The sequence below is a fragment of the Apteryx rowi genome, unplaced genomic scaffold (genome assembly GCF_003343035.1).
Source record: "Apteryx rowi isolate R43461 unplaced genomic scaffold, aptRow1 scaffold_231, whole genome shotgun sequence".
Lineage (NCBI taxonomy): Eukaryota > Metazoa > Chordata > Aves > Apterygiformes > Apterygidae > Apteryx > Apteryx rowi.
Window position 1 is genome coordinate 234,429 of NW_020448653.1, and position 245,040 is coordinate 479,468.

General features: G+C 39.4%; 2 protein-coding genes across 4 annotated transcripts in view; one reads left to right on the forward strand and one right to left on the reverse strand.

The window, feature by feature from the left end:
- Nucleotides 1-115,579, forward strand: part of KIAA1217 (KIAA1217 ortholog) — a 187,240-nt gene extending 71,661 nt beyond the window's left edge. The window contains exons 3-18 of one of the 2 annotated variants that reach the window (XM_026065772.1): nucleotides 17,154-17,349; nucleotides 33,295-33,493; nucleotides 38,643-38,736; nucleotides 64,237-65,069; nucleotides 73,557-73,661; nucleotides 74,098-74,150; nucleotides 81,665-81,825; nucleotides 87,799-87,974; nucleotides 94,818-94,948; nucleotides 95,198-95,345; nucleotides 96,985-97,474; nucleotides 98,188-98,368; nucleotides 104,303-104,457; nucleotides 105,078-105,224; nucleotides 114,145-114,267; nucleotides 114,986-115,579. In XM_026065772.1, coding sequence (XP_025921557.1) covers nucleotides 17,154-17,349; nucleotides 33,295-33,493; nucleotides 38,643-38,736; nucleotides 64,237-65,069; nucleotides 73,557-73,661; nucleotides 74,098-74,150; nucleotides 81,665-81,825; nucleotides 87,799-87,974; nucleotides 94,818-94,948; nucleotides 95,198-95,345; nucleotides 96,985-97,474; nucleotides 98,188-98,368; nucleotides 104,303-104,457; nucleotides 105,078-105,224; nucleotides 114,145-114,267; nucleotides 114,986-115,483 — 3,690 coding nt within the window. In that variant the 3' untranslated portion in view covers nucleotides 115,484-115,579. Of the gene's footprint in view, nucleotides 1-17,153; nucleotides 17,350-33,294; nucleotides 33,494-38,642; nucleotides 38,737-64,236; nucleotides 65,070-73,556; nucleotides 73,662-74,097; nucleotides 74,151-81,664; nucleotides 81,826-87,798; nucleotides 87,975-94,817; nucleotides 94,949-95,197; nucleotides 95,346-96,984; nucleotides 97,475-98,187; nucleotides 98,369-104,302; nucleotides 104,458-105,077; nucleotides 105,225-108,345; nucleotides 108,466-114,144; nucleotides 114,268-114,985 lie in introns of both variants that reach the window. The other variant, XM_026065771.1, reaches the window with a different exon arrangement.
- Nucleotides 115,580-122,993: 7,414 nt separating this feature from the next.
- ARHGAP21 (Rho GTPase activating protein 21) lies at nucleotides 122,994-242,067 on the reverse strand. Of its 2 annotated transcripts, XM_026065774.1 has the most exons (26): nucleotides 241,821-242,067; nucleotides 240,908-240,956; nucleotides 197,457-197,639; nucleotides 192,808-192,832; nucleotides 178,446-178,538; nucleotides 174,277-174,355; nucleotides 168,443-168,497; nucleotides 153,534-155,484; nucleotides 140,347-140,505; nucleotides 140,077-140,179; nucleotides 139,952-139,988; nucleotides 139,250-139,375; nucleotides 138,130-138,414; nucleotides 136,993-137,057; nucleotides 136,764-136,912; nucleotides 135,072-135,214; nucleotides 134,814-134,969; nucleotides 134,628-134,706; nucleotides 133,756-133,829; nucleotides 133,581-133,670; nucleotides 131,268-131,393; nucleotides 131,025-131,066; nucleotides 130,595-130,700; nucleotides 128,770-128,801; nucleotides 123,951-125,564; nucleotides 122,994-123,165 (listed from the first exon to the last, which is right to left on the reverse strand). In XM_026065774.1, the coding sequence occupies exons 2-26, from the start codon at nucleotides 240,944-240,946 to the stop codon at nucleotides 123,148-123,150; spliced, it is 5,829 nt and encodes a 1,942-aa protein (XP_025921559.1). In that variant the 5' UTR covers nucleotides 240,947-240,956; nucleotides 241,821-242,067; the 3' UTR covers nucleotides 122,994-123,147. The 2 variants fall into 2 exon arrangements, with proteins under 2 accessions (XP_025921559.1, XP_025921558.1); XM_026065773.1 differs by having other exon boundaries at nucleotides 122,994-125,564.
- Nucleotides 242,068-245,040: the final 2,973 nt, after the last annotated feature.

Consider the following 245,040-nt stretch of genomic DNA (forward strand, 5'->3'; position numbering starts at 1 on the left):
CATTGTAATTGGGTAGATGATAGGTATGTACTTAAGAAAGGGTGGAAGATAATAAATTCAGTTAATAATAAGACAAGTAGGCTTTTTAAGTTTGATGTTGTAGTTCAAAATTTTAGATTTTCTAAGAGAAAATCTAGGACACTCATTAAAAAAAAACACTACGGTGCTGAGATTCTGTGATCCTTAGAAAAGGTTAAGAGCAAACTTAATGTAGTGTATAAATGTGATACTCTTCTATAGCAGTTTTCCCTTCAGTGTGCTGGAAGCTGTTCATGAGTTAATTATTACAGAACTCTTGTAAGGTAGCTACATATTATGAACTCTGTTTTACGTGATGGGCAGGGGCATGAAAAATGGCTTCATTGAGGACTGGAATGGGAACCAAGGCTTGGTAACTCTTGGGACATAGAAAGCTGTGATTGGACATCTTTGCAGACCTGATTAAGCATGAAAGGATTTGGATTTTTTTTTTTTTCTGAGCGAATTGGAACACCTTTGGAAGATTACTTTTATGCATAGTTCAAACTGAACATAACCAAATCTATTCACCCATTTTTCTGTGGTCAAGGGAGTTCTGATTAATGACAGCTGTCTAGGAGCATTTTAACGTATCAATAATAGGTAAGAGAACACCCATCAAGGAAAAGGGTTGTCACTACAGTTCTACATTGATTCTTCTTACCTAGATTAATCTTGATGAGTTCTCTAAATTGTTTCTGCTCCATGATGTATTTTCTTAAAAGAACTTAGGGCCCATTGAAACACATAAATGAAGTAGTTTATAGCTTTCCCTTAGAGCTGAACACAAACCCAGGCTACTGAGTGCAGTTCCCTAGCATCATGATGTAGGTAGGTACTATACTGCATGACCTTTTTCCTGAAGTTGTCTAGATCAGCAGTTAAAATGGTAGTTCTTGGCAGAGAGCTGCAGTTTCCATCCTTCAGTGTTTTGGGGATGAACTTTTTAGAAAATCTGTCTGTTACTGTTGTTAAGTCTTACAGAGGAAGCCAGCATAAAAGTGGAACAAAATATGTGTACAGTCACATTTTGTTTATGCTTTCTTCTGAATAATATTACTATATAATTATTATTTTTTTCTTTGGGGCGAGGAAGGAGGACTCCTGGAACCTTATCATTCTGAATATAAAGTAATCCACTGATCCCTTTGAATAGCTTTTATAAGGTTTAATTAGATGAGCTAATCACAGCCTAGAAAATAAGGTACATTTAATCAATAGTCAAGGTCAAAATGAAGTATAAGGAGAAATAACTTATAAAAGAATCGCTACAATTAAATCTGAGCAATGAAAGAAGACAAGTCCATGCATTTTTCAGCATTGCATTTCAGAGGATGTTCTCATTAGGCCATCAGCTGTCATTGCATACTCCATACTGTGCTTTTCCCTGATGGTTATTCTATGAATAACCAAGTCAGCCAATTTTTAAAGCTGAGAGAAAAATACCACAGAGAAATGAGAGAAAGTGACAACTATATTTTTTATACATGATATTTTCACTATTACTCTTCCTTACTTTTCAAAATATTGAAGAGGGCTCGTGAAAATCTCATCCTTCCTAGATCATTATTGTTTCTTTATTCTTTTATAAAGATTGATAATAGTTTTTTGTTGTTTATCTTCAGCAATATATTGTGATTTCAAGAAGAGAGGATAACGATAGGAGGTAGCAAATGAATAATAGGAGAAACAGACTATTATAGCAAAGATGCTGTGTTTGCCTAGTTGTCCCTGTTTCTAAGATAAAAGTGTGGGACATGCAGAAAAAATGGTACAGCATATTCCTGCCATTTAACTTAGTAAAGTTAAGCTTCTGAATCTGTGTAATTCAAAGTTGCAGTATTCCCTTCAAATCTTACCAGAATTAGTGGGAGCAACTGTCTTCTGCTCATTGAGGAACCTCCTCGTATGCCTCACTTAGGCAACTATCTTTGTGGTTTCCAGCCAATGTTTTTTCAGTTTTCTATGTCCATACAATGTAGGCTTTTCAAATACAGAATTTTACATCACCAAACAGTGGCTTAAATCAGGTTCATATTACCTTAGAGGAACTAGACCCAGGCACCAGTTTGTTCCAGCCTGCACCAAGCAGTCTAGTTTTTGCCTGTTGCATTGCATGGAGTGATGCTTGAATAACTGTAGAAAGGGGCAGACACATCACAGATACAAGAAGTGCTTCTTTCATTTATTTTCTTGGTTACTTTTATGGAAAAGGTGGAAGGGGAAGGGGTTGATGAACATTCAACACTAAAGGTGTTAGGGCCCAGAGTTACGAAGTAAGTATTCTGGTCCAAGACCAGTCAAATGATCAGTTCATGCCTAACTTTGTTCACGAGAATGGTCCTGTTGACTTCTCATATGATTATTTTTAATTATGTGCATAATTTTAAGGATAAGTCTGTGATAGAAGCAAGACTGAAGTATATAATACCCTGCAGGATCTTGCTCAAAAAAAAAAAAGGAAAACTATAAGGCATCTAAGGTGAACAAGGAGTAATTTTTTCTTTCATTTTAGCCATGTGATCCAGAGTATAGATACAATATTGTATTTCTGTTGAGACAGTGCAAAAATACACAGTTTCAACATAGCAGCTTCACTTGGCTGGAGAGACAACAAGTGAGGGAAGACTAAGTGACCCTGGAGAATTTCTGAACCCTTTCATTTCCACACTGTTTAGTTTTTCATTTTTAAGATTTAACTATTTAATATCTCTAAATTAACATATGATTTGAATATGACCTGGATTGCATCGAGATGTTTTAAAACTTATTTTTTTAATTTTAATGTTTATTAAATACGATAAGAAATTATATAAAATATTATTTTAGTTTTAATTTTCATTAAAATTAAACTGAGCACAAGGTTTTAGGATTTTTTTGGACAAAAACTGAGAGAAAAACAAAAATAACAATGGAGAGGAGACATTTTCTTCAATTTTTTTGTTTGGAAATTTTTAGAAAAATAGTTTGCCAAGTTAGCACATGTATCATTTTCAGCTGTAATGTTTAACGAGTGGGAGCCAAAGAACATATACACTTTGAGGGTTGCTATCCATCTACAGTTTGCTGGAAAACAAAAACCTGAAATATAAGAAGTACTAATCTTTTGTGCAGTCCTCTTGCTTTGTTCTTCTCTCTCTGACTGCATTCCTGGTTTACATYTGACTGGTCTTCTTGTTTCTGTGCTTCCTTTTGGACCATTTGTTATTGACCATTTCCATTTTTTCATCAGTTGCCTAAAAGCTGTCTTGCAGATTGCTTGCAGTTGATCCAGTACATTGACTCTGTCCTTTCATGTAATAAAAGACTTCACTCTTTTCCTTATTTGGCAGATTTTTGTGCTCTTAACATTTTGGTTAGAAGAGCGTCTTTGGCGCGAACCCAGCTGAGTTACCATCTTGACTTCTTCCCATCCCAGCATTGTTGAGATATATCACTTTCTTGTGTCCTCCCTTCAAAATCATTGTGTGCAGGAAACGGGCATTTGATCCTCATTTTCTTCCTTCTACTTCCAGGTGTTGAAGAGGACTTATGAGTCAGCATCTCCTTTAGTCACATATCGTCATCTACATACTCATCTCCAGCCCTTTGTGTTTTCATTATTGTTTCCCTCCAGCATTGGTTGATTGCATGTCTCTGCAGGATCTCACCCAGAGAGACTGTAAATCTAGCRAATGCTAATTGACACTGTAATGTCCTGGTTAACCTGCCTTTGCTTCATACCATATCAATGCCTTTCTCAACTGATTTTAGCCACTTCTGGTCTCAGCAGCTGTGTCATCTTCCTGGGTGACCCCTGGTAAATCTAACTTGTTTAACATGTTCTGCCTTTGTAAGGACTTCCCTTTTGAAATGCATCAAAAGCATGAATCAAAGGCCTATTACAGAAACTGAAAGAAATCAGAAAGTGTAATATTCTCCTCAATTTCACCACTTCCACAGCAGTACCAGTGCCTCAGTAAAAAAGCACCTGCATTGTATAGTCACTGCCAGCAAGAATATCAGTGTTACATCCCACCTCTAGGAGCCACGGTGTACTCCTAACACTGTTCTGTGACATTATTTCAGACTGAGGGGGGACAGATGTCTCCTACTAAATCATCAACAGAAGTGTCTCAAGCATCTTCTTTTTCCTTTGGAGATTTAGCATTCAGTGCTCTACAGGCCTGATCCTGCTTAAAATGGTGAATACTTTCCTTTGATCTGCTTAGCAAGCTGATCCCACAAGGCAGTCTTACAGTTCATTCACCCTCATTTTTAAGGCCCTGGGATAATGACTAATACAGTCAGCCCCAAGATATTAATCTTTGTCCTCCCTAAGTTACTGCATGCTAATCCTCTGGATACTACCTTACAAGCGGCATTCACCAGACGTCTCTCAGGACTCCGTCTGACGACGTTCAGCGCATTCCTGGCATCTTTGCTWTCCTCCTCTGGCTGTTAGCTTTCTACACCTTTTCCAAGGCCACTGCTCACTCCATTTTGGTTTAAAGTTCAAAAGCAACATGTCTGGCAGCTGTTTCCTTTGTTCCCAGTACCTTTCTCATTACAATAAGGATTGGATCCTGAAATCAATTTCTCTTCATGCAGCATTACTTTCTCCTCATACTTGCTGGTTAGGGAGGCTCTGCAACTGCTCCATTAGCTGTGCAGAGTGTCCCTGCCCCGTTTTCCATTCTCCTCCTTGGCTTCTAACATTTTTCCACCTTTTTCCAGAAGACATTGCCTATGCCCTTTTGTTAATTTTCTCCATTTGTCTTTATAGCTTTACCTGCCTGTCTTAATCTGTTTCTTTCTATGTTTACCCAACATTGACTGGACTTGGTACTGCTTTTATTCTGGCTGTTTGCTTTCACAGCTCGTGAAGACTTAATACTTGTTTCAACAGGAACCTTGCTGCTTTGAGGGTCTGTGGTGACAGACAGCGAAAATCCCCATCATTCTTCCAGCTCACGGGGCCAAGCTCACCTACATTAGGTCATTGTCGTGCTGCTGAAGCCAGTTGTGTAATGTTCGTTTAAACCAGCAAAGGATTCGGACTCTCATGTACAGGAATAAAGTCGCAGGCTCTGTAAAACTCAGTTTAGTGTGAAGCACAGGAGCTTCTCTGCTTGCCAGTAGAGGTTGCTGAGAGCACGTAAGTCTGGTGTTCTGCACTTTACGACTATTTCATAGGAAGTCCAGTCCAAGGCTTTTTAATCTTCTATGGTATTTACTCTAACTTCTTATTTCTCTGCTCATTCGAGTTACTTCCTATGATAGGCAACCTTTCTGGAACAATGAAGTAGCCAGCCTGTGAGGGAAGCAGGAGATAGGGAATTGTCACAGGAACTTATCCCTAGGGGAGGGGGAGATTGCAGTCCTCGCTGCATTTGGGAATTGCAGAGCTCTCCTTGAATTCATTTCCCATCATTGTGGACTATATATATCCGCATGCATGCCCACATATGGAAAAAAACAAAAATTCCCCTACAACATAGGAGGAAAGGAAGAAATAGATCGTTATTTCTTTAAATAACTAGGAGGTCATCAGAGTGCTGGTGAAGGCTTCAGTGGGCTGTTGAGTTTGGAAACAAATATGCAAAGTTAAGAAATATTTGTGAAAGTGCCAAATGAGGCCATATTTTCAGTTTGGATTCAGACCCAAATGTCTTCAAATCTCATTTGTAATAAGGTCTGTATGTGGGATTGCAGCAATGTTCTTGATTATATTTCTCCCATATTGGCATGTCTGTGTCTTCTTTAGGAGACACAAAAGTGTGCCATATTAATATCGTCGAGGCCTCGTTTGTCTCCTGGTGCTACCTGACCCCGGATTCTCTAGGTACTTCTCCTGTACTGCCAGCATTGTGATTTTGTGTTTGTGTGATTCATTTTTTCCTGTCAGACTGTGTTTGCTCAAAGATTGCTAACTCCAGTGCTGTATCACATGCAGCACCATGTGATTTTGGAACAACTGTGCTAAGAGGAGAGAGACTTCTGGATCTAGGTGGACTAGCTTTATGTATTTTAACTACAAATCCTTATCTATCTACTTGTGTTAGAATTAAAATAAATATGTTGCTATGAGGAAAGAGGGGGAGAGCTAAGGGTACAAACAACATTTTCCTTAGATTGCGGGTAGGGAGGGTTGCTGGTTTTGTCAAGCACCCTTATTTCATTACCCTACTTTATGGCATAAATGATCTTTTGCTTCCTTTGGGACTAGGAAAATCCAGAGAAAGTGGGAACAGTTATATTTCCCCTTCAGGGTGACAGAGTTTGAGGAAACTGAGTAACTCAAGTTGATCTTATGCAATGGATTTAGGGAGAGTGATTCTCGCATAGTTTTAATTTTGCTGTTTTACAGAGCAATGCCGCTTTCAAAGCATGGTCTTGAGATCTAATGCTGACTGAAAGTCAGGTAGCCATGCAGCATGATTTTTTCCCTTGGAAACCTTCTGTATTTGGCTTTGAGTTGGGATTTAGTCCTTAGAAAATCCATAACTTTTTTTTTTTTTAAAAAAGGACAATAGTTTAATTAAAGGGCAAATAGAATTTTCCAGTCTTTGCATGTGTGGGGTAGTGACATTATAAAAACGTGAAAAACTCTAATACAGTTTCAGTGTTACTGAGACATTGTCAAATGACTGTTTTGTCTTTGTGGTTTGGAATTGGAGTTTATCCAGGTTTTGCCGGAAGGTTGCGTTTAATTTGTACCGTGTTTGCATAAATAGCTTATTTCTAAAGATCACATTTTACTTGAACAATTCTGAATGATGCATTTATCATAAGGAGAAAAATGACCTATTGTTCTCTTTAAATAAAATGGTACTGCCCTTTCAAAGTATCCAACAGACTAAATCATGAAAAATCACAGCGCAGTTGCATGCTGCTTATCTTGTCCCTAGAATCAACTATCATATGTTCATGTCCCCTGGGTTTGTAAAATTCAAAAGATTCTTTGAATTACTCGCTTAATTATGATGTTGGCATCATAATTGCTAAGTAAGGTTCTTAATAACAATGTGCTTGTTATCAAAGCAGTCTGAATGTCTTTGCCTGATGTGAATAGCTGCAAGCCCTGAATAGAGCAGCAGCAGTTGTCGTGGGAGCCTGACACTGGCTGAAGGAGGAATAAAGTGCTCAGAGAAGGTTATTTAAAGCACTATATAATATCCTTCTACACCCCACCCCCACCCTCGCAGCAAATGAAGATTAAGGAACACATAGGACTTCCACCTATTAGGGCTCAAACATCACTAGGCAATTTCCCCTCCAATTCTCATGTCATTCATTTGTTAGGGGTAAAGATGCTTGGTTCTTTCTTGGCCTTAAACCCCTTTTCACATGTTTTCACATTCTGTGTGCTTTAAGATCAGATGGAGAATAGTAAAGAGAGACATGACTGGAGAATGCTTCTTAATCATACTATAGTTTATCTTTTTTTCTTTGCAAAATTGTGGTTAAACAAGAATAATATAATATTTCTAAGTACTGCTTAAAGAATTCCATGCCTCTGTAGTAAGTGTGAAAACAGCCCAGAAGTGTAATGACTGCTGCTAACACCAGCCAAGTATTGTATCATTTCTTAAGAAGAATGCATATTTGCCATTTCTTGAAAGATATGGTTGCTAGATATATGTTTGAAACTGGGTGGCTTAACTTTCTGCTTAACTCTTATATTAGAAAAACATTCTCCATTTCTTTGACACACCACTACATGTAGTGCATCTGAACTGAATCCAGCAAGGGTCCTCAGGATATTGCATATTAAATATTGACAGAACATGTTGCTCCCTGGCAGGTGTGCCTTTCCTACATTATTTTTCAGTGCTTTTCTTTTATCTTCTTTTCTTTTCTCTTTTCTTTTCTTTTTCCATTGTTTGTTTACTCAGTATACTTTCAGTATGTGCAGGTTATTTTCTTTTTAATTGTTTTTCTCCTTTTTCCTTTCATTTTAACAAGTTTCTTTTCCCCCCCTTTTCTTTTCTCTCTCTTTTATCCACAGGTTTTGCAGTGCATGTTGGTCTCCCTTCATTCAGAACTTGACATTCAAAGGTACTTGATGAAAATTGAATCCTCTCAGAGAGTTAGTACTGTACTTTCTTTTTCTGCACTCTGCTGTGGATTGAGTTGCTGCCTTTTAACCGTGTGTGGTTTGCATCACAACTGGTGTTGAATACATATGGATCTGCATGCCTTTCCCTCTGTATTTCACAGCAGTGAAGTGTCATCCATATTGATTAATTTTATATAGGAATGTGATGCATGTGCATCCTTTGATAGTTTTTTAATTCTGACTTTTCCTATAATGGCATGATGGGCATGAAGTCCAGACTCTTGTCTTAGATAAGTGCTTTGAAATCCACCAAAATTCAGTGAAAGTTCCTAGATAAATAAGTAGCCCCTACCAGCTGTCCTAATTCTAACTATGTTTTTATTGCATATTTGGAACTTGAGTAAGGGGTAAAAGTCTTGCTGGAAAGCTAAGAACAGATCTGTGGATGTGGAAGTAAATATATCTGTATGGATATGCAAAAAGCTTAGTTCTGCAGCTTGCAAATTGATCTTTTTCTGAGACTTTATACTGAAGGAACACAATAGATATGTAAATAAGATAATGACTGGAGAACTCAGAGTGTAGTAGGCCCAGCAAGAATATAAATTAACATTTAAAAGAGCCCCTATTTAACTTCTGCAAAGGATTTTAATGTTCACCTGTTTTACATGTCCCTGCTCATCTTGGGGTGCTACTTCCCCTGTCTAGTTTTCTCCTCTGTTGTCATACAGATTTAGAAGCATTTCTCTTTTGATATATCCTACATTTCAGTGTAACAGATTGGCTCAGCTAAGAAGGCCATGGCTCTTCAAAATCAGTATACCTGCACATATGATGTGCACCTGTAAAGTTACCTGTATATCGTCTTTCTTTCTATTGAATTCCTCTTCCACTTCTATATGAATTATAACGTGGATGTCTACTACAGAGTTGCATCTTTTTCACCAGTATAGGGAGTATGTGTACATGTTTTAGATGCGTATTTAAAAGGTGCCACTGCATGCTTTTTACTGCCGTCAAAAGCCCCATCACTAAAGCGCTGAGCTAGCATCTGCTGCTTAAGGAATAAGGCCTTAGAGCATGCAGTGCATACTGTAGCTGTATTTGCACCTGATTTGTCACTTCCTGACTCATTTTGTTTCCATTTAACAGAATTTAAATATGACAATAAAAATGCTCACCACAGAGAAGAGTGGGAGAGGCAGACGTGTGGAAAACAATAAGGATTCTCCCTAATTTACTAATGGGATGGCCTAGAGGGAGGGAAAAAGAAGAGCAAAGGCATGGTGACAAGTAGGAAAGGAGGAATACGAGAAGCTCCTCTGCTGTAAAGCATTAGAGCAGCCCTGTAACTTTTCCCAGGTGCCAGAACAACAAGTTCTGCTAAGTATTTCATCACACATTTACTTCCATGGATCGAGGCTAAAAATAAGTCGAGAGCGTAGGTGTGTTGTTGCTGGAGGCCTGGCACAGCGCTCCGTCTCCTGCCTGTGCTGCCCGAGTATTTATTATTGTTTGGGGCTGGTAGCACCCACTAGCTGTCAGGACTCCAGGCATCCGTAAAGGGCGGCTCGCACCCTGTCCTGAAGACCTCACTCCCACTTGCAAGGCTTACTGTTGATGTCTTTTTTTTTCTCCCCCAGTTATTTTTAAAATAGCATGTTAATTAAGAAATCCTTTCTGGCTTTTAGAAATGCAGAAAAACAGGTTTTACCAGGGCAGCCAGGAGCTGGAATTTGTATCATGTTCGTTTGCTTTGGGAAACAGACACCACAAAAACAGACCCTCCTTCTGTTTTCCTTAGGGATATGTGTGGGAGAAAAGGGATGGGTAGAAAATCATTTTCTTGAATCAGAACGCATTATCCCCTAGGTACATTTAGGCATCTGTTATATATTCTTTTTTTTTTTTGGCCTTTTTGCATGTGGTTTTAAGTATGTAAGGATCTTTCCCCTTTAATCAGTATAATGACAGTTTTTGTTTAAAAAAACCCTTTTAATCTTTAGAGTTCTCATGACATTTTTACAGATTGTGTAGGTAGGAGTTACCTCGCCCACTGCTGATGAAATGCAGCCCTCTCTCGGGTGGAACAAGGGGTCATTCTGTCTCATGAATACTTCACAGTAGGGTTTTTAGGAGGGAAAAGAGAAATAGTTTCCAACTGAAATGGACATAAGATTTTAATTAAGACAAATGTTGATATCCAGGCTGGAATTTATGGATAACTTATTTAAACAGAGCAATAATAAACTGAAGCTATAATGCAAGAATATGACAGAGACTGTGAAAGAACAAATTTTGCTCTGAGCAAAATTGATGGGGCCATAGAAGCCTGTGCGGCAAAAAATAGTGAGGTGATGGGTCACTTTTTAAATTCAGCTATCACTTATAAATAAATACATCATGTCATAAGGCATTAGAATAAAGTAGAGGGTTAGATGTTATTTTTAAATGAAAGATTTCACTCATTTAGTATGATTTTTGCTTATTACCAATGGATGACTCTTAGTTTTGTCTAACATTTTACTTTAATTTCCACCCTAAAATCTCAGACTGACATTTATGTGAAAAGAGACCTCGGATTTGGACAGAAAAATATTGACAAATATTTTTACGCTTTAACATGGATGACTTGGGTTTTTTTATTTTTCGTGTATTTGAAAGAGATGCCACGGCACGTTGCATATTTCAGTCTGGACTTGTCTTCGCCAATTAAGCTGCTCTTAGACGGGCTGCTGAGTTCCTTAGGGCAACATTTTCAAATGCAAGTCCCTCCAATTAAGCATCTGAATGAGAGGTCTGGCAGCCTAAGTGCTGAGCACCTACAGCTTTTATTGGTTCTAATGAATATTTTTACTGTAAGCGCTTAGCTTTCCTGAAAAACAGGCTTCAGTTTATGGAGGCGCTTACAGTCAGGAACCAAAATTTGAAAACGTGGCTCCCACGCCAGTCGCTTCCACGGGAGAGTTTTGTGAGCAGTTTCTGTGGTGGCTGCGAGGATCCCCGTGCTGAAGCCTGAGCGGTCCCGCTGCCTCGGAGCAGAAGAGCTGTTTCTGGATGCTTACCACAGCAGGGAGCAGGCAGCTGGCCACCCACAGGAGGTCGCAAGGCTACTGGGAAAACGTGCAGATTTTTAGGATGATTTGAATATCATTCCACCCTACAAAAATGGATGATACTTTCTGCCACGTGATTAAACGTGTTTTCCCCACTAGGTGTAAGGAACTGGGGTCAGCATCAACAAATACACAGAGTGGTGCTAATGATCCTGTCAGGAGCAGTGAGGAGCTTTGTCTCCAGATAAATTCATAGAAACAAGGAAAATAATCACTCAGTGTGACATCCTGACATGGTATTAGTAATGGGCTCTGATAACATGTTGCTGTGACTGAGCGTTATCAGGTTTTAATGCATCTTCCTGTGGCRCTTGGTGCCATGGGATGAGTTCGTCTTCCCTGCCTTCTTAGTCATACTGAGAGGGAAGAGGAAGGCTCTCTTTTACCTTACTTGGGAAAGTCTTAAGGGTCTGTTTCCTCCCTTCCTTGGAGCCTGAAAAGGTCTGCCCTGTGCCTGCACCTCAGGTTCATTTGCACTGAATTCCTCACTTTGCTTAATTCCCGTGCCGCAGGCGACGCGGGGAGCACTCTGTGATCTGCGCCCTGCAGGCTTCGCTCCTGCGGGAGTGTGGTGAGTTTGGGCTTCCTTGMGGCCGGGCAGCGGCAGCGGGAGGCCGCCAGCGCCGCAGCCAAGGAGAAGCGCAGGAGTACCCAAAGGGAGAGCATCCCCCCGGATCAGGGAGGCTTCGGACCAGGGTGGCACGCATCCCTGTTTCAGTGCTGGGGACAGCGAGCGCCCGGGGCTCGGACACGGTGTTTCTCCTTACCCAAGAAGAAAGTTTTGGGGCCGTTCATACCACAGCAAGTTCATACTGCCGTCAAACTGAGCAGGCGTTCGAGCAAGGAACGGCTGCGTAACTCACTGTCATTGATTCAACAGAAAACAGTGAAACGGCCATACTTTAAATACRTGAATAAAAGCCAGAGACGCTTGCCAGCGCACGAGCGGCCATTGGGGAATAGCATAACTAGGTCCTGAAGTGTCTGCGCGGTGTCGCTCGGGCGGCTGCCCTCCTGCTCTCGTTAGCCCGGGCAGCAGAGCGCCGGCACGTGGCAGCTCCTGCCACGCTGCCGTTTCCTCTGGTGGTGTCTGAAAGCAGCATGTCAGAGAGTTTTCCATCTCATAACAGTGAAATAGTACATAAGGGGAAGTTACCTTCTCATGAAAGACAGTCATGTTGCATTCAACTGCAGCATCACCCCCTCCACCCCATTCCCCCTGACCTAACATATTTCTGTTTTCACAAGTGAAAATCTTTTGTGGGAGACTTTGCCTGTTCCCTCGGTGTGTGTATGGGTGTGGGTGTGGGTGTGTACCCAAATGTATGTATTGCATAGATGTAATACAAACTTGAGTTTATACGGGCATGTATAGAAATTTAATTTGTCTGAGTTCTATGGAAAACATTGTTATAATAAATACTTAAAAATTTGTGACTAGTACTAATTTTCTCTTCTGTCAACAATATATCACTAATAGCATGTCCAGACAAGTAAAACTTTGTAGTTGTGATAATACAGGACCCCAAAGATTCTGCATCTTTGGAAAAAGTGGATCCTTCCTTCAGATAACTGTGATCTGACACAAGTGTGATGAAGAAAGATGTGTATGATAAGATTCTTCTCCTAAAGAGATAACAGTTTGTCTAGATAAAGTCTAAGGAAGTTCCTGGAAACAGGAGATAAAAAGTGCAAATTGATCAAGAGGTGAAGTTAAATCCTGCTTCAGGTTATGGGATTTTGGAAGGGTTTTTTTTCCTAGGTTTTTTTTTAGTCTGTGAAACTGTGTGGAGCAAATTCACAGGAGAGATTTTGGAAAGGAAAAGAATGTAAAAATTTTCAAATATATAGTTTGGTATGGAAAACAACCGGAAATGAGCATGGAAGGAAGTTCTAAAGAACAGAGCAATAAAACTGGGTAGAACAAAAGGGTGAAGGGACTAGTGGAGGTAAATGTGAGCAGAGAAACAGAAGAACCAGCTTGCGTGGGACATCCCTGGTGCCCAGTGACTGCTCGCTATATTGCTCTGATTGGCATCTCTGCAGCACGTCACTTTTCCTTATTCAGGTACCTTCTGTTTTCCCTGTTGATTATTTGAAATTTTATTAAATCCAAAGAGTCCTGTATTTTTTTGCACCTTTTTTGCGCTCAGTGAAAGAACTACTGCAGATACATTAAAACTGCGTACTTTGGACAAGCTTTGACAGACAAGCATGAGGCGTGATTAACCAAAGTTTTAATCCTTGATAAAATACCAAGAGTATTTAGAATCTCTTTAGAGATTTAGAATACAGACCTTCTGTAACTGCTATTCCCTATATTATACTTAAATACATACCTTAAAAAGATTACAGAGGTGTGTATCCTTGTATACTAAGAAAATGAAATAAAACAGTAGGAAACTGATAACTAGCATTGGCACAGGGAAAAACTGAGAGACCACTGCATTATTCTGAGCCCTCTTCTGTCTTCTGGCATTTATGCCAGGTATGGCTAGAAAGCTGCTGGCGTTTGCTTGCTTTTGTATTCACGTGTGGAGCATCTGTTACAGTGACTTCATTTTGCTCTATACTGCTCTTTTGTGAAATGCCTGAGTTTTCTTCTGTGTTGAGTGTTACGCTTTTTGCTTTTTGCTAGCAGGTAAAGTGACAGCCACCCAGACACAGTAAAGTCTGATTCATTGCTTTTACGGGATTTATGCAACATGCAGAGTTACTGTCTCGTCCCACCTCTAGGGGCAGCAGTCCACGCTGCTGCTCTAGTTGGGTTCTGGTRGCCCCTGAAACATGGAATATGGTGAATATTTACCTTTGTAATTGTTTATACTGCACATTAGCTCTAGAAAATTGGGTATTTAAAGGGACACTTCCTGAAATATTGAGTGTTTGAATAATTTTTAAATATGTTAGTGAACAGTTCTTAGGGAAAACAATTTATATGGTATGATTTAGTAAGTATTTCTTTGTTATCTGTCTTATTTATCTTATTTGATTTTGGAATCCACATACAGAATATTGACACAGTGCTGAAAGTTTCTGCCTTGCTTTCTTCATCTATCTTTACAAGTCCTTGCAGTTCATGGCTCCACAGACATTGCTTGCCCTCTCCCCACTTCATGGGCTGGTTTTCCTAAGAAGGGCTGCCTTGAAATGCGCTTGATTATTGTAGCTCATTGCCAATAATAAAACTGCTTCCCTATCAAATATGCCCTCATATCTCTCAGTTACTTGAATGGCCATTATTGTTGCTATGTTTTGGGACTTCTTTACAATCTGTTTAAAATTCAGAATTGTTCCTGAAATACAGCATTTGCACTAGCTGAGCATGGCATATATCTTGAGGCCTTTAACAAAGTATATGTTTATACATCGTGGATCTCATTAGGAGTTTGCATTGGTTTTACATTTGTGTTGCTCCACTTGCTGTAGTGGACGTGGTGTGTTCTTACCCCAGCATATGTCAGGAGGGGGCCTGGGCTTCGTGTCTGAGCGCAGTGTCCGTGTGACTCTGCCTTGCTTCGGTCGTCTTTGGCAAGCCTCTTCGTGCGGCAGGATTTGGGCTGTGGCGTGAGGGCTGCTCCAAGGGCTTTTGGTAGTCACAATACAGTCCCAAATGCCGTGTGCCTGGTCCTAAGGAGCTGCTCACGGAGCACCAGGGAGACACAGCGTTAGGGGCTGGCTCCATCCGCGCGCTGACTGGGCCAGCTGGGTGATTGCCCAGCTACAGCCGTGTCCAGCTGGTGCTAATGGGGGTTACAGTCACCCAGCACCCTCTTTCGCCTTGAATCTGCATCTCGTCATATGTGTAGGTAAACTTCTACATGCACTTGCATATCTTAAATGAGATCTGGGGGTTCAAGCAAAAGAGGAAGAAAATGAAGCAAAGTGTGATTCATCTTATCAGAATACTTTTTCTTAAAGAAACAAAAGCAATCCCCTCCCCCACAGACTTTGAAGTTTGAGACTTTTCACAGGTTGATTTTGTTGCATGTTCTCGCACTCTGTTTTRTATTTCAGTTATATATTAATCAGTAAAAGGAATTAAGAAATTATAATGACGTGACTTGGTAGTATTCCTGTAATATGCCTGTGTAAATAAAATAGCTTCAGGAGTGATGGTTCCCAAGCCGTTTCGGAAAGCTGAATGAAGAAGTACTGACTAATCAAATTCTTTCTTCATGTTTGCAGGCCACTTGTCACCACTGTAAGCTTTCAGGCGCAACTCCCTGTGTTTACAACCTGCAGACTGGCGCTGACCGTGTCAGAGGCACTTCAAAGCATACTTTAGTTGCTGAGAACAAATGCTGTTAGCTTTAAGTCCTGCAAAAATTCAAAGCTTTTGAACAGTTTCACTGCAGGACATTGGATAATATCTAATATTTTAGTATTAACATTTCAAAACTGGAAAGTTCTGGAGGGTTTAACTTTCTCTTGAGGTATTTCTAACTTATTATAATTTGTGAGGGAGTGAACAGCTTGGCAACAGAGGGGCTCTACAGCCATTAATGAAAAATCTAACAAAAGTTAAAGTTGTTTGTACATTCGAGGTCACATGGGGAATATTATATGACCCATGCTATTGCTGAAACAAGCTCACTCATCTCACTTGAAAAATTGCTGAAGGAACCAGACGTCAGCAAGATATGTCATCTTGGCTTTCCAGAAAGAAAGAAAAACTTTTCTGGATTTTGACAGAATGTTCAGACTTGAGGTTGGAGTTGATTTTAATACAGGGGACTTTTAATGTGATTTTTAATTTTTAATTTTTTAATATCTGACCTTAAATGATGGTTAAAAGAAAAATGGATATATTTTGTGACATCTTGTGCCTGGTGCTGATTAGAAGCATTTTAAAGTTCATATTTTCATACTAGTTTGGGGAAAAAGTAAGCTTGTTTTGCTTTGAATTTCTGCTGCACAGTGTCTGTCCTAGTCTGTCACAATATAAAGTTTGCTTGAGAAACTGGAAAATTATTCTTCCAGAATAATAGTAACAGATGGTTGAGGGGTGTTAGCAAACAGTACTCAGTATATTTATTAATGCAGCTCCTCTTTGTAAGTGACATTGTAAGTGCCTTTTGCAGTCAGCAAAAAATGTTCAGGACATTTTATCCCCCATTGCAGATGTTTTTATTAGGCAGATCTTACAATGATAAGGGTCAGTGTAAGTGCTTAGATGGATTCCTACCAAGAGAGAGAGTCTATCTTTTCAGATACTGTTTAGCAATTTACTAGTAAGTATGATTGCCCAGTAAAAATCATAGGTAATTTGGTCAGTTAATGAAGACCTTTCTGATTTATGCTGATGCAACTAAAAGCAGAAAAATTATTTGTGACTTCGGGTAGAAATGTTAGAAAGCTAACTGGCCTTGCTGCATGACCTGTACCTTTTATAGATTGCACAGCAGAATGTATTGAGATTGATAGCTAATTACTACATCGCAACATTTATTTTGGGGGGTATTTTTCTTAGTAGACTTGTCAAGATAAGAGCAGCATTTTAAGTTTTTCTCCATTATAAATATAGTTTCAGATGGCTTAAATAAAGTTGACACGCTGCTGTGCTGCAGGTGCCCTCTTCATGCTTCTAAATACTGAGGGTTTAAAAGCACCATGAATAAATTTCTGATCATATCTGTTCGGGTTGTGTGTGTGCATATACATGCCTGGGCACATGCTTACACACATGCTTATGCTGTAGTGGTTGTTTGAGCAGCAAGGAGCAGAAGTACCATACATCTCCTCAGCACCATCTCCCCTTATCCCGAGGGACCTGTTAGTAACAAAATTTACACTGTGAATGTACAGGAATAAAAATCTTAACAGAATAACCACGGACACTATTTTCTTAACATGCCTGGAGGTCACCTTCAGCATACCAGTATCTGAAGAAGTTTGGCCTTTGTCCTTCTCTTTGTTTTCTTCCCGTATGTTCCTGTTTCAATTACTGCTCAGTAATGAAATACTCTATTTTGCAGACAAAAAGCCCAAAGCCATCCCAGAGCCCACAGCCCACTTTGGGTGATCAGACAGAGCATCTCTCCGAAGCATCTGCTGACTCCTTAGAAGCCATGTCTGAGGGCGACTCTCCAACCCCGTTCTCTCGGGGCAGCCGCACGCGAGCAAGCCTTCCCGTAGTGAGGTCGGCCAACCAAACGAAGGAGAGATCGCTGGGTAAGACCCTGGTTCAGACCTTCTCCACTACCCTCTTTGCCTATGTTTTTGCTGTGTGTGCTCTGCATTTAAAATAATAGTTTTAAAATCGTTTGCAGTTAAAAAATACAAACTTTGGTAGCACGTTATTTTTAATGTCAGGTTATTCTTTGGAAATGAGCTCAGTATGGGGTACTGGCTAACTTGGCAGAATGGTGAAATTATTTCCATAAGATCTGAAAGTGTGCTAGAAACTTGATAGACAGGCAGAAAGTTGTGGATCCTAACATGAAATACTGATGAGCAGTTAAAACCCAATATTGCAAAGACTTTTTACCAAGACTGCATACTGTGTGGCAGTGAAAACACTACACTTAATACTTGCACCCTTCTTTTCAGGCGGGAGATGCAGTCTGTTTCACTTTGTCATCTCTTCAAGGCTAGTCCTAGTTGGAAGTAATCTAAAGATGATATTGCCTGATAGGTCCAGATCTTAGTGAAAAGATTTAGTATTTGCATCTTTGTACCTTTAAAGGCAGAGGATTTGAATGGACATGGTGACTGAAGTGCCCTTTACTTGGGGGCAGTGCCCTTACATCTGTGATGTGACACAGCTGATATAGTAATACAGGTGCAGCTGCTCTTCTTGCTGCCCTCAGACGCTGCCTACAGTTTTCCCGTATCTGAGGGTTGAATTAAGTGCAGTTTTAAACTAGAGCTCCTTTTGTGATGGTAGATTTTGTCTTGGAGATTCTGTTCACAGCTGATTGATAGTACAAGTAAAGACTGTTTTTTTGAGGAAAGACACCAGAGGGCAGTTAAACTGCTGTGAGTAGACAGCATAACTTGCATATGGATTGCTGAGGAAGGCATTTTTTTTTCTCAGAGGTAATAAACTGAAATGTTGCTTTCCTGTAGACTCTCATCTCCCAACATACAGAGTGACATAAACTGAAGGCTGGGCTGTAAATCATACCATGCTCATAAACTTAGCATAGTGGTTTACTTATTCTTCAGCAATCTAGGACAGTTTCTGTCAAGAGTATTTGGATATCTGACAAACACAAGAAATGAGAAAGAAAAAGGGGCTGGAATGGGTCCCCTGAAGCAGCAGGTGCCAGGAAGAAGGGAGCTGAGCTCTGCCCATAGCCGTTTGCCAAGGGGTGCTGGTGGGCTCCCACAGCTCCTGACTGCCCATTGGGTTTGAGTGGGGAGGTCACTGATACGTCAGGCTCTTCGGGGGGAAATTTTGAAAACTCCAACCTGGACAATACATTTTCCTTTAGAGCTGTTTTTTTTTATGAACAAATTTGCAGCACAGGTATAGTTATTATGCATGCAGAGAATTCCTCTCTGCCTGTATGTCAGTGCTGTCAGGGAGTCCTCTGCATGGCTTATTTCACCAAGGTTTTCTGGAAAACATATATTTGCTCCAACATTATGTAAAGTAGATGAGGACTTTGCAGGTCCCTGCATGACTCTCATGTGAGACTCRTGGCGTGGATGTCCGGTAGCAGTCAGCACTGCATATTCAGCGGTCAGACGTGACGTGTGCATGGGTGCCTGCCCCCAGACCACGCAGGGTAGCTCAGCTCTGAAATTCTGCTTCAGATGTGAGCTGAGAACTGATAAACAACATTTGGAGAGCTTTTCATCGACATCAAAGGGAGTGGCCTGCTGCGCACTGTTATTTTGTTCTGTGAAAGCTGAGTTAGAAGCAGCTTTCTTACGGTCAGTGTATACATCTGAAATAAATACAACAGTCCTGCTTCTAAAAAAAAGGACTGTAGGCTTAAGCGCTAATCACTAATAATAAACCTACTAATAAGAACATAAGAATGGTCATAATGGATTAGCTGGAGGGTCTGCTGGCCCTTGTCCTGTCTCCAGCAGGGATCATAAGCAGCAATTCTAGGAAGGAGTAAGAACAGGGTAGCACATACATGTGATACTTCCCCCGGGTACTCTCCCAGCCTCAAGCTATCTTTGGCTTAGGGATTTCCTGGTTACAGTTTCTGTCTATATAATAACTCTCAAGAGATGTCTCCTCCAGGTATTTGTTCAGTCTCCCTTTGAACCCATGTAAATTTTTTGCATGTGCAACACTGCAGCCGTGACTTTGGCAGCAAGTTTTGTTGGTTTACTGCCCAACCATCCTTTTTTTTTTTCCCCCTCTTTGTTTTGTATTTGCTTATCTACCCTAACTTCTTGTCATGCCCCTTGTGTTGGAAGTGACAGCAAACCTTAGATCACTACCCACTGCCCCAGGCCAGCTCTGATTTTGTAGGCCTCTTGCGTTTCCCCCAAGTCATCTCTTCTCCAGGCAGAAAAGTGCTGCTGTACATGCTTGCTCCTCTCCCGGAAACCATCCTGCACATCTGATTACCATTGCTGCCCTTCTTTGAACTTTTACCAGTTCTCCTATATCCTTTTGCTGAGAGGAGAGGACCAGAACTGTCAGCTCTCTCTGTTAAGGACCCCAATCTTAAATCCTTCTTCAGGACCTGTTCCATATATTGAAATGTGGTGTCCGGGTCCTAGCAGAGGCCTGTCAAGTGAAGATGTGCCATTTTATTTAACGACCATAATTTCAGCCCCTGCAAGGCAAATGCCCTTCCCAACTCAGCCTGTCTTTCATATACGAAAGAAAAGAGTATGGCTCATACCCAGCATAAATGGGCAAAATGCAGAAAAAGGATAAATAGGAAACAATGTGATATGAAGCATTTGAAAATTTTTAGATTTGAGACTAGAGCAAAAGAAGGCTTTTCCTCCTTGTATTGCAGGAGAGGTCGCAGTTGCGTGTATGCCTGAGGTTCCCTTTGTTACTAGGGATCATCGTGCTAACCAAACAGGCAGTAATATATTGCCATCACCCTACCAGATTTTGTTTCCAAGTTTTTTCAGAAACTATTAATGGCAAATATTTTGTTTTTAAAGATAATCTAAAACTGTTTTAATTTATTTTATCAATTTTAAATTATTGTTCTTCTATGTATTTCTTTTACAGTAATGTCTTTATCAGTCCTTTCTGTGCTAACATTGTTATTAGCAGTGTTTTGAAATTAAGGATAGTAACAAAATTAAAAGTGAACAGTAACTAGAAATAGCCCCCCAAAGTAACAAACCTAGAGCAGTGATCCTGGTACACAGCACACAGTATAACCCTGAAAAAATTCTGTGGAAGTTTCATTTTCTGGCCATAGATGCCAACTCTGCAAAGAAATTTCTGTATGCAAATAAATCTTTTTGCACAGTCAAGAATACAGTCAAGAATACAGTCCATTTTACTGCTGAGGCTCTTTGCAGAAGTGTGATGCTGTCAGGATTGTTTTTATTCCCAGAGGGGCAAGGGAGTGTTATTTTTAAAAAAACAGGAAAATGTTTATAACTTAAATTTTCAAAGCTCTGTGAAAATATTTCTATTCACATGGCTATATGCATGCTATTTATAATCACCTCCTTTTCCTTCTCTGTTGATTTTTTAATTTAATCTAATTTAAATACAAATTATGTTTTGTTTCTCAGCCAACATATTTTCACTGAGGAAAATTACCAATTTCTGTGAATTTTTATTAATTTTGCATTTATTATATCAATGTTGTAATTTTTAAAAACTGATATTTTCTTTTTGAGAGATTCTCATTCCTCCCTCAGTTCATATTTTACTAAGTCCACATGAGTCAGTCTGTTTTTGAATTGTGGTCTGAATTAACATGGAGCCTTAGAAGGAATAGTGGTAATGCATTTTGGCTACCCAAGGATCATGTTTTTGTCAGTTAGGACTAGTATAGTATGATGGGGCTTTCTGACATGCCGGGTTATTTCATGCCATGTAGAGTCGACCCAGAAAACAGTGATCCCGTCCTGGGTCCATTTAAAATTTCCACCTCGGCTTTTGAAATGAAACTCTTCCTTGGCTAAGAGGTCCATCAGAAGTCGGCACTTGTCTCATCAATCTGCAGCCTGCGGACAAAGGGAGGTATTAAAATAAATTAATTCACTGTGCAAGAGAAAATTAAATGTATTTTAAAATATCCATTTGAAAGCTGGGATTTTTTCCAGGTTGATAACTGTGGGAAAAAGATTATCTAGCAAAACTGTCGGAACGAGAATCAGCTGCAACCTGGACAGTGCTCAAAAGCTTTCACCGAGCTTCGCTTGCAATTTGCCTGGCGGCAGCGGAGCCCRAGGAGCTGGCAGCCACGTCGCGCAGCCCTCCAGACCCCGCGGCCAGCCGGCTGCGCTGCCGCTCGCGGGGCTGCCGCTCCGGGACCTCCACRGAGAAACCAAGGCTCGCAGATATTTGTGGCGAATTGTCACAAACTGGGGGCCTGCTCCACGATGAGGGCAGGTGCTGCGAGGTCGGGCTGCTTCCCGAGAGCTGTCCCAGCCCAACGGCGCGCTGGCATTGCCATCGCCTCCCTCGTCCCTGCGGCAGCAACAGCTGCGGGTGCTCCTGTAAGACCGGGCTGCGTATGCAGGGTTACATTAAGGAAAAATATGGTGTAAGGGGGGATTTCCACAAACATGCAACAACTTGGAGTTGCACATTCACTGAGGAGGACGGAGAGTGCTGGGAGATTTGTGGGCTGCAGATGCCTTCTCGCAGTGCTGGGGGTCTTAAACAAGCAGGGAATATTTTAAATATTAATGTTAGCCTCCCCCCCAACCCGTCCCTGCCAAGTTTCAGCAGGCACAAATTTTAGTGTTTAATTAGTTTGCTGCTACCTTCTATGGAAATGCTTTTAATGATTATAATAATAACAAATATTAGTAAAGGTTATAATCATAACATCTTTTGTAGCATTTCTTACAGGTGCTTCTCACAGCCCTTGAAAAAGAGATCCAGTGTCATAGTTATCATTTTACACACAGGGCAACTTTCGCACAGAGAGGGCAAGTGACTTAGGGGATAGCTGTGACTCAAAGATAGAAATAATTCTGTATATGTGTGCAATGTGCTATAAGACTTGTATAGAAAAATATGAACATTAAGGGTAGACTTATATTGGTGGTAATTAATTGTTATTTAGTATTTATGAGCTGAAAATTAAAATAGACATGTTAAATCAGGCAGAAAATGTATGAGTTATCATAGATTTTAGGAAAGCAGCCCCTGATTTGTTAGCGGTGCTGCTCCCCTCCTGGGATTCCTTCGGGCATGATTGCAAGCCTAATAAAGCCAGCAGGATCTTCAATTTAATTCATGGGAGACGAACTCCCCTGGGAACTGCATTTCAAGTTAAGGCTGAGTGCAGTTTTAATGTATTCAGTCATCTTAAAGAAATTTTCCCTCTCCTCTCTTTCTACAGTGTATGCAAAGCAGCCAACATGCAAAAAAGTTCATGTAAATATTTGCTGTCATGGTCAGATATATTGAAGTAAGAAAAACAGCCTGAAACAGCTAGTTCCAATTATTAAATTGAAACACAAATCCTAGGAAATTAAAATATCATAAGATAGCAGTCTATTCCTGTTCATCTTTTCTAGAATTTATCTTCTTTCACATTTCTTTAAATTATAGCTGAAGTTTTTGGACTTGAGAAAAAAAAAATTCTTACCTGAAATATTTTGCAGCAAAAAAGCAAAAGAAGGTAAACAATCATCTCGACATATCATGGTGCTGAGAAGTTTTTCTCTTTCATTTATTGTCCCTACATGTTTTTGTGAGAGACAGCTATAGGGAAGGGTGAAATGTGGGCCTTCCCAGGCGCTCGTATTTATTGTTTACCTACCACATTCTTCCTTCTGTAAGTCTGTCAGAGAATGTCTTGTGTGAACCTGAAAAAAAAATTTCCAAGAAGCACGGTCTTATTTAGTACATACTGTCTTCAACAGAAGCGCATTCTGTCTGCCACTAAAAAGGCTGATAAGCAGTATTTATTAGACTTTGTGTCACACTGGAGCTGAATTTGACTCCTGTACAACAGGCTATCAATGTGGGTCGATGGGTCATTGCAGTGATACTGGAGTAAAAGGTGTGAAATAAGCTAAATAAAAGCATTGGCTATGCAAGTCTGTACCTGTTAGTGTTTTATCTGTTAAACATTTTCTGAATGCAATCTTTATTATTTATATTATTTTATATTATATTAATTATATAAAAGGATTCCAACTAAAAGTGGGACCTTAATGTTTTGGATAAGAGGCATAGTAAAAAAATACCCCTATCACTGGACTCTGCAACAAAAATAAACCAGGATGAAAAGTGATAATGATAAAAGGGGAGGTAGACTAATTAGGGTCCGAACTCATAAACTGAATGAACTTATATCAATGTGGCAGTGGCTCCTCTCTTTATGTCGAATTATGCATGCACAGAAGGTGAAAGGTATTCTTCCTGCACTACCATCACTGCCTATTCAAACTGAGCACCCGCAGTTTGGACTTTCAGCATTTGATGTCTGCTGGAAGAGGGATTAGGCAGCTGGAATAGTTTATACAGGCCAAACTGCCATTCCCTGTATCTTCCAGCAGAAAGGCAGGAGCCCATTAGAGCTGTCTCATGGGTCATATCTGGTCCAGGAGCTATCACTTGGGCACATTTGATTTAAGTTTCATGTTAGGTAAAATTTGTAAGCTAATAGACCAAGTTGGGTGAAAAACTGACCCTTCTATTTCCACGAGGGCATAGTGTTCCCTAAGAAAAATAGTTTAGGTACCGGTGCATTGCAATTCGGTGCATTGCAAGAGATGCAAGATTTTGACCAAGCAGAAAAGTGTAGTGCCCATCCCTCCACTCAGTGTGTTTAGGATCCGTGTTCTGCAGCCTACTGCTCACAGCAGGTGCCTGAATGAGGACAGCTCTAGGTTTTACTCTTTGCTCCCAATACTGTTTATGAATGTAGGTAGTGATTTGAATACATAGTCATTTTATAGAGCTGGGCCTGAATTCTTTTTTTTTCTCAAAGTATTGTCTCTCTGCTATCATGTAAGGCTGCCTCTTGTTTTGTCCTCATTCTCTCTCTCTCTCTTGCATTTTTGGCTATAAAGTAGCCCAAATTAAACAGAATAAGAGGATAATCACTGCATCAGAGGCTTGTTGACAGCCTGCTGATTAGGGTGTACTCTCTTGGGATGTGGAGGCAATGTCTGAGCCATCTCATGACAGGACCCCTCCTGGATAAATGTTTTAGCTGCTCAGCAGTCTCATTAAAGATGGGCACTTGGTACCGTTTCATCTACCCAATTACCTTTTGTGATGAATAAACTGGCTCTGGGGGTGAGGGAAGAGCAGTGGATGTTGTTTACCTTGGCTTTGGCAAGACCTTTCACAGTCTCTCATAACATCCTTGTAGCCACAGTGGGGAGATACAGTATGGATGGGTAGCCTACAGGGTGGGTGAAAACTGAATGGACTGTCAGATTCAAAGGGTAGTGGTTAATGGTTCAAAGTCTAACTGCCACATGGTTTTGAATGGTCCTCCTCAGGGGTAGATTGTGGGGCCAGTGCTTTTCAACATCGAAAACCTGGCTGATGGGGTGGAACGTGCTGTCATCCAGTTCGCAGGTGACACCAGCTCTGGGGCAGCTTTTGATGTGCTGGAGGGTCGGCCTGCCATCCAGAGGGACCCCAGTGATTTCCTATAGTAAATATAGAGAATTTGGAAGATGCAGTAAAATCATGAAATCATATATGGACTATGACTAAAAAGTATTAAAATGGCCAAATTCCACCCTTGGTCACATCACTTCCACATAGTTTAGTACCAAATCCAAGGGTTTATAAAAAAGGGAGTCATCACTCAAATCATATATGCATGTGATGCAGCTAATTTATATTGGAAAGAAATAAAATTGGATAGGATCTCTCTTGTGTTTATTCAAGAGAAAGAACACATATTCCAGGAAACTTACTTGATATTTTCTTGTTTTTTATGATTGCCCCTTTAAAAGCCATGAACAAAAATGTCCCTRTATAAATATTTGCTTACAGTGTCCATAAACACTTAACGTGCCTACATAGTCTTTGGCAGACACATCCTCTGAAGTTGTACTACCCTACTTACTAGCTTTGGCTGGGAGCTAGTGGGCCATGGCTTACTGGCTTCTCCACAGGTTGGGGGGCTCAATTTCTGGTGGGCAAGAGCAGCAGGGCTGTGAGAGCCCATGTAGGAATGTCCTGCGCCTATTCAAGTGTAGCACTCTGATTTTACAATACTAACTTGTTTRGTGAGTGTGAACTGAAGCAAATGCTACATTGCAGAGCCTACAAAACCTCTGAAAAATAGCTCTGGGACTCATGAACTTTCTAGTTCATCTCACTGAGTTGTTCAGCTGTCATTTTTTTATGTTTTGTCATTAAGCATCATAGGCTTTTTCTGGTCTTCCAAGTTTACTGGCATAGTTTTGTCAGAGGAGTGAAAAAGTCATCTTGCTGGTCAGTCAAGCTATTCTGGCAAGAGCAAGGGTGTAGATGCAATTACTGTCCAAAGGTCATCCTGCCAGAACGTCGTACTCCACCTGGGGAACTGAGTTAAACTAAGCTGTTTCCCCCAAACTCTCTAGATGATAAAAGTAACTGTCAGCACTTGATGGACTTGTGGACATAGATATATGGACAAAAATAGTGTCTTTTGGCACTAGGCTCTTTGATAGGTTTTATCTGCAATCAGATATGACAAATACCAGTCTTTCTCTAGGCAAAAAAGTTGTTCATTGACTTTTTCTTTTTTGCTTTTTGCTCTAAGCCAGCTAAAGTGTATCCATTTGTAGAAAGGTACTAATATTTGAGTGACAAGGAGAATAAAAATATTTATTTCTCATAACACTTTGGTAAAAATTATATGGAACTACTGAATTTTTCATGTCTTTTTTTCATTAGGTAACAAATCTATTGTAGAATTACAGTAAGTCCCAGTAAATAGCAGACAAGGATGAAATAGCAGTATGGAGAAGTACTGGACTGAATTCATAACTTAATACCTTGAGCAAAACTCTTCAGGCTATTCTGGAAGAAAATTATATTAAATATGTAGTTGTTTTTATTTCATGACACACATCTGCTTGTTGATTTGCTTAGTCCTTGAAGAAAGCTAAGAATATTTATAGACACTTTCTGAATGTGGAGGACAGATTATCAGCAGGGAGTAGCTAATGGAAACTAGTATGAGAGCTTCAGGCTAGAAATACCACAAAGATCATGGCAGTGACCTCAGACTAGTTGAAAATGTGTGTGGTGAAACAGGAGAGACAAGTCTTGAGGGTGTGGAAAGTAAGAACTGCATACTGAGGAATTTCCTCCACACTGCAAGAGATGTTACTGTAATAAGGCAGACATATGCATAACTCCTGCAGGATTCGGTGGTAAGGACACCAACCATCTTATCTCTGTTTATCTGATAATGTGTGGGAAGAACAACATGGGCCTCTGCCCTTCTTAACAATCTTATATATTACAATTATGTCAAATAAAAATCAAAGAAAATTGGAAAGATTTTGACATATTAGTAAAAAAAAAAAAGTAATTGTAAACTGGATTTTGAGAAAGAGCTTGACAGTCTTTATTGTGATTCCCTCTGGATCATCCTGAAGTATTTCAGCAAAAATAGTTATCATCAAGACTTTAAAAATTATCATAAGACTTTAAGATTGATGCAAGTCTGAACTAATGATTCAACATAAATACGAGGAACAAACAAGGATTCATTTTCTCGTTTTTACTCTTTGGCATTAGAGCCAATGACTCAGTGGCAGTATACTAGAAGATCAAGCTAAACCAGCATGTAGAGACAAAGACTGTCCATTATCTCAAATAGATAGGGTTAACTGATGGTTAGGTAAAGAGTAAAACAAATCTAATGACAACCTTACCAACTCATAACATTATTTTATTATTTCATTTACTTTATAAAATCTAACTCAGCTTGATTTTTGGCAGTTCTTACTGTATTTCTTTATTTCCTCACCTTTAAGCTATATAACTTTCTTTGCTAATTTATCTAATTTTCCACTCCTTATATATCCTCTGCTAAGTCCTGATAACATATTTTTGAGGTTATTATTCACCCAACAGGGTGTGGAAGCCTCCTGTACATATTTTTCTCTTTATTTTTGGTTATACCTAGCTTTGCACCTTTGATTTAAAAAAATCCCAAAGCTGCCTATGCATCCAGTCTTTGATTGCTTTAGTGCAACTTGCTTTACTAATTATCTGAAATTTTCCACTTGGACACGCAATTTACAGAGGAGAGTGGCTGGGTCAGAAGAGAAGAGCTGTGCCTTCTTCATGCCGGTGATTTCTGGTTCTGTGGGAAGATTTCAATGCTATAACATGTACTTAAGACTAATACAGATATTGTTACTCATCAATTAATACTTCTGTCCAGAGGGAAGACAATGGAATAAGGCATTACTAAATGCCTYACTAAATTACTAAATATCAGGAAGATTTTCAGTGCAGAAACACGCAAGATGTCCAGTCTGCACAGTGGTTTAGTGAATTTCTTGTGGCTTCACAGGAAGGAAACTCATAAACTCCAGTTTAAGCTTTTACTCTGCTTTCTTTCATAACACAGAGAAGTTACTTAACTCCTCTGCCTCAGTTTTCTCTTTCTCACTATAAGAGTACTAGTGTTTTCCCATTTAAAATTCATAATGTAAAAGAGAATTAACTAATATTTGTAAAGGTAATGGAAGATGATGTAATCATAACTCATTTGTGATTTATCAGATATTTAACTTCTTTTCATCACTGTTGTGTGATTCATGTTTTTCTCTCTTAAATAACCAGTTTGTAAGGATACTTTATGTTCTGTAAATAAGACTAGGTTGTAATTAAAGCTTTTCTAAGCATCTCTGAACTGTCTTTCAGCTACCTGGCACTGGGTTTAAGTGTTAACAATATAACCGCCATAACATGGTGTTTAGTCAGAGTTAGGTCAGTACTGTATATTAGATTGAGGTGCTGAGAGACCTCAGCTGATACACGTACAAGGGGCGGTGTCACGCTGCCTGCGTGACTTTGGCTTTTGTCATAAGAAGTAGACCTTCAGCAGTTGCAACTAATGAGTTATGATCTTACTGGAATGGGTGCTGCGTGGGGCTGTTTTGGTTGCATAGCTCCCTGCTCTAAAGCCAGCATGGACCCCGTGAGTTCGGGCATCTCTGTACGGTTCGCCATGTAGACATTTCCTCAGCTGCCAGGTGGGTTTTACAGCCCTTGCTGCAACACTAGCAGCTGTATCTGAGCTGAGCACCTTCGCTCAGGAATGTCTATGTGAGCTCTAGTCACCGCACAGGCAGTCCTCGAAGCTGTCCTAGCAGAACTGAAGGTGCAGGGTTAAGCTGGTGTGTGGCTACTCTGAGCACCTTCTAAACTTGGCTCTGATGGGTTCAGCTTGTGTTTGAGGCACTGGCTATGTAAATTGTTTTAATATTGTGTCTTTCATTACACTGTGCTGCTTTGCATATAGACCAGCCCTGAGAGAAAAGATGGACTGTTTTGCAAGTCCTTCTTAACTGAACCTTTGTAAAGGAAAGAGCAGAAAGTCATTTGAAAGAGCTCTGTATGCAGGGAAGGAAAGGGCGATCATGTGGTGTGTTCACATGATCATCAGAAGATCTGGATTTTATGCATGTAAAACTTTCTTTGAACGTGTCCTTTCACCTCTTGAGTGTTTAATTTCCCCTACTATTAAATATACTTTTCAGTTGACAGGAATTATGTGAAGCAATTTGTAAAGAGGTTTAAGTTTCTAAGGTATGGCTTACACATCAATGTTTTCTCCTATAGYTTGTGTTTAGTGCTGTGGTCTGTTGCCCATACGGTGAAGATAGATCAGAAATTTCAGAGGTATTTCTGAAGCTAAGTTATACTAGTATAAAGAATGAGAAAGCTTAACTTTACATTTTGTCAAGTAATTGTAGAAAAGCCTTGGGCTGGCAGTATCTGGGAGCACCTAGAAATGGTAGCTGCGGTATCGTCTGACTCGGACTTTCAGATGGGTTGCACGGTGTCGTTTCATCACTCATGCTGATGTTAACTGTCTTCTTGTATGTTACAGGCCAGTTTGTTTTGGGTTTTATAGAACTCAGCACAATCTTCGTGTTTCAAGTAGATCCACAGTGACAGAAGAGTAAATGCAAGAGGAACTTTAGGATACATGGAAACATTAACATCCGTTTTGTTAGATTGCTTTCCAACAGCTGTGCTGGCAAATATGCTTTTGCCCTACCAAATGCTGTACCAGGGTTAGATTCTATTTCTTCTTGCTTTAATTCTCCAGGAGGATGATTTCTTAGCTTGCAGTAAGAGATACCCCTGAGCTACCACTACTTCCATGACATTGAGCATTTGGGTATTGCCACTGTTCTGAGTTTCAGCCTAACAATATGTGTGAAAAGCAGTAATGTCACTGACTTAAAATAATGGATTTTAAAGCCTCTCTATACTGTCATGCTGAAACAGGATTTCTCAGAATGAGCAGTTAGTTCTGTCAAATAGGAAATGCCCTAAAGCATTGCTATATCATAATACAGATCAGACAACTCTATAGGAAAGGCARTAGTTTTTTAAAAAGGCATGTGATTTAAGGGGAGAAAAAAGAATTTATTATTCCTTTGAAAATGTCTTTTACCCCTACAGTAAGTTTGTGGCCAAAACATTTCTCTGATTTGTATGTAAAGTCTCTCTATTTTAAGATATGATCATTCCGGATAACATGCACATTTAGTTTGAAAATCAAAGACCAAAGACAACTCTAATTTAGTTTTGGATCAATAGTTTATGGAAGTATTTGGGGACAGGCAAAGTCTAGACTATTCTGGAATAATTCAGACTTGTGAATGGGGAAGCTTTTTCAACTCTGCCATTTTTGTGATAATGGTTCCACCAGCTCAATACTCAGAATGTTTTCAGTGGCCTGAAACTCAAAACCAGCATTTTATACATTCTGTGATTACTTTTAAACTAAGCAGAAAAAATAATCACACACACCTGCAAAGCTCACATGAAGTCTGTATTTTTAGCCAAAAAATAGTTTTTTGCCATTTACTCCAAGAAAGTTTCCGGAAGGTTCATTGAAGGTTCATACAGAAGGTTCCTTATGTTGTTCCTAAGTTGAAAGCTATCATCAAAAGTGAATAAACTTATTCACCTCTTATAACAGTGAATTAAGAACAATCATTAAAAACACGTGTACTTAAATATTTTCTGAAATATAGCTAGTTTCTGAAATCCAAAGAATGTTTAACTGCATAGAATATTTGAATGGGCACTAACGAGCCATTTGTATCTAGAAAAGCATAAAGAAATAAATGGTATCTCAAATTAAAATGAAAGAATAGTCTAATAGCTCATGAAATATTGGCATCAAAAAAAAAATTTTCAGAAAAATTCTCCTGAACCTTTGAAATAAAGCTAGTGACTTTTCAGTCTGAAAAAGAATTTTCAGCCAAAGGAAAATGCAGGTTTGCAGTAGGATTCATAAAGAATCTGACTGCAATTGTAAGGAGAGAAAAAGTATCAGCTCTTGATAATACTAGGAAAATGATGTTAACAGCTCCACTTTATAAAAGCAACCTAATATTGAATAATGGGTAGGTAATGTTGAGTAGTCTGCTTAGTATTCATAAAAATTAACATCATCTTCCTTCCCTAGGTCCAAGCACAATTATCTACCCACTGATTGTAGGAACATCTGCCTAAGTATGTGTTCATTTCTCTGTAGCAATTATTGACAACATAGTGACAAAAATACTAAAGACTAAGGGGAAAGAGAGCTCATCCTAGATTAAAATGTCTTCTGTTCTTTTTGCTTATTTTCTTTGTATTCTAGTACCTTAGCTTTTCCCATTGCCTTTGCTCAGCGTTTGTATCTCAGGTCTATAACCTCCCCATCCCATTGCTGATGACTTTGGAGTGATAATCACTGAGTCACCATCCAAGTTTTGTAACTTGCTGCTTGCTTACAGCTGATGGTCACAGCACTGAAGAACTTGTGTTCCCAGCCTTCCTGGTTATACTGGCCATGAGAGAACAGCATATGGTGCACCCACACTGCAATTATTGTGGTGAATTCAGTTTGTGTGAAGTACTCTGCCTAGTTTTAGCCTAGCCATGTGGGTTATTGGTGGACACAAAGGCCTGGCAACAYAGAACTCTGCTTGGGCTCCAAAGCCTGTATGAAGATTTAGTGAAGACTTTAGCAGTTAGTTTATTCTGAATGCTGTGCTTCTGCCATTACATCTGTAGCAGCATCCAAACTGGCTGATGTAAAACCGTCCTGCTTGTATCTACGTAAGCTGCAGTGAATTCAGTATAGAAGTTTCCATAATCACCAGTTCTTGAATAGCTCTGATATTCTGTTCCTCCTCCAAATACCTTCCAATGGCTAGATAGCTTTCGAGCCATTTACAAAATATTTAGCTGTAAATCTCAGTTAGCTGGTTACAGCCTTCAGTGTATATATATTTTTTTTTCTGCATTTTTTCCTTCCATTTCATTCTGGGCTGTTAAGCTTCTGCAATGTGTAAGAGCTGCAATTTTAGTGTCTTTTGACACTAAAGACCTGGCTTGTGTGTTGAAAGGAGCTAAATCATGTGGCTGTCCTTCTCGCTCAGGCTGAGGCTCCAACCACAGCAGAAGCTCTACCTGCTCTATCTTTTGCAGAAAGCAAGGGAGTAGAGGTGTTCCCTCCTAGCACAGTGCAGTGCTGTATAAAGATACCTGAGATAATTCAGAAAGAGAACAGTGTGCTCTAAACTATCAGTGCTTAGTCAGGACATGTGCCATGGATATGGACTAGATACCTAGGCTCAGCTGGACTTATTAGTGCTTATTTACTAACAGGAAAATTAGCACCTGCTTGTGCAGGTCCTACTGAGCCTTCTCACCAGCACGTGAGTGATCCTCATGAGGAGACCTTTAGGTGGTCTGTAGAAGCCAGAGTTATTCAACCCTGTCAGATCCAATATGACTTCTGCTGCCCACTGAGGTGGGTCTGGATCACACTCCTCAGTGCTTCAAGTCCTGGGAGGGCTTCGTAGCTTGCTATGGTGCAGGACTGGGCTGTAGCAAAGCTAACGAGTTGCCCTGAAGCGTACAGGAAGGTCCATTGTAGTACAGATACCTGCTGGTGACGCAGGAGTCAGCGTAGCCCTGACAGGGCCAACACAGGCATGGTGGAAGCGGAGGCCTCGCTGAATCCACAGTCTGCATTTTCCATGTTTTTCCATTATCCAGGATCTCACAGCCTCTCATCCCCTGAAAATAGAATTAGCTATATCAGAATGATCTTCTTTTTGTCTTTAATGTAGAAGAATGTCCACATTTTTCAATTCAGCATCTAAGATTACTGATGTTTCTCCCTGAGTGCTAGGGATGACTATTAACACTGCTCTGAAACTGGAAGGATCTGAAATTGCTCTCCCTTGTGTGTGAGATCTCAGTTTTACTCCTGTTAGGAGTTTCACTTAGGGCTTTATACATTACACTGCCAGCAAATTGAATTGTGAATACAAAATTGTGCGTGCTAAAATTGAAAGCTGTTCTTTTGTGTTTTGTTAGGTAAGCAAGGGACTAAAATACAAAATTTATATTTAAGGGAAACTAGCTGATATAAGAGGATGAATTTTTTCCTCAATAGCTTTAGAAAAACACCTTATGATTTACCAGCACCTTCCACTATAGACCAGACTTTGTCTGAGGTTTTCCATTAGCCTTCTTAAGATAAACTTTTGATTTATCTAACTGAAGAACAGTAAAAATAGGGTTCTCAACAAAGTGCAGTACTGGAACAAGCATATTTATTAAAGTACAACTATATCAATGTTCTGCGCTCCTTTTTTATATTCTAATATTGTTTTGAAAAAGGAAAATTTTGTATGGCTTATAAGTAAGGAGTGTGAGCTCCCTTTTATTTACTTAGTGTGGTCTCAATCTGTGTTCCATATGGATTTTGGAGCTCAGATCAGTTCTGTGCACTTAAAAATATGTAATTTGCTATTATATTTTGCTTGTAGGTGTTTTATATCTTCAGTATGGAGATGAAACAAAGCAGTTGAGGATGCCAAATGAAATCACAAGCACAGACACAATTCGTGCCCTTTTTGTAAGTGCCTTCCCCCAGCAGCTGACAATGAAAATGCTGGAATCACCTAGTGTGGCCATTTACATCAAGGACGAGAGCAGAAACATATACTATGAATTGTGTGATGTGAGGTAAGTAAAAATGGAATTACAGCTGTTGGGTTTGGGGTTTCTTTTTTGTAGTGTATTAATGGAATAAAAAGGAGTGGGGTCGATAAGTATCTAATAGATAGTGGCTTGATACATAAAGGCATGTTCAGTGGTATTTGAATAATATAGGAGGTTTGGCTTGTCATTGCCTCAAGCTATAGGTGCTACATCTGTTGCACAAATCATAGATGAATGGTGTACCTTGTTGAAATATTCATATAATACATGCAGGTACACATATTTAATATTTTATTGAATTTTAACTGAGATGTAAATATTTAAAATACTAAACACAAAATAAACATTTACAGAAAAAATGGTCTTTTTCCCTGCTGGCAGAGCAAAGCCTGATCTGTGTGAGCCTGAAGTTACAGATATGAGTGTTACTGGTGTCCTTGTAACAGTGCCAATTATCCACCATCTAACACTGCCAACAATCTCATACAGATCTGGGACTGGTGACCGCTGCTGCACCACTTCCACCACCTTCCTAATTTATGTCAGGATGCAGCAACTGATTGCAGACACTTTCCTTCATTCAGAGCTTGGTCAACAAATGATCTGGCTAACATCTGGGTGCATCTCTCTGTCCTTTGTTTTGTGGGATTGCACTGCTTAATTAACCATGTTGCTTCAATCCTGATGTCTCTGTTCTTAAAGTAGAAGGATCAGGTTCTCAGGGCTCCAGAAAGTCCCAAATCATGCAGCACCTCAGGCACACCTCAGGCATGTTATCCTCTATAAAACTGTGCAGGCAAATATGGGAGGCTCTTGTGCTCTCCTTTTTGTAAGGAGTTACATGATAGAATGGCAGAGTAGTGTAAGAGGATGAAGGAGAAAAAAGAAAAGGTGTTTCCTCTCAGCCAGTTGACCACTTTTGTGTGGAAGTGATGTGAACAGAAGTGTACTTTCCACTGCTGCCCTGTTTCTTGTAGAGGTCCCTTTGCTCAGTGCTTCTCCTTATCACACTGTAGTTGAAGGGAAGAACAAGTTGAAGCTTTTCCGGTCTTGCAACTTCAAGCTCCCTCATCCTTCTGTCTGGTCTTTTGGTCAACACTGTGCCCCCCTTTCTCTCTTTGGTTCTGCTTTCCTCACACTGTATCCAGTGTCTTGTCATCAGCCATGCCTACATTAAGGCCTGTCTGATTTTTTGCATCATCATTCATCATGTGCCTACATTCAACTTTTTTATACATCAAACATACAATTCACTAGATCAAATCAAGTGATTAAGTGAAGGTAGGGGTTACAACTTTGTTGCTGCTTCCCTTATTGCTAACCATCATCTAGCCCATGAGCTCGCTCTCTCCCTTTATCCCTCAATCTTTCCCTGATTTTCACATGGCCAGTTTATGCCTTCATCTCCTCCCTGCAACCAAGAATGTAGGTGCTGATTATCTTTATACCACACCACCAACTATCTTTTTTTCCCCCTTGTTCGCATTACAGACATCACTGCCAACCTCAGGCCTGGCTTGCTCCCAGCATCTGCTTCCTCTGCTCCTATAGCTGTATTGTGATTTTTTCTAGAAATGGTCTACAAGATTGAGCTGACTTCTTCTGTAACATAATTCCTTCCTCCAGTTCTGCCACCCTCCTAGCTAAAGGAACCTCAGCAATTGCAGCTTAATGGAGTCCAAAGCCTGCAGTACCAGCTGTGTTTTCATCACCTTTGACTGATTTTCACAGCCCGTTCTCCATTTCTCTGTTTCTTATTCTTCACAAGATCTTGCCAGTGTCTCCACTTAGAAAACAGATGAAAAGAAGTACAATTTTTCAATCCCTTGCTTGCCAACTCTTCCCTGGTGTTTCCATCCATAGATGTTTTGGTCAGATCTTTTAAGCTCACCACCTCCTCTTGAGGCTGCCTCATGCTCCTTTTTGCCTCCCATCCCCTACTTTTTCTTTTCGTTAACTTATTGCTCTATTATTGCTCCTGTCCTTACATTGCAAACATGTTTCTGTGCCTCCCAACAAAACTCCCTGCACACAGCTTATATTCCCAGCTTCCACCCCATCACTTTCCTCTCTTGCACTGTACAATCACTTTGACAGTCATCTGGAGTTTTACTCTTCTAACCCTGTTCTAGACCCATTTCCAACCTCTTCTCAAGGGTCCTCTTCTCAAACAATCATTTTCTGTTGCATTTTTTTTCAGGGTTCTGTCCTCATTCTCCTTCTCTGTCTGTATCTGTGTCTTCCTCATCTTACCCCTAAACATTAGTTGAATTATAGTATCTACCTGAGTGACTTTCCCATTTATTTTTCTATCCCTCCTATCTGACCCCTGAAATCTGAGCAATCTAAAATTTCAGCAATTTTAAATACAGATTTCTGCATTCACCTTTTGAGCTGGTTGTGATTCATCCTATAAAATTGTCTGATAAGTCGTACATATGAGAGAACCTATCTCAGTTCTTGATGTCTACCCTGTTAATGTCTGTAGCTGGAGGACATGGATCCTACCTCTTCTGTCCAAGCTAAAATCTTGATCTTCTCTTCTAACATAGTCTCATGGACCATTAGTTTCAACTCAGCTTGTGTTCTCCTTCATTAGGCCATCACACTCCCTCCACACCCCACCTTTTTTTAAATTACTGGGAAAAAGGCACTATCTTGCTAATTAAGTCCATAATCTGGTTATTATCCTAAACCTCTTTCAGGGCTCTGCATCTGGAGTAGATTTCAGATTTTTTCTGCATAACATCCCTCCAATGCAACTTTTTCCTTTCCCACCACATAGCTAAAACACTCAGCTAATTCATCAGCATTTTAATAGCAACTGCTGCAACATTTTTTTCTCTGAACTTGACACAGGTGATCTTGTTTACTCTTACCCATTCAAATGAAGCAACAAAGATCATTCTCTTTGTTTGACAAGCAGAGATGTATTTTTTTTCATTTGTCCTCTGGCTGTATTGTCTCTAGCTCATTAAATATAAACTACTTGTCTTCACTATGAGGAGCCCCTCCAAGCCCACTTCAGCCCTACTTTTCTTTTCTTGTTCAGTACCAAGTGCCATCTGCTTCCACTTAGCTCATAATGCTAACCTTCATTGTACATGTCTTTAATTTGTAAACAAGTGCCTCCACGCTCTCTCCCAGGAAGCCCTCTAACACACTTGGAAGGAGTCCTCCACAAACATCTGCAAAGCCACTGCATCGCTCTCCTTCCAGTCCCGCGCTCCCGCTGTTGTGCTGCTGACTGCAAACATGGCAGTGGCGCCAGCATCTGCTTATTGCTCATCAGGCTAGAGGGAGTATGGTCTTTTTGTTTCTTTTTGTTCTCTTATCTTTCTGATGTTGTGTCTTGTGTCTTGCATTCGTCTTGTAAGCTGGCGAAGAGATTGTGTTCTGGGGGTGTTTATCCAGCACATGGATCAGTGAGGCCTTTGAACATGCCAAGGGCATCTGAGAGCTACATTAATGCAAATAATAATAATAATGAAAGTACAGTAATATATACCTGCTATCAGTAATGTTTATCTTAGAATAGCAACATGAGGTGAAACAGAATTCATTTTGGAGATCAAATGCCTAGTATTTTGCTGCTTTGCCTTACAACAATGCTTCACCTTAAAGTGTCATGTTTCTACAAGAAATATTTATGGAGAACGCTTTTAAAACAAACTTCAGCTAGTTGAGGTACCATCTCGGAGTCATCAATGAAAAGAGAGAAAGGTAGCAGATAAAATTTAAATGAACAATAAGCCATTCTTGAGCTAAAAATGAGAGAGTTTGCTTTGTATCAAAAAGAATACATTTCCAAGTCTGAGGCATAAAACTGTAACTGAGACTCTCGGTGCAGGTCTCAAGGCAGAAGTGTCACGTTTGTAAGATGGAAAATGGTTTATGTTACCATAAATAATGTAAGAACTTGAACTTGCCACAAGGTAGCTATTTTCCTATGCGTTCTACAAGTAAACACTCATAAAAACCAAACTTCTCATCAGCCCTGCAGTTCTTAAACAGTCGGCACTGATCTGTCGCTTAAGCTATGGGGTTTCTTTAATAACTACTTGACATCTACAACAGCAGCACAAGTCCTGACTAGCTACCCATTCAAAGCAATCACTGATTGTAATATACACATTATAAGAAAGAAATTAGACCTGCCCAAGAATCCTTTTCTTCATTTTTAATTGATAATCCCAGTGATTAAGATCAGTTCACTGAGCTTGTAGCTGCACCTGGAAGAAAGGAATTTAGTCACATGTGTAAATTCTCTAGAGATCATCAGTGTGAAATGAAAGGAAACGCAGTTTTGAAAGGATGCAAGTGAGTTTAAATTGAAGGCTTTGTTACTGATTACATTTGAACAAGGAATCGGCAGGACTTGGTGCAAATTTCTAAGCCATAAAATTTTTGCAAGGTAGGTTTAGAAACAAAATAGAAAACTTCTGTCATCTAATGCTTTCATAAATCTAATAGTTTAGAAATGGACTAATAAATGACAAAGTTTTTTGTCCCAATTTAACAGAAAAAGAAAAAGATCTCCTAGCGCTTTTCATCCAAACCATTTCTGTGGTAGCTTTCATCAAAACTATTATCTGTTTTTTGTTGTTATAATTCCCTTTTTTTTTAAAAAAAAMCCACCTTTGTGTAGATAAAGTTTAGAGGATGGGTTTGCTTGCTGCTGAATTTTTAGCTTTTACAGATTTTTTTTTTTCAGGTTTGTGAACAAACTGTTAATTAGAATTGCCTCAAGAATACTTGCAGTTAGAAAGACTGTTTTTCTTTTGATATTCTTGCTGCTTAGAATAGCAAAAATTCATGTGGGTTGGGTACACAGTAAAACATGTAAATATTAACTAAATCCTTTTGAGTACCTTGTAAATATTGAAGCTGTATTGTCTTCAAAGTGTTTTCACTCTATGGCAGGATCTTGAAAGAAACTTAGCACTATCTAATTTTTGTGGGTGTGGAGTTGCAGTGAAGCAATGATACTTCCCATGGGAAAGAGAATCAAAGTATGGTTTTGTTTGTTTGTGTGTGTCTAAGTTATGGCATTTAGGTTTTTCTTATAGGTCAGCTGCAGCCCTATTATGTTCATCTGTTACCTGAAACTTTAGGGCAACAAAGTAAATAAAATACCTTCATCTGTTATCATTGCTGATTCTTTTGATTCCAGGAGTATTCAAGACCGATCTTTCCTTAAAGTTTACAACAAAGATCCTGCACATGCATTTAATCATGCTTCCAGAGCTGTAAATGGAGACATAAGGGTAAGTACTAGAGTTGCGTTTTTACTCCTCTTTCCTCCAGTTCTGAAGTTAAATGTTTAAGTTCATATCTGTAATGCAAACACACCAGTTCATAAAGTCTGGGGTGTATATGTGACATGTATACAGTAGAGGAATTGATAGTGCTCACTGTAATCTGTTTATTAACTGTTTTTTTTTTCCAAATACTTGCCCTGAGCATTAATTCTTTTTTGTTCTTGTTTACTAACATTAAAGCATGTGAATCAAATCATAGTCCTTAATTACTTATTTAAGGACACAGGTTGTGTTAAGAGTTTATACAGCTGCTTATTTCATGTCTCCAAACCCTTTATGGGGGGTAAAGTACAGCATGATGTTGTTTCACTCTAGCAACGGTGCAGAATGGACTGCAGTTTGCAGTAGCTGAGCAGTTGTAGCTAGCTTGAAGTCCATTGAAACACTTTGTAAATGGCTGTTTCAGGCAAGAAATACTGATAAACACCTGTCACAGTGTAAATGGTTTTGTCTTTTCCTAAAATTTTCTACCTCTATCAAAAATACAAATACATTAGTACAAATACATTGTTCAAGTGAATGTTTTGTACTGAGAAATTAGAGCAAAGGCTTTTGAAAGGTATTCCTTTTGTCATTGTCACTATTCCTATCTTTCACTGGACTATAATCTCAGGGAAGCATGGCTGGGTGCTGCTTGTTTTTGGGCGGGCAGGAGAAGTGGCTGTGCAGCACCTCTCCTGCCATGGTGCACAGTGCTCCTGGTGCGGTGGGCCATGGTGGCGGTGAGGTTACACGGCCTCCTCTGCTGCCCACCCATCCCAGGACACTCCCCAGGAATGGTACAGTCAGCCTAACCCAGCGGGGCCGGAGGGGAATGCTGCTCCRTGATTTTTGTGCATGCTCCAAGGCTGATTCAACCATGCTAAGAGTCCTRTGAAGTGATTTGCTTAACTGTGCATTTGCTTCTTGGTCTCACTATCAATTCCTTGCATGTCACACTGCTTTATTACTAATATTTCATGTAAGTACTTTTGCCATTTCAACAGTTTAGGGCATCATTATTTTAGTACGATTGCAGTAGTTTATTTACAGGCACTATTCTCAACCGTCTCCCATTTAGGTACTTCAGTTATAAAGTGGTCCTTTTGATAGGTCAGAAATCAAGTTACTTGATTATGCACACTACTGCACACTCAACAAGAGAGGGCAAATAGATGTGCTTCAAAGGGCTGATGCGATTGTTTTTAGTGTCTTTCTTTAAGGTCCTGAAATTCTTCAATTCTAGTTACATTCCTGTAGCAGTAACTAAGTGTATCTCCTTTCGTTCATATTCAAAGGCATGACATGCTATCACTGCACATAATGATGTTAACTCCTACAGTAATGTTACTGTGGCTTTATAAAGTTAGACCTGCGCTGTTCTTGTTCCATGTGCGGTGGATGCTGACTCTACCTACTGTGGCTTTAACTGTGTGCTCTGGACCTGCTTTTAGATATGGTTAGCTAATGTGTTCCTATATTCAGAGGTAAAGATTACTTCATTGGCCCCATTCCAGGTATTTGCCTAACAAAGTTGTTTTGAACGCAGGTTTTGCTTCTGTGTGAAAACTGTAATGATTTGTATTACTTGTGTTAAAATGCTCTGTTGTACGAGGGATCAGAGATCAATGCTGCAATTGCTCACTTACACTCCCTGATTATGACTGAACTGTCTCTGTTTGACCAGAACCCAACTATTAGGGTGACAAGGTGATGTCCCCCGCAGAAGTGGCGGTGTCCCGGGAAAATGTTGTACTTTGCTCCACTGAAGTAACAGAGAGACCATTTCCAAATTCTGCACATCCAACAAAACAGTTATTTTCTSACTTGGTCCAGCCTGCATTGGTAAATTTTGGTCTTTCTGGTCTGGGAGGTGATGTCAGAGCCAGGGTATTTATACAGGCGCTATGGAGAAACATGCAGAAAGTCTTCCCTTTAATCTTTATAAACTTCTGCACCTCCAAGTTATGAGCATGGAAACAAGTGATTTCTTGAGTACCAGAAGTAATTCAACCCGTTTTTCTAAGGATCTGTGTCTTCTGGTTGGGTTGTATACTAATGCTCAGATCATAACTGAAGTTGAGTTTAAAAAAAATCCCGAAATAGAGGACTGTAGTAACATTCTCTCCAGTGCTGACCCTCTGGAGTCCAAAAAGCCTGAACACACACTACCACTTTTCCTGAATTCAACAAAATTACTATAGGGTATTCTAGCAAATTTCCAATGTTGACAAAATTTATAGGAAGGTAATATATCAGTGATTTTTGATTAAATCTAGTTGAAATTGGCCTGCAGATTCACAACTTATTAGCTTGGGGAAGAGACCCATCTGTGGGTAGTGTGATTACCTATGCCTCTTTCCTCAGGAAAACAGATGAAAAAGGGTATAAAAGTATAAAATGAGAAAAGTATATCTTATGCACTAGTATTGCATGGTACCCAAAAAATTGGACTGTGTGAAACACTTTGCTTCCTGTTCTTCCTTTCCTATGTGTGCATCTTTGCATTGGGTAAATTGGTTTTCTTCCAGTTCACGTGATGCGAATATTGAGTGCTAAATTCACTATTATGGGAAGCAGAGTAACTAATGTGACTGCTGTGCACAGCCGCAGGATGAACTGTTTCAAAAAACCTACAGATAAGCAGCTTATTGTCAGATCAGTTTAAAGAATGGTATTTAGAATATCAAGAATTAGCAGTTGTAAGTACATTTTTCCATAGTGATATTGAATGTTGTATCAGCTGCCATGTGTGAGTTAGAACTTTTTTTTTTGAGGTTTGAAGAAGTTTGGCCTTTACAGATTTTTCTACTGTTTGCTTTCTTGTGATTTATAATCATTTCCATGTAACAGACCCAAAGTAATCTCAGAAAATAATGTTAGCTGCCAGCTTGGACACCCATTTTAACTGCTAAACAGATGTGAGACCTGTATAAGATTTGGCAGTAACACTTGAAGTATTAACCATATGGACAAGAAGACTCAGAATGTGTGATAGGAATGTGGGATCTGTACATTCAGATGTCCTATCTAACTGCTCACTTTTCATGTCCCTTAATTCTGATTTTCTTTGCCTTCTTTCAGTTTCATGCATTCTCTGAATGGATTGCGAGTAAGAAAAGAGCTTTTTCTTGGGATATAAATAAGTTCTAAAGAAAAGTTTCTCTTGAAGTCCTTCTCAGTGCCTTATTTGCTTACTGATACTGTCCCTTGGCCATTTACATCTTTAAGAGCRTGGTTTGCTTGACAGGTGTGCCATTTTGAAGGCTGTTCAAGCAAGAGGTAGACACATAATGCTGTCTCACTGAATATTTATGTTTGTATTTTTCCTTTTTTATTATTCTGGTCCCAAAATGGACACTGAAAATCTGTAGCAGCTGTTTTCTTTGGAAAAATATATCTTCATATTGCTGTATTTTATTTTCTTACTCCTTTGCTGGAGTCTAATGCCTATTAGCTCTTTCTGACTCTCTGTGCCACAAAACTTTCTTTTGACATAATGTTGTCTCATGCCCAAAAGTTGAAGTTTGGATGATCTTTTTATTCTATCAGGCATGTTTTAAAATCTAGTGCAAATTGATGTATACCGCTATCCTGGTCATCTTACCAGCTGAATTAACATTTTGTGATTTGCATAAATTCAAAGAGGAAAAGACTTAGATTTACTAAGTGCAGGGTTCAAGTTGCTTCTTTTCTCACATCTAGTGGTGTTGTATGGATACAATGTATAGGTGACATGAAAGAACAGAGCAGGTTTTTGTGTGTTGTTGAATTGAAATTCTTTGGATGTGGCACGTCCCTCTTCCATCTCTTTTGCTGCAAACCCATGGTGCTTTACTGATGACTTGAAGCTTTGGGAAGCAGCAATGTTTCCCCTGCTCTATGTGCGTAACACATCTTCTGTCCTAATTCCCCCCATCTTCCTTCTTTTGTTTTTTTTTTTTTTTGAGTGTCTAGGAGGGGAAGAATAGCTAAATTACAGTCTTGCCCTTCTGTCACTGCAACTTTTCTACATTTCTGGTGGCGCAGTTGGATACTGATAATGTTGGTTTATGCAGTAGTTTGTTTTGGGCTTCATCTGTCTGCCAATTCAAGAATTGGGAGGGAATTTTTACTTCATAACAAACTAGTGGCTGTTTTGCTTGGCAATCTTTCTCATCCCAACCACCTGTCAGAAAGTCTGAGAGTTACAGTTTGTTGTAAAATGTTATAGGCCCACCATGTTTTTGCTTAATTCCCTAACTTGAGTAAGATCTTATCAGGTCAGTGCTTTATCCCAAACCTCAGCTGGGTGGGTGAGGCCAGAATATTCAAAGAATGCTCATTGTGGCTGTTGTTGTATTGAGTGCACTTTGAGGTATTTCTTTTTTTGAGACTCTTTCTCCAAGAAAGAGCAATTAGGGCAAGTTCAGTCGAGCTGAGTCGGGCGGGTGGGAGCACCTGGAAATTCTGCTTTTTTGGGAGTTATAATGGCAGAAAGATGATGATGTTCCTGGTAGTGATGGGCAGTTTGGGCTGCCAAGAAGAGAAGAGATCTATTGGTTAAGATTAGTTGTTCAGCAAAAGGATAGACTTTTGGTAAGCTGGGTAAATTGTTGCCTTGACTACTCTTTATTACTGAAATTGTGTAACAGTGACTTTTCATTTTCCTCCTGTGAGTGTCTGGGTACAAAGTTGTGAACATTTTAGCTCTGTGATACATTACATACTGATGCAATTTGTGAACTTAAAACAAACAAACAAAAAAACCCCACAACCCTATGACTATCAAAATTCCTCAAACAACCTCCTGAGAACTTAGAGCATAGAAGGAGCCTGAAATTCAGTGCTGGTTTACAGGACTGATGTAGAGATAACAAATGTAGGCTCATCACTCTGTTTTCTTATGATACATGTAAACATACATACAACTTCTTTGAGATGCTTAACTGTATTTCATTGGATTGTTTGTGATCTTAATGTCAATAAACATGAAAGGAAAACTGCAAGTGCTGTCAAAATTACACCTGCTCCTTGCATACTATGACTGAAAAAGAAACCACACACACAACGCCTGGAACTACATGGAGGTATTTAGAGCAAAAGTATTCACTAGAAAAGAATTCAAGCAATARAGTGGGTGAATGCATTTTAGTACTAGGATGCTAGTATAAAAGTTGCCATGCGTGTGCCTTACTGAGCTTATTACTATAAAACTTTTTTTTTTCCTTTGGAGAAGAAAAAAAAAAAAAAGAAAAAAGAAAACACTAATATGTGTATTATCTGACAGAGACCTTCCAAAGGATACAAATCTCMTCTTTCCTGCTGTTTTGCTGTCTGCTTTTTTTAATGCTCTTCTTGTCACTGAGAGGTTATGACAACATCAGCCATATTGTATTTATAAACATCACGTGTTTCCTTGATATGACTTGCAGTCTCTGCCAAACAGAACACATGGAAGAAACATTTCTCATTAGCTCAGCATTGGTTTTGATTATACTGATTTCCAGGACAGGAAAAATGCCTTCCTTACTCAGATTTAACTTTTATACAGTAGAAAGAAAGCCTCTGAGTGTCCATGAAACAGCTTGAACAGAGATGCTGCAGCTCTTTTAGCCCACATATTTTGTCTGAGGAAAAGAGGAAAAAGTGGTTTATTTGAAAGAGAAGATGTAATGGCATGTATTGCTGAAACTAATTCTGTACTAAAATACCTGCCAAAGTCTTCTAGAAAAGGAACTTGCCGCAAGATGTAAGGTAAGATGATGCTTGTAAATAATGAAAGATATGTAATTCCGTCTTCTTGGGGGGGGGGGGTGCTTTTTTTTTTTTTTTTTTAAACTGAAAGATATTTTCAGATTGACAGGGAATTTAAATCAAAAACTTGGAAACTGTTTCTTCTTCCTTAAGCCTTATGAGAAAATAAGTTGAGAAAATAAGTTTTGAGTTACCAAACTCTACTTTCAGGTTTTATGTCTAGTTTCAAACCTACCTATTAAACAGTTATTTTCCAACTTACCATTACAAATCTTACTGAGATTTGAACAAAATATGTAGAAGAAGCTTCTTATGTTCCAGATTTTTTTTACTGATTTTACTACTTTTGCTTTGAATGGGTTGTCAGTAGTTGCCAATTATTTATGCAACTGCAGAGAAGCAGACACTGAGAAGTAGCTGCATCAAATCGGACTGTGATGAAAGCTTGTAAATGTACCCATTCTTTCATTCATATGTCCTTTGCTATACAATACTGACTGCTGTATAAAACCTAAGTTAGTAGGAAAATGGGTAGAGTTTTACAGAAAAAGTTTTTTTTTCTAGCTGTGCATAAAACAAAATAAAAATCTCAAAAATCATCTAGCAAAACGTCAGTCTGTTTAAAGATATAGATCTTGCATTATATTTGGGTGGATACTGCCTTGTGGCTTTTTTTAATAGGCTGGTTATACACTTTGGCAGATTATATTTATTTCAGACAAATATCATTTGTAAAGTATATAACCTTATAGATCCTGTTACTATATCAGAATTTTAAAAGACACATTCTTTTACAATTTTCAAATACTGCAGATGGATTTTAAATCTGCATGAAGCTTGCTGTTGAAAGAAAATATCATGTTCTTGATATTAAAATGTTCAAGAAACGTGAGCTTGCCGCACCCACACAGTAATCTTTCAGTTAGTCTGAGAGGAGTGTCATATAGCAGATATTGCAAACAGTTACCTAGAAACTCCCCATGAGTTTTGTGTGTTGAAATAGATCATGTGACCATGATACAGTCTTTTTAATTGAATTTTTAGAGGGAGAGTTCTTTGTTTCCCACTAAGGCTGTATTCAAGCTAGCCTGGCTTTCATGTTGAGGTCTGCTTTGTGCTTGCCCTGGAGCTGATGAAGTTACTTAACAACACCATATGATTTCTGTTGTGTGAAGGTCTCTTCAGCCCGTCATTGAAATTGGAAGTCGCATCTCTCACAGAAGTCTGAGGTTCTTGGGCAAAACTTTTGCTGCCTTTACTGGGAACATTCCCTGAATAAAAACATAAGGATTGGATTTGAGTCCACTTTTATTGTCTGCTGTTTTCTGGTTTCAGTCTTACTCCACCTGTTTTTACAGAATATTTCCTTGTTCCGATTCTTTAGACGCTTTACTCTTTTAATCATTACCCTTGCGTTTAGTAGAACAATTTGCAGTAATTTGGCTGTTTACTCAAAATGCCTAAGTACTTGGCAGAGTCAGATGTTGCCAGAGCTCCCTAAACACATTGACAGATGATAAAAATAGTCATGGCTGTGACCTACCTTTTCGGGAGTCAATCTTCCTTTGTAAACCAGGTAGCTTATCTGAATTGCTGGAGTCCCATACGTTCTGCTTTAGTACTAAAGTCCAACCAAGTTTTATGACTTCTGGTTAGCTTTCTAGATGAACTTTTACTGGAAGAGGGATTAAAAATCACTTTGTGGAGGTGAGTGTTTTGGTACTGAGAGTCTTAATATCCACACAAACTTAGAAGCAATGTTTCTTCTTCTTCAAACCTGCCATTCACTAATCAGTCAGGACCTTAGCTTTCCCAAGAAGTTTTTCACAAATCCAAAATGTGATACTTCATGGTCGTGACCCAAATTCTCTGCCTTCCACTCGGTCTTTACTTCAATATACTATTAATTTTCTGCCTCTAGATAAGCCTGATGAATGCTAGAGAGAATTAATTCTGTCACTGTCTTCCTTTTGCCRAGGAAGAGAAGTAAACCAGCACCTGGTATCTAGGAGAAGACATCCACATACCTGAGGACCTTGGTTATTCTTCATGTTGGATTGTACTTCTAACATGGACTCTAGAAAGCTAATCAGACTTCTGAAAAAGTTAGCGGTAAAAATATCTTTTCTTGGATGCATGTAAGAGCTGGGGTTAAAAAAAACAAACAAAAAAAACCCTCAGCTGGCATAAACAAGACAGTTGCAAATATTAGCAAGCAACAGAGCTCCATGAGAAATTATGTCATGCTGGTTTTTGTTTTTTGTTTTTTTGGTATGAATTTTCTTTTTTTTTAACATCATTGCAAATTAGAACCACATGTGACTGAGTGAAAAGACCAAAAGGGTGTGTTGGGTAAAGGGCTAGGCCCATGCAAACACTTAGTATTTACTACAGATAGCTTCCCCTTAGGATAAACTAAATTAGTTTAATTAGTAATTGGTCAGTCATGCTGACCAATTCTTATGCTTTTTTGGGGGATAGATGGAAGTAAAATAAAAAGAGAAAGTAGGGCTCAAACAATATTGGAAGAAGTTTGCAATCAAAGAAAACTCTAACTGATGCACTGATAGCACATTTCATGTTACAAAAGATGTACTTGACGACTGCAAATACTTGCTGGGCCTTACAGCTMTGAGACTCAGTTCAGCTTGGACACACATGTATTGCAAAATCCAGGCACATAAGGTTTCCATGACCATTCCTTCTGCAAATAGTGCTGAATCCAAAACTCAGCACAGAAACTTATTTTTTCTGATTTGCTGTGTCTTTATAATGGGAGAAACAGCTGGTTACAGGTGTACACATGCTTCTTAGGTCTTTTAAATATCAGCTGTATTTTATAATATTTTGTGTTATTTACATCCTAACATATTCCATATGTCTGTAATAGAAATTGCATTTTGACTCAGTTGTTTGGTAATGCCAGATGAGATTAAGGTTATGTTTTCCTTTATTTTTGTTTAACTATATCAACTTGTTCAGTTTTATTTGACTTCAGCACAGTGGGAAGAGCTACAAATATGGAACAAAAATAAGAGCTGAGTCGTTAGTACAGAAAGTCAGAAAGCCATGCATTTATTTTGATTTATGAGTTCAGTTACTAAGAGTGTTTCCTTTTTTAAAGAGCAGAAATCTGATATACAGCATATTTAAACCAAACAAAAATGCTGATCTGTGCTAGAAATGTACATGTTTGAAACTATTCCTTTTTTGGAAAAAAGAGATGACCCTACCAGTTCAGTGGTGCCCTGAGGAAGTGCTGAAATTGAGACTGGTCTGAAGGGTTTGGCTCCCTGCACTGGTGGTGGCTGTCTATGTTATGTGCATGATGTGCTTGATCTCTTGAAGAGGAATGGGGGGTGGAGGGAGGAAAGGCCTGCTATACCTTCATGAGTTAGGCAACTCCTGTTTATTTTCAGAAAATTCTACCTAAAAAGCAGCTGTAGAAAAGTAAAACAAACAAGTAGTTTGAATGCAGCATTAATGATGAGGGGTGTCGTAATGTTAACTTAACTTAACTTAAAAAAAAAAAAAAAAAAATCAGTGATAGCTTTTGTGTTCAGTCCAAAGAGTATAATAGCTTATGGGCTGGGTGGGCCATGCTACACTGATGAGATAAATGTGGATATTGGCAAACCAATGATGTAATTATGTAAATCTGACCATTCTATAATTGAAATGTGTAATGTTTCAGTGTTTTTATATTTTTGTCGTTTGTGATAACACCCTGAAAAATCTTGGCCGAAATGCTAAGAGGTTTCTTAACGTACCCACCAAGCTACTCTGTCTGGAAAGTACACTAGGGAAACATAGGAAAATGAAGTATGAGAGATTTATTAACTCCTCTCTGCTTAATTGGATAATTTAAATGTTATTTTTAAATCTCACATTCCATCTGTTTGTGAGAAATGAAATATGCTCATAAATATGCAGAAATGAATGCCTGCCAGGTTGGCTGATCTGGATGTTTGTCTTGCCAGTCAGGAATGAAGTTGTGCAGACTGGTACCGGGGTGATAGCTTAAACAATGAAATGTTGATGGGGGAGTAAAACCCCCACACAGATGCACTGTGATTTCAATCAGGCCTGTGTGTGGTTAATTGTGTTATGGGCCAGGCCAATGCAAAATGTGCTGCGTTTCATCCACGGGTCAGTGTCCTCAGATCATTGTGCTCRAATTGCCTAAAGCATGGCTAGACTAGAAGTCCTTGTGGGACTGCTTGGGGCCAGGCTTGACGTGGCCTCACACTCTCTTCCCCTCTAAGGAGAGCTTGCCTAGCATGTTGCCRAAGCTCTTCATTTTGGCAGCTAATCTGTGACAATGACAACTTGGGAGTGCAAATAGGTTCAGGAAAGATGCAACCAGGTGGGCACAAGTGTAGAGCCTGCCCCTCTAGCTAGATCTAGTCTGGTACATATTGTAAGGTCAACCTATTTATGGCAAGAAGTTAAACRTAACATTATTTTCCCTTTCCCTTTACATTGAATTCTTGTTTTAATCTGAAAAGGTGGTCTTGGCCTAGGAATGGGAAGGGCCATTAGATGATATGATAATCAAAACCTTTTGAGATGCAAGTGTCCTTGGGTAAGCAGTCATAGGTGTATGGGGTCAAGGGCTTGATAACATGTTGGAATCAATAAAGGAATAAGTCTTATGCGAAGTAAGCACATGTGTAATAATGCACACCTCAACACGTATTGCCRCTTGTCAAGTGTGATGGTGAATCAGACTAGAGTTTCTGATGTCCCCCACTAATGACCAAACACGTGCAACGGGGAACATCCACCTTAACATGATCTGTTGGCACTCAGTCTTGCTGCATGGCAAGTCCCRATGATGCTGTGCTGAGGCCTCACCTGCAGAGAGCCTGTGTTTTCTGCAGTATCTGAAGGAGATGAAGTTATTTTGAATCTTAACTACATCTTTAGTGGGAATGGCTGAACTTACTTAGTTCTAAGTTTCAAAAGCCATTTGTAGCTTTGAAGTGCATCTCAGACATGGTTGCTTTGAATATGAGAGTGGATTTCAAAAGCAAGCAATGGTTGTAGCTTCTTTGCCCACAGCTGCCTCCGGAGTCAAAAAGTTCCTGAAGCATTCACGTGGTCGCTCCAGTCAGCATTTACCTGGAGTGCTCTGCTCATTTCTTTCCTAAAAAAMCCCCACCATGTTTGGACCACCCTTGCCAAAAACCACAAAACATCAGAATATTAACCCAAACCATACAAGTTTATGTTGGATATATTTTCTACTTTTTCTTCCCTCTTCTCCTCTCTTCCTTCTCTCTCCCTCCCATGCCTGCTATGCTATGGCATTGTAAAAACAAGAATTAAAGCAAAATCTTTTAGCCTTGAAGAAAATTTGCATTAACTCATGTTTTTTCACTCTCACTTTTCGTTCTCACTGCATTTTTATTATTACTTTTTTGTTGAATTTCCCTTCCTACACTATATTCTCTTTAATTCCTCTGTTCCTCTTCAGTTCCTCCACTTTGCCTGGTTTAATTCTCCTATTTTTTTTATTCCTTTTTTATTTATTATCCCTTTCCTCTATTTAATTCTCAGCATCTCACCTCCAATCTTACTYTCTTTCATCTCTGGTCCCTTTTCACAGACTGTGTCTTGCTCTTTTTTTTTCCTGTTTCTTCTATAGTTTCCACCCTTAGAATTCCCTTTTTGTTTTTCATATATTTTTCTTCTTTACCTACTTTATCTCTTCCCAGTATCATGATTTATGGATTATTTAAATGTTTGCAGCATATGACTGTAGCTATTTTTTATTAATATTTCTGCTTTGCTTATTGACTGTGCAGGAGAAATTTCATGTTACAAATCTAGTCTTCTGCATTTAGGCTTAAAAAGCTTAGGCTTAAGAAAATGATAATGGTAGGACAGAGGCACTAGTGAATGAAGAAATGGAGGTACTTCTATATTGATCTGTTGACAAATAAATAGTGTTTATTACCAGCTTCAGGCTAGAAACAATGTAATTCTTAACACGATCAAGCAGGAACCACAGGCCAGGTTGGTTCCACCAAGTGGATCACAGCAAAGCTCATTGCATGGACTAGCAAGCAGCAGTTGGAATGAAACTGCCATTATTCCTTCTAGTTACAGTATCTCAGTCTGAGTTACCAAAAAAAAAAAGGGGGGGGGCTAGGAACAGGATGAAAAGCAGAACAGAGAGTGAACTGAATGAAAAGACATATGGGCAGGCTTACAATAGAGAATGAGGAAAAACGGTCTAATCCTCGTAAGTTTAGGGTGGAAGTTACCTCCCACTGCAATCAGGGGAGAGAGGTGGGGAGGTCCAGAGGGCAGTTTCCCTCACCTACCTGAGGAGGGAATGCATGGACTATTGCAGATGCCTAGCTGACTTTTGATGGAGTTAACAGTAAGTGAGAAAAAATCCTCCATACAGATCAACCAGTAGTGTCACCTTAACTTTTGGGAGATGTTTAATGTATGTCTGTGATACAAACTTTGCTATAGCTAGGAACTTTCACTTTGTTAAAATCAGTGCAGAAATAAGGGGGGACCATGAGGTTTAAATTACGGGGTAGAGAGACAGACTGCAGACCTGACGTAATAGTTCAGTTTTGCAGAACCAGAACCTTCTTCATGTGACTCCAGTGGAAGTTGGCTCTAGTAAACTTAAAATAACTTTTGAGAGGCCTATAGAGTTTCCAGCACCCCCAGGATTTGCCTACTTGTACTTGCTTGCCTTTAATTTTTTGAATCCCTAAAAATTTAAAATTCCTTATTATGCTCAAAATCTACAATCACCAAAGCTTAGGCCAAAAATTTTCTATTGGTATGTATATATATATGCATATCTGTGTGTGTGTATACTATATATATATGTGTGTGTGTGTATGTGTATTAACTTATGTATATATAAGAAAATTAATATACCTGTTACAATGAAGCATTGTTCTCTTGGAGCTCAGATGCTCACATATGTGCAGGTTCAAAGGCTTCATGTACAGGTTGCTCAACATTGCAAGAGCCATCTGTTCTACAGAGCGGTCGTCTTTGCCAGCAGTGAAGCTTTCAAACTGCATGTCCCCTTTATAGTGGTTCATCCACCCAGGGAACTACAGGCCAGTCAGCCTCACCTGCATCCCTGGAAAGGTGATGGAGCAGCTCATCCTGGAGGCCATCTCCAAGCATGTGGAGGAAAAGAAGGTGATCAGGAGTAGTCAGCATGGCTTCACCAAGGGGAAATCATGCCTAACCAATCTGATAGCCTTCTCTGATGGAATGACTGGCTGGGTAGATGAGGGGAGAGCAGTGGATGTTGTCTACCTAGACTTCAGCAAGGCTTTCGACACTGTCTGCCATAGCATCCTCATAGACAAGCTCAGGAAGTGTGGGCTGGATGAGTGGACAGTGAGGTGGATTGAGAACTGGCTGAATGGCAGAGCTCAGAGAGTTGTGATCAGTGGCACAGAGTCTAGTTGGAGGCCTGTAGCTAGCGGTGTCCCCCAGGGGTCAGTACTGGGTCCAGACTTGTTCAACTTCTTCATCAATGACCTGGATGAAGGGACAGAGTGCACCCTCAGCAAGTTTGCTGACGATACAAAACTGGGAGGAGTGGCCGATACACCAGGGGGCTGTGCTGCCATTCAGAGAGACCTGGACAGGCTGGAGAGGTGGGCGGAGAGGAACCTCATGAAGTTCAACAAAGGCAAGTGCAGGGTCCTGCACCTGGGGAGGAATAACCCCATGCACCAGTACAGGTTGGGGGTTGACCTGCTGGAAAGCAGCTCTGCGGAGAAGGACCTGGGAGTGCTGGTGGACACCAAGTTAAGCATGAGGCAGCAATGTGCCCTTGTGGCCAAGAAGGCCAATGGTATCCTGGGGGGCATCAGGAAGAGTGTTGCCAGCAGGTCGAGGGAGGTGATTCTCCCCCTCTACTCAGCCCTGGTGAGACCACATCTGGAGTACTGCGTCCAGTTCTGGGCTCCCCAGTACAAGAGGGATGTGGCACTACTGGAGCAAGTCCAGCRAAGGACTACAAAGATGATTAKGGGACTGGAGCATCTCTCTTATGAGGAAAGGCTGAGAGAGCTGGGCCTGTTCAGCCTGGAGAAGAGAAGGCTGAGAGGAGATCTTATCAACGTGTACAAGTATCTGAAGGGAGGGTGTTGAGAGGATGGGRCCAGACTCTTTTCAGTGGTGCCGAGCGACAGGACACGAGGCAACGGGCACAAACTGAAACACAGACAGTTCCATCTGAACCTGAGGAAATACTTTTTCACTGTGAGGGTGACAGAGCACTGGAACAGGTTGCCCAGAGAGGTGGTGGTGGAGTCTCCTTCTCTGGAGATATTCAAAACGCGCCTGGATGCAATGCTGTGCACTGTGCTCTAGGTGACCCTGCTTGAGCAGGGGGGTTGGACTAGATGATCTCCAGAGGTCCCTTCCAACCTCAGCGATTCTGTGATTCCAGCTACTACTTATGGGCTCTGTGTGTGTACGTGTGTGTGTGTGTGGGGGGGGGGTTATATGTGGGTTTTTTTGTTTGTTTGTTTTAAAAGAACTAGGAGTTTGGAATAACTGTACTAGGACAGAACTTTATGGTACTTGTTTCTACCCCAAGACAGATCTATTTCACTAAGTGCCTTAGGAATCCGTAAACAGAGGTAAGAACAAATAAAATGTATGCTTGGGAGAAGATAGTCTGGTCTCTACATAATCTCAAGTCCAATACGTGTCAGGCAGAGAGAACTGTTCTGCTCTCTCCCTGTTTCCTTAGCTTCACCTCTCAAACTCAAAGAAGCGTTCTTGCATGATTTTCCATCTTCAGGGAAGGGCTACAGAAATTCTTGCAGGTATAAATATGGGCAGTTGCCTGGAGAGAAAGCTGAGACTGATCTGAAAGAGTTATTTGGGATCATGCAGAGCAGTGTGAGGGCAGTGGCACCAGCATAACCTAGTTGGGTGCGTGATCTGCTCCCCTATTTTTCCTGTAGGGAAACAGCTGAGGCTGAGACCAGGGTTGGATATGACCACTCTTTTCTTCCTCTGCTGAACAGTTGGAGGCAAAGCTAGGGGTCAGTCTTGCTCCTTTTGTTGCAGAAAATGGATAACGTTACTGAGGGATCTCTGTCATTGTGCTTGCCTGAGCAGAAGACATGCAGGGAAATGCCTCTGCTGCCTTGAGGAGTCTTGCGTGACAGAGGCTGCAGCTCCAGGAGATCCTGTAGACAACTCCATAGGTCTTTGTCCCCTTAAACTACCACTTTCTTGGATCAGAATTAGATGCTGGGTGGGCTATCRGATTGATAAGGTCAAGTAAAACCTTCATTTGGAGGGGGGAAGAAAAAAGAAGAAGAAAAAAAAAGAAAAAAAGGAATAATACCTCCCTTGGATTGTAGTTGTGAAAAAAACATCATCAACAAACTGTCTTCCCATTTGGCTTCTGCTGGACTGCACTATCTTGTTGCATTTAAGCAAAACTCCCACTGACTCCATCGCAAGCTTTTCTCCAGAGCACTGAGAGCACAACCAAGTCCTGAATTAGCAACAAGCCCTCCAGCCTGTAAGTGCTTCTCTGTTTTCTGGCAAGAAAACAGTTGTTTACAGCAGTACAAGGCACTAACTGCTTAATTATTTCCATCCATGGAAGTATTATTAAGRGAATAGGAACCAAAAGAACTGTTGTGAGGAATAGAAAGAACTGTGATCAGCAGTCAAACAATAAGATACGTCCATGCCTTGTATGTATACCCCACAGAAGACTTTAAAATGTTCTTTAGCTTTATAAATGCATGTTTTCCTGCTGTTGTTTCTCTAACACTTTTCCACTGAAGAATGAGGGGAGAAAAGAGAAAATAAATCAATGTGATAAGCAAAGGTCCAAGGGACTAATGATGTTAATAACATTGTAGAGGAAATTGTTGTGACTGGTGATTCAGCTCAGTGGTAACTTGGGCCTTTCTTAACATACACTTTAACATAGATTTCAAAGTAATAGGCTAATCCAAACTTCTGGGCCTGACACTGGTGAAGCCTGAGTGTTGCAGCTCTTAGGGGCATGCCCTTTGTTTATGTGGGAGTTAAACAGGAAAAGAGCTCTCGTTCCTTATAGTACATTATAAACAAATATATGGCAACTAATTACATGGAAGATAATGCATAGCGAGATAGGCAGGGCCTGAGGGCTCTGATAAAGTAATTGAAATGGAAAGTGATGCTTGAATGGTTTGTGTGCKTTGTTAGAACCTACAGATTAAATTATAGCCTTGGTAATGATATAGCCATGCAATATTTATTATGCTGGGCCTGATACACTTTAAAATTAAAAGATTCATTCCTCATATGAAAAACTCTTCATATGCATCAGAYATACTTGAAGACTACAGCACATAGTGCTATCTGTATGGAGAACTAGTTATAGTGTCTGATGTTCTGGGATATACTTTATCATGCTAGAGTCCAATTACTGAAAATGTGCATCCTACCAGCTTGCAATTCATAGCAGAGAAACTGCAATGAAATATAGTGGTCTTTCTTATCCTGCATATTAGCATAATAATGTGATTTCTCACTGCAGGTTTGTTGGTCTGTAAGGAAGAACATAAATGTCAGAGTATATTCTGCACTTGTTGGAAAGCATGTGTGGCATAAATGTGTGTTACAATAATTTGTTTGTATCTTTCTTTTCAAGTTTTTCAGTCTGGTTGGTCAGCAGACCTAACCAGTGTTTTAACTAGGTCAAGTATATACATCCACTCATTAAAAGGGAATGCTTGACTGGTTAGTTAAACCTGCCAAATATAAACCAGATGCTTCAATGGTAAATACTGCTTTATTCCTATACTGCAAGAAACAAGCCTTGACTGATTAAATTTAAAATCAAAATAAATGTTTAACATTGCTTCTGTTCTGTGTTATTGTTTTATTATAGTTCTAGTGTAAATATTTAATAACAATTGTATTTTAAAATATTTTTACAGTGAAATTGAAAACTGCATGTTTAAGATGAAATGAATATTTTTACACTCCTAAAAAAGACCTTTTACGTTATGCTACACGTAAATTCTGTGAAGTTTTTATCAAGACCAATAATGACATACAAATTTACAATGTACAGTACAAATAAGAGTACACAATAGCTGTCTACAATTCTAGAGGACTTCTGTTGCTGTTGGGGAGGATGCAGTAAGGCCTGGAACATACCGATGTTTAGTTTTGGCTACCAGATCTGCTATTGATCTTGATCATGTTACTTAAATTTTCATGTGTCAGATTACCCTTTTGTAATGGCAATGTGTGTTGTCTCCCTCACTAATGTCTGAGAGGCTGAGAGGAGTCCTGCAAAATAGAAATGTCACTCCAGTAAAGTCCCATCCTAACTGGTTCTCTACATCGATATTAGCTCATGCTCATGTGCCTCAAATTGTATTTTGATTCTTTTGAACAGCAGTCAAAATAATATAGGCAACCCTTTACTTAAAATGAAAAACAACCCAGAAGATAACTGCAGAGCTGTGATGTGCTTGTATTATGAGATTATCCTGTGGCTTTTATGTGCCATCTCTTCCACCCTGTAAATACTGCATTTTTAAGAATACATTTTCTGTATTATTTGGTCTTTTGGGGAGAGGAGGAGGAAGGGAGGGAAGCATGCTTCCTTTTTTTTTTTTTTTTTTTTTGACATTTGCCTTTCTATTGTGCCCCTTTTTAGAAAAAAGTGATCATAATTGCTTCCATGGTGTGCTGCGGAGATAGCAATGAGATTGATTTATGGTGGCCCCAAAGTTCGGCTCAGCGGAGCTGCTAAGGTGCTGGTTAATGAGTAGACAGCCTCCTGTCGCGCTTAGGTGCTTTGTCCTAGGGAAGGGGTTTGTGCCTCTTTCTATCAAATGTCACTACCAATCTGATAATTTTAAAAGCTTCTTAAGTTAATAACTGCTGTATTTTTTTTCTAAAATTGTGTGTGCTGGGTTTGCTAAATAATTTGAGAGCTTCTCCTGTTGGGGAATTAATATGTATGTGTTTCATATTGTTGCTTTCAGAAATGCACTCTCTTACCTTAATGAAGGTTACTCACTGTTTTATTTATGGCTTTCCCCTTTGTGAGTCTCTCTTGTACTTCATTCCATAGTGTTAGTCTCTTTCTATATATCTTATAGGCACACATTAAGAAATGGTTGAGCGACTGAATCACAYAGTGTCACACAGTTTGTGACTGGGTGACATGCCAAGGAGGTTATTTAGTGACTAATTTTGAAGGGGAGGAGAAATTGCAGGCTTGTCATGTGGAAAAGTACTTCAGTCTATTGAAGCAGCATTACTTAGATGACCGGGTAAAGCAAGATAGCCCGCCCCTGTTGTGAGCAGAGAGAACAAGGAACRTTTTTACAGTTTAAAAACCTTTTCCCAGAAGGCATGGCTATATAAAATATTATACTGTAGACTGAGGATTTAGATTCAAGGCTGAAAACAAAAAGTGCTTTATTAGAAGAAGTGGAACCAAATGTTCATCTTAYTGCTGTAGTCAAACAGGTGATTTCCTTAAGTAACAGTAAGTGGCTTTAATTATTTCAGAGCAAAATTTTAACCAGAGATTATTTTATTTGTCTGTAGGTAACAATGTTGTCTTAAGAAAAAACAGGTGTTTTACTGTTTTTAATTGTAGAAACAAATACCCAGATGGTTTAAGCATAGCTGAAAAAATGCCTGAACAAGCAGATTGCCTAGAATTAGGTCTGAAGCTCTCCTCTCTGCTTGTTTGCAAGATCCATCTTCAACATGTGCGCTGACTTAGAGCCAGGGTGGAGCAATCAGACATTATTTTTGATATTACCATTAAATTTGTTTTGTGGTTAACTTAGAGTTTTACAGATCTGTTTTGCATTCAGTAAAAAGTGAAATAGGTGTTTTTTGTTTTCCCCATGGGAGCTTTAGGATATGGTATGAATTAAATTTATATGTAGTCAGGGATATAGAAGGACATATTGATACATGTAAAGTACCATGAGTTAAAACATTTGGATAGCTGTAGGGGTTGTATTCACATGCAAGTGTGCTTTAAAGATACAGGTATAAAATAAGGAACAATAATGTTAAGAACGTGCTTGGTGTCCTGTCATATGGGAAGGGAAGTGATGGTGTGGCTGAGCTGTGCTTAATTCAGGCCAGTGCATGGGCAGTCACCATATTGTACCATAAAGACTCTCTCCCAGTGGGTGAAACAGTGCTTATGCCACATGCTTTGCATATGCCTGCTCAACATGCAGAATGGCATAGAGATTGGATATTGCAGCAATACAGAGTCATCTGATGATGACACCTGATCAAGGTGAGCTTAGGAGAACACACACATCCCCTCTTTGGAGGATTACAGTTATGTGCTCCAGCTTCCATCAGCTAGGGCAGTGAACATCCATCTGCTGGTTCTCTGCTGGTTTATGAGTATAGATATTGGAGGATTGGGTGGATTTGCCATCATTTACCATAGATGGGCATGTCCAAAGAAACACCTAATATTGACTGCTTACAGCATTGCTGATAAGTGGAAAGAAAAGCATAAAATTAATAGCATAGATGGAGGAAGGAAAACCAAATGATTCTCTTCCTGTATCCATATATGTTTCATTAAGTATTCTGTTCTGCTGTTATCGTTAGAACCAGAAAATTACAGTTTCGTAGACCCTCTGAATTTTTAGCTCAACTCTTTATGCATTGTAATACAAAGATTTTGCAGCTGGACATTTACCAAATCTATGCAAAAGAAGCTGAAGAATTGAAACCCAAATACTTGCTAAGGATGAGGAGTGAATTATAATGAATGCTGAGATTCCTCTGGGAATCTCATCTCTCAGTTTCCTGAAACTCCTTATCTAGAAAAGCATCCAGAAAAAGACTATGGAAATATGTGGAACATGTTAAGAGTGGAGCTAGCTGGGTTTCAGAATTCTCCAAAATGTCCAAAAACTTAGATATTTGAAATTCTGTTTTGGCACAATAAAAAAAAAATACCTGTACACTGAAATTTAAAATTGTTTTGGAAATACCAGCATGTGGTTACCATAATGAAAAACAATCATGGAACCTGGCAGCTCCTAGAACCTTGCACTGTGGGGCCGGACTCAGCTGAGGCCAGGTCTCCAAGCTGAACCTAGGCTAGCTGTTTCGTGCCCTCAAATCTCTATTTTGAGCGTCAGGGGGTCCATCCTTAGCCAAAAGCGACAAGTTAACTTCTAGTCTGGAAGCATTGCTGAGGAACTATAGACATTGAAACCCCTGGCATATTTTATCACAGACTCTAGAAGACCATCCCAGAACTGTCATGTGCCCGGCTCTGCAGATGAGACCGTGAGGGAGCTGGGGTCCCTGCCCCAGGGCAGGCTATGACCAAATTGCCCCAGGTCTATGAATCTGAAAATCCAAAGCTCTAGAGCCATCCAGGAATGTCTGATAAGAAATCATGTCCATGTTTGACTGAAATCTGCCATTTTTTTCCAGCCAACTTTTGCTTTACTGATGTTTCTACCAAATATTTCAGCTCTGATGAATTAGTGTTGTCTGCTAAAATTATTTTTCATTGGAAAGTTCCTGACCAGGACAAGCTATAAGTGATACTAATGTGTTTGCAGTTGTGAGTATGGTGTTGGGCAGTTGGAGGAACCCACAGCTGCAGCTAGCTATTTTTTTCTGTAATCACCTGACACAAAGGGAAAATTTATAGGAATTAAAAGGCATACAAAAAATAGGCAAGAATAGACAAGTGTGATAATCCTTCAGTGATGTCTGATAGCATGAGGAGGATTTGGCTTCAGATAGACAATCATCGTATGTGTGCTTAAAAGTTGTTGTTTTCAGACTCTATTAATTCTGTAGTTTTCAAGTGCACTATTTCTTATTGTGAATGATAATATTTTAGAAATATTGGAACTGTATCTGACAGTTTTTTACAAAAGATGATTTGTACTTTCAGATGTCCAAACCCAATCTGAATGAAAGATCAGTCATGGCAGAAGTGGTACCACAGAGCAGCTACTGATTAAACTGAGGTTTGGGGACAGCTGGTACAATTAGGCTGTCTTTGTTCTTTTCTCAAAAACAAAAACAAAAAAAACTAATAGTGTATTGTTGTTAAGGTTCTTTTAATTAATCTTTCCCCTGATTAGCAAAGTGAAGGATTGTATCACTTTGCAGAGGATTTTCTTCTGGTGAGTGATTTCCTTAAAAGGTCTCTTTACATACAGATGAATTAATCATTGCTGTAACAGTACTTAGCATTTCTGTAGCTGCTTCATAGCAGATTCTCCAGGCTCTTGATAAAGTTCTTTGCAAGTGTCCTCAGCTTACTGTTGGGTGAGCCAAATTGGAAAGCACAGATGCAGTTTCCTCAGGGCAACACAGGGTGTCAGTGGGAGAGTAAGAAAGTAATAGCTTCACATGCCTGAGAGGTGATTACTGGAGTCTGCTGGAAACTCCAGGGTGTCACAGGGAAGGTGTATGGATGAACAGGGATCATCTACATATTTTGGCAGGCTGAAATTCTTGGGGCAAAGCCAGTTGTTGCGCTCTGTATTGACATAGATGAGGCCGGGGAGAGCAATGGGAAAGGCTGCCAGGTCAGAAATCCTGCCCCAATTTTCCCTTTGCCTGTGTTTTGCTATGAGATGTTAACAGGTAATGGTGTGAGTCAGGCTGCACCTCTGGGATCCAGCTGTRGGCTGAGGTGGAGGGGTTGGTGTGGTGCCCATGAATCAGCAGCAGGTTCAGCACTAACTGGCACTGCTGGGTTTCCCTGGGTGTGCGTGCAAGCACGACTGTGCACACCCTGCCTTGTGTGTGCTACAGGTGCAGATGACATACWTTGAAGGCAGCCCAAGACAGCCGTAAGGATGGTTTCTTCATCATGAGATGCCCTTGTTGGGACAGACTGCAAAAGTGACCCTTGAGGCAGGACAGTCGTGACGAGTTTAGTGTGAAGATCAGCATAGTGGTATATTAGTCCTGATGGAGACAAGACAGACTGAATTGTAACGCAGAAAACACCAGCTGCTGAACTGTTCACTGGATGGCAGCTTGCTCTTTGCTATCCATGAGGCTTACAATAGCATGACTGCCCTTCTTTCGGGGGAACTGTGATGTTCAAGGGGCCAGGAGAGGGAGTAAGCCTTGTGTTCTGCTGTGGACTGAGATGCCAGGTCTGCCTGGCCTTTAGGAGAGCTCCCAGAAGCAAAGGAAACTCCTCGTAAGGTCTCCTTTTAGATGTTTGGGTGGATGCATAGCCAGTTTGCTATCTTTCCACATATAACTGCGTTCAAAATACAGCCACTCACTGAGTATGCAAAGTAATTCTGAAATGAAAAACATAGCTGATTTTGTATGCTGTTTACACTTCAGTATGTGCCCAGTTTCTCTATTGCTCCATTTAAAAAGAAAATCCAAATCTGTACTTTTCAGACTTAAGTGTTGTTAGACCAAGAAAACTCCTTAGGAGCTGCTTAAACAGGGTATGATCTCTTTTCCTACAGGAAGTGAAAGATTCTTAGTGATGCCTTTTCCCTTCTAATGTTTTATACAGAAATTGTAGTACTTGCCATTTGTCATATTTTAACCTGAAGGACTGACAAACAAATTTCTATTTCAAGGATGTAAAGTCTATGAGCAGTAAGAACGAGGAAGAGCTATGTGCTAAGGAAAACCGCACCCTCAGGCAAATATATTACATGGCTGCAGTTGGAAAGCACATGATCCCATGCTTGCCTTAAAACCTTTTTCCTTTTGCCCTCAAAGCAATTGGCTGTGATAGCACATAGCATTTGCAGGCTCAGATAAGCCCCAAATCCTCTTTCATTGTCCCTCAGTCATGCAGTTCAAGTCTAAGAACATGTGGCTTGGGACAGCCCACCTACTAGAGTATGTCTTTGCCTTGAGCAACACAGGGATTTTGAGTTGGAGGGCAGGAAGAAGAAAACAGGAGAGAAAGAGCTGTATATATGAGAGAAAGAGAGTAGCATGCCTTGAATACCCCACGAAAGATGTACAGATGAGAAAAACATCCTACGCATTTCAGAAGTTTCATTAGGGAAGAATCTGAAGATTTTAGAGAGCAGAAAAGCAGGAAGAGAGAAAAATATTGAACAGGTGACAGGAGATGCTGTAATCCACACAGTAACTTGTCTGTCACCACCCTGTTGCTGGCCCATGTCCCTGCCCAGCCCGCGTGCCCCAGTGCTCCTGCCGYGGGCACCCTTGGACTCTGTGGCTCTGACCGCGCTCCCCTTCTGCACGCTCCACCCAGGGACTGAGTCACATCTTAAAATAGTACGTGAACTTTTGAGGAAGAGGTTGTCTGCACAAGCATCTGTGCCCTGCCCAGCCCAGTAGGGCCTTGATTCAGGCTATGTACTCCATGTGCTATTTTAATGCAAAGCAAAAGTAAATAGGAGCATATAGGTCAGTACTTGGACATAGGGTAAATGTCAAGTTCTGACCAGTTGTGTTTTGAGCAGTAGCTTAGCCCCATGTTTGAACTCCTCATTTCCATCTTAATGTATGGCAATATATGAATGTGGCAAATAGGAATTTTTCTTTGAAGGATTTCTTTGACTCATGAAATGTGAATGAGCATATATGGGAATATGAGGCCCAGAAGTTAGGGGATATTAAACCTGTCCTTTTCAAAGTTTTCCTTGGAAATTTTCTCTCTTCTACTAACACTGGACTTTTCCTTTCACTGTAACCCAGTGCAGCCCTATGTCTGTGGTTTCTGTGCCTTGAAATATTACTATTGTACCTGTTGTAGCTTTAGCTGAAATGACTAAACTTAGCATGCTTAGCTTGGGTGGTGGGGACCAAGGAGTGCTTTCTCTCTGCGTGATCTTCTGTCAGTGCAAACATCTACTGCTAGATGTCCCTGGAGGTGTGACCCCCAAAGCTGCCCAGAGTCAGCAGGACCCTTTTCATTCTTTGGCTGAGGTCCAGCATCTGGATGTTCAATACAGCTCAGCATGTTGCAGTATTTCTTAAAGCTGGATGGACAACTATGTTGAATGCCCACTGATAATTTTATTAATACTGTTTAGTTATATTTTATTTCAAATTCCACATGACAGTAATTCTCTGTGCAAATGAAAAAACTATCCAACATCCCTCCTTGGCTGGAAGACTTTCTGGCTCATTTATAACCCATCCCAATGCGCTCCTTTGTTCTGTTACACTTGTTTGTTATTGCTGTGGCCACAGTCAGGTTATCTCCTTTCTTCTTTTTGATACCTGATACTGCAAACTTTTGATCTCTGGCCCTGGGGAACGTCATTTGTAATTCCCAGGTGTGGAGCCTGCCATGATGAGAACAGCAATTGTTTATACACTGCCATTGTAATTCCTTCACCAGTGGAAAAACCTGTGGTGGGGCAGGAGTAGAATACAATTTCTTGGTTTGTCAGCCAAGGATCACTAACTGCAGTGGATCCAGTCATATTGTCAAAACAAGGAGCGAGCGGCAGGGAAATGCTGAAGATTTCAAATCAACAACTTCCACTGCACATCAGTGTGTGCTGCATAACCTCAGGGATGTGTTGTTGGGTTCAGTGACATGGAGTTTTCCAGACCCACCTGGAAGTGATGGTGAGGGAAGYTGAGGTTGCCAACTCGTGTTTTAGAAGCTGTGATTTTTTTTTTTTTTTTTCCGTTATGTTTGGGGTGGCACACAGCTGACTTTTTCACCTCCCTCTTTGTCCCCATTACCATAACCATGCCATAGCAGGGACATCACATGTGCTAGAGCAGGATTTTCTCTTGTGCCTGTCAGTGACAATGTTCAGTCACCTAGAGAGGTTGTTGCTGGGCAGGGCGAGACGCTTCAGTCTCAGAAGTTAGTGCATGTGTATTCATTGCGGTTTTCAGCCGTGTCCATAGCTGGTTAACAAAATGCTAACATACTGGTGTTTTCCCTTTCTTTTCCTTGCTTGTTCATTCCTTCCTGCTGGCACTAACTGCTGCTGCTTTTAGGACTGTAATAAAATGTTTAGTGGCTTTGGGAGCACATGCTCCACAACGTGTCTGAAGCTCTGCTATCTTTCGTTACAATGCAGGAAACCTTTGGCACGTGCATTACGTAGGATAACCGTTTTCATGCACCTCAAATATCTTGTCAATAAATGTTTGCGTGTGTTTTTCTCCTGTGCATGGTGTATACTTTGCATTATTGTGCATAGAAATAAAGGCCGGGTCGAGGAATTAGCAAAAGACAAATTCCTGCAATGAAGGAAATGGCCAATTAGTTGTAATATTTATTTTCCTTGTCTAAGGACTTAGGCTTATATATGATGTCAAAACACCAGCATTTTCTTCCTGCTTTGGGATCAGTTAACTCTAGCCTATGTGTTTGTTTGACTGGTCACTAAACTGTTTAAGTCTGTCGTTTGTTTTGTGTACTTAGAGCACCTGGCACTAAAAACCCTGATCTCAGCTTGGGTATCTGTGAATAACAGATTAGGATGTTATTTGGATAAGTAAAAGCATTTTTAAAACTCTCATACTCCTATAACATACAGTCCATTTTCTTGCTGTCTCTGGATCTTATTTTCTTTAGGCACTGAGGTCTCAAGATGTTTTACTTATCTAGATGACAAATTATTTAATTTTGAGYGAGTTTGCTTGCTTTTCTTTCTCTAGATAGCATCAAGGTCGTCAGGACTTGCATCAGGCTTTGTTCACTTGGTAATTTTGCATCCTGTATGTTTTTGCTCTCATTTCCAGATGCAGAGGGAAATGGCTTACACGGGCCGAGACGGGCCAGGTGGCTCCCGGCCCGGCTCTGCCGCGCACCCCTCGCACGCGATGCCCAGCTCGCCGCCAGCCACCCCGGTGCCCCACTCCATGCCGCCCTCGCCGTCCCGCATCCCYTACGGGGGCGCCCGGCCCCTGGGGGTGCCGGGCAACGCGACAATCCCCAGGGACCGGCTCTCGAGCCTGCCGGCCTCGCGGTCGATATCGCCCAGCCCGAGCGCCATTCTGGAGAGGAGGGACGTGAAGCCGGACGAGGACATGAGCAACAAAAACCTCGCTCTGATCCGAAACGAAGGTCTGTATGGTGACCCCTACCTGTTCCACGAGGGGAGGATGAGTGTGGCGGCRCCCCACCCCGGACACCCCCTCGATGTCCCCGATCACATTGTAGCTTACCATCGCGGGACCATGAGGTCATCGAGCACTTACTGTAACCCCTCCATGCCACCCGAGATGCTGGAGCAGTCCCTGTACAGACAAAAATCCCGCAAGTACCCGGAGAGCCACTTGCCCACTCTCGGCTCCAAGACGCCTCCTGCGTCGCCCCACCGGGCGGCCGACGTGCGAATGGTCGACGTGCACCCTCACCACAACGCCCAYGTCCCCCCTCACGCCATCCAGCCCGACAGGTCTTCCCCCGGCCGCCAGTCCTTCAAAAAGGAGCCTGGACCGCCCATGTTCGCGGAGGCGAAAGCGCGCAGCGCCCTGGGTCTCCCAGGCATGGCCGAGGCGGCGCCGAGTCCAGCCGACAGACAGGCTTTTGGCTACGGGTCACCTGCAATGCCCAAAGACAAGGAGACAAGGTAAGGCAGAGCCAGGGCTCCATTTGTGCAAGCGAGAAACGTTCGTAACCTGCGCGGTTCGTGTTGCTTGACGCCCAAGGACGGTGCGGCGTGTAGGAGACGGCTGCGCTGGGCTGCGGTGTTTGCTGTCTGTCTGTCAGGGTGTTAGTAATTCAGCAGAGATGCGCCACCACCCGTTATTAATCCAAAAGTATTGTCAACCCATGATGAATCCCCAGTTATTTTCATTTGTGTAAATTTCAGTCATTGGAAAAAATAAAATAAAATAAAATGATTAACTAGGATTTTTCTTTCCAGACAACCAGATCATGTTACAAGAACAAATGATGTTCTGTTCCTGCTAATAAGGGAATATATTTCACCCCCGTTAAGAATGACACGCTGATATTACAATTTTGCTTCTTTACGGAGTGGAGTTTTTCTCATCTAGCGTTAGGAAATGGGAAGAATTTGTCATTACTGTCTCATCTCCTGTAAAACATGAATTTGCATAAAAATAGGACAGTTGTTTATAATAATGTTCCTCAAGGGGAAATTGCTGAGATGAGCAAGTCTGYCCCAGTGAAGAAATTGAAACAAGACTGCAGTTCCCAGTGATTTTTCCAGCCTCACCCGCAGCTGGTGACCCGACTGTTAACTCTTGCGCACTGATGACGATGACTCTCTCCTGTTTCTTTAAGCGCCAGGTTTGCACAGAGGTCTGTGAAGGCTCCTGCTGCCACAGACCCGGCCGCAGGAGAGAGAAACGGTTATGCTGCCCATTGGTTATTGTGTATTTGTATGAGTTGCGCTAATCTATGGCGTGATGTTTGTGCTGTTAACTTTTATAGAGCTCTTTAGGGAAGCGAAGATGAATAGCTGGAAAATGCTGAGCTCACAATGGCCTAAGGTAACTACTGACTACCTTAACTACTGATACAGAGCTTCATAAAACCCCTAAATATCCCTTCCATCTGAGCAACTTGTTCAGAAATAAGTTGCTGCTGACTGTGCGAGGCCAGAAAGAAGGATGTGTCATGATCTTCCTTGACTGGGAGAAAATGGAGGATGGAGGGAAATCACCCATCCACAAAAAACTGCGTGTTGGTGTCAGCTCGGTACTTATGTTGACACAAGGGTATGAGTGAGGGGCTATTACAATCTAAGGTCAGTGAAACCTGGTTTATATTTATTTATTTCTAAGGAAATGATACATGTATCTGAAATCTCATTTCAAGCTTCCATTACTGCAACTAGGAAATAAGTTGAACTATATTTGCTATTTCTAATCCAAGAGATAGCTTTCAGATAAAAAAAAAAACCAAACATTACAAGGTTTGTGTAAGGGGTCTGAAAATAAGAGAGGACACCAACTTTCCTGTCTGTGCTACTTTGTCTCTCCCTTTGGGGCATCTCATCTGTTTGCTCACGTACACAGATATGCATAGTGTATTTGTGTATATGTATTTGTGAATATACAAAGGGTGACTATACAGAGTTCTGCAGCTTCTTAAGGGGAGCTTCACACCAGGAGTTTTAGTACTGGTCCTGAGATGTATTTACAGTAATGAAAATAGCGTCTGCATAATTACACTTCCAATATTTACATGCCCTTAAAATTCAGCATGGTGTATATTAGCCAAACTACATTGAAAGATTCATTCTGAGAACTGTTCTTATAGGTTGTGGCTTTTTTTGAACCTTGAGAAACTGTGATTAAAAAAAAAAATTCTAAATACCAAAAGCAGTTAATGCAAATAGGTCTATTGTCTAAGCAATTGCAATATTAAGAATTTTGAGTTCTACAGATAAAAAGTGCTGTAAACCTTATTTTAGCTTTATAATAACTTCCTAAACTCTGAAAACAAATATTACTGAGATTGTACTAAATTAAACAAGGAACGCTAAGTTTATGCAGGCTGAGGTGCTCATTTCCTGCTTCAGCAGGGGCTGAATTCTTACGATCTCGTTATAAGCACCCAGAAACTGAGGTTTAAATGCAGCAAAGTACCTGTACCTTTCTGTGTAGGACTGACTGTTTTCACCCGTAAGCAGTACAGCTGGGTTTACTTCTGTGAGTTAGGATATTTGGGGATTGGAGGTGTAGGGCTGAATTTGTCCTCTTCAGGCTTGGTCAAAATGCGCACTCCTCCCTGCTGCGTCGTGGGGTGGCAGCGAAACCACAGGTCTGATCCCCCGGTGGCGCCGAGGGCCAAGGTGCTGCGGCCATGCGTGGCGGGAACGGGCCCCCGCGCGGCTCCGCAGGCACCCGCTTGCCGTCCCTGCCGGCAGCGGTGCAGGGTGCTTGGACCAAGGAGCATCTCGCGCCCATCTTCTTTGAAACTGCCTTGGCCGAGCACTGTCAGCCCCAGCGGCAATGCACACTTTAAGTATAAAGACAGAGAAAAGATTTAACTGGATCCTGACAGTGCTGGAAGTTCAGCTAGATCTCTCTTCCCCTGTTAATTCTCCTCCAGTTTTTCCAGTCAGGGGTTGAAGGGGGAGTATATATGTACTGTATCAAAAACTTGCTGGATGCTTTTAGCAGATCAGACTTCTCATTGACCATGTCAGGGTTTTGTTGAAGAAAATGGGACTATTACCTTTGTAATGCTAACTGCAGCAGATTTGAGTCTATAGAAGATAGAAAAAGGTGAAAACTGGTGCTTCCTGTCTCTTCTTTTTGGAGCTTCCTATTTTAATTTTGCAGTGTAGAAGCCAGTCTTGTCAAGTCTGTTATTTAAGCCCAAGTTGGGGCAGCTAATGTGTGGATTGCTTCACCTAATTCTTTCTTTTATCTGTTTTACTTCAGCTGTTTTCAAGGCAGCTACTTTTGTGGTATGAAAGCACTGAATAAGTTCTTATACTAAGTCATTTGCCAGAAGAATTCCATTTAAAGCACTTTTAAAACAGAGATAAGAAACAAGTTCATGGAGATTTCAAAAAGTAAAATACAATAGTATTCCTATGCACAAAAGATATTAAAGCAGTGACAGGTTGCAGTAGTTCATCTCTGAGGAGTCACCATCCCTTAAAGCTGAGGTTTAAAGGAAGAATAAGTAAATTTTTGTGAGTAATCATGAGCTGTTTAAAAAGTGATTTGGTATCATTTTTTTGGATGGACCATTTATATAGCTTTTGGTGGACAGTTCTGGAAGTTACTACAGGCAGAGCAGATGTTTAAATATTGAGAAATTGGAAAATAAGTTGTTTTCCAAAAAGTAACTCTAAACTAACTGTATTAAATGCCATTTAACTTGCATTCTTTGCATGTAAAACCCAATTTGAGTTGCAAAATTCTAGGTTATTTGATAGTGCTGAATACATATATAATAAATGCTGCTACTCACTATCACAGTCCCTAAAATAGCAAAATAATGTTATACAACACTCTTCCTCCAAAAGCATTTCAGGAGTGTACTGTGGGTTCTTTGTTGCCTGAACACACCTTTTGTCCTCTTCTTTTTATGCCACATACTAGTGAAAAAAGGTGATGGTAGACTGTGGTTCACTGAACAGCAAATGTGATCACATTCACCACTTGTGGCTTGCATTTAGATACTAAAGTGTCATGGCCACATTCAGGATATTGTATTTTGTTCCCATCATAAAACTACTTTATTGTTTGATACTTTTAAGAACGGATGGACTCTGCTATGCATTAGGAAAAAATATTTACTGAATTCATGCTCTGCAAAGCCATGGACAGTGGGAAACCCCATCAGTGATGCACTGAGAATTGTGTAAGAATGGTGCCTACTGGCCCTTGCAGATACGCCCTTGCAGACAGTCCTTCGAGTACAAACCCAACTTTGAGAATCGTTTCTCAAAGACTTTGCAATGGTAGTAGAATAGATTGTTTAAAAATGAGCTTTTAATGATGGCAGAATTATTTTTCAGTAGAGGCTTTGCTTTTTCCCCTCTGAATACGTTAGGTTTGATGGGTGACCAGTCCCTGCAGGGGGTGCTTGGAAAGGGAATAGTCCCCAAGGGACATTCTGCCCTCAGTGTCCTCCTGCTGCCAGGAGGGAGCAGGTGGCTGTATGGTCACKGCTCCTGGAGATGGCATCTCTCTCCAGGACCACAGCTGACCACAGAAACCTGTGCCTGCTGCACCCATCACAGACCTATGGCCTGGGGTCTGCAATCTGGAAGCTCCCATAAAAAGCCTTGGCAGCTGGAAACAATATCCCTTTCTGGAGGGCCAGAATTGTACATTCCTTTGTGAAAGGACTTGAATGACCAGGCAAAAAGGATGAACACAGGTGACCAATACAGGGTGGAGGGGAGGTAAACTGCACTTCGGGTTCCTGCTGTTGGAGGAACTATCTGGAGGAATGTGAGGTGCCAGCTCTTGAACTAGGGCTGTAAAATAATATCACATCTGGTAGTGCTTCAGAGCTCCCTATTTCACTTTAACTTCAAGCTTTAGGAAGTTTGAATTTAACCTCTTCTTTAGAAGATTGAAATGTCTGATCTCCTACACAGATAAACTTCATCTGCATGTAGTCTTTCCCTTGGGAGTAGAGCAGAGTACAGAAGAGTTTTGCTGCTTTTTGCTTCACACCTTTCAGGGGATACTCTCAGCTGTTTCTTTGAGGGTGTTGGGTGAAATCTGACTGTGCCACTTTCAGCTGGTGCTAGGGAAACTGTTGTGAAGGACAGCCCACTCATGTTTCCTTTTTTCCACCCCAATAAGATTAAAAAAATTGTAAAAATGTTTCTCTCATAGGGTTATGTAGAAAGAAATGCATTTTTCCCTGTCTCTGACCTTCCTTTTGATTACTGTACAGACTCCACTCAGAGTTTAACTATAAAATATGAAGTCACTAAAAATTCTTCTCCAAGGTAGCTTGCTATTAGCTCATGGTGTCAGACTTGCTATTTGAATATGTCTGTTACAGATGATGCACTGCACAGCCTGGGGTAGGATATGGACATGAATGAGCAGTTACAAAGCCCAATTTCTAGTTTGTGCCTGTACAAAGCACGAGGCATCTTCTCAATGATGTGAATATTGAAGATGTCCTCAGGAAAGGGAAGTCACATGCAAGTCGCATGTAGATAGCATTGTGGTGAGAAGTGGGTACTGGTTTAGCAATGTATCATACCCTGCTTGGGACTACTTCCAATTACTTGCAGTACAAGAATGACATGAAACCTCAATGAAACTGCAGGGAAGAAATCTAATGATGAAATCTGATGTCTCAGTGCAGATCCTAGATGAGAAAGGCCTTGTTCTGATTGTACTGAATTTGGAGAGTGAGATCCTCAGGTGGGACCTGAGCCCCTAAACATATGCAGGGGGCTGGGAGCAGTGAAAGGGGCTGCCTGGAGAAACAGAGGACATGCAGCTGTTATATGTCAGAGCATCTCATGCATCCTTTGCTGGTGGAGGTCTCTGACAAGCTGAAGCCAAGTCTGTCTGAGCAACCTGTTGGAACTGGGGGTGGCTTCTGACTTTGTCCCCTCCTCTCCTCCTCCACCGCTCAGGTCTGACTCTCCCAGTGCTTATAGGAAAACAGTGCAGAGCAATGCCCTCTAATCCCAGTCCTGCTGCAATAGACAGTTTTTTCCTAACCGCTGGAGAAGCGTCCCTCCCTGCTTTTCCCAGCTGGCTGAGAGGTGCAGATTTATCCTGAGCCGTGGGAAGGGACCGCGGGACCAGGCTGTTATGTCCTTTATGTGAGCTGCTGGCACTTTCTCTGCAGAGGGAACAGAGCCAGCATGCTTCCTCTGCAGAGGGAACAGAGCTAGCAGTGATGTAAAGCACCTCTCTCCAACCACCGGTGGTGCCAAGGAAGATAAAACACAAGTTGCAGCTCCTCTGGTCCCTGGGCTTCCAGTCCATATTGGTATGGCTTATGCTTGGTGTGAGCTTGTAGGTGGGTCCAGTTCAACCCAGCATACCTAAATCCAGGGGCAAGGTAGAGAATATAATGTTTAGAACCAAAAATGTCAAAGTTTTATTATGGTGCCAGCATTGCCAGTCTGGCACAGGCTGAGGAAAACGTTTATTTTCTCCCTCTAACTCCATTGGACCATCATGATGTTGGGAACTGGGGTTGCTGCCAGTCCTTCACCTGAGGACCAGAGGGAATGGGTGAAAAAGCAGGATGGCCTGTTGCTCCTCCTTAGGGGGCTGTGCAGTGGGGTGACATGCCCATGCTGTGAGGTGTGACGCTGGGGTGTACAGCAGCGTGGGGCAGGTCGCTGTTGTTGGCCTAATGTGAAATGTCAGCTTGCATCCCTCCCTGCCAGCTCTGGAAAGTCACGGTGCCTTCCATGGATTTCAGTCAAACTGCAAAGTCTCTGAAAATCAGGTCACTTTAATTCCTAAAAGATGCCTCATTTCAGACACCTGTTTTAGAAATGTTTGGTGTTAATGGCCATAAATAGTCTGGGTATTAGACTGAAACAATTATGAGAAAAATCCTGCCTTGTCTCTAGCAGAGTAACTCCAGAACATATGTAGATTCTTTGCATTCTTAATGTTTTTACCATATGAAAAATAATGTGCTCTATTCAATTGATTCCAGTATTTCATTCTTTTTTATCATCTCCTATCTCTGGAACATCCCTCTCCATCTTAACAACATATTTTCCTAGATTTCATGGCAAAGGACAAGATCAGCTTTGTGTTTTCATAATTTTGTTTGAAGCAGAAAATTGTTTCCAGATTATCAAACATGGGATGGAAAAAACATCATATTTATGAATTGGTAAAGCAGATAGACTTCCAGTTGAGTTTAGTTCCAGGAAGGGCTTGTGATGATTATCTGGGAAAAAAAAAATGTTTTCATTATTAGGTGTCAAAAATGCTGCATTAAAGTTTGTTAGAATATATTTATCCCAGGTTTTTAGTACTTGTTTTCATTCCAAAGGTTACTGTAGCCTGAACCAGTTTCTTATTTTAAAACTTATAACAGTGGACATTCTGTAACATATTTCTTGGTTTGAAATGAATTGGGTCAGATTGACTAGTCTTCTCATCACTGTTCAAAATATCTTTCTACATGAAGACAGAAAAGTAAGAAGTGCACATCATATTAAACCACAATAAGAACATGTCAGGTGACTGAGGACTGAATGAGCGGTCTCTTATTGCACCCTTTGTGTCTGTTAGCATCTCATTAATTGTCTTACTGTCCATTTTCCTTAATATCTGGGTGTCTCAGTGTCTCCCATCTGCTTGCTATCCCAACAAACCTCTATTTCCTTCCCAGAGTGTGAATGAAATAGTCTGGATTAGTCAATGTGGTTGACTAGGAACTGGACTGGTTACTCACTTTGTATTATTTCAGCTTGCTTTTACCCTGTGTTTATCAAATGGCATTATTGTTTTGGCCGCCCAGCCACAACTGGCGCTGGGAGTGGACAGCGCTTGGTTGCTCCCGCACCCAGGGCACCTGGGCAGCAATGGATGGCCCCTGCAGCAGCCCGAACCTGGGGCCTCTGGCCGCTTGGTCTGGGTGTACAGCCCGTTGTCTTTCATGAGTCATTGCTGCTGCTCTTGGTCACTTGCTTTTTGAGAGGTTGTGTCCTAGGTCATCTCCCAAAATCAGAGCCTGTTCTTAGCATCTGCTTTTGTGTGTTTTCCCCAGTCACTTAACTGGTGTCATATATAAGGACCCACTTTCAGAAGGTCCTGTCTGAGGTCTCCTATGGATGTGTGTCTATGCTGTAGGGGGTCATTGCCATAGTGGCACATGAAAGTAAGTGCCTCTGTGAATAGAAGTCTGGTTTGGGGCTACCAAGGCAGTCGCCTGGTACCTGACTAGCATATACATTCATGTAACAGCGTGCAAAGATAAACACACAAAAGCTAGTCTTCCTATCCAAAAAAGTCGTTGCTCTTGTTTGGCATCTTTTCATATCTCATGGAAAACGCTGGCCTTAAACAAATCTGTCTGTTTTAATATCATTTTGCTGCACAGTCTGTATTTGGTGTCCTATGCCTTGTCTGTCACATTGCTGTTCTTTCCAGAGCAGACAGTTGTATGACAAGTGCAAAGGATTTGGCCTGGGAAATAGTTAGTTTGGGCAGATTAAATGCTTCACAGACAAAAATCCTGATTTGGGGGAAAGTAAAAATAGTAACAAGAAGCAGTCTGAAGTCCTTAATCCACAGGGAGAACTATTTGCCCAGTAGAGGTAAGGGAAAAGAGAAAATATATGTAATGCTGAAAAAAATGATTTTTGCTAGTTTCAAGAGGCATTAACTTACTGTTTTAGGTGCCGTTTTTGTGAGATAACTAGAAGTTTATTATCTGGGTTCTTTTTTTTTTTTTAACCATGCAGATGACTTTTTATTGTCTGTTACCATGCAAAAGCTGTCCAATCCAAGATGCGGTAAGCCGTTGTAACAAGGTATATGCAAACTGATACCCATGAGACTTCACACAAACTCTTTGGTGTCTTTCCAGTCCTGTGGTAATCATTCACCTAGAAAAACAAGTCTGAAAACAAATATATCTGGCTTTAACAAATGGTTCTCTTGTCTTACAGAGAGAGGATACAAGCCATGGAGAAACAGATTGCCAGTTTAACTGGTCTTGTTCAGTCTGCGCTTTTTAAAGGGCCAAATACAAGTAATAGCAAAGATGCTTCTAGGTAAAAAAAGAATTCATTAAATCTGTTTCTCTGTAATGATTTTAGTAATCAATCAAAAATAATATTTGAATGTAATAGTAAAAAATCCTGAATGCTCAATCATTTTAAAATTATCTGTATCATCCCCATGAAATTCTAGGCAGAGAGGAAGATTATTCCAAACAATAAATGGAGATTAACTGCATTACTCTTTCTGTTCAAAGGAATTAATGTAGCTACATCTCTGTGCTTTCTACTGCTAATACGTCACTCCTTGCTTCTTGTATTAAAAGCTGATTTTTTTTTTTTAAAAAAAACAACTCACAAGCTACTGGTGATTTAAATTGAAAATATATATATATGCTAGACAAGGCCATTTACATTTACTGATGATAAGCTTCACTACACAGTGTTATTATTAGAAGTTAAAATTGTGATTTTTCTTTTTATTATTTAGTGAGAAGATGATGTTGAAAATTGTGTCTAGCAAGAGCAGCATTGACACTGCAGGTAAGATAATTTGTTTTAAACTTGCAAATTACTCCTGTATATGAATAGCTCCAATGTTACTAGCATCCCATCTTATGGAAACATCCAGTTTGCTTAAATTCCTTTAGCTGTACTCAGAACTGAAGTTTAAGTTCAGGATATGGGAGCTGATCACATCTTTGTTAAGGGAGGAATTTCTAAGAGGTTGAGGTGATCTTTGGAGTAAATTTCACACCTGCACTGAATGGCTTAAATGAGAGATAAATCACTGGAATATTCACCATATGCAGAGACTCTATCTCATCTACAGTATGCATTTAGCATCCAAACAAGTACTGAAGAAGAACTGTCACTAACCTCAGACGTATCCAAAATTAAGCTCCACAGTAACTGTTAAAAAAAAAAAAAAAAAAGTCTGATTTTATGTCCCCTTGTGGGCAGAGAAGATGAGACACATGGACAGGACTGGATGTAGACATACAAATCTCTAGACAAAGCTGGGAAGCTCTTGGCTTTTGTTATTTAAAATACATAAGTGGAATCTGGGGACAAGAGAAGTCTGAGCCCTGTTCACCACCCCAGCTCACCACAGTAGACCTCTCCCTGCCCAGCTCCCCAGGAAGCACTGCAAATATTTAAAATGATTGTTGAATATATTTTTACATATTAAAATATTTAAATAGTGCATCCTACTTCCACAACTTATATTTGCTTTGAAATTGTTCTATATGATAAAACCAATACCAGTCAATTCTCTGTAGGGCTTAGAGCAGGTAATTCAAGCCCTCCTATAAAACTATTTTGTTGGGTGTAGAAAATGAAACCTGTAAGATAACATTCTAAATTAAATTGTGCACTTCTGAAATTGCTGTATAACGCTAAATATTTCATTCCTATTCTATTCATCTGGACTTTTCTCTGAGGTTATTTTGTCAGTAGGTTGCTATAGGTGTAATGACGCTAAGGAATTTAGCAGTTAGCAAGATAGCACTTTCCTTAATTAAACCATATTGATTTGTCAGTAATTATTTGCATGCTCCTAAACTGTTCTAAGCAAGCATCAATTATGATGAAGCCAATAAGAGCTGGTCTTATTTTAGATTCCTACTGTACTTGGAGAGCTGTTAAACACTTCAAAGTTAGAGTAAGATTAGTAAGACTATTGCGAAAGAAGATCTCTGAGTGATTGGTGTTCCTTGTGCAGGGGCTGTTGCTCTGCATGTCTGCAGGGTGTGTGTGTGTGTGTGTGTGTGTGTGTGTGTGTGTGTGTTTATTTGCCTCCTCTTCACCATTTGTCGTGCACTGAATGCAAATAAAGGCAGTTCCCCACTTCCTGGTAATGCTGTTCCCACAGGGAGGTCTGTGCTCTGGCAGATAGTAAACCACACACATTTATTAGCAAATCTATTCTCTTCTTAACTAGCTTTTCTACTGGAGATGTTAGTTCGCATTCAGGATTCCTGTTTCTCTAGAATTGTGGCATGTTCTCCTAATCAACAGGAATCAAACCAGAGCTGAAAACTGTCAAGCATAAGCACGAGAGTAATCCAAGTCCTCGTACGGGAATTTTGCTCCCAAGCTGTCCTCTGGCTCTGTTCCACCTCTCCTCTACCTGCCAGCCCCCTGGATGGGGAGAGCAATATTTCAGGCTAAACTAAGTTTTAGTTTATCAGTTTCAGACAACTTATTGAAAAGTCCATCATTTTTCAAAACAGCTACAAAATGTTGCACATTTCCCTATTTTGGTGTTATTACACACTGATGATTTGTAATATTTTCTGCTTTCATAGGTTTCAGCCCATATGAAGCACTTATAAAACTATTAAAATCTGCACACGTATCGCCTTGTATTCCTCTTTGTATTGTATTATCGTTAGGCCTTTCAGCCTTCCCTGTGCTTGTACTAATTTAAGTCAATACTTTGGGTGGCCACTGAGCTGGAGATCATAATCTAAGCGGGCCGAGCTTTGAGTTGGAGTTTGGACTAGATAACCTCCAGAGGTCCCTTTCAACATAAATTATTCTGTGGTGAGTGAGTGTGTGAGCATGAATGTACTCTCAAAAGAAATGGTAAGTGAAATAATAGTCACTGGAAAAACTGTCCTCCGCAAGGCAAAGGTGGGGAATCCTTGGTCCACAAGTCATACCCAGCCCACCAGAATAGTATAGTTCATCTGACCAGCAGCTCTTTCCTGTCACCCTCTTCCCTAAGGACTCCTCGCTCATTACCTTGTCGTACGACTGGAACTAGGTCCAAGAAATGACAAAATTACAGGCTTTCCCTGACATATAACAGCTGCATGTCCAAGCATGGGACTGCTGGTCAGAAGATCAGATCAACATCGGTCATATAATGAAGAGACATTGACTCTGTCATGCAGCCATGACTGTATCCATCCTGTRAGTAAGGGCAGCAGCAATTAGGTTGTGCAAGAGATGTCCTTCTGACCACTTGAAGATAGGGATAGGACAGTGTGGCCAGCTGACTGCAAGGATCTCTATCAGTGCTATAAAATATAGTTTTAACTCCAGTGTCTGCATCACTAAATCCTGTCCTTCCAGCATGACTCAACCACAGAATTTTCAGAAAATTAAACTGTAGCACGTAAGGAAAACAAGGTGTGATGCTGACCACAATATATTACTGCTTCGGTATTGTCACCCACATCCAGCTAATATTGAAGGCTGCTGTGCTATATAATAGAATATTCTGCTTTTGCACCTGCTCTTGAAGTTACACGTGGCAGGGCCTAATAAGTCAGTGCTGTCCCTGCTTACTTGAAAGGTATATGCCGTCTGTCAGAATACGCTATGCTTCTCCTCTGTGTAGATATGGTTGGGTTTAAGCGTGCCTGCAGCATCCAGAAACATTTTTGCTGACTGTCGTTTTATTCCTCAGTTCACCCCAATCTTTATTAAGCATAGCTATTAGACAATAGGTTTTCTCAGTATACAGCTCCACTTAACTGCATATTGAGATACCAGTTTTAGCAATTTCAAAGACTATTTTAATGGAAGAGTGGTGTAAGTGTTGATTGAGCAGTCCTTTCTAGAGCACTGGTAAGCAGAAATGTGAATTGCTTCCCATCCTGAACAATAAAACAGCTGTGCAAGATAAAATTGGCTCATCAATGTTGAACCAACATTGTATTTTATAGTATGTGCTTCAATGATAGGAGACTTTCACACAAAAAATACAGGATCAGCTCATTTTAGAAGGGAAAGAAACCAATTTCTCTAAATCCTAAATGCAGATACCTCTGTGTATCTAGATTTTGAATACTCCATTTGGTATTTCATATAAACCAAATCATTGTATTGAAGATGTTTTTGCTTTCCCAGTCTGTGGAGGGTTTTTTTAGCCTCAAGTATTAATGAACTAAAATAAAAATGCTTGTTCTCTGGGGAAAATGAGCCTGTAATGATCATGCTGTCTGCATTTCTTGTGTTTTATTGCTTTAAGTTCAGTTCTCCCACTGGAGGGTGGGGGGCAAAGCGCAGCAACCTTCCGCAGAGTTAGCTATTTCTCTCCTACTAACGTGAGAGGGAAATCCCATGACTGAATGCTTATAGCCATTTTCAGCTCCTCAAAAATGAATGGTGTCAAGGGACTCTTTGTTTAGGAACAGCATGTGACTCAAAACATAAACCGTATTAGAAAGATTCTCCTTGAGATTACTAACAAGTAGGCTAAGAAATGCTCACCTGCTCTCTTTTTCTTTCCGTTGTATTTTATTCCTCAAGTGGTGAGACTGATGATTAAATCCAGATTGATTTCTGGTTCAATTGATTAAATTGTTTAAACTGGGATTAATTAAATCCCGGAATACTAGAAAAGCAAATTTTCCATGCAGTTTGCTGCCTTGTTGGAAGGGGAGGAAGGACATCTCAGTATTTCCTGAAAAGGGATCAAGGAGTATTTCTTTCTGCGTAATACCACCAGTACAAATCAAGAGAGGGAGATGGGGGCAGGGAGAATTTCAGAATTGATTCCTCAGTGTTTGTGGTATGTGCTAGCCAGAGAAGATCATGTCTTTTCTACACATCTGTGTGCTTTTTTCATATGCATGGCTATTACTGTAATGATCCATGAATTGAAAAGGTTTTCCATATCAGTTTTCTTATCTTGGACCCTCTGCAGAAAACAGATCATGCCAGTCTTTGAACTGTCAGCATTTACAGGTATAACATGATACTAAATTCATTCTGGATCACTTAGTCAAAGTTGCACGTAAATATAGAGAAGCTTTTGTTCTTTTTAGAACACTCTAGTGTCTGGCCATAACAGCTTGTTAATGATGGAGTTGCAGCCTTATCATTGCATTTGTCTATTTGTTTAGTGAATTCCAACCTGGTGATAAGGGAATTGAGTAACTGTGGCATGTATCCCCAAATAATGCTTGAAAATGTAATGGCTCTTTAATGAGGAGATGAGTAATTTTGAGAGGAAACACTGCTTGGGGTCTTCTGGCAGCCTTTTTTTCTAGCCTGCTTCAAAACAGTATTAGCATTTTAGAAAGAAAAATAAATTCTCAAAAACAGGAGGACAGTGGTGTATGTGCAAGTGTAGCAAAGGTCTAGTGTCAGGGAGTGGAAATTCTATGGCTTGCTTTCCTGAACTTGGGCAAATAACAAACATTTTGCCTTTCTGTGCCTCAGTTCTCCCAGTGCTTTAAAAATTGAGATACTTTGCAGCTTAGTTCATTAACCTTTGTTTAAAAAAAAAAAAAAAAAAAAGACACTTGCTTTGCATCCAGAATGTTATGAAACTGAGGGTATTTTTGCGCTCAGGCCCCTTTACCTAGCTCCAGCAAGGGTTTCTTAGTAGACCTCTTCCACAGCCAGCGTCATTTCTTTCCCTTAAATCCATCTGGCTGTACATCTAATCACAAAGCTACAGCCTTGGCCTATTTCCAAGAGAGAGCTATGCTCCCTAGATAAAGCAGTCCCTCATTCAATTGCCCTTTTATTCCTTTATGATGAAAATACGAATCTTGGAGAAATCAACTGCTGGTCCTTTCTGCGCTGCCATGCTCTCTGAAGGTCTGTGATTGTGCCTCATGCCCTTGGTAGTCCCTTGTTGTGTTTCAGAGGCTGCAGCAGGGACATCCTGGTAGGTGACAGTACATTGAGGTGGCTGAGGTAGCGGAGGAGGAGGACTGTTTTGTAGGGAAGAGGAGACATTTATTGTTTACAGAAGCAGATCACGGTCCATCTACAGGATAGGGAAAACAAGCACCCCTTCCTGAGAAAATATGTGAATTGACTGGGGTCCAGCATGGTGGGGAGAGACTGCAGAGAACTGAACATACCTTGGCTGCATAATCACGGGGTTGGGGGCTGAGGTTTTGCTTGAGGCAAAGAATAGCAGAAAGGTAGATGTGCTTTCAAAAATAGTCCAGATTTGTGGCTAAGGATCAGAACTCTTGGAGGCTTTTCTGCATTTTTCGGGCTCTCTGGTGGTTTCTGTCTGTAGGGTTTATGAACTAGATACCCTTCCTTTAAAAACAAATGCAAAAAATAGCACGTGTGGGAGGGAAACAGTGAGATGCCTGACCATAGAGAAAACTGTAGTGTACATACAGACAGAGAAGTATTGGCATATATTATCCTGAAGTATGTAGTGGGTACAGAATGACAGTGAACAAGGACTGTTTATTTCTTGAGTGTTGCTTTCTGTTAAGCAGCTCTTTGAAAGTCAAGAGAGTATTGAATGATACTGAAGTATAGCAAAAATGTGCAGCAGTTTGGTCAGCAGTGAAATGAAAAGTGCCGTTGTTGAAGCACTGCGCAGATCTAGCTGGAGCATGTTTAGGTAGGGTATAGCATTACAGCAGCGAGCAGTGGCTTAGAGCAGCCTTTTGTTTGTGCTTGTCTCCGGAAGTCCATGGCGTGGTGTATGTACAGTGTGCAGTGTGGGTGCAGCCAGAGGGGCCTGCGCTCTTACTGATAGGAATTGCAAATTTGGGGAAAGCAGGAAACATGATTCTTCAGAAACCCTTCAGCCTATTTTTAAATAAAAACAGCCCTTGCAAATGCTATGTTTGAGGTATCCACACCTGTTGGGAAAGAAATAACAATTTGTTGTTGTGCTAAGCTGTACTCGCTCAGGCACGTTTAGGGACTTTGCTAGTTGACTGGACAGCTAGGGATGAATGGGTAGGCTAAAATCTAGCACACTTAGGCGCATACTCATTCCTGTGAGAAAAATGTGTCATGCACCTTTCTGTGCACTGAAGATTTACCTCCAGCAGGCAAAGAAAAGCTTGCAACTCCAGCTGTGGCTTGATTTCACTGAACTTGATAGAGCATGTGCTTGTGGGAGCAAATGAGGACCAAAGTGCCTGTACACATCCATTGATGAGTTACTCTGTTTCCTCAGATTTTTGGTTCTATACGTAGAGAAGGAAGAAAGTGAAATGGAGATGACGCAATGTAAGGGTTTGGGGAACTGAAGCCATACTGTCCTCTCAGCCTGGTGACAGGGTGGATGTGACAAAGGGCGTATGCAGGGCTACATAGACTTAGAAAGTGAAGTGTGTCCTCCTGACTGCCTGTAGTTTTGCCTGTTGTGGGTGGGAGGGGAAGGGACATGTTAGACTAAAGACAATGAAGGATACGGGTATGTGAGTGCAAATTGCCAAGAGGCAGCTGTAACAGGACTGTTAGCTGCTGAGCTGGGATTTGATTGCATTCTGTAAATAAAGTTTCTTCCCAGCTACTTGAGACTATGAGAAGAATAAGCCTGACATTGATGCTGTGTAGGGGAACAGCATTTTTAATGAAGAAAGTCTTGGAATTACACCAAAGGTTATTCTCAGTATGTGGCTCATCTGACTTCCTTGTCTTGTGCTTATTTCCTTTTAAACTCAGTCCTGAATGGCAGCCTAAATAAAGGGGAGTGGGTGGATGTGATGCAGCTGGAAAGCAGTTCTCTGCCACACCACTGTTTCATTTCTCTTCTCCTGCTTTTTATATCTTTTTAGTAATAGCCGTTCAAGGCACCTGAATAGAAATATTCAAATAGACCTTGAGCAGCAAAACAAGATGTTCCACAGAAAGCTTTTCCCCACACTTGGCAGTTTGACTGAATCTCTCCAGTAATAATTAATCAAAAAATAGGCAGTTCAGGAGTCCTGTGAATTTGCATCAACTTACTCTCAAATGGCTCCTGGGAAGGCAATCCCAAAGCTACTTTCRGCGCCAATTTGATTTGTCTGCTGTTTTGTGTAATGTGCAGTTATAGCTAATTTTTCCGTCTCTACCACATGTGGTAGGAAGCAGTCCTGTGGTAACACAGTGCCCTGGTATGTCTGGGGCTACAGTACAGATATGCTTCCATTTTGTATGGTTCCCCCCAAGATCATACTGGATAAGGAGATGCCAGTCCCCTGTTGATACTCAGCATTGGCAGCTGCAATTTTCTCTTTTGTCCGTCTGTGTGAAATAATACATGTGGGCCCAGCAGGGAGAGGAAGGGTGGCGCGTGCACCTTGCCCACGGTGAGCTTGACCTGTGCTTCTGCTTCCTTGCAGGCGCCGCACCCGCGTGCGGGGGGAAGACGGGTCTCGGGAATGTGGATGTGGCTGCCAGTCCACACGCCGTGGGAGCCCCAGCCATGCAGCTCAGCCTCCACGGCATGAAGCGCAACGTGTCCAACCTGCGCCTGCAGCTGCACCAGATGAAGCAGCTACAGGTACGCTTAGTTGGGCAATGATGAGGAAGTGGGTCATCTGCAAATGCCATTCTCAGCCTGTCTGTCTCTCTCTTACCTTCAGTATATGAGTGATTTTAAAAAGCAGAGCTATGTAGAAGAGGGAAGACCCAAGTATCACAGACACAAAAGTGTACGCTGCTCTAGAATAGGCCACTTGAATAGTCCTAGAGGTGTGAGAAGTAGCCCACTTTAGCTACAGCTGCTTAGATCAGGAGATTTAACTTAATTTCTAGCTTTATTTGATTTCTCTAGACATTAAAGCAATATTTATATTACAGTGATATCAAGTCTGTGATTGTAGTTTGGACCTTGTTATGCTATGTGCTGTATAAACATGTCTGAAGAGCCGTGTCCCTGCTCCATACAGTTTTTATGTTCCTGAATAAACAACTTTGATGTCAGGAAACCCAAATGTAGCTGAGGTTCAGTAGCTATGCATTAAGCCAGAGTTTGCGAATCCTGTATTTAGAGAATTCAGAAAGATAGCCAACTTGAGCAGCAAGGCAAAAGGCTGGTTTCAGTGGTTATCGCAGAAGCTTGTTGTTGCCATACTTACATTTTGCCTGTACCTTCGTAACGCATCAGCACCTCCGAACCTACAAGAAACAACAAGAATGATTAACCTCTAACTGAAACATTCCGTTAACACGTACATTCATGCTACATATGTAAATATATAGTGCTCATCTCACACACTGTGAAAATAACCATATGCAGCTGTACAGTTCTTCAGCCCTTCATTTAATTGGAAACGGAAGAGCATTGTGCATTGTCTCGGAAGATGTAAGAAGAGAGAAAGCAATTTCTTGTGAGGAAACATGGATAGCAGGGGAAATTTCAATATTGTGCCAGTCCTCCTGGCCTGGAAAGCAGCATCAAATATGTGGTATTGTAGGGCTGCAGCTACTACAGGGGAGGTTTTGAATTCAAAAGCAGTATTGGCTATATCAATCTCCTTTGACTTGCTGGTGAATTTCAGAGCATATAATACAGATGAGAATTCAGAGCATGTTTTGCCTTTGCTTCCTTGACTAGAGGAAAGTGAGTTATAAACCAGCAACAGGGCAAGGGAGCTGAAGGGTGGAATAAACATCAGGGCAAAAAAGCTGTGGCTGAGACTGAAGATGTGGTGACAGGTCCTGTGCTCAGTTCAAAGTGATGAAGAGACATCAGAAGGTGCTTGAGGCCTTGCAAGGTGGGAGGGAGCAGCAGTGCAGGGCTGGAGCCAGCAAACATGTCACCCTCGCAGGGCCCACTCGCCCCAGAGCTGGTGTTGCCCCAGCTGTAGCCTGTCTCCACGGCCCTGCCCAAGGTGGTAGACCTGCTTTTGATCTTACCCAACATTATGTCACACAGGGGTGAAGAAACKTGCACCATCCATGCAAATCAGTACTGCCAAGGAAGTCTTGAAAAGGAAAAAAGGGCATATCCAGAGCATGCTCATTAAATCTAGTTGGCCTCTCTTCTCTTCTCTTCTTCCAGAGGTGATACCAAGTTCAGTGCATCATGCCAATAGGAAGTGGGGAAAATTTGTGATAGCCAGGAAGAACCTATAGTTCAAGGCAGATTGTCATATTGTATATAAACTATGTTCACGAGAGTGACTTCCCCGAATGGATGGATTTATTTTGAAAAAGAGCTCAGTTTGCACTGCAGTGAGTGGAACAGGTAGTGTTTTAAACTAAAGGGAGATATTCTGTTAAAATATCACACTTTTGATGGAAAAATTTTGTGCTCCATTTTTTTGTAAAATCATTCTAAGTAAAAGAGAAAAGTATTTTTTATGTTTTTCCAGGTTGTGTGCATAACGTTTGACAGTACTTCACATTTTTCAGTTTCACTGTTTCTGTTGGGTAGTCAGTTTGTTCCTGTTTGCGTGAATTTTTTCTACAGTGACAGACTAAAAGAAACACTTCCAAAGAACTGAAAAATATGGTTGCACAGGCACAAAAGTTGGCAGGATAACTAAGAAACAGGAACAAGACATAAAACTACATTTAATACTGTCCATGGTTCARTTCTGAATGGATGATATCACTTCAAGTTCTTATCCATTTCCTTAATAGAATCAGAAAAACACAAGATGGAAAATACATTCATTCATGTAGGCTTTGTTTGTGCTGGCAAAATCCTGTTTTTAAAACATAGCTGGGAGCTATTGATCCAGATGAATTGGTTCACACACCAGTTATATGCATATGTAACCAGATGCAACCAGAAGGTTAGACTGTTTCAGCCTGTGATTGAGTTTTAACCAGAAAGTCTTGAAATAATGACATTTGCATCACAGCTTTTGTTAGAAGTGAGAGATACTCATTTGCAACTACATTAACTTGTTCCTTAAAATCTCAAATTTTCAGAGATACTCAAGAACCACTAGTTTCTTGATGGCATCGAGCTTTTTCTCATAACCCAGCCCGGGATCTGTATGCGTTTGTTGTTGTAAGACTGGAGCCCGCAGTGAATTTAGTGGAGTAGTTCACTCTGCTCTCCCAAACCTTAGGGGCAGGTTTGAAAACAAGCCTTATAGTACAGGTTTATGGCATATATCATTAGCTTATTTGTACACTGAAACTTTTTTTCTCTTCTTGCCTTTCTTTAACTGAACATATTTTAAAGGCAAGCAGTTAGATATGATTAAGATTCAGCATTAGGAATGTGTATTCATGCATGCTTTTCCTTCAGTAAATGTATGATTTGCAGGGAAATGAGTGTTGCAGAAAGGATAGAAAATGTGATAACAATACTGGCATAAATGGTATATGATACTCACTTGAATAGTCTCACAAGAGTAACTTTGAGTTAGAAATCTAAATAYGTTTTGCATTGCATTACAGTACCGGTGAGACTACATGTAATCTATGCATGGCAACACACTTTACGACTTAGATAAGTAGATTGCACAGAAATGTGGAGCAGGAGGCAGCAGTGCTTGCCTGTGGATGTGCACTGTGGTGCATGGGGAGGAGGGAGGCCCGGGAGCTGCTCCCAGCTGCACGGGGCAAGCTCCCACTGGACGCATTGTGCTCTTCTGCTGGTCAGAAGCAGGGCTGTGAACTGACAACTGCTTTTCCAGTTACCTGTCTCATAAGTAATAATTGGTTTAAAATGAACTAAGCTGGTTATCAGATTATTCTCAGAGTGCCAGAGGTGATGCTGGGGTACTTGTGCGGAAAAGTGAGAGATGGAGCAGTGACTGCAAAAGGAGGACAAGGTTGAGAGCCAGAGGTGTTACATGTAGGAGAGGCTGCTAGTCCTCTAAAAAAGCATATTAACTTTCTTTCTGTCTGGTTGCTGCTTGCAGTTATGAGCCAGGTTAACACTAACTAGCAAGGAATTGTCATTTGGGGGCAACAAGAAAGCCTGCATTGCATTTCCTAATCTTTGGGCACTTGACTTCAGAACTTGAAAACTGTTTTAACGCAGCTTCTTCTTAAGTGTGAATGCCCAAGATGGTATATTTGGCTTGTTTTCAAGCAAACTTGAAATACAAAAGGTTCTGCTCTGTGGAACCAGAATAGCCCCAGCAGATTCCCAAAACATCTTCCRCTTGAGGTGGCAGAGTAACAGGCAGGGCTGGTCTGTGCACTTAGSCAGGGAGTTTCAGAACTGATACCTGATGGCAGAAGAAGGGTAAGTATTAAGTTCAGTTCCAGGCTGTGGAAGGAAATGTGCTGTAATGACCAGAGACCGCCTTGTTCACATCTCTTCCCCTCTGCTCCTGTCCACTCTGCCTTAGGGTGTCCTCTGGCTGGGGGCTCTGCACTGCTCAGACCCACTATTGCTGCTCTCCCTTGGTGGCTCCTCTGCTCTCTCTGCATCCATCCGTGTCTTTCCCTTCCCATCTTCTGCCCCCATTCCCTAAGCATGGACAAACTCAGATTTTGCGGATTTAGCCAGGTGTTGGGTGAATTTTCATAGGGATGGCAGAAGCATCTCTGTGGCCAAGATGACTCATTTCCCAGATTTCAAGATCTCACTGCAGACATTGACATTTGGGACTCCTCAGCCTACCAGCTTTTTGAAGTATTGGTGGACTATCTTATTTCTTAAGCTCTCTCCCCCTGACACTCCCCTTTTGGTCTTACTGGGAGTCTCTGTTGCCAACCAAGGAACACAGAGGACTGAAATCCTGGATACCTGAGGCTTAATTCTGACTCCATCACTGGCCTCCTCAATGACCTCAGACAAGTTGCTTCACATTCTCCCAGTCACTTCCCTGTGTCAAATTTCCTTGTTTTTTAAAGAGCTGTGACTAAACTGTGAGTGAAGTGTTACATGTTCCTTCACTCACTCACTCATTTATGTTTTCCGTCTTGAAAATATGGCACAGTGAAAGAGATGTGTGTGTCTCAAATAGCTGTGCTGGTCCCACTGTAAGGAGTTTTATCAAATCCAAATATTAATCCCATAGTGGGAAAAATGCACAAACACACTATCTGCAAAAGAATCCAATCTGGTATTAAGCAGCTGACAAGGTTTATAAATCTGTGCTGTTATAAATGTTTTTTAACTTTGTTTTTTTTCCTAACTGCTTACTTACACTTACCTTCAGCTGAGTTCAGAGCTAACACCTCCTGCTTGTCACAGCGCAGACCCCCGAACACTTCACTGAAGCATTGCCTTCCCTCTCATCTCGTTGTGTCAGGGAGAGGGCAGGGGCAGGCACAGTGACTGAAGAGGCAGGATGAGAGGCTGGAGTTTGCTCCTCTAATTCCCACACTGATCAGGAAGAATGACCTGGCAAAGGATTTTTTCTCTGATTCCCCGAAGTTCTCTTAAATCAAATTTGCAAGAAGTCTTGTTGCCTTGTACTGTGTCTTTCGTGTTGCCCATTTTTTGTGATTCCTCCTGTTAGGCAGTGTTTTTTCTCTGTATGTGAAATGTGGTTTGACTGTTAAACCTGGGTGCTTAGAAGACAATTGAAAGTTTGATGGCTGGTTTTAAAACTGGAACTTAATCTCCCAAGTGATACAGGTGTTTCTGAAACTCTTACAGTATGAGATTGCTGCTAGGCTAACAGAGTTGTGTTCATCTTGCCTATATCCTGGAGTTGTGACTGGATGGAGCCCTGTTTATCACTTTGAGTCTTGTGATTTGCATAAGAGACTTAAACAGTTTATGTGAGTGTGGGGCATAGCAGCACTTGGGTTACCCACAAAGGGTACAGTCTAGTTTGCTTTCTTAGCTGTGTTATGTTCAAAAAAAATTAATATCAGTAAGAAAACTAACACTTTAGACACATAACATGAGGCTAAGTATGTATAAAAAACAGATCTCTTGAAAAAGAAGGTGCAAATTTCACATGTTTAGTTTTCAGAAAATTACCATATTTAAAAGGTGTGGGGGGGGGAGTGTTGGGGAAGGGGAATTTACATATGCAGATTTACATGCAGATTAACTACATGTCACCAAATTATGCAGGCTGGCACAGTCCTTCCTCTGCCATTTGAGAGATTGAAATATTTCCTTTCAAAAATGGCACTGCAATCCAGCTTTGACATTAATGTCTATGATTATCCACCAGACATGTATAGGCAGTGCAATGCATAGGAATATGAGGTACGTACAAAGTGGAAGTCGAGCTTCCAGCATTCTCGTAAGGCGTGATTAATACTACATGCTGGATTGAGCAGAACAGAGGGGCTGCAATCCCTGCAGAAGTTGTGCATTGAAGATGGTGCACTGAAGCCATCTTTTGTCTGTCAACTCACTGCTGGAAATTAGACATACACATTAGAAGTTAATCAAATTTGGACTTTTCTCACTCCCAACATTTCTTCATGAAATAAAGTTTATAGGTAAAGTTAAAGAGGGGAAGAAGAAGGAAAAAAGTCTGTTTAGCTGCAGGGCTGTGTTTATCCAACCTACTTCTGAGTTCTGCAATGTATTCAGCTGCCAGGGATGTTAGTCAAGCAGGAAAAATTGAACTTGATTTCTTTTGTGCAACAGCTGCAGAACCAGGAGATGCTGAGGGCAATGGTGAAGAAAGCAGAGCTGGAAATCAATGGCAAAATGATTGAAACAGTGAAGAGGCTTGAAGATCCTGTGCAGCGACAGCGCAACCTGGTGGAACAAGAAAGGCAGAAATACCTCAACGAGGAAGAAAAGATTGTAAAGAAGTTATGGTGGGTGGAGAAACCTTTCAGAATTTGTTTCTTAAGCCTGGTTTCTTCTTCCATAAAGTGCTAGTTTTCCCCACTGCCTTCGGTGGAACTGCACCAGTGTATGCTGTTTTATCCATGTTTCCTTACACTCATATTGGCAGTAAAACTATGTCTGTGTTGTCCAAATCCATGGTCCCTGACTGGGAGTCCCTCTTAGCCCAGGCCAGCAAACAAGTCCCACCAGAAGGAAGAGGTTCAGCCTCTTCAGAAGTCCCCGTATGCCTGCAAGAAACGTGACCAACTCCATCTTTTGGGAGCCTCCCCCTACTCTTCAGCTTTAAGTATTACATTTTAATGGGGGGAATGGCCAGGGAAGGAGGGAGGAATTTCCTAAAGCTACAAATAGGTGAAAAGTAAAGTTCTGAGTTTGACTTTTAGTACAAAAAAAAAAAAAAAAAAAATTTCAATAGTAAGTGCTTTGACTATTGCACAGGAGGGTCAGGGGAACTCATACATAGGGGGCAGAAGTTTAATTGCAATCAGCAATGCCAGCGTTCCTCTGAGGCTTACTCATTGGGATTTCCATACACTAAACTGCAGTTAAGAAATACTTCCACTTTTTTTGTTATGTAAAGGCTCCTTATAAGAATCTTCTTTCCCAATACTTTGGCCTATCATGACTGGTAGGATCCAGTTGTTTGGTTTAGTCCATGCTCTGAGTTCAACAGGAGACAAGATGAAACTGGAATCAATAAACAATTTAACTATTCTAACACTGACATTTGTTAGATGCTGTATAATTAATTATTTTTCATTTCTGAATTTAATTCACATCTGAAGAATTGCTCCATAACACGGAGAAGCTTTATAATCAGTTTTTCATTGGAAATGATTGAAGAGCCGTAGGAGCACAGTCATTGACAGCTATGGAAAGTATATCTTTCATGTTGATCAATGTGTTGCCAGATGAGTAAGGTTTGCAGTAAAAATACTACATCTGTAAAGATTAAGTAGAACATTACTGAGGGAGTGTGTGTTTTCTATGAAGAAAAGTTGAATGTGCAATAATAGTCCATGCTGGTGTATGTAATCCTCTCAACTGCCTTATGGCTTTAAATTACATCGTGTTATGGTCTCAAGTGATTACTCTCCTGTTCATCACTTTATTCACGTGTATCATATTACTTAGTTCCTGGCTTGTTTGTTCGCTAGGGAAAGAACTATATGTGTGATATTTGTTTATAGTACTGCCTCATAAAAGGGATACTGAATGAGGTCAAGTGCAAGGGTGTTAGTTGTTACAGCTGTTCATTTAGGATACAACTTTGATTGCAGTGTAATTCTATTTTATCAACATGTGGGATTTGTTCCATATTCAGAGTTTCTGCTGCTTCTATGCAGCCTCAGCTCAGTTATCAAAGGGCAGCATCCTCATCCTCATATTATGCTATGCCAATTTACAGTGCAGCTAAGAAATGTTGGATGGCAAAGTAGCATTAATTTTCTAATGTTACAAGGAAGTGTTTTACTTAGAACATTCACAGGTTATAGATGTTGGTTCAGCCCTTTTAGAGACATGCTAGAAACAGACACAAAATCACAGTTTATTTTTTTTTCAGTTGTCTTCAATGAGTTTTTTGCCATGTAATTGCATGTTTGCAGGATCAGACCCCAAAAGAAAAAACAGATCTGATAACAATGCTTTAAGTTCAACAGCTGATGGCTGTTTATAATGAAGAGTGCACATCACAAAATTGCACATCAAGATGTAAAAAGAAATGCAAAGCAACAGGGCAAGAAAATTACTACTTCTTAGTCTTTCAACTGTTGCCCTCTTGACCTTCCCTAAATCGTATGACTAAATGAGTGCATTGGCTTCATGTAAGACGGGGAGCTTGAGGATTTTTGCAACACTTATGAAAGTGTGTTTGGTACTCTGAAAGAGAGTCTTTCTCCTAAAGAAATAAAAGAAAAATTCTTTTGGTTTCTTTAAATCTYAGCAGAAGGAAAACTGAATCCTCCTTTCTGCTGTTCTAAAGATTATCTCTGGGAAATTAAAAACAAAAATCTTGGCAGTTTCATGCTGTAAATGCCAGAGATGTCAAATTTCAGAGCAAGTTTTCTGTTGGTCTATTCCTGATGGTGCCTGTAAAAGTGGGTCCATATGTGTCAAAGCTGTAGTGGGATTACGGTTCAGAGATAGCAAATGAAATCCAAGGAACGCTGTTAAACTTACTATTCATGCATGCTCATAACAGTGAAAAGCACGCTCAGAACTAATGGGGTAGTTTTTTTCTATCTAGTCTTTTTTCCTTTTTTTTTTTTTTCTTCTATCTAGCCACCATTAGAGGTGTCATATATGACAATATTTGGGTTGCAGATACTAGCTTTAAAATTTTCCAGACCAAGGCCAAATTATAACAATATGATTTATTGACTAATAAAGTATATGGTGAGGAGCATGTTCCAGGTGTGAGTGCTATATATTGTAGACTATTAGGAGCACTTGAATAAAAGGAGTTTTTATAAGCAAGCACAGTACGTAAATTATAACCATCTCAATCTGCCTGATAGATGCCTGTTACATTTCATAGTAATTTGAAATTTATATTTTTATTAAGAGACGTTTCAGACATCTTTTGTAAAAATTACCAAGCTCAATAAAAAAAAAAGTCTGCTTAGCAGTCTTGGAGACTGTCTAGTAGCAGATACTTGGGAAGGAATACAAGAACATGGCCACACGCACGGATTGCGCCTCCCTGTTTTCAGTGACCTGCGGCTCAGGGATTTTCCAGGTCAGAGATGGTATCCTCATATATGAAAGCCCTGGGAGGGTTGTTTACCTTTCATGAACTTAGGTGTTTGTTGTTTTTTTTCTTAATTTATGTAAACTTTGTTGTGCATAGCATCCAGGGGCAAGGAATTCTGTAGAGTAATTTTTTGGGGGGTACCAAGAGCCTCTTTTTATTTGTTTTTTAATCTTTCATCTGACAATTGATCTCCAAGCTCTTACATTATGTAAGGCAGAATATTCACCCTATCCATGCTAGTCATGATGTTATATAGACTCTCCCCCACACCTTCCCCGATCATGTCTTTTCCGGCCTGAAAAGTCCTCATCTRTTTAGTTTCTCTTCTTGTAGAAGGCATTCCATACACTTCATCATCCTGTTGTCTTTCTCTGTGCCCTTCCTAACTCTAGTGTACACCTGTGAGACGGGAGTGGGCAGAGAGGAGAGCACTGCACATGCTATTCCAACTGTGAGCACGCCATGACTTCATGCAGTGGCGAGGTGATGGTCTCTCTGTCCTCATGTTCAACATGAGCTTTCCATTACAAAGCCAAGATCTCACTCGCAAGTGCTGATAATATGTTCAAAGTTTATTACTGTGTAGGAAAACTTAGGTTTTGGCGTGGTTGTTGGTTTTGGTTTGTTTTTTTTTTCTCCTGTGCATTATTTTGCATTTATTAGCAGTGAATTTAATCTTTAATTTTTTTTCTGGTCAATTAGTATCAGATGGTCCATGTGCAGCACTCTGCATTCAGCTTTCATATTCATTCTTTTGAATAATTTAATATCCTTTGAAGATTTTTTCACTACTCTATTCATCCTCTCTTCTGAATCATTTATAATGTGTTAAAAAGCACCAGTACTAGCACAGGTCCCTTTGGAACCCACCAGTAAAGTCCCTTCACTGAGTAAGCTGTCCATTTTTCCCTTCCCTTTACTTCTGGTACTTTATCCATGAAAGAGTTTTCCCTCTYGTCCCATGGCAACTTTTCTTTCTTTAAAAGCTTTTGCTCAGATACCTTGTTGAACGCCTTTTGGACTATATCTTGTCCCCACACTTTTGTTGATTCCTTCAAAGGACCTTGCTTATTTGTGAGACCTGCCTTCTTTTTATTCCCTTGTATTACTTCCTCCCCAGTAGAGCACATTTATCCATGTGTCCACTAAAACCATTCATTAATACGGTATCTACCAGTTATACCAATTACTCACCAGTCTCCAGTTCCCTGGGTAGCTCTACCCCTTTTTAAAAATTTGTATCATCTATGAGACTTTCTGCTACTCTTGTGCCAAAACAATTTTAGTCAAGAAGTTAGATGCTTAATGTTAGTAGTTCAACTATTTCATCCTTGAGTTGCTTTTGAACTCCAGGGTGAATACCATCTGGTCCAGGTGATTTGTTGCTATTAATTTTGTTGGTTTGTTTTGTAACCTGTTTTACTGATAGTGCAATCTGAGACGGATCCTCTGATGTTTTTTGCCTAAAGAAAAATCTCAGCATAAGAGTTCACCTCAGCTCCTCTGTGGTAAACGTAAATGCAAAAAATTCATTTATTATGTATTATCCTTTTAAAACTGCACGAAGGTGAGTGTCCTGTTAATTGAGTTTGCTGATTCCAATCTTTAAAGCGATGTTGTTTCCCCAGTTACAGAAAAGAAACACTGGAGGCAGCTGGAGCTGTGTAAATCTTTGGGTCCTGAGGACTGAAGTTTATCTTCTCATGTGGTTAGCAACAGGAGGCAGTATAATATGGTATCTCCCGAGTAATTTCAGGATCAGCTGTCTAGTTTGATAGCATCGCTGTATGGAATCAAAGGTTTCATAGTTACCCTCTTCCACATCTGCTGAAAGAACAAAAGGGAAAGAAAGACAACATTGTCTGCTAGCTGGAAGTCTCTACTTTATCCCTGTATTTATGACAATGTCATAAAACTGCCAAAGCATTCTCATATTGTTCGTGTTTGTTCCTGTCTCTTCTTTCCACCCTTGAGCCCATTCAAGGTTCTTCCTTAACCTTTGTGTTCTCCAGGGGATGAGGATATCTGAGAAACTGCTTTTTCCAGTGGTGATCTACAAAAGGAGGGGTGCACCCTACAATCCACAAAGTGACACTGCCTTGTCCTGAGCGCTGATGTCTGGACATTGGGTGGAGAGGGTGCATCGCTCCTGACAGCAGGAGCCTTTGCATTGCAGTGAGGTGATGGAAAACTGAATTCCTTTCCCAGCTCCTTCCTAGGTTATATCTATCTATGCCCTCCTATATTGCAAAGACAGACACAGGGACAGCAGATACCTGCATTATTGCAGCCTCTTTGACTGGAAAAATATCCCAAGTAACGTTCCCTTGCTGCCATCGTGTGGTCCCTTGGATAGTTTCTTGCAAGTACTCTTGTGCTAGTGGGAATTGTGATTCTCAGAGACTTTCTGAAGGCAGTGTCTTTGGGAGGAGGGGTCCTAAAATAGGAGCATAATCACTTACCTTTGCTTCTGTTTGTGGTCAGTTCAGAAGCAACTTATGATTCTCAATTCAAAATTATTTTATAATTCTAAGTGCTTAGTCTTTGGATTGAAGTGAACTCTTCGCTGCATGCATTTGATGTTCAAGTTCTGATATGATTTCTGTTTGCATGCGTACCAGAAATACTTCTGTATTGTTATTTTTGTTCTGTGCAACTATGTTTTCACTTTAAATTGACCTAAATGCAGACTGGTGCTGCAACGGATTTTTTTTCATGTTTATCGCCTGTTGCTCACCACCTGTTCCTTTCTTTTCATCATGCTGCCTATCCACTGAGATGGATCTAGATAGTCACCTGGCTGAAAATAAATATTTTTTTTTGCTGGATTTTTTTCCCTTGTGCCTTGTGGCAGTGCTGACACAAGTGGAAGGTGATCTTCCCCTACCCCTTTTCTGCAATCAGTCCATACCTCAGTTCTCTTAGAGCAATTGTGAAACTGCTACCTGAGTGGATGCGAGAAACAAGGCCCAAAATTAGGTGAAAATAAGTAGTTGATTTGTCAGTTCAGTAACTGTTTTGCATTGTTTTCTAATGCGCAATTAAGCWGTTTATCAGAATATTCCTTTTAGTAAATTGTAAGTAAATATCTTAACAGAGGCAGATTTCTTTTCGAACAAATATTCAAGGGATGGTTATTTTGAGGTATTCGTAGCAGTGTTTGTTCTGTTTTTCTCTAGTTGGGCATAATGCACTTCAGGTATTTTTGGGAGATTTCTAAGCTCCTGTGTGGAAGGTTTAGCTAAAGCAATGTGATTTGATGCCTAAATGGAAGCATGTGGACCCTGGCCCCACCAAAGATCAAGCAGATGTGGCTGGAGGATTCTGAAAATTTATGTGAAGCAAGGGAAAACACTAGAAAAGGTACTACAAAAGGTGATGAGAAAGCACTAGATGGGGCCTGAGGAAGCATGGAGCAGCACAGTTTGGGAAAAACACCTGGAACGATTCATTCTTGAGTCCAAAAGCTGTCCAAGATCTGCACGCAATGTTGTCACTTACTGTTTCATTGGGGCTGTTCATGGAAACAGGACCCTGCATTCTGCCTTGCAGGATCAGCCAGATAAACAGGGTTGCATCAAGGGGTCATTAGTGCCAGTTTTTGATCTGTCACTCCGCTGTTGTGCATCCTTCGTATGTCACCAACAGTGAGGAAAATATAAGGTGCAAAGCAGTGCTAAACATGGCAGTGCAACATGGATGTCCCCTTCTTCTCGGCTTTGCATCCCCAACAGGCTGGCTGTTGGGTGTGCTTCACCGCCCCGCCTGCCTCTTGCAGCACAGCTGCCCTGAGGCCAATATGCTCTGCATATCTGCAGCACGTTTGAGAAATCAACACCTGGGGCAGCTGCATAGGTCCTCTATTGTGATCACAAGCATCTGGCATCCTCACGTCCCCTCAGCTTACTCTGCCCATTCTTTTCACCTTGTGGTATCAGTTTTAAAGATGCAACAAGTGAGATTTCCGCTTCTGTTTAGTCCATTTGTTTCCACATATTTGATTATAATGTGGAAGTCCTGCTTAAGTTTCATTTCCACCTCTCTGTTTTACCAGTGAGCTGGAGGGATTTGTTGAAGACCTGAAGAGGGACTCCACAGCCACCAACAAGACAGTTACGCTGAAAGACATTGAAGATGGAGCCTTTCTTTTGCGTCAAGTGGGAGAAGCTGTTGCCACCCTCAAAGGTAGGTACTTTTCCTTTGTCCTTGCAATTCTTCTCTTTTAACCACTGTGGCTGAGAACAGTTTTGCCTTTGACCCGAGGACATTAATTTTCACTTCCAAAAATATTTAAAATTAGGATTATGGGGCTTGTTGCTTGGCCCCTGGAGAGAGGCAGACACTCAGCTATTTAACATTCACCCCATTGTCAGTTTGTTTCTTCCTAGGGCTTTTATCATTTCCTCTTGAGCTTCACAGTTGTTGTCTTTGCAGGAGAGTTCCCGACACTGCAGAATAAAATGCGTGCGATCCTTCGCATTGAGGTAGAAGCTGTGAGGTTCCTCAAGGAAGAACCACACAAGCTAGACAGCTTGCTGAAGCGTGTGCGCAGCATGACAGACATCCTTACCATGCTCAGGAGGTGAATTTGTTTCTTCAAAACTAAGGAGTTTTCTCAAGCAGGCCTGGGTTTGGGGTCTCTCAGTCTCCCCAGAGTCAAGTGGTTTTGAGAAATGCAAATTTGTTTGCAGTATTATGTACATTCTTCCCAGAGCCTTCTGAAGGGAAATCAGATTAACCTTCCCTGTGCTCTGTGCAGTGATTCTGCTATGACAGCCTTGGTTATTTAGATGCTATGACTGAACCTAGCTCCCTCTGAAAACTTCCGAATTTGGGAGATACCTGGACGCAAAATCTGAGTGGCATCAGTCCCATATCTGAGCCAATTAACTGCAGACATTTACAACAATCTAAGTTAACAGAGATGTTATCTGACACTGAAACATGCATCCCCAAAAATATAAGAAATAACATAGGAAAGGATTCTGAGTGGATACAGATATCCCAGAATGTTTTGAAAGAAATAACAAATATTTTTCAAAATGCTTGTGAATTCACATGAATTCTTTATTCTGTTCTTTGCAGGTAATATACTTTCTCTAAAGCTGAAGTATTAGATAAAATTTATGTACCTTAAGTGCCACTGTTTAGCTATGTTTGTCAGAATATATAAGCAGCAAAAAAATGCTGATTTCTATGAGGCAATAGGCATTGGGTTTAATTCCTCCTGAAAACTCTGAATGAATCAGGCCAAACTGTCAAAGGTGGTGGTTGTTCTCAGTTTTACTTAAATTACAAGAAAATTAAAATCAGAAGTATACTGTTGCTGCCATTATTTTAAGGAATCCAGGGTTGTCATTCTTCCCCTATCTTCTGGAGCAATGTAAATGGTTTTGCCAGTATTGGCAAAGGGATAAAATGCTTTATGTAACAGATCTTCTGAGAGCTGCCCATCTACATACTTTCATATTAGTTGACTTTGCTTAAAAATGACTACAGTTATTTCCTGCCTCATCCCATTTGGGAATTAAAGTGAGCTATGCATGTCAAAGTTTTACCAAAAGTATTTTTTGAAGCTGCATTACATATTAAACCTCATAAAGTATGTTTGAGTAACGGAGAAACTGATGACATTTGATGGATAGATAGGTATTGAAGCTCAGCCATTTCACAACTAGTTGCCAGAAGTGGTTGAATTGCTTCTCCTCCTCAGCTTATTCTGCCCCAAACTCTTGACAGACAAGACCCTCGCGAAGCATCATTTGAATGCTTTGTTTCGGCAACTTTCTAAGCTGCTACCTCAGATTCTGTATGACTATCAGTTTCCATGCTGATAATCCAGGAATCCCTTGTTTATTTAGGTTCTGTGTGAAAAAAATAAATTGAATTGATTTCCGTTCTGCATCTAAAATCAATCCACCCTAACTTACTGGTTGGTCAAAAAGTGCCAGTACATCTCTGAAGCTTTGTAAACATTTTAAAAGACAAAAACATCTGAATTAGAGTGTTCTCTTTGAAAATCTGAATCCCTGACTCTGAGAGAAAGCTATAAAATCACACCACTGAGTGCATCAGGAAGAAAAACACCATTTTGACATTTCTGATGTAGGTGTTTTTCCCTTGCAAAAGCTTAAGGGGGACCCCTTGTTGTTAAGTATTGCTTGTGACCGACCTGTGTGCTAATGATGTGCCATGCTGTTGTATTCAATTTGGCTGGGCAGACATGTTACAGACGGACTCCTGAGGAGTGTGGATCCCTCCCAAGTTGTGCAATACTCTGCTATGGAAAAGACCACCACAGCTGAAGCTCTGAAAAGCCAGGAGGAGCTCAAGCGTGCCCAGGGACACACACAGCAAAACCTCACAGCAATTGCAGCAGAGTCCCAAGTGTCATCGGTCAAGTCGGAAGTTGTCCCCTTCTCAAGCATGATGGTCCATCATGTGCAGAGCTCTCCCGTTGTCATCCATCAGTCCCAACACTCATCAGCCCTGGTCAGCCACGGCCAGGGTTCTCCTTCCACAGCCAGCCATGGTGAAGGCCTGCCAGCGAGCAGCCACCCCACAGCCACCTCACTGGAGGCAGCAGCAGGAACCCAGACAACGCAAGCTACTCCGGCACCACACGTCTCTGTCAATGGTGCCACCATGCAAAGCCTTTTCATCGAGGAAATTCACGGTGCGAGTACCAGAAACCGAGCTGTATCAATTGAGGTATGGTGTGTTCTCCTCAACCAGTTGTCTTCTCTTTGGGTCCAAGCTCCCAGTCTCACTCTTGAGAATGAGGGTGGGATTTTCAAAAGCGTTTTTTATATGCTTAACCCCTAATTTCACAAAGCGCTTCTGAAAGTACCCTCAGGTTTTAGATGTGACAGTATAATACCATGTAACCAAAATGGGTCACTGTGTGTTTTTTAATAACCTGCATAAAAGAAATAATTTTTAGGGTTTTTTTTAAATAGCCTGGTTTTAAACAATAACATATTATTCTTTGGTAGGCCTTGCATAGGTGGATTTCAGTCATTCATTAATTCTCCATGTCCCTCATTTTGTAGAGGTAAAAATGAGAGAGTGAGAAGTTTCAGTGAATTCACACAGAGATATCCAGCAAACTGACAGCTGAACTCTCATGTCCTATTACAGACATGCACTTTAATCATCAGTGCAATATAGTAAGTCAGTGACCATGATTTAAATTTTGCCTTTGTGCCTTTAGTGAGCAGCAGGCACTGTCGGTTTCTTTTATGATTGTGCTGTATGGATCCCAGAATAAGTATACAATTACAGTGTTAATATATTTCCTTTAATTGCTGACTACAACTGAAAGATTCTTGCCATGTTGACCCATAATGTTTATACACGGATTTTTAAAAGTGATCACAACAGAAATCAGAAAGATAAACAGATGCTTTACTGTTTTTGTCTAGAAAGCAGAAAAGAAATGGGAAGAGAAAAGACAGAACCTTGATCACTATAATGGAAAGGAATTTGAGAAGCTCTTGGAAGAGGCCCAGGCTAGTATAATGAAGTCAATTCCTAACCTGGAGATGCCTCCCCAGCTGGTCACCCTGACAAAAGGAGATGCAGTGGAAAAGTTGGAAGTCTCAGGTAAGGTCTGCTGTAGTAAATGGTGCTAAGTAAGTAGTTGCCTATCTGCAAAAGAGAGGTTATTTTTTCTACTTAATAAAATGGTTTCAGTTTACAGGTTTCTGTGTTCTTGATCCTACCTGTGAGAATGTCTCTGAGAAAGAACACACAGATCCTGCTTACAAGACACAGGATTGTATTTCAAAAGCACTGAATTTGCAGGCAGTGCTGTGTATAACCAGCTGAACACAAATCCTGGGTGCTGGAACCAAGAGAGTGAGTTTGCTCTCTGGAGATAAACAGACCTCGAAAGGAGGAGAGCAAGAATATACCTTGCTTTTGGCAGAGATGGGAGTATCTATATGCTACACTGTATCTTAATCTAGTTTGCTATGTCCAGTTTTGCACTTAAGGGTTTAGCATTACAGAGAGCTCCGAAAAGAACCACAAAGAGTTTGAGCACAAGATGAATGATCTTACCATCAGAAACTTAAAAACTCTTTCTTTAGATGTACATATTATCAAAGGGAGATCAAGACATGCCTGAGGTTTCTGAGGGTAGGAAGCCTTTCAGCTTCACAAAACAAGTCCCAACAAGTTCCAGCAGTTGGAAGCTGAAGCTAGAAAAAGACAGATTAAAAATTAGATGTCAAATTTTAACATTCAGGGTAATTAATCACTGAAACAACTTTAATTATGAACATGTTAGATTTGCTGCCGATTCAAACCTTTAAGCAATGTTATGTTGCTTTCCAAAAGGCTGCTCAGACACAAGCTCTGGGCATGATGTAAGAGTTGCTTGGAGAAATCCTTGAACTCGCATTAAGTTAGAAGTGAGACTCTTTGATCTTTCTGGTCCTTGCTAACTTCATAATCTGTAAACTACAGATACAACCAATGGTTTGGATGAGACCCTCAGTGGTCCACAAAAGATCTGTGATTCTGTATAACCACAGTTTTCTTGGGGGAGTGGGTAGATACGTAGGAATGACTTTTGCAGTAAGGTTTCTGGCTGCCTGCCGTTTGCTATAGGTGTACTGAGTTTCAAGTTGAACATGGTCAGAATGTGACCCAGTAGCAAAAAAAGGCAAACATTATAATGGGATGATTGAACAGGAATATCTACAGCACACATGAAGTAATCGGTTCTGCTCAGCACTGGTGAACTCTTACATAGAAATCCCAAAACTCAGTGTTTTGTACTTTAAGGAAAACTGAACAGACTGGATGGAGTAAAGAGGATAGCAGTGATGATAACCAGAGCTCTAGAAAACGTGATCTCTGGAGAAGAAAGGAAGGAAGAAAGAAAAGGAAGGAAGGAAGGGTTTTGTTTGGCATGAGGAAGAGAAGGCTGAGGAAGGACAAGGCAAACAGTTTTTAAGTATGTAAATATCTGCTTAAAAAGGAAAGGCCAACCTGCTTTATGTGCCTGATGGATAAGGACAAGAAGAAATTTTAAATTGCAACTAGGAAGATTCAGGTTAGGTATTAGGGGAAACTTCCTAATAGTGAGAAAAGTGAAGCATTGAAGAAAGCTGCCTGAGGAGGAGGTAAGATCCCCATCATTGGAGAAAATGGGTTACACCAACACTGAACAAGAACAATATAGGTAGAGCTGAGTGCTTCATGGCAGCAGGATGATGGGGTTTCTTTCAAGCCCTATTTCTTCACAGGTTAACATTCAAATCCATGTCTGAACTTCAGAGTTAAAGGGGAAAGGAAGCTGTCTCATCCAAACCTTGGATTTACTACATTAGCTAGACATGAGACACTTGCAAAATTCTTACCCAGATGTTTAAGAATATAAAAACATGAGAAATGCCCTATTTGGTCAGAGCAATGGTTGACCCAGCTTAGTGGCCTGTCTCTGACAGAGGCAATGGGAGATACTGTTTCAGGGAGCACAGAAACCTGGCTGCTTTCTGCAGTCTGTTAGTACTCTCCCAGCACCCCCAACTGTTGGATATGCGATGTTAGAAGAACTACGCCAGCCTGATCCTTTTCATATCTATTATGGCCCTGTTGTCCATGAGTTTCTCTAGTCCCATTTTGAACCTGCTAATACCATTTGCTTGCCCTGCCTCTCATGGCAGCCAGCTCTAGAAGCTCGCTCCCCACCACGTGAAGGAGCACTTTTCTTCATTTGTTTTAAACTGATCTCCTGACAGTCCCATTGAGTGCCCCCTAGTTCTAATATTTGTGATTTGCTGAACGCCAGCTCTGCAGTCCCTTTATAAAATCATGAAGGCAGTGGATAAACCTTGATCATATCCTGGGGTCCTCAGCCTACCCCTCTCCAAATTGTGGAATTGCAGCTTTTCTAGTTTCCCCTTCAGGGTGCCTGTTCTATCCCCTGGTTCTCTTCAGTTGCCCTCTGTAGCTCTGCCACGTCCTTCTGGAGCTAAGGAGATGGCAGCTGCACACCCCACTCAGGGTGTGGGACACCAGCATTTTCTTTAACTGCAAAACGATGCCCTGTGGCTTGTTTACACAAACTTGTATAGCATCTGGGAGGGCTATTTTTATATCAGCATTTTGTTCTGGGCACATCTTTAGCACTGACAAGTTATTGCTGCTTGAATATTTATTGACATACAGGTTTAATATAAATTTTGTTGAACCTTGCAAAATAATTTTAGAATTCTGGCACTGTTCAGTGAGGTTGCTGGCTATTATCAAAATTAACTTGGATAATGTGTGGCATGAATAGAAAACGTCAGTGAAAATAAATACCATATGGGTGCAGTGAGCTGTGACAACATCTTAGTGCAGAACACAATAATAGAGAAGAAATTTTATAACTCACATAGTTAATCAATTTCCAGAAYACAATTTTACACAGTGTGCAGCCAGCAGATATAGGGAGAAATTTGTTGAGACTGAGACATTTGCCTTCTGTTCTGCATAATGAATCCTGTAATAGTCACATAAATAAGTTGAGGGAACAGCAGAGCTTTTCCTTAATACCTGATCAAATATCTCACGTCACCCAAATCTTCTGCAGCTCAAGAAGAAAATTTCAACACACTACAGTCTTTGTTGTAGACTAGAAAACTGAGCAACATATGGAAAGAGAGACCACCTACCCTAGTAGTATAATGCATAAGACGTTTTGTCCATAAGTTTGTGGAGGCCTTTGCTGGCTTTGCTACAGAACCCGGATACGTTACATTGCCAGAATACGTTGTCTTAGCCGGTCTCCATACAGAACCTGATTAAGAATCTCTCTTTTTTTTCTGAGAAACACAAAACAGAATTAAACTACACACTTTATACAATTTTGCAGATGATTCTATAAATACTTCTTTCATGTCCAGACTCTAACTCATCTTTGTTATCAGGATCATTCAATGAAAAATATGAGGAATGTCTTTAAAACGTGTACTGGAAATTGGGCTCCTTCATCTCTCTTTGTGCCTTTGCATGTGATAATGTCCTGATTTTTGCAAGTGCTGAGTTACCAGTAGCTTTCACTAAAGACAGTTTGCTTATTTGAATACAAAGGCTGCCTCAAGGCAGCTGTTACTATTTACAGTTTTTTTTAAAGACATGTTGGATCTTTTTGTGCAAGTATAAAGCTATATTGCTGAGGGAATAGATTCCAATTTGGCTGTACCTGGTGGAGATGCTTCAGTTCAGTGGAAGGGCTGGAGATTTTAGCATCCTGTGTGGAAGACTTCCATCTTATTTACACAAGTGCTGAGCCCTTTGGCACCAGAAAAGGTTTTGTAAGGTATTGTGTTTAATCATGACCAGGCTCAGACCCAGTGAATTATACTTGTCCATTTGGTCCTCACTCTTTAAACATGCTAGAAGAACTCAGCCAAGGAAGAAAATATTAGAGCAACGTCTTTTCCTCAGAGTTTTTCCTCCAAAGGTTCCTCCCCACCAATCCTTTTGGACTGGTGAAATAAAATTTTTTAATAGAGAAAATAGAAACCCAACTCTCAAAGGTTATACCTTGCCAAGTCTTGTGGCATTTACTCTGAGCAAGGCCCATTACAGCTTCTCCTCAAGGACCCCAGCTGGGGGATGAGAGTGGGATTTGCCTTCCATAGCCGGTGCACCTGCCACTCTCCCTGACTATATCTATTGCCTATATTTCTCCTTTTTTATTTTCCATTTTGAAGATGGAGATGGATGGGTCTTTCACAAATGAGAGTGATATGGTAGAAATCATTCTCTCTTTCTGCTGTCCATGTCACCTGTCCAGCCTTGTTGTTCTTGAGTGCAAGAAAAATTTTGGTGTTCTTGCAGTCAGACCTGCCACCAGTTTGATGATAATGGGCTGAACAGACCTTTAAAGGAGCAGGCATTTGCAGAAGCCCCACATCATAGCCTGCTAAACACCTTCTTAGAGAATGAGTTTGATTTTCTGGCAGCAGATTAGAGCAAATCTTACCTTGCCCTGGTAGAAGCACATCTGGTGTCACAAAAAACTTAGTGGTGTGTATTGACAAAAGAGGTGGTCTAATGTAAAGTGTATCTGGAAATCCATTCTTGTTGCAATCCTGCAAGTGCCAGATAACCAGGCTGGGATGTAATTCAGTGGAGCATTTCTTTAAGCTTAAGCAGCTTTGAAGAACATTTGAACTAACAAGGGAATAAAGATGAGGCTGGGTCAGACAAGGGCTGCCTCCAGCCCTGGTGCTGTTTCTGACAGTAGCTGTACAGTGCACAGAGGAGACTGTAACAGCCCCAGATGTGCACAGTTATGTAATAGCTTGCCCAGAGAGAATACTCCCTCTTAACCCTAAACAGCTGGGTAATCCCAAAAGAAGGAGTTTTTTTAATTTTGGGTTATATTTATTCCAGCTGTTTATGTAACACTGAATAGCTGCAGAAGGATTGTTCAATCACTCTTGAAAACAAACAGTGTAAAGGGAAGTGTGAAAATGGTGGCTGTTGCCATGTATGTTGCTTAGTCTATGACCAGAAACACATAGGGAGAAGTCAGTGTTTCAGCCCTGAGCAGAATAATGCTGCTTCTGGAAAAAAATACAGGCTGCTGATGATGGGGAAGAGGAGGTGGCAACCGCTTGGGCAAGCAGTTGTGGGCAGAGGGGGAATACCAGTCTGAGCAACTGGTCTTCTCTTGGAAAATGCCCTTCAGAAAGCAAGGGCTGACTCTGCTCTGCTACTGGATTTGGTATTTGAATCATCATGGGTTAGGAAACTGTATATAGAGCCATTATATTATAATTCAAAGGCAAAATTGTGAATTCCTGGAGCAGTTGGTAATAAGTAAAGCAAGAGTAAATGCTGGCTTTGAAGAGGAGCAAGTGCAATTGCCCCAGGTGCTCCCTGCCCTGCCCAGTGGTGAGACAGCTTGGTGAACTGGGGAGGTAGCACTGCCAGAGCAGCGTTTCCATTTTTCCTTTCAGCCCTTGTCTGGACATAGGTGGTTTTGCTGAACTACAAGGTTGCCCTTCAGATCTTCTCTTAGCCCCTTGCTGGCAGCACTTTCCAGGCAGGGTAGAAGCATGTGCTGGTTGCTTCAGAGTTGCTGAGCATGGCAAGAAGCCTCCAGGTTTGGTTCTCGCTAGGATTCGCGTCAGTGGCCCCATTTTCAAAGGAGGGTACAGGACCACTGTAACCAGGCACCCAGCTGAACCTGTCCCTTACTTTCAAGTAATGATTTCCAGAAGTGTGCTGAGCTCTCACGCTTCTACACACAAGGCTGAAATCCCAGGCACAGTGACGTGGGAAGCAGGAGTTTTATGGTAAATTTCTAGGTGAAGTGACCTGACTCACTGCGCAAACGCAGAGCTGCTGGCTTTTGTTTGAGGCGGTTCCACTTGAGTGCCAAATATGTTTCTGATGATAACATACTGAGCAGCAGGACCTTTTAAGACAATATTGTTTTTCTTTCCAACCTGAGGCAGGGGTGCAAACACTTCTTTCCCTCCTTTACCTTTACCGGTGCTCACTTTGTGTTGCCCTGTTCACTTGCAGAAGACATTCATGATGCAGAACAGGAGAGCGACAAGCTGACCAAGTCCCCACCACCTCCACCTCCGCGGCGCAGTTACCTGCCAGGGTCTGGACTAACCACAACGAGATCGGGAGATGTCATCTATGCAGTCAAGAAAGAGGCGGCTGCTGTCAAGGTTTGATGATTCAGACTCTAAGCAATCAGACTGCTGGTGAATTCCCAGACTTGGGCTTGTCTATAAAACCACAAAATAAGCTGAGAAGGAGCTATGTCCTGGAGAGCTATTGAAACCACTTACCAGGAAATGCTGCTCTCTGGGCAAAAGAGCCAGTCAGGTTTGATCAGTTGTGTTTACAGGAGTCTTAGGCTTGCCTCACTGATCTCCTAACAATGCAGAAGGCAAGTCACAAGCCACTTTCATTCAGTGCGGTAAGAAGATTAAACATAAAAAAAGCATACCTCATACAGATGGGGAAGATCAGCTCAGAGTGGAGAGAGTTTTCACAGAAATACTGTAAATGAGTTTCTTTGGGCTTCCTTTCCCCATTTGTTCTGTTCCCTGCAAGAAGGGGAGGGAAGTCCAGGCTAGGAAGATCTTTATTGTATGCATATGCCACCACATCAGCAATAGTAGTTTCTTTTGAACTGATGAAATAGCATTTTTCTAGATCAGAGCATTACAAGGAGAGGGACCTTGCAACAGGGGAATTGCAATGGTGTTGAATTTACTGTGTTTGCTTTACATCAGGAGGGCTTGGCTATATTGGCTCTCTGGCCTTTCTCATCCACTTCTAGGAATGCAGCGAAGACACTGGGCAAATAGCGCAGTCCAAAGCCCCTAAGGAGGATCAGGCCTTGTCTCGGAGCACAGGGCTTGCTGCAGCATCAGCTGCAAAAGATGAAGATGAAGAAGAAGGAGATAAAATAATGGCAGAACTACAGGTATGCCCTTCGAGTTGTGCATGGAGATACCTGAGCCCAGTATCACTTCTAGCTCAGAACGTGAAGGAAAGTAGGTCTGCCAGTCTCGCCTGCTCCCCCTTCATTACACTGAATGGTGCCACATTATGTAAAAACCATCCAATTTTTTCAGGAGGCCTGGAGCTAAGAGGGTGCTCAGGGATGCTGGGGATGCCATAGGCGAATCCTTCCAGGCACACACACAGATGGGACTGCAGTGAAATACGTATTCGGTGTGGTCACTGTTGGCCTTGTGTTTCTCTCTTAGTGCCAGGCCTGTGCGGTACTAGGAGCATGTCACTGCTGCTAATGGTGGGAGCAGAGAACAGGGAGGTTGCTCCCGGCCAGCTGCGCTCCCCTGCCCTGTGCCACGGCCCAGTTTTCATGTTTCCCGGAGTGCTTGAATGGTGAAACGTTTCCCATCATGTAACTAAAACATTGCTCTGTCAGTGGCATAGAAGTCGTGCTCTTGTGCCTGGCCTTCACTTGGCAGTGCAGGCGGCGATGCTGCAGTAAAAGCCAAATATTCCAGTTGGTGAAGAACCAAAGACGGACAAGTACAGTTGTGTTAGTCAACACAACATGATGGAAAATAGATCTGTCAAGGGAAACAACACTGATCAGGTAACAGGTTAGGCTGCTTAAAGGAAACTGTATACCCGTAAGCATTTCTGTAAGGCGTTTGATCAAATATCATACCACATTCTGGTTAAAATCTGCCACCACAGAGTATACAGAAATACCCACGAGAGGACTGAGGGCTGTCTGGCTCTGAAAGTGTTGTCACTGGTGCAGGTGTTTGCAGTCAGGTCCCAAAGGGATCAGCCACAGGTCTGTGCTGCTCTGTGTTTTTTATCAATGGCCTAGAAGTAAATTTAAAATCCTTACTGCTTAAATCAGCTTAAATCTTAAAGCTAGTAAATGATGAGAGCAGAGAGAGGATAGCAATCAGTTAATGGTCATAATACGTTTGAATTCACTGGAATGTAAAGTCCCTGTGAAGAGCAACAAATACAGGCCAGACCACAACGGCACGTCTGCGAAAGGAGCAGGAGTTGCAGTAACAAGCTAACTAGTGCTCCGAGGGCAGTGCGGGTGCCGCAAAGTTAGTGTCTCCTTTGGATGTAGATGCAAGAACTGGGAGTGATTTTTATTTCTGTGTACGGGATCGGTGTGATCAGCCCGGGTCTGCTGCCCCATGTCTGGGTGTCCGTGCATGCCCTGTTTACAAAGGCTGTTAACAGCGTGAAGGTCCAGAAGTGGCTTGACTACACTGCGAAGGTAATCATGGCATTACACTGTGCAGCTAGTCATAACTTCATGGGAAGTGCTAAATGCCTTTTTAATCTATCAGACAAAGGCATAATGAAAATCAACTGCTGAAGCTCAAGCAAGGCAAACTGTATTTAGAGACTGGTACAGATATTTCAGAGCAAAGGTGATAAATTACTGAGGGAAATAGTGGATTCTTCATCACTTAAAATCTGAAGGACTTTGAGGATGCCTTTATGGATGATATGCTTATCTCAGAAACACATTGCTGGCCTCACAAAGGGGTAGAAGCCTGGGGAAAGTATTGTATTGTAGGAGGACAGAGACTGCTTGTTCTCACAGTCCCCTGTGGTCTCATGTGCTCTGGCCTATAAACATACATACGAATAGGACATGGTGGAAAACCAGCAGAAAATCCACACCCTGATTTTTGCACTGGATTTTTTTTATTATTACTTCTCTAATTTTTAATAAACATGCAACAGATACGAGGAGCGCAAAATTTAAAGAAGGGCATGACTTTAATCTGTAGTTAGGGCTATTAATTTCATGAGAGTTGTCAGCAATTAAATAATTTTCCTAATACTCGGTACACCAATATCATCATCTTGTGTGTGGTGGTATGTCTGACTCCTGTAAGCATGGCTCCCTCACCCCTTGGCCAGCAGAGCCCCCTGCCTGTTTATCTTGCTGGTGACAGAGTGTGCCAGTATCGGCCAGCAGAAATCCCAGTGACGCGCACTGGGAGCAGTGTGCAGTCATGGCAATGCTGGCTCTGCTCCCCTGGACCTGGGAACCTAACAGAGAGAAACCCAAGAAAAGCGGAGGGAGGCAAGCATGATAAAAGGCTGCAAAGCCSCTGCCATGCCTTGAGGTTCAGTGGTCCGTAGCCCACATGCTGGGCTGTTTCTGGAGCAGGAGGAACCTGGAGGGGTCTGTCACCATCTGGAGCATGAGTGAGGGCTGCAGTAAAGACGTGTGTGTTCAAGTCAAAAGGTTTAATAACAGAATTTGTGTGGGGAGAAATGGAGTTATGCACTTCTTGCATGAAGTGCCATGAGACAGGATGAATTTGGGAGCTGAGTGCACAGCAAGGGTGGGGAGAGGTATTATACACCCTCTTCTCTCATTTATTGAATGCCTAAGACCTGCTGCTCCCACCTTCTCCTCACCTTCTTGCAGGCGATATATAGACCGTTTTGCAGACAAGAACAGTTAGGAAAGAGAAATATATTTCAGTTGTGCTTGTCCCATCCAGGGGAATAGCAAACCACTGCTAATACTCACCAGGAATGGAGCTGAGAAAGTATAAAGGAAACACAGTAAAAATGTTTGGGGGCAGTAAGTGGACTAAAGAGCTTTGAGATTTGTTTATTTTAAAATATGAAATCTTAAGTTTAGTCATTAACTGATGTGTGATCATGCCAAATTATGCGTAATGGGGATTTTGAGGGAATCAGTCGGCTACTGGTTCTGTCATGAGCCCAAAGTTTGCCAGAGCTGCTGTGGGCTCCCTAGTTAAGTTTGGATAATGTGCAGCACCTCTGTGTGCCTCAGTTTCCTCATCTATAAAAATGGAAATCAAGCTCATCGCCCTGAAGGGGACATTGAGATCAGAGTCGTGAGCTGGAGTGCAGTTGTGGCAAATTGGAGGTACCCCCTATTTCTCTTAGTTGATAGTTTAAAACCTCCATTATTTTGTGAGGTTGTAAATAATACAGTTGAGCTGTAAAAGTTAAAAACAAATGCTGTATTTATGGTTGGTCCTCTCCAGGGGTTTCTGTGTAAAAGCTACCTGGCCTCCTGATAACTTGCAGTATTTATTTCCTAGGCTTTCCAGAAGTGCTCTTTTATGGATGTAAACTCAAACAGTCATGCTGAACAGTCCAGAAATGATACACATGTTAAAGACATAAGGCCTGGGACTTTAATGCATCACAAGGAAAAGAAGGTAACAAGTGGTGCTTGCAAACGTGCCACCCGGTCTGGCATAACCTTCTTTCCTTGTTTCAAAACTAATCTTATATCTCCTGTCCTGTTCTCCCTATCCTACCGCTCTACCGCTGCCCAGTGGTTTTCTTTCTTTTATCCCAGTATGGGTCAGAAATGCACAGATGGAGTGTTATAGCAGTGTACATGATGTGTCTAATCATCTGGAATACTTATACAAGGATTGCATGAAATTTTAAGATTATGTGAAATCAAAGTTATAGAAGGATCCATCAGTCTCCTTCTCAGAGATGCTCTCACCTCTCAAACAATCCTCTCAGTGCTATTGTGGCAATGGAGGAATGGGGAAGCATCTCTCCTAAGCCTTGTTCTTTCCATGAGGCGAATTAGTGATTCCTCTCAGTCTTAAGTGCCACTTTGGAGAATTTTTGCTTCATTTTGCTTCATTTGTTTGTTCCAGGAATAGTTATTAGATATTCAGAAATCACATTCAGTTTACTGGAAGATAAAGTCAAGGTGGATGGTCCAAAATGGTCCTCTTTCTGCAAGCTGATTCACACTTCAGTCATGGGATTTATGCAAGGTGTCTCACATCAGGGACTGTAGCCAGGTCGGCGCAGAATTTCGCAACCATGTCTAGACTGGAGTTGCCCTTTGAGTTAATTTGTCTTACTGGCAGTGAGTGTGCAGGATGAACAATAGGCAAATATTTCTGCCTTTGCAGGCCTCTTTTTTTATGGAGGAGTCTAAGAAGAGTGAATTGAGCCATTGCAGGTTTTAGGGGGTGGTCATGCAAGCATGACAGCTTGTCTGTCAGCCAAACGCCAATTTGCAATGAAATGGGGGTTTGGTGGGGGAGAAAACACAGCTCTTCAGTACAGCATTTCAACTTTGTGGGTCATTTTTTTCTTTTCATGTTTGCACACCGGAAATGCAGCATGAGCAGTAGCTCCCCAGGCACTTTATAGGAGAAGTTGCACTTCAGCCCCATTTAACAGAAACTGAGGCAGAGAGAGAGGAAAAATGACCTTCCCTCGGTATCCAGGGCAGAGGAGAACCCAGCTGCTGTAACCATAGTGAGCTACATCTGCATAGGGCAATACAGTTGTTGTAAAATATACTGTGACACCTAAATGGTGATGCCTGATATATTATTAGTGGCAAAATCCTTCCACAAAGCTGCTTCGGTCAGGGCAGCGCATTGTACACAAGGGCTTGGAGCTGCCCAGACAGCAGGTCTGGTCCAAAGCTGAGAAGCACCGACTGGGTGAGGATGCAAGTTCATGTGGATTACTAAATGAAAAAAAAGAAATTGCTTTGTTGTGGGGTGGATGATGGTGTTTTGGAGCAAAAAACAGCGTGACCATGCCTGTATTCATCCTCGCTGCTACTAGGATCAGATTTCAAAGGTCATATTGTCACACCAAAACCTGGGTCACCCCTTGAGATACTACACATGCTATATCACAAATGTTTCTTTGAAAGGTGCTGCCTAGTAACTGTCACGAAGTGCTATTTATTAGAATAACACRGACTCCAGGAAACTGAGGTTGATGAGCTCTGTCATCTGACATGACAGTGTGGGTTATTGGCTTTAGATAATAAGGAGCCTTATGGTGATGATAAACTCATAGAGGAAATGAGTATTACTATTTTTTTAATAGAAAGGCAGCATTCCTAAAATGAAGTATATTGTACAATGAAACCTTAAGATGTTGCACTGATGCTTGGAACAGGAAGTATAACTTGCTAAAAATTATAGAGAGAGAGAAATGAGAATTGAGTCACAGAGTCAGGGTATGCAGGGCAACAAGTGCTATTAAATGGACTGGCCAAACTGTGGGAGTGCTGGCATGGAGTGGAAAGGGAAGGCATTTACTGCGTAGCCAGTCTGGGTCTGATGTGAGCAGGAGCCCCGGTGTTTTGTTCTGCCTGCGACTATCAGCATGAAGTGCAGCTTCTGTGGGCCTGCACACTGATGCCTCTCTGGCTGTGCTTGGTTTGCGTGATAGTTCCTAGATATTTAGAAATATGAGGCCTTCAAGGTATCCTTGGAGCAGCTGCATAGCCTCATTGCTGCTAATAAGGCTCATCTTCAGTAGAGATGATCTGTAAACCTGGTCTACTGCTTTCTTCCTCCTTTTCACAGTGTGTGAAATTCTTCTGTGTAAAATACTCACATAGTATATAAGAGAATATCACAAGAGATGTAGAAACTGTACATAAGTAATCCCTGTGTGCATTGGGAGTACATGAGCTAGCCAGGCTGTGGATTACTGTACCATCACTCATCCGTCTCGACTGTGAGAGACTGACTCTCCCACCTGACACTCGGCATGTGTTGTTGCTAATGTAAATATAATCTGTCCCACTGGTGTGTTTGGAGTCAGGGTCTGTTCTCAAGCAATGGGCGCAGTAGCACCTTTGTCTCACTCCCGTCAGCCAGCCACGCGCCAGGCTCAGTTCCTTCCTGGCAAACTACCCACTGACTGTAGCGCTCTCCCTTGCGTTGGTCATAGGCACCGTGTCTCTTCAGGCCATACCATCACCCTGAGGACTGGTGAGAGCAGTAGGTGTTTATCCCAAGCAGTTACTAGCACTTAACAAAACAAATGAAACAAACAAAAAAAAAGCTCTTCCTTTTCAGCCTGCTATTATGAAATAGCATCTCCAGGAGCCCTCATTTAAAAAGAAGGAAAAAAGCTCCCTTAAATTTACATTTCTGGGAATATACTACTTTTGAGCTAGGGGATGAACTCTCTGCATGCTGTTCAGAGTTGCTTCTATAAATGAATGTATCTCATTGTTTCATTCTGCACTTTCAAAAGTTCTGGGTGCCTCTGTTAATTTGGAGGCAGGAGTACTTTTAAGTTGCAGTAAGGATTTAGAAATGCTCAGACTGTGACTGTATTAACTGTGATAAATCATCACTGCTCAGGTGTAAGGAACATTAGAAATGGCAAAAAGTTTTAAGCTGAAAAGCAGCTTTTTCCAGTACAGAACTTACTTTTAAGGCTAGCCAGAGTCTATCATTCAGCGCTCCAGTGAACTAGGAAGCTGTAGCAACCTTCTGTCAGCCCTTACAAATGAGACTCCCTTTGATGTGTCCCTGGAGAATTTAATCATCAGATTGATTCTTTTCAACTCCAATCATATATAACTAAGGATTTTTTTTTTAACTGAAAAGTAAGCTGGTCAAGATAGCATTGTGTTGGAAATAAGGTAATTAGTGTGCTTTTGCATATTCTGGAGGCCTTGTTAAAACAGGAGTCCTAGGTTACAGCCCATGCTGGCCACATGCATAGCACAGAGCAGTAACGTCATACGCTGTTCTGCCAGAATTTGGAATTTTGCCCCGAAGAAGTACAGGAATCAGATGACAACTTCAGACATGCCTCTGCAGCTGTAAACAGAGTGGTGAGTTCACGAGGTCTGTGCTTCCCCTGAGAATATTATGATTAATTTGGGGGAAAAAAAAGTCCTGTAAAAGTTACAGCCCTGAATAACTAAGTAATCCGACTTTCCCCCTTAGGTGTATGGGGCTACAACAGGACCTCCCACAGATAGTGACCATCCTAAAGAGAAGAGGGAAGGGAAAACTGAAGAAGAATTGGGTTCTGATTCATCCAGCACAGCTGACAGTAAAATTGGCTTTTCAATGAATGACAGTCCTACATTTAGCAAGGGCTTGTTTGTAGACAGTAGAGACTATTCTAATAAAAATCTCCAGAATGCGAGCACGAACCTGTCTGGTGTCAGTTTGCCAGAGGATGACAGAAGAAGAGGGGCTCAAGATATTTTAGGATCCCATTTTTCAGCTGTTGAAACTGGAAAACAAAAACCAAACTACGGACTCCCACGAGATGCTCTCCAGGGCCCATCTACGGGTGAGCCCCCGCAGAGCACGGGCAAGCGTGTCCCCATCAGCAGTGTTGCCCCTCTCATGAGGCAAACGCAGGAGGCCTCAGCACCTCCTGGTTTCTCTCAGGAGCAAGAGTCACCTGCAGTCAACTACAACCAGGTCATGCTAAGACCTAAAGTGTCTAGAAGTAATAGTGTGACCTATGTGGAAGAGACAGACTCTCCAGCCAGCTCTCCAAGTGAAGACAACCCACCCACAGAAAATATTGCCTTTATGATTACCAAAACAGCTGTCCAGGTCCTCTCAAGTGGGGAAGTTCATGATATAGTCAACCGGAAAGGAGGAGATGTGCAAACAGTGAACATTGATGCAAGAAAGGACATGGCCTTGGAGAAAGGTCTCCCAGAAAACACAGACAGCGAAGAACCAGTAGTGTGTCTGGACAAAAAACCAGTCATCATCATTTTTGATGAACCAATGGATATTAGGTCAGCATATAAACGACTTTCTACTATATTTGAGGAATGTGATGAGGAGTTAGAGAAAATGATGACAGAGGAAAAGATAGAAGAAGAGGAGGAGGAGGAAGAATATGAAGCACATGAAATTCCTGGGATCCAGAAGGAAGAACCACCGGTAGTTAATGACAGAAAAGCAATTGCAGTTTATTCAGCAACTCATGGGCTCAATCAACAGTATATATTTAACCTTCAGTCATCTTCTGACTCTGCAGAAACCAGAACTCCTGAGGAGCAGGAGAACATAAAGACCAGTTTTAACAAATACAGTCAAATTTACAAGCTAAACACAGACGCAAACTTGGACTCTGCTGATCAATTTGGAAGCAGGCAGGATTCTAAGAAAAAATTTAAGTTTAAGTTCCCTAAAAAGCAGCTGGCTGCTCTGACTCAGGCAATTCGTACAGGCACCAAGACTGGGAAGAAGACCTTGCAGGTTGTGGTTTATGAAGAGGAGGAGGAAGATGGGACCCTTAAGCAGCACAAGGAAGCGAAGAGATTTGAAATCACAAGGTCTCAACTYGAGGACACTGACAAAAATCCTCCCAGCAAGCAAGAGTCCCCTCCCAAACCTGCAGTGTCTCTTTCTAGGACTGACGAAATTCGACAGAACACATACCGCACGCTAGACAGCCTTGAGCAGACTATAAAGCAGCTGGAGAACACCATCAGTGAAATGAGCCCAAAATCTATCCCCGAAAGCCCACACAGCCCTGAGGGAAGCACTGTCCCGTTCTCTGCCCAGATAGGCCCAGAGACCCCAGCTCGAGAGTTTGTAGTGCTGGATGAGAGCCATGCTGGCGTAGAGTCCCCTCCGCCAATCCCAGCCACTTCACGTAAGGTACCTTAGTCTCAGAAATCAAARCTCCAGCTGCTTTCTAAAAATCTGCAATAATCACCATAAACAAGAGGGTCTTGTGATTTGTTTGCTTCCTTTCAGGTGGTTTGTCTGGTCTCCCCACGAGGTGTCTAACAGCTAATAGAGCGTTGTTTTTACCTTTGCTGCTGATTGGTGATGGGCAAACGCAGGGGAGCTGGGTCAAATAATCTGCTGTGTGAAATGACAAGCGTCACTGACATGAAATCCAGTTTGATCAGTAGTTGAGCAGTTTTCTCCATTTGATTCTTGACATTAACACCTGTGGTGTGAACCTCCTGAACTTTTCCCTGCATGTAGTACTGTGGCTTTTTTTTTTTTTTTTTTTTTTTTGCGCATGATGTAGTCTCCTCTTCAAAAACACTGGTATTGATCAGGCATTTTCCTTGTCTCCCGTCCCTGCCCCTTCGACTCTTTCCGCAGGGCTCAAGCACTGCCTCGCAGACAAGCAGGATGCCAGTGCCAATGGCTTCAAAAAGTAGACAAGGAAGCATGGAGAAAGCAGGCAAGCAGCACAAGCTACAGGACCCACGCCAGTACAGACAGGTAGTTTTACCCTAAACCCAGTGTTTGGATGGACATTAGTGGTGTTTGTTATTTAAAAACGCCAGTAACTGACTGAGATTATACCAAATAACAGATGTGTATCTATCTTTCGAGTGAGGTCTAACTGGACATTCTGGATCCTGGGGGCATGAAAATATCTAATGATCTTTTCACCATACTTGTGCATGTATGTCTGCAATAAAACATCTGCTTCCCCCCCCCCCTTCACTTCGGTATTCAGCAGTACTTCTAAGATATCAACTACCTGTTTACTTTTCCTTTGGTAAATGTGGCAGTTCCTTAGGACAGCGGGGAATGCTTCTGTTCAGATAGCCTTTAACGGAAGCCGTGGATACTAACCTGGCGATGTAATAGATGGCATTAGGTGCACGTTAACTCTCCAGCCAGACATGTCTGTTCACACGTTAATAACCCAGAAGCATGGCCAATGTAGTGAGTGGTCTATAAACCATTGATCGTGAGCTGCCACGAAAGCTTTGTTGCGCGCACGCGCTCTTGCTCTCTCTCTCTCTCTCTCTCTCTGCATTCCTCTTTGTGCACTTTGGGTTTTCTACCAGGTCCAGTCTGTGGCTGCAAGACTTAGCTCAGGCCTTGAACTGTTAATTCTTATTCTCGGTAGGGCTATTTTCCCAGGTCCTGTTGATTTATCATGTTACTGGCTTTCTGACAAACTGTCTCCTGCCATCTTTATTTGCAGGCTAATGGAAGTGCTAAGAAAGCTGGTGGGGACTATAAGGCTACTTCCCCTACCCTACCTGCTTCTAAGATCCCAGCCTTTTCTCCCACTTCTGGGAAAAGCAGCTCTGCACCTGCTTCTAGCGGTGACAGCTCTAACCCTCTTACTCCACCTACTAAAACCTCCCTTCCTTCCTCTAACCTTCTCAGTCCTCAAACAGGTCGCATAACTTACTCCACCTCCCTGATCCCCTCTGTGGCTAACAACGGCTCCTCCAAGTTTCAGAGCTCCGCTTTCACAGGGAAAGGTCACCATCTCTCATTCTCACTGCAGACGCAAAATGGCCGGCCACCCCCCCCTTCCTCTTCTACCTCCCCCCCTTCCTCTACCTCTCCCACTGCACTGAGCCAAAGTATGAAGAGCATCAGGACAATCCATACACCTAGCTTCACCAGCTACAAGGCACACAACGGAAATGCCAGCAAGTCCACCCCATCCACGGCCAAGGAGCCATCCTAAAGGCTAAGCACAGCACGTGCCCAAGTTCACCAAGGCTTTTTTTCTGTTTGTTTCCAAACAACCTGCAGCCAATATTTTAACCAGGGAATGTAACCATTTTGCTGTATTGCTGGAGGCTTAATACTAATCATGTGCTAAATACTGGATTAATACAATAGATTAGAGTGAAGCTTTTTTGTAAAACGTTGTTGCTGTTGTAATGATAAAAGAGCATTTTCTTCCTATAGGCAGCACCTCTTACAAAAAAGTGTGAAGGTGTGTGAGTGAACTTGAGTGCGTGTGCACAGAGGTGTACTGAGCATGGGAAAATGTATGGTTAAAAATTTAGTAAGTTGTTTTGTATAAAGCTATTTTTCATTATGGGGACTAGAAGTGAACAGAGATATACTAAAGTGTGATTATACACAACTGTAAAACTGAAACTAAAGTATTTTTCTTTTATTTTGGTGTTATTTAGCTTTGTTACAGATTTCTATTTTTGTCAACAAATGTCATGGTTCCTTTCAAGATCTTTTTGCCAAAACATTTTGATACTATTATAATGTACATTTGAAAGTAGTATGCTGGACAGTATACCTCTACACAAGAAACAGAACAGGACTGGTCTTAACGTGTATGAGGCAACTCAACCTATTGCACTGCCATTCAGATTATATTTAAGAATTTGCCAAGCCAAGAAAAAAATAAATTGTTTTACACATATAGGTAGTTGCTGATTACTTCTTTTCTTAGCTCAATCCACCCTTTTCCTTCAGTTTTGTTTTACTGAGACCTGGTAACCCATTAATGTATTGCATTGTGGATTTTAAAATGTACACTTCTGTACTGTTCTGTATACTGGCAAACTTTTGTACATATCTATAAATATATATAAATAAATAAATACTGTATGTGGCTGGGCACATAGAGTAGTTTTACCACACCAAAGTTAATTTTTATGCATGCTTTCAAAATATATATGGGGAAGGGTTGAAAAAGACAGATATCAAATAAGTAAAAAGCAACAAGCTTGCATAGAGCTCATGGTTTTGTAAATAAATTTATTTGTATAACACCATAATGTAATATACAGAACTATGATAAGCAAAGATCTTTACAAAAAATAAAGGGCTGCATGCTTATATTTTTGTATTTTGTCACTAATGACTTTTAGAATGGGCTGAAGTAGCCTTTAAGTGGTTTGTCTTGAAGATTTAAATCATCAGGAGAAAAAAATGACTTTATTTTCCCCAGATTAAAGCTATACAAAAGTAGTAATTTCAAAATTGTGTTCTACAACTTTTCCCAGAGTAAAGCTAATTGGTAGAACTCCAGGCTAGACAGCTAACAAGGAGGGAGGAGGGAAAAAAAAAACCCAACAAAATGCCCCTGCCAACCTTTGAATTTGATTGAATGAGGTATTGCCTCTTCCTCCTTTAAATACATTTTCTGTTTTATTCCACAGTGGAAAATTGAGTTTCTCAAAGCTGTGATTTCAAGGCTGATCCCTCAGACGCTGCCTCCCTTTCTGTGGATATAATTAAAGAATATAAAAGTTAACTTGCACCGCATGAACACAATAAAGAAAAGGTCTCCTTCCAGCAGTGGTTATGCTGAGGGTCATAACACCCGCTGGCGTGGGAGTGAAGGACACATGGGTACAGGGTGCACAAGCTTCCACACCGTAGCATGAGGGCCAGGGACAAGCCGGTGGCTTTGGCGCCGCTCGGGGTGCTTGTGCTGAGCAGCCGGCTGGAGCCTGCCCTGCACAGTGCTGCCAAGAGGCCGGGGCGCTGCAGCCTGTTCTGCGAGCACCTCGTTTAGGTGGGCTGCAGCTCTCAAACCTCTCTCATGCTGCTTTTTCCAAGCCAGGCTCTCGTGTTTAAGCAAAAGGGTTTCTACTTTGTCGAGATTTGAGAAGGTTCCTCCCTTGCCCTGAAGGGACAAGCCTGGTGATGATTGATTAACTCAGTATCTGCTTACTGAGTAGGGCTACTCCATGTTCACACACATCAGATGGGAACATGAGGAGGCTGGGTACCACCAGGCTTTTTAATCTATGGTACACAACCAAAATCTATGTTCAAGCGAAATGATAAGAGTACTAGCTTTGGTTCTTAAACTGTTATTCTAATGTTTCCCCAGGCAGCCAATACTCATTTAAAAACAACTTGCTAATCTCTGCTCCTCATTGCCTCCACAAGTGCAGTCCCCCATGAGGCATGTACAGCTAAGGAGGATGCACCAGGTGTGTGGCATTGCCCCAGCCTCCTGCCATGGGGCTCACCTGCCCCCCCACACACACCTGCCTCCTCTCACCAGGTCTAGCCCTGCTCCAGCTGCTGCATCTCAGCTCCTCTTCGGGCTGGGGGCTATAGCAGCACCTTTGCCCTATTTATTTGAATTTAGGCACTGACAATAGGTGTATAAATACCCAAGGGTCCCTACTCAATCCCTGGAGCATGCAGTGGACTGTAAGGCTGTTCCTTCTGTGTCCTGGCTGTACAGCAGCAGTGTGCTTTCACTAACACAGGTGAGGAAGGGCCTTTGCAAACTGTAACACAGCACCAGGGATGCTTCCGAAAGCTGGGCAGATGATTATTCAGAAAAAAATCAACAAGCCTCTAAACAAACCCCTTGAGTAGAGAAGAGAACAGCGCAGGCTAGTGATTAAAAAGCTGAGTTTCACACTGCAAACAACAGTCACGCAGGTGTATGCTGGAGGCAGCTGCAGTCTGAGCTAGGGACAAACGTGGCTGGGTAGCTGCTGCAATACAAGGCTTGACCCTCATGAAGTTCAACAAAGGCAAGTGCAGGGTCCTGCACCTGGGGAGGCATAACCCCCGGCACCAGTACAGGCTGAGGGTTGACCTGCTGGAAAGCAGCTCTGCGGAGAAGGACCTGGGAGTGCTGGTGGACACCAAGTTAAGCATGAGGCAGCAATGTGCCCTTGTGGCCAAGAAGGCCAATGGTMTCCTGGGBKGCATCAGGAAGAGTGTTGCCAGCAGGTCGAGGGAGGTGATYCTCCCCCTCTACTCAGCCCTGGTGAGGCCACATCTGGAGTACTGCGTCCAGTTCTGGGCTCCCCAGTACAAGAGGGATGTGGCACTACTGGAGCAAGTCCAGCRAAGGGCYACAAAGAKGATTAGGGGACTGGAGCATCTCTCTTATGAGGAAAGGCTGAGAGAGCTGGGCCTGTTTAGCTTGGAGAAGAGAAGGCTGAGAGGGGATCTTATCAACGTGTACAAGTATCTGAAGGGAGGGTGTCGAGAGGATGGGACCAGACTCTTTTCAGTGGTGCCCAGCGACAGGACACGAGGCAACGGGCACAAACTGAAACACAGGCAGTTCCATCTGAATATGAGGAAATACTTTTTCACTGTGAGGGTGACAGAGCACTGGAACAGGCTGCCCAGAGAGGTGGTGGAGTCTCCTTCTCTGGAGATATTCAAAACGCCCCTGGACGCAATTCTGTGCAACATGCTCTAGGTGACCCTGCTTGAGCAGGGGGGTTGGACTAGATGATCTCCAGAGGTGCCTTCCAACCTCAACCATTCTGTGATTCTGTGACCCAAACAAAGCTGCTGTCAGCCCCAGCACGTGTGCGGGAGCAGCATCTCTGTCCATGAACAAGCAGCCRGCCTCCGCATTCAAAAATGACAACATGCAGAAACCAGCCCATCCTCCTTGCTGTCACCAGGGTGCCCTGGCACCCACAGTGCCAGATTCAACTCACGCCAACTTTTGGACAGTGCTAAGATAACAGGGGCTCTTCAGGAAAAGGTACCCCAGCAAGGTACCATGTCTCCAGCGTACCAGACCTGCTAGCAGGTGCATTTCTAATACAAGTCTCTGACTGATCATTGAATTTCTTTGCTTTACACTGATCCTGAGGGTTCAGATGTGACAGGACCTCAATACTTGGGGGTGGTGGGGGGGGAAGAATTCAGATGAAGCTATTCACCATTTCCCTTAGCTGGGGCAGATGGGGCAAAAAAGCAAGGAAGGAGGGGTAAAGGTGTGTGGGGGGGGGTGGGGGGGGGGGAAGAATTCAGATGAAGCTATTCACCATTTCCCTTAGCTGGGGCAGATGGGGCAAAAAAGCAAGGAAGGAGGGGTAAAGGTGTGTGGGACACTGCCACCCTCTACTGCGGCCACACCAGCCCAGAGCTTCGCAGCAGAGCTGCTGCTGTCCCTGCCCACCAGCTGGCTGCACCCACAGGACTGAAGCAATAACGCAGCCACATGGCACCTAGCCCTGTGTTGGACGGGCCATGCTGGAGGGCAGGCAGAACCAAAGAGGACACTCAGGGCAGGAGAGAAAGTAAGAGGGACATGCAGAACATTTCAGTCTGGAACTGCTCAGGGTCAAAAATCCATCCGATGGGCATCCCTGCGGACAGGCCACTCTCCCTGCGAGCTTGGAAACTTACAGGGAAGATAACAGATGATTAAGGCAGCAAATTTTTAAAATCTCATGTCTGAGAGCCACAGTTACATGCACCACTTCAATGATGGCAGTTCTGTTTTAATTCATTCCCCCTCCCAGCCATGTATCAAATTGCACTTCTTTCCACATGCTGGCACAATTAAGCGCTTGATTAATATTTTAAGTGGGTCTGTGTAATGACATGGGTTTGAAAACAAGAATGCAGCTTTTTATAGCTGATGAGGCCACATTTCAAAATCTTTCTTCCCAAATGGACGACGTGGTGAGAAGTCAGATTAATACAGACAGGAAGAGATCCTCGTGCAGGTGAGCAAAGCGTTTTCCTTCTGCTCTGTAGCAATGCAAAAAAGAAGTTGAGAAACTGTCTGAACTGTGGCTATGTCTTAATTCCTCATTATCAGTGCTGTGAGCAATACTAATGGGGACCATAAGCCCTTCAGAGAGGCTCAAAAAGCTGGAAGGTGCTGCATGTCTGCTACTAGATCCCTTAAAAGGGATTTCAAATTAAACCACTGGCCTACTGAAATAGGAAATGCTGCTTGGAAGTGTTGTAAAAATCCAAATGCTATCATTACCAAGACAGTTCATCCTTTAATTAATTAATTAATTAATTATTTTCCCATCAGATCTAAGCTGGGACCTGTTTCTAATGACTTGCAACTACAGAGCTCCAAGTAATCTTCAAACTAAAAGTACTTTCCTGCCAGTCTGAATCCTGATGATGACTAGTAAAAAGACAATGAGCACAAATAGAAACACAACAAATTCCATTCAAACATAAGAAAAAAACCTTTTTACTGTGAGGATGGTTGAAAACTGGAACTGGTTACCCAGAGAGGTTGTGTCACCCTTGGAGATATTCAAACCCCGAGTGGACATGGCCTTGGGTAACCTGTTCTGGCTGACCCTGCTTGAGCAGGGGTTTGGACCAGACAGTCTCCAGAGATGTCTTCTAACCCCAGCTATTCTGTGGTTCTGCGTAACTGTTCATACCACTTCTAAATACTGGCACCCACATTCCTCACCATAGGGCAGGTTACTACATTCATTTCCCTTCATTTGCAGATCAGACTGTTAAAAACAAAACAAACCCCCACACCTCAGGCATGTTGTCAGCCCAGTATAACTGTGTCCTACTTTCTTCAGGTGGATCTCTCTAATCACCTCACCCTAATACACCCTAGAGATTACTCCCTTCAATCCTAAGCATAGTTCCACCTCCCCTCCAACTCAAGGGCTGCCTCACTGCTTCCTTCCCTCCTAATTCTGCTGGCCACACTAGCTCCTCCAAGATCTGACTTGCATGCAAAGGGCAAGCAGTGGTGGTGAGGACAGCTGCCACCCCTGTCCTGCACCACCATTAATGTCCCTGGCTTCATCCAGGCTCTTCCTGCAACTGCTTAGGAGTTCCTGCACTGAGTCCAGCTGCCCTGCAGTTTCTGTGCAGCCAGTGCAGTTCCCTGCAGCACCAGAAGGTAGCACTGAGGCTGCCGTGGCCTTATACCTGTACCTGGAGCATAGTCTGCCAATGTGTTGGGTTTTTTTTGTTTTTTTTAAGATCATTTCAAAAAAATTGTGTTACATTCCAGTCAACACAATAAATCTTTTATGTTCTCAAGCATAACAGTTGGCAGCTACACATTTAGGCTCAGGAGCGCCAATGATTAGTCATCTGTAAGCACTACAAAGTGAAAGTTAACTCGATCCACCTAAGTACCTGTCAAACCAGATGATGACTGTTCAGGCTCCTAGAACCCATATGTACTTCTGTACGTCTACTGCTTCATCTAGAAGATCCCTACAACTTACCATATACGCTCAACAAACGCTTTAATATTCTTCTGAAGTTAGTAATGGGACAAAACACACCTCCAGTAATAGAAAAAGGATACTGCTGAAGAATAGCACTATAGAGCATTGCAATACCATATCCTGAAATACCTTGTTCAAATACACCATTAGGACTGAAACAAAAATAAGCAATTACTGATTTTGTGTGCTTCACAAAACATATGGCAACATTTTTCCTTGCATTTCACATTTCAAGTTTGCAAGGAGACAACAAGAACATAATTCATTTTTATGTGAATTGGTATTGGGTGCAGAGACCTTACACAATTACATAGTGAGAACTTTCATACATCTTCAAATGTCACATCTGATGCTTTTCTTCACGGACAATTTTTATAATGGCTTCCCATAAGGAACAGCAATATAGTGGATCAAAGTATGAGACTGTTACAGTCACTCTGGAAAGAAGTCTACATGAAATCATGTCTTCCTTCATAACCTAGTTTCTATTATTCCTTCTCCCTCCTTCCAGTAATGGGAACTTATGCATAAAAGTAGTGGGTTTTGTGCTCATGATGTTCACTGCCTGTTTATCACTAATATGCATTTAATCTTCTACCAAGCGACAGTGGTAATATCAGGAGCAGACATTTGAAAAAGACAGAGAGATACCCAGCACTGGATAAAGCAAGGAATAATTTTGTTTTTAAGATGTACAAGAAAATAGAAGAAATAAAATATATCACACAGTATGTAGACAGAGTTCATATTTAGAAGAGTTTTTAGGGTATGAACTAGTCTTCACAGTTAAAACAGTAAAACAAACCAAGACTCTTAAGTACACCTAAAGCATTGTTTTGACTAGCAAAACTGAAAGGGCAGATACATGTTCTGACTTGGGGAGAATTATGGACACTCTTTTCAGTGCTACAAATCCAACATATTACACATAAACCAACTTGCTACATACTTTAGAATCAGCCTATATGTCAAAATGAAAATACTTAACCAACTGAATCTATCATATATCTATCTATCTTCACAGTTTTTTTGTGTGACGACACTAAGAGAAGCAGTGTTTATCATATGGGGGGGACACGCTGGTAATAAGCAGCGTCTTTACGTTCAGCCACTCAGAACCTGTGAGCTGCCTCTTTCCACGCAAAACGCCATTCATTTTAGGCAATAACTACAGTTTTTTTTCTGATGCTGAGTGCAGTTGCTGATTGCAACTTGTAAACATGACATTTTAAAACCATTCATTAGAATGAAATTCACATCACACAAGAGTCAACAAAACAATTTTATTTCCAGTGTTTAAGTGGGTATGCACACAGGCATGGTACAGGTTTGGATTCATTAGGTCTTCATGCAGAATTATATTCTCAATAAAAGAAACCAGTTCCATCCAGCATCTACTATCCACACGCCTATGTTACAACATTTATATCAAATCTGGTATCTGAAAAAAAGATACACATGTAATATGTACATTTAAGTTACTTATTTTACAGAAAGATTAAAAATTCAAGTCACATAAAACTCAAAATCTGTATTAAAATTGGAAATATAAAACTCCGAGACTTACTGGAATGCCTAAGGAATGGAAGCTCTGTAGCCACCTGTGTTAACATTTGTAAAATGTAATGAAACTCTTTAACAGTAAAATGCATTCATTTGTTTGTAATAAGTTTCTCTAATTTAACAATATGGCACCCTAACAAACCAAATGAATTTATTATGAGGCACTTGTTAGTGACTAAACCAAAAGAACAATTTTTCTGCATACTAATGCCAGGCCAACTCTCAATCATAAAACCATGTATACACTACACAGCATGTTGCATCAGATGCTTTGTTCAACATTTGTATGCAGCCATCAAATATACTTTTTCTTAAAATATATATATATATACTTTAACTTTAGTGTTCTTCTGGCTGTGGTAATGCACTGTGAAGACGTTCCACAGTGCACATTGATGAAACCAGCCCAAATGAAGGCTGCATAACAACAACAGTACAGGAAAAAAAATATATATATATATGTACACACACACATACACACACAGTTACTGGGAAGTGTAACAGTAAGTTAATGAATTGCTGTAGTGGACATATCTCCCCATTTCAAAGATACTGGTAGAATCGAGATCTAACCACTTGGGTCCCAGACAGTTTATGAGGATGGGCATCAACTGCTGGGCTAAAGTTGTTTTTGTTCATATTCTGATAACTTTCGCCATTTACCTGGTCTGGTGGCTGAAATGGTCCCGACGGTGGTGTTCTGTTAATCAAAGTCAAGCTGCTGGAAGAACTGCCTTCATCTGCCTGCATCTCTGCAGAAAAAGGCAGATCTGCCTTTGAAACATCTGCTAAACTAGTGTTCTCAAGTCTGGGCTTTCCAGTTTCACCCGTATTAAGGTCAGTTGTGCTAGTGCGTAAACGTTCTTGTGCAAGCCAGTCTGAGATTGAGAAGTCATGGGCTGGACATTTTGGCTTCAACCGATTCACAGCTGAAAGCTCAGATTCCCTCTCTCTACTTTGACTTGGCTCTTGAGCTTTCCAAGCATTCAGGACACTTATTTCAGCGAAATCCCTCTGTCCTCCAAGCGTATGCCTTCGTCTGATATTTTTTCTCTTTGCAGTCTCTGCAGAGTTAGATTTTTGATTCCCAACTCCAAACATATCATCTGCAGCTGATTTGAGTCGCAGCTTTAACCTATCTGTAATTTTAAGTCTCCAGGTAGGTTCTTGTTTATCAGTCTCACTTCTGGCTGATGTAGCTAAACTGCTTGTTGATCTTCCTTTTTTCATTATGTCAAACATTTTGGTCACAGTAGGCAAGTCCTTCTCACTCTTCGCATCCCCTGAACCCTCACTGTCCGTTTTGTGCCGTGCAGACTTTCTCCTAGACAGTGTATCACATTCAATAAGTTTGTGTGAGCTAAAAAGTCTGCGGCTCTCTAACTTTGGTGTTGAACTTCCCTCAGTACAACTTACTTCACTTTCTTCAGAGTTCCTCCGACTTGTCTTTACCACTTCTGAAACTTTTGCCTTAGACAGCCTTTCAGCAGTAGCACTTGTGGCAAAGACAGGGAAATCACTTTCGCTGTCTGTCTCCACAGGACGTCCTTCGTTGATCAATTCACTTCTTTCATCATCAGCATCTTCTCCCTTGCTTTCTGTCACTAACTGCACCCCAGGGCTCAGCATACTGGCATCTAAGCCAGTCATATACATAGCAGATGAAGTAGTTGAATAATCTGAGGTGATGGAACTGACATCAGCTGCTAAAAACTTATTGTGTTTAATTTCAGGGCTGGCTACTTTTTCGCATGAATATCTGTGTTTGGAAGCCTGGGAGGAAGTGCTAAGCATAGTGCCAGAGTCAGACACTGTCTCCTCAACCTGGGAAGACGACTGTGAAATAGGCATTTTAGGGTTATTCTTCTGCATGGTTTGCCGACAGCTGAGATTAGGCGATTTTGTATGTTTTTCATGGTAAGGCAGTGAAGGTTCCTCTGACAGGATACTTTCTTTCTTTAACGACTTCTTCTCATCCTTTACAACATTCACATCTTTTTTACTGCTGTTCTCTTTTTCCTTCAGGACAAACATCCTCTGTTTTCTCCCTGTGTCTCTCTCTTTTTCATATTCCCCTTTAGTTATGACCTCTTTTGTTATATCACCACGAGATTGCTCTGCAAGCTCCTTCTTGAAAAACACATTATCCAACTCATCTTCTGAGCTGCTTGGTTGCGGTTTCTCTTTTGTTTTTTTCCGCTTGCGACTAGCTGCTGCAAAAATGGAGGACACAAGCAGTTCCTTGCTATACTGATCCTTTCCAGAACCCCAAGAACCCTGTTTCAAAAAAAAAAAAAGGGGGGGGGGAGGGGTCTTGATTAGAAATTGCAAAGAAACACTCATTAGTCTGGGACTTTTTAAATACATATCCGGAGAAGAATGATGCCTTTATTCAGGAAATATTTCCATGTTCTTTCTGTAGTCTACATTAAATTGTCTTACTAGTCAATCTGCATCCTTTTCACCTGAGTCCCTTCAACCTGACAAAGATCTTTTTTTTTTTGCAAGCAGATATTTGGGTTTAGACTGAGTAATAAGGCAGACTGCTTTAAGGCAAGACCACCTTTTCAAAATTGGTTTGTAATGGAAACTGCTGGACAGACGAGGTCCTGAGAGTGCAGCTTTGGTCCCTCCTCTTACCTGTGTGAAAAGGCTAACTTCTGCAGCAATTTTTTTGCTGTTTTTCATCTTTCAGGTTGTCCAAGTTTGAAAGCCATACCCATTCAATACTATCAATACAATCAAAGCTATACAAAACCCCAATTTAGCCATAAGTACAAAAAATACACAGAAATAAACAGATTCCTTCTAAAGCAGAAAAGTCTGCTCTTAGAATAACATAGAAGCAAAAATTGGAAAAGCCCAATTATTCCATTTTGTAAATTTCATTAAAAATTATTCTCACTACACTGACAACACTATCACCTGGCCAGCTCAAAGCTATGAGCTTTCCTGCTTTCTACCCCTTTGCTATTTTTCAAAAATGGGAGGATTGGAGCAGAGACCACCCTGTCATTGACCATTGACCAGTGCACTTTGCACACTATAGACATTCAAGAAAAGAAAACAGCAATGCTATGAACAGAAAAGGGCAGGTGCTTACAGAAGGGGACCTTTAACACAGCAGGACTGAAATTTGCATTTGCTTCTAGGGATCAACAGCAGCAGCTTAGGTTTCAGCTAACTGCATCTAAGTCAGTGTTCAGATGTCCAGCCTCTTTCTCTGACCTGAGGAAAGGAAGACCCATACCAGCAGCGAAGGGGCTATGCTCAAAAAGCCTCTGAAATTCCAATCATTTGTTACTGTGCAGCACTTCAGAGAGGGTGAGGAAAAGTGAGGAAGGACTGCCATCAACTGGGACATGATTACTAAAAGGATCATCTACTGATTAGATATCCTGTCAGAGAATAAGCTTAAAGACAAAGGGAAAATTAATTCACCCTAATCATCATCTATTTGGCTCTTGTCCAACAAAGTGCTTCCATGCTCCATAAATAAAGAATTGCAGCCCCACATGACATTGAACTCTGTTGCTGGGATGCCTACTACTGCAGCATAAATGCARTAGCAGGCATGCAGTGTACTGAACGAAAAGAGCAAACTTAGGTTTTGGGGTTTTTCTTGAACAACTTTTTCTTGGTGATGAGGCTAAGTGCGTATTTCCTTCTGATTCAATAGCTCCTCACAAATTAATTAAAAAGGTCCTGGAAATGGTCAAAATTGCCAGTATATGACTTCATGAGCCAGGGTTAAACAGCAAGAAAATAATACAATGGCTATATTGAGCATGACAGGTCCAGCAGCAAAGTTGTTCTAATTTGTATACATGACTATGGACAGGGAAGAGTTGGGGAGGATTTCTAGCAAAGTAACAGTAGGAAAAGTGTTCATGGATATCCATAACATCCTGCTACATGACAGACAAATGCTCCATGCTCTTGATGCAGAGCTGGTAGAGACCAGGAGAAATTGGACAGAAGAAACACTTAAGCCTTGTTGAGAGCTCTGATGCCATTATGGAAACAAGCATCTGCGCAGCCTGGTATGATCTCCTGCACAATAACTGCCTATGGGCAGTGTGCAAAAAAACCCTTCTGAATGGTAGATGACTCCTCCCGAATTCTAGTGCTAGCTGACAAATGCCAATCCTAAACTGATGAACAACAAACCACTTGTGTTCAGGGACGACAAGTCACCACTCAAACGGCCCTCTTGATTTAGTTACTGTCCCCATAAAAGATGTGCAAACTCAGGATATTTCATGGGAATGGGAACAGGTACAATCATATCCTTCTCACTAGAGAGAATATGCAGCAGTGCAGCCAGCTGATATTTTTTCATGGGAAGGGGAACAGGTATGATCATATCCTTCTCGCCAGAAAGGATATCCAGCAATGCAGCCAGCTGGAACTCCACTTGAAGCCTATCTGGCTGCAAGTGATCCAGGCTGAGCAGGAACCGAGGCTGCTGCCAGAGGAAACCTGCATGCATCTGCATTGCCGCTTGCAGGCTTGTGACCACAGTCTGACTGATGCTGTTGCTCTGCACTGCTTGCAAAAGGTGCTTAGTGAGGGGCAAGCTGCAAATAACACAGCATTCTGACAGAGGCAACATGACACGGTATCCCAAAAGGGCTTTTTCAAGGCAGTGGCTGAGCCACCAGCAAATATCCTCAACAAAGCCACTGGGTCAGCATCTTGCAATGAACCAGGAGGATGAGCTCAGGATAGCACTTCATACAAACTGGGATACAGCATAAAGCTGTATCATGTGCTTGTACCTGAACAAGATCAACTGCATGCTGCCAGACCACCTGGCACTATAGGCATCCATCCAATATTAGTGACTGTTCAACCACAGCCAAAGAGACTGAAAGATTTGTCCGTGGGTCAGGTGAGAAATCTGGTGGTAAATCAAGGACTGAACTATTGCCCAAGTTCCAGTCTTATTCCCTGTCTAGTAGACTATTCTCCCAACCACAGTAATACTTTCTAATGAGATGTAGCATGGCAGTCTTTAATCACTCTCCTTGGTTTTCTATAAGAGGAGGAGCTATCACCTTCTGAAGAAGAAAAGGCTAAATTCTACATATACTTTATCCAATGAAATAAGAAGACAAAAAATACCGTCTAGGAGTAAGTAGTATGCCAACAATAAAGAGGAATATACTATATACATTTACCTCTGCTACATGAGATTCAAAAAGGAGATAAAGAGTTCAAAATTAAAAGAGTTTGGAACATAGCTGTTTCTATGTCTGTAGCTGACTGCCCTGGAAGATGCAACAAACTACAAACTAGTGATACTTTTTCAGTGTAGGACTTCAAAATCAAGTGATGAGAAAACAGTATTTCCTCTTATTTAAAAAATTCTACGTAGCTCTATATTACACCCACATATAAGCAATTAGTTTAATAAAGCAAGTAAATATCTAACAGATTTCAGAAGTTTATTACTATATAATTTCACAAAATAATTTACCTTAGATTTTGCTGAGTCACTAGTAGCTGAATCTGTGGAAAAATTAAAAAAAAATTCTGCTTAGTTCTGTGCAAATTTATTTATTTATTTATTATTTTTTTGCTACAGACAATGCTGGACTTATGGAAAAAGACAAGCACAGAACAAAATGTGAAGCAAATAAAAACCAGAACAGAGTGGATAGTCAGAGCTCACAAAGATGCAAGCTGCACCACAGAAAGCCACCGCCATGAAAGGATGCTGTGAATTGTAGGCAGAACCAGCTCAATGATAGGAATGGCAAAGGAGCCCTGTTCTTCTAAATAAAAAAACAGAAATACTAATGTTTATTCAATGTTTTAAGAATACAGCCCCTGCAAAACCGCAGCTGAGAGACCTTTTCAGGATTGTACTGCGTACTCTCCTGAGATTCAGGATACACAAAGCAAAATTGAATGCCTTAGTATTGTTGGCTGCCCTAAATACAAATCACAGTTCTTGTAGTCAATATTCTTTTTGTGAAACTTGAATCGTTTGAAGGAATTAAGTTGTATTTGGTGTGTTAAACCCCAATTTTACATCTCTCTTCACCTCTGACTATGTATAGTTAAAATTTTATTTTCAGCAGCTACCAGTTTTGTACTTTTCCATAACAAGCGCTATTATGAAATGAAAAATGGACACCATAGTTTCACTGTCTCGCAAAACCCAAGATTATACAGTTACAAAGGGGGTAGGAAGGGGCTAGCACAGTGACTAGAAAATATGAACTTGGATGTTTTCCAACTTTAGGGACTTTCTCCCTAGAAAGAGTGAGCTGAGCCCCCTGCCACACCCCTTTTTGACACATGGCTAATGCTTTATGACTAGAAAGACTGGTAGACCATACCATGCTATTTCTCCTCAGGGTCTGCTTCAGAGATAACAAGAAACAGCAGAAAAACTTTTAAAAAGTAGCATTGATCTGTTTAAAATACTCTTAAAAGAAAATTTACAGCACAGATCAACTTTTTTTTTTTTTTCCATTTACAAGAAACGGGGGTTTCTGCAGACAAGGCAGCTACAGTGTGGGCAACAGTCCTCCTTCTTCCTACAGTTCCAGTTGTCCATCAGTGACATCACAGAATCCACTAATGACATCACCGTGTGATAGACTCCTCCCACTTCGCCTGTTACAACATCAGTATAAAGTGACTGTTTCAGTAAGTGCTGAACAACCCTTTGAAAACTGAAACAAAAGCTAGAGACGAAGGGATAACATTTGTGGGATATAACATGCTGGGTTAGTGCAACATTATAGTGAAGGGAAGGGAGGAAAAAGTCACCAAAAAAGAGCCTGCAGTGCTTGTCCTTAGCCACAAAAGAGGATGGCATTCATAAACAGAAGGAAATCAGCTTTAGTATAGACATACTGCAATTAAAGTGTCTGCCACTTGTCAAGAAAACATAACTTTTTTTTTTTTTTTTTTTTTTTTCATTCCTAACACTGGGAAGGAGCAATATTAGAACACCGGAGAAGATCAATCTTTCTGCCATCACAACAAACCACTTTACAGCAGCGTATCTGCTTCACCTCACAATGATGATTGGATGGGTTACTGTGAATAAATAAAATAGTACGTGCGAAATTCACCTTTCAATGATTATATTCCTGTTAGACAACAAAGTTTTCCAATTTATATCATGCATGATTATTAACAATTCAAGTTTTTAAAGACTATTAATGATCTTTTTGAAAAGAGAAAAGCAATTTATTAGTAAAAGAAAATAGAAATTGAAAGTTACAGTGAGTTAACAGAGTAGGTTATTCTAGCCTATGGACTAACGCTGTCCAGGCAAGAGTTACCTGATACGTCTCCAGGAGATACTCCCGTCCTTCCAATGTTGGTGAGTAAATGATCTATGTTTGGCACTGGCTGAGATTCTACAGTGTTTTCCTCCTGAACTGCTGTCTATAGTTAATAAACAAAGATCTCTTCATCATCGTTTCATAAATAGCTCATTATGATTCAACAGCATTTAGAAAACTGCATTATTCACCTGAGGATACACTTTCCTTGTGAGTTCTAATTTTTCCATATTGCTTTATGTTTTTAAAACAAATGCATGGCCTTTTTTAAAATTCATTACTGCAAGGACTGGAGAGTTAAAAAGTCGCTTCTGAAGAGCAAATCATACAGTGATGTAATAAGAAATATAAAGACATTCTAGAAACAGCAGAAGCAGATTCTAAACTAAGATAATTAGAACACAAATATTTATGCCACAATACTTACAAGAGGTTCTTCAGCATCATCTTCTGTGAAAAACCAGTCATGCTACAATTTAAAATAAAAAAAGTGAAAACCCCACAGGAAACACAAAACACAAATGTGGAACAACCAAACACGGACATCAGTAAAAATGATATCCTTGAATTCGAAGGACAAATACCAGAGCCAGACCGGCTCAATAAGAGAAAGCTGGTCTGTCTGTGCATGATCTTATTTTTTTTTAAATAATGAAATGCATCCACTTACTTTTTGAATGAGTGTTTCTACAATTTTGTATTGATCTGGCATGTGCGTAACCATGTGTGTCATGTTATCATCAGACGTCCTCACGAGTGTTGGACCAAATACTATTGCCAGGTTTCTTGGCTCCATCTAAGAAATGAAAGTTTTCCACACCACACATTTACAGTAAGAAAGTACAATACATTAACATAATACCATTAACATTTGAGAACTATTTTAAATAAGGACAAAGAAAAAGTTTTTAAAAACACATTACCAATTAGGTAGGATGTTGCACTACATTACAACTCTTCTATACACAACTGAAATAAATGCATGCAACTTTTCCGCAGTTCAAAATTAAACGTTCATTGAACCATTTTAAGTAAAGAGCTCGGCAAGCACAGAAAAGTCTAGACTAAAGAACTCACACACACACTGCATAGTTTTGAGCGGGAGGTTGCTTTTTTTTTTTTTTCTTTGATGAAGGGACTATTTTTGTTTTATTTGGAAACACTGATGTTTTAAGACACTTCCAAAAAAAAGGCACTGGAAGTTTCCTGGGTTTTAATCTGAAAATGTTTACATGACACATGAAAAAAAATGAGCTACTAATCAAACACTATTTTGTCTACTGACAAAGAGCTCATTCAGCTCACATTTACTTTGGAGGAGGTGGCAGCAACCAACATTATAGACACTACAAATCTATTCACAGGATAGACTCAGAGTTATCCAGTCATGTCAACCACATTAATCATTCACTTTATTTACTTTTTAAACTACATCTCTGACAAAATTTCAAGAAGGAAGCAGCAAAACACTTTTATCTTCTATTTCTGCTTACTTATTTGACTTACAGTTTACTCTTCCTGTTGTGACATGGAATAGACTGGTAATAAACAGGAGATAAGGGCCTCGTTCTTATTAGAACAAAATTGCAAGCAGAACGCCCCCAGCCCTAATCCTTGCTTTGACTTGGACTGTGGTTTTGGGCAAGTCATACAATTAAAATACAACTTCACCCATCTGTCCTTATGTATTCTACACTATTACGGCTATTTAAACAATATTTATACAGTACACTGAATACATAAAATGATAAAGGCTTGCTTTAGATGTCGCACCTAAAAATGGCAGGTACTATCATTCCATTATAATGTTGACTATAATTACACTCAAAATGTGATCATTTGTAAAACTAAATAAATAAAAATTTAAAAAGTATTAACTAGAGGGTATTACTTGTACAACTGATGTAGGAACCTGCCATGTTTATTTGAACAAAGACATTTTCCCATCTTTTAAATGATTCAAGACTTAAAGTTGGCCATAGGTTCATCTATTAAGTTTTAAATAGCATCAATCTCATCAACTTCCTCCTGTATCATTGCATATTCATAGCCACACCAATACTATGTAGCTTTGAGTTCACTTACCCCACTCTGAAAAAAGGAATATTATTATTTGCATTCACTGTAGATTATAGCATGCAAGGAAGCAGTTAATGCAGAATAACTCAGACCCTGTCCCCACCCTATGGAAATGACAAAAGTCTATCCCTAGTGGTGTTAATCAAAAGATCACTACCCTCTACACCATAATTATCTTTAAGCCATCAGCATTTATCTGGTCATTAAACATTCAAGTAATTACAGCAAGTCCTATTCTTAAAAAAATCACTGAAGTGTCCAGGAACCCAGGCCCCACGCAAAGCTGATGTGACTTAGCCTTTGTAAACAAGATTTAGACATTTGCCTAAGTTTTACCCAAACCTTTTACTCCGAAAGATTCTAAAACCCAGTAAAACCCAGCAAAAGTAAGAACTGATATTGTATTTTACAGAGCTCTGCACAATAAAGAACTAATTAAATTTTTACAAGGGTATTACCAGACACCTACTTCTTTTCATCTTCAAAGCCAACTATTAATAGACAACATGCACAGCATTCCTCTAGGCCTTACACAGAAAATCTGCAGTATATTAATCAAAAGCGTTTGCTTAAACTATTCAAAATCCCTGCCCAGCCACACTCATATTGGTTTCTGGTTGGATTACATGAAATTTACAGACTTAGGACAGATTCAGGATATAAGCAGTTATTCCCACAAGAAGCAGCACTAGTTTAAATAAACTCCAACTTTATTCATACTCAACTAGTACATATTTTGAAGGAGTCCTTAGTCTAAACCAAAGATCTTCTCAATATAGCAAAGGCCTTAATTTTATTTACAATAATAAAATATGGGCTTATTCACTAGAAATAATCCTGCATAAAAAAAAAGTGCTTAATGAATGAAGCAAAACACAATACATTATATTTTTGTTTCTGATACCTTGTTCTTTTCTGAATTCTCTGCTACTGTCTTCAGGTGTGCAGAAAGAAACTTGAGAGTTTCATAATGATGTTCAGGTAAATCATGAATCTGAAACAAACAATAACTATTCAGAATATTAAACATTTAATGTTAATTTTGTGGTGCACCTACAAAATACCTGATGTCAGCTTACCAGTCTCTTCAGTGTTTTGAGACGTTCAACAGGATCTTCCTTTCTGTTAGCATCTATGAAATCTGCGTATTTGTCTGTAAAAAAACCCCAAAAACCCAAAAAACCCAGAAGTTAATTTAAACATATACATACGACCTTTAAAAGTCATAAATGAACCCATTATACCTGTATGCAATATAGTAAGATGGCAGCAGAAAAAACAGCTTTCATATCATATTGTAATAGTTAAAAAAAAATTTTTTTGCTGTAAATTTTTTAATCTTAGTGAAAAAAATCATTCTATTCCAACTCCAAAAACTGATATTATCAACCACTTACTGAATGAAATAGTCATACCTAGCTATCCAATAGTAAATATGAAAAATAATGCTACAGAAGAAACATGCTTTAAGAAATTGTACTCCCACAAGTCAAATTCTGCCTTTGCTCACTTGTCTATTGATACTTCTAGGAGAGTTTTAAAGAAGTAATTTATATCTGATTACATCCTATAATCAAAGTTACCACCCATAACCTTCCCCCCCCCCTTTTTTTTTTAATTCCTCCAGAAACAATAACAGGTACATGACAAAAGGAAAAAATTGAGAACTGTTTTTTTAGCTTGTCAGAGTGAATGGAAAATTAAACTGTCTATACTAAAGTATTTTAGTCCAAAACCTCAACAGTATTTGTAATTCCTTCACAATTAGAGAAATTCACAGGTCTCATTCTTAAGTTCTATAATCATCACGACTCCCTGTTCTGTAAGAAAGAGAACATTTATTACACAGTTCCAATGATTTCACTGGACATTCTGTTGAATCATCTTAAAGATACAAGATAACTGTTCAACAACAATTCCTAAATGTAAAATCATAATGGAAACAACTTACCATTGGTAAAAAGGGGTTCTGGGAGCTTTCTGAAGAAGGATTTCAGCAAACTGCTTATTACATTCAAGTCTCGCCATTTCTACACATTTAGAAGAAAGGGACAGACATGCTTTATATTTCTATAATCATAACATAACCAGAAGTTTTTGGGAGTTCAAAATGGAAATGCTGTGATCAAAGACTTACATCATCATGAACATCAATGTCAGTCATTCCTTTGTTGAGCTCTTCTTGCATACTTGAGATGGCAGCATTATTTCCAGGAACTCTGTAAATACCTGTGTACTCAAGACCTCTCTCTTCAACCAGTTTGCAGCATATATCAACAATCAGTGGAATATACTGAAAAAAAAAAAAAGTTATACATATATGTATTTTTTTAAATGTAATTCATGCAAAAAGCATTTAAAAATCATAATTGAAAGAAAAATTGTCCTTTTGTACTTTATTGGTATGAGCTGGGGGACAGTCATCAAGTCTAACACCAAACGTTCCCACAGCAGATGGCTTCTTTTCAAACGTCTTCCTCATGATGCTTGGAATGCCTTTTCTCCATGTCCCCTTGTCTTTTGGTGGGCTTGTCTCATCTTTTTGTTAGTATAAAGCAAACAAGGAAATAAAAAAGAAATGTAAGAGCATTTAAGTCACAAAAACTATTGTGAATAGAGGTAATAAATTTAAGAAGATAAAATAACCTATTGCATTTTTACCTCTTTTATTCACCCAGCTTCCCACAATAACCCACTAAACGCTTATCTACTGTCTTAAACATACCTTTCTTCCTCTTATGTAATTCAAAAATATGTTTGGACATACCCAAACCACAGAGTTAGAGAAGTATGTAGGTAGATGGTATTGCAGAATTTCATTGTTCGAAGACTAAAGGTATATACAAAAAAAAAAAAAAAAAAAAGAATGCAAGCCAGCAACATTTCAGAAAGCAAGATTAAGCCTCCACTGAATTACACAGTGCCACACAGAACAGCCATGCTAGCTATGAAATAATACAACCACACCAAAACATTACATTATGGAGACCTACTTAGTCTTGCGATAATTAACAGATTTCAGTCACTCCTAAATCATTCCAAACACAACTCAAAAATTTAAAAACACTGTTTATCCAAAATCAGATAAAAGTTCAGTTGCTCTATTTACCTCTACTATATAATTCATATAACAAATGACAGTTCCCATTCATTATAAATCTCCTAATACAGTACTGTCTTCTTGTTCAAAATATTTCTGGAAATATTCTTTCAGTACTTTTGAAATTCACTTAACATCTCCTTTAAATCACCATTGCAATTTAGTTGCATAATCTGTAGCACAGCAGGAGTAAAGGAATGTTTGTTGGTAACATAAAGCAGAATTCACATGCAGCTTAAATTCAAGACTGAATTGTTCAAAAGTGGTTGTTCAGACAGTTGTCTGAATTTGTATATAATACCTTTATAAGCTGTCTGATCATGTGCACCAAAAATTTAAACATTCTTTGAAAAAAATTAGCTTGTGACTTTATCTGATGGAGTTCAGTTACTGATTAAAGTTTGCAGTTCCAGCTCATCAGACTTTAAGGCTCATGTATTTTAGAACTCAGCAGGCACTAATTGTGTGCTGGAAAAAAAATACATTTTCACTTCTGCCTTTTAAACACAAAGAGCAAAAAACCCTTCTTTTCAAGTTATAAAAGACTTCATTGGAAAACTTTGTTTTGTTAACAGGATATTTAAAAGAATTTACCTTTTTTTTTCCACGTCAGCTGGAGACAATAGTATAAAGTATGTATACAAATATTTCAAAACTTGTCAAAACCTTGGTCATGAGAAGCTTAACACCAGTAGTTTGCTACTGTTAACACTACATGAAGATGAAGCTGTACGAAAAAAGCCAAAACCTTCCTGAGAGAGGACTGGAATAAAAAACTTCAATGATCTGAGAAGACCTGAAGTATATCAAAAGTAACATCTAAATGAAGGAGTTACAAAAACTGAGTGATTACAGCTGCAGCTTAAAGAAATTTTTTAATACTTTTTTGTACCAGTATATTCATGAGTTTGAAGAACCCAGATAAGGCACCTCAGTGGCCTTATATGGGGCTATAAGGAACTCAAGAAATACGCACAGCACACAAACCTTTAGTGAGAAGCTTTCTTTCAGATTCTTCCTTGGGAGAATGCGGACTCTGGGTCCTCTGCTCTGTTTTAGCTCCAAGCAGAGTCTGTCTGATACTTAGACTCTGACGAGGGGTTTTGGGAGATGGCTCTGTTTTGCTGCTTGAAGAACTGAAATGAGATATTACTTCAGTAAAAAGAAGCCAAGTAACAAGTGTACAAAAACTGCTGGCAGCAAATAATTTACCTACCTCATCATTGTACTGTATTCTTTAATCCTTCGACTAATTAGATCTCTACTAGTGACACCAGTATCCTGTAAAATGAATTGAGATCTACTTCATAATCTTTGTTTTGAAAATACAACAATTAACTCTTCCTATTGACAGACAACATATCAAAAATTAACATTTTAGTACAGCTAAAATCTAACGGGTAGACCCTGGGAACTACAAGGACATAATATTTAAAAACTAAAAGGAAAACTATTCTTGTGAGTAGTTACAAATTAAATGATACTATTTAGATTCTTTTCAAAGCAATGAAGATCTGATTAAATCTTGTTACACTGAAAGTAAGTTTAAATAGAAAACATGCAAGTCAACACACCAATACTACTCTGAAAAACCTGATTCTATGTTCACACAGTATTTATATAACTAATTAGCACTATACATACAGCTGAAACAGCCTTAAGTTCAACCATGCTTTTAACCACCCGTCTAAAAATATTTATCAATCCACTTTGCTTTGACTAATTATTTCAAATTTGAGCAGTTGTGCATAACCACAGACATGAAAGTATTCTTCCGTTGCTCATCATTGAAACGTGAATGCATCGAAGACAGTGAGACTTAACCGTATAGGTAGTGACGTTATGCACAATAGTACATTTCCTTCCTGTAATTAGCATTCACATTTAATTCATATAAATGGACATTCACCACAATCAAAATAATCCTTCCGAGTTTTACTTTTTAGCGACTGAGAATCACACTGTGCCACTGTGTACTTGACTTTGCAACCAGAGTCTGAAGACAGAACAAAATGTTTCTAATGCAATTATCTTTTTAAAAAAGGTTAGGTAATTTTAACAGATCAGTTTAGTGCCAAGCGTAGTTGTAGACTAGTCAGCAACAACATTAATTCATTTATTTTAAAAGTGTGCTATCTGATTATCAAGATGTCAAGCTTTTCTTTAACTCAAAGTATTTATTCAGCTGCTTTGCCTTTCACCTCATTTTCCTGTATATTTCACCTCATATTCCTGTAGATATTTTGATCTATTAATTAAAAATTTCTTTTGATGAAGTATTAATTAAAAGAAAATACAATCAGATTTTAAAAGACAGTAACAATGCCTTCTGTATTATATATTACATGATTACCTCATCATTTAAGTTGCTGTTGTCTTGTATTGCTTTAATCCATGCTAACATATTATCTCTGTCCTCAGCTTGAAACAGATACTCGCAGTCTGATGTGGTGAGTCTGAATACATTTTTCCTCTTGGTTTCACAGTATGAGATGTCTATCAAACAAGCATTGATGCTGATAGGTTGTTCTTCTTCAGATGGGGTCATTTGTTCCTTTTTATCCTTGTACAAATAAAGCGAATGACCTCGAAGAACAACATACAGTTGTTTCCATGGCCGTATGCTCCCACCAACTCGCTGAAAAATTACAAACCAATTTATGAGATTAGTAATTTTTTACAATTGTTTCTCAGTTAAAATACATCTCCAAAACTTTTAGAACAGAAATACTAACCACCTTTCTTTACCATCCTTAAGAATAACCATCGGAAAGACTATACAAAAGTGGGAATCGTTAATAGTTCTCTGTTAAAGGAGCAAGTTGCTCAACAGCCTGCCCACCCTGAACACACAGTAAGTGTGTGTGGACACAGGACAGTAGCAAGAAACAGAGAATGCAAATAACTACAGAATTTCACAGAGGCATTAGAATAAATATAGTTTAAAAAAAAAAAAAAAGTGGGCTCTTGTCCAGGCCTTTTGAACTTGATTTGAGTCGGACGTACACCCATAAAACAATGCAATTCTGGACCCTATATTTTCCTAAAGTCTTAGTCTGGGAATATGCAGAAGGTTAACCTGAACTCAACAACTCTGCAACACTCATTAATATCAGAGCTTTTCTCATTATTAGCAAAGGGGAAAAAAGACTCTGGTTATCAAGGGATTGATTCTTTCTACTTAATTAGTCCTTAGAAATGAGTTTACTGAAGAGATGCTTTGAAATGTAAAATTAAAGCAGTTCAGAAAACAGTCTCTAGAAAGAAGCTGAGGAAGTTGCCCAGGTCAATCTTCTAACAAGTAGGTCTAAAACTTTGTCAGTCTTATTGAAGCTTGTACCCCCAATATTTTAATTAAAAAAAATAAAAGAAAGAAAGAAAAAGGAAAATTTCTTTCCTATGCTTTCAAGTATCTTATTCTTAATTTTCCACCAGTTTAATATTTATCCTGGTGGACATTAAGAAACAGGTACCTTTCCTTTGTCTGTGACAAGCTGACGAAAATGGAGCCACCCTTCCTTGGAGGCATCACCAAACACCTCTGAAGAAGAATCTTTTCGGGAACCAGAGTCCTCTGATGATTTTTGACTGTCTGGGACCTTTAAAAAAAAGGCACAGAAGGAACCCCACAGTGTATCTCTAAATACATTTCTCTATAATCTCTACATTCAAGATGCTTAATTTTTCATTTTAAAAACTGACACCTCATTCAGGGAAAATCTCCTCACAGAACCTCCTTGGAAAATATGATTTCTAAAGTTTCCATAAAGTAAAATGTATAACTGTGACTTTACACATCCCAACAATATTTTAGGACATTGCAGGAATCTTAGACTCTCATTACTAAGTTCTTGTCTTACAAAAGCTTGCCATAAATATGCTTTGTTTACAGAGGCTGAAGAAAATGAAAAATCAAGGACCATGTGGTGAACCTCAAAAACATCAGACCATGATTACTTATGTGATACATATGGCACCAACTTTGTGTGTGTTTGTGTGTTGGTGGGGGGGAGAACAACCCAAACCAGAACTAAATTAAATATCAAAATTAATTACAAATAATCTGATGGGTGGCAATAAACTCCACGTCTGTGTTTAACACAGCACTTATAATTCATACAACTTCTTACAGTAACATTCATAATTCTTAAAAGTTGTTACATATATTTACCTACCTTGATCCCCTTTAAACTAGATACATGCTTAATGGATCTGTTGGGAGAAAAAATAGATGTTAAAATAACCTTTTACATACTTCCAAAAATATCTGCAAATTAATGGATACTTTTTCTGAACTTACGATTTTCCCTCTTCTCTATAGTCATCCAATCCTTCATCGTACGACTTCGACCTCTCAGTTTTTGTGGCAGGCTGGCTATCCAGGATACTAGGCCTGATGGATTCTACAAACAGATCAAGATTATCAAATATATATTAACCTGAATAACATTACTGCAATTTATTTTAAGCTATAAAAGATTACAATTTTCACATCTGTTCTCCAGAAAAGGTAATTTTTTTTTTAGAAAAGGAAAAACATTGCATGGAAAAAAATGAAATCAATGCTTACCATGATCGTGTGAAAGCTGTCGCCGAAGTAAAGGGATTGGAGATGCAGGACTAGGAGGAACAGTTGTTATAGCGGGTGCTTGAGAGGCAGATGCAGAAATAACAGCAGAAGCAGGAATGTGTGCAATATCATGGTCAATACTAGGGCTAGTTGGCTCATCTACAAAGGTAAAATGCAACATATTAGCATGTTAAATGTTTTAATTAAATGCTCAAATTAAATAGCTGTCTGGACTTCTCATTATTGGGATATCAGATTAATTATCTTAAACATCTAGTCTTTCAAACAAACATCAAGGGTCCAATTAATTCACACTGTTAAATACACTTTTTTTTTAAACAAGAACCTGTTTCATTTTGTAAGGATGTTAATTGTACATTAGGGATAAAGGCAAAGGTCATACCTGATTACAGATTTTGCAGTACATGAATGAAACTAGAATTACTTACTAAATTCTTGCAGTATGATTTTCAAGTAGATGGTGTGTTTGTACATGTGCATATATGTAAAGAACACTTGTTATATCAGTAAGTCTAAACTCAAGAGACAGATAAGTACTATTTCCTACAATAAAATAGGCACATTCAGACTTCCAGAAACTATTCAGTTTAAAAGTGTTCAAATAATAAAGCCAAGTTACCAAAAAAAAGAAAAAGAAAAAGAAAAGAAAAGAAAAGAAAAGCATTTGAAACAGGTATCTAAGCATCCATCCTGCCAAATCCCCACATATTCAAATAAAGAAGCAAGTATTCATATTTTTAAAAGATAGCACTACTACATACCAATTATCTCTTCCACTAATTGTTCATACAACCGATTGCATGCCATACATGTCCAGTACCTCACAGTTTCAATAGTCACAAGGGTCATCATGAAAAATTCCAAAAAGCTTTAAGTACTTCTAGTTTTTAACATGCTTTTTACAAGATGGAAGAAGCTGAAAGATTTATGATCGACAATTTTGAGAAAAGAGCTTCTGACATCTTCTCGAACACACTAGTAGTATTAGAAAAATAATTCTACTTCGTACTACGGTAGAAGAGGGGGTGGAGAGAATCAAGTCACGAGCATGGGCCGAACTGTACTGCTTTAATGAATACGTATGTATTCTAGGTGCTAAGAATTGTAATATGCAGAGCTTCTGAAAAGCCTATTGAAATCAGTGAACATTCACAAACAGAGGTTTATTCTTTGCTTTGTATGAACACAACTGCATGTGCTGCATTGTGCTTTTCAAACAGTCACTAACAGTTCTGTTAAAGGCAGAGCTTGTACCATCAAAATTTGGTAATGTAAATTTAAAACAAGAGGACAGAATTGATTAAAGCACAGAAAGGTTTAGCAGACAAAGCAGAGGGCTGTTACTGGAGTGGTTAACTTAATTAAAAAAGTATCAAAAAATAAGAAACTAGCTGCAAACTAAAAAACATCAATGAAGAGAAAGCAAAAGAATTCATAACAAAGCCTCAATACTACAGTTCATTTAAATAACTTCTAAGTTTTATTTGCACCCACAGAGATAGGTTAGAAGCATTTACAGATCTCGTCTATATTGCAGTCAGGGGATAGGAAAAATCTCAGTTATACTTCCATTTGCAAAACTACAATTGCTCACTGTCCTATTTTCTTCTTCGTTTGCTACAGCAAATCCTGAGAGAAGTACACTAATGTTGACTAATGAATATTTCCACTTACTGAACAATTTTAAGATGGTTTAATTAGTTTATAGTATGTAAACTGGAAGTTCTCAGCTTTAACTTATTTATGCTACAGACTTACCTCAGAATGTCAGAGTCCACTCCAAAAGGTTACAAAAATACTAGCACTTAAAATAAATCTGCTTGAGCTATGAACACAGAAGTGTTAGGCAATACTACATAATTTCCCACAGCATATGCTACTTAAATCCAAGTAGTAGGCTGAAGAAAAATAAATTCTTCATAAATTCTTGAAAGCAGCAATAATTACTCAACTTTTACTGCATTTCTTGTTAAATTATTAAGATGTACTTTCTCTAAGTCCTAAAAGTCCCACTTATGAGACTTTAAAACCTGCTGTATGAAACAACAAGGAAAAAAGTCAACAAAATTTTAAATACATACATACAAGTATTTACAACAATGGGAGTTCAGTTCATCCAACAATGCTGGTGTTGTCATTGGTTTTATAAACATGCTCATGGCAGACCTCTAGCAGTTTATTGGGGCAGAGGGAGATATTTTGGGATTACAGAGTCTGTAGTGCAAAAATCCTTCTGCAAGGGGATCTCTTGCTGTATTACATATTGCTGTTAACATAATATCTTGGTAATTATTTTATTTTATTCTATTCCTAAAAATATTGAGCATGTGCCACTTCACTTGGGAACCTAACCACAGGTGAGCAAGGAGCAGTCACGCTAATCATCTGCTTCAAGTTGTCAGAAGCTGTCAAGTGATGCTGCTTGTTTCACAGCGGATCCAATCCCCAAATGAATCAAAAATAAAGTTGTTTTAGAAATATGCAAGCTTTAAAGAAATTGCAAATGACATTGGCACAGAAGGAAAATAATTCTGTTCAATCTGTTCAATCAATAAAGAGATGGAAGATCAGCTAATGGCAAGCCTTTACCTCATGTAAAACCATTACAGAACAGACTATGGCGTACACCATACGAATTACTGCTTAGTAATTCAATGCACTGGCAAACTCCACAGATGTTGTCCAATAGAAAAACTACATATATCCCCCGAATTTTGACTTTTCTCCTAAGTGCTTGGGATATGTCTCTCCCTTTTTAGTTTCCTTGATTAATCCGTGTATTTGGACTACCAAATTCCTTGCAGAGTATGCAAAAGGATGTATTCTGCCCACCAAGCAACAGAAGCGACAGTATATGAAATGCAGTGAAGCACACAGGACAAACTAGCCACACAAAATAATGCTCTTTCAGTTAGTAATCTCAAAGGTTATCGCTATCCCTCTACCTGCTTGTAACAACAACAACAAAAGTCACAACTTTCGGGACTACTTTGAGTTGCTTCCATTTGCGAAGAGGATACGAACACAATTTGTTCTGCTTTTTTGTCTGCAAAGCGATCCAAAAGACAGACCATGGGAAAATGAGGCAGCAAGAACTCCAGACAGTGAAAGAGCAGCTCTGGTGGAAGACATGATGCTGCTTTTCATGCACGTTTGAATACAAGCACACAATTACACGACTGGTATACTGTAAAAACTAGTGATTTTCAGAAAGAGCCTTTCAGCATAAAAACATTTTTAAAAGATAAGACACAYTGAAAGCTTTTAATAAACAGGCATCACAACTCCAACTATAATCATAACTTGTGTTAACTGATTCACCAGCTAAAACCAAGAAAAATTCCAGCTACAGTTTAAAAAGCGCCAAGCAAAGGTGAACAACCTCTTCCCTCAAAATCCTGGCTGTGCTCCTACTAATACAGCCGAGCATCACGTTAGCCTTCATCACYGCCAGGGTGAACTCATGTTAGTCTCCTGCCCACACGGATTTCCGGGTCCTTTTCAGCAGAGCTGCTATCCAGCCAGTCAGTCCTGAGCCCCTACTACTGCAGGGGACTAGCTTATTCCAGGGGCAAAACTTAGCATTTGTCCTTGCTGAATTTCAGGAGGTTCCTGTCAGACCATTCCTCTAGCTTAAGTCCCTCTGAACGGCAGCCCTGCACTCCAGTGTAGGGACTGCATCCCCTGGTCTGGTGTTGCCTGCAAACCTGATGACAGCGTATTCCATCTCCCCTCTAGGTCACCAACAGATATTAAACAAGATGGACCCTGAGGAAGCCCACTGGTAACCAGGCTCCAGGTAGCATACTGCATGCACCATTAGCCACTACCCTTTATATCTGCTCACCCAGTTTTTCCACCTCTCCAGCAGTTCACCTGTCTAGACTGTAACAACAAGGATGCTATGACAGACTACGTCAAAAGTCTTGCTGAAGTCAAGGTAGGTGACACCTACCATTCCCTCCTCAACCACAGATCTGGTCATCTCATTATAAAAGGAAATCAGGCTGGTCAAGTGCAATTTACCCTTGGTAAATCCACTCTGACTCTTCCCAATTACCTTCTCCTTCGTAATCCCAGAAATAAGTTCCAAGAAGACTTGCTCCATGGTTTTCCTGAGGATTGAAATGAAGCTGATTGGCCTGCATTCCCTGGATCGTCCTCCTTGTCCTTTTCGAAGATGGGTGCCCAACTTGCCTTTCTCCAGTTATCAGGGACCTCCCCCAATTTTCATGACCTTTCAAAGATGACAGAGAGTGTCCTTGCAATGAYATCTGCCAGCTCTCTCAGCACCTTCAGATGTATCTCATTGAGTCTGAGGGACTTGCATGGGTTGAGCTTCCCAGGAGATCTCTGACCCAATCCCCATTCACTACTGGAATTCCTCTCCTCCTTGAACGCTGTCTGTAAGTACAAAGACCTGGGAGACCTTGTTGGTGAAGACTGAAGCAAAGGCGGCATTGGGCACTTCAGCCTTATCGGCATGCACCATCACTAAATCACCCATGCCATTCAGCAGCAGGTGCAGGTTTTCCGTGTTTATTCTTTCACCATTACCAAAGCTGCAGAGGCACTTCTTGCTGTCCTTGCCAGTTTCAACTCAGTTTGAGCTTTGGCTTTCCTAACATCATCCCTGCAGGCCTGGGCAATGTTTCTATTCTCTTCCTTTGCAGCCTGTCCTCGCTTCCTGCTTCTGTACGTCCTTTCTGCACATGAGCTCTGTTATGAGTTCCCTGTTTAGCCAAGTTGTTGTGATTGCATAACTTTTTAGGGAAATGGTTTAGTTAACTGCATCATACTATATAATCACTGAGAATGAATTTGCAGACTAGCTTTAGTCCAGGGAAGTTAGTCTTCTTGGGCTCCCTTTATTGTCAACAGAGAGAGAGGTGATTTCCCCCACTAGCCCCTTGGGGATTTAAACGCTTCATCTTTCTCCACTGCTAATAGAAAGTGGCTAGAAAACCCACCCTCCCAAGGCTGAAGTCAGCTTTCAGGTCTATCTCCCTAGGACTTGGCAGCCTCGCAAGCAGTATCTCAACACCTCAGATTGCAAGAAGGAACTGTATTATTTGGTGAGTGTATTGTAGATCACATTACCATTCAAATCAGTAATTAACAATTCAATTTAAACAGACAGTGTGAACATATGGCTACAAAGCCTAATTCAGCAAGTCCATAATTTAACTGAGGACTATTTATTATCTAAATTAAAGATTTAAATCATAAAAAACTAATATCTGAACAGAAATGCACATTTAAAATAGTTTTAAATTGCTTTTGATATGAAGGACTAACTTTGAAATAGCACGCACTTACATATGCAAAAAATCACTCCACATACAAGCTTCCCAAACTACATACATTGAAGAGGTTAACTGTACTTTATTTGCTGCCTTTCTGAAAACCATACTGAATTCTTGGATTGGGTATGTGTTTAAAGATGCATGTATGGTACTTCATGCAATTTTGGTTACTCATCAATCTTGTGGAATTACAACACTGAATTACTCGCTCTTTGTAAATAGAACAGCCTTCTATAGAAGGCTAAAGGGAAGTTCTGGCTCCAAAGCACAAAGGGCTAAAATAGTCATTAAAAACATTATTTTCACTCAAGGGAGGCACAGATCTGAAGGTCTGCAGGTACTGGGATGGAAGCTACCTATTATTCTTTACAAAAACCTCCAAAAACAGAAAACAAAAAATCTTCTATCCACTGGCTCTCTATTCCTTCAGTAATTCTCTCATAAGCACAGTTCACTTTTGCAGTGCAATTTAAGAATGAATCTGAATCTTACATTGCAGTTTCATTTGATTACAGCAGAAGAGAAAGCAAAACATTACCACACTTTCATTATAGAGATCAAAAATCTTTTCTTTACTGAAGGAGTGACAGGATATTCCAGTAATGCCAGCAGACCCTGCATTAAGCCTCACATTAGATGCGCTCCCTCACCTCCAGCACTTTACAGGCTGTGTCCTTGGCCTACCCAAAAACTTTACACTAGATGATACCACAACAGGCTTTGCACCGTCACAGTGCACAATGCTACCTTGTCCCAAAGTCTTATTCTTAAATACAGTTCGTGAAGGCTTTACAGCCTTGTCCCACATCTAGCACCTCCTGCTCCCTCTCAGTTCAGGCTTCCTCCAGCTCCCTGCGCAGAGGGTTTTCCTTATGGCACAGCCATAGGGAACAGATCTCCTGTCCTTCAACCACCACACTGACGCCAAGACAAGAGGGGTCAGCAAAGGCCGCTGAGGCACAGACACAGGTGCAGCAAGGGAGAGCAGAGCGGGGGGGCAGAGGGCACAAGAAAGAGAGAGAAGAGGCACCACTAAGAAGAGTGAAGGAAGAAAGGGCAGAGGACAGACAGCATCCTGGAGGTAGGAAAAGGACCTTCACACACACACAGGCATGTGCAAAGAAGTCATGAAAGGTCTATCCCAGAGGCTCCTCACTTCCAAAAATCTTCAAAAGAAGCTGAATTTAAGGTAAACACAGTGCTACCTATATAGATTTACTTATTCAGGAAGCTTCACTTTTCTTAATACTCCATCAGGAAGATGAACAAATTAAAAAAATGTGTCTATACAATGTCATCTGTGCAGTGAGAAGGCTAGAAATAACCAGTAAACCAAAACTGAATTGTTCCATCAAAAAATAAACAATATGGAATTAACTTTGCTATCTCACAAAATAGCACAAAGGACTAAATACTTATCCCATAAAAGTGTCTTTTTATTACACATCCTGAAGTACAAGCTGATGCAGGTCTTCCAATAGTAAAACACCTCCGGAATATAAGAGACATGATTTGGAAAGAAGATACACTAATGCCTGCATTCATGATTACTCGCTACCTTTTATAATCTCATTTTTCAAAAAACAGCTGCTAATAAAGTCTAAAAAAAAAAAAAAAAAGTAGTTCCAGCACTGAATGTCTTAGCAAAGAACCTCTCCATGTATCTACTTTACATAATTACCCCCACGTAGCCAAAAAATATAATGGGAACATGTCTCCATGCTGATCACACTCATTTACGCAAGCCACAGAAATACAGGACTGGAAAAAACTTCCTGAGTCATCAAATTCAGCCCCCTGCTATTGCACTCATGTAAATAGTAAGTTCATTATACTGACCAAGTTTCACACAAGTAAAAAAAGTCTTCCCAAGGTTACTCCTAACGTAAGGTTATTCTTCAAATCTTGTCTATGACAGTCTGTTGCTTATTTCAATGTTAAAAAAACAAGTGTGTAAATATCTTTCTATATATTCATGTTAGATACAGGTACAAGATAATTCTAGAGGTCCATGTTCACAATATAACACCTGCCACACAAAAAATATAGTACAATTCTCAACATACTTTTTTTGGCCAAGAACTCTGCTAGCAGTCCTTTACTACCTGTAATTATTATTTTAAGTTATCATGATATACTAAGGATGATCCATACTTTGAAAACTTTATCCATTACCAAACAAAAGAAATCTGATGCCCCTATTCAATTAAATCTCTTCTAGATGTTATGAATTATTGACTTCAAACTCTGAGTTTTAATTAAAAATGCATTTTTGAGTTACAGAAGCATATAAATGGTGTTCAAACCACTAATTTGTAATTTTGTGTTTTGGCTGCTATACTTCAGAATACCACAATGATTTAAAAACTGTTCTTTGGATAAGAAACACTGAAATTTTCAGCCTAGAGCAATAGCAATTTGGCAGGCCACACTGTAAAACCCTGAAAAAACAGAAGATTGATGCTTATCTTAGAAACACTGATGACATGTTACAAGCTGTGCCTATGATGTTGCTAAAATAATGGAAGCAATAGTCCTTCAAAAAGGAACAGCTGTCAGCTCTGATTTTTACTGCAGCTACATTTATATTTTCATAGTTTGGAATAGCTAGCCAGTAACTTGTCGAAAAAAACTAGATTATCACGATGGTTGAAGATTTTCTTACTCAGCCTGACGATTAAAAATCTTTGCTAAAATTAAAATTTCCTCAGAACATGCCATATCGACATCTTTGTTCAGCCACCACTTGCCCTTACAGTATCCATACATTTTGGGTTGACATGCAATGGTCTTTGCTGCAGAAATTTGAGGTTTTGAATTCCTCTCTGCTTAATGCTTATCTGTTCTCACAATGAAAATAAATAGAATGAAAACATTCTTTCAACCATTTTTGTATCACATGTGAGGAAAATATTCCTAGTTTTTTCCCTAACCTTTCCCCATTCCTACCATCATAACCCTTTTCATAATGCATTGGGAGAGWGTATACCAATTTATTCTGTAGTTTCCAGACTATAACTGCAGTGTGTGTATGTGTGTGTGTGGGCACATGTGTGCACGCTTACATCACCTCGGGGACGAGGGGAAAGGTGTTGTATACAATTCATTTAAAAGGCAGAAAACGTGTTATTCTTTCAGAAGAAAAAGTACTTTGAGTTATGTGCATGGCTTACTATTTAAAAGTAGGTATTGAGAAAGTTAAACTTTAGGTATCTCTACTTTCAACATCGCAACAGGCGCATACCATCACATGTACAATAAAAATGGCTGAAAAGTTTAACTGGTGCTGAAAAGTCAGCACCAGTTTTAGAAAGTCAAATGTTTCATCTCCAAATACCCCTGGTTCGTTTACTTAAAAAAAGTATTTGGCAACAACAACAACAACAACAAATTAAAAGGAGCCTGAGCAAAATCCATTGGAAACCAACTGAATCAATCTTACCTGTAACTCAGCAACTATCCAAATACTTTTGTTTACGATAGAAGTTTGTAAAAAAAAAAAAAAAAAGGATTTTATTTGAACACAGTGGAAAAAATAATCTGTTCTTTGCTTTTGAAAAGTAACTTGAAGCCAAACTCTTAAAGCAAGGTGAAAAGCAGAGCTTGTCTATATGTTAATGTCTGGCACATAAATCACCACAGTTGTTTGCCTGCTCTAAGGGTAGATGGGACAGAGATATTAAAACCATAAGTGGCGTGGAAAGGGTAAATCAAAAATTAGTGGCACACTGGTCACTCTTACAGCACTTGCATCAGAAATTAAGCAAGTAGGAGACAGGTTCAAAACAACAACAGCAGTAACAAAGAGAAAAAGCTCTATAGGTAACATGCAGATAAAACCAAGACTCTTACGGAGCACACACAAACCACATTTGGCTCAGGTAACGTAAGGTGCAAACAGTTGGAGAATGGAAAGTACCTGCATGAAATATTACAAATACTTGTCCTTCTTACACCTTTCCTTAGGTATCCGATTTCGGTCAGGGTCAGGGAGAGGGCATTTGTCTGACTTCTTACTGTTCTTCGGTCTTATTACAGTCTGGTCAAGTATTTTTATCTGGCTAATTTTCTCTTAGTTATTCACAAATTAATAGTGGAATGAAGTGACCTCATTTTCCAGGGTAAGGATATATTAGATATGTTCAAAAATGGGGTCCCACCTCTGAAGAAAGAAATCTATTAGTACTTATTTAGTACTACTGTATGTTTGACAAAACTCAGCAAAAGGATGACTATAAAATTTGTTTTGATTTGAAAAATATTTTTAAACTTCAAGATTATGTTTATTTGGCTTAAGCATTCTAAACACATCCATTGAAAATTGATTTTCATGTAATAACCCACATTAAAACCTACGTTGGAAAGAATATTCACAGTAATAGGCCAAAGCATTAAACTGCATCGGTAGTTAAACATACTGGAATGAGTTTAAGTATTGAATCAGTTTCTCCATTTCGTTCGTACGGCTAGTTCACTCCAAGCTAAATAACCAAATCCGGGGGTTGAATAATCCTTTTTATGGTTTTCTAATCTACAAAAATGGTGTAAAAAAATTGTTTCAAGCTAACCATAAATCTCAGATATGCACACTAAACATCTATGTCCAAGAAATGTATTAGAATATCTGTATTCTGAATCAACCTTCCTTCCTCTTCAGTTAGGAAAATGCTAAGTAGCATTCTGATTTCCATCCAAGTCCAGGTTGACACACCTAAAAATAACTAGTAGATCAGAAAGATATTTGCTGTTCTCTAACAGAGAAATTGTACAAATTATGGGTCTTAAAAAACATACATTAAACATGACAATTGCTTAAATAATCACTGATAGAAATAGTATTTTTACTAGTCTAGGGAACAGGTAAAACTGCTTGTGCATAAAAGGAACCAGCTTTCATTAGACTAACTGGTATAGCTTGAAACAAAAGGCTACATGTCAGGAACAGAGCCCTTCCTTGGACCTGAAATAGAAACAGCGGCTTTCAAAGGTAAAACACCAGGGTCTGCATTTAATAACACACTGAAAGTAATGAAGCGTGCAGTACCAGGATATGTTTTTCCATAAAACCAGTTGCTTCCTCATTCCCCAGGAACCTGTACTGAACTGAAGAGCTTGAGTACACAATATCTTGTCTAATTTTAACATATTTTTTTCCTCTTATAAAAGTTATTACCTCTACTTACTATCTTTTTTCTTAACAGATATCTCATTTCTATTAGCAAATGCAAACCAAGATTTAATTTCCCTGCTTTGAAACACCATTTTGTGAAAGCACTATAGTAAAAGGCTTTCTTCAGCGCAACATCATAATCTCAGCAAGAAGCTGCTACAAATAAACTTGATGGAAAGTCTACTCAGACTTCTGTTCGTGTTGAAAGACATTATGGTACTTACAAAGAGATGCTCTGAAATCATCCTGTTCTTGGGTAATACTCAAGAGCAGGATATTTGCAAAATACTTAGGCAGAAGCCAACTATTTCTGGCTGAATTCCTCCCAAACCATAATCTGACCACATCTAAGGAATAGAAAGTAATAACAAAAATAAACAGAGTACAAACTATTTAACGTGGCAATATGTAGCCTCAGAAGATATTTATTTCCCCCAAATTTACATTTATAAGCTCCTCCAAAGATCTACCATACAAACAAGTTCAGTAGATACATTTATGAAATGACACRTACCTAGTAAAGCCGAGTATCACTAAAATACTTGGGCTGATACACGTACACACAACAGGAGCAAGGAGGTTGCCAGCAGACACCAAGGTATCTCTGTATTCAAAATCAACACTCTTCTCAATCCCAAGTAGAAAGAATAGGAAAGCCAAGTGATTTTCCTTCAAGAGTTTAAAAGCCTTCAATGGAGTTTCAGAGTAGATCTAAGATTTTATCTGCCTGATTAAGTAAGGCTTCCAGCAAGTGAAGCTGTAACTAGGCATAGCTATACGGGAACAAGCAAAGTTAGAATCAAGCCTATCCATTCTAGCTTCCTAAGATACCCAGCCTTAATAGCATTTAGCACTGTATGCAGTACTATGCCAAAAACTAAAACGGAGAGTTACATTTCTGTTTCTTCTGAACTGCTCAGCCATTACCAAAATGGAACACAATTGCCATGTTTAAGGCTTCTTTGAACTTTAATCATCATACTTCTCTAAAAACTGGAAGCAAGCCACAAGAACAAGAGTTCAGGGCAAATCTTTATTTAAATCAAACCCAACCCTATCAACACAATCTCCTATCTTAAGGTGGCTTGATTTGACTTTTACAGCATGACTTTTAAACTGCTTGGGATTAGAAAACTCCCAGCAAGCACTCAAGGAATACGTTAAGCGTTAGGACAAAACTACACAAAACCTTAACAATATGCTTAAATCAGCATTAAGGTGTTTGATTAAAAGAATCTGTGCAAAGGCTGGCTGCAAACTTACAGTAATGCTAAAGAAAGATAAATGGGGTCTGCAGAAGAATCCAGAATTACCAGATACTGATATATCCAGTAATCAAAAAAACCTGTATACCTCCCATTCAAAAAGAAAACCCAGGAACATGAAGCCCATGCACTAGCTCGCTAAGAAAGCAGCTTTGTTAAGATTTAAGTCAAATGAACACAGTATTTTATCTTGTGCAAAGTTTCTATCCTCCAGTGCACACAAAACTCCTTTACTATTTTCAGTTAGGCATTTCAATAAACCTGCTTTAATCTGACAGCAGATATTATAGATAATACTAGGGGAAAAAAACATTGTTGCAGAGCCACAATACAAGACAAGYGTGCTAGTTGATAAATACTTGTTATGCTAAATTCAAAAAGCTAGTCAGATACAAGTCAAACCATGGGGAAAATGGTCTGCAGAAATCTAGACTCCAAAGGATTAAACCAGTCACAACCGGAAACACACACACACACGCAACCAAAAAATAACCAGAAGGTGGGGAAGGGGGTGTGGGGTGAAGACATAGACACTGACTGCTTAAGGAGAATAAAAACTCACTCTGGTCACTGAAATTCTGTCTTCTGCAGATGACTCCACCTCCTCATACACCCAAAATGGCTCTGTGATCTTTTCTTGTTACTACTTACAATCCCACCACTGGCTTCCTCTTTTCTTCCAAATTAATTTCAAAGTGCTCAGCCCTCGTCCTTTAAACTTCATGTAGTTCCATCCCCTTCTGGACTGGATTAGATGGATTCATCCACAGATGAATCCTCGTGCCTTCTYGTGTTCTGCTTCCACAAATCCCTCAATTCTTATCCACACCTTCTTAGTTGCAGATTCACTTCATTTTATTGCTATACTTTCACCTGAAACAACTTTCCTGCGCCCCATACCTGTCACAGAAAGCTTTGACCTTATTTATTGAGCTCTCTTAAAATAAACTTTTTTTCCACGAATTACCATTATATGGATGTACATGCATGTTATTTTTATTGAATTCCAAATGTTTCATACTATAAAAGTCAAAAGTATTTTGAAAGGCGTCATAAACTATTTAAATACTAGTTGTCCATATAAATAACATCAGAGCATTATGTGGAATGATAACCAGATGCAGTTACATAATTGAGACTTTTCCAGGGTTTGAGGAAAATTCTAGAAAAATATTAAATAACAGTAGATCTTTTTACACCGATACTCCAGCATTCCCCAAAAAACAAAACCTTTTTCTCCTCTGAAAAATATTTCTACATTTTACCAACCTAATATTATTCTATATAAGAACTAATGGAAAGGCACCACCATCTCCCACCCCCAGATTTGCAGAAATAGTAATCGGCTACCTGGAATGATGCTCTCTCTATTCAAAGATGCTAGGTAAGCATTTGATGTATACTGGAATAATTGCTTTAACTCACCAATAAATGGAATGGAAGCCAAGGAATCGCCAGGTGGGCTGGAACCTGATGCTTTCCTTTCTTCAATTCTTTTTATGTGGACTTCTCTCCGAGCATCATTAGGTAACCAACAGGTAGTGTCTGAAGCAGCCTCTTGGTCATTTACAGCAAGAATGTAAGACTGGTGTCTCAAAGGCTGTGGAGTTTGGTGGCCAGAAGGTGATTTATCCCGCATGACAACTGCGTCTTTGTCGTTTTCCTGAATATCCGGCTGCAGAATTTCAGGCTCTTGGACATCTTTCCTTCCAAAATTGTGAATCTTTTGTCTGACGGGAGTATCTGCATTGTCAGAGGTAGTTGAACTCTCGCTTGTTTGCTGAACAAGTTTGGCAGAAGCTGCAGACAAAGAAGGGGGTTGGATGTTTTTGCCAGTTTCTGTTTTGTGGTCAGGGGAACCTTCTGCTTGGATCCTTGGCTGTTGATTTAACAGACCACCCTGATGCAAGTGATTTACTGTTCTTTGGTCTTTGCTGGCAACAACATCCAGGCTCTGGTTAAGGTGAAATGATGGTTTTGCTGCATAGGAAGCAGTGTTTTTCAAAGAGTTGCTTTTAAAACTTCTAGCTGTTGTGAGAGATGTTCTCTCTTGTGAAACAGCTGTAGGCTTTGATACTCCCCCAGGAGACTGCAAATCTCGAGAAGACTGTAACATTTTTATATCTGGTGGAACTTTTCGAAAATGAGAAGCAGACAGAGAAGCTCTACTACCCATTCTCCTGTTGTCTGAAATATAAGTGCTCGAAGCCATAGAAAAATTTTGGCCTCGAAGGGACATATGAAACGTATGTTGTCTAGATCTCTCATAAATACCTCGCCGGTCATCTTGTTCAGTAAATCCTGTCCACTTATAAGTCTTTCTCCTATCTCCATTTGTATCTGCAATCAGATTCTCAGAACGAAAACTTTCCAGCGTTTCACCCTGTTTGTTGAGGTAATCCCATGACTGAGCCCTGTGATTCCTAGCATTAATCGAAGGTGAAGTTAACGCATCTTGTGAAGCACTTCGTGGCCAACCTTCCATCAACACAGGATCTTCAAGTCTTTCCTGCGAGACACTCCGCTGCCGGATCTGAACAGACTGAGGAACCCTGTCATGAGAGGTGCTCCGGCGCCGTACCTGGGAAGCAGTGCGATTTGGTACCACCTGATCATAATCAGTTGTATTCTGAGAGGCTGCTCTTAAGCTATCTAACCTTTCCTGTATTGTTCGGGAGCCATACATGTGCATGCGCCTATTGTCAATGTACTCTTTGTAGGTTTTGTAGGTCTTCCAGTCTATATGTTGGTGGGAGGTCGGAGAACTATAATGATTAGTAGAGACAGAGGGTGAGTCAGTGGCTTGAGCAGGAGGTCTAGTGCTTGGGATTCCTTCTGGACATACTACATAATTTGAAGCTTTACTTATTGTTCCAGTTGGATCAACTGGTCTTGTTATTGGAGTCTGCGGAAGCACAATGGCAGTGGACACTGAGGAAGATGGTGATGTGGTCCGTGCTTTTAGAGTGGTTTGATCTTTTAAGCCATATCTCACTTCCTCTGTCCTGTGTGATGGACCAGCACGATTATTTCTACAAGATGGCAGATCTACAGCCTTCTCAGAAGGCACAATAACAGTCCTTACAGTTTCATTGCRAACACACACAGCTGTATTTGATTTTGCAATGTCTGTTGGTGATGGAGGCACTTGTATTTCCATTCTGTAGGCCCTCTCTGGCTGTGTCAATGCCCGTACTGGTCTAGTGACTTGCTGTTTCCCCAAAGAGAAGTCAGAAGATAGCTTGTCACCAGCTTGTGCCGTAACAGAAACCATGGACGTCAGGCGAGGATAACATATTGGTGGTGGTTCAGGTATGTTGTGGGCATTACCACTGTAAGCTTCATTGCCTTTCAGGTAGGCATCTTGGGAATATGCCTGTGGAGAGAAGATTAAATGAACATTAAGTAATAAGAGGGAGATGGAAAAGTTCACCATCCAAGTGTTTGCACGATAAGGCTTCAAAAGAGGAAACAAGTAGGAAATTTGCATTGTATATTATTCTAGCTAAAAGGATAGTTTAAAACTTAAATATAGCATTCCCTCCCTTTAGTGAGCAAAAACAGAACAAGCAAAATCACTACATACATCCTCTCCCTGAAAAATTAAAAGCTAAACTGATGAGCAATTCTAGCAAAATACTGTAGGTAGAGCACTGTCAGCAGAGCACTGTAGGTAGGTTTCCCAAAATCTGTGAGTACAAAATGCAGTAAATAATTTTTTCCCCCTTAGTTTTGTTTCAATTACAGTGCTTCAAATATCCTTCCAGAATTTTACAGCAATCGACAAGTTAAAACACTGCATAGTAAAATCAACTAGCACTAGAAAATTTTCTATTCATTTAACACAGAACATATAAAAAGTACATACAAATATACACACACTCCTCTAAGATGTCTTCTACATAAAAGCTACTGTTCCTAAACATAAAATGAATAAATTACAGCAGTAACATCTTTGTTGTGAGCCAACACCCTTTAAGTAATCTTACATTTTACAGGAGACAGCCAATAAATGGCACACTATTAATATTACTGCAAAAATATGAATATTCATGATTTTTAACTTCAAACTACAAACAGTATGAAAATTCACACATATCTGCTACTGTCTACACACTATTAGAACACAAACTAAAATTTCAAATTCATTTCCTTAGTATGCTTATCTGCATCTTTTTTTTATGTTAAAGAGCCTGACTCCTTTAGAAAAAAAAAAGAAAAAAGGCTATATTACATTTAGTACATTTCAGTAGTCTTCTTTTAGCATGAGGCAACATTTGATATCACTGTGAAATTAACAGAATGTACAGGAAAAAAAAAAGGACAAGCATACAAATTACTTAAACAATATCCTATTATTTAAAAACTTTAGCCTGACTTCATTCAGTTTAAACACAATGAAATAAAGAGCTGACATTGCAGAGCCTGCCAATGCAACAGAACATTAAAATGATTTCTCAGGGTTTTTATAAATTTAGGTGTGGAATCACATTACAGCATTTCCTGTCCAAATAATAACATGGTCAATTCCAGAATATCAACATGCCCTGTCTTAATACTAGACAGGTTACAAAAGCCCAAGTGCAGCCATAAAATTAACACAGAGCAAAGTACAGAGGAGGGCGAGGCATTTAAAATACTGCTGCAATAACTGTTATATTGAGCATTAGCGAAGTGCAAAATATTAAAGCAAACTGCAAAGAAAGCTCACCAAGTAACACAGGCACAAACCACAAATTAAGAGATTAGCATTATGAAGAGAATTCAGCTCAGACTATCTAGCTCATTTCCAACAAACTTGCCATTTTATATGCTTGCTTCTCACAAATCACTTGAGAAAAACATGCCTTACAAAAAATCAGAGAAATGGCTACTGTACATTTCTTACCAGTGCTGTGACATCCTTTGTAAACTGCAGCTGGCAGAAAACAGGAAAACATAATAAAATCTGCTTACAGATGTAAAGACAGAATTATGTTGTCATATTGATGTTGGATACAGGAAGCTAAAAATATAACTACACTGATTTCACTGGAAGGTACCAATGGAGGTAAAGGGCAGTAGAGCATAAAAAATAACTTCATCCTCCTTGTGAGCATAGCTGTCTCAGGCTTTTATCTGCTCCTTGCATTTATCCTCTACCCTTACAGAAAACAAAACACATTTGTGCCATTTTGCCTTGGTGCATCCCTACAGCTGCCTGCAGAGAGCTCCGGTTCTGTGCAACAAGACTTCCCTTCCACCACAGCAATGTTACTGTCTCTCATTTCCCCTGGGCTGCTACCATCCCTGCTTCCTGGTGACGAAACAAGGGCTTTATTATGCATTTAAAACAGCGCACCCCTTCCCCACATATATCTGAACATGACCACAAGCTGTCAGCTGACTGCAGCTGCTTTCATACTATACATCTGAAATCAGAGGAATGATGCTGCAGAAACAGTCTGCTCCAGTGATTTTGATTTTTTTCATCCACTCACAGTAAAAATCAAGCCATGTTCCCACTATATGTAGCACRTTAATTTGTATGTTCCTCCCCTCCATTAAAAGATAAATACTTTAAAATCTTTAAATAAATGGCTATTGAAGATCTTGACAGGCTATAATAGGAATAAAAACGGAAAAGAAAATTGAGAAAGAAGCTGGAGACCCAGAAAACAGATGGAGGAAGAAAGTACAAGCATGAAAAATGAAACAACCCCCCTTCAAATCAGGAAAAAACATTACATTATAAAGCTGACGAAACAGTTCAAAACCTGTGAGAGGCACATGTTAATAATATCTGTAACACCAACATAAAATACACTGAGTTTGTGTTTTTGTAAAATATGCTCACAACAGACAATGCTTCATTGATTTTGACAGCAAGAAGGCTAAACTCCAAAACTGGCATGATTTGATTATTGCTTATGACTACAAATGAGTATAAAAATCAATTTTTAGGTCTTGACAAAACAAATCACAGATACTAAAACATCTTCAGAAGACAACATTCTGCTAGGTCTAAAACAAGACCAGCTGGGCTCTCCTTCCTCCTCACCAAATAAAGGGTCTATTTTCATGATCACAGCTATATATCACCTAGGCAAAGAGACGGACAGTTCTGAGAAAGATAAAGTTATTATATTAAAAAAAAGTTTGGATGGTCAGAAACTACTTCCTCTTTCAATCTCATTCCACCCACTTCCCAAGAAATCATTAAAAAAAAGCCGATCATTCTCCTAAGAAAGGAAAAGTTTATAAATAAGAAGTATGACATTCCCATGCAGGAACTGATAAAACAGCTTTCATAATCCTGATTATGGGCCTACAGAGAAATATTTCAAATTATAAAGAAATGTACCAGATTTCATTACTGTTCCAATAATGTCAAGGTGGATGGATGATGTATTATCACCCTTTTGATTGGGAAATATTTTAAGTGCTTTAACCAGAAGGTGATGGTTACATTTTTAGATGAGGTTTAGGATTAAGAAATGTGAAGCATATCAATATGCTTATTATCATTCAGATAATATTTAGATAATTAGTGTATTTTTCAACTATATCTAAATGACAGTTTGAATACTATTCTCTTCTCCCTTTAGTTCCTCTTAATGATTTAGTATGTGAAAAGACTACCTTCAAGTCTAAGTAATTGCAGTAGAGGATATACTCATAAAACAAACCATTAGGGTATGACTTAAATTTAAGACAGTCTTTGAAAAGCCTTAAAAATTGAAAAAAAGCCTTCTGACTTTAAAAAATCCAAAGCAGTTAAGTTCCTGATAAGCTGGCTGCCAAGCCCCTGGAACGCGCACAGGGTTGAGCACTCAGCAATTATTCAAAAGTTCTATTATCATCCAAAAACCACAGTCTAGAAATTTTATAAGCCCTTCTCCCACCTTCTCAAAAAACCCAAAGTTATGGAAAGCTTAACATACAAATACAACAGTTTAGAGTGAAACGAATAGCATTGACAGATAACAGTTCTGCAACCATTACTAGAAGAAAACCACTCTTCTTAAGGCAAGAAATCAATGTGCTCTCAGTTACTGAGTTCAATTTCTCCCCCATCTTGCTCCTACTTCCTCTCTGCACCAAGTTTGCAAACTTTTATGGCTAAGAATGAATTTCTTACTGCAAGTTTGTATAACCATTAGAGCACATTCAGGTTCTAACTGATAAGGTAATACATTCATGCCATGTGATATGCAAAATAAAATATTCTAAGCAACTAAAAGATTCTAGAATACATTTTATTAATCCATTAAAATTTAAAACCCATTAAAGCATAAGGTTTTTGCTCACATTCGTTATCTTCCACTTGATTTTATGCTATTTGGTGTTGTAATAACAACAGCCCACATACAAAGACTCCTGATCTTAGTAACAATCATGGTAAAACTCTTTACTCTTAAGAGCTTGAGCCAACAAAGTCCTACACCCATTAGTCTAAACCCATGAAAGCATGCAGGCATACACTTCACTGTAAATGGATGAGTAATCACAATAATCATCCTGATCTCAACAGAACTGCTTGCAAAATTGAAGGCAAGTGTTTTGATGAGTAAGGGGCTAATGCATCCAGCACCTTGCAAGACTGAGCTTGGGGCATTCTTCCTTCCCTCTCGAACCAAATCTGCTTAAGGTTATGTTTCTTTACTACTAATTTAAATTATTCTCTTCCCCAATCCTAATGTATCACACATAGCATGGATATGGGACCATGGACATGGGAGCAGAACACCAGAAAAGTGTTTCAGGTGTCTTAACGGGAAACATTTTTCAATTATAATTTGCTCTGACAAGAATGTTAATAATACAGCTCAAGTGTTTTCATTTCACTCTGAGACACTCAACAAACATTACAGTCAGATAGTATTATTTGGAAAACACACCCTTTCTTTTCAATGGCAGTGAAATTTTGGTATATAAAATTTAATGCCTTAAGCCCAAGAAATTTAATTTCCAAATACAAGCTGCATAAGAGACTTTCTTGTAAAGAATAGTCTAAAGTAGGGAGAGGGGAGTTGACAAAATGGTATTTTCTAACATATGCAAGGTTATAAAAAAAGAGTTTAAGGTCTCTGTGTCTGTCATGTCTTCCCCCCCMCACACCCCTGCTTCCACTGTATTTGCTGCCAGAGCTTTAATATTAACCTCTGCACGCATTAGTAACTGCATCAGTACAAAATTGGAAAGTAAACACACACTCCAAGACTGTGGACTAAATACTGCCATTTATGAAAATATCACTGATTTATTAAAAGCAAAGCAAAGGAAAATATTCCACAGTTTGCTAATGAAATAGCCATGTTGCTCCATTTGGTCTGATGTAACTGGATGGTCTTAGGAAAAAGAAAAAGAAACTATTGTTAGAAAGTTGACTGCAGGCAGACTTCTAATCAGAGGCAAGAGGTTAGTGGGGCATATAAAATTCTAGAATAAACTTCCTAATACATTACAAGCTTTTTTTTTTTTTTTCTTCTTATTTTTTAATATAGCTGCACCACTGGCAATTTCATAGTGCTACTGCTTCATGTGCTTGAGAGCTGGCAAATTCCCCAGGACCAGAAGTAACCGACCACGATTCATTTCTGCTATCTTTTGGGACAAGTCCTATGAGGAAATGTTTTTTTTAAAAATTATTCCAAATGAAACATTTTGAGGTAGGTTAAAAGTCAAGAAAGATGATTTTTTGAGTGGGTAGCTGGTGAGGTAAATGCTCAAAAGATGAGAAGGCAGCATAACTTAATTTGCAGAGAGTGTGAGTGTGAGAGTGTGTGCGCACACGTGTGTGTAAACAAAGTAGATACATATATTTACATATTAATAAACACACTACATAAAAACATTAATAGGCTACATTAAAGAAACCCTTCCAAATGGATAGCAACTATTTAGACAAGACATTAAAGTTACAATTTTAAAGAGTGCTTGACACTTAAAATTCAGTGACTTGTAAGCTATTTTCTTTCTTTCATTCACAAGGAGTGAATACTAAACAAGCAAATTCCAATATATCTCAAAGCTGATCCAAAAACCCTGCATACTAAGACACCCCAACATACACATTTTGGACACCACAAAGTCTACTGACAAGAGTCCTAACTCAAGCTGACCTGCAGGCAGGCCCAGCAATTTCGAGTCGCTCTCTCTAGGCAGTGCATTTACATCAGCACTTTCTGTAGCACTGAGAGCTTTGGTATGACTGAAGAGTGTCACAATTTGAACAACTATTTTTAGCAGCAGAACTGTTATGCAGAAGGCTGCAAAACAGCAACAATCCCATTAAATACACTTGAGAAAAGGAACTATTTGTAGTAAACCTAAATGAGGCTTCCTGTTTGTGTGCAGTCAGTGCTACTAATACAAGATGCTAAAGTTCTCTCAAAAAAAGGTTGAGAATGCCACAGAAATTGTACATAGATCTGTCAAACTTCAAACACTGATGAGAGCATAGCGCAGAAATCCTTATGGTCTCAAAATGACTGCATGCCTACTATGAGTTTTAATAAAACTGTAAAGAAAGAGAGACAAAAAAGACTGCTATTCCAAAGACGCTTGGTAACTACAGACTGCCATCAACTCTGAGACAGACAAAATCTAGGGTGAGAGAGAAATAGTGTGAGTGTCTTTTGGCAATAAACAGGTATCATAGCCTACTCTTAAATTTTAAATTCAGGCACCCTTGCACTTCACTTAGCTTTTTCTTTAAAGGTAAAGGCTATCAGTACAACCTTCTAAGCCCTTCTTACATCAGTTCTTTTTGGCAATCTAAGTGACAGACTCTTTGTTTTCTAGCTGTCCACATTCTGCTCCTGCTTGATCAAAAATCTTCTCCACTGTGCTCCCAATCTCTACTGTTTAAAAGACATATTAAAAGGGCTTCAAATTTTCATCTTATAGAACAGAATGAGGAGTTACATAAGAACAGACTTTTCCAAACCATTTGTCTCAACTGACATAGTTTCTCATGCATACAAAATGCACACGTTTTGTATCTTTATTACAGAAAATGGAACTAGTTCAAAAAGCTTTTTTTTAAAGCAGAGAAAATGCCAACACATAACTGAGCTTCTGTCCTTTTAATTAAGCCATTTTTTTCCGGAAGTAAAGCAGTTTGTTCCATAATCTACAAAACTAACAAACCATCACTTTCTGTGGCTTTTACCTACCACTTTCTATGGCTCTTACTTGCTTTCACTCAACCCTCCACAATATATCTCCTCCCTGAAAATGCAGCTCTGCCCCCCAAAATACCGCCAATCCTGTCTTCCCTCTCCCTCCCAACAGCGCTCCCAGCTGCCCTTCAAATTGTGCAAAAGGCAATATATTCCACAACGGGTCCCAAATTATGACATACTGTTTGGCAGAACAACAGGCATGTGCTCATTAGGCAGTGACAGGCCAAACAGAATAGGTAATTTGAGCCTTCATCTTAATAAAGCAAATGTTTCATCTAGGGTATTTCTGACTATTTTAAGCAAGCTATTCTCTGATACACCATGCCAGATACTCAGCATAAAATATCCACTATGGGTATTTTATGTTCTCCAGGCATCAGTTCAGCATTTGCCCTCTAGTGAATTTTGTTAGACTTTCCAACCAACTGTAAATTACGGTGGAAGAAGCCTGTTCAAAGATACACAAACAAAACTGACTCTGGGACAGAGACGATTTACTTTCTAGCTACCACCTTGATATACCCAAGGATGAAAGGGATTATCGTAACAGGGCTTCTGCCAGAAGGCAAAGTCAGGGCAACTTTCCTTTGAAAAGGGGAGCAGACAAGCAGCAAAAATTCATCTTTAGGACRTTTCACGCTCAGCTTAGCCTCTTCCTCTCAGGTAGCGGTCTCAGAAACGCCCGCACTTTATCACAGTTGCAGGCCAGAGCTGACACAGGGACCTCCAGCTTTGTTTGTTTGACTAGTTGCAAATTCATTTTAAAAATCAGTTTGTTGTTCTCCCAGCTAACAAAGACGACACCAGTGCCAAGCTTTATCATCGCAGAGCCAATTAAAAGAGCCAAAGACCTGTCTCTCAAACAACACGGTTTATGTGAAACAGCCACTCGAACTGTATAAGCACTGCATTTTGCCAAGGGTACAGAAAAGAACTAGCAACAATCCTATGAAGCCATAACTCTTTCATAGCTTCCTAATGAAACATGCTGTGGATATGTAAACAGCTACACATCATGTGCTTAACAAAAATAAATTAACACAGGAAAATCTCTTTTGCCTCAAAATAAATGCTAAATACAATTCTCTACCATGTACATGTGATGTTTGACACCTTGAGGGGCTCCTAACCAAATCAAATAAAATCTAGTATTCCCCCTATAGTCCATTGCCTTCATAGAGTCTATTTCTAAACACAGTCATAGTTTTCTATCCCAGACCATTCTAAACTACAGCTTGCTGCTGGAGTTCACGGGCTAAGAGATTAAAAGTCTTATTTTTAAGAGATGGGGAAAAACTCCAGATTAAAATACTTTTATATCTTTTTAATATATTTATTTATTGGCACACTTAGAAAGAGCCTTCTGGGATGGAGACCAAGTTGGAAAACTTCAAAAATTTTTAGTAAATTATAATTGAATCCCTATTTCAAGTTCATTGCCATTGTATCTAAATCTGTTTTTCATGCAATTAAAATCCATAAATAATAAGCTATAASTGTTGCTTCTCTTAAAAGAAATCTTTCCTGTTTCCTTTCCCAATCCTAATTAACACATTCCTATTTTTAAACATTTTCTTTGCTCTTTCCCTCCTACCACACCTGCAGCTTCTCTAGCTCCACAATCATCTCTTATCTTCAGCATTTTCCAGCCTCTCCTTGCCTCCAGCCTCTCCCCACTGGAAAAGCACTTGCTCTTTCCCCCTCCCCTCATTTCCAGGGTCCTTATCAGTTCACCTGTGTCACCCAGGCACGCTTACTCTACCTCAAACATTTATAAAAACACACAGAATAAATGTTTAAAAGCTCAATGACCCAATGTGAAGATTTTAACACATATTCTGAATTCTGTGGTTAAAAAGCCAGCGCTCTTTCTCCTCTTTCCTTCTTTTCTTTTTTCTTTTTTAATTCCAAAGTTGCCTGAAAACTTAAGAGTAGTAGACACAGCTTTGGAAGCTACATACAGACTAAAGATGATCTTAGTTCAGTTTGCAAAGTTCATTAATCAAACTTAGCTATAAGGTTAGAGATCTGGGCTGAAATTTGGAAACTCTTCAAGCCAAAAGTAAAGCCATGTGGAAATTCATATTCAATAAGGTATTCACTATAATTCCCAGCTCCTTTTCAGCAGGACTGTTATTCAGCCAGTTGTTCTCAACCTGTACTGATCCATGGGGTTATTCTGCCTGATGTACAAAATTTGCATTTTTCTGTATTTAATGTCATGAGGTATCTGTTGGCCTTTGCCATCCACCCTGTCACAGCTACTCCTTCTGTGTCATCCACAAACCTGCTCAGTCACCATCCAGATCAGAGATATTGACATTACCCTGGACATCATCCAGGATAAAGATATCGAACACCACTGGCCCCTGCATTAACCTCCTCTTGTTCTGAACCACGCACTAAATATCAAACTACTGATCGCTATCCCAGCCCACCCCGCACCCCCTGGCTTCCAGACCAGAGTGCCCTCAGGCTTTGATACTGGCTCTCACTACAGGCCAGCTAGATTACGTTCAACACTCTACAGGGCCAGTGATGCCATCACTGATAGCAGTCGGGCTGGTTAAGCAACTTTTGCTCTCTGGAAATCTGTGCTGAGTATTCTCAGTTACCTGCTTACCCTTTAATGTTCTTGGAAATGGATTGAAAAAGGACTTGCTCCACAATCTTTTCAGGGACTGAGGCAAGTCTGACCAGTCACTTCTCCTAAAGCTATGCATAATGTCAGCCTTTCTTTAGCTGTCAGGATCCTCCCGATTACCATAAAACATCACAGATGACAGACAGCAACCTCACAATCATACTGGGCAACTCTTCCAGCACTCGGGTGAATCCTGTCAGCCCCATGGGTTTGAACACATCGGGCTTCTCTAACTAGTGTCTGTCCTCTTAGCTGCCTTTCCTTTCCAAAACGTATTAGTACAAGCAGTCTGGGAACGGAAGTGAGACATATGCAACAGTAGATATTACAGGCAGAACCATTTTGAAGGTTTAAAATTGCTTTTCTCTCTATTAAAAAAAAAAGGACATCACCTCACCAACCATTTCCCCTGAACCTCCTTTTGCAACTAGCATATAAGCAAAACACTTTCTTTTTGCCCTTTATGTCCCTGGTTAGTCTGAGCCCCAGCTGGGCTTTGCCCTCAGAGAGCCCTGCAAAGCTTTTATACTCTTCTGTTGCTGTTCATCCTTGCTTCCCTTTCTGGTATGCCCCTCCTCCCCCCCCTTTTTTAAATTTTAGTTCATTAGTAAGCTCGTTTAGATAGCCTTCTACTGAAATTCCTGAATTTCCAACACAGAATGGTTCTTTTCCAAGCTTTCAACAAGTTTTCTTTAAAAGTCCTTGAAATCCAAAAGAGTTCATAGAAAAATATGCATTAAAAAAAATTTTTTTTTGAGTAAAGTGTCCCCAACTTGCAAATTATCCTTTACTGATACTCTAAAAAAAGAAAAACTCAATTCAAAATATAATTATTCCACTTTGTAATGTTAATTTAAACTTACTAATAGTTTACATGATCAAAATTTAAAAGAAATGGTTTAAAATTATCAAAATGGATTATTTTAAGTAAATTAATCTGAGGTTTGGGGAGGAGCATGGGAAAAAAAAAAAACCAAACAACCATTCCACCCATAGTTGTCAAGACTTCAAGGTTTTGTCCCAGTTTGGGCAAAGATGCTTTTAAATAACCCCTCCATCTCCCAAAAGGACATTTCCAAGATCTCTTCAGTGAATGAACACCACTTTGACATTGATTTCACTAATGACAGGATTTCGTATGTAATTCACTTTTAAGTTAGGAGCACACACGTGCTGCCACAGAGGGCAATGACACATGGATTAGAACACTTCATTGTTGCAATTGATGAATAGATCTTTTAAAGCCCTATTTTCAGGAAATTCAATATACCAAAAGGTCCACAGACATATATGGATATTCTGAAGACTAAACTGAAGATTTATAAATAGTAAGCTAAGGATAGAAATGAGCAATTGTGTTCTTTACACAGTTAACCTAGCAATCAGTCATTATTACGCTGTGAGTAGACTGCCAAGTACTGTAATACTTACCACAACGAGCATCATTTCTGAATGTAATGAAACTATTTTCTCTTCATTGTGCTAGAAAAACCTTTCATTAGCTCATACTATAATCATCCACTAGTGCTTTGAGCTTTATTTATTTTTCACAGCATACCTGTTCTTAACATCAACAGTTTACAATGACTTTGATGCCATCTGAAGATATTTACACAAGAATTTAGTGACACTGATATCAAAGAGAAAACAATAGAATTCCTTAAGGTACTGTAACAACAACTTAAATAGCACAGCTTCAATGACAGAAGTTTGCTAATTTTTTTTCGTGTTAATAAGGGCACTGTACCTTGCTTGCCACTTACTGTTCACTCTGCACTTATATTAACAGATCACTACTCATCACAGATATTATGGTTCTCTCTTATATGATCTGCACTTCATTAAGGAATCAGAACCTTCCCTGAGGTTTATAGTTTATTTAGACATAGGATTTCCACAAAAGCTGATATAACATTAATCACACGAGTAAAAAAGGAAAAACAAAACAGGAAAACTATACAAATTCTCAGCTCAAAAACTGAAAGTCACTGTCTTATCACAGAGAGTGAAAAGAATAATATTCCATGCTGTTACTCTGAAAAAAAAAGCTACATTTTAAACATGAGTGTTCAGCTTTGGATAAAGTCCTTCACCAGATCTCATCATTAGAATAGAAGATCCTAACACCTAAAGTGAAGATTATTATGTAGCATCCTCAGAGGAATTATATTTTTCATTCAACTGAAGTTACAGTGGTGCACTTTGTCTCAGAAGAATGCAAACTGTTATTTTAAAGGTGATTATATTTTCCTCCCTTTGTGGTGGTATAAAAGGGAGAAAATTGCAGGACATCAATAGACAAATCACTTCTGTTGTATGATGCACCTGTACCTTCAGATGTTGCAACTCTGCCATTAAAGATTGACACTGTGTCTCAGTGAAACATATAATAATCTTGGCTTGTTTGTCTAACTAGCTGAGTTCCTGTACTAGCCTCTATCTTCATCTTCAGCTCAAAACCAAGTTTCTTATTTTTTCCTTCACCTTCAGAATAGAGCTCATCCTACCTAAAAGGCCAGTTCGTTATAACTTGTCCTCAGCTTTCACTCCATGTTCTTGGTGTTTGCCACCTAATACTCAGTTTCTCTCCAAATACTCAATAGTTTCTCCCACATTAACTCTCCCACATTTTTCCCATTAATTTGTACTTACGCAGCCAATAAAATCCATATAGTCTTTTCTTAATTGTTATTTAAAGTCTAGGCTTACTTCTGCGTGGATTAGAAAATCCAGTTTTCTGACCACTGACCAGCAAGTCTACCTTTCTCATTGTCTTCTCCCTTCCTCTACTTCCAAATAAAAATAAACCAAGCATCTTAACACATTATGTGTTCTTCCAATTTCTCAGAATATGCACTTACACAAGTTATTTTATTCACAGCTCTTACAGACTTACAGACACTAAATAGTCCAGGAGAAGAAACATCTAATTTGTATGCCGAAATCCAGTTCCAGTTTGGAACATATAAATACTAGCATAACAAATTTTTTACACCAGTAAAAAAAAAAAAAAAAAAAAAAAAAAAAAAAAAAAAAAAAAGTAATCACCTTCAGCACATCCATCACTTTGCTTCTTTCCTGAAATTTCCACTGATAATGAGATATTAATAAAAACTAATTTTAAGTACCAGATTCTATTCTTTCAATCCAAATTTACTAATGATTCTCAACTTCTTCACAAGGAGAAGACCTAACTATTGAAAGTGATCCAGTTCATAAATTCTAACACACAGAAATGAAACCAGAATACCATAAAAATACAAACACCATTGTAAGGTTTTTTAATTAATAAGCTAGAAGTATCATGTGAATTTGGTATTTTCTCCTGTATTCGGACTAGTCTTCTCTCATCTTCTGAATTTTCAGAGATGGCAAGAAAGTAAGGGCAATATCTAAGGAGTGACAGAAAGCTAAATATCAACTTTTTAACTATTTGCTAGTAGCATAGTTCAAAGGTTTTGTAACCAACAAGTCAATTTTTTATTTAACATACTGTCTTAATATAAGCATCATGAACATACCAACTGAAGGATGTCCTCATCTTTTGGCATAACACTAAGTTCCAATATGCTGCCACTGAAACAAAAAAAAAACACCACACATCAACTTTTGGAAAAGAATTTTCAATTCTTATTACAAAAAATGATCCATTAACTTCCATAGACCAAAACTATTCAAAAACTCCAAAATGAGCTAAGACAGGCTCAGCTATTCTGTCAAATGTCTTTACACAAGAGAAATAAGCGCTGGTTTCCATCATAGCATTAACAGTCTTTGCAAATATGAGTTGAACAGAAGCTTGACTGAAGAGTGCATCTGTGTTCTCAGTGAAACCAGTATATTAAGCCAATATACACATAAGTTGTCTGAGTCAGTTTTCTTTCAATATTTATTCTTAGAGCCATAAGTTACATTAGTTGTTTGAGGCTTCTCAGACAAAACAAAGCGACAAACCTGTGAATACAAGTAAAAATTCTTTTTTCCATTTCAAATTAAATTATGTTAGCATTCTTGAAAATTGCCAGAGAAACGTCAAGATAGCCATATTATGTGTACAGTAGAGCAACAGCAAGACAAACATTGACATATACCTCTCCACTCCAACCTCCTAATAAAATCAACTTAATCAGAAGTCATCTGTAAAATGGATGAAAAAATACTTGCTATTTAGCAGTGCTGAGTTTGTCAGAGTCTGAATTACTAAAAACAAAAGCAGCAGCAGCAGCATAAAGATACAATTAATTTAACTGTCCAGATTCCTGTAATTTAAACATACAGGCAAAATCAGAAAACAACATTTAAAATATACTGGGTAGCCAGAGTCAAATATTATAAAACAGTGAGATCCACACAGTTAATATGTATCAGAAAAAGTATTTTCACAAGCAGGAGAGAAGTATATACTTGTAACACTGGATGAAGCACTGCTGAGACAGCATCTGAGATAAYGTAAAACTGTTTGCATTCATTAAATCCAGAGTGGAAGAGAGGCAGAGAAGGGCTACAAGGAAGAGCCCTTGTTAGGGGTAGTTTGTTTAACTAGCCACACGAAACAGAAATCAAGAGATTATGACTGCTATTTAGAAATCTCAGGTCACATGTCACATAAGGAAAAAGGATATTTAAACAAATTGACCAGTATCGGCACAAGAATGAAAGAATATAACCCAACTGAACAGACCAGACTAAAATTAGATATCCACGCTGGTCAGGGACAGTACAACGCATTTGCAGAAAACAGACAAAACCAGCCCATATGTGGGAGACCATTCAGCTTCAGAGCATGCAGTACATTCTACGCAAGCATCCAAAAAGACCTCAGTTTCTTATTTCAGCAGAGAGAAAAGTCTTTTTCTTGAAAACACGTGATTTGTTATGCTTTCATATATGAAAAATGTTCTTATTATGTGGTTCCTTTTCCATTTGTTACTGACCACAGACATAAGGCTGTGTTCCAAAATAGGAGAGTAAAGGATATTAGGTTTCACAATATTCTGAAATTATTATTCATGCAAAAAAGTACTTTCCAAGTTGTATAGATTACTTTCCTTTGAAAGTCAAACATAATCGATTCAGAAACAGATTAAATTTTTATTTTTCATAGCTGTGCACAGACATAAGTCTTCAAAAATGTTTTAAATATTTTTCAGAATACTGAATTTTAAGAAACACTGAAGTATTGAGTCTTATCTTAGATGTTTATTTACAATAGCATTTCCAGTTTTGTCCAAAAGCATAAGCAGCAGAACTATTTTAAATGATTCTTTAAAAAGAGTATTATCAAGAGGTGGCTCTTTTGGCTAAACTCCTCTGCCTGGATATTAAAATACATAAGAGTTGTAAGACAAAAAGAATATGAGAGAGGCATTTAAGGCTTTTCCAATGAAGGCTTCAGATTTCATTCCTACATGTGGATAGCATGTATGTGTATATTTATTCATAACAAATCCTATTAGGCAATTTATGGTTTGATAACAACCAATGCTTAACTGCAGGATGAAGACTTCAGAAAGTCAAAAATTTTTTATATAGCAATACCCCTCTTCAAATACTTTTTAAAGAAAGGAAGGTTACCTACTTATAATTCAACACAAAACAAACTATTCTCTTCAGCTAAGAAGCTGTACTCTTTTCATTATTTGTTTAAACAGATTAAGGCCACTTACATAGTTTAATACAATTCTGGTAGCCATCCAAAGAAAGGAAAGTGGTTCCACTCAGGAACAATGTTTTCAGCATCATTCAAATAAGAACTCAAGAAGGTTCTGCAGCCAATTTGAATCTTCCTACTTTTTTATTTTGCAAAGTGCTATCAGAATATTTTTCAAATTTGACACAAGGAACAAGGAATATTAGGCATTTTTGAGGACTAGTTCACTATAAAGTGTATGCAAATTATTAACTAGAAAGTGTTAATAAGAACCATCACACAGAGGAAGTGACAGCTTACACAAAAATATYAGATACAATAATATTGGATATTATAAATTTTCAGAAATCTCTGTATCATGCAAATGACTTGGTTTACCCATCATTTTTACAGTCAAATTTCAATTTATTGACTCAGAGGCATCAAAACTACAGCACTATGATGCACTATTATCATGAAGACTACATTTTGATACATTTTGTACTAATGAAGCAAAAAAATTCAATACATAAGCTCCGTACGTTTCTCAACAATCTCAATACTTTCAAGAAAAATTTGCAAAAGAAACAAATGGAATAGGCTTAACCATTCAAATTCCCACAATTCAAAAAAAAAGGGGGGGGAAATCAAAATCTGTTTCTATTTACGGTTCTAAATAAAGCAAATTTACAGAGTTTATGTTAGTAATCAACGTATCTCCAAGTTGATTACATAAACAGATGAGAATAAAACCTTAATGGGCCAAACTAACAATGACTGGTAAAGAATAGGAAACCTGGACTTAAAAGTAATCTCAGAACTAGTCTTACAAAGAATAGTTCTTTCTAGAAATTCTACTGAGGTGTTTCCAGAGGAAATCATCGGCATAAATTGAACTTTGCTATCTCCAGCCAGAGCAAAATAGACAATGTTCTCCACAGCTTGAAAAATGCAACTTATATCTCAGAATGGAATAAAACAAAACACTTCAGTTATAGCCCATCCATAAATTCTAGAAATTCATGGGTATCTTTCATTTAAAGATCAGAAAGCATCCATTTGGATCTGGCTTTAACTAGAAGCCTAAGTTCTGAAGTCTCTAGCATTATACAATGAGGGCAAACATCTACAATTCAACAACTTTCTAGAAATACAATGAACTGCTATGGAGATGGAACTGCTGGAATAACCTAATCAAAAATGCAGCAAGAACCAACTGAATCTAAGTTCAAAACAGCTGAGTGTGAGGGGGACTCTCTTATTAAAAGTAGCAGAAAATAACATATGTTGTATCGTTACTTAAAACTTCTCTGAAGATGATCAGAGAAATTATAAAAGAATAAGCATTTATAGTCAGCAATGTGTTTGAAATGGTAATTAAAAGTGATAATTAAAATACAGTAATTAAAATATCTAGAAAATTATGACACAACATACTGAGACCATAAATGAAACTGTCTTTAGTCATGAATAAAGGAAATTACAATTTATTAAACAATTTATCCAGTCTTTCAAAAGGCCTTTCAGCAATTCTCTTGCACAAAGCTACTTAAGATATTAAGATGTGCTTGATCAAAAATTAGCTAAGACACAAAACAGAATAAGAACTATGTCATTGGTTATTTTACATATTAAGAGCTTAAATACCTTCAAAAGTGAATTCATGCAAGACCAACATATCAAGAACTATTCAATCCAGTGATGCAGATATCAAGTTCATGAAATTCCTAAATCAGAGATTTCTGGAAAGTTGGATGCTATTAGCTGAGCAAATATCACTCTGTAGCTTCAGTGTTTGCATACTCTTATCCTAAGAATCCACTACTGGACCATATCAGAGAGGATACTTACTTAAATAGATCTTCACTCTGATTCAGAATGGCTACGCTGATGATATACACGTATTTAGCAAGACAAATATAAAGGTAACACAACCCAGCTTGCAGCGAAGGGGTACTAGCAACATAAGACCTTAGAAGAAAACAAACTTGATGTGCAGAACAAACTGCTTTGAGCTCAAGAATACAGTTTTCAAGAGAAGAAACAGAAAGTTCATTCTTTAGTCATATGAGAAACTGTCACATAACAGCCATCATTGTCTGTAAGCTACAAGGAAGATACACCTGACTAATCCGGAATCCACAAATTATCTTTATGAATCAGAATTAATATCTGTTGATCCTAAGAAGCTCAGCTGAAGACAGAAAATGGTTATATTTTCTGTATAGAAGACTCAACTTTTTTTGCACCATTTTCTGGGACGGACTTGGCCTTTTGCTGTGGTCTTCTATGGTTCAGGATGATGAAAGAAATTCTCATCCTTTAGCTAACAATAGTATCCCTTCCTCTTCTCTGAACTTATGGAAATCAGGGGGACAGAGGCAGCGGTGTGCTATATTGCTTCTCCTAGTTGCACTAGATAATCACTGATAAAACTGTCATTACCAATCCCCCCACGTCTCTCTGGCTTATCCACAGTGGGCACAGGGCTGCATTCCGGTGGGAAGGTTCACTACATACACAAAAGAGTCTGAAATAGTCTTTATTCATCACCTCTACCTAATTAGGTCACTGAAAGACGTGATCCGTTTCTCCGTCTTTCGGATTAAGGTAAAAGATTGCATTACAAGCCAAACAGGTACATCATCCAAAGTAAGGAACTATGTCCTCTGTCTTGAGTCAATAGTATTGACCGAAAAAACATACATGACTAGTGTTATATTCAGCCTTTTTACAGGTTACAAGAAAAGGCAGATTCCCTCTTTCCAGCCCTCATACAGAAAGTACTCATGGTCTGAAACGCCTTTGAGGCTACCTTGCCTATCATCCCTTTGGTTACGGAGCTCTAAAGTGCATTCCTGCTTTAAAAAACATTTACCTGGAACACAGGTATCTTCAATAAAATCTTGAATCAAGACTGCACTAAAGTAGGAAGGTCAGCATTTTTTATTTTCCTTAACTCTGACAGTAAGCATAATTAAGGATTAATGCATGGAGATTCACTAAAAATAGATTGTGGCACATGTGATGTATTCAGAAGACATTTTTCCATGCAGATCATAATACATCTTTTTTCCACATAACTCATTATTGTATTGGACTCTTGTTCCTCCAGAACAGAAATTGAGGCCAAGAAATTAGTAAAATCTGAACAGGATAAAAGACATAAAAATAAGTATCCAGATTTACCTATGGACATGATTTTACAAGCACTTGTGACTTGCAAGAGCAGTAAATATTACTGTTTCCTTAACATTGTACAAGCTTCCTAACTTGCTGCAATATAAAGGAAAGCGAGGATGAAGTGAAGATGTTTTGCCGGTATGCACTAGTATAAAATGCTTGCTTTACTAGATATACTGATTTTTAGTTATCAGATCTTCATAAGAAAGGTAGATTTTTCAGATTTTCTTTTTAAATAAACACGTATATGTGTATGTATGTACAACTAATCTGCCTGTTTTAAGTTTAGACACCTTTCTATAGCAAAGTGATTTTCTAACAAGGAACAAATACTGACATAAAAGGATGGTGATACAATTCAGCACACCCATTCTTACACTTTTCTCAGCATTGAATACATACACGAAAATAGAAATGCATAAAACTGCGTGTATAATATGGAAGATTTAAAAATACAAACAATGATATTTTCAGAATGACTATAAGCAGTAATTTCCTGCTTAGTAACAAAGTTTAACTCATAATTGAATACTAACATCTTACCTGTTTTGTATTAAAGCAATGACTTGAGAATATGTCTTTCCAATAACACTTTCTCCATTGACTTTTACAATTCTGTCACCTGTAAAGGGAAAAGTTACACCTTATTCAACTTGTCTAGATGGGGTTTTTTTGCTCATTTTTCTTTTATAAGTATGTATCTCATAATAATCAGGATAACCAATTTATTAAAATCAAGATTATTCTTTTAACAAAAAAAAAGAATGTAAAAGGTGCACAATACGATTACATGTAAACATATAAAGAATGCCAAGTTCCTAAACTCTTCCCAAAATGCGGTATCTCATTTTACGCTTCCAAATTAATCATCTAAAAACTCATAGAAAGAAAACCACAAGCAGGCATAAGCTATATCAGAGTATCCTGTCTTCAAAATAATGCTTTTGATGCATGGTACCACATACTGAAAACTCACCCTAATTCTTCTTAAGTGAATTACAGGTAAATACTTCATTACAGCACTTAATCACAAAACAAAGCCAAACATTAACTCAGGACACTGCCAGGTGTATCTGTATACTTTTCCTTTAATATCAGGAAATACTGCAGTTTACTGCTTCTTTCCCCTTTGATAAATAAAAGACAATTTGGAAGGTGCTCCAATTTCTTCCTTCCTCAGGATAATTTAAGTTGTTTCTGAGTCATTATTTGCTCTTCAAGATTCAAAATAACAATGCATCCTGGGCAGTGTAAGTGGCTACTTCTTGTCCATTTAGATCAATCTTTAGACCTGATATCACTTTTATCAGATTTCTCCAAATAGTTTGTTGCATCTTCCCCATTCATAACTTCATACATTCTTGGCATAAATAAGTGGCAAATACATCAATGAGGAGACACGAAGATCTTTGTGCTATGAGCTATTTCAGCTTTGGATGAAAAACCCATCCCATTCCTCCACCAGAAATGGCATTTATGTTATCACTAATCAGAAAAATCAAAAAACCCCTTGAATTTACTAATGAATAGAAAACGAACTAAAAGATTATAGCTCTAGGGAGCTCTGGAAGGCTGTTGGAAAAAGAACTGAAAGAAAGGACCCATACAAAGTGAACCAAAGGGAATGTTTTTTTTCAATGTAGCGTTAGAGATTGAAAGCCTTTTGTGCATTTTTGGTGTGATCATGTCAAAGATGAAGAAAAAGCAGTTCATTCTAAAGGCTCAGTCTGATTCAGTGGCAATAATGCTCTAAATGCAAGGACTATGGAGGTACTCTATTAGACTCCAGAGAGTTTCAGACCTACCCTCCCAAATGGGTCTGATGGCTGTTTTTAATTTGGTCTACACATATGATGTAATATAACGCAACCAAATTGCTGCAGTATTTGCAACTTTATAGAAGTTTATCTATTTCCTTTCATCAGCTGGTTACCATCCTTCTCATGAAAGAACTCTCTGTTTCATCTCTTGCTTTCTAAGGTGTTAAAGAAAGATTGATGGCAACCTTTAACGATTGCTAGCAATCTACATGACTGACAGGCATCTGAGACTGACAACAATCCTCACCCCAGTGTTGTACATAAACCCTATGTAATTAGGCTTAGAAGCTGGACTTCTATGAAAAAGTTAATTTTGAAATGCTCAATATCAAGCCAAAAGAAATCCTTTCAAAAAGTACGTTTGTATGGAAAAATCCTATGATTTACGCCAAAAAATATTCTCATTTGCAAGCTCTAAATTCAGTCCTGCTAGGTCATATGGCAAGACTTCCTCTGAATGTATCTGATCCTTCTCTAGAACTTAAAACTGTTTTTTCTCCCTGTACTGTTTTAGAACTCACCCGTGGATTTGGATCTTTACTCACTATTCCCATTGAGAAAACTTAACTAGGAACATCCTTAAAGTAGTTCATATTATCTTACTCATTCYTGTGCAGTTTTTATTTTTCAAAGAAAAAGACTAGGTTAAACAAAGCAGTGAAACAAGTCTACTTGAAGCATGCATCCAATGAACCAGAACCTGAAGCTGCCAGAACATTCAGGTGGGACACATTACAGAACTGGTTACATGAAAGAAGTGGTTGTAGGCAATGCTGCAAAATATAACTTTGCTCAGGTTCAGGCATATAGAAAGAGAAGGCCAGTGCTTGGGGTGGAAGAAAGGGCATAGAAGCATGAAGGCTTCTTCCTCATAGCTCTCAGGTGGCCCACTAAATACCTTTAATCAAACTAAAAACACTTAACCATCACCCACACACTTAAACCATYTCCCTTTCCGTACATGTTTTAGTCCTTTATATCCTTTGCATATATGTAAATCAGAGCACGAATATCAAGACTTGAGAAATGTGGGTTTGTTTTGGCTGTGCACGTTTCGATGTTTCTAAAACATTTTTGGAGCTCACAGATACATTCTTTTTAATGAAATACCTCAAACATTAAATATGGGGAATATGATCTAACTCTAAATCAGCTAAATTTACAAGAGTATTCAAAGATACTCGAAATGAATTATCTTACAATTAAAATATTGTACCCTCTTCCTCAAGTTTACAGGAGTATTGCAAGCTTTCTGGTGATTAACACACAGGCAAGYTCCTGAAACACTTAGTTTGATTCTGCATAATCAAGTTTGGGTCAAGACTGTCAGTGCTACAAGGTAAAGGGCCCTGCAGCAGTGAAATAAGAACCGACAAACACAAACATAACTAATAAACACACATAACAAACAAAACCCAACATAGCTAATCTAAATTCATATTAGATTTTCAAGTAATTTCTTTCCACTAGCATGACTATAAAACAAACCCAAGCTGGATTAAAAAAAAAAAAAGGAAAAAAAAAAGTACAACTGAATCTACAAACAAGAAATGTATACAGTGTCTGTATCAGAAGTTAAGCAATCTACCTCATCAATCATTCCCTGAGTGGTTTATAATGCAATTTCAAGATAGAAATATAGTAATATATCTCAATCTGAAGTTTTAACAAGAAATACGAACATGGCCTAATTAGATATAATGACTATCAGCAGTGTTTTTAAAAAGAACATATCCTGGTAATTTAAAATCTATTTTCCCATTTATTATTTGTTCTTGATTCTAGGCTCCTAAAACCTTTTTTATCCCTAAAAATAAAATATTGTCTGCAGATTTCATCTCTTTTAATTTGGCAAACATTGAACAGGGTAGAAATTAACACGGCTGCTTTGTACAGCTTCAGCATATGCTGTACTTCATCAGTCCAAAACATTTCTTTATATACTAGCATTAAAATAATGCTGAAAGTAAGCCTTCTCTGAGAAATTACATAAGGAGGAGTTAAAGGAAAAAGAGAGAGAGAGAGAGAGAGAGAGACACCAACCGGGAGAGAGACAGACAGTATGTCACACAGCTGTGACCTAGTATTGTTTCTAAATTGCTGATCGCATTGGTCTTCATATTTCTTTGGGAAGAAACATGCAAAAGTTATTCTACACCAGGCAAATGCATGTACGCAAGTTTTTTCAAAAGAAAATATCAACATTCCATTACTGACACAAATACAACCCCCTCATGTAAGTTTTACCATATTTTTAAGATAGAAATCCACATTTGTAATGGTATCTACCTACGTAACTTACTGCTTTATTACTTGTAAAACTACCCCTCCTAGCACAGCTTTCTCTTCAGCACTTAAGTAGAAGTGTCACGAAGTACATGGCACTTCACAAAAAACAAGCTTTCTGCTCCAAGAATGATAGATTAAATCAGATAACCAAACAAAATTTGACTAGAAGAGACAAAGCTGGATTGGTCATATTTAATTTAAAGGAGGTAGAATATGGAGGGACAAAAAACCTGAATGTTGTGGGGTTATCAATTTGTCCACGAAGCACATGAAATAGGAACTTACCAGTGTCATGTTCATCTCTTTTCTCTTTTTCCTCACATATTTTATTGCATTTTTTTTACTCCTTTTTTTTTTTCTCTTAAGAAAGGCACTAAGATTTTTATATATGTGTAATATATAGTACCTCCTGAGGGAATCCAATCGTAGGTGGCACTTTTGGGATGAAAACCACAGAATGACAATTCAAAAAGAAGGGTTTCAGACTTTTGAAGGAAAGATGAAGGTTTAGTGGAAGACACATAATTATATGCAAGTTTAAATTGTATGTGTCTTAGCATGTGACTTTACATTATGTAAGTCAGTATTATAGAAGAACAGTACCTGTGCACAGTCCAGCTTCAAAAGCAGGTCCACCCTCTTTAACTTGTTTAACAAATATGGTATCCACTGGCTCCAGTCTATTTCTTTGTTTTCCTGAGGAAGAAAGGACACTTAATTATACTGCATTACAATGTTTTTATTTTAAAGAGCTCTTCTGAAGCGTAAGCCTGCCATATTCATTGTTGCATTAAATACCAAAGTCCAATTTGGGGAGGAAGGAGAGGAGAGGCAAGTAGTCCTAGAGATGGCATTTCCTTTCACTATACTAAAGATCTTTTAGGTGCCTGAAAAAGAAAAATCAAACTTAAACTTTTAACTATGTCATAATAAATGATACTTTTCAGTTTAATTTTATCATCTCATTGCTATTTCATCCTCATACAATACATACAYATACAATTAAAATTACTCCTTTCTTTTCCAGACACCTATCTAGGATGAGATATAAAACCAGACAAACTGAAGAAGAATCAGTAGTGTAAACTGAAAAATAAAATTTTACAAGCTTTCTCTAGATGGGGTAGTCTTTATTAGGTTCCTCATGCAATCATAACTAAAACTGGCACTGCTGATAAAACCAACACGCTTTGAAACTACAGTATTAGGTTCTAATCACTTCTTTACTGACTAATCTTCAATTTAGACACAAATGGAGGTGCTTTTGAAAACATTTAAGCTACAGCTCAAGTATTCCATTGGGTTATGTTTACTAAGTCACGTTGTCTTCTTCAATTACTTATGGAATATAAATAAGGTGTGCTCCACCCCATATGCCTCTTTTTGTTTGATTTCCATATGAGAAAAGCTCCTTATTTTTAGAATTTTAATAAACTGTAGCAAACCAGGCTCCCCTCTGAATTTATTTCACATTTTTCAAATCCAGTTTTTAGCCTAATGCCTTCATTTTGCAGACTGCTCAGTGTCTGCCATCTTACCAAAACATAGTTAAACAAAATGGTTTACTCTAAATGACCCGCTCAAAATAACTCTAGATTGGTACAGAATAATCAGAAAGTTGATTTGTTAGAATCAGGTAGCTATTATATACAACATAACTGAATTATAAATCAGAAAAATCCAGATGGCTGCTCAGTCCCCAAATACTTTAAAATTTGATTTGCAGGGCACAGCTACAAGATATACAAAATGTTCTTTGTGAAGCAAAACTCGTATCTGTCATTTTTAATCTCCTGATTTTAATAGACACTGAACACTTGATAGGTCTTATCTTTTAAGAGGCAGCAATGTTTCAGCAAGTTTAGATGAGCTCAAAGAATAATTTACTCAGATGCCATGGACAAAAGGTTGCTCACCTACTTATAAGGGTGAACAGTTAAAATGTGACCATTCATAGTACTGCCTAACATCATTCCCAGGGTTGCCACTTAATTCTCTTACTGAAAAGACACCTAATCCCCCAAATGAGAAGCAAATGAAAATCATGGAGCTCCCAGTATGCACTGGCACATTTAATTTACAACACTTAAAACAATATCTGTAACCCCACATCAGGCCCTATCTCAACTTTCTTTAGAAAACGTCAGTTAAAGAGGATTAATGGCCTACAGCAATTTGTGTAACACTCCAAAGCTTTTTCCATACCTGAATACACAAAGCAAGAGGTCAAGCAGACAGATTACTCCCATCTGATACCAAACACAGCATACCTATACTGCAGTTACCACTTCTCTCAATCAGAGAAGAAAAATCGCACTAATTTCCAGAGACCAGAGACCGAAGGCTTCCCTGAACTCCTGATTTCTGATCAACATGTCAGCAATGTCCTGGCAGCTGCACAAGGAGCTTCCTCAACCCCACCTGCAACCACTTCAGCTTTGCACTGCTCTTTGGTGGACTAAGTCCCAAAGTTGATTGCACATTAAACCTGGTTCTTTGTCACTCATCCTTCTTTCTACAAAGGTGAAACACCACCCTACAGTTTAAGATCAAATTAAGGGCACAAAAGGAAGAAGAAAGCTTTATCATCTTGTTTACATTTGCAGGTTTATTTTACACCTCTGTAATATCCCATATACAAGTAAAGACAAGAAGAAATATTGGGATTCCCAAGCTTTGGTAGAGGAATGCATATTCTTCATTTCTCCTTGGTCTTTTACTACTTGGATACAACCCAAAACTTCTTTCAGTAAGCATATAAATGAGCTTTCTAGAATGTGCAGCCTCAAAGTATATGTTTATATTTTAAGTTTGAAACTCAAGCATAGCTAAACAATATTTTCTTTCTGACAGTAGCAGCTAATGATACTCTCTTCAGACCAGCTGAGGGAGCATAAATATTGCAGACGTGCAGTTGATCATTACTGAAATATGTTCTAGGTAAAATGGGCAATCTAATAACTTATTTCATTTCTCAAGATTTAACAATTATTACACATCATTTTAATAAATTGTAAACAAAGGAATAGATTTTAGAAGAAAATGTTATAGCTGTAACAACATTTGAGTATGACAGTTATTTTCTTCATATTGTCACACATGAAGGTCAGGTCACAAATTACACAAGAGCAGAGCAAGCAAAAACCTGAAATACTAAACAAGGCAGCTTGCTTGTCACTGTTACTGAAGCCCAATTAAAATATTTGGAAATTGTTGGTTAAAGTTACTCTTGCTGAAGTCATGACAAATTGTTGTCTGGCAAGAATTAAGCTAGGAGATGGAAATCATGTGTAATGGAACAATAATAAAGCCAGCCATACATTTTACATAGCACTAATAAACAACACACAGCTAAGCTGTAGAAGAGACTACACGGTAAGTATTACTTACTAAGTGCACACTATTTTTACAGTGTGTCTGCATTCACTTAATCATCTTTCTTCATAATAGTGCTTTTTGTTTAGGGAGCAATATCTAATAAGCAATTGGAAAGAATTAGTACTTCTGTCACATAAATCTGTTATATAGAACAACTATCTGTGGCTTAGATCTAAATATTTGGCTATTAGTGAGAAAAGCTTAAAGCAGTTCAGTTACAAATAAACATTTAAATAAATTTCACAAATGACAATAAAAGATTTTTTATTTTCACTTATTCTATGCTACTCATTCTAGAATGATTTTTAAGAGAGATGCATTTTAGCATAGCTCTTCACTCAGATCATGTAAGGAGCTTGACACACTCGCTACATACTCATTCACCCTCTCTCAGAGCTTACACTTATTGTGCTGTCCGCTAAATGCGGTCACAGCACTGTCACTAGCACCCAACTCCTCTGGGCACATAAATGCCTGGAGTAAAACAGTGCTTTAAAACACAGAGAGATAGCCTTGAGTTTTGGAGTAATGCTTGGATGCTGGTGACATCTGAACCAGTAATATAGTGCAACCTACTGTAGCCTAATATAAACTCATCATTTACCCTCCTGAACTGGGTTAATAAAACTACCATTAACATGAATAAAAATAGTTCAGGCTACCAATGGGGGAAAGATAAGGCTTCACTGCATTCACTTCAATACGGCCTCGTTTGGACGTGCACCTATCCTGCCTTTCACTGGTTTACTTCAGTCATGCAGCAGATGAGACTAGTCTACTACAGCGGCTTGCTGCGTCAGTGACAAGCATTGCGTTGCAGACGACTGCCGAATAGGATAATTTCCCCCAAACTTTCAATTGCAAGTGAAGAGCAGGCCATCATACACGTGAAGAGGAAAAGGCAAAAAGGCAAGGTGATGGGAGCACACTCACACAAGCCAGGAAGCAGTTCAGACATACAGCACAGCTTCCAGGAAAAAGCATTTCATATATATTTAATTTCTCCAGAAGCATAGCTGTAACAGAGGCGTAGTCTCACAGAAGAGTAATAAAAAATAGAAGCATATAAAGTCGTTACGTACACGTTAAATCACCAGAAACTGAAAAACAGTCCATAAAAACAAAATTGTCCCTAATCAGTCTTGTATGCACATGAAAGTCTCCAACCTGAGTAAACAGCCACCAGTCAGAGCAAGTTAAACCTTACATTAATGTTGAAGCAGTAACGGAGCTTTGCTAACAGAGCAGCTTAGATACCCCCTGCAGTGCAACCACTCCCTCAAACGATGATACTGCAATGAAGATGTGACCTTAGAGAAGGCAAATCAGTGTCTAAACTTCTACTTCAGGGAATCAGTATCACCAGAAATAAGGTAATGAAAATGAACCACCAAGTATTTAGAAGGCTTCAGGCAAAAATTCATTGGCTTAAACAAGGATAGTATGGAATCAGCAGTCCTTAAAATGAGGTCAGTAGTCTAAACAACTAAGTTAAGAAAATGGTCTGAAGCAGCTAAAACAACATCTTCAATCAAATGTGAGACAAATAAAGAAAAGCAGTTTATTGCAACAAGCAGGTTTTTCCTAGCCAACATAAGTTTTTCTTCATAATTATATGCAAATCTTGTAATTAGCCAGCAATTTTCAACCCAATAATACTAATTGCTACCTTCAATAACCAGCAAGATCAAAGTAGAAAAGAGTAGTGTATCTTGCTTCAACTGTTCTTCAGATGAAYGTCAAATAAAATTAAGGATTTCTTCATAATACAAACACTTGTCATCATTTATGATCTAACCTTTATACTATCTGGATGTACTAGCTGAAACCCTGTGAGTAAACACCACCTTTAGAGCCTGACAACGGAAAATAAGTTTCACTTTGTAAAGTTCAAAGGAAGCTTTCCTGACAAATTTCAGAGATGCCAGAAGCGAGACAGAGGAGCAACATTGCATATGTTGGGCTATCACAGCTATCTTTGCAAAATAATAAAATTCTAATACAGTCATTTCTCCCCAGTGAAGGGGAATATTCCAAAAAAAGACTATTTGGAAACAGAATAGTGGAATTAAATGTTGCCAGCATTTATGATTTATTTACACGCTGGGGKGGAAGGGAGGGAGGGGAGGGAGGGTCTTGCACAGCAAAACCTCTCCTACTTCCCCAAAACCGGACACTGAAATTTTCATTTACGAAGCAAAAAAGACTGATTTTATCCAGATGCCGATTCTGGCATTGTTCCCTAAAATGTTAGTTTGGAATACTGCTGCTACAAGTGACATACCAAGTATTGTATAAAGTGTTGTAACCTTGAATTTGTATTTTAAGCTACTCTTTGCAGACCAATGTTATTATATTGTACTATGATTTATTTGCAAAAGAAAATGACATGGCAGAAGTAATATTATCAAACCTAGCAGCACACCATAAGATAGTGAGAATCACATCACTTTTATGTAGTCATTAACCTTCTGATATAAAACTCAGCCAGATAAAAACTGAGTCCTAAAGACTACACAAACAGCATGTCTCTGACAAAGAACTTTTTTTTTTTGCTTCAAAATGTAAAAGTTATGACTTACTTGTATCTCTTCCTTTCTTTCTGACCTGCAGAGCACAAGTCTACAAGGGTTCAGGATCACAGTAAAATATGTACTTTCTTATAAAGTCTCTCCCAAGAATCTACTTTTTAAAAACATGCTCTTTCTCCTCTTCCTAGAGGAACAAAATCCTTTGCTCAGTGATTCTCAACAGTGCTTAGAAATCCTAATAACACAAGAACTGAGTAATTGCTACAGAGTTTTGTTAACATTATACAGAATCTTTTTTGAAATGAAAATTTAAAAAAGAGTGGAGGAAAAAAGGAAAAGAAAAAGCCTCAAATATCTACTTAAAGAACAGAACAGCTGAAAGCCACAGTCCTGAGTATTACTCCTGCCCCTTTGCTCATCAGGTAGCAAGGGAGACTTTCATTTACATATTGTACAACCACTGGCCCCGTGGAACAGCTCAATGGTTAAATTAAGAAAGGCTTTTAGGTCTTTCTTTGACTCAATATTCCTCTGAGCATGCAGACCTGCAAAGTCATTTTTGGATATTCAAGGCATTTGCACTCCATATGGCTCACCAACGCAGAACAGCACTGATTCCTGGGAAGCCTGTCAGGCAAAGGAAGGAGAAATACTTACAGCTACAGTGGGATAAATGTTTCTAAATGATCACAGAATTGATATTTGTGATATTAATATTGAAGAAAAGGCTCAGTTAGTACATAACTGAAATGTAACAACAATCTGCCTCACTACATGTAAGTGACATTTCTAGACTGTATTTTGAGAAATCAGTTGTGGTTTGTAAAGTAAAATCACAGGATATATTTAAAAGGAAAACTGACCTTGTACACAAATCTGTGCCTTTTTTTTTTTTTTTTTTTTTTTTTGAGTACCAAATGACAAAACACTTTGCAAGGTTCCTGTATGATAAGAACTGCTACACTGGTTTCCATAAAAATGTCATTTCATCAACACAGGAAAATAAATTATCTACTTGCCTATTTGTAAAGTCAGCAAAGTACCAACTACATGCTACCGCTACTATATTCAAGAACCTTCATCTTAATGGAAGAATTCAAGCAATGTGATTTGGGGAATGGAGGAAGAAGAAGGGAAAGAAAGCTATTTCCTTTTTCAGAAAGATGCATTCTTTCTAATCCATGGAATTCAACCTAGCTGGATTGAAACCTGTCTGCATATTCAATTCAAAACAAATGGCAATATTCTTATTTCCACTTTCATCAAGAGGTGGTTAATAGATTGGAAAATGGTAGAATTATTATAGAGCTGTGTTCCCCAGAAATATTCTCTTTTTCTATCTAACCCAAATTTTGTCTGGAAGAATATACGGACTCCAAACAGAAGTAATGGTAATCTTACAAATCAGAATGAGATATATTGCTGCTAGATGGACCATCAAATCTCAATACAAAAAAGTAGCACTCTCAGTAATTTAATCAGCCACAATCAAACAAACAAACAACAATAACAAAAAACAAACAAATAGAAAAAGCTTTAGCCGTTAAGATATTTGCTTTGAATACAGATTTGCATATCTAACTACTAGGTTTAATAAGACAAAAATTTGCTAATCATTTCCCAAGCTACTCACAAAGATGTTGTTGAAAGTACAGTATAACTTAGGTTTATTAACAAAGGTTTAATTTAATTAAACATAAATCAAGAAATTGTTGGGATTATGTTTAACTGAGAGAGTCAAACTAAAGACAGTTTTAGATTTTATAATCTGCAAACTGAATTTCACACATAGTGAGCATTACTCCACTAGCAATCCATTACAGAAAAGGATGCCCAAAGGCCTCACCCTTGCCCCAACAGAGCTTATTTTACCCATTATCAAGCATGAAGCAACACACCAAAAAACACTAAGTAAAAAACAGTGCCAAGGATGAGTCTCTAAAAGAGGATGGTAGCAAGTAAAATAGTGCTGTTAGGTCACTCAGCATAGAAACACCTTGCATTCAATCCTGTGATACAGCAAAAGTACATTCTCTTATTACTTAAAACACCTCTGTAATTGTGATTGGCATATCTTCTCTTCCTTATTTATCTTTTAAACTATTTGATTAATAGACCCTCACCTCCACCTTCATGGGGAGCAGTGAAAAGGAGAGAGGAGAGAGAATCAGTAATCCGGCATTTTTATGAAAACTAGGTGACACTGAATTTCAACTTAAATACAAAAAAGTGTATTTCCCCATTGCATTATTTGGAAATATTAGCTTATGAAATTTTTTTTCAATTCTCTCAAAGCTAAAATGAAAACTTTCCAAGTTTCAAATTTAACTGATGATTGAACAGTCCACAGTATTTACTTCAGGTCTTAGACAAGCCTAAAACTTCTTTTCACAAAGCCACTCAATTTACTTCTGTTGCAGTGAACTCACAGACTCCCCCCTAAATCCATGGAAACCCCTTGTGCAGCTCTTAGCAGCAATTTTATTAAAAGTCAGAGATGATTTGAACCCAAGAGTAGTCACTGAGATGTGACAAGTTGGAAGGCCACTCTGCTAGATATTCTGGGCATACTTTCAGAGAACAAGAGAAATTATTAGGCTCTGATATTGAAGGAAAAAATAATCTAGCCCCATTTTAGCATTCTCAACTTTTACAGGCTAACTAATGAGAAAGTTGAATTAAAATTTCACAAAAAAGGACAATTTTCTATGGCACTATCCTAAAGCATTAGTGTTATCTACCTCTTTTCTCTTAGTCCTATTCCATTATCGTATATCTGAGAATACATCATCCCAGCAATCTGTAACCTTTCTAAATATTTGCTTTCATAATCATTCTCTTGTCCCTTATCTACCTTGTTCCCATCTTCACAGGCACAATTAGTTTACTTCATAACAGACAGAGCTTTGATAGCTGATGATGTTAGAAAACATGGAATTAAATTAAATCTTGGGAGAACACAAACTGCATTACACAAATCAGTCTGTGTTTGCAAAATAAAGCATTAAAACCACATGAAGCCTATATAAAGAGCAGTAAGGAATAAAAGCCTTTCCCACATTTTTTCCATGCTTCCCCCAGATGTTCTACAATGTCAAACCAGACTTGCACAGAGCTGAATCAGCTAATAGATCTGAATTTTTAGCTTAGATAAATTAGAGATAAAAACTTAAATTCATAGTTAGGCATGTAAAAAAAAAAAAAGTTTGCTGATCAGAATTTAAAAATCTAGAGATCTCAGTGAAAATGTTTGGAGTCTTGTTAGGAAGCGCATACTGATTACAGTATCTACAGACAAGAAGACTAAGCAATAAACCTAATTCAGCTTTCATATCTATGGGAAGATAAGAAGCTGCTAGATGCATAGATACTTCTACACAGAAACAGGAAATGAAGTCAGAAAAGTGAGAACCTCATATTAAAAAGTATGACACTACACTATAATGATACTAGATTTCCACATTTTGATTTATGTATCAAACATAATATAGATTAGTCCTCATATGAAAGATGAAACTACTTTCAGAGACTATTATTGGATGCTTATCATTGTTGATTTAATCATGATCCACAAGCCAAACATTTCTGAAGGAAACATTATTTTAAAGCAACATGAAAGAAATGACCAATCCATCTACATACTAACCTTATATTTTAACAACTACAGCTTCAAAGTGTCTTCATAAAAGACATCGCATTCATCATGTCAAATGCACAATGAAACGGCTCTAAGGAAGATGACTTTCTCCTTCACCATTTACACCCTGTCCCATCATCCAAGCCATTAATGAGGATGTTAAACAGTATTGGCCTCAGCATTGACCCCTGGGGTACTCCACTGGTGACTGGCCTCCAGCTGGACTTCTTGCCACTGGTCACAACCTCTAAGCCTGGCAGTGCAGATGCTTTTCAACCCACCTCACTGTCCACTTGTCCATCCCATGCTTTGTCAGTGTGTCAAGTTATGGGATGTTATGGGAGAGAGACAACATTGAAAGCCTTCCTGAAGTCAAGGCCAACAACGTCCACGGCTCTCTCCCCATCCACCAAGCCACTCATCTCCTCTCAGAAGGCTAGGGGGTTGGTCAGCCATGATTTCCCCTCATGAATCCATGCTGACTACTCTCCATCAGCTTCTTGTCCTTCAGGTGTTTGGAAATGGTTTCCATGGTTATCTGCTCCATCGCCTCCCCAGGGACTGAGGTGAGGCTGACCTGCCTGTAGTTCCCCAGATTCTCCTTCCTGCCCTTCCTGAAGATAGCAGTGACGTTTACTTTCTCCTAGTCCTTAGGAACCTTCCCCAGTTGCCATGACCTTTCAAAGGTTATTGAGAGTGGCCTCACAGTAACGTTGGCCAACTCCCTCAGCACTCATGGGTRCATCCCATCAGGTCCCATGCCCTTGTTTATGTCCCGTTTGTTTAGTATTCCCTAACCTGATTCTCCTCTGCCGAGAGCAAGTCTTCCTTGCTCTCAGGGACCTGGAATTCCAGAGGGTAAGAACTACCAGTAAAGACCAAAGTGAAAAAGGCATTGAGTACCTGAGCCTTTTCCATGTCCTTTTTCACCAGGTCCCCTGCCCTATCCCGCAGCAGGCCTGCCTATTCCCTACTCTTCCTTTTGCTGCTTTTGACATCTCTTGCCAGATTCAACTCTAGGTAGGCTTTGGCTTCCCTAACCCCAACCCTACACACTCGGACAGCGTCTCTGAACTCCTCTTAGGTCACCTGTCCCTCCTTCACCTTCTGCACGCTTCCTTTTTACGTTTGAGTTTTGTCAGGTGCTCCCTGTTCATCCATGCAGGCCTCCTGCCACCTTTGCTGCCCTTTCTGCTCGTTGGGATGGACCATTCATGAGCTTGGAGGAGGTGATTCTTGAAAATCGACCCGCTCTCCTCGACCCCTCTTCTCTCCAGGACCGTCTCCAGGAGGATTCCTCCAAGCCGATCTCTGAACAGTCCTGCTCCCCTGAAGTCCAGGGCTGTGATCCTGCTTTTTGCCTTGTTCCCTTCTCTCAGGATCCTGAGTTCCACCATCTCATGGCCACTGCAGCCAAAGCTGCCCTTGACCTTCACAGCCCTGACCAGTTCTTCTTTGTTTCTAAGTATCAGGTCAAGCAGTGCATCTCCCCTTGTCGGCTCCTTAATCACATCTGTCAGGAAGTTTTTAATCAACGCATTCCAGAAACCTCCTGGATTGCCTGTGCCTTGCTGTGTTGCCCTCCCAGCAGATACGGGGGTGGATAACATCCCCCATGAGGACCAGGCCCTGTGAACATGAGGCTTCCACCCATCATGTGGAGAAGGCTTCATCTTCCACTTCTTCCTGATCAAGTGGTCTATTGCAGACACCTACTGCAACATCACCAGCATTGGTCAGCCCTGTAATCCTGATCCGCAAGCTCTCAGCTGGCTCCTCACGCATCCCCAGGCAGAGCTCCACGCGTTCCCACTGCTTCCTCACATAAAGGGCAATTCCCCCTCCTCGCCTTCCCAGCCTGTCCTTCCTAAAGAGCCTGTGTCCATCCGTGGCAGCACTTCAGTTGTGTGAGCTGTCCCACCACATCTGTGTGATCCCCATGAGATCATAGCCCTGCAACTGCACACAGATCTCGAATTCCTCCTCTCTGATTCCCACATGGTGTGTACAGACGCTTCAGAGGAGCACCCAGTCGTGCCAATTTCCTGGAAGATGCATGAGAGCTCTCCCCATGATGCTGTCCTGAAGAAACTCCCTTATTTATGGGCATGAACTCGAGGTGGTTCCCTTCTGTCCTTTATTATTGACCATAAGGTCTCTCTTGACCACACCACCTTGAACCCTTTGCTCGCCAACCTGATTCACCACTTCCCTCACTTGATTGTTGGTCATCGTCTCCCTCCCCTGCCATTCCTAGTATAAATCTCTCCTGCTCTCCAGGACAATTTTGCAGTATCTTTTATTCTAAACTCCTTGGAAATTTACTGCCTATTGAAGACAAGATTACCCAAGAGCATGATCTAGATGTATAGTGAAAAAGTAGCACTAAAAGTCTATCTTGGAACATAAAATTAGATAGATATTTCATTCACTGTTAGAATACAGCAAACCTGGTACATGCTTTTATCTCATGCACTCTAGACTTGATTAGGTACTCAGGTCCTTTAAAAATAATTTTCAAGTGCTCTCAATAAAAGGCAATAGTAAAAGGGATGATATTCTCCTCCTACGCTGACCTGTTCAAATCTACAAACGCTGAACTTGACAAAAACTCTTAATTTTTAAAGATAAGTTTAACCTGTGAAAAAGGCAATTAAGAAAGTGCAAGCAAGTAGAAGATTTTCACTCAAAAATGATACCAAGAAAACTGTCAGTTTTGCACTGGCACACATTGCTTCATAAAAATGAAAAGCTCGAATCCCCTTAGTTTAGTCTTTGATAGAGGAAAGCACAAGTGAATTATTGTCTGCAGACTTCAAAAGAAAGTTAACAATTAAACCATATTAATGATAAATAAAACACAACTTCACACTGGAAAAAGTTTTCCAATTCAATTTGAAGAAAAATACATAATGTTTGCCACTAGACGGCTCCTCTGGATGACAGACAAAGCTTTATACCCTTTCCTAGTAATATGCTCTCCCTCAAGCTGTTGAAACAACTGAGGCATTAGCAATGGGAGACCCCTGCAGCTATCAGACAAATACATAGGCTTTTGCAATTCAGAAGGAACTCTGCCTAATTTTCCCATGTTAAGTACTTTAAGAATCCTTGTGATAATCCTTCACAGAACTTCTGGCACATCTGCTTTTACTAAATTAACATGATGTTTGTGAATATGAAAAACGAGATAAATGCTTTTCTTGATTTTCTCCTCACAAACTAACTATTCCCCTCATTTGGGAACAAGAACAACCTTCAGCAATGCAAATAGAAACAGCTTCATTTCCCCCCCTTCCCCCCCCCCCAAAGATCTCGCTTAATGTTGAGAAAAGTCTTACACTTTTTGTTCCATTTTGCTATTTTTAACATACGACATATGAAACTGATTACTTAATTTCTATTTACACCTATTCCTCCCACCTAATAGTCATTCCTTCTCTTTCCAAAAAGAGCACAAACCCAACTCTGTCCTGCTAATTAGAATATTTTTCTTTCCAGAGCATGTTTTGTGCCCTCTGATCTATATTTCAAGGCRCACAACATACTACATTACAAATAAGCAATAGCTATGATCCATAGTTTAAGTAGCTAACAAAAATTTYTAGAAAAGAATCCTGCTGCCACCTGCATAGTTCTCACATCGAGCCAAGCAGATGTTTGTTTACTGCTGTTCCTCTACTTAAAACTACACCTCAGATGAACACCTTAGATAAACAGACCCACATTTGCATCTCTAGTTAATCAGGCTTTTCCTACGACAAGGATACTTCTTCTCTAAAATACAAGCTATATTTTCCATGCTCGTTTTGCACAGAGGGATTGCCTCCCCTCCTGTCCTAAACCAATCTCCCTTTTCCGCCAGTCAAAAGGGAAAAACGAGGTAGCAAACTTGGAGGGGGAGGGAAAGGGGTGGTAATGAGGTGTATGAAGAGATTGAGTTTCACTCTCTTAACAAGCAAGTGAAGACTACTGAGTAAGACCGGGAAAATGAGATGCAGGAATTCATCTACTTCACCAAAAGACAAATAAGGAAATTTAGTTAAATCCTATTTCCAAGAATGCTTCAAATATATCATAGTTGCACAAAAGCCTGAAACAAACTTCTGAGGTGTTTTCTGCCTTTGAACTAAATGAGATTCTTAAAAAGTATGTTGAAACCAGGTACAGTTTCATGCTACAATATAAAGCAGATTCTAATGCACTAGTAAAACTAGCACTCACTCTAGGCAGTTTCTGAACAAAGGTATCTATACTCAGACAGACCTATCTTAAGAATTGCACTGGAAAAGTACAAAATGAAACACTGTATATTACATTCACTTACACTGGAATTAATCCTAAATCCTTTGCATATCTTACAGTTATCACAGAATGGGAAAATAGAAAGCGGGATTGGGCTTTCTACCCGAAAACCTAACTTCCTCACCTAAATCAACACATTTGTCACCCTTTAAGGGAACAAAGAGATATCAGAGAAAAAAGGAGCATGGAAGAGATAATAGCTAAATGCCAAAGAAGAATTTAAATTAAGCAGGACTGAGATGTGTCTCCAATTTTAAAAATTAAGCTAATTAGTTAATTTAAAAAAAGAGAGCAGACACAAGCAACATGCAAGGGAGAAAGCTATGAAAAAGGAGGTAAACTRGCAGACATAACCACAGAGTGATTTTTTTCCATCCCTCCTAAATCAAGTGCAAGATACAGTTTCATTCATACATCTTATTTGACATCCCTGAAACATGTTTTATGGATCTCTTTAATAGGTACATAAGAGTGACAAAGTACTGAAACTGATGCATTAAGTTAAATAAGTACCATTAAAATACTGAGGAAAGTATAACTAGGCTAACAGGGCTAAGATTTTTTTTTTTTTTTTTAAATGATCAGGATCAATACTAGCTATTTATATAGCCATGTGTTGCTTTTACTAGAACAAGTTGCAAYAGAAATCAAAATTCGTACTGGTTGCTCTTAGGTGCACTGACTGTCCAGTGCCTTTTTTAATATACAACTATATCTATTAGGCTTAAACCCTTCACAATACTTTGCACAGATGAACTGTAGGGCCTGTATGTGGATCAAATTCAGAGTGTGGAACTCTGGCGCTAAAATGGTAACACAGCTGGTTTCTTGCCGTCTTATCAGACATGTGACAAAGTGATATGTGGGGCATGGAAGTGATCCTACATGTTCTGTAGTAAACTTAGAAATCATACAAACACATACACAGAACAAGTGAACCTGAAACACGGATATTTTCTTTCTTTTGCTTCAATGCCATGAAACTCAAAGGAGCTTGATGGTCATACTTCGTAATTTTAACGTTTCATACTCTTACATAACTACTGAAGTGTATTACATAGCAGAAGATAAACAATAAACATATTAGACATGTGGAAGAAAAAACAAAACATACCTCCTCTATTTCCATTCTCTTCATCCTAAGGGAAAAAAAAAAAAAAAGCACATTAAGAATACACTCAATGAAAAAATGCACAGATACCTACAGGTTATGAAGGTTTCATGTGAATTTGTAAGAAATCTGCATTCTGATATTTCACCCCCTTACACAAATATTCAACATTACAGTATTAGGCTTTCACTCTGAAAATTGTAGCATAAGGCCTGTTGGCAAAAGAACAAACACAGTTCCATGAAACATCCCCACATAACCAACCTGAAAGGTATTATTTGAAAACAAAACAAAAATACAAAACACTGCCATGAAGTGTAAAACTGCAGTGTGTTACAAGTATGTTTCCATTCTGAAAGCCAGGAATAAAAAGTTATACTTTTATCATCTAAGGATTCAAAATTAAATAATTTTCTAAGAGCCGTAGAATATTTTGTAACTAAACTCTGAATATTCTTCCTGAAATTTGAAACATCAAGTTCGCTTTGCCTTCAGTACTTCTTCCTCAAGAAGAAAACCTACCCAAAGTACTTTTTAGTAACAACTTTGATGAAGATTCTCCTTCTGCTCACTGCACTATATGCAATCGTAACTACCACGTATCACTAACAGTCCTTNAAAAAAAAGACGTAACCAGAATGTACTGAGGGAGAAGGGCATACTTAAAAAATAGAAGGTGATTATTTATTTCACAGATACTTTCTTGTCAGTATTTAAATATGAATGAGGAGCTTTTGAAAGATCATGGCTAATCTCGTCTTCAAAATTTTACCATTTGGAAACTTCAATGGTTAAAATAAAGAAAAATATGCTCCCTTTGAACTATGACTTTATGGAGCACTGAAGTTTCACCCTAATACAGTTCCTTAGACTAATACATACTATTTGAAAAGTATTTCTAAGCATTCACTTCACCTCAAGTAATTTAAAGAGCCTCATCCTTAAGGAAGTGAGCAGCAGGGACATAAGAACACAAATAATCTTCACCTGTATATTCTTTCTCACTTTTAAATGGACTATATCCAATTTTCTGCGCCTTTTGCATTTAAAGACAAATCACTATCTTTTTCATATTTTCAAAGCAATTACACACTGATCTGAGTAAACTATTTGAGAGAGGCAGACTTGTAGGAAGAGAAGGGGTAAGACCTGACTATAAACACTATATTGAACAATGAGGATATTTGAGTAGGCTTTCCTCATTGCAAAGTATTCTATTTGTGACATACAGAAATTCAGTATAACCTACACCTCAAAACCTCACAATAGTATAGAAATTACCAGCATGTCTGCTGGAGTTGTAAAAAGACATTATACAAAAATAACTTTCTTAAAAAAAGATCGAGTTAACAGAGATCTCATACCTATTCTATTTCTAAAAAGCCCTGACAACTATCCTTATCACCCAAACATTGAGAACAGCAAATAGTATATCCTCGGGTTCAATAATCCTGATAAAAAAAAAAAAAGCGCTATACTAGCAGACAAATACTGCTGAAATTTATCATTATATCCCTTAAACCCCTGTACCAGTTCAGTTGGTTTTGAACTATGATCATCCAAAATAACAGCAGCAAAGAATTAGACAAGGTTAACATCTGCATGTCTCGAGTTTCCACCCAATCTATCAAGTGAAAAAATACCTTTAGGACTTTGAACATTTGAGTTCATATTCTGGAAACTTATGGGTAACACCTAGTTTGATGCTACCCCCCCAAAAAAACAAAAACAAAAAACATAAAAGTGAAATGAGTTAATGTAGAATTGTTACCATTTATGAAGTACTGCAAGAGTTTGTCACTGGGTACACAAAGCTCTATCATAAAACACAGCTGCAAAACATTAAAGCAGTTTTTCATGGTACCAAGCCAATGAGCTCAGGTCTTTAAAAATGGAATGCTTTATAATGCAAATGTTTTGGAATTAATTTCTCTCCTACATTTACCTCTTACAAATTCCAAAATGTTAGTACATGTTGCTTCTATACAGTCTTTAAAGTGAAGGTTTTCTTTTATCGCTTATTAGCATATTAGACTGATTTAACTTGGAGAATGCACTTCACATGCAAAAATGYGTGTTGCTGACTAATGAATCCTAATAAACATATGATATTCAGAGCATAATTTAATTTAGGCTTCTTTTTGCAATGCTAGCTTCGGAAATCTTCCACATAATCCCCATCTGATTTCTTCAGGGAGAGGAGGCATGGGAAGCAAGGACGTATGATCAGTTATTTCTCAGTGTGGATCTATTCCCCAATTCAGTTTGGTGTGTGGCCCCAYACCAACACAGCCAAGTACTTTTGTGAAAATAAAACTTCTGTTAAACTGCAGTCTCAGTTTCCAGGATTACCTTTCATACAGGCTTGTGAGACCCTTCCTGCAGGGTTGTCCTTCCCAACAGGTCTATCACAGAACACTTTCTTCCATAATCTTCCTCTATCATAATGTTTATAAACTATCTAATTAATAAAGATTACATTGAGAAGCAGGAAAAGATCATTCAAGAGAATTCATTTTTGTTATACAGAAATGTTTATATATTGGTAAGTCTCACCTTTCCTTTATATGTCACTTGACTTGCAGATAATTAGCTGTTTTGTGCAGGAACCATGAAAGGATATTAGAACTTAGTACAATATCCTGAATTTGACAAAGACCTCCAGTCTACAGGGACTCCATCATACAAGCACTGTAATCAGCTCGTAACCAGGATAATGTGAGGTCAAATAAGAATGAAACAGAACTCAGATTTGATTCTTACTACTGTCAGGTTGATTATAGGTGAATTTTGTTCTTTTAATAATTTAGGTACAAAAACATCTATTAAAGCCATGTTATGAACACCTAGGATTAAAAATTCTGAAGACCTGTTCTTTTTTTCTACCACCTCACGGATGTTAAAAGTAAGAGAAGAGAATATAGTGGTTCAGGTTAATTTATTGAAGAGATGAAAGTGATGACCAGGGCTCTGTCCAACCGAACCATATCATCTTAAAAGGTAATTGATTCTCTGAAAAATGCTATTACAGTTATTCCAATTATTCAGCAATCCCACGATTTTCTTTCTAGAAAAAGACAGAAACTAATATGAATAAATCAGATGCTAACATATCAGAGAAGGAACAGAGATAAGACAGGTGCTAGGCACTCTCCTGCTGGAAAACAGGGAGCCTAGATCTTCATGAGACATATGTCTTGGAATTAACAGGTATCAGGCTCACTACACTAAGAATGTGCTTTGAGTCTCTGTCTCCCTCTCTCTCTATCTCCCTCTCAAAAACTACCAAATGCGAGGAGGGAGGAAGAGAAGCGGGGGGGGGAAAAAACAACACTTTTTTTTTTTTTTTTTTAATTCACTTGTCCTTGTGCCTATCTCCTTCTACAGGTGAAAAAGGTATTCTTGCTCATAGGGCTCTGGAGATACATTCAGGACAAAACTTATCCAATCGCTTCTTAGTTAACAAGTTGAGTCCTGCTCACACTATTTTCACCCACAAAAAAGCAAGAAGGAGTTGCTGTCAGGAGATGCTGACAAGTGTGAGTAATTTGTTCAGCTGAGCTAATGCTTCCCCCCTCTCTTCCCTCTATTTCAATTTGGAATTCAACCAGAGATCACTCTTGGCTGACTCTCTATAACCTGTGTTGAAGGACAAAGCAATGCTGGGATCACCTGATACTGCTGATAGTTTCACCTCTGGTTAGCTTTAGTGTCGGGGAAAAAATTTGGGCACACAAGTGCCTGCTAAGTAGCTGAAATTAACTGAAACAACGGGATGACTTTCTCCTACAAACTTTTCTCTGCTTCAGAAGGAATCTTATAGCCATTGAGGACAAGCAAAAAAGACGACTTGAGCTAAAGACTCCTGTAGCGAGACATGAATCAATTAGCTGTCTAGAACGAGCACAAAGTTTTGATTCCCCATCCACCCATCTACTGAATACATATGAACCTATTTCTCTGCCTGACTGGAAAAGCAAAAGGGAAACGCAGTAGTGGCAAATATTATGAGATTTCACACACCTGATTGCTTTAAAATGAGCAAGGGTTATCTGAACTCACTGGAGGGGAAAAAAACCCTCTCTCAATATTCAAATTTCCATCAGTATTAAACAGACTTGTTCTCAACACTGGGCATTAAGGCACTTTCAAAAGGTTCAATGGCACAGAAGAATACATACAACCTTTGAGCAAGACAGACCAATTGGCTACTTAACATTTTTAAATGCTTGTTTTTAAATAAAAACAATAAATAGAAATAAAGTGTTAGAACATGTTATGTTAGGGGAGTTGTCTTGCATTTTTTCAACATGCAACTATGACTTGTCTCTTGACTAACGGGGAACTGCAAGATGCTTGTTCTTTTCAGTAGAAAGAACAGAATGATGAGCTCAGCTATAAGCTCAGATGAGCTTATACTTAGTCAATTCAGTTTTCTTGGAATGGATGCATTTCCTTAGAGTGAAACAGATCTGGGTACTACTCCCAAATAACGCAATAAATGAGCCTGCCCACCTGACATGCAAGGTATCCTTTATCTGTGTAAGATATATGCATAAAAACATTTGCTTACAAGCAGACTGTTATTTTGACCATAAAAAGTATAATAAACCACTATATATAAGAAGTACTTCATCCTTCATTTCACTTACTTTAAAAGAAAACTGAACTGCAGATTCTGGAGGGTAAACTACGAAGTGTCTTAAGGTGAAGCCAAAACCCTGAGATGTCCTCCTTAACACAACAGTTTTCGGACCAGGCCAAGAGAAAGCTTCTTCTTCCTCTGATAGTGATACAGTTTCACTCCGCTCTTTTCCATCTTTATTTTTTGAAGCCTAAAACAAAAGGGAGAAAGAGACTAGACAGAAATTGTAATTTGGATTTTTTTTTTTTAAACATTGCTATGCACTAAAGAAAAAAAAACATATAATTTCTTCTCTCCCYGCCCCCCAAAGAGCTATGAAATAACTTTACAATTACCAACATTTTATCAATCAATGCATATTACAAAGCAGCACTCCCTACAGTGTTACACCTCTGGTCATATCACATACAGAATTATTCTTAAATTTTAAATGAAGTTACATACTAAAGAATCTAACACACAATAGTTAAAGGCTGAAATGAACCTCAGAAAAACAAGTATAGTTCGTAAATTTTTATTTGTTTCCTAAGTTTACGTAGATACAAACATAAGGAAGCTTTCTTCGTGTCTCTTGGGACTCCATTTCTGAGCACAGAGTTCACAAATACATAAAAGGTACACAACCTACTCCTCTTCTCCTGACCTAGAATTCAGATAGGGTTCTGTGAACTATTATCTTCGCACTTAACACAACTAAAGAGAACTGAAGAACGCATGCAATTGGTTAAGCTTCTTCAGCCTACCTATTTTTCCTCTAGTCATCTCTTTGGCTTCACCTGTATTTTTTCATCCCTAGAGAGCTACCTCCTCTGAATATTCAGTATGCCAACTCTAAACATAAAAGGAAAATAGACTTTTCTACYTATGTGTTTATACTAAAATCCCACCACCCATGCAGAAATAAGAACAATTACATTTAGGCTATTCTTAAAGGTAATTTTATATATGTACGGCTCAAGAATTATATTGCTATGAAAATATTTATCTTCTAAGCCTTAAATGMAATCTTTAATTTCAATTTGCAAAATGAATGCCTTGTCATATATAACATTTCAAGTCAAAGGCAGAAGCTATACAAAGAAAGTATGCCAAAACCCTATGACCCTCCTCTAAATATTCGAGTTCAATGATGCATGAAACAAATTTAGATACCAGAGTCTATAGTCTATTCAAAGGGTATTCAGATAGAATTAATAGATATCGTATCCTTCTGTAGCTCTACTACTGCGGCTCAGCAACTGGCTGATACATCAGAATTCACTGCTTGCTTTTCTTCCTGGCCTACTCCAAACGAATCCCCTTTACTTTAGTCCTACAACTGGGATCTCAAAACACAATGCTTATTGGCAAGGTGGGCCCTGCCAACTCCAGCCAGCATCTGCAGAGAAGAAGGAAAGCATCTCAGCTTCTGCCACAGTGGCAGCAACACCTATTACAGCAAAGCAAGGCCGGCAGCTGCTTGCTCAGCTCATTATTCCCCAGAGCAGCATGCTGCCTGTTGGTACGGAAACCACAAAGCCCTCCTACGAGGATGCTAGGACATGGCTGAGACCCCCACGTGTTGTCACGTGCTGCAGGGAGGACAAGGACCTCCCGGTCAGTGTTCAAGGACCAGCCTCCCTGTCTCCAGCACCCTTGCTCTCCAGCAAGGAAGACCACGCTCAGAGAAGGGTCATGGTGCTACAACCAAGCCAAGCAGCACAGCATCTTGCAATTAAATGACAAATGAAGGAAAACAATGAGAACTGTGGCACTTTAATGATGACTGGCTTTACTCTGAAGTTGAAGCAATGCAAAGATCAAGTTAAAAGTTACGTAAACCTTTAGCCCACCAAGTTAGTCACTGAGGTGTTTGCCACCAAGCTACTGTTCAGCTTCTGTACATGACAGTACCTTTTCTATTCTGCAGGAATAAATGTACCATCTCAGTCTTTCATTCTCACAACATAAGCAGAAAATTAATCCATTACGAACAACAATCATTCTGATCCTATTAAATTGGCAATAACTCTTAAAAAAACCACATACACACACACCTTGGCCTTATAAAAATATGACAATGACTTCCTCCATTAAGTGACAGGCAGGAATCCACCCCTTTAACATTCACCTGCAACCTTTTTTTTTTCCCCCTCTCAAATTTTTAAGGTAATATTTGATGCGGAAGTTTTAAACAAGACAAGAATACAAGACAAGAATATTCATCATTTTAGGTAGCGCACAAGATCAAAATGTTTAGTAAGCAAATATCTATCATTATAGACAGGTGAACAGTAAGCTCAAAATGTAGCACTCATAAATAAAAGTCTGTAACATATTCACATCTTGATTCAGACAAAAACTCCCTAATTAGCCTAAAGATAATTTTGCCATGTATAACAACTGACCAAAGTTTAAATATAGACACACTGTCGTCTGAGCTCGAAATACTGCCATTCTAAACTGTCCTAGGCCTGAGGAGTGGGAGACGCAGCACTTGACTGAAGCAAGAGAAGAACCTCCGATTTCCTTGTAATTTCATGAAAACTTTTAGCACTCGTGAAAGGTGCTGAACTAACAGCTATTTCTAAAAACAGTACTCTGCAGTCAAATCATTATTTCCTGAGAGGGAATGCCAGAAGTGAAAGGTTATCTCCATTCTGTCCTTGGACCCCCTGCAAAGTCTGACAACAACGCAACAGAAAAGGCCAATATTAATAATAAATGCAAGACATGTTCAGTAACAGCAACTTTCAGCCACCAGCATGAACAAGAAAGAATTTGAATCATAAAGAAAATAGAGTCAACATCTGTTGCTTCACCCTGTGGAACGTCCAACCACAGTACACCCACCTGAAATATCCCTTTTCAGAGGAGGCTTTAAAAAGGAAAAAGAAAAGTTTTCAAAAACACAAACAAAACAAGGACGCAAGACAGCAAGCAAGGAACAGATAATGTTGAATAACACAGCCAGGAACGTCTTACTGAAGGCAGAGCTCCTACATAGTTCTACTTGCGAGCCAAACATAAATGATATTCATGAAGTCATGAACACAAATATCTCATCTGCTAGAGGTGATTTGTCTTTAGAGAAGATTCATTTGCATTTCAAGAGAATGAAAAATATATTTTATATAATGGATGCTTTATTTTGATTTTACATGAAGTCTAACAAATTAAAGATTATTTTGTGATATTCCTTACTAAAGGTCTAAATTTTTGATTCAATAAAACACTAAATATCTCTGTAGATTCAACACTCAAAGTGCATACAATCGAGTTCAAGGACTGAAGAATCCCAGGCTACTAAAAAAAAGCTTCAAGCAACATTCCCCTCAGGATTCCTTCATACGAGGTTTCTTCTCAAACTATCTCAAAACATCATTTCCTGTTACATGCAATTACAATGACATACAACAGATGCTTAAATGCATTGTAAAATGCGTACTTTGCTTTGACTATTGTATTTAGCCCTCTTTTTTGAGCAATAAAAGCATCCATGAATAAATAGATGGCACTTTAAAGATCCACATGAATCACTGGGAGCTTAGCACACCGTCCAACAGAATTAAGTAAAATCTGCAAATACTATTGAGGCCTGTAAATGATAACATTTTAAATTAAGAGTATAAATCTCAAAATAATAATAATAATAATAATAATAATAAATAATTTCCCATTATATCAGTCTAAAAAAAAAAAAAGCGAAAAACAGAAAAAAACACATCCACTTCCATTCTCTCTAAACTGTCTGTCATCTTTAAGCTTCTCAGCAATTTAAGGACAGACCTATACAGAGTATGTTAAAAACAGTCAGTTAAATCCTTAAGTGACAGCCATAGTTAATTGCAATAAAATTAAGTATTGCTCTGTTGACTATTTCAGCAGAAGAATAAGTATACTCTAGAGTCCAAAGTTCTAAATAAATGAATAATAGTTAACACAAATAATAATAGATACGTTGCACTGCTGATCCTTGAACAATCATGCAAACCACTGAAGTTGGTGCAAGTCATCTGAATTGCTGTCATCTCTTTCAATTTTCATCCATATTTCATCTTTGTGTTCCACACACAAATTTAAAATTATTTCTAAAGTCATGTAGGACTGGCTTCCAGATTTGCTCTACATTGTGTTAAACTTCTTTTATCATATAAAACATATCACAAATAAATTAAGAAAAGTGTCATTGTAAGTGTGTGCTGCCCATAGTACATTTTCTGGAGCCTAAAACCGTATTTAAAACAAAACAAAACAAACAAATAAGACAGACCAGGGCACTTACCTATCAATACCTTAATAAGCACAGGCTGTTTCAATGTTCTAAGCAGCACCTACTTCAAAAACATTTAGCATGTTCAACTTTTAGCCAGTCTACCAAGAAATGGGATACCTGAAAGAGCAGTTCTGCTAGATGGATATATGCCCAACAGAAAATGGGTTGATGTCACCACATTTTACTGATTCAACAGCCAAATAATATTTTTTTAGTCACTACTGACATAAGCCAGAGCCAAAAAGGATTTTACACATAGTTTTTGATCCCTAAGATCACCCTGAGACTCCAACAGTACATTCCAAATGCTATAATAAATGCTGGACTTGCTTAAAACCACTGATATTTCTTGTATCAGGTCATTTACTTTTTCTGTTTTTTGTAACTAAGTATCACTTAGCTAACTGCCCTATTAAACTTGCAATTTCAAAGAAAGAACACCTTTCCATTAAAAAGAGCTTGATCTTATTTTATGTGGCAGAAAGCAAAAAAGATTCTTTAAAAAGGAAACAGGGAAATAAAAATGTCCTTTCTGGCTAAGGCAAGTTTTTTCTTCTCTTCTGTAGCCTATGTTGGCAATAAAATCTAGTTATCCACACAGCAATGGCAGGTTTCACTACAAATAAGGCTTGCTTCTTTAAATAATCAGATTCTCCCACTGATGATTTTCAAATGAAATTATAAGAAGACACTGACCCTTTTAGATTCAACCACTCAAAGAATCCAAAATCATTTGACTACTTGTGAGCTTCTAGCAAAGTGAAGTAATAATAATTTTCTCACTCAGAAATGAATTCTACTTTGTGGTACGACCATCTGATCAGAAAGAAAGGGGGAAGGGGCATTATGGCTAGAGGACAACCTGTGCCCCAACTCGTATCATCTTCTGTGATCACAGACCTGGACTCCTGCATACAAGTGACTCAGGCAGAGTAACAGTTAAATCTGTTGGAGAACACAGGTTTCCTCAGTCCTGGGAGATATGATGAATCATGATAAAAAATGTACTATATGATAAAAACAATATGTTAAAAAAACAAAACAAAATTCCCACCTCAAATGCTCTTGYACGATCTTAAAATTTGTAATGCTTCATCTAAGAAACATCTGAGAAAGACTGTTTTAACACAGAGAAAGAAAAAGTTATATACCCTTTTCCTTGAAATACATTGTTGCCATCCTCATTTGCAGTATAGGTATATCCAGCACCCAAACATAAATTCACACCATGTTTTATCTCAGTACTACCTCAAAAATGGGATCACACACACAAGGAGAAGAATGAGTCTTTTTCTTTCAGTTTTCCTCAAGCTCATAAATCAAGGAGTTCAAGGGAGACTGGTCATATTCATAAAGACCACAAATCCAGAGAAGAAAACTTACAGACAAGAAACTTTCTTCTTCTTCTTCTTCTTCTTCTTCTTATCACTTTTTATACATACATTCACAGTATGGTCTCTTCAAGCAGTTCTCCATTAAATCCACCACTAACCTAGAGAAAAGTCTCATACTACCTGCTAAAGAAAGACAGAGCTGCAGGGAAAGTGCTGATCATGCAGGCTGAGAGCTCTCGCTGCTCTTCACGCAAAGTCACAAGTGTTATATGCTGACTGCTGAAATGAGCACTGCAAATGAAGAGTGACTAAGCTAAGACCAAATACACCGAAATATGATCATGCACTGAAACGGTCTCAGTCCACAGTGAGATATTTCTAGTGTCTTTGAACCTGATTGGAATGAAAAAGGAACATCTTACAGAGATGTAAATCATTCCCAATTGAAGAAAAGTAATTACTGACACAAAGTTGATACATTTGGCAAATTCATCCTACCTTGCCAGTAGCTGAGAGGTTTCAGAGCAAGAGTAARGAAACAAAGATGTAAACTTTACTCTTATCAACCAAGGTCTCTGGCAGAAGCCGGCAGCTCTAGGTGTCTCCCTCGCAGGAGGGCACGTTCTTAGTGTTCTGAAGGATTGCTTTGATGTCTTCTTGTCCTGAAGGTCAGCCCAAGCGGCCACAACAGCAGATCAGTTTGGTGGGGAACTGCTGTGAGTGCATTCGGGTATTTGGAAGTCCTGGCAGCAAACCAGCCACCTTCTTTTAGGAGTCTGAATCCCACACAGATGAAACACATGCCTGGGATAGTCTTTTAATCCCATCAGTGAAGACGGTGACTCTGCCTGCAGCAGGGGGCATACCAGCACAAACTTTAAAATGTATCTCAGAATTGAATAATCCAATTCAATGAAATACATAAACGATATTCTCAAACCAAGTCTAGTTTAGGAGAAATGCTCAATAAAATGATATGCAAGGACTCCAAAAGTATGAAGTAAGTGGGAAATCTGCAGCTGTTCAAAACCAAAGTTTCTGTGCCAACTCAGCAGATGGCTGTGAGGCACTGAGAGAAGGACACATGCATTGCTGCCATGTATGATGCAGGTTACAGAGCCGGCTTGGCGGTGGAAGGAGGACAGAGGGAAGAGCACTTCAGTGTACTTTTACAGCTACTGCTGTAGTAAACACAGTCATTCAAAGGGGAAATAGCATTTTCAAGATAAAGCATTTCGGTCCTCAAAAGGGTCAAGGCACAGAGCAGAAAATAAACAATAAAAAGTCTCCACACATTCAGCTTATTACACAGCTTAAACTTTCCTTACTGTGTTCCACTGTTAATGAAAAGCTGTCTTGTAAAGCAAAGCAGTTGATACTTGTGTCAGTCCCGTCACTGCCCCAGACCTCAGAAGGAAAGCTGAAGGCTACCTACGGCAACCTTTACTTTCCTCCCTCACCTTAAAATGCTTGCCTATTTCAACTGAATTTTTTTCTCCTGAACTCAAATAGAGAAAACCAAAAAGGGTTAGAGGAAGCCTGTACTTGAAAAACTCCATCTTCTTGATTTGAAATCAAGTCCTTCATTGCAGTATATAATTAACTAGTTTTATACTAGCAGACAACTCAAGGATTTAGTGACATCTGACAATCTGAAAATAGATGACCTCAAAAATGTCACTGCTGCAGGTCTGTTCAACCGAAGAGTTTTCCAAAAAAGCCTACTTCCAAGTATCTGTGGGCTATCTACATGGCTCTGGATTAATCACATCTTTAATGCAGAGATACCAATTGGCTTGTGGATAAGCCCAAGCCCAGCTGGATTTATATGCATGAATAAAAGGACCACTGAACTCCCAGTGGAGATCCAGGAACAGTTTTGAGACTTTGAAGCAGGGGGAATCCCAACCTACTAAGTCTGGCTAACTTCAACATGGCTTTTCATGCGGAACAAGTTCTGGTCTTCCTGAACTGTAGTTCCGATGCCTGGACTTTTTGTGCTATGCTCCGAACTTCACAAAGAGCAAGATCAGGGCTGGCAAGACTGCTGCTCAGCCACAGCTCAAACTTGACTCAACAAGGCTTCTCCACAGTCAGCCCCCAGTCCCTGTATTATCCAGATGCATCCATAAACTGATGTATGAGATCCTGCTTTAATGCTAGATAATAGGGAGTTTAGCATACTTAAACTCATTAAAATGAATACTAATCTATCGTCTAAAGGGTCTACATTAATAAATAAATAAATATGACCAGTATGGTTAAATATATATATATACACACACACAGTTAACTATATATACACACATATATATGCATATAAAAATAATATATTTGTAGCTTCTTATTCACACACACAAACTCTACTGCTTTAACTAGAATCTTTTCAAAAGCTAGTTAAGTGCATCTCTGTTTAGATCACGCCTTATACTTTTCCAGAGTAACAGCATATTACAAGCAACAGCATGAAGAAGCATAATAAAAACATGGGAACTTCATAGGACAGAGATGCAAACTGTTTTCACAATGTGTATTTGTTCACATATTGCAATTAGTATTTACAATAATAAAAACACATAGTATTAAATTTTGTCAGAAAAACATTAAAAATAAAAGAAATTGAGAGCTTCCTTGTTTTCTTATAGCTTCATTAGCAAAAGCCTCCACTCTTAACAGCTACATCCTCCTTAAACTGCAAAGAAAGGAAACATCTGCAGGGTTGGTAACATAACAGCAAAATGTCATGTGATCTTAATTTAGCTAAATTGAAGCTTTTCCTTTTTTGCTTATTCTGTCGTTGGTTGTTAAGAATAGGAAATGCTTTGTCCTTACCTCAGGGTCTAACCTGGAAATGTCAGAGATAGGCGACTCAAAGCATGCTTCTAACCCTCACCACTGAAGCACTGTTGAGGTCACTCCATGCATGGTACAAGAACCTTCTTAGGAGTTTGACAGAAGTGATACAGAATAGTTTGCCTAGAGTCACAGCTTGTCAAGGGCTGCCTTACTGTTTCTTTCAGCCTACAGGAAATTTTTGATAGACCCAAGAGTACAAGCTTTCCCATGATCTACTCTGCTTCCTACAAATGGGGAGGAGGACAATAAGAAACACTGCCCAGGTCCCAAGTAAGAGCGCTACTGTAAAGATAGGAAGGAGTCAGAACAAAAGTTTTTACTCTGCTTTTTGGAATAACCTGGACTTCAGACACATGACATACCAGAAAACTTTCACTATTCTTTCACCGGACTCTGTTATAGCATGCTTATTTACATATATTGAAATAGCTTTGCAGAAGCTGTTAGGAAAACAACAAAATCACTGCACAGTGTACAACCTGATCTGCGCAGACCCAATATCAATAATCAGATGCAACACAGCTTTAAATTAATGTCATTTGTGAAACTAGCTACACATTTCCTTCAAATCATAATCTTTCTCATCACCATAGCCAGAGGTTATGTCTTGGTTCAAAAAGTTATCAGCTCTACTGAGTGACATAGTTTAAGCTACACACCACACCAGATGCATTGCCCAAACCAGCACCCTTTTCCACAGCCCCCCTGTCCCTAAGGGGGGGATGGCACAGCACTGCGCTCACACGAGGCTACCCCATGATGCAGCTGCAAGGCAGAGTAAGGGCTTTGCTTTTTGGTCTCACCGGCGGGACAGAAATACACCTTACACCTGCTTTCTCTTTTTATCTAATGTAGGTACCAGGCTTCTCTTACAGAACCTTCTGATCTTTTCAATGTAAACAGATTACATGCTTACTTCTACTTTACAAATAAGACATTAAAATCATTGAGAGACTAGTTGCACCACTTCATCTGCACAAACGCAACATCCTAACCTTGGCTAATTCAAGCTGTTTAGACTTCAGAGCATTAAATTTCTGCAATATTGCAGCTGTAGTTAAACAACTTTATTTTCATGTACAGCACAAATGTGTGTGACCTGCYCAAAGCCAAAAGGAAGCCTTTGGAAGGTAGGGGAGTTGCTCCTCAACGTCCAGATCCAGACTACCACTCTAAACACGGTCATTGCAAGTGAGCTATTACTCCAGATTCTGATCCTGTTTGTGAAATATTTATCTGGTCGCATGTGGATAGTTTTAAGAATAACAGACTTGAGAAAAGAGCTATCTATATCAAGCCTAAATTGCTTAGAAAACAGATTTAATACAGAAAACACGCTTTCAGAATGGCTCAAAACACCACAGAACTTGCATACGTAAGACAACTGTTTCAAGATCCTTGACATGCCCACACACACAGCTTCCCTCCCCATCAAAAAAGCCTCTAAATCCATAGTTCAAGCTATTCACTGTTGAAGTTTGCAAATATCCAGACTATTAAAAAATCCCTGCAAGACACAAACCTACCATTTAAAACATGTATAATCAGGATTATATTTAAGTTATTTAAATTGAATGTACTATATAATGTGTAAGTTAACACATTGCAAGTTTTAAAAACCTTATATGTGGAAGTGATAAGGTTTGTTTTGTATCCAAAAAAAAAAAAAAAAAAAAAATCAGCATACATATGCATGCAAAGTCACATATCCAGAACAGCCATGTTAAAATATTTCAGAACCCTAAATTTATAATCTACTGTGCACACATGACGGAGGGAGAAAAACAGCTTTTTCTGTCAAGTCATTTACTAAGATACAGTGCACAGGAAGATGCTTACAAAAAGGAGTGTGAGGTCATCAGCTTGAAAAAAATCTTAATTCTTTATGCCAACAGAGATGAGATATCACTAAGAGGATAAAGAGGAGAAAGTTACTCACATGATTCCAAGTCCAGCTCTAAATCCAGAAGCTTTTTCAACATTGACTTATGAAGTGATCATAAGTAAGCTGCATATCTCGCAGCATGCACTGGATGTGTCAGTAAGAATGGTTAATTAAGATTACTAAACTTACATTTGTATTGCTGTCTGGAGGAAGAAGAAACGCATTTCAATAAAAAACTATTTGCTTATTTAAGAACTACTTGTATTTGTTTGCCTATTACTATTTCTTGCATTGCTCACTGTTGCCAAATTATTTCCCTGTACTTCTGAACATCAAAAAATGTTTCTCCAACAGCAGAGTGGATTCCCACAATGAATACAGCCACCAGCTATTTCCTGCAATGATTTTACACCTTTTACTCAATAATAAAAATATCATACCCTGCACAGCTATGAGACAAAAGATTTAATTTCATCCCTTCTCTCTCCAAGGTGGGAGACAAACACAAAAATAAAAGTGCAATAAAATTACATAGTATATCAAATTTCAAAACCATTATCGGCTGCAAATATCTCAAAAGGAACGCAACCACCTTTTTTATGTTATCCTCCAAGTGACACATCTGGAAGACTGAAAAGCTTTTTTGATATTAACTGAGATTCTCCAAATGAAGGGCAATACCTGCAGTACAGCAGTTTCTGCAGTGCTTCTGCGTCMTAAAGCTTAAAGGCAATGTAATAGCTGAGCTTGCACTACAACATCTCATTCCCATACACTGCTTCATACAAAAATAAAACCTGCAATAATGAACTCAAGTTTAAAAAAAATAATAAAAATCTAGGCTGCTATAAAGCCACAACATACTAACATACTGTTGCATACATCCACATAGGTTTTGATCAGAAAGTTCCTCCCAACCCATCAACTTCAATGGTCTGAACTACTCTGCATGATGAAACTGTTTGGTTAACTGTAAGTTTATGTAACCTTTAATCTTTCACATTTCTTCTACAAAGCCCTTCTTTGGCTGAGAAACTGGAGACTTAAGTACTCAGATGGCTAGAAGTACGTTATTGTTATGTTTAAAGGTTAGGATGCTGCAATAAGATGTCTGTAGTAACCAGACATTTTTCAGTTAAGAATTTGGAACTGATGAGAATAGCAAATGAGAAGATCTGCTCTCATCAAACTAATAAAAGCCTTATAGCAGAATGATGAGCTATGCTGGTATAAGACCTACATTCAGCTAATGGTCTACTGTTCCTCAACACAATGCTTGCAAGCAACAAATCTGTGATGCAGTCATCTACCCTATTTTATCTACCAGCAATCCTTCTGAGTATCTGAAGAAGTGGTATTTACTGGTTTAGACATACTTGCTCTAATCTATTCCGCCTCAGCCATAAGTCTAATAGAAGCACCAAACATCTCAAGAGTTTACCTCATGCTGAAGGCTGATTAAAGATGTCCTCACAAGGACAGAAAGGGCAGCTCCTTCTGCATCCCGCTGAAGACAAACTAAGTTGTTGTGTTACTGAGTAAACATATTACTTACCACTTCCAAACATTTGTTGAAGAAATCTTACTTTGATGACAATAGTATGGTAAGCTATGATTCTGAGATGGCAATCCCACAAACATCAGCCTATCAAATGACTAAAATAGACCCTCACTTTTTTTTCTTTTGGGGGGGGGGACATTCTCTTTCTCACAGGATAAGGTCAAAAATTCTTAGTTTAACAAGACCACCATAATCTATTATGAATAGGGTTAATCCTCTACAGTACTGTTGAGGTAGTCTTGGTAAGCGTACCACAAATCTGCCTGTAAATCTATTTATAGTTGTCCCACACAGGATACAAACCATCCACTTGCTATTCTCCTTCAATTCTTAAATCCTTAAATTTTCTATCATGTTGAAGTTCTAAATAGCCCATGAAACTCCTACAGCTGAATCTACCCCATCTTCCCCAAGACAACAGCCACAGACAATGCAAAGAAAGCAAAGCAAGACACTTTAGTGTAATAATTAATTTTAAGAAAGATCAGAAGATAAGTCACGAAGTAGTCCCATAAGCAAAGAGTGAAAGATAAATTCCAAATACCTTGTTTCACTTTGGTACACTTAGATTAGTGTGCAATGAGAAGGCTTCTGAATAAATATTCAGGGATCACAACTACAATTAATCTGTAACCTGATTCAAGAGATAATTGGCTGTATTTATTACTAAATAAGCAGGTTTATATTTTCTCCTTGAATATATATTTCTAGTCACTATTTAGAAGAAAATGGGTTTTCCCACAAGGCAAGTCTTAACTTGGCTCTCAGATCACAACCAGTAATTCACCCCCTGACGTTTTACCAAGGGTTGGGATGGATGGAAATCACAAGAAAAGCTGCACAGCTTCTGCAAATTCAAGGCTACCACAACCCAAACTGGAGCTATGCTTTGAGGGGGCGCTTGAAAAATAGCTGTTAAGTCTTTGAAGGACCAGCTCACACACTTGCTTTCTCACCAGCAGCATCCTAGGACACTGCTAGGGGAGAATTTGGAAAGATCAACACTGCTGCACAAAGCAGCACGAGTCTCCCTCCAGGGAGGGCAGCATCCACTTTTTATATGGTATTTTAATGCAGTAGGAAGAGACCAGATGCACTATAATGTCTCATAAACAAACTTACAGATTCATTTCAGAGAAAAATAGCAACTCATTAAAATGTAAAGTTTACAGGGGTTTTACTTTCCAAAAAAAAAAAAAAAAAAGTATGCAGTAATTGCATATTCTACTTATCTAGTAAAATGAACAAGACCAAACAATTCAGCTACATTTCTACCTTAAGCATGTAAGTAATTGGAAGTATACCGACCTAAGGCCTGGTTTCTCTTTCCCTCTTGGTAACAGCTTTTGGGTTATGTGAACTCTGCCTGTTTCTTACAGTTCACTTCAGTCTACTGCTAGATTGAATACCAATCCCACCCCCACCCTGTTCATGTCAAACTCATTTTAAAACCTCATTGGAATGTCCAAGTAATAGAAGCCAAGCCTCCTCTTGTTTCTTCAGGACTTCCAAAGGATGGTAAGCAACTGTCAGGTTTTATTTTCAGTTTATGTCAAATCCTACACAGGTGAATTCTTACATATATATGTAAGCAAATCAGATCAAACTTACTGAGACAGTTAATCATCTGTGAAGATTAAGACTCTRAGAGAAAGCCTCGAATTTTCTCTGATTTTTCCAGTTCTACAGATCAGATTTCTTTAACTTATAGGAAGGACAGTGATTGGGAAAAAAAAAACAAAAAACAAAAAAACAAAACAGACAATGTACATCAGCTTCTGTATCACTTAAAAAACAAAAAGAAAAAAAAATCATTCAATACACAGCAATGTAGTTTCCTGATTAAGAAGTGTTTTAGTACAGACATGACATGCAGTTTTGTTTGTATATTAAATGGCATATTATTTCAAAGGACTTATATATATGGAGGCAATTATTTTTGAATCGTTTGTGTCTATTTGCTGTATTGAAATAACAACTTCATAAGAATATTTACCTATCTTCCCCTTACATTGTAAAAGAATAAAATGAATTCTCTTCAGTGTCTGGCTGAATGTTATGGGAGATGCACAGGTAAAACCTAGAGCACCCTTACAGTAGTATTACCAGAGCACAGAACTATTTTAAACTCTTAGTAAATGGATTCAGTTTAAAAGCATTTCCCTTCAAAATCCAGGCTTTTTTTCTTCCCCCCCTCAACTCTGCAGTAAATAAATCAATTAGACTTAAATCTGCCTATATTTAAAACCGAATAACATCCTGTGGAAGTTTATTTTATCCTGTATGTTTAAAAAGTATGTAACATCCAACCTTCTCTCACACTATTTTTTCCACATACTCATGAAAATGAAGTATTTTCAAAACAGCCAAGGGTTTTGAGTCCTATTAAAGAAGGGAAACAAATCACCCTTATATTTATTTACAATACAGTTTATCCTGGCATATCTCTCCCTTCCTGTATGATATATATAGTTTTGTTCAATCCATGAAGCAAAAAATCCTCAAAGCTGAAAACTCTGTAAGAACAATTTAAAGTACTTAAAGTGTTAAAAAACAAACAATTATATAGTCAAAACATGCCTAATATGCAGCTGCTTAACTCTAGAAAAATCTTTCATGAATGGCAGTATCTCTAATACTACATTTTCAATAGGATTGGGGGTGGGGAGGAGAGACGTTTGGAGCTTTTGTTTAAACTAAATTATAATAATGATCAGAATAAAACATGTAAGGATAAGAAAACAACAAACCTGACCACTACAAGCACAGAACAGGTTACACAAACTCCAGCTGGGTCTGCACCTAAAAATCCTAAACCGGGACATGGTTCGCTCTAGCGCAGACTGCTGCTGCGGTCTGACTCAGCTTTTGTGTCTGTGCTGCCGCGGAGACGGAACGATGCAGTTAAACAGCTTCAGGATCAGGGACATTCCTTCCTGTTCCTTTCTCCCTTCCCACCCTGCAACGGGACAACTCAACAAGATAAGCTGACACGACTGCATGACGTTCTTCCAAATAACACTCGTGAACCGACCAGATTATGTATTCTCGGGGGNAAGAACATCCTAAGAAATCTCACTAAAGCAAATGCAGAAAGGATCTCGCAAACTGTGCTTGTTCTCTTTTCATTTCTGCTGCTGAAGAAACCAATCTGAATATCATCAATAATTTAGTCTAATAATTCATATCACATGAATTTTAAACTTGTTTAGGCACGATATATTGTGATGGTAGCTTCTGCGTTTTCATGAGGTACAAAAGCTTATGTCAGCTATTTTAAACATAGCAGAATATTAGCAACCTTTCAAAGACAAAAGAACTTTAGTTTTCATAAAATCACAGTTTCACCTGCTTGATCTGGGTGGATTCCCCTTTCAACTACCAGGGTACTGACAGTATTACACAGAAATGCTGTCTCCTCTTCTGAACCAGGGAACGGCAACGGCCATATTGATAGAGAGGTGGAAGATGCAACACCAGTGGGATCCTATTTGAAGTTTAAACCCCACAATTAACTAACAAACCCTTCAGGAACAGACAGACCTGGTTTCATCTATCAGCTGTAGCTCAAAGTAATTTAAAACTAGAAAGTATTTGCTGAACAGATGTTTGAGACCCAAGAAAAGCACCTCTCTAATAACGCAAGGATGGACCCAAGGCTCTGACCTGCTGATGTCCAGGAGGGAGCAGACACCAGCCTGCAGCAAACGGGCCTCACGGGTCTGCACCACCCCAGCGCCCGCGTCCCTGTGGGAGGAGAAGGGTAGGGAAGGCCCCAAGGGAGGTGACAAGCGCCAGGAGACCGGAGGCATCCTCTTCCCATCAGAATTACACACACTGCCGCAGTGAAGGGTATTGGAGACACACAAACGACTTTGCTATCCTGAGAAAGCATAAAGCAAAGGCTCTGGGAACAGGTGGCCAAATCACCCCTTGGGTTAGTAACAGCCAAACTACTGAAAAGGACTTCAACCGCAAAACAAAACCTGTGGTATCAAAGCAGTTTGTGAAGATCACACTTGTACATGAGGGTCAAGAAAAGGGTTTGGCAGAATAGCAGCTTTTAGCTTTGAACCAGTTACACAAATAAGGCCTTATTTGTTTTAACCAAAAAGAAGGGGGTGGGGGGGGAACCTATCACGTTCTAATTTCTCACCCAAGAGCCCCAGGATTTAATGTCAAAGTCCAAACCAATCTCTTCCCTTCCGCCAATGAAAGGAGTTTCAAAACTACCACAACACACAACAAATCTTTTTTGTTTCATTTTAGGATGTATATGGTATAGCTTCTGTATTATCCTTACAATACCCAATTACAGGAAAAAAAAGAAAAGAGAATAGCAGTATCAGCAGGACACGGCACAAAATGCTATGAGTTGCAAGGCTTTTATCTGGCCTCAGAAAAAGCACTTAAAGAGGGGAATGAAAGAACTCAAGATATTAAAACAATAAAAACTCCTTATATAAGTTAAAATGCCTGCATTTAAGTAGCCTATGCTGACAAGAGGCTAAAGTCGTGTCCCGCTTAGCAACTATTACTAGGTGGAACAGATACACTTCCTCACAACAGACATGGTTACTATCCAAGCTTGAGAAAACTTGGAGAGAGAGGATGTTTGGGAAGGTCTTGCTAAGCGCAGGATTATTGTGGAGAGATGCCAGAAGCGAACGAGGCAGTGAAGCGCTCAGGAAGGAATGTCGGAACGAGGAAGGAACTGGAACCTCGAACCAGCGGCAAACCGGGGCGCTGGCAGGAGCTACACAGCAGCCTACACACATGGGGCGCTGGCAGGAGCTACACAGCAGCCTACACACATGGCTCGGACATGGCTTGCTGCAAACTATTTGCACTGTGGAAAAATGCTATCATCAACTAAATAAGGTGGAGGGAAGAAGGGAATGGAGATACGGAAAATTAAGAAAAGCTTCCTGTTTTGTATTAAGAACAGCACCAGAACAGCATTTTTTTTCTTTTTAAACAGTATTTTAGTACAATTCTACAATGATCACTTTCATTGTCAGTTCTCTACTGTAAGATCCATAAACTATTATCCAGTATTTAGCCCCTCTGAAGTACTCAAGCTCCTACTAAGTATTCAACATCAAATACTGTACAGTATAATGTGGAAAAAATTTAAGAGTCAGTTAAACCTCAAAGTAAAATTTGCTTAACTCTTTCTATAAAATCAGCAGTCATTATTAACCTGTTATTTTTTGACCTTCATTTTTACATCTGTTTTAATGACACTCTAAAACAGATTTCTTTTTTTAAATGGCCAGTGCTTAGGTACTAGTGCAATTCATACAACACTGTCTAACTACTTTGGATAAAATCATAAATATCAATATACAGCAACAGGAAGACATTGTCAGATAAAGTCAGTATTGGCCTTATTTTGCTGCCACCAAAATCAACATTAAAATGCCTATAGACTCCTACAAGCATAGAATGAGGTGAGGACCAAGACTTTTGCGAACCCAAGTCTTTGATGAAGTCCCTTAGACCCAAGCAGGAGCTCAGAAACCGTTACAACAGCAGCATCTTCAAAAGTGAGTTACATGTGTTGCTTCAAATCAACTTTCTCAAAGTTTTCTTAAAATCAGTCTGTGTACTTGTAAATTTGATCTGCTATTACCGAAAACCCTCCTGACAATCTTTAACTAGCCTAACAATTGTTCTCTTTTATTTACAAAGAACCACCTCATTCCTGGTATGAAGGTAAACCGAATTCCACTAGCTTAGCATTCCCCAATTCTTACCTTACTTTCTTTTCAAATAACTGTAATATGTTTTTGGAAGACCTTTTGCCTTTTTTCTAAGCATAGTTCCTATGGCACACCAACTGCACAAGAATTTACAGACTCTCCTTAAAGTAGGCACACACCAGTGAGTGCGCCTTCCTTTTTGCCTTCAGCGCTCCATTTTCTACCGCCTTCTCTAAAAATGCTTAATGCAAAAACAAAATAATCTATATTATAAACATTTTAAACTTTTGAAAGGTTCATAGGTTTTTGCCAAAATTAGAAAAAGGGCTTCCACACTGAGTATTAAATTGGAGTATAAAATGGCCCACAGCATTTCAGGATGCATTCACACTGCTGCAGAATGACAGAGGACACATATCAACATTAGTAGGCTCCAAAGGTCACAACAACCAACTGCCCAAAGCGTTGCTTGTCATACACTGAGCTTTGACTGAAAAAAAGGATAATGACACACAGGGTTTAAACAGGGTTTTAAAGTCCTACCGCTGGTCAGTTTTCTTCCCCATAAAATAAATGAAGAAAACACTTAAAATACTAAGAATACAATAAAGTTGAAGTTTGATTATGCAGTTTAAGAAAACTTAAGAAACCCATTCAGTGTCTCACAAACTCTCACAGACCATCTGTCACAAAGTCTAATATTTTGTCCCAGTGTTTAAAAATTGCAGGATAAGGGTCTCAGTATTTTGAGGTAAGAAAAACAAGAAGTTATTTAGTGCAAATTCTACTTTCTGAAATCTGATCAACTACAGAAGTTGATCACGTTGGCTAAAGACCAAAACCATAACCTCTTCAATTCATTAGTTCTCAGAAATTATCAGTCTTGTATCCAAACTTTGGGAGATCAAAAAGAACAGCAGAGAAGAGGCAAGATTTTCCTAAAAACATGCCCCTCAATTATCTAGGCTTCTATCTAAAAACTGCTGTGAGCCTTCTGAAACAGTAAAATACTGCTTTTGCCAGCAGAAAGAAAGGGTTTCCCCTTCCAAAAGACACCAGAGTCCGTTTGCACACAAGCAGATGCGAGCTGCACACAGGGATCACCTAAATCAGCAGCACGCAGTGAAGTGGGGGAGTGTCTGAGAAGTGTCTGCAAGCAGAAGCTGGTAACAAAACTGGGGTATGGGAGGTAACTTCTCTTGCTAGCATTACTCTTAAACTGCAGAATTTATCACTACTATTAAAAAACATATTAGCTCTTGCCTGCAAGTTGTCAAAAAACAGCCTCTCTGAGAAACTAGAGCAACTTGCCAAACAATAAAACCTCATGTTGGTACCAACTAACCGCTTCAAAATAACGCATGCACTGTCTTACAGTTCCATCTTTTTATATTGAGGAGGAGAAGACATGTCAGGTGCTGAAACTGGCCTGATCCTGCTTGTTACTGGCTTACAGGTCCAAAACATATAGTTCAGAACTTCCAGCACCAAATTTCTTAAAGAGAAAATTCCTTTACTACTAAAGGATACCTTTACTTTTTCGTTATGCTAGCAGCACTATTCTAGTCAAACCACCACTAGAGAACATAGCTGTGTGTGAAGGCACAGTGAATTCTTATACCCACTAGTAAATAAAAATGATCCTCTAATCTTTTAAAAGCAAGGCATGGAATATATACTTTTGTACATGACGATAAGATCGAGAAAACAAATAAATTGAGGAATTCACATTACAAACAAAAATGGTTATTACTTCAGCTATCCAGTTAAGTGATCAGCAATCTCAGAGAACCAGTCACAGTAATTTCAGTGGCACTGCCATACAATACAACAACAAAGGCTTTGTTGCGCTCTACACAGAGCGACTAATATTTTCTTCCTTGTACCAACATTTTAGTGTTTTGAGAGAGGGGAGGAGGAAAAGAAAAAAAAAAAATGCACCCACACAAGCAACAAATACAAACAGAACATCCTCACTGGTTCCTCCCTTCTTCCACATCAAATATGAGGTTTTTAAATCTGGAAAGCAACTATTTTCACCAGAAAGTCACAGGGTCCTTGCAAGGACAGGATTTTGTTTATCTCTATTGTCTCAAAGGCAGAAGAGATAGAAGTCATCAACAGTTCCCCTCAATCCCCTTTGCTACCACTAACCACAGTGGTACACAGCGACCACCTAAAAAGAATTACAAAAGCAAATGAAACATATTTCAGAGGTTACCGACAAGTGCTAGACTGATAATGACACGAGTGAAGCCCTAGAGGAAATCTGGTTTGTTTTAATAAATGTAATTGAGAAGTGCACAAGAACAAAAAGGAAAATCAAGTCTGAGAAAACACAGAACCTTTCCATTACTTCGCTCACAAGACCAACAATAAGAAAAGTTCCTACAAATCGAATCAAGAGCAGGAAGAGGCTGAAATATGATTTCCATTCTGAATTCTTTCCTTCCTATCATTGAAATTATGAAAAGCTATGAACATTAAACAAGGAAAAAATCCAGCAGATACCAAAACCATCTCACTATATTAAAAAAAAAAAAAAAGTGTTTCATTCCCCCATATCAACTTCTTTTTAAGATGCAATAGTTAAGAGAGCTATAAACTCAACTGGTATCCTTAGGGGAAAAAATATGTGATTCTAGGAAACGGCTGGTACAACACCATTTCAGGCAGTTTTTAAATCCATTCATACTGGTCTGCTGCAGCCTTCCTAATAACCCAAGCACTGAAAAAGTAAGCAAGCACACAGGACTTACCACTCTTCCATCAGAAACTAAGAGCGAAAGAAAATAACTGAGATTAGAACAACTGCAGTTTTAGTTTTTGCATGAATACACTTTAATGTTTTATCAACATATAAGCTGATTGGATGAACAATGTATGTTTTGTGATTAATTCTGTAATTTCCCTCTCCCGCACTCCAAAATTCCCAAATTCTAAATCATATAACAGTGTTGTCCTTAATAACATTTGGAAGATATTTCTAATGCAGAGTGAGGTACTCATCAGTTTGGCTCCCTAACACTTCAGAAATCATCTTGCATCCGTTCTCAGACAACTTTGCTGCTTCCAAGGAGAATCTGAGATAGCAATAATGATCTACAGAGGATTAGTTTGAGTCAGGACAGAGAGAAAATTCCTTTTTCCAAGAGCTGCCAGTTCACGAGGTAAGATGAAGTGCTGCCCACTTTCTTAAATTTTAACTTCAGGCATCTATTTTCAGTGGACTATTTTGGTGTTTCCTTACTCTAATCAATTTCTGTTTAGATATATGATACCAGATGCATTTTCTTTTTCCCTTTATTTAGCTAATCTGTTCAGTTATAGATGTCTTCATATGTTTCAGAGAACAAATGAGCATCCAAGATAAGAATTGACTTTTTACTAAGAGCTTCAGGAGAGTGCCATTTGTAAGCTATTCTATAAAAATGAACATGCTGGGGGTGGAGAGACCACAGGAGTCCCCAGATTCAGTCTGACTAAGGCCGCTGGCATCTTTTGAAATTGGAAGAAAGCTCCCGCCATTGTTGTATTTAAGAAATGCACAGCCAAATTCAGTGGTGACTGAGTAAGAAATACAAGTTATCAATACATGCTCTTACACAAACCCTACTTCTGTGATACCATTAAGCATTTTTGTATCATCTATGGTGTTAACTAGATCAAACTCATGGAAACACCAAAGTTTTCTCAAGCTATCACCGTTACCTACACCTCAGCCTATCACAAGAGAAGATCACCTGCTTTACATCTCCCAGTTCTGGACAATGAAACACAGTATGCTCCTTGGGAAAATTCCTGCTTGTTTAACCCAGAGCCCAATCAACTGCCTCAGCTTTGTTTCACTGTTCATCTTTTCTGACCATCCTTTTTTTTTTTTTTTTTAATGTCAGACGAGGAAAAAGCAAAACCAACAAAACTAAAAATAATAAAGCAAATATATTTGTTAACCAGATTTTAAATGACACTAGTATTTTTAACCTGTTATACATAATCTCCACACAAAGAAGAAATACAACATGACTTAATTTGAACTTTCTTTCCATGTTTATTTTTTATTCAAAACACTATGAAAAAACCACTGTACTGTAAACAGTGCTAGTGATGAGGCCATCATCAGGTTAACATAAGTGAGCAGGGAGGCTTGGGATTCCTACCCCCATCCTGAACAACAGCAAAAGCACCTCAACCAAATCCCATCAATAAATAACTTTTAATCCTATCAATAAACAGTAAAACACTTTCAATGAAATTCGTATTCAAGTTAATAGAGCGGGTTCTCCTGATTTCACTAGGTGGCTCACTCCAAATGCAACTTTCATATTCCACTGGGGTTTATAAACTGCAGTAGACTGCCCTTCTCCACAAAGTACGGATTTTGAGGTTAGAAAGCCTCACTTAAGAAGCCATTAGACTAGTTGAGCTCCTTCTGAAGCCAGCTAAAATGAGGAAAAAAATAATCTTCATTAAAATAAAGTTACCAGAGCACACGGGAACCAATTCAAGTTTCCCAACTAGCAACATAAACAGCCCCCTTGCCCCCTGCCCAGTCCTGCAGCCGGTAGGCAGCCCACTGGAGGGACAAGAAAGTGACAGTTCGGAGCTGTCAGTCCGAAGGGCAAGCTCCAACAGAGAGCTGGAGTCTAATCTGAACTACAATTAAGGATTTCATAACAATTCTCTGTTTCAGTTAACTGCCAATTCCTTACATTGATCAGACATGAATGATGTCACTGACTGTGCAATGAAAAAAACAAACCCTGAAAATCAATTTTGGCATGTTGGAAAATACAACATTGAAAAAACCTGCTTGTTTAAAATAGCAAAATTCCTATAGTTCTTTCGGTGAACATACCGGAGTAAGAGAAACATGACAAAACATGTTTATGTGAAACAATAACTTTCTCTTGCAGATGGTCAATCTCTATAATATAAAGCTGTGCCATCTGCACTATGGAAGCATGATTTTAAATAATGTTAGCTTAGATCACAACGCATTTTTGCAAAATTTATCTGTAGCCTTACAAGCTTTCTAAATGTCAAAAACCCCTCAAGGCTAGCAAAAAACATTTAATAAAAACTTTGGGGTACAGGTGTTTAAGGGTATCAGATGCTTTAAGAAACAAAAATATCCGTACCTTTGGCTGTTTGGGATTCACGGACCTGATATGAGAACTGCTGAAAAAGCAGAATACTTTCTAAGGCCAGACATTTTAAATCCTCTCTCTCACAGATATCTATACAGGTGATTAAACCTACCCTATAATCCTACTCTCAAATAAAATCATGGTTTGTTCCCTTCACATAACTCATTAGATAATTATAACAATTGAAGAAATGCATTTTAAAAGCAATTCACAAAAGAAAACCAGACTGGAACCAAAAGTGTTACTCAAGTTGCAAAAACACTAGTGAGGAACAGGCAGCTTGTGAAGCACCGCACTTCAGCTGCCTTCCTGTTTCAACACACAGTATAAATGTTCCAAAAAGACAGAACATTTGATCCTCAAGCTTTTAATGATTCAATTTTCTGTTCACAATCAAATGTTACTGCTCAACTTTTCTGACTCCTGATTCACTCCCTGTGAACCTTTCCCTGTATCATCATACTATCCTATGGTTTTGACATCCTCATTTGCTCCAATTGTAGCAATGTAGGAGGAAAAAAAAAAAGGGAAAGAAAAAGGCTGAAGAGACTGAATTTTACTGCTATAATCCTTTATCATACACGTATATACACTTTTATGTCATTGTATCTTCATTCTGCTTCCATTCCCACAAAGAACCACCCCTGGGCCAGGAAGACGAACAAGAGTGCACAAATTAACAGTGTGCACAAGTTCCTCTAAGGGTTAGATTTCGGAATGAAAACTTAAATTTGTTTTAGACTATATCTTTTGAAATTCACCTTACAATCAGAGTCGTGGTACACACGTCCCAAAAGGCCTGGAAAAAATCCTGCAAGCAAACACTACATACTGGCCACGAGTACATTCCTTAATACCTCTCGCATACGCGCGCGCACACGCCACTGAAGGTCTCCTGTAGCAGCAACAGCTCCCAGTCCTTATAGCAAATTACTGCAGCTGCATCCCAGCCCGAGACTCCCAGGAATGCTGAACACTCTCCCTTGGCCAGTTCACCACCACCACCACAGGAGATCTCAAAGTACTCTTCACAGGAGCCTTTCCAAATGCCTCTCTCCGGTTCCCACCTGTGGTCTCATAAATTCAAGGCCTGAGTAAAACTTCAACACTTTTAATGTTATTCAAAGGCTGCATACAAACTCACACCTTCTAAGTATTATTAGCACTAAATTATTCACCACCTTTTGAAGCACAATTCTTGTCAAATACTACATCTGCACCCATAAGTTTCAAGCAAAATTTTTTTTAAACTTTACATTTAAAAATCTATTGCTCATGGGGGAGGAGGGGTAGAAGAACGTCTAAAAAGAGGGTCTCTAAGAGAGCTCTGCCACTGATCGGCAAGGAGGAAACAAAAACAGAAAAGCCATTTTGTTGACACACTTTGGTCTGTATATGTATTGTACACATGTACGACTGAAGACATAGAACTCTAAGATACAACATTCTTTATGGCTGTCTATTTTTATTCTGTTGGGGGATAAAGTTAAAATGTGGTAGCTTCCACATGCTACCAATAAAACTATCATGTGATAGATTTTCAAACCTGCTGAACAATTTGTTGTACAGAAAACTCCCATCAAAATCTAGCTGCAGAACCCAGCAGAAAAACAAGTGTCACCACTTGTCACTCCCAGCAAGGGAGAGTTAAATAAAAACAGCTTGTAACAGTCAGAGCTGCATTGGTTATGTCTACCATTCTTTTCAAACTGTCCCCAAAATTTATTAAGTTACACAGTGCTAGAGGCTAGTATAACAAATTTTGACAGAATTTATCATACCAGACTCATTCAGCTGAAGCTGAGGCATCTCAAACAAACAAAAAAAGCAAACACCCCTGCCCCATGAGTATATCAAGTTTACAAATAATATCTGAGTTGAGATGCTATAACCATACTTCCATATGGTTTCAGACATTCCAACTCGTCATCACTTCCAAAAAGGAATTCAAAGATTAAATTCTATAAAATGTACCTCATAATCTTATCTAGATTTAGTCAATTTGAGAAAGTTCAAAATTCCAAATTTACCTGCAATTTCCCAACCATTTTTTCAATGCAGATGAAACCTGGTTTTCAGTGAAACTGCACAAAGTGTTATCACCTCACAGTCATCTGAAATACTCTGGAACTATTCTTAATTGCTTCTAATATTTTGTTTTTGTTGTCATATAAAATATGTGCACTTGATCAAAGCTCTTTCACACTGTCAGGTAAGTTTCCACTCTTTCTCTAAAACATTCATATATGCAAAGGTGGATTGACTTGGAAAAAATATGCTTTAAAAGAAGTTAACATTTTCTAGCAAGCTTTGGAATTCTAAGAACATTTAAGATTTATTTAAAAACAACAACAAAAAAATCAAGTTACTACATGAGTAGCAGGGCTGACTTTGGTCTTACACACTTTGTATCTCTCCCTCACCTTCTCTCTTCCAATTTTATCCCCCCAACGAGGAATGAATAAGTTATTTGGCTAGACCACAGTTATGCACGTGCTGACCAGCCACTAGAGCTCCCTCGTTTGACCTTCAGTGAGAAGCATTAATTTGGGCTTCTCTTCCATCTAGCTACTGATTTTTCTTCAAACTTGTGAGTACATCATCATCTCCAAGACCTCTTTCCTGCCTTCAAACTTGACCTTAATTAGCCAATGAGTTCAAGAGTAACTGTAGAGGAACTAACAGACAGGCAGGCTGATGACATGCAAAAAAGATCAGGTTCGAGGATTTTTATTTCTGTGTTTCACTCCACTAAATCATTTGTTTCCTATCATTTCTTTTGCCTGCAGAACACAAGCCCTGCATTTTACAACTGTATTGCCTTCCACTTCTTCAAAATACAGTTATTATTTACAAGCTATATTCTACATCTTTTTTTCCAAATTTAGACAATAAACCATTCTCTATTCTATTCATACTTTTCCATAATCCTACAGTGTTATCATTCTCCAATTGCCCTACAGGAAGGTACAGAACTTGACCTTCTTGTCTGAAGTTAAGGAAACTTGCAGAAATTTCAGGGTAGTATTTTTAATACTTTTCAAGTGTATAAATGCTTACATGAATTCCTTAGAACAACACGGGAGCTGAAAACAGGTAAGTCATTGGCTAAAGCCCAAACTTGCAAAAAAAATTACATAAGCACAGTTGTTTGTTTGTTTGTTTTTTAAATGGAAGAATAGACACAAACTTTCCTGACCAACATTAATTTTCCAACAAGCTGAATTTTACTTTCCCCATTTTCCATCTGTCTATAACGAAGAGCTGCAAAAGCACTAAAGAAAGTTAAGCCATACTTTTTTATAGAGCAGAAGCTCAAATGCACAAAGCAATACAGACATAGCTAAGTTTATTCTCATTGCACTCAACTTTATGGAACAAACGTCCAGGAACTGAATTTGCAGTGTCTGAGGAGCTTGGATTCCTATCTAAGTGATGGAAAGATCTAAGCATCCAGTAAGGAAATTCAAAATGGCAAGGTACTGACCAGGCAGATGCTAAGAGCAGCAATAACAGGTGCTGAAGAAAGGAGTACCCCTGAAACCCCACCTGTTTCTGGAGTTCAGAAAACTGAATATACTTTTAGACAGAACATGATAAGTACTACATAAAATTAAGCAGTATTGTAATCTGCTCTAAATGATCAAAACCCTGTAAGCCAGATGTCTGGATTTGTCCATATATAACATGCAATTACTTGTGGCATGAAGGAAAACTGACATGACACTTAGTTCTTTCATACCACTGGAATTTAAAAGCCTTTTTCTTTCTTAACCACAGGATAAAAGAAACTTTTTATGACAAAAAAAAACGCTATGCAAAATACAACTGTAGCACTGGTAAAGACCTGCTTTTCCTCAATGAGAAGCACTGCCCCATTATATTTACAGGAAGTCAACAGTTTCACCCTCTAGCCTCAAAATTTCAATTACACAATAAACCCAGGGTAATTTTTAGTGGTTACCACTAAAGGGAAATATACTGATTGCAAAAAACCCACAGAATCAGCACACTTAGCACCATAGGGAAAGCATCTAAATATATCTTAATAATATTCTATAGCTCAAAATTATACTTTTAGACTTCACTTTGCTGGTGTCACAATTCATCTATCCAGAGTCCTGAACAAAAAATAAAGTTAGCATATCTCCTGAAAGGTAAGAGGAACAGATTGCTATGTTTTCACTCAGTTTGATGTGAAAGAATACAAAGTAGGCAGCATCTTAAAAACAGAAGTTTGTTCATATTAACATTTTAGCTAACACACCTGGAACTCAACAGCATAAAAATATCTAACGATAAATAAATTTCACTTTCCACATGACCTCCGATTGCTACATGAAACACCTACCTCTAAAATTGATGGGCTTAGCCAATCTAACAGCTTGCTGCTTATGAGGGAAAGGAAGGAGGTCCTGTGCTCTGCCACTTCCATTACACTTTGAGCCTCACATAAAATCCCATGCTTCCCTTGTACTGTTCTTTAGCTGCCTGATCCTTCAGTGAACCACTTCAGCCCCGCAAAAGGTGCAAAAAGAAGTGTACAGTTCTGTACCAGCTTCACAAGATGAACTGGTTCACAAGTCAAACGAGCAGCACAGCTGGCACAGGGAAGCTGTGGGATCATCCAGCTGCATGAGAACATCCCTGTGGAGAACAGTTAGATCTCATCTCCCAGCCGTAGCATAGTTGAGAAAATTATTTTTTCCTAAAGGACTTTCAGGAACTGAGTTAAAAATACATTTCTGAAGTTCTACAACATAAGGATATGGTAAGGAAAAAAAAAAAACAACTTTAAAAAGCAAATTTCTATCTTCATTTCACTCGAGCACTGATCCTGCAGAAAGCTAGCTAATACATGAGCCACAGTATCCCCTGCCAGTAAAAGGCAAAAAGCTCCTCACTGAGAAAGCCAATCTGATTCTCATTTTCTTCTAACTTTCCTTATCAAAACTTAGTCATAGTCCTCTGAAATTAGGTGATAAAGAGGAACCATAAATTTGACCCTAGTAAAAACTCATGCTGAGTCAATCCTTGCAGTAAAGTTTTAGAGACAGAGACTTAATACCATACATTTTCAAGACAAGGCTGTTATTTTTTTCCCTACCTTTGAAATACCTTCATCTCTAGACTAGATCCCATGCCCGCTAGTCCAAAATAGCCCAGTTCTGTTGAGCTTGTGATTACACTGCAAAACTTGATATCCTAAAGTACTGTACAGGTGGGTCTCAAAGAAATCACACTGTTAGATGGATAAGAGAATTCAGTGTTTTGCAGTGGATCTAATTCCATTTTCTTAATTTATGAAAAGAAATCCACGAGCTTGGATAGTTTTATGCCAGAAAGAGGCACCTAATAAAAACAAAAAGGGTTTTTGACATAAAACATAATGCTAGGGGTTTTTTTAATTAGCAAGGTAGAAAGTTATTTAGAGGAAGAAAAACTACACAGCCAGAATTACTGTCACTAGAGACTGCTGATAGAACAGCATAGCAAAATTAGAAAAAATTTAAGTTGTGACAGACCTCTGCAGATCACGTACAACCTCCTCAGCAAAGCGGGGCTAACGCCAAAGTCAGATCAGGTTGCTCAAGGCCTTGCCCAATCGAATTGTGAAAGTCTCCATGGAGGAAGGTTCCACAACCTTCCTGGCAACTTGTTCCAGTGTTTAATCACTCTTAATGAGGATGTTTTTTCCTTATATTCGGTTGGAGTTTCCCTTACTGCAGCTGCTCCCTCTTGTCCTGCACCTCTAAGAGTCCGGCTCTGTCCTTTCAGTAATGCCCCTCCAGGTGGTTGAAGACTACAGTGAACTGCCCCTCTCAGCCATCTCTTCTCCAGGCTAAGGCTGGCTCCACTGGCCTGCCCTCACGGCACGTGCTCCAGCCCCTAACCACCTCGACTCTCCAGTTTGTCCTCTCTTGTGCAGGGGGCCAAAAACTGGGCACGGCATTGCAGGAGCAGCCTCACGAGTGCCAAGGAGAGGGGAATAACACCAGGATGTCAAGAATGAAAAAGCTGTAAGAGATACCAAAAGTTAGGAATCCCACCAGTAATGGAAGGTAAACTGTAAGTAAATTCCTCGGGCAATTCCCATAGCATTAGAGCCACATTTCCTGTGTTGAAGAAGGCAGAGTGCAAAAGTTGCGAACTATAAATATGGCTAACCACATTACTATGCTACACAGGTATAGCAATGAGAATTACACCACCACCACCACCACTCAGTAGTAGCAGTAGTAAGCATTAAACTCTTTCTTCCTTGAACTCTTTGAACCATCCCTTCCAGGGTTGCAAAAGGAGCATGCAATTCCATGGTTTGTCTGATGTTTGATACCCTTAAGAAGGAAGTTTTACCACACACTCAATAACGAAAAGAAACTCCAACAAGGTAGAAATTACCTGTTCAGTAGGAAGAGGACAGGGTAGGATGACAGCAAGCTTTAAGTGCTGTTCATTTTTGAGCTACACTGGCTCAATTATTTGACAAACAGCTACACAGCACAGGTGAGAGACAACAATAAAGGCAACCAAACACTTAATAGCACATGAATGATCAAATCTATAATATTTTTCACAGATTAAAAATTCTCCCTATGTACTGAGTACAAAACACAATATATTTGTCATGAATAATAGACTCCCTTTCTATGAATATTGGATAAGTCTACGGATCAAAAAAAATTTTTTAAATGAAAAGTTCAGGGCTTTGATGCAAAATAAAAAAGTTTGTTGGTGGTGTTTTTTTTTTTTTTTAAAAAAAACCTTAAAGGCTCCTAGCAAATATGAAATAAATACAGTAACACCTAAAATTAAAAAAACTAAAAATAAAATTTTACAAATTTCCATTTTTAGTGAGATGGAAAAAGAAGTCTTTCACTAACTAAAAACTAATGAAGACTGAATCAAATAATCATAAGTCAGAAATCCATATGCAAAATCCAGGAATCAGCACACAAAACATAATCTGAACGAGTATATTTCAAAAAAGTAGAAAGTTGTTCACTCACCATTTTCCATATCTGAAAGAACACACTGCTCCAACACTATTGCAAAAATCTAGACTGAGCGCGCTATATTCAAAGTCAAAAATTAACATTTAAGTGAAACCTGATGACATTACAATTTCAAGAAAAACATACCATTTTAACAAGCAAGTGCTAAATCAATCATGATGTATCAGATATCAGACTGATGTCAGGACTCAGGGGAGTATTAATATTACATCCAAAAAGCCAAAAGTTATTGAAGTCTTCAACATTCAAAAAGAAATTAAAGAAAAACAACCATAGGTGAATGTCTACAACATAGGGAAAAATCACATGGTATCAGAAACCTAGAAACAAAGTAGGAGGCTTCTAGTGGAAAACTACGGGTTGACTATACAACAGACAGCAAGTCATGTGAATTTAATTCCAAGTTGCTTATATTTCAGTAGAAAGCCTGGTTTATATCTACAAAATCTTCTTTCAAGCAACAGTAGTAGGTCTTAGTCCTTAATAAAAATTTCACTCAGCAACATATTAAGTTCAAATTTATATTATATCTATCTTAAGTATTTCTCTTACCAGTCTTATCACACTAATAGTATGCATGCTGTAGCCTATCAATCATGAAACTCTACTACAAACACAGTAAGCTCTTCATTACATAAGTGATAGTAATAGAACTGTGCAAAAGTATTTGGTACTAGAGAAGTGGCACTGTTCTGGAGTATAAAGTTACCTTCTACAATCTTGTTACCATGATCCAAGGTTTTTGTTTTAGTTTTTTCTATGTCTGTAAAAGGACAATGTATTTGCTGATCTTGTCTTTCAAATGAGAAATGATTTAAGAAGGAAAAAAACCAAAACTGTGCTTAAAAAAATTTTTTTAAACCATAGTGCACCTTCACATCTAACAGCAAAAGTTCCAAAATGTGTAAGCATACAGAGTGTTTGTATGAAATATTGTATGCGAAATAACAACATAAGCTGTCCATGCTACTAACACACAGCAAGAGCTGAAGAAGGCAAAAATTACCAAATTGTTTTTAAAATCAGATTTTGGATATGCACTAGACATAATGCAATAACTGAGAGGTACCTGACAGTAGGAAAAACCTCCTGACTTATTTTCTTAAATAGTTCTTAGTTTTATGTTTTGGGGTTCAAGTATTGTTATATGATGAAATGGATTAATCCACATCCCTCTAATAAAACTTTCTCTTCTCTGCATTTAATTACTCTGTATTAAGTACTCAGCCAACAGACTGCAAGGGCAATTCCTATTTAGTTTGCACAAAACTAATTCAGAAAATATTCACAATAATAAAAGAAAAAATACAGGACACAATGGGACCACCTGAAGTGCATGCACGTACCTGAGGACAGCATCATGGGGAGAGCTCTCATGCATCTTCCAGGAAATTGGCACGACTGGGTGCTCCTCTGAAGTGTCTGTGCACACCATGTGGGAATCAGAGAGGAGGAATTCGAGATCTGTGTGCAGTTGCAGGGCTATGATCTCATGGGGATCACACAGATGTGGTGGGACAGCTCACACAACTGAAGTGCTGCCACGGATGGACACAGGCTCTTTAGGAAGGACAGGCTGGGAAGGCGAGGAGGGGGAATTGCCCTTTATGTGAGGAAGCAGTGGGAACGCGTGGAGCTCTGCCTGGGGATGCGTGAGGAGCCAGCTGAGAGCTTGCGGATCAGGATTACAGGGCTGACCAATGCTGGTGATGTTGCAGTAGGTGTCTGCAATAGACCACTTGATCAGGAAGAAGTGGAAGATGAAGCCTTCTCCACATGATGGGTGGAAGCCTCATGTTCACAGGGCCTGGTCCTCATGGGGGATGTTATCCACCCCCGTATCTGCTGGGAGGGCAACACAGCAAGGCACAGGCAATCCAGGAGGTTTCTGGAATGCGTTGATTAAAAACTTCCTGACAGATGTGATTAAGGAGCCGACAAGGGGAGATGCACTGCTTGACCTGATACTTAGAAACAAAGAAGAACTGGTCAGGGCTGTGAAGGTCAAGGGCAGCTTTGGCTGCAGTGGCCATGAGATGGTGGAACTCAGGATCCTGAGAGAAGGGAACAAGGCAAAAAGCAGGATCACAGCCCTGGACTTCAGGGGAGCAGGACTGTTCAGAGATCGGCTTGGAGGAATCCTCCTGGAGACGGTCCTGGAGAGAAGAGGGGTCGAGGAGAGCGGGTCGATTTTCAAGAATCACCTCCTCCAAGCTCATGAATGGTCCATCCCAACGAGCAGAAAGGGCAGCAAAGGTGGCAGGAGGCCTGCATGGATGAACAGGGAGCACCTGACAAAACTCAAACGTAAAAAGGAAGCGTGCAGAAGGTGAAGGAGGGACAGGTGACCTAAGAGGAGTTCAGAGACGCTGTCCGAGTGTGTAGGGTTGGGGTTAGGGAAGCCAAAGCCTACCTAGAGTTGAATCTGGCAAGAGATGTCAAAAGCAGCAAAAGGAAGAGTAGGGAATAGGCAGGCCTGCTGCGGGATAGGGCAGGGGACCTGGTGAAAAAGGACATGGAAAAGGCTCAGGTACTCAATGCCTTTTTCACTTTGGTCTTTACTGGTAGTTCTTACCCTCTGGAATTCCAGGTCCCTGAGAGCAAGGAAGACTTGCTCTCGGCAGAGGAGAATCAGGTTAGGGAATACTAAACAAACGGGACATAAACAAGGGCATGGGACCTGATGGGATGTACCCATGAGTGCTGAGGGAGTTGGCCAACGTTACTGTGAGGCCACTCTCAATAACCTTTGAAAGGTCATGGCAACTGGGGAAGGTTCCTAAGGACTAGGAGAAAGTAAACGTCACTGCTATCTTCAGGAAGGGCAGGAAGGAGAATCTGGGGAACTACAGGCAGGTCAGCCTCACCTCAGTCCCTGGGGAGGCGATGGAGCAGATAACCATGGAAACCATTTCCAAACACCTGAAGGACAAGAAGCTGATGGAGAGTAGTCAGCATGGATTCATGAGGGGAAATCATGGCTGACCAACCCCCTAGCCTTCTGAGAGGAGATGAGTGGCTTGGTGGATGGGGAGAGAGCCGTGGACGTTGTTGGCCTTGACTTCAGGAAGGCTTTCAATGTTGTCTCTCTCCCATAACATCCCATAACTTGACACACTGACAAAGCATGGGATGGACAAGTGGACAGTGAGGTGGGTTGAAAAGCATCTGCACTGCCAGGCTTAGAGGTTGTGACCAGTGGCAAGAAGTCCAGCTGGAGGCCAGTCACCAGTGGAGTACCCCAGGGGTCAATGCTGAGGCCAATACTGTTTAACATCCTCATTAATGGCTTGGATGATGGGATAGGGTGCAGCTTCAGCTAGCTTGCAGTTGATACAAAACTGGGAGGAGTGGCTGAGACAGCAGATGGTTGTGCAGCCATTCAGAGGGATCTCAACAGGCTGGAGAAATGGGCCAACAGGAACCTCATGAATTTCAACAAAGGGAAATGCCAAGTCCTGCACCTAGGGAGGAATAATGCCACACACCAGTACAGGGTGGGGGCCAACTGACTGGAGATCAGCTTTGCAGAAAAGGTCCTGGGGGTCTTGGTGGACTGTAAGTTTAACATGGGCCAGCAACATGCTTCTGCAGCAAAGGTCAACAGCCTTCTGGGCTGCATTTGGAGAAGCACTGCCAGCAGGTTGAGGGAAATGATCCTTCCCTGTACTCAGCACTGGTGAGACACATCTGGAGTGCCGTGTCCAGTTCTGGGCTCCTCAACACCAGATGTGGACATACTGGAATGGGTCCAGCAAATGGCCACAAAGATGATTAAGGAATTGGAGCAACCTGACATAAGAAGAGAGGCTGAGGTAGCTGGGACTGTTTAGTCTGGAGAAGAGAAGGCTCAGGGGGATCTTATCAATGCATATAAACACCTGATGGGAGGGTGTGAAGAAGACAGAGCTAGACTCTTCTCAGTGGTGCCCAGTGAAACAATGAGCAGCAAGGGCACAGACTGAAATACAGGAAATCATTTAAAAATTAAAGAAAACAAAAACAAACAAACTCTGAGGGTGGTTGAACACTGGAACAGGTTGCCCAGAGAGGTTGTGGAGACTTATCCTTGGAGATATTTAAAACCTGACTGGACACAGTTCTGGGCAACCTGCTGTAGTTGACCCTGCTTGAGCAGGGGGGTTGGACTAAATGTTCTCCAAATCTATCTTCCAACTTCAATGATTCACCAATTTGTGAAAATTGTTTTTTGCTCCAGGCCTTGTCTTCAGTTGTAAGAATACACTACGCAGCAGCTACACAGATGATAGCTACAGACAAATCAGGTTCAGACTTTTTTTTTTTCTTTTGCCCACAGTATTATATACTAGCTCAAATCCCTAACATACTGTTTATGTCCAGTATGGTTTGGCAGTACTCTGCTAACATAAGCTTTCTAATGTGAAGCATAAGGATGTATCCATCCCTTCTTCGTCACCCTCATCTAATTTTACTGGAACTAGGTTATTCGTGCAAGTGTCATCCTTTTCTCAAACTTTTGGCTTCAGCAATCATTTGCAGAATCTACAGTTACAACATATAATCAAGTGTATATAGGGAAGGGAGGAAGTGACAGAAGGAAAAAAACACCTTGATATTGATCTCTGTGAGAGCCAGAAATTCCTGCATCATAGAAAGATATAATATCAAAGACTAGCTGCAGTTGATACAGTAGTGGCTTTCAGGCTCCATATGAAATCTTGTAAATACTATAGAAAAGCCTTTTCTTCATACCACAGCTAGTTTTCACAAATCAGGTGATCCCTGTATTTTGCCACTGTGGGCACTGTCTTTTGACTACATCTTACTTCAAACTCAGGTTATACAAGATCTACTTACCAAATTTACAAATATGGTCTTTAATAAGAATGTATTTTCACAGGAATTTGCCTCATTATTATAACCCCAAAAGAAGAGGGGAAAAAAAAGCTTCAAATATTCACAGCTGACTACAAAGAGCTGCAGAAGGATCATATAGTAAAGCACAAATTCAATAGCAATTAGAAACCCTAAGAGCAGTATTTCTTAAGAAAGCATTAGTATGTTCTTACTACTTCTCCACTCATTGTTTAGGTAGTACACTTAATCATCTACTTTATTATTTCTAGGTGAGATTCCTATGCGCTTTGCACACAAAGCTTCTACAAACTTTATTTCACAAAGGTTAGTATCTTGGTTTCAGAAAGTTGCAGAAAACGGGGAAGGGGTAATTCGCTTCAAAACAGATAGACTTTTTTAATACTACAAGAGACACTAAATAAATATGACTGTACTCCATACCATGAATCCCTGTGAAAAGATGCTCAGGAATTAGTGTCATTTTTGACATAAAATTTACAGTTTACAAATTTACAAATTGTACTATGTTTAGAGCAAGTAGTCTTTATTCACCTCTTCTTGGAGAAATTTCAAGTTACAGACATCGAAAAAAGCAGTCCTTATTCCTTCCAGATTTCCTTTAATGAGAAAAGTTTGAGTTTTTTTTCCCCTGAAAGTGGTTACTAGTGAAGGTGTTGTAGAAAATTATCAGCTCTTCCATCTTGAAACAAATACTTCCACTACTTATTCAATTAGTTTTAAAATACTGTTATTTCACAACACTTTTAGTGTTTTAATTGTATCTCTTCATACTTAACAGCATGTCAGGTTTTAGATACTATATGTGGCTTTGCACTATAAAAAGAAACAAGATAAAACTTGTATTTGTAGCCTTTTTAGACTAATGTTCTAAGAAAATGCTATTTGAGGTATCTGTGCTTACACCCAACACTGATTCCCCAAAAGCAAGGGTTACAGAAGGTGTATGAGGGAGGTTATTTACTTTTTATTCTAGCAGGTAAGAGAAAGCAGTCAGCTTTATTTTAAGAACAGCAACAGAATGGGTGTAACTAGTTTTCTTAAGAACTAAAGGCTTTTTCCAAACCCAGTTTATCAGAAGCACTGATCCAAAGCCTGAAGTCAAAGAGAATCTTCTGCTGGAAGGATTTAGGTAAGTCATTTTATGAAGTAACATAGTAAGTACCAGCCATTTTTCATTTGTTTCAGTATTTTAAACTGCGATTGAGTTTCTTTTTGCAATTGTAAGAAACTTTTATTAACATAAGCCATCACAAAATGTTTTCTTAGCCATACATTTTCAGCAACTTCTTAAATCTTCTATTACAAATCACTACTTAACAGTTTAATAAAAAAAAGTATTCTGGACTGCAATCATTTTAAACAGTAAATATGATGGAACTCCTGGAAACTGGATGGAATTCAAAGTGCAAAATAGTTTAACAGAACAGTAAAGCCTCTACCACCGCTGTGTAATAGCAGTATGCTAACAGTGCAAAAACAAGCTTGAAGAAAGTGAAAGTATCCCAGGAAGGCTTTATTAAAAGGACAAGAATTAATTGGAAGAGCTTTCTGTACTGAGTCATTCTAAAATGCAACTATTCCTATTCCACTCCCAAATGAGAAAAGGGGAAGAAATCAAAAAAGGGAAGAAATCAAGTTCCTCAAAAAAAACAACGGCTTCATGGGATAAAGAAGGGGCGGGGGGGAGGGCCACAACCCACATTGCTCTTTCTGGATTGAAGCACTTCATAATTCTCACTTGAGAACATATTTTTGTAATCCCTGCTTTCTCGCTGACAAATGTAGGGAAGGCTACAAGAGCCTTTCAAGGAATGGGATCTCACAGTCTTTTCGGGCTAAAGAAGCAAAGAGAAGTCAGTCTGCCAAGCCAGATTATCTAAGTGGGGGGAAGTGACCACAGAATTAACTGAACTTTAGGTCAAGTCACTCCCACAAATCCTGTTCTCTAATCTTACACATAATACCTTCCCCTCTACTCTTTAATGGCTTGGATTTAAAGAAGGGGGAAAAAAAAAACAGAAAAAACAGAAAAAAAACATACACTTTAAAACATTATGATTCACCCTGCTGACACTATTCATAACACAGACATTATTGTGGTGTTTGTGCTTCACACCCCTCAGAGCAGAAAGAGCATAATAAACAGATAAAATTCAGTTTCCAAACTTCAGGTTCCCATTGCAAGCTGCAAGGAAGCCTAGAGATAACCGTTACATCAGACTGATGTTGTATCACCCACAGTTCAGGCTACCAACACTTGGCCACGAAAAGGTTAACATGCTGAGGCAGGGGTGGGGGTAGCAGAAGGGAAAGAGTCTTTTTCCTAAATAAACTCATGCCAGATAAAGCATGAAAACCAGGCATAATTAAGTTCTGAGAAGTCAGTCTTCAATTGAACACAAGATTTTTTTTCCCCCAGAATTTATGGTGTTTTAATTTATACAACTCCCCAGTTTAATTTAAATGAGGAAAAAAATTATTATCTACAATATAAATTTACCAGTGAACAACTATTTATCCTGTACACACCTTGCTGAGTAACCATGCAATATTACCACTGTCTCTACTCACTCACCTTAAAGAATTTAGTCTGAGTCACGAATGAGCGATTACAGGAGCAGGCACCACCTTGGCCATTTATGCCTTTTAACATTCTGGACAGTTTTTAAAACAGTGCAAAGCAAGAGGGGGCTTGGTCTTGGGGGGTGGGGTGGGGAGAGCTGTTGGTCTGCCCACCCCCTAAAGACAAAAAACCCAACCCAGCAAAACTACTTTGTAGCCACTTCATTCGACAGTCCTTTAGGTAAGGGATTAACTTTTTTACCTTCTTGGTAACTGTGATTTAAAGCATTGGTGAAGGAGAGAAGTTGCTTATCACCAAGTACAGCTTCTCCCTCCAGTATTTTCCCCCACCTGTACACCACTCAGTCCTGTGTAGCTTCCCATGAAGCTATGTAGTTTGCTTTGTAGCCCCTCAAAGTGCTGTTTCTTTTCCCTACACCAGTACCACAGCACGGGAACGGAAGAGGAACAAGGGAAGGCAACCAGCTACTCTAGAGCGGGCCAAGAGCTAGCAGCATCATTCCCCATAGAAGCAGTATGGAGTATCCCACCAGCTCTTAGGGATTTACTGTTTTCACTGCTGCAGTACTTCCAAGACTTGGAATCAGGAATAAAGTCTTGACATTTATGCAGTCCACCAAATGAAGTAATGCAGAAAACAGTTCAACAGACAAGAAAGTACTTGCATGATTGTCAACAAGTAGGAAAGAAATACAACTACAACAGCATATTTAATTTCTGTGTACAAGCCACACAATCACCTTGCCTTCTCCTTCAACTGGGAGGGGGTGGAGGAAGAGATGGGGTAAACACAAGAGCTGATTATTGTGCATTTAATTTTAACTAATCAAAAGCAGGGGAGAATAGTAGACCCATATGATGCAACAACAGCTAATAGTAACTTCTACAAAAGCAAACAAGTAAGTCTGATATCTAGTGTGAACCTTGGAGAGATGGACCTAAGGCAAAAATAAGTTCAAGTCCCGAACATTTGAAAAATTGCATTTCCTGTTTCTGACAGCAAATAGCTCCTTGTTTCAGCACATGCAATACAGAGCTTCCATCTCAGAGGTCTGAAAGTATCAGAAACTCTGACAAGCCATTACAGAAGCAGTATCATAAGATATAAGAACATGTATCAGACCAAAGGTCCAACCAGCCCCATCTCCAGCAGTGACCAAATGCAGATAGTTGCAGCAGATTAGGAAAGCACACAAGAACAGGCATCACTAGAGTGTTCTCCCAGCTTCAGTTATTTGCAAATCCATAATTCATTCCGCTACAAGGGTATTTAGCAACTCTCAACGTATTCCTCTGCCAAAAATTTATCCAGGTTGTTCTTCAACTTCTGTACACATTTAGCTTCCAAAATACCCTGGCAAAGAACTACAAGCATAATTAATTGTTATGCAAAGAGTCATTTTGCTTTGCTTTTTCTGACTCCACTCTACTCATGTGACACCCCCAAGCTCTTGTACTGGAGAGCAAAAAGCTGATCCATACAAAATAGAGAAGGCTACCAGATCTCAAGTCATTTCTCCACCTCCACAATCTCCTCTTTCCCAAGCTGTAACGTGACAGCTTCCTTAATTGTTCTCCGTACAGAAACTATTCAGTTATCACAGCCACTTTTTCTCTGAGACTTTTCTGGTTCTACTATGTTGTTTCTGAGATGATGAAAGGGGGAGGAAAGAGAAGAGGAAAGGCACAGAACTCAACCTACCCACTCAAGCTCTTAAGTGCACTACGGATTTATACATGGAAGCATAACATAGGACAGTGTCATCCGTTTCCGAATAATTCCTAACAGTTAATTTCCTTTTCTGACCACTACTGAGCATTAAGTTGTTGCTTCCTTGGAGCTACCTATCACAACACTAAGATTTCACTCATGAGCTCTGAGCTAACCATTACCTGTTAGTATTCGACATGTGACATTAAGATGGCCTTTTTCCCCTCCCCCACAGGTATTACTTGACATCTATGCACACTGAATTTTCATTTCATATCAACCAGTTTCAAGCATCAAAAGGTCCTTTCGCATTTCTTCACAGACAACTCTTCACTAACCTCCTGCTGCACAACAGCAAACAAATGATCCATAGTCTGTGCAAGTAGAAAAATAAGGTGCCATTTAGCACCCTAAAACAGCAGAAAGCTATCAGACCTGTTTAGCTATACAGCTGAATCATACTCTCAGGCACAACGTCAGCAGAGAAAAAGTTATTCTAAACCACCCATAAAGAAGTCATAAAAAAGAACACCTATAGGGCATGGGCTATGAAATGCTACTAGTATTGGCATGTATCCATTATACAACGCCATGTTTCGTAACACTTGCATACGGAAAAAACTCTGTACTGCAAATTGAGCTACAAGGACCATTTTGGTCAGGTATGCAGTATTTTTAAAAAGTAACAATAACTCGTTTAAAAAAATAAAATGCTAACCAAAAATATGCATCTGACCAGCTTGCAAGATTACCTCCCTGACATCAGGGTCAGAACATGGGCTTACCAAACTATTTATGGCTACTGAGTTACTCCAGCTTCTGATTCAGATGCACGGATTGCCAGAAACATCGAAGACTATCCACGTAAACCTTTTAAAATCTCCTAACTTTCATATCAATGCTAATTTGGTGAGATGAGGTACTCTGACGCCCCAAGAGCGGTATACCAGACATTCATTCTTCCTAAGACCAGAAAGATCATGTTCAAAATCTACCTTATAGGTAATTCCAAAGCAATTTCTCCAAATTAAAAAAAACTAAAACGAACAAAATGATGGACTGTATTCAAAGAGAACCCATAAGAAAACAGCATAAGTACATAGAATGGAGCAGAAAGGCTGTAAAATTGCCATGCAAATTGATCACTCCAGGCAAAGTTTACTTACCCACCTTTTACCATGGTGAGTGAGGACAATAAAATTTAAAAATGCATGCAAGAAGGAACAAGTAGAATTTACAACCATTGATGAATAAGAAATGTTTGTGGCTATATATGAGAACGCCTGTCACCAGAATCACAGACTCCCTATTGAAATTGTGTTAAAAATGGATAGCTGAGAAGAAAAATGAAGCGCAACAACAAAGAGTGAACTGCAACGGGACTGCATTTTACATGAAAGCTGGGGCATTCCTTTCTGAGATAACCCTAATTAGGCCTTCATCCTATGAAAACAGGCCAGAACATAAAGGCAGTCAGAACCACCTGCTTGAGGTGCACATACTGCATGTGCTGCTTCTTTGTTAGCCCAAACAACAACAACAAAAAGATATTTCAGTTCAACTCTTGCATCACAACGAAATCTGACAGTTTTGCATACCCTTGCAAGCACCAGCTGAACTCTGGCCCTTGTAAACATTATAAAACTGAGGGCATATAAGTTTAAAAGTGTCTAGCCTATAACAGGCTTAAAGTTTAAAGAATTGTATTTAAATATCAATCCAGTTTATTAGTTCAGAAATCAATCACTTCAAGTTCTGTTGCAACAAGATAGCCCTTGGGCAAGTTAAAGTGTGTTTTTTCTCCCCCCCCCCCCAAAAAAAAAAAGAGGGAACTGCACTACAGTTCTAAAATCTAAAACATTACTTTGGCTCCATATACTAGATTTCATACAATGGCTCTCCAAGATAGCACATGGAAAGTTCTCCAATACAAAAAAGCTACTTAAGTTGTAGATTAACTCAGTTTTGAGCTGTCAAAATTGAGAAGTTTCTCAGCACCATGAACACATTACTGCATAGACTGCATCTATCTTTGTCTGAAGACAAATCAGCTGCAAAGGTTTTCTGAGAGTCTAAATATTCTCCTTTAGCTCATTCCATGGTCAAAAGAATTACCACCCAAGATACCTATTCACCTGGAAGTGTTAAATCTCATCACAAAATACTGTTTTAATTTTAGCCCTGTTAATGCTTTCTGTCCTCATGTTTGGAATAAGAAAAAGTATACAGACATTTTAAGTAGGGAACCTATATATTCAGCACTACTGTTAAAGCAGTTAAGCAGCTTGGAATTTTCTTTAATTTTTAATTACAGGAGTGCTCATTCTGTTACATTCTCATCAACTTCTTAACATGAAAAAAATGTAAGATTAGATGAAAAAGTAGAAGATAATAGGGGAGAACAAAATACAGCCTTTTAAAGGAAGAGTGATTTGCAATTAAATTTCAGTAAGGAATACAACTCTTTTTAAATTTTCAAATTAGTATACATAAATATAACTAGGAGGACGCACAAACATTTCAATCAGTACAAACGCAAGACTACTTCAGAAACAGTCTTGGGTTTCTCAACTGATTTGTACCAATTGCAACTGTTACTCAGAAGCAATTAAAAACACTTCTCAATAAGATTCAAAGCTTTCCATTTCATTTCTCCTTTGCCCGGGGGGGGGGGGGGGGGGGGGGGAGGGGGAAGAGGGGGCAAGATGAGAAGCGGGGAGGAGGCACAAATCTCAAAGTTAAAAATAAGGAAGATTAGGTCATCTAGGCAACCCACTGAGGCTAGCACAAAATTATTCCCTACAGTATATTTGCTAMTGCTTAATGCAGTCCATACAGTGTGTCCTAACACATTATGCAAATGACACATACATAAAAGAAAACCGTCTATCTCCAAGTGCACCCCTCCACCATCCGCCAATCTGTAATTAGCCACGGCCTCTAAGGAGACACCTCATTCACTCTCAGCAAAGCAGCAGCAGCTGGCAAAAGGAAATAAAGAAATTAAAAATAAAAGTAAGCCTACTACCTATACTCCCCAAAGGTGCAAGCTCACAGTTGAAAGCCAGAATCAAAATCTAAACAGCTGTTTGTATTTTTCCAGGATACCCGCACAGAACCTCTGATGCCTGGCACCAAATATCTACCAGCATCATCTATAGCAGGCTCCCTCAGACATGATGCTGCTCAGTGTAGCAATAGCTCTCAATGGTTTTTTGTTTGTTTGTTTTTTTAAATAAACACTTTCTGAACTGCAAGTTTTTATACAAAAACTAAGAACAGACAACATAAAACAGAGACACCTCCTGCTGAAAGCAATTCATTGATTGCATACAAAAGTATAATAGCATGACTGCATCTTTCTAAGTTATTACACCCTCTCCCCCATGACAGACAAATTCACAGACTGGTCATATAGCTTTGCATACTTTTTACTTCCCAACTAGCAAGTGATTCAGTATTTAAGTCCCTAATAGCTCTCAAGAGCAGCTCTCTTCTAATCCAACAGCAATGATAAAGTAAGTTGAGAAAACTGTTTCATCACTACTAACGAAAGATGATAAACAACAGTTCAGGGAGCAGCTAGAGTTCCTGCATTAACTAGAGTAAAAGAAAAATGCATTTCACCCCAGTTTAAAAAAAAAAAAAAAGAGGAAACCTTCCCATTAACATGTCTGTAAGTATTTAAGAGCCCTATACTTAAACAGTTTATCTCACCTTTTTACTGCAAGACTGAAAAAAAGATTCTCTCTTTAGGCACTTTCAGGTTTACAAGATGTTTATCTATTATGCTAGGCATAATATATGATTTACTACATATACAAACATTATCTATTATGCTAGGCAGACAGACACTTCCTTCGTAGCAAAGAGCTAAATTCAACTCATAGGATTTGATGCCTTCTATGAAGGTGGTGGAGTCAAAGCTGGCAGCTCATCAGCTTGACTTCTGTGGTCCCATGTACTCACAGACAATTTCAGCACCAATTCAGAAGTCTCACCATTTATAGTATGGCTAACTCATGCTATTTAAAATAATGACCCATTATTAATAACAGGAAATAAACCTGTTTTCATTTAACATCATTTCCTAAGTTTTATATTCTGCTTCCTATCCTATGCAGTTTAACATACAGACAACTGCAAGGAGGAATAATGCACAAGAACATTAAAAAAAGCTTAATTTTTCTACCATCTTCCAGTTGTTATCACAGAAAAGAGACCAGCTACAAAGCGCTGGAATATCTTCCTAATAGGTTAGTCAAAAGCTGCATGACAAATTTCCGTAAGAAGAGATACAAAACGTTTTTATGTCTATAATGCCCACAAGTTGCACATACTCATATTCTGATCATTGTCTATGCAAGTAACATATGCATGTATTTGCAGAATTAGAAAAAGGACCAACTTTACTTTTTCCAGAGCCAACACTGTTATAGCGAACTACAATTTAGTCATCCACCCACATGAAGATGTTTTCCATACATTTTAAACAGAACAAGATCAAAAAATGCATAAAGTGCGTAATGATACATTAGATACCTTCTCTTTCTCAACAGTTAGCTCAGTCATCTTCAGCATAAACAAGTAACTAAAATAGACGAGAAACAACATGGCTGCAGTGGTAGACTTGTTATTTTCACAATTATTTCAATAAAAGGATTTTTTTAAATTAGGTTACAGAAGTATAAAGGCCACCTCAGAGAGTGTTTTGATATTTGTTAAAACCATTAAAGAAAAGATCTCATCCCTATAATGCTTATACACTGCTGTCAACTGTATGCAATAAATGTAATTATTTTATACTTATACAGTTCAAGACATTCTTCAAGCAATCACATTTCTCTTACAAAAACACTCATTTCTCAGACAAATTTCTAATGGGTACAATCAACAATGGTGTATTTTGGGGAAGCAAAAACTCACTCTCTAAACTGTCAGAGGCAGCTACATTTGAAGCCACATCCCCTCCCTTTTCTTGAAGAAAGGAATTTATTTGCTGCTTTATGTCATAGATTGCCAAATATGTAACATTTTCCCTTGTAAAAGGTCCACATTCTATCAACTTATCTTAGGCTTACTCTGACATAAATGAGAGCAGAAGTCAGTGTTATGCTTGCATGATTAAACAGGATTTGACTCAAGCTTTTTGTATAGTTACAAACACCACCCTTTCTGGAAAGGCTGGAATTTATATTGAATTTATTCTCCCCTTGATACAGCATTTGTGCACATTTCCCTTTATCACCATGAGTAATATACACTTCTAATGATTAGTTTTCCTTTTGGCATGTGTATTACTTAACATATAAAATCTTACAAATACCTTTCTGTAATTCTGATTTTTTACATAATGGTTAAACCTTACAGCCTCTAAGCAACAGGCATGGAAAAAGCACCGATCTCTAAAGGTTCAGAGCTCCAGGAGAGTTTATATATTGACAGGCATACTTACATAAAGACTGAAACGCCATATCCAAACCCAGCTCTTCAGTGCTTATGCCTGCAGAGTACACAGACATAACACTTAGGAGTCACAACTCCAAATTTACCAAAGCTATCTCAACTGGGCTGTTAAAATAGTAAATGGTCTACTAATTGTTAGTGAAAACGCCAGTCAGTTTCTATTTTTACTGTCATCATGCCCCTCTCTGGTTCCTGACCCTTCCACAAGAGGCTTCTCCTTGGTTTGCGCAGTTGTTTTGACTGATAAGGTGCAGGAGAGAGAACGTGTTTTTTTTCCCTCTTCCTGAAATTGAATACTTGTTGTTACAAAGCAAATACTAAGTTCTGACTAACTTTTCTTTTACAGGAGTCTTCAGAAATATACACCTTAACTATTGCCAAATACAGAAACTCTCAGGAGTCTCTAAAGACTATTCCTAACAATTTAGCTGTTAAGTTAAAAAACACACTAAGATCACTTTGTTTATAATTCAGATTTCTTTGCAATAAAGTATTAGATATTTGCAATAAAAATCTAAGCGTATGTGCTCTAATGAGTTCCAACAGAAAAATATCAAAAATTCTGAATAAAATTATTTGACCAAGTATTTTTGCTATTCACAAACTGAGCAGGTGGTATTGTTTACAACAAAAATTTGGCTTTTAAAGCCACAAAGTGAATAAGATTCTTTCTTCTTACATTTAACATTCTGAATTCCCTTTTAACATGGATAAACAGTTAACTGTACCACAGACTGATTTATCAATACTTTCAAGGCAAGTGCAAAATAGCACAAGCAGAAGAGCAGTAGAGCACCTCTAGTTGGGCCTTTCTGCATACAGTGAGGGAGCTTAAATTTACACTTCCCAGGAAGCCAATTCCAGCCTTAAGTGAGGACAGGCCCACAAATGGGATGTCATGGCTGAAGCAGTCCCGCCTGCACCTCAGCAGGGCTTAAGCACTTCAGCAGAGCACTCTTACAACCTGACCAAACAGGGAGAACATATGCCTATTAATCTAAAAGACAGAAAGAGCATGCTCTCGCTTATCTGTCCGTACGAACATAACCTCAGCGATGCTCATGCCCATTTGCAAGTGCGTGTCAGGTTTCCAACAGAATGGCAAGCAGCCCTGGGAGCCTCCAGCCCCTCTGCCAGCTCCCCAAGAGCCCCGCATACGTGATCTGCCCCTCTGAACAGGCGCAGTGTGTTCAGGCAGGAGCCCACCAGCCTGAGTTTGTCATTTTTGTTCTCAACAATCACTTCAGCAAAGGGGCTCCGAAGTGAAAGAGACCATCAGGTACAGCATCAGGGAAAAAAAGCAAAAATGAAAAGTCATGGTGAGGCATGACAGACCAGAACACAATGTCAGAGAGACAGCCATCCAAAACGAGAAACAAGCAGCCACCAACATATGTGACTACCAACATATGCATTACCTAAGCGAGTCAAATTTCATGTCCTCAATTTTCCCACCTCCTATGCAAAAAGGACACAAACACAAGCCTCTCACTCACAAGTTCCCTTTCTTTGCCCAACCAGCAATTTTTTGCAAACTTAAAATTCCTTTTTCATAGTAACTACGTTTCATGAAAAGTTTCTTGTGAGTTCTAAAACAGAAAAGAGATTCTCAGTGCTCAAAACAAGTAATGCTTCAGAGATAAAGGGATCTGTTCACATGCAGCATACAGTACACCAGTACTGTAAGCAGTAACTGTTCGATCAGCTGAACTGAGACAGCAGACCTCAAGCCACAAACACTATCCTTCTCCTGGCATTTTGCACCAATCAATAAAAAAAAGTTATAAAAATTACAAGAAAATATGGTACACTTTAAACCATGCAGCAATATGTACACTAAAGTAAAACTGAGAAACCATCATGACCTTGGTTAGGCATTCACGAGAGCTACCTACATTCAAGCCAAGATTGTTTTAATCATAGCAGGCCTGACACAACCTTCAGTATAAATGTACGTCTTCTAGCCATGAAAATTTAATTGCAGCATACAAATATCAAGCAAAACAACAAGCAGTGCAGTCCATTTTACAATTCTTTACCTATTAGTAGTCACCAATTAGACAGCTTTAACATGATGAGCTCCAGAAGTGCCACAGGCCTTCTTACAGTTTACCACAGCAGGGATAGGTGGATTATAACAGACTACCAGTGCCAAAAGACCAATAGTTTCAATATGGTAGAATTAAAAAGCAGATTTTCATTTTTACATTTAGTCATGTGGTTTCCTCCCTCTTCTCACACTATTTAGAAAGTATTGCAGGATAAATTCTCCAAGAACAGCCAGTAATATTAAAAAAAAAAAAAAGCACCACCAAGGATATCACGTGATGAAATTTACATACAAATTATCATAATTCATTACTAAGTCTTAAATCTCAGCATCTTCTGTTTTCTTACTTAAAACTCACGTTTTGTCCTCACCTAACCCACCCATTCTAAAAGACCGGGTGAATCTCTTTATTGAGGTGGTGACAGTAAGGGAAATCTTGCAATACCGTATGTGCCACTTTTAAACCAAGGCATTAGGGTGAATCGAGGACAGCAGTAAACTAAAACTTGGTGTCTTTAAAAATAATCATAACAAAAAAGGCTTTGAAGCTGACGAACTTATAAGTTAAAATCAAACGCTTCAGTATATTCGAATTTCAGCAGACAAAGAGGAACATCTGTACAAAGGATATCCATTTCATGGACCTACATAGATTGAAGTCAGGCTTCTGCCTTTGGCATACCAAGCCCTAAGTTTGAGAAACGCAAAAGCAAGTTTGCCTTTGTAAATACGGTTTCAGACTGATCTTAGAAACACCCAGCTGAAGCTGTTACAGGCATTTTGTTGGATGCGAAGTTGCAGCCGTTCTGCAGACATTTGTGACTGTTCGGGAGGACAGAAGGAGCATTAGACACGGCTCCGTGTTTAAAAGCCCAAACGGGCAGCAGTGCCGCCACAGGGCACGTCCCGCAGCTATTAACCTAAACACACTGGGGCCTCTCCACCAACAAGCGCTGGGGAGAGACGCGCGGTCGGAAAGCGGCCGCTCCTTCGGGCCGGGGGGTGCGTGAGCCCCGGCCGCGGCCGCCCCGCGGAGCTGGGGCCGGGCCCGAGCCCGACGCTGGGGGCTGACTGGAAACGGGGGGGCCGCACCCCAACACCGCCCCCGCCGCCCGCGGGCGGGACGCGCCGGCCCGCGGGGCGAGGCCCCAGGCGGGAG